At 51.2% G+C, this 253,785-nt stretch overlaps 3 protein-coding genes and 4 long non-coding RNA genes across 25 annotated transcripts, besides 75 other annotated features; 3 read left to right on the forward strand and 4 right to left on the reverse strand.

Moving 5' to 3' along the window:
- Positions 306-1,135: an enhancer, noted in NCBI's record as "H3K27ac-H3K4me1 hESC enhancer chr11:69249331-69250160 (GRCh37/hg19 assembly coordinates)". NCBI's record gives its function as "activates a minimal SCP1, AML or CMV promoter by ChIP-STARR-seq in naive H9 embryonic stem cells {active_cell/tissue: H9 hESC(naive)}" and the evidence as "EXISTENCE:reporter gene assay evidence [ECO:0000049][PMID:30033119]".
- Positions 1,300-10,709, reverse strand: LINC02952 (long intergenic non-protein coding RNA 2952). Its single transcript, NR_186235.1, has 2 exons — positions 10,395-10,709; positions 1,300-4,596 (listed from the first exon to the last, which is right to left on the reverse strand). It is a non-coding gene; the product is annotated as a long intergenic non-protein coding RNA 2952 (long non-coding RNA).
- Positions 2,798-3,629: an enhancer, noted in NCBI's record as "H3K27ac-H3K4me1 hESC enhancer chr11:69251823-69252654 (GRCh37/hg19 assembly coordinates)". NCBI's record gives its function as "activates a minimal SCP1, AML or CMV promoter by ChIP-STARR-seq in naive and primed H9 embryonic stem cells {active_cell/tissue: H9 hESC(naive and primed)}" and the evidence as "EXISTENCE:reporter gene assay evidence [ECO:0000049][PMID:30033119]".
- Positions 4,460-5,291: an enhancer, noted in NCBI's record as "H3K27ac-H3K4me1 hESC enhancer chr11:69253485-69254316 (GRCh37/hg19 assembly coordinates)". NCBI's record gives its function as "activates a minimal SCP1, AML or CMV promoter by ChIP-STARR-seq in naive H9 embryonic stem cells {active_cell/tissue: H9 hESC(naive)}" and the evidence as "EXISTENCE:reporter gene assay evidence [ECO:0000049][PMID:30033119]".
- Positions 6,865-7,054: an enhancer, noted in NCBI's record as "active region_5159". NCBI's record gives its function as "activates an Ori minimal core promoter by ATAC-STARR-seq in GM12878 lymphoblastoid cells {active_cell/tissue: GM12878}" and the evidence as "EXISTENCE:reporter gene assay evidence [ECO:0000049][PMID:35858748]".
- Positions 9,313-9,402: a silencer, noted in NCBI's record as "silent region_3693". NCBI's record gives its function as "represses an Ori minimal core promoter by ATAC-STARR-seq in GM12878 lymphoblastoid cells {active_cell/tissue: GM12878}" and the evidence as "EXISTENCE:reporter gene assay evidence [ECO:0000049][PMID:35858748]".
- LOC124902703 (uncharacterized) lies at positions 10,566-15,829 on the forward strand. Its single transcript, XR_007062759.1, has 2 exons — positions 10,566-10,705; positions 12,082-15,829. It is a non-coding gene; the product is annotated as an uncharacterized LOC124902703 (long non-coding RNA).
- Positions 15,594-15,738: an enhancer, noted in NCBI's record as "145 bp enhancer 291 fragment used in the MPRA reporter construct; PK_construct_4303". NCBI's record gives its function as "activates an SV40 promoter by MPRA in K562 cells {active_cell/tissue: K562}" and the evidence as "EXISTENCE:reporter gene assay evidence [ECO:0000049][PMID:23512712]".
- Positions 15,658-15,675: a transcriptional cis regulatory region, noted in NCBI's record as "GATA motif; enhancer activity is reduced when this motif is scrambled". NCBI's record gives its function as "necessary for full MPRA enhancer 291 activity {active_cell/tissue: K562}" and the evidence as "EXISTENCE:site-directed mutagenesis evidence [ECO:0005528][PMID:23512712]".
- Positions 21,001-21,745: an enhancer, noted in NCBI's record as "H3K27ac-H3K4me1 hESC enhancer chr11:69270026-69270770 (GRCh37/hg19 assembly coordinates)". NCBI's record gives its function as "activates a minimal SCP1, AML or CMV promoter by ChIP-STARR-seq in primed H9 embryonic stem cells {active_cell/tissue: H9 hESC(primed)}" and the evidence as "EXISTENCE:reporter gene assay evidence [ECO:0000049][PMID:30033119]".
- Positions 27,015-27,583: an enhancer, noted in NCBI's record as "NANOG hESC enhancer chr11:69276040-69276608 (GRCh37/hg19 assembly coordinates)". NCBI's record gives its function as "activates a minimal SCP1, AML or CMV promoter by ChIP-STARR-seq in primed H9 embryonic stem cells {active_cell/tissue: H9 hESC(primed)}" and the evidence as "EXISTENCE:reporter gene assay evidence [ECO:0000049][PMID:30033119]".
- Positions 29,428-30,161: an enhancer, noted in NCBI's record as "H3K4me1 hESC enhancer chr11:69278453-69279186 (GRCh37/hg19 assembly coordinates)". NCBI's record gives its function as "activates a minimal SCP1, AML or CMV promoter by ChIP-STARR-seq in primed H9 embryonic stem cells {active_cell/tissue: H9 hESC(primed)}" and the evidence as "EXISTENCE:reporter gene assay evidence [ECO:0000049][PMID:30033119]".
- Positions 40,638-41,323: an enhancer, noted in NCBI's record as "H3K4me1 hESC enhancer chr11:69289663-69290348 (GRCh37/hg19 assembly coordinates)". NCBI's record gives its function as "activates a minimal SCP1, AML or CMV promoter by ChIP-STARR-seq in naive and primed H9 embryonic stem cells {active_cell/tissue: H9 hESC(naive and primed)}" and the evidence as "EXISTENCE:reporter gene assay evidence [ECO:0000049][PMID:30033119]".
- Positions 41,324-42,008: an enhancer, noted in NCBI's record as "OCT4-NANOG-H3K4me1 hESC enhancer chr11:69290349-69291033 (GRCh37/hg19 assembly coordinates)". NCBI's record gives its function as "activates a minimal SCP1, AML or CMV promoter by ChIP-STARR-seq in naive H9 embryonic stem cells {active_cell/tissue: H9 hESC(naive)}" and the evidence as "EXISTENCE:reporter gene assay evidence [ECO:0000049][PMID:30033119]".
- Positions 41,347-47,322, reverse strand: LINC02747 (long intergenic non-protein coding RNA 2747). 6 transcript variants are annotated; one of them, NR_186004.1, is made up of 3 exons: positions 45,439-45,700; positions 43,736-43,825; positions 41,347-43,356 (listed from the first exon to the last, which is right to left on the reverse strand). It is a non-coding gene; the product is annotated as a long intergenic non-protein coding RNA 2747 (long non-coding RNA). The 6 variants fall into 6 exon arrangements; NR_186003.1 differs by lacking the exon at positions 43,736-43,825 and adding an exon at positions 44,453-44,601; NR_184308.1 differs by lacking the exons at positions 43,736-43,825; positions 45,439-45,700 and adding an exon at positions 47,169-47,322.
- Positions 42,009-42,693: an enhancer, noted in NCBI's record as "OCT4-NANOG-H3K4me1 hESC enhancer chr11:69291034-69291718 (GRCh37/hg19 assembly coordinates)". NCBI's record gives its function as "activates a minimal SCP1, AML or CMV promoter by ChIP-STARR-seq in primed H9 embryonic stem cells {active_cell/tissue: H9 hESC(primed)}" and the evidence as "EXISTENCE:reporter gene assay evidence [ECO:0000049][PMID:30033119]".
- Positions 42,694-43,378: an enhancer, noted in NCBI's record as "H3K4me1 hESC enhancer chr11:69291719-69292403 (GRCh37/hg19 assembly coordinates)". NCBI's record gives its function as "activates a minimal SCP1, AML or CMV promoter by ChIP-STARR-seq in naive and primed H9 embryonic stem cells {active_cell/tissue: H9 hESC(naive and primed)}" and the evidence as "EXISTENCE:reporter gene assay evidence [ECO:0000049][PMID:30033119]".
- Positions 46,240-47,206: an enhancer, noted in NCBI's record as "H3K4me1 hESC enhancer chr11:69295265-69296231 (GRCh37/hg19 assembly coordinates)". NCBI's record gives its function as "activates a minimal SCP1, AML or CMV promoter by ChIP-STARR-seq in naive H9 embryonic stem cells {active_cell/tissue: H9 hESC(naive)}" and the evidence as "EXISTENCE:reporter gene assay evidence [ECO:0000049][PMID:30033119]".
- An 83-nt stretch (positions 47,323-47,405) lies between the features above and the next one.
- Positions 47,406-58,953, forward strand: LINC01488 (long intergenic non-protein coding RNA 1488). Of its 13 annotated transcripts, none has more exons than NR_185870.1 (6): positions 47,406-47,526; positions 51,783-51,886; positions 53,642-54,051; positions 56,238-57,184; positions 57,400-57,542; positions 57,844-58,953. It is a non-coding gene; the product is annotated as a long intergenic non-protein coding RNA 1488 (long non-coding RNA). The 13 variants fall into 13 exon arrangements; NR_185868.1 differs by having other exon boundaries at positions 57,400-57,533; NR_120542.2 differs by lacking the exon at positions 47,406-47,526 and adding an exon at positions 51,304-51,681.
- Positions 50,729-51,266: an enhancer, noted in NCBI's record as "H3K4me1 hESC enhancer chr11:69299754-69300291 (GRCh37/hg19 assembly coordinates)". NCBI's record gives its function as "activates a minimal SCP1, AML or CMV promoter by ChIP-STARR-seq in primed H9 embryonic stem cells {active_cell/tissue: H9 hESC(primed)}" and the evidence as "EXISTENCE:reporter gene assay evidence [ECO:0000049][PMID:30033119]".
- Positions 51,267-51,805: an enhancer, noted in NCBI's record as "H3K4me1 hESC enhancer chr11:69300292-69300830 (GRCh37/hg19 assembly coordinates)". NCBI's record gives its function as "activates a minimal SCP1, AML or CMV promoter by ChIP-STARR-seq in primed H9 embryonic stem cells {active_cell/tissue: H9 hESC(primed)}" and the evidence as "EXISTENCE:reporter gene assay evidence [ECO:0000049][PMID:30033119]".
- Positions 55,377-56,045: an enhancer, noted in NCBI's record as "H3K4me1 hESC enhancer chr11:69304402-69305070 (GRCh37/hg19 assembly coordinates)". NCBI's record gives its function as "activates a minimal SCP1, AML or CMV promoter by ChIP-STARR-seq in primed H9 embryonic stem cells {active_cell/tissue: H9 hESC(primed)}" and the evidence as "EXISTENCE:reporter gene assay evidence [ECO:0000049][PMID:30033119]".
- Positions 59,160-63,509: an enhancer, noted in NCBI's record as "VISTA enhancer hs1920". NCBI's record gives its function as "enhancer in: heart[9/10]" and the evidence as "EXISTENCE:transgenic organism evidence [ECO:0001131][PMID:17130149]".
- Positions 59,160-63,811: a biological region, named in NCBI's record as "VISTA enhancer hs1920".
- Positions 61,460-62,002: an enhancer, noted in NCBI's record as "H3K4me1 hESC enhancer chr11:69310485-69311027 (GRCh37/hg19 assembly coordinates)". NCBI's record gives its function as "activates a minimal SCP1, AML or CMV promoter by ChIP-STARR-seq in naive H9 embryonic stem cells {active_cell/tissue: H9 hESC(naive)}" and the evidence as "EXISTENCE:reporter gene assay evidence [ECO:0000049][PMID:30033119]".
- Positions 62,182-62,997: an enhancer, noted in NCBI's record as "H3K4me1 hESC enhancer chr11:69311207-69312022 (GRCh37/hg19 assembly coordinates)". NCBI's record gives its function as "activates a minimal SCP1, AML or CMV promoter by ChIP-STARR-seq in naive H9 embryonic stem cells {active_cell/tissue: H9 hESC(naive)}" and the evidence as "EXISTENCE:reporter gene assay evidence [ECO:0000049][PMID:30033119]".
- Positions 62,998-63,811: an enhancer, noted in NCBI's record as "H3K4me1 hESC enhancer chr11:69312023-69312836 (GRCh37/hg19 assembly coordinates)". NCBI's record gives its function as "activates a minimal SCP1, AML or CMV promoter by ChIP-STARR-seq in primed H9 embryonic stem cells {active_cell/tissue: H9 hESC(primed)}" and the evidence as "EXISTENCE:reporter gene assay evidence [ECO:0000049][PMID:30033119]".
- Positions 65,345-65,879: an enhancer, noted in NCBI's record as "H3K4me1 hESC enhancer chr11:69314370-69314904 (GRCh37/hg19 assembly coordinates)". NCBI's record gives its function as "activates a minimal SCP1, AML or CMV promoter by ChIP-STARR-seq in primed H9 embryonic stem cells {active_cell/tissue: H9 hESC(primed)}" and the evidence as "EXISTENCE:reporter gene assay evidence [ECO:0000049][PMID:30033119]".
- Positions 67,285-67,785: an enhancer, noted in NCBI's record as "H3K4me1 hESC enhancer chr11:69316310-69316810 (GRCh37/hg19 assembly coordinates)". NCBI's record gives its function as "activates a minimal SCP1, AML or CMV promoter by ChIP-STARR-seq in naive H9 embryonic stem cells {active_cell/tissue: H9 hESC(naive)}" and the evidence as "EXISTENCE:reporter gene assay evidence [ECO:0000049][PMID:30033119]".
- Positions 75,778-76,406: an enhancer, noted in NCBI's record as "H3K4me1 hESC enhancer chr11:69324803-69325431 (GRCh37/hg19 assembly coordinates)". NCBI's record gives its function as "activates a minimal SCP1, AML or CMV promoter by ChIP-STARR-seq in naive H9 embryonic stem cells {active_cell/tissue: H9 hESC(naive)}" and the evidence as "EXISTENCE:reporter gene assay evidence [ECO:0000049][PMID:30033119]".
- Positions 76,407-77,035: an enhancer, noted in NCBI's record as "H3K4me1 hESC enhancer chr11:69325432-69326060 (GRCh37/hg19 assembly coordinates)". NCBI's record gives its function as "activates a minimal SCP1, AML or CMV promoter by ChIP-STARR-seq in naive H9 embryonic stem cells {active_cell/tissue: H9 hESC(naive)}" and the evidence as "EXISTENCE:reporter gene assay evidence [ECO:0000049][PMID:30033119]".
- Positions 79,297-79,797: an enhancer, noted in NCBI's record as "H3K4me1 hESC enhancer chr11:69328322-69328822 (GRCh37/hg19 assembly coordinates)". NCBI's record gives its function as "activates a minimal SCP1, AML or CMV promoter by ChIP-STARR-seq in primed H9 embryonic stem cells {active_cell/tissue: H9 hESC(primed)}" and the evidence as "EXISTENCE:reporter gene assay evidence [ECO:0000049][PMID:30033119]".
- Positions 86,451-87,208: an enhancer, noted in NCBI's record as "OCT4-NANOG-H3K27ac-H3K4me1 hESC enhancer chr11:69335476-69336233 (GRCh37/hg19 assembly coordinates)". NCBI's record gives its function as "activates a minimal SCP1, AML or CMV promoter by ChIP-STARR-seq in primed H9 embryonic stem cells {active_cell/tissue: H9 hESC(primed)}" and the evidence as "EXISTENCE:reporter gene assay evidence [ECO:0000049][PMID:30033119]".
- Positions 87,209-87,965: an enhancer, noted in NCBI's record as "OCT4-NANOG-H3K27ac-H3K4me1 hESC enhancer chr11:69336234-69336990 (GRCh37/hg19 assembly coordinates)". NCBI's record gives its function as "activates a minimal SCP1, AML or CMV promoter by ChIP-STARR-seq in naive and primed H9 embryonic stem cells {active_cell/tissue: H9 hESC(naive and primed)}" and the evidence as "EXISTENCE:reporter gene assay evidence [ECO:0000049][PMID:30033119]".
- Positions 89,210-89,410: a silencer, noted in NCBI's record as "peak1326 fragment used in MPRA reporter construct". NCBI's record gives its function as "represses an SCP1 promoter by STARR-seq MPRAs in K562 erythroleukemia cells {active_cell/tissue: K562}" and the evidence as "EXISTENCE:reporter gene assay evidence [ECO:0000049][PMID:32103011]".
- Positions 101,409-101,553: an enhancer, noted in NCBI's record as "145 bp 11:69350505 sequence used in MPRA reporter constructs". NCBI's record gives its function as "activates a minimal TATA-containing promoter with rs11322210 allelic activity by MPRAs in C283T melanocytes {active_cell/tissue: C283T}" and the evidence as "EXISTENCE:reporter gene assay evidence [ECO:0000049][PMID:36423637]".
- Positions 101,481-101,482: a transcriptional cis regulatory region, noted in NCBI's record as "rs11322210 or 11:69350505 MPRA-significant variant associated with a GWAS melanoma risk locus at 11q13.3". NCBI's record gives its function as "allelic transcriptional activity by MPRAs in C283T melanocytes {active_cell/tissue: C283T}" and the evidence as "EXISTENCE:reporter gene assay evidence [ECO:0000049][PMID:36423637]".
- Positions 102,666-103,167: an enhancer, noted in NCBI's record as "H3K4me1 hESC enhancer chr11:69351691-69352192 (GRCh37/hg19 assembly coordinates)". NCBI's record gives its function as "activates a minimal SCP1, AML or CMV promoter by ChIP-STARR-seq in naive H9 embryonic stem cells {active_cell/tissue: H9 hESC(naive)}" and the evidence as "EXISTENCE:reporter gene assay evidence [ECO:0000049][PMID:30033119]".
- Positions 103,168-103,667: an enhancer, noted in NCBI's record as "H3K4me1 hESC enhancer chr11:69352193-69352692 (GRCh37/hg19 assembly coordinates)". NCBI's record gives its function as "activates a minimal SCP1, AML or CMV promoter by ChIP-STARR-seq in naive H9 embryonic stem cells {active_cell/tissue: H9 hESC(naive)}" and the evidence as "EXISTENCE:reporter gene assay evidence [ECO:0000049][PMID:30033119]".
- Positions 104,415-105,075: an enhancer, noted in NCBI's record as "H3K4me1 hESC enhancer chr11:69353440-69354100 (GRCh37/hg19 assembly coordinates)". NCBI's record gives its function as "activates a minimal SCP1, AML or CMV promoter by ChIP-STARR-seq in primed H9 embryonic stem cells {active_cell/tissue: H9 hESC(primed)}" and the evidence as "EXISTENCE:reporter gene assay evidence [ECO:0000049][PMID:30033119]".
- Positions 105,094-105,238: an enhancer, noted in NCBI's record as "145 bp 11:69354185 sequence used in MPRA reporter constructs". NCBI's record gives its function as "activates a minimal TATA-containing promoter with rs72071802 allelic activity by MPRAs in UACC903 melanoma cells {active_cell/tissue: UACC903}" and the evidence as "EXISTENCE:reporter gene assay evidence [ECO:0000049][PMID:36423637]".
- Positions 105,161-105,164: a transcriptional cis regulatory region, noted in NCBI's record as "rs72071802 or 11:69354185 MPRA-significant variant associated with a GWAS melanoma risk locus at 11q13.3". NCBI's record gives its function as "allelic transcriptional activity by MPRAs in UACC903 melanoma cells {active_cell/tissue: UACC903}" and the evidence as "EXISTENCE:reporter gene assay evidence [ECO:0000049][PMID:36423637]".
- Positions 118,021-118,165: an enhancer, noted in NCBI's record as "145 bp 11:69367118 sequence used in MPRA reporter constructs". NCBI's record gives its function as "activates a minimal TATA-containing promoter with rs498136 allelic activity by MPRAs in C283T melanocytes {active_cell/tissue: C283T}" and the evidence as "EXISTENCE:reporter gene assay evidence [ECO:0000049][PMID:36423637]".
- Position 118,093: a transcriptional cis regulatory region, noted in NCBI's record as "rs498136 or 11:69367118 MPRA-significant variant associated with a GWAS melanoma risk locus at 11q13.3". NCBI's record gives its function as "allelic transcriptional activity by MPRAs in C283T melanocytes {active_cell/tissue: C283T}" and the evidence as "EXISTENCE:reporter gene assay evidence [ECO:0000049][PMID:36423637]".
- Positions 121,487-121,631: an enhancer, noted in NCBI's record as "145 bp 11:69370584 sequence used in MPRA reporter constructs". NCBI's record gives its function as "activates a minimal TATA-containing promoter with rs2001780 allelic activity by MPRAs in UACC903 melanoma cells {active_cell/tissue: UACC903}" and the evidence as "EXISTENCE:reporter gene assay evidence [ECO:0000049][PMID:36423637]".
- Position 121,559: a transcriptional cis regulatory region, noted in NCBI's record as "rs2001780 or 11:69370584 MPRA-significant variant associated with a GWAS melanoma risk locus at 11q13.3". NCBI's record gives its function as "allelic transcriptional activity by MPRAs in UACC903 melanoma cells {active_cell/tissue: UACC903}" and the evidence as "EXISTENCE:reporter gene assay evidence [ECO:0000049][PMID:36423637]".
- Positions 122,545-122,689: an enhancer, noted in NCBI's record as "145 bp 11:69371642 sequence used in MPRA reporter constructs". NCBI's record gives its function as "activates a minimal TATA-containing promoter with rs2001671 allelic activity by MPRAs in C283T melanocytes {active_cell/tissue: C283T}" and the evidence as "EXISTENCE:reporter gene assay evidence [ECO:0000049][PMID:36423637]".
- Position 122,617: a transcriptional cis regulatory region, noted in NCBI's record as "rs2001671 or 11:69371642 MPRA-significant variant associated with a GWAS melanoma risk locus at 11q13.3". NCBI's record gives its function as "allelic transcriptional activity by MPRAs in C283T melanocytes {active_cell/tissue: C283T}" and the evidence as "EXISTENCE:reporter gene assay evidence [ECO:0000049][PMID:36423637]".
- Positions 126,296-126,440: an enhancer, noted in NCBI's record as "145 bp 11:69375393 sequence used in MPRA reporter constructs". NCBI's record gives its function as "activates a minimal TATA-containing promoter with rs7928898 allelic activity by MPRAs in C283T melanocytes {active_cell/tissue: C283T}" and the evidence as "EXISTENCE:reporter gene assay evidence [ECO:0000049][PMID:36423637]".
- Position 126,368: a transcriptional cis regulatory region, noted in NCBI's record as "rs7928898 or 11:69375393 MPRA-significant variant associated with a GWAS melanoma risk locus at 11q13.3". NCBI's record gives its function as "allelic transcriptional activity by MPRAs in C283T melanocytes {active_cell/tissue: C283T}" and the evidence as "EXISTENCE:reporter gene assay evidence [ECO:0000049][PMID:36423637]".
- Positions 133,844-134,138: an enhancer, noted in NCBI's record as "tiled region #10534; HepG2 Activating DNase matched - State 5:Enh". NCBI's record gives its function as "activates a minimal TATA promoter and a strong SV40 promoter by Sharpr-MPRA in HepG2 cells {active_cell/tissue: HepG2}" and the evidence as "EXISTENCE:reporter gene assay evidence [ECO:0000049][PMID:27701403]".
- Positions 139,046-139,190: an enhancer, noted in NCBI's record as "145 bp 11:69388143 sequence used in MPRA reporter constructs". NCBI's record gives its function as "activates a minimal TATA-containing promoter with rs652190 allelic activity by MPRAs in C283T melanocytes {active_cell/tissue: C283T}" and the evidence as "EXISTENCE:reporter gene assay evidence [ECO:0000049][PMID:36423637]".
- Position 139,118: a transcriptional cis regulatory region, noted in NCBI's record as "rs652190 or 11:69388143 MPRA-significant variant associated with a GWAS melanoma risk locus at 11q13.3". NCBI's record gives its function as "allelic transcriptional activity by MPRAs in C283T melanocytes {active_cell/tissue: C283T}" and the evidence as "EXISTENCE:reporter gene assay evidence [ECO:0000049][PMID:36423637]".
- Positions 141,796-142,358: an enhancer, noted in NCBI's record as "H3K4me1 hESC enhancer chr11:69390821-69391383 (GRCh37/hg19 assembly coordinates)". NCBI's record gives its function as "activates a minimal SCP1, AML or CMV promoter by ChIP-STARR-seq in naive H9 embryonic stem cells {active_cell/tissue: H9 hESC(naive)}" and the evidence as "EXISTENCE:reporter gene assay evidence [ECO:0000049][PMID:30033119]".
- Positions 158,761-159,960: an enhancer, noted in NCBI's record as "CDK7 strongly-dependent group 2 enhancer chr11:69407786-69408985 (GRCh37/hg19 assembly coordinates)". NCBI's record gives its function as "activates an origin of replication core promoter dependent on BRD2, BRD4, P300/CBP, MED14 and CDK7 cofactors, with strong dependence on CDK7, by STARR-seq in HCT116 cells {active_cell/tissue: HCT116}" and the evidence as "EXISTENCE:reporter gene assay evidence [ECO:0000049][PMID:35650434]".
- Positions 166,625-167,125: an enhancer, noted in NCBI's record as "H3K4me1 hESC enhancer chr11:69415650-69416150 (GRCh37/hg19 assembly coordinates)". NCBI's record gives its function as "activates a minimal SCP1, AML or CMV promoter by ChIP-STARR-seq in naive H9 embryonic stem cells {active_cell/tissue: H9 hESC(naive)}" and the evidence as "EXISTENCE:reporter gene assay evidence [ECO:0000049][PMID:30033119]".
- Positions 167,126-167,626: an enhancer, noted in NCBI's record as "H3K4me1 hESC enhancer chr11:69416151-69416651 (GRCh37/hg19 assembly coordinates)". NCBI's record gives its function as "activates a minimal SCP1, AML or CMV promoter by ChIP-STARR-seq in naive and primed H9 embryonic stem cells {active_cell/tissue: H9 hESC(naive and primed)}" and the evidence as "EXISTENCE:reporter gene assay evidence [ECO:0000049][PMID:30033119]".
- Positions 181,051-181,909: an enhancer, noted in NCBI's record as "H3K4me1 hESC enhancer chr11:69430076-69430934 (GRCh37/hg19 assembly coordinates)". NCBI's record gives its function as "activates a minimal SCP1, AML or CMV promoter by ChIP-STARR-seq in primed H9 embryonic stem cells {active_cell/tissue: H9 hESC(primed)}" and the evidence as "EXISTENCE:reporter gene assay evidence [ECO:0000049][PMID:30033119]".
- Positions 203,767-203,970: a silencer, noted in NCBI's record as "fragment chr11:69452792-69452995 (GRCh37/hg19 assembly coordinates)". NCBI's record gives its function as "represses an EF-1alpha promoter that drives an FKBP-Casp9 reporter gene in an ReSE screen in K562 erythroleukemia cells {active_cell/tissue: K562}" and the evidence as "EXISTENCE:reporter gene assay evidence [ECO:0000049][PMID:32094911]".
- Positions 203,767-204,723: a biological region, named in NCBI's record as "H3K27ac-H3K4me1 hESC enhancer GRCh37_chr11:69452808-69453748".
- Positions 203,783-204,723: an enhancer, noted in NCBI's record as "H3K27ac-H3K4me1 hESC enhancer chr11:69452808-69453748 (GRCh37/hg19 assembly coordinates)". NCBI's record gives its function as "activates a minimal SCP1, AML or CMV promoter by ChIP-STARR-seq in naive H9 embryonic stem cells {active_cell/tissue: H9 hESC(naive)}" and the evidence as "EXISTENCE:reporter gene assay evidence [ECO:0000049][PMID:30033119]".
- Positions 204,724-205,662: an enhancer, noted in NCBI's record as "H3K27ac hESC enhancer chr11:69453749-69454687 (GRCh37/hg19 assembly coordinates)". NCBI's record gives its function as "activates a minimal SCP1, AML or CMV promoter by ChIP-STARR-seq in primed H9 embryonic stem cells {active_cell/tissue: H9 hESC(primed)}" and the evidence as "EXISTENCE:reporter gene assay evidence [ECO:0000049][PMID:30033119]".
- On the forward strand, positions 206,899-220,217 carry CCND1 (cyclin D1). The gene is made up of 5 exons (NM_053056.3): positions 206,899-207,254; positions 208,774-208,989; positions 209,575-209,734; positions 213,737-213,885; positions 216,861-220,217. Exons 1-5 carry the CDS (start codon positions 207,057-207,059, stop codon positions 217,023-217,025), a joined length of 888 nt encoding a protein of 295 aa, NP_444284.1. The 5' UTR covers positions 206,899-207,056; the 3' UTR covers positions 217,026-220,217.
- Positions 207,170-207,872: an enhancer, noted in NCBI's record as "H3K27ac hESC enhancer chr11:69456195-69456897 (GRCh37/hg19 assembly coordinates)". NCBI's record gives its function as "activates a minimal SCP1, AML or CMV promoter by ChIP-STARR-seq in naive H9 embryonic stem cells {active_cell/tissue: H9 hESC(naive)}" and the evidence as "EXISTENCE:reporter gene assay evidence [ECO:0000049][PMID:30033119]".
- Positions 208,495-208,634: a silencer, noted in NCBI's record as "silent region_3694". NCBI's record gives its function as "represses an Ori minimal core promoter by ATAC-STARR-seq in GM12878 lymphoblastoid cells {active_cell/tissue: GM12878}" and the evidence as "EXISTENCE:reporter gene assay evidence [ECO:0000049][PMID:35858748]".
- Positions 208,725-208,784: a silencer, noted in NCBI's record as "silent region_3695". NCBI's record gives its function as "represses an Ori minimal core promoter by ATAC-STARR-seq in GM12878 lymphoblastoid cells {active_cell/tissue: GM12878}" and the evidence as "EXISTENCE:reporter gene assay evidence [ECO:0000049][PMID:35858748]".
- Positions 208,915-209,174: a silencer, noted in NCBI's record as "silent region_3696". NCBI's record gives its function as "represses an Ori minimal core promoter by ATAC-STARR-seq in GM12878 lymphoblastoid cells {active_cell/tissue: GM12878}" and the evidence as "EXISTENCE:reporter gene assay evidence [ECO:0000049][PMID:35858748]".
- Positions 209,391-210,135: an enhancer, noted in NCBI's record as "H3K27ac-H3K4me1 hESC enhancer chr11:69458416-69459160 (GRCh37/hg19 assembly coordinates)". NCBI's record gives its function as "activates a minimal SCP1, AML or CMV promoter by ChIP-STARR-seq in naive H9 embryonic stem cells {active_cell/tissue: H9 hESC(naive)}" and the evidence as "EXISTENCE:reporter gene assay evidence [ECO:0000049][PMID:30033119]".
- Positions 213,112-213,855: an enhancer, noted in NCBI's record as "H3K4me1 hESC enhancer chr11:69462137-69462880 (GRCh37/hg19 assembly coordinates)". NCBI's record gives its function as "activates a minimal SCP1, AML or CMV promoter by ChIP-STARR-seq in primed H9 embryonic stem cells {active_cell/tissue: H9 hESC(primed)}" and the evidence as "EXISTENCE:reporter gene assay evidence [ECO:0000049][PMID:30033119]".
- Positions 214,600-215,343: an enhancer, noted in NCBI's record as "H3K4me1 hESC enhancer chr11:69463625-69464368 (GRCh37/hg19 assembly coordinates)". NCBI's record gives its function as "activates a minimal SCP1, AML or CMV promoter by ChIP-STARR-seq in naive H9 embryonic stem cells {active_cell/tissue: H9 hESC(naive)}" and the evidence as "EXISTENCE:reporter gene assay evidence [ECO:0000049][PMID:30033119]".
- Positions 220,673-221,610: an enhancer, noted in NCBI's record as "H3K4me1 hESC enhancer chr11:69469698-69470635 (GRCh37/hg19 assembly coordinates)". NCBI's record gives its function as "activates a minimal SCP1, AML or CMV promoter by ChIP-STARR-seq in primed H9 embryonic stem cells {active_cell/tissue: H9 hESC(primed)}" and the evidence as "EXISTENCE:reporter gene assay evidence [ECO:0000049][PMID:30033119]".
- On the reverse strand, positions 222,941-223,658 carry LOC124902704 (uncharacterized). The gene has a single exon (XM_047427985.1). The coding sequence runs from the start codon at positions 223,656-223,658 to the stop codon at positions 222,954-222,956; it is 705 nt and encodes a 234-aa protein (XP_047283941.1). The 3' UTR covers positions 222,941-222,953.
- Positions 223,490-224,217: an enhancer, noted in NCBI's record as "H3K27ac-H3K4me1 hESC enhancer chr11:69472515-69473242 (GRCh37/hg19 assembly coordinates)". NCBI's record gives its function as "activates a minimal SCP1, AML or CMV promoter by ChIP-STARR-seq in naive H9 embryonic stem cells {active_cell/tissue: H9 hESC(naive)}" and the evidence as "EXISTENCE:reporter gene assay evidence [ECO:0000049][PMID:30033119]".
- Positions 226,597-227,097: an enhancer, noted in NCBI's record as "H3K4me1 hESC enhancer chr11:69475622-69476122 (GRCh37/hg19 assembly coordinates)". NCBI's record gives its function as "activates a minimal SCP1, AML or CMV promoter by ChIP-STARR-seq in primed H9 embryonic stem cells {active_cell/tissue: H9 hESC(primed)}" and the evidence as "EXISTENCE:reporter gene assay evidence [ECO:0000049][PMID:30033119]".
- Positions 227,098-227,598: an enhancer, noted in NCBI's record as "H3K4me1 hESC enhancer chr11:69476123-69476623 (GRCh37/hg19 assembly coordinates)". NCBI's record gives its function as "activates a minimal SCP1, AML or CMV promoter by ChIP-STARR-seq in primed H9 embryonic stem cells {active_cell/tissue: H9 hESC(primed)}" and the evidence as "EXISTENCE:reporter gene assay evidence [ECO:0000049][PMID:30033119]".
- LTO1 (LTO1 maturation factor of ABCE1) lies at positions 231,306-241,096 on the reverse strand. Of its 2 annotated transcripts, XM_006718470.4 has the most exons (6): positions 240,933-241,096; positions 238,959-239,064; positions 237,492-237,562; positions 233,638-233,755; positions 233,222-233,330; positions 231,306-232,152 (listed from the first exon to the last, which is right to left on the reverse strand). In XM_006718470.4, exons 1-5 carry the CDS (start codon positions 240,980-240,982, stop codon positions 233,262-233,264), a joined length of 414 nt encoding a protein of 137 aa, XP_006718533.1. In that variant the 5' UTR covers positions 240,983-241,096; the 3' UTR covers positions 231,306-232,152; positions 233,222-233,261. The 2 variants fall into 2 exon arrangements, with proteins under 2 accessions (XP_006718533.1, NP_703152.1); NM_153451.3 differs by having other exon boundaries at positions 231,306-233,330.
- Positions 240,678-240,767: a silencer, noted in NCBI's record as "silent region_3697". NCBI's record gives its function as "represses an Ori minimal core promoter by ATAC-STARR-seq in GM12878 lymphoblastoid cells {active_cell/tissue: GM12878}" and the evidence as "EXISTENCE:reporter gene assay evidence [ECO:0000049][PMID:35858748]".
- Positions 240,888-241,388: an enhancer, noted in NCBI's record as "H3K27ac hESC enhancer chr11:69489913-69490413 (GRCh37/hg19 assembly coordinates)". NCBI's record gives its function as "activates a minimal SCP1, AML or CMV promoter by ChIP-STARR-seq in primed H9 embryonic stem cells {active_cell/tissue: H9 hESC(primed)}" and the evidence as "EXISTENCE:reporter gene assay evidence [ECO:0000049][PMID:30033119]".
- Positions 240,888-241,457: a biological region, named in NCBI's record as "H3K27ac hESC enhancer GRCh37_chr11:69489913-69490413".
- Positions 241,258-241,457: an enhancer, noted in NCBI's record as "active region_5160". NCBI's record gives its function as "activates an Ori minimal core promoter by ATAC-STARR-seq in GM12878 lymphoblastoid cells {active_cell/tissue: GM12878}" and the evidence as "EXISTENCE:reporter gene assay evidence [ECO:0000049][PMID:35858748]".
- Positions 251,653-251,902: a silencer, noted in NCBI's record as "silent region_3698". NCBI's record gives its function as "represses an Ori minimal core promoter by ATAC-STARR-seq in GM12878 lymphoblastoid cells {active_cell/tissue: GM12878}" and the evidence as "EXISTENCE:reporter gene assay evidence [ECO:0000049][PMID:35858748]".
- Positions 251,675-251,845: a silencer, noted in NCBI's record as "fragment chr11:69500700-69500870 (GRCh37/hg19 assembly coordinates)". NCBI's record gives its function as "represses an EF-1alpha promoter that drives an FKBP-Casp9 reporter gene in an ReSE screen in HepG2 liver carcinoma cells {active_cell/tissue: HepG2}" and the evidence as "EXISTENCE:reporter gene assay evidence [ECO:0000049][PMID:32094911]".

A 253,785-nucleotide genomic window follows, 5' to 3' on the forward strand; every position in this document is an offset into this window, starting at 1 on the left:
GAGACTGAGGCCTGGGGAGGGGACATGGCTGCCCAGGCCACACCGCCAGTGACAGTAGCTGAGACTGGTACCTGGGCAGCTGAGGCCAAAGTGCAGAGGCTCAACCTCCGCAGGACATCTGCAGAGCCGTGAGGATCTGCCGCGACTTTCAGGAGTTTTCTTTCTTTTTCTCTATTTGTGGAATTAAAATTAAATGCTCAAATCAGCTAGGGAAGCTGGAGCGCTGGTCCCAACCCCGACAGGACCCACGCCTCCCCATGCCCAGCCCCACCCCGGCCCAGGCAGGCCACTCTGGATTTCCAGGGCCCGACCCTTCCCTGCTCTGGCTGGCTCCGACTTCCAGGCCCCAGGCCCTGGGGAGGGAGGGCTCCAGACTGAATTCCTAAGGCCGGATGGTGCAGGGTGGGAAGACCCACCTCCTGGGAGGTTGCTGGTTCATGAATTCGAAGGATCCTCCTTTGAATTTTCAAGAGGTGACACCTGAGACCTGCGAGAAAAAGAGCAAAGCTGCCACTGCCTGGGAAACCCAAGGCCAGACAAAGGCAAAGGCAGGAGGCTGGTCAGGGCCCAGGAGTGGGGCGAAGCTGGGGGGCTTCAGGAAGAGTGGGCAGGCCAGGCCCACGTGCTCTCAGCTATCCTGGAGGCCCAAACTCATGGGCCCCCAGGGCCCAAATGCACCCTTCACAGCACTCCCTAGAGAAAGGGGCAGGAAGGAAGGGGCAGGCCCTACTCCAAAAGTCGGGACCTAGAGCCTGCTGGTTCCCTCCAGGTTCAGTGCAGGGCTCCCAGCATTGAACTGAGGAGGGGACCACACCTCATCCAGGGGAACAGATGAGGTCACCCAGGGAGAAGAAGGGTAGAGAGAAAAGAGAAGAAACCAAGGAACCCCCAAATCCCAAGGACCGGTGCTGGGAGCCCCACATTGAACTTGCTGGGGAGGCTTACAAGTAGGTGCCATAGAAGACCAGAGACCTACCCAGGCAGGGGTCTGCATCCTGTGACCATGCCCTCACCTGGGACCTCAAGGGGGATGTGGGCATCGGACTGCCCCAGGCACTTGGACTGCTGCTGTGTGACCATGGGAGGCTCACAGCCCTCTCTGAGCCTGGGCATCCAGGAGCAAAGTCCCTTGGAGTGAGTGATCAGCACCTAGCGAGGACACGCTTCCTTAAAGAGTTGCCCATATCCTTACCCTGGGCCAGATGTTAGGAATTTGAGCTGCCGGCACAGGTCAGGGGCCAGCTCGGGGCAGGCACGGGGTGGGAGGGTCCACCCAGGAGCAAACTGCATTCTTGTAGGTTTTTTTTTTTTTTAACGGTCTGCCCTCTTGTCCTTCCCCTTTTGTGTTTGTCCCTTTCTTCTTCTGCCACCCTCTTCTGAGGCTTTTGGTATCTTCAAATTAGTTGAATGCTGGGACGACAACGGGTTTGGAAACACACAAGTCAACTCTAATTTGATCCTCCACATTTGGAGGAAGAGACAAGACTTTTGTCCCCCCGGGGCAGTGCCTCCGCCACCGCAGTGACGTTTCAGAAGTCTTCCAACAGCTCAGATTCTCTGGCAGTCCCTCTTTGCATAATCCACCGGAATCTGCCAGACAAAAGCCACTTGGGAGTGAATTTGGGATATAGGCAACATGGAGGAAGGTGTTCTGTTGAGACAGATGTTCTCAGGATATCCACAGCCTCAGATCACACCAAGAAGAGCAGGAGCTCATGTTTGGGCTCTGAACCCAAACCAGCAGCGACTTGAACCAGAACGTGGGGCTGGGATTCCCCCAGGTGTGGGCTTGTGTGGGCTTCTGGGCAGCCCCATCTCAACAGAGTGTTGGGAAACCGAGCTAGGTCCGTCTTGCCTGTGGGATGGCAGGGGTGCCTCTGCTCCAGCAAGGTGTGGCGGCCGCTGACCACTCGGCCAGGAGTTCTGGCTGCCCATGGTGCAGAGTGTCCAAGCATGACCCAAGGGGTCTTCCCAGCCTGGGGCCACTGACGGGCAGGTGACGCAGATACCTTGCCTGGCTTGGTGCACCTACAAATTGTATCCTGGATTTGTTAGCCATTCAGCAATGGTCTGCTAAATGATGAGAACAAGCCGGCACCCCAGGAATTGCAGGTGTAACAGCAAATGGGATAAAGACGCCGCCCTCACAGGGCTTACCGTGGAAGAGATGGGAAATCCAGACCCACAGCTAAGGGCAGGGCCAGAGGGTGCTGAGTGCTGGACGAAGTGAGACGAGGGAAGCGGGTGTGGACTGAATTGCAACCCCCCTCCAACAAGATGTTTGTGTTGAAGTCTTAACCCCCAGGACCCCGGAACATTTCCTGATTTGGAGATAGGGCCTTTACAGTGGTCACCAAGTTCTGAGGAGGCCATTAGGGTGGGCCCTAATCCAATATGACCGCAGTCCTACTAAAAGAGGAAGTTCAGGCACAGAGGCCGCATGGGAGGGAAGCTGATGTGGAGAGGCATGGGCCACCTGCAAGCCAAGGAGAGAAACCTGGGCCAGTTCCTTCCCCGCAGCCTCAGAAGGAGCCTGCCCTGCTGACACCTTGATCTTGGACTTTCATTTCTATCAGTTAAGCTGCCTGGTCTGCGGATCTTTTGGCCTAGCGTATGGGGCTTGTACTCCACACGTCTCCCAGGGCTCTGCAGGCCAGCACCGGGGACCCCACCCATGTTATGCTCCACTTTCCAGGGAGGGAAACTGAGGCTCACAGAGGTGAAGTCACCCTGACAAGCCCCACAGACCATGGCCCAGGCTTGCTAGACTCTAGGGACAGAGCCCTTCTTCCCCTCAATGAGGCCACTGACCTCTCCAGGTGAACGTTGTTGGTGCAGCAGGGCATGAACCAGCTCACGTGCCTGGCCCACTGGCCAGACCACAGCATGGCTCTAGCTGCCCTGTCCCTGGCTGCATTGCTCACAGCCGACAGGGGCAGACAGGTGTAGACACAGCCGCCCAGCCCTGCAGCCCGGCATCCCAGGAATGTGGTCAGCCACCCACACCACTGCCCCCACCCCAGCCAGGCGTGCTGTGTCAGCCCTGGGCCCTCCTGCCCTTCCCTCCAAGCCCCGCAGGTCGCCCAACTCCCAGGGCGGCTGCATTCACTGTTCATCCCCCAGGGGAAGAAAGGCCGGGACCAGGGGCTGGCCCTGGGCCTGCACCAACCAGGGATCCTGCTCTAAGGACCTGACAGCTGCTGCTTTGCCCTTAGAGGAAAGGAGACCTTTAGAGAGACAGGAGGAAAGAGAGAGCAAGAGAGAGTGAGAGAGAGAGAGAGAGAGAGAGACAGGGAGAGAGGGAGAGAGAGAGAGAGACAGAGAGAAAGGGAGAGAGAGAGACAGAGAGGCAGAGACGGAGAACACTCCAACCCAAATATCCTGTCCCAGTTTTGAGCACAGCTTGGAGGTGTCCCCCTGCTAGGGGAGGGGTTCCAGACTCCAATGTGTCTCTTTAGTGAAGAATGCCCTGAAAGCCTTCTAGAGAATTGTGGGTGCTTCTCCCACCCACCCCATCTTGTTGGGAGCCTTGCTGATTGAATACCTGGCTCCCCTGAATATGTCTCGGGACACTGCAAGTCAGAGGGCGGGCACAAGTGCCGGCACCAGGCTTCACCGCCACAGTGACCCTCAGGGTGGGTCTGGGGGGCAGAAAGGTCACGCCCTTCCTTTGAAGACAAGGGGCCAACGGGGGTGGGGAGGGGTCTTCCCTCTGAACACCTCCTCCTCCCCTCTCTTGCTGCACTGGGGCCCCAGCGGCTGCCTTTCCTCATACAAACCAGGTTGTACAGCCTGATCCACTAGGGAGAGCCTGGCGTGGGGGCAGGCGAGTCCTGACTGCAGGGGAGACGTGCAAGTGAGGAAGGGTGGTCCTGAGGAAGGGTGGTCCGCAGGGAGACTTCAGCCTCCAGAGACAGGTGGCCGCAGCTCCCCTAAGTCGCATCCCATCCCCTAGTCCAAAGCGCAGTGTCTGGTCACAGTGAGGCCCCAGAAAGGCTGGGCCTGTGTGGACACACTTCTCGCTTATTGCTTCCACTAACCCCACAAAGAAGACAGCTCCATTTCACAGATGAGGAACCTGAGTCGTGAGAGGTTAAAAGACTAGGGTGAGGGCACGGGATTGCAGTGGGCAAAGCCAGGCTCCTTGCACGGTGCGCCCTGGCACTCACTCAGAGGAGGCTCTGAATACAAAACCAGGATTGCACTGAGATAGCCCTGCTGTTTCCGCGCGGACGTGGAATGAAGTCAGCCCTGGCGATGCCAGAGAGAGACAGGCGGAGAGACGATCAGAGCCTCCCGGCTCCTAGTGGCTCAGGTGTGGCCCGGTGTGAAAACCTCAACCGTCCCAGAATTGAGGTGTTGAAGGCTCCTCTTGTTCCCTGATCAGCCAGACATTGGCTCCGGGACCAAGGCGGGGCCCACGTAGGGTCTGGTTGGTGGGGTGGGCCTGCCCATGGCCCTGACAGCCCCCGTTGTCCTAGGCAGGGAGTGGGGGACAGGTATTCAGGGCCTGGAGAGGTATTCCCAGGACAGGCGGGCTGTGGGGTGTGTGGGCGCTCCCGGGAGGTCCTGGCAGCCGCTGAGTGCAGACCAGGCCTGCAGACAAAGGAGAGAGTACAGACACAGTCAGCCCCCAGACCCACCGCCAGCGCCCGGGTGCACTGGGCCCTGCGTCTAAGGAAGCCCCTTACCCCTTGGGTTTGCCTCTTTTCTTTGGAAACACAGCAAGACAGACCAGCCTGATTTCCTGCTGCACTCTGTACAGACGTCCCCACACGCCCCCAGGGTCCTCCCAGGGACCACCCCAAGGCTCCATCTCCCCCTCCACCCCTTGCAAGACACATATTTACACCCCCTCCCAGGACCACCTCTGCATCCCTGAACCTAGTGGGAATCCATTAGCCCACCTTTGTCCTGCAGGGAACTCTCTCACTCCCAGCCCTAGAGCCCCTGCTGGCTCCTGCTGTCTGCAGAACAAAGCCCTGAGACCTCCCACACCTGGCCCTCCCAGCCTCATCCTGAGGCACTCAGCCCTCCACCCCCAAGGCCTCCAGCACACTTGTCATCTTTCCCCTGGAGGCCCCACACCCTGCCAAGGTCCTGCACCTCCCTGCATCTGAGCTTCCCACGTGGACTCCCCTTTCTCGCAGCAATGACTCCCCTTAAGACCCAAATTAGCACCCCCTCCTCCAGGAAGTCTTCCAGTTGTCCTGGTGGTGGCTTCTGCCTGTCCCTCCTACTTAGAGCCCTGGAGTGGCTGAATGCTGCACCCATTCGCCCCCGCAACACCAAAGAGTACGGCCAGGGAAACCCGTGAGTGTGACCTTATTTGCAAAAGGAATCGTTGTGCATGCAGGGAAGGCAAAAGATCTTGAGATGAGATCATCCTGGACTAGGGTGGGCCCTAAATCCAATAACAAGTGTCCTTATAAGAAGAAGAAAGGACAAAGAGAGACCGGGGAGAGGGTCTGCTGCGTCAAGCTGGCTTTGAGGCCGAGCAAGGAGCCAATGACCTTGGGTGGACCTTGGCCACACCTTGGCTGTTGACCCCGGCCCAGGCCCACTGCTCCCACCTCTTGCTTTCCTCAGAGAGGCCCATGAAGAGCAAGGCCACATGATGATGGAGGCAGAGGGTGAAGCGATGAGGCCACAAACCAGGGAACGCCAAGGGCGGCTGAAGCTACCAGAAGAGCCAGGAGAGGAACCAGGGATGGGTTCTTTGCCTTACAGCCCTCAGAGGCGCCAACCCCGCTGACACCTGGATCTCCATTCCTAGCCTCCAGAACTGTGCAAGAGTACGTTTCTGCCTCTTTCTGTAGGAAACCACCCAGGGTGTGGTGATTTGTATGGCAGCCCCCGACACTCTGGCAAGCTCCATCCCAGCGTCCCCTCCTCCCATCAGCTGTGACCTCATGTTCCTCTCCTGGACTCTGTTGGACTCATGGCAAGAATATCTCAATAAACGCATGTTAAAGGAATGATCTGTCAGGGGTGCTTCACCACCTCATGCTTCCATCTGAAGACTCAGCTCCTCCCAAGGGCTTATCTGGATGGTTCATCCAACTTCTTGCAAGCATAATAAGAGCAGGAAGCCAGGTGTGTAAGAATGATGTACTGATCAGGATTCTGGTTAGGCTATTATAGCAAAGACTGCAAAATACAGTAGCAGAAGCCTGGCTGTTGATTTCTTTTTCCCACAGGAGCCCACATAGTCAATCCAGGACAAATATGGCAGCATGGGCTGGGCATGGTGGCTCACGCCTGTAATCCCGGCACTTTGGGCGGCTGAGGCAGGTGAATTACCTGAGGTCAGGAGTTCCAGGCCAGCCTGCCAACATGGCGAAACCTTATCTCTACTAAAAATACAAAAAATTAGCCGAGCGTGGGGGCAGGCACCTGTAATCCCAGCTACTTGGGAGGCTGAGGCAGGAGAATCGCTTGAACCTGGGAGGCGGAGGTTGCAGTGAGCCGAGTTCGCGCCATTGCACTCTAGCCTGGGCAACAAGAGCGAAACTCCATCTCCAAAACAACAACAACAAAAACCAAACAAACAAAAAACAAAAAACAAATATGGCAGCATGATACTGGTCACCCAGGCTCTGTCACACCTGAGGGTTGCCCTGTCTACGAGGGCCAAATTGACCCATGCCTCATTTATACCCCAGCCTGTGGAAGGCGGAGAAGAAGGGAAAAGCTCATTGGTCAGAGGCAGGATGTGGCCACTGCAATGACTCCTTCACTCACAGATCTATCATGTTGCCCAGCACCATGGAGGATGGCTCACAGTCCATTCAGCCAGGGTATGGCATGGCCGGACCTAGCCACAAGAAGGCTGGGAAATGAAGCTTTCGCCAGGCACCCGCCGCCCAGCTCAATCTGCTCTCTGTAGAGCAGTTCTCAAAGTGTGGTTTCAGGAGGTCTGAGAGGTTGCAGTTAATTTCATGAAGACACTGAGGCATGAATTGTCTTTTTTCCTTTCATTCTCTCTTCATTCTCTCATGACTGTGCAGTGGAGTTTCCCAGAGGCCATAGGACCCATGATGACACTGTCACTCTGAGAGCTAACAGAATGTATGCTTGCAGAATCATGCATTTTACAAATTTCTATGTTTTCATTTCTAACTCAGTAAATATCAGTAGATAAAACCCATATCAACAAAATCTCTCTGGGGTCCTCGATAACTTTTAAGAGGCAAATGGGTCCCAAGACCAGAAATTTTACAAACTGCTGAACTAGAAGGTTAAAAACAGATACTGGGCATTAGGCTGGCAGAAATAGATGCTACAGGCCAGGCAAGGTGGCTCATGCCTGTAATCCCAGAACTCCAGGAGGCCGAGGTGGGTGGATCAACTGAGGTCAGGAGTTTGAGACCAGCCTGGCCAACATGTTGAAACCCCGTCTCTACTAAAAATACAAAAATTAGCTGGGTGTGGTGGCGCATGCCTGTAATCCCAGATACTCAGGAGGCTGAGGTAGAAGAATCGCTTGAACCCAGGAGGTGGAGGTTGCAGTGAATGGAGATCACACCACTGCACTCCAGCCTGGGCGACAGAGTGAGACTCCATCTCAAGGCAGGCGGATCACCTGAGGTTAGGAGTTTGAGACCAGCCTGACCAACATGGAGAAACCCCGTCTCTACTAAAAATACGAAATTAGCCAGATGTGATGGCGCAAGCCTGCAATCCCAGCTACTTGGGAGGCTGAGGCAGGAGAATCACTTGAGCCTGGGAGGCGGAGGTTGCGGTGAGCTGAGATCACACCACTGCACTCCAGCCTGGGTAACAAGAGCGAAACTCCATCTCAAAAAAAAAGAAAAAAAAAATAGATGCTACAACTGGAAATCTACATGAATTTGTCAGGCCGCCCCCTGCTGCATACTCATGGCCTCACGAATCTACCTGGGAGACCAGAGTCTGGCTCATAGAAATTTGGGAGCAGGTACATTTCTCACCAGTTCTGATCCTAACCACTGCAGCAATGAGTCAGTGCCTGCCCCAGTGTTTAGTGATCTGCCCGCATTTTTTTGCTGAAGCCTCCTCACACCAGTCCCTGTGGGCGTGCAGCACCTGGGTGTGCCTTTCCCCTATGGCATCAGGCAGAGATAGGGTCCAGTCCTGGTCTCGCCACTCCCAAATTGTGGGACCCTTTGCAGATTACTCTGAACCTCAGTTTTCTCATCTTTAAAATGGGGCTCATCAAGGGGTCACAGGAAGCTGTTTGCACAGTTCTAATTTGGAAGTTCCATAAAAGGTCACCCCAGCCATGCTCAGGGTAGGTGTGTTGGCAGAGAAGTCCCTGCCGGGGAAGAGTCAAGCTTCTGAAACACTCCGGAATCTCACTCTGCATCTCACCAGCCTTCCATGACTCCCCAGGGCTTGGGACACCTCCTCACTTTGGCATTCGAGGCCTTCCTCATCCTGGCCTCAACCCACCTTGCAAAAGCACTTTCTAGACAGCTTTGAATTCTGGCTTCTGCTGAGTCTAATTTTCCCGAGTAGGGGGTCTTCCCCTGAAGAGCAGGCCCATTCTGTCAGCCACACAATCACTTCATCTGGGGAGGTGAGGCCGGAAGCTGGCCCATTAACCACGCTCTCCCCAATGAGCATTTGTAAACACATGCCTTCTTTATAACATCAGCAAACAGAACATGTTTTCCTACTTAACAGGAAATGCAGCGGAATGGCTGGGTTCCCCGACAGGGGCCCCAGCCGCTTCATGCACGTGGCATATGAAGCTAGGACAAGGCCAGTGACCAAGAGGGGTGGCCAAAGCCCTCTGGTTTGCAGGCGAAGTTCCCAGCAGTTTGCACGTGTCCGCCCCCCCCAGCACTGGCCAGGAAGGGGCCCCACCTCCTCCCACGGCCCTGTCTTTGTCCCCAGCAGGGCTGCCTGCTTACACGGAAAGGCTGCCGTTCTTTCCCTGGAACTGGAATCAGCCCGGGCTATAGGCAAAGAAATTCATTTCTAACTATGCAAGCCCTTTCACTGTCACAAGACCTTGAATGTCAACCTTGGAAGCCCAAGGGCTATTGTCAGGAGCTCCAGCCAAGCCTCAGATTGACACAATTGCACCAGAACCCTGAACAGTCTGGGGGAAAGAAAAAATCCCCTGCTCCTCCTCCCTCGGGGGGAGGCGGCCCCCGCAAGGTAGGCGGTGGCTGCAGGCAGCTGAGGCTGCGCCATTCATGGCTGCAGGACCGAGGCCCCACGCGGAGCGGAGACCAGGCGGCCACAGCCGCTGATTGGGCGTCGCGGCCGGGGGTTCAGCCAATCGGCTGTTTGGGAAGCGGGGCCATTCATGAAAGCGCAGCGGAGAGGAAGCGCGGGGGCGGGGAGCCCGGGTTATCACCGCGCCCCGCCAGCCCCATCACGGCCGCCGTGCCTTCTGCCGGGCCATGCTGCGGCTCGAGCGGCGCTGGCTCCTCGCAGGGAAGACCCCGGCCAGAGGCTGCGGAAGAGGCCAGGCTTTCTGGAAGCGCCTCCCAGGCAGGGCCTGGCAGCCGAACGCCGCTTGCTTCGGTCAACTGTGGCCATGAAGTCATTTTTTTCCCCTGCTGATTGAAATCATCTGTTTTCAGTTCCCTGACAAATTCATTGAGTTCCCTCTGAGGCTGGGGCCCCTCGGCTGCTGAGTCTCAGTCTGTAGCTGCGGCCCAGACCCACACAATTTCATCTTCTTGGATTTACATGGTCTCCGGTTTCCAGAGCCCCAGTGAAAGACGCATTTGTGTGGGAGATGTGGGGTTGGGTTTAGCAGCCCTGGTCCTGGGGAGAATGCTTCTAAGATGGCTATCTGCTGGGCTCTGGGCCCCAAACCCTGGCCCTCGGGTCTGTAAGGTTCCTGGGGCCCCAGATGACGGCATGGCCAAGAACGGCGCAGAATCCTCCACATCAGCTCTCTGAAAAGGGAAATGGCCCAGTGGAATGCTGGCCTCTCCCTGCAGGATGAGCACTCATTTCCTCTTGGGATCTAGCAAGTAGCTTAAAAATACACTCATGCAAAGGGCCCACATAGAGCTATACCTGTGGGGAGGGGAGGGGTCTGCTTTTGCATGTACCTCAGGGAGGTGTGGGGTGGCAGCCTGCTGACAAGGGCCCCGACCCCACCGCCTTGCCTGTGTCCTCCTCTATAAAATGGGCGTAGGAGCACCTAGCCCTTGGTCATGCACGCGCCCAGGAAAATCACAAACGCAGGGGCCCAGCATAGTGCCTGATACGCGGCGAGAGTTTAGTCACCGACGTCGGTTGTTGGTGGTGACGTGAGCAGTGACATAGAGGACAAAAGCGATGCTCAATTCCATTTCCGGGCGCGACACAGCTCCGGCAGGGGGCGCTGGGCTCTGGAGCCCTGGGGACCCCTGCTTCTCACACCACCGTCACCCCCAGCCACATACCTGAGCCACTGGGAGCATGAGCACCAGGGAACTTTTTCTCAATGGAAAGATTTCTTCACAGCAAGTGTTTCGCAAGCCTCTCTGAGGCTGTCAGTAATGAGTCCTTACTTCTTGACTTCCAAGTGTGTTACATAAGCCTAAGAGGTTGGTCAAAACACAACACACACACACACACACACACACACACACAAATGTGGCTGGAGAGAGTGGACGGGCAGGCTCTGCAGCTGTTCAAACTTTCTCGGCCACCTTCCCAGGCCATGAGGACTCCCCACTCATGGGCCTGTCGGAACCGTGCTGGGGAATGTGAGGTATGAGATCCGGGAGAGGAGAGCCCAGTAAGCCAGGGCTGCGGGGGAGACGGAGGGCGGGGCCCGGACACGGGCTTTTCCCAGCGGCCAGCACCCCTCCCGCAGGACCTCGGGTTCCACCCCAGCAGCCTCTGTTTGGTGGGGGGCAGAGAAGGGTGCCCCTGCCTGTGGGCCCCTCACGTTGGCTCTGCAGCACCCACGCAGGAAGAGGGTGCACACAGAGGGACGCGGACACCAAGGCCTGGGGTTGGACAAAATTGTTGCCCGCCACAGCTGGTCCCTCCACAGGCCACATAAGCCAGGGAGTTGGGGGCTGCCCGGCACAAATAGAGGAAGCAGACAGAGGAGCTGGGCGGCCTGGGGCAGCCGGATCCTACCACTCCTCATTTCTGCTCTGGGCTGGACCGGCTTCCCTTTTCTTCTGTTGTTTTAAACGGTTGGTGTTGGGATAGAAAGGCCCATGGGTCTCCTTCTGCCTCTGCGTCCTGGCTTCCACAATGCAGACAAAACTTAAAAATTCTCAGGGGCTTCTCATTTTAGCGTGGGTGGCAGAGGCCTGGAGAAGCCCGAGGTCACTTCAGACCGGCCACCTCCTTGGACCTTCCCTTCCTGACATAAAATGATGACTGTAATGGAGGCTCTGCACTCAGCCCGTGGAGACAGGCCAGAAGCGCTTTGCTACAGTACTAATATAGCGCACGTTTTGCTCATGAGACGGCACTCAGAAGTTCTCGGCATGATTAGAAAGTGTATCGGTCAGAATGCGCTAGGCCATGCTATGGCAACAAACAGGCCCCCAGATCTCAATGGCTGCCAGCAGGATCAGCAAATGGTTTCTGTAAAGAGTGACGTGTACTTTTGTTGTTGCTATTGTTTTTGGAGACACAGTCTCACTCTGTTGCCCAGGCTGGAGTGCAGTGGCGCGATCTCGGTTCACTGCAACATCCACCTCCCAGGTTCAAGCAATTCTCCTGCCTCAGCCTCCCGAGTAGCTGGGATTACAGGTGCCCACCGCCATATCCAGCTAATTTTTGTATTTTTAGTAGAGACAGGGTTTTGCCACGTTGGCCAGGCTGGTCTCCAACTCCTGACCTCAAGTGATCCACCCGCCTCAGCCTCCCAAAGTGCTGACATTACAGTTGTGAGCCACCGTGCCCGGCTACTTTTAATATATATTTTAGGCTTTGCAGGCCATTCAGTCTCTGTCGCAACTCCTCAACTCTGCTATTGTAACACAAAAGCGTGGCAGACAGCACACCAATGAGTGGGCTGCATTCCTATAAAATGATATTGAGAAATTGCCCACAGGCTGGCGTCTGCTGACCGCCAGCTTCAGATAACCAACGTTTGTCTTCTTCTTGTGCCACACATGCAAGGAGTGAGGGCCCGCTCCAGACGTGCTCCAGGGACCCAGGCTGATGGAGGATCGAGTCCCACCCAGACCTCCATCATCATGGAGGCCAGATGCACGAGCTGGTTCTTAAAACTTCTGCTCACAAGTGACTGAGACCTCTTCCACTCACATTTCACTGGTCAATCAAGTCATGCCACCACACCTGATTTCAACGGGGATGAGAAGAACAATTCTATTTGCTCAGAAAGCAGAGATCTGGAAATTTTCGTAAACAGTCTTTAGTCTTCAACCATCCAAGCTAGAAGACCTGGTTTCTGGGCCCCTCCTTTGCCACCAACTAACTTCGTGTCCCCCCGGCAGGCCTCCTCCCTTCTCTGGCCTGTAGATCCCCACCTGCAAAAAGGTGTGGAGCATGTTCCTCAGGTTTTTCTGGGCCTGAGAACAGCACCACTATCATGGCCTCTGCTTTTCCTAATGGGGGACAATGAATTTATTTCCACTGCTCTTCCACGGAGCAAGGACAGGATGACATTCAGGCCAGAGCATGACTCAGCCTTTGGGGAGTCTCCCAAATATCCCAAGTTTTGAACCTCCACATTCTTTTTTTTTTTTCTGAGATGGAGTCTCTCTCTGTCACCCAGGCTAGAGTGCAGTGGCGTGATCTTGGCTTACTGCACCTCCACCTCACAGATTCAACAATTCTCCTGTCTCAGCCTCCCTAGTAGCTGGGATTACAGGTGTGCACCACCACGCTCAGCTAATTTTTGTATTTTTAGTAAAGACAGGGTTTCACCATGTTAGCCAGGCTGGTCTCGAACTCCTGACCTTAGGTGATCCAACCACCTCGGCCTCCCAAAGTGTTGGGATTACAGGCGTGAGCCACGCCGCCTGGCCTGAAGCTCCACATTCAACTGTTACTCTGGGAATGGTGTGTGGGCACAGCTGCTGCTCCTGCCAGCCAGGCATGAGTTTCCAAAGCTGGACCCAGGCTTGGTTCTGGTTGGGGCTGGGTGGAACTCCCGGGAGGGGAGGAGAGAAGGGAAGTTGGTTAATGATGAGGGATAAAGTGGGCAGGAGAAAATGGGCTGATGGTACAGCTCATCCAGCTACTTGTCCAGGCCCCGTCAGACCATCAGAAGGGGGTCGACGAGGGAGTTCCAGTGGCCTTGGAGTCCTGTCCTCCTTGCTGTTCTTGGAATTGCTTGGATATTTCACAGCCTCAGGGCCTTTGCAGGGTCTGTGGCTTCCCTGAGGTGTCCATGTGCCCCTCTGCCTCACCTCCTTCAAATCTCAATCAACTTTCAAGGCCTTCCCCAACCACTCTCTCTAAAACAGCAATCCCTTCCCTCAGCTCTGGGGCCTCCCTGTGTCCCCACTGCCTGGGATTGTCTCCACAGCTGTGATCTCCTTCTAAATGACTTTGGAGTTTTATTCATTTTGACTATGAGGTTTCCACTCTCCAGAAGCTGAGCTGCGTCAGGACAGGAGCTTTCGCCTATTTTGTTCTCTGCATCACCCCTGCACCTGGATGAGAGCCTGGTGGGTAGTAGGACCTCTGTGCATGGTTGCCAATTGAATGAATTTATATCGCTGAGGCCAGGGAGCCACAAGCTACCTCTGAGTCAGCTGTTAAGGAGGAAATATAAACAAACTCCAGGCCCAGCCATGCCAGCCATGCCAGCCGTGCCTGACAAGCACTGTGGCTGCACGGAGCCTGCTCAGGTGTGCAAAGGCTCACATGACAGTGCAAAGCCTCCTTGCAGCTCACCTGGCCATCTGGGGCACAGCAACACTCAGGCAACAGAAGGCACCTCAGCTGATGGCTGAATGCGGTGGCTCATGCCTGTAATCCCAGCACTTTCGGAGGCAGGAGGATCACTTGAGACCAGGAGTTTAAGACCAGCCTGGGCAACATAATGAGACCCCCACCATCTCTATTATTTTTAAAAACAGAAGGCACCCCAGCTTAGGTCTAGAGAGGCTCCCCCTCCTTAGCCTCCCACAGAGCATCATCTGCAGTTTTGCAAAACCGTCCTGTGTTCTCTGTGCCCTGCGGAAATGGCCAAACAGCTCCTCAGTGCCCCAAGAGATAGAATCATGAAAAAAGCAGCTCGTAGTTCAAAATGGAAGAACATGATAAAAGCAAGGCCCCTCCATGGGTGTGAAGAGATTTCTCTTTTACAGAGGAAATTTGGGTGGGGGAGGCAGGACTTCTGCTGGATCCACAGAGGATCTTCCATTAGCAAAAGGACAATCATTGTGAGTGAAAAGTGAAAATTCTAAACTTAGAACCAGAAGGTGGGGAAGTGAAGAAAGTTCTTCCTTATCTTCCCCCAACCCTTGTGGTTTTCACCCCCATCTCAGCCCATGTCTTTTGCCCCTGACTTCCCAGGTGTGGGAGTAGACTGAAGATGTGGAACGTGTGGGAGGCTAGAGAGTAGGGAGAATGTGGGTCTGCGTCTTTTTTGGAAGGATTGCAGCCAAAAATGCAGCGTTATACAGCAGCCAGAATGCACTCAGGTGTGGGGGCCAATGCCGGCCACACCTTTCCAGAAGGTTCTGTTGGGCCCCTAGGGGACCAGGCAGCATGGGGACTGCAGCGGAGCCCGGGAGGACAAGGGCTGGGCAAGCTCTGTTACCCATTTGTTGGGCTCTGAGAGGCTTGGGCCACACCTCTGAGCCCCGTGTCACTATAGACATTGAGAAGTGGACTCTCGCTAGCCCAAACTCAACTTTGTGGCTCTTGGAAAGGACAGGGCCTGTCACGTGATACTCCTGGCCCAGCACAAAGCTCCCAATACAATGGACCATGCTGTGTATCCACGGGTGGCAGCGAAGGCAGTGTGCTGAAGTCTGGGCAAATGCATGGCCGATCCCAGGTTATTACCATATTGGATCGTGTGGTCTCTGCTCCAGGCTGGCTCGGTTCAGGGTTGGATGAGTTTCTGCATCCCCCCAACCCCGGCCCAACTACCCCCAACCCTGCATGCTAATGGAGGCGGAATTAGGCAGAATTCTGCACGCCTCCAAGTCAGGCGTTTCCGATGACTCTTCCTGTGGGAGTCAGAGGGCAGGATGGGATGGGGTCAGCTGAGCCCTACATCTGAAGCCTTGCCTCTAAAAATAGCCCTTTCTTCCTGTGTCCAGGGCTCTGCCACGGGCCCTGCAGGAAAACGTCTGTTTCCAAGGCGGACGGAGCATCTGGAAGCTCCGAGCAGCCACGCGCTTATGCTCAGGCCTCAGCCAAGTGTCACCGGGGCCCTGGGGGCACCATCTGGCTTTCACTTCCTCGAGGCTCCTGTCCCCTTCACTGAATAAATCCTGCATGTTTAGAGCCTGGGTCACAGCAGATCCAGCGGGTGTGTTGGGTGCAGCAGGTGTGCATCCCAGGGGGCGCTGAGGCGAACCTACCAGAACCTTCTCTTCCTGCTGCCCTGGGAGGCTGTGTCTGCCCAAGCCAGCCACCGGGCCGGGTCCACTGCCTGGGGATGGCTGTCCCCTGAGCTGCTGCTCTGTCCCCACCACGGAGGCTCGTCCAGCTGCCCGGGCATGAGTCATGGGCCAGCCCTGGGCGCTGCTGCGGATTCAGAAGCTCGAGCCGTTTCCTGCAGATAAGCGACAAGCGCCAGGGAAACCTGGCGGGGGTGGCCGCCCTGTGAGATAGCGCTTCCTTCAAAGCCCCCCAAGCACTAATTAGCCATTCCAAGCATAGTTTCAACAGCATTTAGGGATTTCCTCATCAAAATAAACTTCCTCCCATGTTATCTTCATTTTTGGCATCTGATGGGATCCTTTTTTTGTCTTATTTATTTATTTATTTTCTTTCTCTCCAAGATTCAGGGCGGACACACTTAGTCCTGCTGTGGTTGGATGGGCAGGTGAGGACACTGGGATGCTGGCAGCTGGCCCATCCACCTCTTGTCCGTGGAAAGTGGCAAGTCCCCACCCCATCTCTGCTCTCAGAGGAGCTTCCGAGGGGCCTGGTTCTGTGGTGAGGACCAGGACGGGTGGTCCACAGTGGCCTGCCCCACCTCTCCTTAGCTCCCCAGACCGAGGGGCCGGCTAGCCCTGCAGGCGATTTCAAGCCTTGGGGCTTCCAGGGTCAGCCTCCGCTGGAATGGTTGGGATGCCATCAAGGCAAATTAGTGCTGGGGGCTCCCCCAGCCCTGTGGGCCTCCTGGCATGCTGGGAGTCAGATGGTGGACTTCCCCTTGGGCCCCAACAGGATTGCTGTGGAAGTCAGGGCTTGAGATGAAAACTCAAGATGGAAAAGCTACTCATTTGCAACTTCCTCCTGGAAAGAAACCCCTCGCCGGTGCCTGTGGGTTGAGCCTCCTCAGCCCGGCAGGGCAAAGGCCTGCTTTGTGTACCGAGTCTCCAGGCATCCTGGCTGTTGCTTCCTGCGGCTCCGCACACGCCTTGGAGTGCGAATTTTAGCCACAATAGGTGATTTCCTGAAAGATCTGCTGATGCCTGGAGTTGACAGGCTGCTCCGAGATGGAACTAGATAAGACGAGTTTTGTTTGGGGCTGGACAATTTGTCAGGAAATGAGGTAGTGGTTGGTATGGAACTAGTGTCACTGTGGATTATTTTGGGGGAAAGTGTCCCTGGGAGGCCTCCATCAGCCTTCCAAACACAGCCAGGTGGGGCCATGCACACAACCTTGCTTCTGGGGGAATAGGACACCGGCTCCGGGAGATCCTCCTGATGCCAGCAACGGAATAGGTGGGGCCTACTCTCCAAAGAACAGCTGCCAGGCCAGGCCCAGCTCATGACAGGGTACGGAGCCTTCACGTAACACCAAGGGCGTTTCTGCTATGGAGCAGGGTGCTTGTGTTCTCAACCAAAGGCTGGCTGCATACAGCCCAGGGTTGCAGTGCTCACAGCCCAGCAAAGAGCTGGGTTGTCAGGAACCAAATGAAAAAAGGAGGGAAGAAAAGGGCAGATGGAAGGATGGAAGGAGCAATGGATGGATGGATGGATGGATGCATGGATGCATGGATGCATGGATGCATGGATGGATGCATGGATGCATGGATGGATGGATGAATGGATGGATGAGTGGATGGAAGGAAGAAGAAATGGGTGGTTGGATGGATGGAAGAAAAGATGGATGGATGGTGATGGATGGGCAGATAGATGGAAGGATGAAAGGAGCAATGGATGGATGGATGGATGCATGGATGGATGGATGCACAGATGAATGGATGAATGGATGGAAGGAAGAAGAAATGGGTGGATGGATGGATGGATGGAGAGACAGATGGATAGTGATGGATGGATAGATAGAAGGAGGGAAGAAGAGAAAGATGAATGGATGGATGATTAGAAGGAGGGATTGATGGATGGATGATGGATGGATGAAAGGAAGAAAAGAGGGAAGATGGAAGGGAAAAAGGGAGGGAGGTTGAATGGAAGGAAAGAAGGAAGGAGAGATTAAGTTGGTTTTGTAGGACACTTCTTATCTTTTTTTTTTAGAAGAAAGAAAGAAACACGTTAAATAAAAGTCAGTTCTATAACCTTCTTGACTGTGGCAGCTCAGCCAGGAGTATGGAGAGCCTATTTCCCAGGCATACAAGATGGGGGGCAGCTTTACAGATAATAACCCTCTGGTGGCCCTGGGAGGAAGTCCACACACCTGCTCTCTGCCTCCACCACCCAGATGGTCTCCCCCAACCATAGTGCAGCCTCCCAGGCCCCATCTCTGCCCACCACAGGTCTGCCCAACAAAGTGCTGACCAGCCACGTCTGCAAGCCCCATCCCAGCCAGCCTGTCCCCTTGCAATGACCCCAACCATGACAATAGTTACAACCACCGCATGTGTGGCGTACTCCCCATGTACCAGACCCTGAACCCTCACACACGGGGTCTCATTTCCTCCTCTGAGGATCATTGTCCAGATGAGGCCAGTGAGGGCCAGTGAAGCCTTCGTGTGACCAGTGGATGCAGAACCAGGACTGGAACAGGTCAGTTTGGGTCCAGAGTCTCTGGACTCAAGAGGACGATGCAGAGGTGGGAAAGGAAAGAAGAAGGAAGAAGCAGGGAACCAAGGCAGGAAGTGGAGGCTGCGGCTCTGGGGAGCAGTGAGGGAGAGTGTGGGAGGGAGCAGCTTCCAGGGAAAGGGAACCATTTAAAAGGAGGTTTTGAAGATATTTTCTGCATCGTGGTCAGTATCACTCCTTCTTACCTAGTAAAATCTACATGAGAAACTGAGGCAGACATTACTAATTGCCTTCCCAAGGTTCCTTTCTCTACCAACAGAACACAGCCACTGTTCAGGGTGGCATTGTGACCAGCTAGAACATTCTATTTCCTAACCTCCCTTGCAGTAAGGGTTGGCCATCAGGCTCAGCTTTGGCCAGTAGAATACAGAAGTCGTGGGGCTTACAGGGAAAGGGTTGACAGCCCTCATCTAGTGCTGCTCCTTATTCCTTCCACGTTTTCCTTCCTGCAATGAAAGCTGAAGCAATGCCTGGAGCACAGCAGCCATTTTGCAACCATGAGGACTAAAGTCACATGCCAAGGATGGTAGAGTGGAGAGGTAGAAGGAACCTGGGCCAGTGATGGCATGGTGGAGCTGCCACACCAGCCCTGAACTGCCAGCTGTGGGTAGACAACAGCTACTGTGTTGTCACCACTGTGGCATGGCTTCCTGCTCCCTGCATCCAGATGTGGCCCCATGTGACACAGCCATAAGTAAAAAAACAGAGGCACACATTAAAATTCCTCTCAATAAACCAGGGTAAAGCCATTCCAAAGTCACAGAGGCCTTGATTTGTGGGGCGGGGTGGAGGGGGTGGTTCCTTCTCACCAGCAGCTGCCCTGACCGAAGGCTCCACAGGTAAGGCCAGAGGCAGGGATGCCTGCTGGGAATCCATGGACCAAATCCCTTTGCATTTATGTGGTTTCAGCCTTCCTCTCTGCCCCTAGACTTCACTTGCCACTAGACTCAGCAAGAATGCCTCTTTGGTTGGCCTTGGGCCAGGTTTGTATCCCCCGCTCTGGTCCATGTGCCCACAGGGTACTCTGTCCCTCTCAGCCTGGGACCCAGGAGCCAGCTCCACAGTCAGCCCTTGACTGGGTCCACGGGAGAGTGACCTCAGCAATGCCAGTGGGGTTGGCTGCCCCGGGAGACCCTGCAGGGAACTGCATATTAGTCAGGGTTCTCCAGAGAAACAGAACCCAGAGGGTGCGTGTGCGTGTGTGTGTGTGTGTGTGTGTGTGTGTGTGCGCGTGCGTGCGCACAGAGAGAGAGAGATTCAAGATAGCCAGGGAAGGCCCAGGGAAGAGCTGATGCCACAGCTTGAGGCTGAAGGCCATCTTTGGCAGAATTCTTTCCTAGCTGAGGGACCTCAGTCTATTTCTCTTAAGGCCTTCGGCTGTTTAGATGAGGCCCACTTACGCTATGGAGGGTCATCTACTTCACTCAAAATCGACTGATTCACATGTCAATCTCATCTGAAAAATACCTTCACAGCAGCTTGTAGAATAATGTTTGACCAAACACTGGGTACCGAGGACTAAGAAAGTTGACACATACAAGTAACCAACACAAGGCCTCCCAAGCTGTGTCTGCACCCAAGAGCCCTCCTGTGTTACCCACAGTCACAGAATTAGAGTCTAAGTTTCATATGACCCAGGAGGACCTCTAGTGCAGCCACCCACTTGAGGCACAAATGTCCTCTCCCTGGAATCTCCTAACCAGATGTGGGGACCTTCTCAGCTCTCCTTCCTGACTTTCCCAACAACGTTTCAGAAGCTACGCCTTCGGATGTACACACACACACACACACACACACAATGCACAAGCACACACATGCACACACATGAATGCACACAGGCACATGCACACATACACTTTCACATATGTGCACACACCTCTCTCAGACAACTCAGTCCTACCAGGGACAAAGGTCTCTGCAACCAGGATGAAGCAAGGGCTAATCCGCAGCAGCGAGAGCCACCTCTGCCCCAGGGACATTACTTATATGCAAATAATGCTGCCATTCCTGCACATTGGAGAGGTGGCAGGTGGTCCTGAGGTTCCTCCCCTAGCAGTGCGGGGGGACAAGACAGACCCATCCATGTATCTTCTCGGGCGAGGAAGCCAGCCTACACAGACCTCGTGAGCTGATGAGTCTCACCATCTTATTATTTATTCTTTATTATTAACAAAGCCAGACATGCACGCAGGACTCCCCGTGACCATTCCCGGGGAAGAAAGGACGAGCTGAGGTTCGGGACATATCTAGCCCCATATCCTCGATGATCAAGCCCGTAGGTTCCATGCAGGGAGAGAATCCCTCAGGCCCACCCCCACCTCTCCTTTGAGACAGCAGAGTTGAGAGAAAAGCAGGGATGCAGGCGTTCAATCCATCCACGCAGAGGCTGGGGCCAAAACCAATACTGGTCCTCTACTGCTGACCTCAGGCCCGTGTTACATGAACGGGGTGTTTGCACCGATGACCATGCCAGATGCTTGGGAATGCTGCTTGTCCTTTTGCGTTTCTCTGGCAGACTTGCAATGAAGCCAGGTCAGTCCCAAGACCTGCGTTCCAGTTCCAGCCCCCTTACCAGCCTTGGAAGCCAGCATGTATGGGGGTGGGGGGGGGAAGCACTCTGTGACTCAGTTTCCTATTCTGTAATATGGGAACAATAGTACCACCCACCATCCAGACTATGACACAGAACCATCCTAGGCCAGAATAAGTGATGTCTCTACATCCCCAAAGCTTGGAGTTCCCCAAACTTGTCTGATCATAAGAGTCTCCCAAGATGCTTGTGATAGATAGAGGTTCTCTCACCCCATCACGTGTGCATTTTTACAGAGCACCCTTCCCACAGTGATTTTTTTTTTTTTTGAGACAGAGTCTTGCTCTGTCACCCAGGCTGGAGTGCAGTGGCGTGATCTTGGCTCACTGCAATCTCCACCTCCCAGGTTCAAGCAGTTCTCACCCCAGCCTCCCAAGTAGCTGGGATTACAAGCATGCCCCACCACGCCCGGCTAATTTTTGTATTTTTAGTAGAGACAGGGTTGCATCGTGTTGGCCAGGCTGGTCTTGAACTCCTGACCTCAAGTGATCCACCCACCTCGGCCTCCCAAAGTGCTGGGATTACAGGCCTGAGCCACAGCGCCTGGCCTCCCCGCAGTGATTTATATGAGAAAGGAATTCTGGGAAATGCTTTTCTTACTTGACAATCTGGCAGAAGGAGACACAGCCTGACTTCCCAGCAAGCTTGGACCCAGTGCACGAGGAATCAATGTGTGAGGAATTTGAGAGGCAAGTAGTCTCGTGTGGGTTTAAGTTGTCGCCAGGGCTCCTCCGGTATAGGAAGCAGGTATCCTGGGTCCCATTCCCAGTAGACCCAGCAGAGTGTGGCTTGGTCCTTGGATCATCCTCTCTAACGTGGATAGAGTAGGACGTGTCAGCTCTGGGCCATTCCAAGGCTGTGGCTTGGGAGTCAGGCAGGCCTTTGATTACAGCCTAATTCTGTGACTTGGGGTGGGGTGGTCTTGGGCACATCCTGACCCTCTTACTGATCAAGGCGAGGCCCCCGGGCTAGCAGCATCCACATCACCAGGAGCTTGCTAGACACGCAGGCCCCCAGGCCCTACCCCAGACCTGCTGAGTCAGAATCCACATTTCAGCAAGATCTGAAGGGGATTCTTATGCACTCAGAAGCTTGAGAGCAGTGTGCTTACCTCTTTGAGTCTGATCTCTTCAGCTGCAAAGTGAGGAAAGACTATATCAATAACTATCCCTGCAGCTCCAAGTAACACCAAGCCTGTTTCAAACTAGCCTGAACAATCAGGAAACGTGCTGACTGCTGTAAGTGGCACTCTGGGGCCAGACAGGCATCAGGGTCAGTGTGGTTCAGAGTACTACGTCTGCAGCAGAAGCGTCCTGCCTCTGCCCTGCTGCACTGTGGCTGCAGCTCACCATGCTCACACCTGCGCAGGGCAATGTCCAGAGGGAAGATCCTCTAGGATCCTGTCTCTTGCATCCCACTGGCCTGCACCAATCCATGGTCAGTCATTGAACTGACTTAGGCCTGCATTCCTACACCAGGTGCTGGCTAAGGGACAGGATCACACTCAGGTCCAGCCATCAACTAAGAATATAGCTGCGTGCCACAGCATCTCATATCAATGGCATGACCCCAAATCAGGACAGTAGAGTAGAGGAGGGAAGCAGATGCTGGGTAGATGCCTGATGCTGGTCATTACAGGATGGCCCTATCTCATGGGGTGGTTTCCCACTTAATACAATCCCTGGAACACAGGAAATACTCAAATACCCAATCTCAATCGTTAAACAGCTCTGGCAAATTGGATTTTCCAAACATGAACACAGCTATATTTCTGTTCCCACGTGCTCTTCCACTCCTCATTAAGAGGTAGAGTCTATTTTCCCCTCCCTTGACACTGGGTGGGATTTTGTGACAGCTTGACAAATTCAATGTGCAGATGAGATGCTGCCTAACTTCCAAGGCTAGGTCGCAAACAGTGATGCAGCTTCCTCCTGGTTTTATCTGTCAGAAGCTTCACCTGTGGCACCCAGCTGCCATATTGTAAGGAAGCCCAGGCCACATGGGGAGGCTGTGTGCAGGCGTTCCAGCCAATGGCCCCAGCTGAATCTCAGCCAAAAGCCCACATCAACTGCCAGACGCATAAGTGAGTGCACTCGCTCAGCTGAAATCAGCTGATGTCAGCCCCCAGCCAAGGTCCCAGATATCATGGTCTAAGGCTGAGCAGCCCCCACTGTGCCCTGTCAGAATTCCTAACCCACAGAATCAATGAACATTAGAAAAAAAATGATTAATTTATGCCACTGTGGTAAGCAGATTAATGATCCTCCAATGTACCCATGTCTGTGTATATGTGACCTCCTATGGCAAAAAGGACTTTGCAGATGTGATTAAGCCAAGAATCTTGAGATGGGAAGATTATCCTGGATTAACCAAGTATGCATAATGTAATCGAAAGGGCCTTCATAAGAGGAAGGCAGCGGGAATACAGTTAGTAGTAGGAGATATGAGGACAGAAGCAGGTAGTCAGAGTGGTGGGAGGAAGGGGCCCCAGGCTAAGGAATGTAGGTGGCCTCTAAAAGCTGAAAAAGATATTTTTCCCTGAAGTCTTCAGAAGGAATGTGTAGCCCTGCCAACTCCTTGATTTTAAACTTCTGATGCCCAGAAGTGTAAGAGAATAAATGTGTGTTGTTTTAAGCCACCATGTTGGTGGTAATTTGTTACAAACTAATGTAGAAGGTTTTTGATAATGGATTCAATTTTTAAAAATAGATATAGAGCTCTTCGGATTTTCTGTTTTTTCTTGTGTCTGTTTTGGTAAGTTAAATTTTTTGAGGAATTTTTTTATTCTATCATTGTCACACATTTTTTGACATAATGTCATTCATAATATCATTATATTGCCTTTTCCTTTTTAATATCTGTAGGATCTGTAATAATGGCCCCTCTTTTCATTCTTGCCATTTGTGATTTGTGTTCTCTCTCTTTTTTCTTCTCTTTTTCTCTTGATCAATTTTGTTGATCTTTTCAAAGAACCAGCTTTTAGCTTTGTCAATTTTCTCCATTGTCTCTCTGCTTTGAATTTCATTGATGTCTTCTCTTACCTTTATTATTTCCTTTCCTTTGCTTACCTTGGGCTTATTTTGCTCTTCCTTTTTTAGCTTTGGATGGTGGGATCTTGGGTCATTGATTTTAGATCTTTCTTATTTTCAAATATAAGTATTTAAAGGTATGTTTCTCTTTAAGCAATACTTTAGCTACATCCTATATACTTTGGTATGTTCTTGTTATCATTCAGGATTTCAATACTTTTAAATTTATTGATATTTGCTTTATAAACCAGCATCCGACCTAACTTGATGGGTGAACCATGTGTACTTCAAAAGAATCTTTATTTCATAATATCCAAAAGCAGTTTCTATAAATATCAAGTCATATGCTGAGATGGTTATTATTATTTTTCAAATCCTTTATGTATTTACAGACTTTTTAATCTAGTTGTTCTATCAATTGATGAGAGAGGGAGAGTTGAATACTCCACTGTGATTGTAAAGTTATTTGTTTCTCCGTTTAATACTTTTCATCTTTGCTCATGCATTTGTGAGGTTCTACTAAAATTGCTGTGACTTCCTGATGAATTGTCTTTTTCATTATTATAAAATGTGATTTTTTATCTCAAAGATTACACTTTATCTCAAAGTTTATTTTCTCTATTATTAATACAGCCAGTTTGACTTTATTATGCTTATTACTTGCATGGCATAACTTTTTTTTTTTTTTTTTTTTTGAGACAGAGTCTTGCTCTGTCACCCAGGCTGGAGTGCAGTGGCACAATCTTGGCTCAGTGCAACCTCTGCCTCCTGGGTTCAGGTGATTCTCCCGCCTCAGCCTCCCAAGTAGCTGGGATTACAGATGTGTGCCACTATGCCTGGCTAATTTTTATATTTTTAGTAGAAACGGGGTTTCTCCATGTTGTCAAGGCTGGTCTCAAACTCCTGCCCTCAAATGATCCACCTGCCTTGGCCTCCCAAAGTGCTGAGATTACAGGCATGAGCCACTGTGCCCAGCCACATGGTATAACTTTTTCCATCCAGTTACTTTCAACCTGTATTTTTATATTTAAAGTGCATCTCTTTTGGCATCTGGTTGAGTCTTTTAATCAGATAACCACTTCCTTTCAATTAAAATATTCATGTTGTTAGTATTTAGTGTAATTATTGATATGGTTGGGTTTAGGTCTACCATGTTATAATTTTTCTTCAATTTGTCCCCTGTAGTTGTTATTCTTCCATTTCCCCCTTCCTGTCTTCTTTTGAATATTTGAATTTCTTTTTTTTAGTATTTCATATTGCAGTTAAAATTATTTCTTTTGGGTTATTTTTATATTTCTTATTTTTCTGCTGAGACATAATTTTTTTCATTCATTGTCAGTGTATTTTTCTTCACCTCATTGAGCAAAATTATAGTAGTTCTTGTAAACTCCTTGTCTGATAATTCCAACATATGGGTCATTAGAGGTTGGCATTTATTGTTAATGGGTCACATTTTATTGGCTCTTTGTATGTCAAGTAATTCTGAGCTACACCCTAGACGTTGTAAATATATATTGTGTTGCCAGTGGGCTTTGGCACTTTTTAGTGGAAGCACTCTTTCACTGGAGAGTGTTTGACCATTTTGTTTCAGCAGCGGTTCACCTGGTTAGACTTACACTGTAAGCTCTGCCTTACCATCTGTGTATGGTGTTGAATTTTTAGTTCAATTATTTAAGCCTTTTCAGCAGTGCTGTTGAGACTGTCCTATACATGCATGGTTCTGGGCCAGCCTGAGACGTGTGTGGTGGGCGTATGCAGAATTAGGAGACCCCTCATCTGTCTCCCTTCTGAGCCCTCCCCTTCACTCTCCAGTGACAGCTGTGGCTGCCTGGGCTAATTTCCCTGGTTCCTCCAGCCAGAAAGATGGTGGGGTTTCTCTTAGCATCTTTGCCCCTTGTCCCTTGCCACATTGCTCTGAGACTGCATCCCACTCCAGAGGCAAAGTCGTAAGCAATGAAGAACTCACTTCCAGACCATCAGCACACCAAGTTCTGACTCCCTTCAACAACTTTCCTGCTTTTGTTTACTTTTCAGAATCCTTGGGTAGTTTTTAAGTTTTGTCCAAAGTTCACACTTGTTATCAGTGGGAGAGCTGGTCTATAGAGGAGTCCATCTATTGTACCAGAAGCCAACACCCTAGGCAAAGGGTTGGCAGTGCTGGCTGACATCTTGCTGCTTGTGATGAAAGTAAGGGACAGAGACAAGCCAAAGAAGGAACACTCAATGTCAAGAAGCCAAGACTTGCTGGGTTTGAAAATCAAACTGTTTCTTATTCCTAACTTCTTCAAAATTCAGATTAAGAAAAGGCTTCACAGCAAAGATATTCACACTGAAATTATAAGAGCCTTTGTTAAGCTCTCAGAAAGACCTAAATTGGTGCCACAGTGTACTGTCTAGCCAACAGAAGTCCCTCTAAGGACCTGAAGTGCATGCCTCACAGGTCCTCTCCATGAAATAAAAGCCTCTTCATAAATCTTAAGAGCAATTTCCCACAGCATTCTCACAGGAAGCCCAAAGTAGAGAAGAATTTATCTTGAAGAGATGTGTGGCTCAAGCTCTTGTCTAGCAGAATGGATTATAAATTGATGCCTTAAAAACCACAAAGTTGTGTTTTTAAAGAAGTGTATCAGCTTGGACTAAAAGAGACACAGACAGCACAAAATACAAAGAGATCTTTGGATCCCCAAAACTTCTACGTCAGGAAGCAGGCTGAGAAATGACTCAATTGCAAACACAGGCTATGTTTTAGGGAAAAGGGAGGCTGATTCAGAGGGTGGAGCAAGAGCCTGGAAGACAGAGCCAAAAGCCACAGTGACTCACTCTCAGGTAGTAGGACTGAGCCCCAAACAGGGAACTGGCAACACATGCCCAGCTGGATTTCAGAATTGCTATGGACCAATTACATCTGTGTGCTCATTATATTTACACATTCTGAATTGGAGTGTCTATGGTGGCTCTCCTCTACCTGGCTCACCACTGTATTTGGGTGAGATGGGCAAGAAACCACAACTTAAGACCATCATTCACCTGGAGCTGATGGAGAGGATGCTTTCCTGGACTTTGAGCCTGATGCTGTGATGGGATGAGAGATTGGGGAAGTGCAATGTAGATAAAAGGAAAAGTCTATTTTGCATGCAGTAAGAATGTAAATGATGGAGTCCAGAGGGAAGCCTGTATTGTATTTTCCAAAAATGGCCAGAACAATATATCCAGGCCCATGTGCTCTTCCAGAACCCTGCCACTCCCCATCAACAGGCAGGGTCTATTTCCTCTCTCCATGAACCTGGGCAGGATTTTGTGACTGTCTTGAATAGGCTGTGGCAGAAGTGGAGCTATGACTTTCAAGTCATCAAAAATGATGCAGCTTCCATCTCAATCTGTCTCCCTCTCCCACTCTCACGCCCCACGCCCATCTCTTAATTCTCACCCTTCAAATCTAGCCACCATGTTGTGAGGAAGCCCAACCCACATGAAAAGGCCACATGTAGGTTTTCTAGCCAACAGCTCCAGCTGAGGTCTCAGCCAAGAGCCAGCATCAACTGCCAGGCATGTGAGGGAGCCTCCCCTGGTGTGCTCCCATTTCTTGAGCCACAGAATCTGTGAGCATAACAAAGGGTGGTTTATGCCACTAAGTTTGGGGTGTTTTGTTATGCAACCAGAGTAAATGGAACAATGTATTTGCAGCAGATTGCCAGAGTCCCAGAGGTGCACACACCCCCCAGGTCACGATTCCCCCACTGGAAAAGGGAATGGGTCCTCAGGGTAAGAAGCCTGGATAGCCACAGGAGAAGGCTGATTCCAGCCCGGAGTGGGAGATGGAAACCTCGCCCTGAGCCGGCCCAGCCCTCCCCAGGCCATCCAAAGGGAGTGACTGTTTTCAGGGGAACAAACCTCACCCACTGTTCTTCTCCCTTGTAGCAACTGGAGTCTGGAAGTACAGAGAAGGAGAAAAGCCCAGCGCATTTCTGAAAAGGGGAAGGAGCATGGCCCTGCAGCTTTCTCTAGATCCTGGTTCTTCAGCATGGATGGAAAAACATCTCATCCAATCAAAATGCAAGCCTTGGCTCCATTCTATGGTGTCTGGCATTTTTCTTCTTCCATTCTCTTCACCCCTGTTTCATTATTTCAGTGTTGTCTGAACCCTTGCTGTTCCCAGTGTGGTTCTCCAACCAGCAACAGTGGCATTGCCTGGGGAGCTGGTTTGAGAGGTAGGATCTGAGGCTAGCTCCAAGTCTGCAGAGTATGAATCTGCAGGATTCCCGGGCACAGAGCTTGAGAAAAGCAGCTCTATGCAGACTCACTGGTGAGTCCAGCTGGCTGGGAGGGCAGAGGGACGCTCAGCCCAGGGGAGGCCAGAGCATGGATAACCCGCACAGTGACAGCATGGCTGCTGTCGATGGGAACGGCACCAGCTCTACACCCACTGGAGGCTGGGGACCATCTGCAGACACTGATGCTGAGGGGCAGCACCTGGCCCAGGGATAGCAGAGAAGGGTCTGTCTCATGTGCAAACCTGGTTGCCGGGTGTTGGCCAGGGTTGCTGGGCTGAGGATGATTTGGGAGGGAGAGTCTAGACGCTGGAGGAAAGAACTCTGTCATCAATTAGCTGTGTCTGCCGGCGCATGAGAGGGGAGTGGCGCCTTGTGGGTGTTATTTGCTCTCCTTGCCTAGAATGTGCAGAATTGCTTTTGTGCCATTTAAACTTTCTTTCCTCCCCTCCTTCCTGCTAGAAGATTTTCCAAGAGACGTTGCCATTTGTGAGCCCATCACTGCACGTGCCAGTCACCCATCAACCTTCCCTGGGTTCATGTGGACAGGACGAACGTGGGACCCGTAGTGTCTGGCCTGGACCCGGCCCCAGACATCCATGGCCACACCAGTTGCTCAAGAGCCAAAGAATCTTCCAAGCCAGCAGTGTGGGGCCCCAGCCCGTGCGATTCACTGCTGTGCTCATTCCTGACAGCATGCTTTCCGCAGCCTCTGCTGTATGGTCCAGCAGCAAGGTACCCAGGTCTCGATATGTCTGGTTCCAGTTTCTTTTCTGAAAACCAAAACAGCTGTGTGTCTTGGATCTGAGGACACTGCACAATTCCTCTTATCCCCAAATACCTGCTTCCCCATGGGACATCCCAGTCCCTCAGAAGGGGCTGCTGAATAGCTTGCAGAACCCCTTAGCTCAGACCTTCTCCCCCACCCGAAAGCCGGGCAAGGAAAGCTGTTCCCATTTACAGATGAGGAAATTGAGGTTCTGAGAGGCGAGGGGAGCTGTAGATCACATGAGCACCCAGAGGCAAAGCTGGGATGGACGAGTGGGGGAAGCCATGGCCCCGTGTCCTGCACATGGGCTGAGTGCCCCATGGGGCACCTCTCTGAGTTCACCCGCACCGAATGCCAGCCGGTGGGGCTGGGCACAGGCACCGTGGCTGGTGGGAAACCTCCCCAGTTCCTTCTAAGGAGCATGCTGGACCCACACCCTCCCACAGAAGCTTTTCTGGAAACAAGCCTGATGACCTCAGCACATTTTTTCCAAACACACCCTTCCTCCCTCTCCCAAAATCTCAGTGACTTTGGACCATTTCCCTAAGGATTGGCTAAGGCAGGGCTGAGGGCCTTCTCAGGGGACTCCCTCCTTGAGCAGCCCTGCAGCCCCCATCCCACCCCAGCCACCGTCCTGGCCTGCTTAGCTGGGATCTTCAACAGAAAAACCACAAATAATTGAGCTGTTTAGGAGAACATCAGTCTGGGTTTCCATGGCAACAACCTCTGGAGCCAGCTGCCCCGACAGCTAACAGCTCAGGGCCAGGCCAGCCTGCCTCCAGTTCAGTGGCGGACCCGGGTCCACGCTGGCTTCTGGGGTTCCAGACTAGGAGCCTGGTCCTCCACAACAGAGGTCAGGCTGGGCACCAGGAGGGGAAGCCTAGAGGGCTGAAGCCAGAAACCCCCAGAGCCATCCCCCCGCCCCAAATCATCACACACAGGCCAGCTGCTGGGGGCCGGCACAGCTTCAAGGCTTCACTTCTTCCCTTCTGGCCTCAGCCTCACCCTCCTGCAGGGCCAGTCCCACTCCCCCCAGCAGGGCAGGTGGGGAAACAGAGGCCCCGCAGGGATCTGTGGCTGGCCCCGGCACACAGCAGGCGCCTGGTTCCCGAGACCATTCTGCAATTTGTCTCAGCCTGTGGCTATTCCCACTCCTGGAGTACAGACAACCCCAGGGGCCTCTGCCTGCCCAGCCTCTAAGGAGCAGAGAGTCTTCTGCCCCTGCAGAATCCTAAGGGTAGCAGAGGCTGCGCTGGTTCCCTGGGCTTTATCTGCCCTTTCTTGTTCTCTCCCCATAAAAAGCCTACTCTCTTTACCCATTTTGTTTATGAGAAAAGGAAGGCACGGAGAGGGCAAGGAAGTCACCCGGAGTCACACAGCTCCTAAGCAGCAGGGCCCGGGTGGAGCCAGGACAGTTCATAACCTGTGCCATCTGGGAGCATCATCAATCCCACCACACCTGGGGTTGCCAGGCTGCCCACAGTCCCCCACCCAGCATAGAACCGACTTTTGAGGGACACAGCCTCTTGGAGACTCTGAAGCCGCTCAGCAGACAACTCCCTGGTGCCCCACAGGGCTCATGCCCTGTGCCTGGGACCCCACCCGGGGGGTACAGAGAGAAATAAGAGTGGGCTGCTACCAACCTGAACCTTGCCATTGGGTGGAAGGGAGAGTTTTGTGGACCAACTGCCACTAAGCCATGAAACAACATAGGTGTGGCTCTACCTGGCAGCAAGTCTCACCAGGAAAGGTTTCCGAAAGAGGGAGGACTGGGGAGAGGGCAGGGTGAAGTCCTCCATGTGATGGGACCAGGAGCCCACAGACCACCGGGAGGCCCAGCCAGGGGCTGTGGGAGATGGAGCTGTGCTGGAGCCACTGCTGAGTGGGTGATGGGTGGGGCCGGAGCAGCGCCGTATGCAAAGAGAGAGGAGCTAACAACTCTGCAACCAAAGAGCAACTAGAGAAAAGAAGCCTGTCTTTTATTTGTGGATTTGTGACTTTACGTACCTACTTTGTCACAAAAAGAAGATTCTAGGAGGCTTACAAAATTACAAAAATGCACACAATACAATGTGATTTTTAGTAGGTGAGGAAAACATAAGATGAAGCAGAAGTCAAAATATATGCCCTAAGTCCTCAATGTGTACTGTGTGATGTAGTAGTAAAATTGACTCTGAGTTCCCCGGCAGCCAATGTGAAAAGGAAAACACACCCTGCCTTTGAATTTACAAGGAGCATGGGATAAAACTAACAAGCTGCTGGGAGACACTGGGCTACAGCTACTTCTGAAAAAGAAGAGGAACTTCTTATCAGGATCATGTTGACAGTGTCAGCATGAATAGCAACTGGACAGTGTCCCAGCACACACACAGGGATGCCTCTGGCCCATTTTAATCATAGCATCCCTGGGGACAAGAGGTTGGCTCAGGCCCCCTGCAAGGGATAAGCTGAGGTAGAGGGGCCTGCAGCTGTCTGGTGGCTGCGCCTGAAGAGGCTTGAGCACAGCTTCGAGGGTGAGGCATAGTGGAATCCAAACCTTGCAACTCCCATGGGGATGGGGACTTTGCAGAATCCCACAAGATTCTGCAAAGTCCCCGTCCCCCGCTCCTGCCCTCCTTCCAGTTGGAACTAAGTTACAGAAGCACCCACTTGGAGCCTGGTGCTCAGACTTGGCTGCAAGCTGCAATCACCTGGGAGTTTACAAAGTTACTGGGCGCTGGGTTCCACCCCCAGTTCTGACCTAATCTGTCCGGGGTGCGGTCTGGGCATGAAAAGTTTTTCAGGCTCTCCAGGTGATTCTCGTGTGCAGCCAAGTTAGAGAACACTGACTCCCGGGGAGGTGGATTACCTGTCCTCCCGGCAAAGCGCAGGACTCGCAGTTTGGCAAGCTTCCAGCAGCAGCGAGTTCGGGTGGCTCCGTGGGGAGCCTTACCCCAAGGCGACAGCTGGGTGGAGGGTGCCCCCCAACAAGCCGTGGGGCTGAAGGGAAGCCACCCACCTCAGAGCAGGGGTTCACCATCAGCCATGGGGGTCCTCAAAAAATAATGTGGGTGGGCTCTTCTTCTAAGCGCCAGTTATATAAGTGATCTGGACCTGTAATTTTATTCCTTAGATAAGCTTTTCCCCAAGATTGTGTTCTGCATGGCGCTCATTTCATGATGGTGTGAGTCAGTGGCACGCCAGAAGATATGCCATGGCAAAGAGGCTGTGGAGCCCGTGGCAGCCAACATTAAGCAGAGATTTTTCACAGCCAAAGATGCTGACTCAGCTCTCGTGCCCGGTTCCCCAAACTCTGGGCCATGAAACCCTATTTTCCAGATCTAGTGTTTTTCAGGAGCTGGTTTCATGGCACTGTGTTCTACAGCCTATTCATTGAGAAAGGCTGCTGTAATAATTTCAGCCAAACCTGATTATTAAAAAAAAAAAAATCATTAATTAAGGAGCTCTAGGGGCCAACAGAAGCAGAACACCAAGCTTTGGATACAGAGGCTTCCTGAAGGAACCTTGGAGATAAAGTAGCTGAAACATGTACCCGCAGGTAACCCAATGAGTCGAATCAGACTTGTTAGCGCTGTGTTGGCTAAATGTTGAAAGAGGTTTACTAAAAATGACAATTCACGTTTTGGAACAATTGAATCTATGCCATTCTTTCTGGCAGTAGTCCAATCCTAGGTCCAATCACCTGTTTAAGGAGATTTTCAGCTGGTGACAAAATAATTCCATTAATAAGACTTAATATTTTTAATATAAGGAAAAAAATACTATAAATCAACAGAAAAGGACAAAGGACAAGAAAAAAAAACAATGGAAAAACTAAGAAATGCAGGCAGCCAGCAGAGGCCTGGTGAATAGGCTGGGTTATGCCACAGTAAAAAGCATCCTCCCCAAAGCTGAGTGACTTAAACCACAATGTCTGTTTTTTGCTCACGCTCCGTGGCAAGTGAGAGTCCCAGGCCTTTCTTCCCATCAGTCTAGAGCAGAGGCTTTCGGAGGCTCAATCTCAGCCTGGGCTCTAAGATCTCAGGAGGACCAGGGACAGTGGAAGGAGTGAACATTTACTGGCTCTTAAAGTTCCATCCAGAAGATACACACACTGCTTTCACTTGCACCCCCTTGGTCAAAAAAGTCCCGTGACCACACCCACTCTCAGAGCTGGTGAGGAGTGCAATCTTACCTGAGCCCTGGAGGAGAAACCAAATTCAGTGGGAACAAAGACGACATCAGAACAACCAGGAGACACTGTGCAATTGTTTGCCAAAGTTGACAAAAGCTAAAGCAAAAGTGAATGGAACCTTGCCTTTAGGCAGTTTATCTTTTTAGCCTTTTGGTGGAGAGAAGGGAAGAGAGAGGGCTGGGGACCTGGGGAGGAGTGGGGACATCCAGCTCAGTGCCAGGGAAAGTGATGTCAGGCACAGGTTAGGGAAGGGCAGGGCAGAACACCTCTCGCTGGCTCTGCTGGAAGGTCACTCATGCACAGTGGTTCTCATTAGGATTAGGATGCAAGCACCTTAGAAGCACCCTTTGCCTTGCGGATGCCTGTGGCTAATCCTCACGCAGAGAGAAAGGCCGAGGGAAGGTCAGGACAAACAGCATATCCTCATCTTCCCCCTGGGGTTTTCCAGGACCGGATGATAGGACAATAGTCAATAACAGGAGACCAAGAAGCAAAGACCACCTATGCCACGGAAGAAACTTGCAATGTATGAATAAGGAAAGTGGCCATTGCAGGAATTATCCAGCCCAGGCGTCAAGGTGTCTAGGAAGACATGAGACCTACGTGAGTAGGCGGTGCGGTGGGGTTAGGGAGTGTGGCTGTGGTTTATGAAAATGAGCTTCTGATCAGAGGGGCCTTATCTAGAGAGTCAGCAAAGCAAGGTGAGTTAGAGGCCAGGGTCAGAGCCGCCCTTCAGGGAGGCCCCGAGGAGTCTCAGAGGCTGGGCCCTGGAGCCCAGGTGGGCACATTGCCAGGACCCAGGCGGACAGACACTGGGATGTGTACATTTCAGGGGAGCTGGTCTCAGCTTCTAGACCTGAAGAAAGCCGTCAGCCCTGACCTCACCACCCAGATTCTCATTCTGCCCTGGTACTAGAACATTGACCCAAACACAGACAGAAGAGAGGAGAGAGGGCACTGGGAAGAAGCAGCTAGAGGTGGGAAGGATGGGGGGAAGGTGCTGCCAAGAAAATGAGGCGTTTCTGGAAGGTGGTGGTCTTCATGTCAAAGCCAGCAGAGCCAAGTACAAATTGGGCAAAAGACCCACCTGGGTGTCCTCTGCAAGACAGGGCTCCGGGAGTAGCCAGGACAAAGGGCACAGAATTCCTTACAGCAAGAGCAGTTTCACTGATTTACTAATAGGTCATATTTAGCGAGCATTGGCCCGCACTGGTCATAGGCCGTGCACTGAGCTAGGTATTGGGGAAGTGGTTTGTCCACTCGTTCATTCATTTATTCATTCATTCCATGGGTTTCTTGCGCATCCACTGTGGGCCAGGCGCTGTGCTAGGTGCTTGGAATGAGGCGGTGAACTGAGTAGATACAGTGTCTGCCGCAGACTCCATTCTCATAGAGGAGACAGACAGGAAGTGCGTAAACCTGTAATAGGATAGAAAAATGGGGTACAAGGTGACAGGGTGGTCACGGAGTCATAGCGGTTAGTGTTTCCTAAGCACAAACTCAGTACCTTGAATGTGTCAAAGCCATTTTCATCCTCACCGCAGGAGAAAGTTCTGTTATTTCCCCCATTCCACAGAGGAGGAAGCTAAGTCACAGAGAGCCAAGGTGACCTGCCCAGGGTCCCACAGCTCATAAGGGGTAGCCTGGGAAGTTGAAGCCAGGCAGACCAGCTGCAGAAAACCCACAGGAACCTCAGTGCAAGGTGGTTTTATTGGGGCTGAGGCCTCAAGCAGGGGAATGTGGCCTCCTGAGACACTCTGGGCGGCCAGGGCCTGCCTGAGGTGGGACCAAGCATGGTGGAGTGGCTGGAGCCCGGTGGGGAAGGGAAGGAGGGAGAAGGCCTTGGCAGGAGCAGACATGAAAAGCAGGTTGATTTTATTCTACTTGAAACGGGATGCCATTGATGCCGCCTCGCTGTGGTGGAAGCGGACACGGGGCGGCCGGAGCCAGGCGTTCTGGGGTCAAGGCCACAGTGTATTTTAAATGGTCGGAGATGGGTGTACAGAGCAGGTTTCTGGGCCCACTTCCAGAGATTCTATCGTTGCAGGTCTGGGCAGGGGCTCCGGGGCCGCCTTTGAAACTCTCTCCAATGCACACACACCCACTGTGAGCCTCTGGACGCACTCCTGCCCCCAGGAAACTGAAACTCCCTGTGGATACCAGGGCCCTCCTCCCAGAGGAAGAACAGTTGAGCTGCTCCCTGATGGAAGAAAGACAGTTCCAGAACACGTGACGGTGAGGACAAGAATTTCAAGCCAGGGGGAAGACATGAAGGAAGGACCGGACACCTGGAGGTGGAAATCGCAGACAAGGGCTGAGCTGGAGGGGGCTTTGGGGTGACTGGATCACAGAGGGTAGAAAGGGGTGAAGCAAGCCTGGGTCATAAGTTGGGGCTCCTTCAAAGCAGCCACAGACCCAGGGGGAGAGGCTGTGGGCACAGCTAAGCCCCTCGTTTGGTTGGTGAACTCTGACCCTCCTGAGGCAATCCTAGTAATCATAGCAGCAATACGCATTGCATTTTCGGGGTGGGCCAGGCCGGGCACTACCCACATTCCTAGCAGTGATTGTATTTGATCTGTTTGGTTTTGTCTGAGACAAGGTCTTGTGCTGTCGCCCAGGTTGGAGTGCAGTGGCACAATCACGACTCTCTGAACCTCAACCTCCCAAGCCCAAGCAATCTTCTAGCCTCAGCTTTCCAAGTGACTGGGACCCCAGGTGTGTGCCACCATGCCCAGCTCATTTCTTTATTTTTTTGTAGAGATGAGGTTTCACTGTGTTCTCCAGGCTGGTTTCAAATTCCTGGGCTCAAGTGATCCTCCTGCCTCAGCCTCCCGAAGTGCTGGGATTATGGGTGTGAGCCACCGTGCTGGGCCTCATTTGATCCTTTTAACAGCTCTGTAAGCAGATGCAATGATCACCTCCAATCTATTGGTGGAATAACTGGGGCTCGAGTCAGACCACATGAGCCATCATTAGCAGAGGCTAGGTCTCTTTGGGGACCAAGCCTTCAGATAATAAAAATAGCCGTACGGACAGTAACACAAACCCACCTCACTTATCCAAATTCTGAAATCCAAAAACCTCTGAATCCCAGAATTTTCTCATAACTTACTTGGCATCAAAACCTGACCTGGAATTTTTGGCAACAGAAAAAGTTCCACCAGAACAAATCTTCACTTGTGTTCTTTAGGGTGAACAGCCATCTGTTTCGTGGATTCGAATACGGGACACAGCCCAGCCGCACTGGGAGGGTTGCAATAATAGATGATATTCTCACCCAATTCCCTTTCTAAAATCCACAAAAAGGCCCAGTCTTTTGGCAGAAGGGTGGCCTTTGGCCCTTCTGCAAAGATCCTGCTGTCAGTTGGAAGGAGGTCAGGAGTCCACATTTCTAGTTCCCGTCCTGCCACTCCTGGTTTCTCTCTGTGGCAGAATGGAAGCGGCTCCTGAGTGAGGCTGCCGGGCAGGTGAATAAGAAGCTCCCTGAATGAAGCCCCCTGCACGAAGGGAAGCTGTCGGCCACCCTGTTTCTGGGACTGATGGCCCTTGAGGAAGGGTTGGTCTTATTGCCCCGTGGGAAAGAGATTTGGGTCCAGGAGACCTGGGTCCTCGTGGTGGAGCTCCCTTCTATAGGTGGAATAATTGGGGCTCATCGTGGCCTCATTTTTCTCTTTGCAAAGCATGAGGACTGGGAGCAGAGATCAGCAGTCCCCACGACTGGGGCCGCCTGGGACGCGCTAAGCCGGACACAAGGCATTTTCTCAGACCCAGCCCCCCCAGACCCCCCAGGCCCCCAGGTCCTAGGACGAGCTCTGCACACCCCGTGCTTTCATTGACGGGTGGTCAGGCCCAGCGTCCTCGCTTTCCATGACTAGTCCTGCTTTTCGGGGTGGAGAGCAGGGGCCTTCCCGGAGCCTCGATTCCCACGGGTGGGGGCCTGGGAGGGGGCCGTGGTGGGCGCTGAGCAGGCCCAGGGAGGCCGCGCACCCCCGGCCCCCTCGCCGCCCGTCGTCCAGGCGGCCCCGGAGCCGGCTGCGGGCAGCAAGGGCCGCGGGGCCCCGCGCTCAATGTCTGCCCCACTCAAACCCCAGGGTAGGGAAGGATTTCCATGGGGCTTACGGTGATTTATAATGGGAAACCTCCGCTTTCCTCACACATTGTTCTCCCTGACAGAGGAAAGAAAGAGGGCACTAAATCTCCTCTCATCATAGTAATGATGAAGCCCGCGGCGTCCCGGCCCCATCCCAATGCCCTCGACGACAACAAAGTGCTCTATTGTGATCTATCACATTTTTCTCAAAAAACCTTCAACCGCGCACAAGGCCAGCGCCATATCCTGCACTGGCCCTCCCTCATTGTCCTCGCCGAGGGAAACGGAATGTGTCAGTCTGAGTAATGCGCCTTCAATGCTTCTCAGGAGCCGCTGGCTCGGCCGGGATAAAGCAGCCCCCACGCTTTCTCAGGCCCCGGCCCGGGATGAAAGCTGCCCGCGCCGCCGGGCAGCCACCGCGCCACCTGGTCCACGGGCCGGGGCCAGTTCGGCCGGCAGGGCTGGTGGCCGGCCCCTTCCCTGCTCTCACCCCCAATCGTAGGCCCGGGAGGGTGAGAATGGGGGCAGGGGGGACTAGGAGAGGGGAAGCAGAGGGTTACAGGGGCAACAGGGAGCCGGCCTTCAGGAGCTGGAGGGGAAAATGAGGGACTCAAGAGCTGGGAGGAAGCAGGTATGGGGGAATGAGCCTGGCCACAATCCTGGGGCGACACTGCCTTGCTCTGCCCTGCCCCACACAGCCCCAGCCCCAGCCCCAGCCCCTGCCCTGCGGGTGACCAAGAGGCTGCAACTCCCACCACAGTCTGAATTACAAAGCCCTAAACACACCCTTCCCATGGCTTCCATGTGCATGGCTATCAAAATCAAACCCGGCTACCTACATGGTGTCATTCATTCATTCACTCACATGCATTCATTCTCACTCTGATGGGTGCTTTAATGAGTGGGGAATGGGCAGGTGCAGGTGGGGGGCAGGGGTGAAGGTGGTTCTGCCTGCCCCTTGGGTCCCACCTGATGCCGTGATCCCCAGCAGGACCTGCTGCATCTGCTGCAGGACCCTGTGCCAAGTGAGAATGCAGACTCCTGTGTTTCCCAAAACTGCTGCAGGCTGTTCAGCGGGGACAGCATAGCATTGAACCAAACGCTGACACCTACTGAGGCTGGCCTTGTGTGACCGCACCATCGCCAGCCGTCTGGCCCTGCTCTTCATAACTCTCCATTCCCTCCGCGTGCTGGGACTCGGCCCATGCAAGGGCGTTGACTCCAGGGTGGGGGAGTTGTCAGCCTGTGACTGAGTCTGGCCTCCCTCTTGCTGACCGGGTGAGGCTGAGCCTACACATACTTGACAACTCTGGAAAATCGGGGGTTCAACCAGACAAACTCAAAGCCCCCTACAGCCCAGCTCCACACCCCAGCTCCACACACAATGCAGTGTTCACCCCATGACTGCTGTGGACCCCTGCTCTGCAATCGCTCGCCGGCGATTGAGGGTTTGCAGTGGTAAGGACCTTGAAGGTCACCTCGTCCAACTGCTTTATTGATTAGATGGGGAAACTGAGGCCCAGAGTCCATCTCCAGCCCCCACGTGGCCGCCTGCCTGCCCTTATGAGCCTCCCCTCCAAGGAGCAGCAGGCTGTGAAAGGCAGGCCCCAGTCTCCCCTCCAGCTGGTCTTCAGCAGCTGGACCAGAGCAGAGCTGACCAGGAGCAAGCCTGGACCACAGAGTTGCATGTGGTCCCCAGACCTCTGCGGCTGTCACTCACTGTGCCCAGAGGAAGAACAAGGCCAGTCTTCCAGATAGCTGGGCCCTGGAGGGACCCAAGAAGAGCCTGTCTCCAAGGGCCTGTGCTGCTCCGGCATCCTTTTCCTGGGGAAATCAAGACGCCACCTCAGGGCCTCTTGGCCAGTGTGGAGCCTCTGCCTGGGCACCAGGACCCAATATTCTCACAGGCCTTCATGCCTGCCCCCATAAGCCTGAGTATAGACAAACTGGCAAGATGGGCTCTGAGGCTGTGTGCCAGCTGGAGATGCAAGGTGAGAGGGCAGAGACACTGTGGCAGGTAGGAGCTCGCCCCAAGCTGGTACCTTCTCATGGAAGAATTGAGGGAGCGGACTGAGAACAAACACCCTACCCAGCCATGCCGTTTGCAAAGAGACTCTACAGTGTCTCCCGTGGAGAATGGGGTTATGTCTCCCCACCCTGAACCTGGACTTGCTGTATGACTCACTTTGACCAACAGAATATGGTGGAAGTGGCAGAGTGCTGATTCTAGCCCAGGCCTCCAGGGACCTTGCGTGCTGCCCTGTGGTCTCACACCTCCACACAGCCCTGGCAGCCTGCAAGAGAATGACAAATTTGTGGGGCCAAGCCAAGCTGGTCCAGATGTTCCAGCCAAAGCCCAGAGATAAGAGAGAACCCAGGCAATATCAGTGATGCTGCCTACCTGACTTGCTGCTGATGCTGGACACACCAGTGAGCCCAGCCCAAAGCAGAAAACCACCAAGCTGAGCCCAGCCTTATCTGCCAAGCTAAAGATTCAGACATTGTTTTAAGCCCTGTGTTTTGGGATAGTTTGTAATGCAGAAATTAATTGCATCTACAGTGCCAGGCGGCTAAAAAAGCCACTGTTCACACAGTTGCTGTCTTTCTCTCTTTTCTTCAGTATCAATTCTTTCCCTACCCTAGAAGCTCAGCTCAAGTACCCCCTGCCCTGAAGCCTGTTCTGACCATGCCAGCCTGTAGTGTGGAGACAGCAAAGTGTAGCAGAAAGAGCTCTGCAAAAGGGAGTGGAAAGCCCCACTTCACAGCATCATTCACTCATTCCCTGAGATTTGTGCAGAGGAGACCCAGAAAGCAGGGCAGGGAGCCAGCCTTCCCATAGCTTCCAGTCGAATGGCAGAGACAGGCTAGGAGACAGACAAGGACCACATGGCCTCTTCCCTGCTCTAGTCAGGTAAGCCCATGGGAATGCAAAAACTTTCCCAGGAAAACATGGTGTCCAGACCTGAGCCCACGTCCCTGGCTACCTCACTGGCCCACCTCTGACAATTTCCTGTGTCCTGTGGACTCTGGCCCCACTGGATTGGAAGGGCCAGGAAGGCAGACAAGGAGGCACTTCCTCTACATCTCACAGTGCAGACAGGACCCAGGCTAGCGTGCCACCCTCAGAGGTACTTGGAAAACCTTTGCTCAGTTGGACTGGATGAGACTGGGTTGCACTGAATTGAATTAACTGAGTTCAGTGGAAATGAACTAAATCAAATCAATAACACCCTTGTCTGGCAGTAACACAGTCTCATCTCCAACAATGTCTCTAGGGTGGGAACCATGTTTCACCCACTCTGGTCTCCCCCTCCAGATGAGCACAGGGCTGGGAAGTAGGCCAGGGCTCGAGGCTGTTTGGCTGACACAGGTTGACCATATTTGTAAAGATTGCCTCTCCTCTGGATCCAAAAACTCCAGAATAGGAATTGTCTACCCATCTCCTTCATCTGTGTTTATGCCGCGATTTTTGGAGGGTAGGGGGCTCCAACCGTGGGCCAGAGGCTTTGCTGGGTCTTGGGGATGTTAGGGTAAATTCCCTTATTTAAGTGATCTTGTTTATGATTTATTATTATTTAATTTGCTTACTTTGCTGCCTCCAGGGCCCAGCAGAATTTGCTGAGCCCCAAAGCTCATGACCCGGCAGGTGAGGTGAGCACAAAGAAGCCTCAGAGGTGGGGGTGGAGGGAAAGCTACGCAGGAGCTCTGCGGAAGGCCCAAGGGGTGTTCGGGGCACACGAGGGGTGTTCTGCCCCAACAGTGGGGTCCGGGAAGGCTTCACAGATGAGGGAACCCGGGCAAAAATCACACACAGGACTTGGCAGGATGGGCACAGCAGAGTAGCAGTTCTGGAGGAGACAGAAGCCTGAACCTGCGTGTCGGGTTGGCACAGCCAGAGGTGGCCAGGGAGGGGTAGGTCAAGGAGGCCTTCCTTGCCTCCTTGAGGAGTTCAGGGTTGTCCCAAAAGCAAGTGAGGAAACCTGGAGGATGGCGTGATTGATGGTGCCACGGTTCCCAGGCCTTCCCCACTCCCAGATCCATGCCCTCTGCTGCGTGACTTTGCTGTTCCTCACCTGGACATGCGCACCTCCTGCCCCACAGAGGCTGGGCTCCAGCCAACGGGCCATGGGCAGCAGTGGTGGGAACAGAGGTTTGAATTGTCCCTGCACAGAGCCAATGCTGAGAGCAGGTGCCCAGCAGCTGCCGACCCCAGGAAGCAGAGAGGCCTTGTGCAGACCCAGAGCCTGAGCCCAGCCGAGCCCCCTGGAACCAGCCTCATCCCCTCCCATTGCTTCCCGGGGTCGCTTCCCAAATCAGATGCTGTCTCCGTCAGTTCAGACTGCCAACACAACACCACAGACTGTGCGGTTTAAATCGCAAACATTTATTTCTCACAGTTCTGGAGGCTGGAACTCCACGACCAAGTCACTGGCAGATTCAATGGCTGTTTGCAGGTGGCCGTCTTCTTGTGGGGTCCTCGTGCGACAGAGAGCAGAGACAGAGCCGGTTCTCTGGGCCTCTTCTTATCAGGCCACTAATTTCATCACGGGGCCGCACCCTCAGGACTCAACTACATTCCACAGGTCCCCTCTCCTAATGCCATCACATTGGGAGTTAAGGCTTCAACATATGTATTTAGGGAGGACGCACACATTTGGTCCGTAGCGAGAATTCAGACTCAAGCCCTTGCCTCAGGCTCTAATGCACCCAAACCCAGCAGCCACGCACCGCACACCCTGGAGAGCGTGCAGGGGACCCCTGGGTGGGTGAGGACAGGTTTTGGGACTCAGGAGCTAGTCCCTGGGTTTGTCTCGTCAGCCTTCGCCCACCCCTTGACCTCGAATGGGCCTCCTGACCCAGAACATGGGGATCGGGGCCTGGGAAGGTTGAGGGAAGCATTAAATGAGGTGGCCCTTTGTCATGTATCTGGCACCCCATAGGCGCTCAAATGGTGCAACGAGGATGCCACGGCCCTAACCTGCAAACACGTTTCCACGACTTCACGCCGGAGGCAGCCAAAACGCTTCCCGGCTCCCCTTCCCTGGGGCCCTCCTGGCAGTCCCTGGAGCCAGCCCCTTGGCTCCTGCCTGGCCCCTCCTAGGCAGCCGGCCTGTCCCAGAGTCCCCACCCAGCCCTGGCACCGGCAGGCAACAGACGCTTGCTGGTGGGTGGTCGGGAGCACGTGCCTGGGGAGAGCTGCCTCCACACCATTCACTGATCTAATCAATATCCTGCTCCTCCCGAGAACCCGATCACAGGCCCATCCAAGTGGGGGTCTGGCTGTGACCCCTTCTTCACCCCGAACTTCCCCCATGGCCACCACCTCCCCCTTCCCTCTCCCCAGCCCGCTGGGGTGGGCCGCTGGGAGGAAGCCCATCTCTGACGTGGACCCCGCATACAGGGGGTCGTGGGCCTGTCAGATTGGGTCACCCGAATCAAGGGTGATGATAAAACCTGTCCCTCCAAATTAGGCCAGAGCCCCCGGAGCCCCGCTGATTACAGCCTGTGCACCGAGGACAAAGGGTCCCTCTAGGGTCATTAATATGGATTGAGGCCCATTGTTTTCTCAAATTAGGCCACAGGGAGCGCTTCTTGGGGAAGCACATAGCGGGTGAGGGTTCCTGGGGTCCCGCCCAGGGTCCTGCGAGGCCAGGCTGGAGAGCCAGCAAGGAAGAGGCCAGACCATTCCCAGGCTGAAGGCTCGGGCTCGGGGGTGAGGCCAGGGCCAGTGGGCTTCCCCAGCTCACCTGCAGAATGTTCTGGAGAAATAAAAGGATCCCTCTGAGTACCTGCTGGGACTGAGTGAGCATTCTTAACTTACACAGAGGGTCTTGCTGTCTGCAAAGCGTTTTAGATTCTCAATGCCTTTCAACCTCCAGCACCTTGGGAATTCCACTCCAATTCTTAGTGTGGGAAAGTGAGGCTCCGAAAGGTCCAAAGGCTGTCTCGCTGGTTCGCAAGCCTGAATGCAGGTGCCCCTCCTTCAGCTCGTGACATGCCACATCACCGTGGGACTCACTGCCCGCGTTCAAGAACAAGGATGGCCCAGATACATCGCATGCACACGTCACCGTGACGACAGCCATGGGCTGAGCACATGAAGGCCTCAGATCCTACAGGAGGTTGCCCTCTGCCTCTTCTCATCTGACGCCTAGCCCAGTAGCCTGGGGCTTCGCTGGGTCCTGGACGCTTGTTCACATGCTCACCACACTTTACAGTTTATCGTGTAACATTGCTCCATTATTTCCTGTGAGCTTTGCAACAGATCATTTTTTCGGGTTGAGTTCAATGGCAGCACGGTGTCATCTCTATTCCAGGAGAGAGAAGGCTCCGGGAGCCAAGAGGTCCTCACAGGCTGTCACAACCTGGCTGCCTGTGGGGAGGAGCAGAGGTCAAGGTTGAAGGGATGAAGACCCTCACCCTGTCCTCACCTGGCTGAGGTGCGGTGGGGCAGAAGGACTCATAGCCAGCACCCTGCACCCTGCAGGGCGAAACTGGGCTCAGGAAAAGAATGAGCCCCAAGCTGCCACAGCCTGGGATAGGAGGGTTCCTGCCCAGGACTTTTTAAGGGGCAGGATGTGGGAACAGCAGGGCAGCTACGAGATTCGTGGAGCCCTGTGCAAGACGAAAATGCAAGATGAAAATGCAAGACCCTCCTTCCAGGACGATCAGAGCATCCAACCATGTGCAGGGCCCTTCTGAGCCCGTGGCCCCTGTGGTGGGGATGGGGCGAGGAACAGTTCATTCAATACCTGTCTGACAAGCACCTGTCTGCTTCGTGCCAGGCACTGCCCTGGACAAAATGGGTGCAAGTTCTTTCTCCGTGGGTCCGAGAGGGGCTGCTAACAAATGAATAACAAAATGGCTGCAGGTCATGCCGCTGCTCCATAGAAAACAGACCGGGGGTGAGGCAGGATATTGCTGGGGGACCCCTTAGTGGATAGAATGATCAGAAAAATGGAGGCTCCCAGAGGACGAGGGTAAGCCGTGTGGGGCAGTAAGACAGGAGTAGGGAACAGCCCAACAACGGAGTGGAGGCTGGAAAGTTGCTGCTTGGTCCTCCGTCCTGCTGACTCCCTGCACAGGTACCGAGAGGGATCGGAGTCCCCACCCCTGGGGAGGACTTGCACCCCCGCCTCCACCCCTGTGCTGAGCCCAAGCCTCTGCAAGTCCCTGGGGACCTGCCTCCTGCACCCTGACCGCCTGCTCCTGTCTTTCCTCACTCACACCTCTGCTCAGGGCTGGGCTGGCGTCTTCTCTCCCCAGATGGATGTGTTTTAATATTTCACAAAGGAATATGTTCCTAAAAAATAGCAATTAGGCTGGGCGAGGTGGCTCATGCCTGTAATCCCAGCACTTTGGGAGGCTGAGGTGGGGAGGATCACCCTGGGGTCAGGAGTTTAAGACCAACCTGGTCAACATGTTTCTACCAAAAAACACAAAAATTAGCCTGGTGTGGTGGTGAGCACCTGTAATTCCAGCTACTCAGCAGGTTGAGGCAGGAGAATGGCTTAAACCCAGGAGTCGAGGCAGGAGAATCACTTGAACCCAGGAGTTGGAGGCTGCAGCGAGCCGAGATTGTGCCACTGCACTCTAGCCTGGGTGACAGAGCGAGACTCTGTCTCAAAAAAAGAAACCAGCAATCAGATGGCAAGATATCATAATAAGTTTTTACATGAAAATATAAAGTTACAAAACAACACTCTGATGTGACTTAGAAAAAACAAGTGTGGGCCAGGTGCGGTGGCTCACGCCTGTAATCCCAGCACTTTGGGAGGCTGAAGCCGGTGTATAACTTGAGGTCAGGAGTTCGAGACTAGCCTGGCCAATGTGATGAAACCCTGTCTCTACTAAAAATACAAAAAATTGACGGGCATAATGGCGGGCACCTGCAATCCCAGCTACTCGGGAGGCTGAGGCAGGAGAATCCCTTGAACCCAGGAGGCGGAGGTTGCAGTGAGCCAAGATCGCGCCACTGCCCTCCAGCCTGGGTGACAAAGTGAGACTCTGTCTCAAAAAAAAAAAAAAAAAAAAAAAGAGAGAGAGAGAGAGGAGAGAGAGAGAAAAGAAAAAACAAGTGGGTGGTATATATGTGGAAGAACATAAAAAAGACCAGAAGGAACCACATCTCAGTGTCAGCATGTGAGCTCTGATGGTCTCTGCTGAGGTTGCCTGCGGTGCCCTAACTCTTCTCTGTTTTCTGATTGCTTTTGCAATCAACAGGTATTATTCTCATGAGCAGAAAAACGCCCTGTTGTGCACATTTGGGATGAGAGAAGGGTGCTGCAGGTGAGGAGAAGACAAAGGGGTGGAGTGGGCCAGCTTCTCTAGTGTGGCATCTTCTCCTCTCCTCCTTGCCTGGCTGCCTGGAGCCTGAGGGTCACAGCCTCCAGCCTCTTGGCTTGCACTCTCGGCCTCTGCACGCAGCCTTATCTTCCCCAGAACGCACACTCACCTTCCGCTTCCCTCAGGACCTGCCACCTCCAAACCTCTGCCCATGCTGGGTCCTCCACTGGGCCACCCTCTCCTGCCCAGCTCGGCAGGTGCACATCTTCCTAGCCTGGGGGGCCTGCTCAGAAGGCAGCTCTTTCAGGAAGCCCCTGGCTGGAGAGACCCCACCTTCCTGCCGCCTCCTCTGGCCTCTCTGGTGAGCTGCCCACTCTCTTCCTTGAGTCAGAGTTCAAGGTGTGGCTGTCTTGCCTGTGAGGGCAAAGTCTGCAGCCGACTCGTCTCCCTGGCTGTCAGCTCCACAAGGCGGGCGGGTGCTCAGTAAACATTACTAAACTCATCAGCCCCCTTTGGGCAAACGGGACAGTGGGGCGAGGCCTGGCGTGGCTGGAAAAGCAGTCTGGATGCCCCAGTTGCGGCTGGCTCAACGGCTTTATCTGACAGCCCTGGGCACCAAGACAAAGAGGCGTTCCCTGGCTGCCTTGGCCTCCTCTCTCCCAGGGGAAGGCAGGGTGACATGGCGAGCCTGGGCCACACAGTGAGCCCAGGCCGGAGCCAGCAGCCGGTTCCCAACACTGGCTAGGGCCCTTCTGCAGGCCTGACCCTGAGCACATCCCAGGACCCCGTCAGCTTCCCAGGGAGAGTTCCCAGGAGTCTGTGCTGGCGTGGAGAGGAGCTGGGGGCCCCTGGGTGTGCGGCTGCAGACGTCACGGGCACCCAGAACCCTGACCAGAGTCAATGTTGTCGTCCCCTTGGCATGCTGGAAAAAAAATTGCTCAGACAGGGCTGGAGGGCTCTCAGACCCTTTGTATCCTCTTCTCTGAGTCTTGGGAAATTGAGAAGTCCTCTGAGAGCTTCCCTTCACCTGATAGTCCCACCCTCAGGATGGAGCTGAGGCAGAGTCTGCACTCCTCAACCCTCTTCTCTGTGAAACAGTTAGGAAATGTCTGCAGACATCATCATCCGGACTCAACTCCTCTTCCCTGCTATGAATCGTGAAACAAAGTGTTCAGGTCACCACAGTGAGGACTCTGGCACTGAGCCGGCACTGGGCGGGATCAGTAGCTTGGATGGAATGCCGGCAGGGTCCCTGCTGACCTCATCATGTGGAAGAGTTTCGGAGAGGTCAGGAGTTGCCAAGGGCCTGCAGACAACGCCGTGTGAGGAGGACAGTGTGAGGTAGCACAGGCCTCTTCGATTCCCAAGGTTCCCTGGAATCCTCAGGATTCCCAAGGAACCCTTGGATCACCCCAGCACCACCTAGCCCAGGGACAGAGCCAGGCCTGAGTGCACAGCCCGCTAGCAACTGTGTAACAGGTGCCAGGCACCTACAGTGTGCTGGGCATGGGGCTGAGGTGGGGCTGTGCTGGCAATGCTGCAGACAGCATGTTTACACCAAGCACAGCTACAAGCCCAGGACCAGCTTCCCTCCTTCCGTCAGAGCAGCCACTGGGGCAGCCAGTGTTACTAGATCCCCACTTGACACATGAGGAGGCACCAGGAGGCTGTGCCACTCAGCCGATCTAGCGGTCCACACATCAGAGTCCATACTCTGCCACCATTAGAATGGGGCTTGTGATGGCTGCCCTCACTCAGTTCAGGGGTCCCCACCAGAATCTCTCAGGCCACACCCTGGGACCTCAGATACACTCTGGGCAAGTGGCAGGGGCCCTGAAAGGTCCAGAGTCCAGCCAACTTCAGGTCTCCCAGGCAAAAGGAGCCAGACCTCCCACTCACCCCCTCGAACCCAGCAGTCACTCCAACAGGGCTTCTCTGACAGTCCAGGCTGATGCAGCTCACTGTGGCAAAAGACCTTCCCTGAATCAGGTCCTCACATAGAGGCCCATGCAGCCCTCTGGGAATGCGGAGGCTGGGGGCAGCCATAGACACTGGAGCTCCTTCCCTGTGACAAGTGCCATCCCATGGGGAGGAGCCAAGCCCAACGAACACCCCAAGGCAAGAGGGAAGAGCTCTGTGGGGCAGAGGGCAGCCTGAGCATCTGCAAACAGAGTGGCTCACAGAGAGGACACCTGCCCTGAGGACACCTGCAGGAGATCCCTACAGAGGAAGGGCTAGACCAGGCTCCATCCAGCAAGTAAGGTCTCTAACAGCTTTGAGATCGTAAGCCCTTTAAATAGGGAGGGAGGTGGGTGAATGGATGGATGGATGGATGGATGAGTAGATGGACGGGTGGATGATTGAATGGGTGGATGGATGGATGAGTGGATGGTTGGATGAGTGGATGGATGGATAGATGAGTAGATGGATGGATGGATGATTGAATGGGTGGATGGATGGATGAGTGGATGGACGGACAGATGGATGGATGGATGGATGGATGAGTGAGTGGTGTATTAGTCTATTCTCATGCTGCTAACAAAGACATACCTGAGACTGCATAATTTATGAAGGAAAGAGGTTTAATGGACTCACAGTTCCACATGGCTGGGGAGGCCTCACAATCATGGCAGAAGGCAAAAGAGAAGCAAAGGCACATCTTACATGGAGGCAGGCAAGAGAGCATGTGCAGGGGAACTCCCATTTATAAAACCATCAGATCTCATGAGACTCATTCACTACCATGAGAACAGTATGGGGTAAACCGCCCCCATGATTCAATTATCTCCATCTGGCCCTGCCCTGGACACATGGGGATTATTACAATTTAAGGTGAGATGTGAGTGGGGACACAACCAAACAATATCAAGTAGATGGATGGATGAATGGATGGATGGATGAGTGGATGGATGGACGAGTGGATGGATGAATGGATGGATGGATGCATGCATGGATAGATGGATGAGTGCATGAATGGATGAGTGGATGGACGGATGGATGAATGGATGGATGATGAGTGGATGGATGAGTAGGTGGATGGATGAGTAGGTGGATGGATGAGTAGGTGGATGAATGGATGAGTGGATGGATGGGTAAATGGATGGATGGATGGATAGATGGATGGATGAATGGATGGAAGAAAGGAAGAGAGAGAAGAAAGTTACATTGATTGATTTATATAGTTTGTCATACCAGAAAGTTCTGCAGACTGGACTGCTTACAAACAGATGTTTCTTCTTTCACCGTCCTGGAGGCTAGACGTCTGAGATCAAGGTGTGGCAGGGCTGGTTCTTCTGCAGTCTCTTTCCTTGGCTCGTAGACAGCATCTTCTCCTCACATTTTCACAGGGTTGTTCCTCTATGTGGGTCCGTATCCTAATCTTATGAGGATGCCAGTCATATTGAATGAGGACCCACCCTGGTGACCTCCTTTTAATTTGATTACATCTGTAAAGATCCTGTATCCAAATAATGTTACATTCCGGGGTCCTGGGAGTTAAGACTTCAACATACGAATTGTGGGGGGATGTGATTCAGCCCATAACAGTTAAGCTATCACAGATACTTCTGAGGTCCGTGGAAGGAGAGAGTGTGGGTACTCATGACTTCCCAGAGTCCCAGCAATGCTACCCAGAGCAGGTCTGTGCAAGGGAGGGCAGCCATCTGCTTTTCCACGGTCTGGAGTCCCCTTCTTTCTTTCATCAGGACTCCGAGTCCTCTGCCCCATGGACCCCTCTTCCCAAACTTCTCTCTGGTCAGGACTTACACTCTGGAGCCTACAGGTGGAGCCTGGGGTGGAATTCCACTTCCTCCACTTATCAGCTGTGTGTCTTTGGGCCTCTTATTTAACCTCTCTGGACTTCAGGTTCCTTCTCTATAAAGTAGGATCATGATATGCCCTACCTCATAGGTTTTTATGAGGATAAAATGAGGGACATTCATGGGATATTGGAACAGTGCTGACCCCTAGCAAGCACTAGGTCAGTGTTTGCTAAATAAATGAAGAAACCATCTCCATGGGTAGGCTGAAGGTAGAACAGCGTCGGGACTTGTCTGTGACCCGGGCTCAGAGGGCTGTGGGCTCAGAGGAGGGGAAGAGGCTGCTGTGGTCAGGCCCACGTCCAGAGGGGGCTTTTGCTTAGCAGAGGCTGCTGGCCAGGCAGCCCCAGCCGCACCCCATTTTATGCATATGAGAGAGAAATGCAGGCGTGATGGTCTGCAATTGTCCCTTTTGTTTACAGCATTTGTTGGAGCATATTTCTGGCAAGGAAGCTGACAATAAACCAAGGCCCGGGCCGGCCCGGCTGGCGGGCAGCAAATGAAGACAGCTGCCGAGGCGGGTGCCTCCCGGTGGGCTGGGGCCGGAAACCAGGGGCTCTGTCTCAGGCGCTTCAAAGAAGAGCCTTTGTCTAAGGCAGCCGAGCCAAGGGCCCCGCAGGGGCAGGCGGGCTGGGGCTCTGGGTGATGCCCGACTCACTCCACGACCTCACACGGGCAGCTCCCGCTCTCCAGGCCTCAGGTTCCCAGCTGCGAAGTAAAGGGGAACTAGGGCCCTAGGTACCTGCTGTGAGCCCTGTGTCAGCTCCAGGGAAGGGAGGGTGCTCTTGGGGTGCCCCCTCACTCCTTAGAACCTGCGTTCTGCAGCTTCGAGATAGAGAGCGACCTCAGAACACTCAGCCAAGAAACAGACAGGCCAGGGCATGGCCTCCAGACAGGAGGTCATGGGAGAAGGAGAGTCAGCGCTGCCCGGTGAGAGGACACAGAGGCTCTGTGGGAGAAGGGAGGGACAGTCCCGGCATGAGTACACACAGAACCTGGCAGGAGGGTCTTCTAATGGCCACTGGGCCTGCACCCCTGCTGTGGGCCCAGAGCCCCATGCACCTGCTTCTTGTCCACCTCCAGAAGGGTGTTGCCTTCTGCACATCCTTGTTGAATGATGTCCCAAGGGAGCCCTGAGATGTCACAACTTCAGGTGACTCCCCTGCCTCCCAAGGACACTTACAGAGGTGTTTTCACAAAGGACACCTCACAAAGGCACAGCTTTTAAGGACCTCTAGTGTGAAACGGGAATGTTTCAGGCACTAGAAAAGGCCCAGCAGTTTCTGGAAGGAGAAGAGGACACCCCTCTGACTCTGCCAAGTGGGCCGGCCCTGTGTCGCGCTGGCCCACGCAGCTGCTGAGCCCTGCTGTTGGGCAGCAATCAGCGATGGGTGGCCGTGGGCAGGTTCCCTGCACTCCTGGGGCCTCGTCTTCAGTCTGTGCTTTGCATTGTCCTCCTCCTGCTGGGTCAAACCCTGGGCTCAGGACCGTCTGCAGGTCACCTCCTCCCTGAAGCCGTCCACAGCACCAGAGTCTTCACTGGCTCCTTTGTTTTCTCTGAAGGCAGAGAATCTTCTAGTGCATGTGATTTACAATGGTTTGTGTCCTGGTCTTATCTGCTACTGCTGACCAGTAGTTTGACACAAGTGGGCTGTGCTAAAATCTCTGAACCACCCAACCCCCCGCCACCACCACTCACCCCACACCTTGTCCTGAGCTCAGCATGTCACTGCGTATGGGAAGTGGGGGGCGGGGTGGAGTTCATGGCCAGATCCTCCAGGTCAGGTGCTTTGCAGGCTAAATCTTACTTGACCTCCTAGCAATTGGGTGATGTAGTGCCCAGGCCACAGATGAGGATCCAGAGAGTAGGAGAGGCAAAGGGTTTTCCCCCAGGAACATGATGGAGCCAGGAGTTGGACCCAGACCCTTAAGGTTCCAAGGTCTTCTCATCCCCTCTCAGTCGAGGTCAGCTGGAGGGGAGAATAAATGTGCTGGGGGCTCAGGAGTTCTTGGAGTCAGGGTTGATGATGCCACTGACCTCACTGGACTTAACATTCATTCAACAAATATTTGTCCCAGACACCAGAAGAACCAGGGGAAGCTCCACCCCTAGCCCCAGGTGCCTGCCTAGGCGCAGGCAACACTGCGGATGAGGTGGGACCCTCTCTTGGGGGCGTGAGCTAGAAGAGCAGGCATTGGCCATAGGCTCTGGCTTGCTGCAGAGGTGCCTTTTGTCTGGCAAGGGGAGCACAGGTGGGGGATGGGGCTGGCCCCAGCCAGGACATTGTCTGTGTCACTCAGCAGCAGACTGACTGGCGCCTGCTGCCTGGCCAGCAATGCTGACCCCTCTGCCTGCCCTAGCCAATATTTGAGGTCAGGAGGCAAGTACAGCATCTGTGGGCAGACGACAGGGCCAATGGGGTTCTCCTCCAGGCCTTCTGCTGCCACTCTGCTTCCTGAAGCCAGGAGGCCCAGTTCAGGTGCTCCGCCAGGGCTCCCGTGGTCCTGCCTGCAGGGGCGAGGTAGCAGGACCCCCTTGTTTAGCCTCTGCTGCATCCTTAGCTGCAGCAGGGAGCCTGCCAGGCAGGTGTGCGGTGAGTACCTCTCGCCGAGGCCCCCTAGGCACTCTTGTGTCAGGGTGGTGCTGTCTGAGATCCTGGAGGCATCTCAAATGGGGACCCTTTCTTAACCACAGACAGGCAGGACAGCGATGTCTTCCTGCATGACAGAAGGGGAAACTGAGGCCCAGAGTGATGCAGCCCGGGACCTCCCAGGACAAGGTCCAAGCTCTTACCTCAGGTATGGAGTTTCCATGATAACTGTGGGTCACTGCAGCCCCACTGCCGGGCCTGGGGTCTGCACTGTCACTAGCATCCCCAGGGACTTGAGGGATGGCACAGCTTTGGGAAGAAATCCTGCCCGTGGAGGGGTCTGTGCCCTGCCCCACTCGGACCATCTCAGCCCTAGATATTAGCTAGCTGTGGGCCATCTGGGGGAGCATCTGAGAACCGGGCCTCGAAACTTGGCTAGAGTTTGGTCAGCACCACGAGGTCCACCTGCCCACTGGGGCCTCCAGGTTCATCTCCCCAGGTGTTGCCTGAGCTTGGCTTGTGATTCCAAAACCAGGTGAAGGCGCAAAAGCCGTGTCTCTGCCGCAAGGGGCCCGTGGGCCCAGGAACGCTCAGAACTGAGCTTGCTCCAGAGAAGACACGCAGGGCCAGGGAAGCTGGAGGAGCAGTCGCCCTCCCCTCGCTGTCCTGGGGGGTCTTCCTGAGGGAGGTGCCTTCTGCTCAGAGACTGAGGATGAGGAGAGAGGGGACAGCCTATGGGGACAGGGGAGGAGCCTCTCCCAGTCCCAGGGGTCATCTTCCAGGAAGGCCCAGCCCATCTGAGGAGCTCCATAAGCCCCCGCGATGGGTGGCAGGGCTGGGGCTCTGTGGCAGGGCTTTGAACTCCCAGCCAGCCCCAGGACGGCTGCCTGGCTGTGTTGCTGGCCCTGCTCCTGGCCCTGCCCCACTGTCCCCGAACTGGATCCAGGCAGACAGGGAAATGTGGATGTCAGCTCTGAACCACCACATTCCTGAGGTCCCCTCCGGGCCCAGAGCTGCACGGCCTCCTCTTTCGCGTTAACCCGAAAAGCCGTGCTGGGGGGTCCTGGCCCCTCCTACTCTGCCGCCTCTGCATTCCCTGCCCCTGCCAGCGCGGCCCAGCCAAGGCTTGCAAGCGCATTCCCAGGTGGCCTGGGGCGGCTGCCGCCTCCCGCAGGCGGAGTATTTTGGGGGTGTCCCCTAAATGAAAACAGGGCAGGAATGCTGGAGGCCACACTGTGTCCCCAAGGCTTGGGTGCGGTGCTTGGAGCTGGCACAGAAGAGAGTAGCGGGAGGGAGGAGGAGAGCGGAGGATGGGAGGAGAGAGGGGCCTGGAAAGCCCAGGAGAGCCAGCTGGACAGGGTGGGACGGCATGGGAAGGAGAGGGAGCCCCGTGAGGGCTGCAGGCCACCAGGGCCCTCGAAAAATCACTCGCGGGAACAAGGGTGGAAATCCTGTCTGCCATGACGCTCACCCTCTCTGTGGCCCATTTTCTCATCTGTGAGTTGGGGGATGATGTTCTGAGGTCCTCACAAGGCAGGGCCTGAGTAAGGACTGACGGGGAGCTAGGTTTGGCCTCCGCCCTGTCCTCAGGAAGGGGCCGTGTGGTGTCCACGTGTGCTGGCCCTGGTGGTCCCCTTGGGGTCCTGTTCCCCGTCGGTCATGGCGCTGGGCCTCCCTGTGGCTGATTTCTTGTGGGTCGTGGAATTTCTAGTTTTAAGGGGACCAGTGTGGCACAGCAGGGTGCTCCCCAGGCAGGTGTGGGTGGGTGTCTCTTGTGGAGGCCCCCGAGACACTCCTGAGTCCAGGTGGTGCTGTCTGAGGTCCTGGAGGCAGGTCCTGGCTCAGGCAGAAATCTTGTCCAAAGGGAATCTTGTCAGATGCCTCCTACCCTGACATCCCCATCTGCTTCCCCACAGTGATAGCCTGGTAACCGGCTGTGCCTCTTTGTCCCTTGTCCTCCCAGGTCCCTACACGGGTCAAGATGGGAGCCGCCTTAGAGATCTCTATTCTGCAGAGGAGGAAACTGAGGCACAGACATGGATGGAGGGAATTTGGCCAAGGCCCTTTGGCCTTCTGGGCCAGGACTCCAGCCCCAGCCCAGTGGCAGGAAGAGGGTCTCATGCCACCCCTCAACCCTGATAATCCTGCATGCACGGCACAGGCCTCGAACCTCCTCTCCCCTGGCCTGGTCCCACCCTAGTGGGCCCGGCAGTGGGGCCTTCCATCCTGCCTCTGTCACTGCCACAAAAGAACATCATGATGCATCCCAGGCCTCTGTCCTTCAGGCCATGGGGGGCTTCCCTGAGCACAGCCACTCACCACATGCCTGAGTCTGGATCTCATGCGAGAACTGGCCTGGACCCCTGGACCAGGGTAAGAGGGAGACACAGCAAGGCCCAGACAGGTTGACCGACTGCCCAGGGTTTCTGGCCAACGAGCAACGGAGCCGTTTTGACGCCCAGGTCTGGCCTTTTCGGTCTGCAGCAGGCAGCATTGGGAAGCAGGCTTGGGCCCCCTCCCGCCACCCCAGCTGCTCCTCTGAGCCCCCGAGGTGGGCACCAGACCCAGGCCTCTCCCACGGCAACAGGAGGGTACAGAAAAGGCGCCTTTGTCAAACCCTGGAGAAGGCCCTGCTGGGCAGGGGCAGTTAATGGACCGGCCCGGGGTGGGCCCCACACAATGGAACGTTGTGCCGCCTGTCGGGGGCGATCACCATGCTTGCCCATCAGAGCCCCGTCGCAGGGACACACAGCTCATGGGTGCAGACACACAGTGGCTGCCCAGGAGCCAGGCCTTCCAGTCTGAGAACACAATGGCCATCAGTCACCAGCATGGCACGGGGCCCTGGGCATGGGGAACCGGCAGCAAAGGGCCGATTTGAGTGCCGGGGGCACCACCAAGACGCCCAGGCTTGGGAGGGTGAGGCCAGCCTGGCCCAGCCCTGCACAGCCGTAGCCTTGACACGCGTCTCTCCTTCCTGAGCCTTGGTTTTGCATTCCCACAGTGGGGCCAAAGCCACCTCTGCCACACCTGCCAAACTGTGGGAGAGATGATGGGAAATCAAGGAAGAAAAGGCTCATGGGAAAGAAAGTGTGTAGATAAGGCTTCAGAAAGGTAATGGGAAGCTATGCCTTGGTCTAAGAAGCCCATTCAGAACCTGCACACCACGGCTGTGGCCCCCAAACGCCCCTCGGATTGGGGGGAGCTGGACCAGGCATCACATGTCAGGGAGCAGTCCAGGGGTCTCCCCACCGCAGACCACACCGAGACCCCAGACGCCCTCTGGTCTCTCCACCGCAGACCACACTGTGACCCCGGGCACCTGCTCCCCACTTGGAGCTGGTTTCTCCGAAACTGAAATGAGGGAGCTCAAGACTCCCAGGTCTTTCCTTCTGCCTCCCTGGACACCAGAGGCTGCTGCCGTTGGGCTCTGAGGACCCCTGACACAGAGGAGCCCCAACATGGGCTGAGAGGGGGCCTGGGCAGTGCAGGCCGCAGTGTCCTCCCTGCCCTGGCAGCATGCAGGGACCCCAAACCTCCAGCGCGAAATCACTAAAATAGCCAGCAGCAGCTTTCCCACAGGCCTCCCATGTGGTATTTTTAGCCCTGGAGCCGGAGGCTTGGCTTGTTAAGAATAGCCTGGGGCAGTGGGAACGTGCTCCTGCTGCAGGCGGGCTGCGGACTCCCATGCACCGGTAGCGGGTGCTCCAAGGGCCGAGAGGCGTCCATAGGCCGTAGGCTCCCCCGCAGGGACAGGGGCAGGTCTCATTTGCAAAATCAAAAAGGCACAATCCAATGCATCAGGCTTCTGTGACCACAGTCAAGAAAGAGGGTGGCTGTCCTCACAGAGAACCCCCGTGGCCGAGCCTCCCAGGGGCTGGCAGGCTGGATTTGGCCTTCCACCTTGCCCTCTGTAGCCCCATCCCGACACTCTCAGCGGGTGAGGAGGGTAAGCTTCCAGGGTCAGGCTGGGTGAGTGGTTCCAGCCCCAGGGGTGGGGGTGCCAATCCCAGGTCCCAGCCAGGACCTCATGCACCTGAGTCAGCTCCTGCACCCTGGAGTGTCTGACAATTCTTCCCCAAGGAGATGCTCCACCACAGCATAGGTCAGAAAGGGGCCTGGAGTTTTGTTGGAGGAGCCCTTGGTCCCTCAACACCCCAGCCAAGGAGAAGTGCCCCAGCCCCTCACACATGCTCCTTGGAGATTTGGTCCAGGCCCCAGGGTTGGAGTGAAGCTGTCCCACCATCATCCCAGGCACATCTGGGGCAAGAGGCCCATCCCTAGTCAGCCCTGTTCCGCCGAATGGGCTTTTGTCCGAAGCTGCAGTCTCTGTAGGGTAGAGCGGTAAGGCTGGCAGGACTGCGGAGGCGTGGGATCTGGGGCGTACACAGCCAACAGTCAGTGCTGTGAAGACAAAGAACCTGAAAAGTCAATGGCTTCCAAGAGTGACAGGGACCGCCTTTCATCCAGTTCTTCTTGACTCTGAAACCTCCTATGGCTCCCCAGTGCCTGCAGCAGCTAGAAATACAATTCACCGATGAATCCTTGTTTTCTTCCAGATACAAACTCATCTGGAAGCATTAAAACAATGGAAGCAGGTGAGAGCAGAGAGATCCCGAGCGCAGGTGAGGTGGGGTCCCTGAGGCGGGCTCAAAAGCTGCTTCCCAAGGCAGGGGGGCCCCTATGTGCCCTCTGAGAGCACAGCCTGCAGACAGAGTCCAGACGTCTCAGGCAGGCCTTTGAGGCCTTCGTGTCAAAGCCCAGTTCTACCACATCCTAGGGTTATACTTTCGGCCTGGTGGGAGTCGCTGGTCCCCAGTTGACAGTGTCATTGGGAAAGTCCAGTGGTAGACCCCGGCACAGCAGGCGCTCAGCAGTGCAGCAGTATCATTGCTTAGCCCCACCTCCCTTTCCAGACTCTGCACCCCTCCTCAGGCTCAGAGCAAGGGCCTGCCCCTGCCCCTCCACCGCCCCCTCCTCACTTACCCCTGCGACTCTGCCCAAGCAAGACCTCCCCCTGGAATTCATTCATTTATCAACTCATTATGCAGCCAGCCAGCCATCGTTTCTTTTTTATCCACTTTTTCTGAGGGCCTGCTGTGCGCCAGCTGCTGGAGACATGAAGACATCGAAGACCCCAGGCCTTGACCTCCAAGAGCCCCCAGTTTGGTGGAAGAAACAAACAAGGAGACTGCAAAACACACCCTGTGATGGGGAGGGTTGAGGTGGCCAGTGGGAGAGGCGAGCTGGCAGGGCTCAGTGGTGAGGTGAAGGTGTGGGAGCAGGGACACAGCATGAAGGAGTAGATGGCCAGGTTGAGCTTTGCAGGCTCCAGGGGGAGGATAAAGAGCTGACACCTGGAACGTGCTTGGAACAGCAGGTGCTCGGTCAGTGCAGCCACGACCATCCCGTCCTGCATCCCCACCATGAACTTGGACCTTCTGGAAGGACCTTGCTTATCCCAGCATCCACACATCCTTGACCAGACCTGGTCAACATTTGCTTAGTAAGTGAATCAATGAATAGTTTGCTCCAAAAGGCTGTTTGGTAATGGAGTTAGCCTATGGGAAGCTGTGGGGTGAGGGAGGAGAGAGACGATTCTGACCTCCCGAGGAGCTGGGCTGTGGTCTCCTGCTCTGCCTGAACCAGCCCTGGGCCCTTGGTATGAAGACCCGGTGGATATGCTAGCCCTGTGTTCTGTATCTTCCTCCTCCATTGAAGCCTCTGCCAGCCTCCTCTCACCCATTCCTGCATGTGCCGCACCAATCTGTGTGGAGCGCCCACTCCAGCCAGGCCCTGCTCTATCAGCAAACTCAGCAGGCAGAACCCCTGCCCCATGGCGCTGCTTCAGCGTGGTGAGACAGGCAAGGAGATCGGGAGCAAGAGGGCGTTGGGGTCTGCTAGAAGTCGCAAGTGATGCAGAGTAGAGCGGGGACATTTGGAGCACAGTGGACAGGGATTACGGAGGTACAGGGCAAGGCAGCCCAGGAGGCGGGAGCGGCCAGTGCAAAGGCCCCGAGGCAGGAGGGCACAGAGGCCCGTGGGGTGGAGCAGAGGGAACTGGGAGGATGGGCAGATGGGTTTGGACCTCATCGGCCACTGGAAGGATTTTGATTTTCCTTGAAGACAGGAACTAATGGGAGGCTTGGTCTCACATTTTCCCAGGAACCGCCTGGCTGCTGGGATGAGAAGAGACTGGAGAGAGACCACGATGGAAGCCAGGAGGCCAACGAGGAGTTGGGGTAGTCCTCCAGGGAGACATGATGTGGCTTCAGCCCCAGTGGTGATGGCGGGGTAGAGCCAGCAGGGTTCTGAACTGAGTGGATGTGAAATGAGGGAAAGAGGGATGCTGCGGTCGGCAGAATCGTGCCTCCCGCAAAGATGCCCCATCCTAACCCGTCACCCTTGACAGTGAGACCTCCACCACAAAGGGGACTTTGCAGGCATGAAGGTTAAGGACCCTGAGAGGAGGAGATGGCCCTGGACTGTCTGGCGGGCCCAGCATCATCACAAGGGTGCTTATAAGTGGAGGAGGAGGCAGGGGGAGCCGAGCAGATGTGAGGATAGAAGCAGAGGTCGGAGGGACGTGCTGTTGGCTTGAGATGGAGGAGGACCTATGAGCCAAGGAGCATGGGCGGCCTCTGGAAGCCAGAAAGGGCAAGGCCTCTTCCCGGAGCCTCCAGCAGAACCCAGCCCCGCTGCCACCTCGACTGCAGAACGGTGACACCGTGTCCGATTCCCGACCTCCAGAACCGTGAGATAACACGTGTGCTGTTTTAAGCCACTGCAATTGTGGTATTTGTCACAGCAGCCATAGGAAACTGTACGGGGGTTAAAGAGGACCTGCTGACCTCTGAGCTCACACTGAAGCCTCCTGGAATGCTGTGGGTTGTGAGCTGGGATGAGAACGCAGCATGGAGATGAAAGACGCATCCACCCAGGAAGGCCCACTGGCATCGCAATCTCAGGGAAGATTCCCAGGCTGAAAAAAGAGAAAGTGGCTGGGGTGGCACTGAATGCCCCACGTCAAAGAAATGGCACCCAAGCCGTCCGTCAGTCCCTCACCTGCCACACAGACAGCACCTTGGACCCAGCAAGATGTCACTCACCACATTGATGCTGTCCACAGGCATCGCCTTGCTTTTGCAGCTCTGTGTGAGATTTGTCAGCTTGGTTTGGGTCTGGGGCTGTATTAGAGCTGTCAGCCTAGGAGCCTACCCTAGTTTTGTGTCTGCACTATTTCCAAAGCACTGGAATAAAAGGCATTTTAACCAACACCAGGAACCCACGGGAATCTTTTCAAAGGATCTGCATCAGATCAGCCTAAGGAACACTGCTGTCGGTGATGAAATCTGTTGAGGATTCGAAGCTGGCGTGTGGTGCACGCAAATTCCTTTTTTCTTTTTTAATCAATGATTAGATGATTCCTTAGAGCAGTTTTAGGTTCACTGCAAAACTGAACAGAAAGTGCAGAATTCCCATATCCCACCTTCCCAAACACACACACAGTTTCCTCTGTGACTAACATCTTGCATCTTGTGGTACATTTGTTACAATTGAGGAACCAATATTGACCCATTATTATAAAGTCAGTAGGTGACATAAGCAGTCACTGTTGGTGTGGTGATTCTGTGGCTTTGGATAAATGTATAATGACATATATCCGCCATTACAGTATCACGCAGAATAGCTTCACTGCCCCCAATGTCCTCCGTCCTCCATCCACTCACTCCTTACCTCCCCCAGCCCCTGGCAACCACTGATCCTTTCCTGTCTCCACAGTTTTGCCTTTTCCGTATGTCACAGGGTTGGAGTCATACAGCTTGTAGCCTTTTCAGATCGGCTTCTTTCACTGAGTAATGTGTAGTTACTCTTCCTGTCTTTCAGCGACTTAAGAGCTCATTTCTCCTTAGCACTGAATAATAATATTCCGCTATCTGGACGTACCGCAGTTTATTTATCATCCGCTTTGTGAAGGGCACCTGGGTTGCTTCCAAGTTTGGGCAGTTATGAAGAAAGCGACGAAAACATGCCGAAAACCTGGCTCACGCACTGTGTTCATGGCGTGTGGAGGGGGCGCTTCGACCATCAAAGGAAGTTTGGAAGGAGGCAGAGTTCGGTGGCCTTGGGGCCCCTGGGGCGGCATGACTCCAGGGGGTGGGAGAGCTTTCTGGAAGGTGAGCTGTCCAGCAGCGTGGGGACTAGGGCGGCTAGGACATCTCAAGAAATCCTTCCCTGACACATCGCCTCCCCCGCCAGGTCTAAGCAGAGGCCAGGAAGACCTGACAGGGATGTGTTCTGCTCTGCGAGAAGACTGGGCACTGCTACATCCTGGGACTCTAGGCCTGGGCAGCTCTTCCCTTGGCAGAGGGCACTGCTCTCCTGCTGCTGCCGTCACCTGCTTGCCATCACCACGAGGGGCAGCCCGAGGGCAGGGCGTGAGAACCTTTCATCTCTATCCCTGCTCCCCATCTCAGGACCTCCAGGTGCCCCCAGCCACACCTGAGCCATGAAGGCTTTGCCATCTGACCCCTGCTCTGCACAGGAAGAAGCAGGAGATGGCACAGATGGGCATAGAGCCAGAGCCACCCCAGCCCTGCTGCAGGACCAGCCCTCAGCCGCGTTATCAGTGCCCATCTGAGTCAACTGTGCACAAAAACAGGAAGACTGGGACAAGATCTTTCACCTTCCTTCGATTGTCATCATCCAATTGTTCTTCCCGCGGTGACGCCATCCGGCAGCTTCACCGATATTCCTCTCTGGCATGACAGGGCCAGGCCCACCCCCCACAGAGGAGACAAGGAGGCGGAGAAGCCAGCCTTTCTGCAGGGCATAGGCACAGGGCTATGTGGTTGCCAGATGCACAGAAAGACCCTCAACCACAACCTGGGCTTTCAGGGCAAACCCAAGGGGCTTTTCGTGACTATGCCGGGGGCGTGGAAATGACTCCTCAAAATGCAGCACTTGCGGCAACAGGGGAGCAGCCCTGCCAGAGAGGCCCAAATCCTGGACTCAAGTGCCTGCTGCATGGCAGGTGGTCCCGGACAGTGAGGGCCCTCTCAGAGGAAAACATGGTGAGACCTGGGATCTGGGCTTTGACAACTGGCCAGTAAGATTGAGGCTGGCAGGCTTGTGGGCACAATTGGCCACAGCAGCCGCTGCACTCCTGGAAGAGCTGCATGAGGAGTAGGTGGCTTCCCCAGAGTCCCCACCTCCAGCAGGAAAGCATGGACAGGAACCAGAGGGGCTGGAACCTCTGGAGACCTGGTAGGGAAAGGCCACCCAACCCCCCGGTGCTTCTAGGAAGATTTTTCAATGTATGATTCTGACCAGTGGGAAGTTGCCACAAAGCCCTGGGGCTGGAAGAAGCCATGCACCAGGATAGCAGGTCTTAAGTGAGGAGGGCAAGGACAAAGATGAATCAGGACACCCACCCAGAGCCCGGAAGGTGGAAGAAGCTGCCCTCACCTCACCAGCCCCTGCTAGATACTCACACACTCACACACATGGGTGTGCAGGTGCACACACGCATGCACACACACACACACACACACACAGGGGCTGCTGGGAAGTGAGTGGGTCCCTGCTCCCTGTGGAATATGTGAAGCCACTTGGGGCCAGCTGGGCTTTGCCACATCATTCCCGCCTGTGAAAGAGGCCTCTGAGGTTCTGGTGCCACCTGGATAATTCAAAGCCCATCCAGCCTGGGGTTGTCCCCCTACCAGGATCTTCCCCAGGGCTTTGGAGGCCTCACCCTTCCTGGCCTCCAGGGGCTCCATTCATGTCCAGCATAAACACATGGCCGGGAGGGGAGGCTGGCTTTGCTGATCCCAGGGCCCAGACGTTCACAACTGGGAACTTGAAGGGTGTGGGGCCGAGTCCCAGCTCCTACACCTCTGTCCTCACCTCTGCACCAGGCCTGAGATCCCTGGTCCTAAGTACCTCCTGGGGATGATGTGAGCTCCGGGAAGAAAAGAGGAGGCAGGGCTTGATGACAGGAGCTCCTGGGGCAGGTGGGGCAGCTGGGATGACCGTGCTGGTGGCAGACTTTGAGGGGCACGGGATGCCTTGCTCTCCTCCACCCGCAGGGCTTTAACAATATGCAGCAAGCTCAGCTGGGTTTGGGAGGCCATGACAGCCCAAGCCCCCTGCAGCAACAGTGAATGTTTCTCCTGACCAAGATTGGCTGGGAAGAGACAGCAGCGTGCCATCGGGTGAAGAAGGTGGGTTGTGCAGAAAATTTCAGCTACAAGCGACAGAACACCAATTTAAACTGGTTACAGCCAAAAGGAGAGGGTTAATTGATGTAGAAGAGCTTCAGGCATAGCTGGTTCCAGGAGTCTGTCATCGGAACTTGGGGTCTCCATCCCTCCTTCTCTAGCTCTGCTTTCCCGTGTTGGTATCACTCACAGGCAGACTCGTCCTTCTGTCTTTTCCTTCTAGTCCAAGACGGGCATGGCGCCAGAGCCATCCTTGTCCCGGGTGGCCACCTCGCCAGCTGCAGAACCAACTTCCGGCAGCATTATCCGTGCTTTCCTGAGTTGACGAGCACCATGCACTCAGGGGAGCTCTACCTTGCTTTGAGGGTGGTTTGGATGTTCTCTCTTCCCTCTCTTTTCTTTCTGCCCCCAACAGAGAGACAGTTGTGGGGACAACTGAAGGGGCTTGGTACTGGCATCTGGAGGGCAGAGGCCAGAGATGCTGCTAAATACCCTACAGGGCCCAGGACAGTCCCCACAGCAGAGAATTATCCGGCCGCATTGCAGGATAGAGAAATCCTGGGACAAGTGGCTGTGGACGTCCAGGTGTGGTCATTCCTCCAGCCACAGCAGGCTTTCAGAAGTTGTCCTGAGACTGCAATGCAGGGGGGCACTGTACTCAGGAGCAGGGTGGTCCCCACCTGGGCTGAGGACAGATCTTTGGGAGGCAGCAGTGGCCTGAGCCCTGGACCAGGATGCAGGGGTCCCGGCTCTCGTTCTCCCTCATTCCCCCACTGCTCAAATGTGTCACTCCTGCCTTGCCACCCCCATTTACTTGTCTGAGGCAGGAGCTGATCTAGGAGCTGGGGAACCACTCACAGGTCTTGGGCAAAGGTCAGTGCCTGCATAGACTTGGCCAGCACAGTGTGCTTGAGCCCACCATCTCAGCCTCCTCACCACGGGGATTGTGCGGCCAGGGAAGTGCTGGCTTGCTTCCAGGTTGGTTTGGGTGTTTTCTATTTCCTCTCTTCTCGTGGCGCCCACCCGCCCCCCCGCCCCGCCCTGCCCCAGGTTCCCATTGAAATGCCGGCCAAAAGGACAGCTACACAGGCAGTTCCAGACCGCAGCCTTCCAGGGCCCTGCTCTGAGCAGCTGCCTGAGAGTCCCAGGCCGGGCGTACATTGTTCCATTTTTGGAATTCTTCGGGAGTGAGAGCAGCCTCGGCTGTCAACAGTGCTCTGTTCACAGAGGCCGGCCCGGCAAAGGAGAGAGGGCGAGCTATTGTCCAGGGCTGGGCTGCGGGCTGCAGGAATGTGCTGGAATGCCGGCCCGCATGGCACAGTCCCAGAGCGGGGCCTTTGTGTGCAAACACCACCGGGCAGCAGGGCCATCACATAAATAACGATGACCTCACCCCCAGATATCAGGCTCTGTGGTGGGATGGGGTGGGGGCGGGGGCCGGCCCCCAGAAAGGAGACCACAGGGGAGGCGCACCCTTCCCCACACACAGGGCACTGCAGCAGCCTCTGTGCAGGAACGCCAGCCAGAGTGGGGTTGGGGTGGATGTCTGCCCCTGGAAGCAGGCTGCATTTACTGTCTGGGGCCAATTGATACCCCTCAGTGCCTGAGACCTGGGCATCAGGACTCAGAGCCTCAACTCCAAAGGGTCCTGATGAAAATGCTGGTATAGGTATAGGCAGTTCAGGTCCAGGTGCAGAGGTGCAGGTATGGGCATGTGCAAGTTGCAGGTATAGGCGGAGGGGTGCAGGTATAGGCAGAGGGGTGCAGGTATAGGTGGAGGGGTGGAGGTATAGGTGGAGGACTGCAGGTATAGGTGGAGGGGTGTGGGTATAGGTGGAGGGGTGCAAGTGTAGGTGGAGGGGTGCAGGTATAGGCGGAGGGGTGCATGTGTAGGTGGAGGGGTGCAGGTATAGGTGAAGGGGTGCAGGTATAGGTGAAGGGGTGCAGGTATAGGTGGAGGGGTGCAGGTATAGGTGGAGGGGTGCAGGTATAGGTGGAGGGGTGCATGTATAGGTGGAGGGGTGCAGGTATAGGTGAAGGGGTGCAGGTACAGGTGGAGGGGTGCAGGTATAGGCGGAGGGGTGTAGGTATAGGTGGAGGACTGCAGGTATAGGCGGAGGGGTGTGGGTATAGGTGGAGGGGTGCAAGTGTAGGTGGAGAGGTGCAGGTATAGGCGGAGGGGTGCATGTGTAGGTGGAAGGGTGCAGGTATAGGTGAAGGGTTGCAGGTATAGGTGAAGGGGTGCAGGTATAGGCAGAGGGGTGCAGGTATAGGTGGAGGGGTGCAGGTATAGGTGGAGGACTGCAGGTATAGGCGGATGGGTGTGGGTATAGGTGGAGGGGTGCAAGTGTAGGTGGAGAGGTGCAGGTATAGGTGGAGGGGTGCATGTGTAGGTGGAGGGGTGCAGGTGTAGGTGGAGGGGTGCAGGTATAAGTGAAGGGGTGCAGGTACAGGTGGAGGGGTGCAGGTATAGGCGGAGGGGTGTAGGTATAGGTGGAGGACTGCAGGTATAGGTGGAGGGGTGCGGGTGTAGGTGGAGGGGTGCAGGTGAAGGTATGTGCAAGTGTGGGTAGGTGGAGGGATGGAGGTATAGGTATGTACAAATGTGAGTATAGGTGGAGGGGTGCAGGTACAGGTGAAGGGGTGCAGGTACAGGTAGAAGGGTGCAGGTTCAGGTGGAGGGGTGCAGGTATAGGTGGAGGGGTGCAGATATAGGTGGAGAGGTGCAGGTACAGGTGGAGAGGTGCAGGTACAGGTGGAGAGGTGCAGGTATAGGTGGACGGGTGCAGGTACAGGTATATGCGGGTGCAGGTACAGGTATATGCAAGTGCAGGTATAGGCAGGGGGATAGCGAGCCCTAGATACATCCCTGGGTGATGAGGCCCACTCCGCCTCCTCCAGGCTTGTCACCTCTGTGAGCTGCTGTACCTCCTTCCTCAGTAGAAAGGGGACCACAGAGATAAGTCATGCCTTCAGCACCTGCCAGCGGCAGGTGTGATGAGAAGGGTGTTTTCCCTCTGGGGTCTTCCTTCCCAAACCCCATAACCCAGTCCAACTATGAGATCAACTAAAGGGCATTCTGTGAAATCCTCAAAACCAGTCCTCAAAACTGGTGAGGATGTCACAAGCAAGCAAAGAGAGAAGCTGCCGCAGCCCAGGGAGTCTCAGGAAATGGGGTGACCCAGTGTCACGTGGGGCCCTGGATGGGGCTCTGGGACAGAAAAGGGTATTGTGGGAAAGCCAAACAAACTACAGACCTTAATTAACAAGAATGCATTGACATGAGTTCGTTAACTCTGACAAGCACACCCTACTAATATTAGATGTTCACAGTAGGGGAAGCTGGGTGTGGGGCACGCGGGAGCTCTTGCTGTGTCCGTAACTTCTCCGTGAAGCTGCAACTGTTCTAAAGTGGAAGGTGTGTAAAGCCGAATGGTTAAGAATCCAGCTCACCCTGGGACACGCAGCAGGTGCCCAGCCAGCGGCAGCCCTGACCATGAGACCAGCCCACCCCTTTCACTCTGTCTACTCAGAGAAGCCTCTTTGCTGTAACCCACACAGTGGTTGGAACTGTACAGACTTCATCATGAGGAGTAAGTGCAAGCAGGAGGTAGGAGTGCATTGGCGGGAACCTGCAGAGACTGGGCGAGTCCCTGTTCTGTCCCTTCCTGACTCCAGGGCTTGAGTGAGCGACACCACCTGCTTCTTGGGGCTGCTGTGGGGCAATGAGAAGACCCAGTGGGATTTGCAATGTAGGGCACACCTGCTCCACACTGCGACCAGAGCCCTTTCAACTCAGACCGAATCTGGAGGCGTCTCTGAGCCTGCTTTGCTGGCCCCAGCTCTCCTCTCTCCTGCCCCTTCCTGGCCAACCTCAAAGGAGGGCCCTCGAGGCCTAGCAGAGACGCTCCCACCAGGCAGCGTGTTACAACACACCATGTTGCCTTCCCGCGCCTCCGGCAGCACTGTGATGGAAGCTCAAGGGAACAATTTGCAGTGTCCAGGGCTGAAGCCTGCTTAGGGTCCAGCTGCTGCCACCAGCATGCAGGCTCTCACACAGCAGGGGCTGCTGCCCCACTTGGCAGGGCAGGGCGCTGAGGACCAGAGGGGCAAACCATTTGCCCAAGGTCATTGCCAGGACTTAAACCTGCAAGCTGGAACCTGTGCTTTCAATCATAGTGTCCAGTGGGCCAAAACAGGTCCCCTAAGAGGGAAGGGGCTGCCCCGAGGCCACACAGCTCACAGGCACTGAGTCCTTGCACCAGTACAGGGACCTGTCCTCCCTGCAGTCTAGGAGGCTCCATCTGTGCAGCCCCAGAAGACAAATCCTCCAGCCTGGCAGGCAGGGAACTGCTTGGAGCCAGGAAGTTCAGGCAGGCACCTGGCGCCCCAGAGCGCTGCATTCTCGCTTCCACTCTGCACCTGCCCCAGACCCTGAGCAGCCCCACACAGAGCCTGAGCAGTGCATGCATTTGTGCAAACTGGCCAGACAGCAGGTGCAGGGGGCACGGTGTCTTTGTGGGCCAGGCCCCTACTTCCTGCACACGTGTGTGTCAAGGCACCTGCACCTCCTTATCTCTCCTAGGTGTGTCCAGCCTCACAGCCCACCCTCCTGGCCCTGCCTCTGACCTTTGCTCCAACCAGTCCACCCATGCACCCCTCTTGCTTCCCACCCATGGTTCAACCTGTTTGCTCTGCTGGAGATGGGTCACACTTCCACTCCCGGCCGCCCACCGGCTCCTGCTCATCCCCTTCCCTCGGAGTGGGGTGTTCCTCCTCACCCAAACCTGGGCCAGGCACCCCTCCTCTGGGCTCCATGTCACCCAGGCAGGCATCACCCTGCAGGGAAAGTCCACATTGCCTCGTCTGTCTGTCCAAGTAGACTGTGGGCAAATCGAGGCCAAGGCTGGGTCTGAATCATCTCAGCACCCCAGGGTCTGACACCGCCTGGTGCTCAGCCAGCACCTGCTGGATGGAAAGAAAGGAGGGAGGGGGAGGAAGGAGGGAGGGAGAGCAGATGCATGGAGGGAAATAAGGAAGGAGAGAAAGATAGACGAGTGAAAAAATAGTTAGGAAATGTGTCCAGAAATGGAGAGATGGAAAGGAGAGAGGGGGGAAGTAAGGCATGAAGAAGGAAGAAAGGAAGGAAGAGAGGGAGGGAGGGAGGTTAGATATGCATGAAAGGATGGAAGGAAGGATGGAAAGATAGAAAAATGGGTAGTTGAGGAAGGGCTGGAGGATTGGTGAATGAAGGGAGAGATGGATAGAAGAGAGAGGGAGGAAGGGAGGGAGGGAGAGAGGAAAAGGAGTGGGGAGGGCTGAAAGGAGGAAGATGGAAGGAAGAATGGGTGGATGGAGGAAAGGAGGGCTGGAGGAGTAGATGTGGGTAGACGGATGGGTTTGTTGGGTTTGGGAGGGTGGGGTTGGGCGGAAACTCTTTACACTCTACTCAGGCTGTGTCCTCCCTTTGATGAACAAGGGGATCTCCAGTGACCTGCCAAGCCCAGGTCATTGGTAATGGGGCGGAGTGGGGATGGTGAAGATGTCATAAGAACCCACTGGCCCCCAAGTGATGTTGGCAGCATGGGCACCTGGGGTCGCCAAAACAAGACAGGTGCGTGCCCAGGCATGCCAAAATCCCCTGCAAATGTGGAAAGCACCAGAATCCTGGGGATTTTTCTAGCATGGATTTTATTTTGCCAATGAAAAATAATCACAATCACATACAAGTGGCCATAGAAGGAAGCCCAGCGCTGAGGTGACCTGCTGAATAGAGAGCTCCTTCCAACCCCTCGGGCCGGCCGTGGACGTGACCGCCCAACTTGGCTGTCCAGCCCCACCACCCAGCAGAGGCTCCTTCCCTGACATGAGGCCGGCTTTGCCACCCAGAGGCACACTCGGCACCAGAATGGCCCTCACCAGGAGGCTTCAGCGTCCCCCCATGGCCTGCCTGTCCATGGACCTCCGACGCGGCCACCTGGGGCATGCTGCCTCTGGTGCTCAATCACACGGGACCTGAGAGAGTGCAGCGAGGCCACGGCCTGACCCCTCATCTCCATCCCTGTCTTCACCTCTGTGCGCCACTCCACAGGCCTTCTTTTCTCGGCTCAGGCCCCAGAGTCTGGGGTGAGAGATGCGAGCTTTGTGCTCCTCCTCCACCACATTGAAACAGGACTATCAGGAGGTGTGTATGCTGTTAAGTGGGGACGAGGGGCTGCTAGATCACGTGTGTAATAGAATGCCGATTTTGCAAATCTACAGCCACACGCAGAGAAACAGACTGAAAGACCACAGATAGCAGGACTCCTAACCAGCCCCACCTGGCTGGCCTCCACCAAGCTGCCTCTAAGCCAACCGGCCCCATTAACCCACACAGGCCGCCTAACCAGACCCACCTAGCTGGCCTCCACCAAGCTGACCTCTAAGTAGCCAACCAGCCACATTAACTCACACACCCCACTCTGGCTGCAGAGCTCCACTGATGCCCACATGGAACTGGCAGCCCCAGCTGGCACCTGCTTCCTGGCACCCTGCCCACCTACTCCCAGCTGCATCTGCCCACTGAGGTCAGTGGGTTCACGCATCTGCTAATACCTCTGTACTTCTAATCACAACTACGGTCATCCCTTGGAACCCAAGGAGGATTGATTCCAGGATCCCCAAGGAGACCAAAATCCACAAATGCTCCACTCCCTTATATACAATGCTGTAGTGTTTGCATAGAACCCAGGCACATCCTCCTGCATACTTTAAATCTAGATTACTTATAATACCTAACAAAATGTGGTGTAATATTATGGGGGAGGCGGTCTTGTTGTCTCAGGGTTGGCAGAGTTGGAAGAAAATCCACATGTAAGTGGACCCTTGTGGTAAAATATAATATGCCACATTTTATTAGGCATTATAAGTAATCCAGATTTAAAGTAATTGTAATACTAAGCAAACAGTTGTTATTCTGTATTTTTTGTTTCATTGTTGTGTTATTTTTATTGTTGTATTTTTAACTGAATTTTTTCCTTAAATCATTTTGATCCAAGATTGGGTGAATATGTTGATGCAGAACCAGTGGATACGGGAGGCTGACCATGCATCACTTAATTTATTTTGTTAACTAGTACATAAACCTACCTATGAAATCCGAGTGCAAAAATATGGTTACTAATCTACGAAAATGAAGCTTTACGCTTTAGAAAATGATACTGATAAGTTGCTTTAAAAAAAAAAAAAAAAAGCTTCCGCCTAGTAAAGGGTGAGGCAGCTGGAAACAATTGTGATGCCCGTTCATATCATTCTAGAAAAATCCTGAATTCAGACTGTGTCACATGTCTGTAAGCTTCCACTTCACCTTAAAGAAATTGAAACTGAGAATGAGCGTGGTCTGTGCTTAGGAGAAGACGTGGAACTCCAGTGGGCAGTTTCATCAAATCAATGTACAGCTGACCCTCAAACAGCCCGGGTTTGAACTGGAGGGTCTTTCCACTTCTCCCTGGGTTTTCTTCTGCCTCTGTCACCCAGGAGATGGCAAGACCAACCCCCCACCCCTCCTCTTCCTCCTCCTCTTCCTCAGCCTACACAACATGAAGACCACAAAGATGGAGACCTTTACCATGATCCACTTCCACTTAATAGTAAATACATTTCTCTTCCTTATGATTTTCTTAGTAACATGTTCTTTTCTCTAGCTTGCTTTATGGCATGAATAGTCTATACCATACAAAATATGTGTTAATTGACTTTGTATGTTATAGACAAGGCTTCCACTCAACAGTAGGCTATTAGTAGTTAAGTTTCGGGGGAGTTGAAAGTTGTAGGTGGATTTTTCATCTGCAGGGGCTTGGTCTCCTACTCTCCATGTTGTTTAAGGGTCCACTGCACAGTTATGCTGTTTGAGATTAAAATACAACATGAAGCATGAGCATGTATCATGTTGCTGCTCTCCCCCCTGCTTTAAATGATTTTTACTTTCTTCTTTGGATTTTTCTGTGTTCTTCAAATTTTTTTCCAACAAGCATGCATCACTTTTATCACCCAAAAGAATAATGGCTATGTCTTTAGCCAGTGTCAGCGCACTGGGAGAATTGCTGTGCTCGGATGCCTTCTGCCAGGGTCTGTGCCTCGTCCCTCCCTGGGGTAGGATGAGGGTTTCTCAGCCAGGGTCTGGCCTCATCCCTCCCTGGGACAGGATCGAGGTGTCTCAGCCACAGTGTCATGGGCCCGTTGGGCCAAGTCATCCTTTGTTGAGGGGAGGAGCGGAGGCTGTTCTGTGTTCCTCATCCCCGGCCTCCACCTACAAGAGGCCGGAAGGGTCCCCTCCAGTTGTGACAAGGGAGTGTCTCCAGATCCCATCAAACGCCTGTGGGGACAAAATCACTGCAGGCTGAGAAACTGATACAGATTTTTAAAACCCCACTTGGGGACCCCAGCCTCCACCCTGCTTCTGACCGTGTCCTCATCACACTGAACATTAGTTGGGTGAAACTTAAAATGCTCTCAACTATCTGGCTGTGCCGGCTTCACAGAGCCAAACCCTGCACCACTGGAAAATAGTGCATGTCTAAACTCCATCTTTGGATGTTCACCACTGCTTCTGCAGGGCGAGGGCCCGGCTCTGTCACTCCTGAGAAGGCTATTCCCAAAGTGGATGGAGCCCTGGGCAGGTCCCCTTCCCCTGCAAGGCACCAAGAAACCAACAGGCAGTCCGCTCCTCGGAGGCAGCTCTCTTTTCAAGCATTCTTTCTGGTTTTCCGTTCCTAAAAGGACGCTGCCTTTCTCTGAGCCTGTAAGAGCCCTCAAAGGGTCCAGCAGAGGCCAGAAGGCTGAGCAGGGGCCTCCCTGGATGAAGTGGGGAGTGGGGGTGGGGTAGATGCTGCAGGCATGCCCTGCACCCACCCACCTCCCAGCCATGTGCCCTGGGTGAGGCCTTCGCAGGAACTCTGACCCCTCTGCTTCCCATAAAGTGTTAGGTGTTGGTCTCGGGGAGCCTGGCTGGTGGATTAGTTCCTTCTCAAGCTGCTATAAAGAAACACCTGAGGCTGGGTAATTAATAAAGAACAAAGGTTTAACTGGCTCACAGTTCCACAGGCTGTGCAGGAAGCATAGTGGCTTCTGGGGAGGCCTCAGGAAGCTGATGATCATGGTGGAAGGTGAAGGAGAAGCAGGCACCTCTTACATAACCTGAGGAGGAGCAAGAGAGAGAGGGCGGGGAGGTGTCACATACTTTTAAAAACAACCAGATCTCGTGAGAACTCATTCACTATCACAAGAACCGCACCAAAGGGGGAAATCTGTGCCCAGGATCCAATCACCTCCCACCAGTACCCACCTCCAACACTGGGGAGTATAATTCCACATGAGATTTGGGTGGGGACACAGATCCAAACCATATCTGTTGGTTTAGCCACAAGTGAGCCCCTCCTGCCATATGCTGGGCAGCCAGGGAAGCTACCCAGGATGCCTCTGCCATCAGGGTCCGTCACTGTGAGCCCAGGGGAGGCCATTGATGAAGGTGGGTGGGTGAGGCTTAAGGTAAATGAAGGTGGGGCACAAGGTGGGAAGGTTCTGGAACATCTGGGCATACTTCCCCATGGGGTGTACACCAGGAGGCACAGAGGGCAGCCCACATCACCAAGGGCCTCCAGTGGCCGGCTGACTTTAGGCTGAGTCGGCAGACCACACGCCCAAGAGTGACAAGGCCAGTCACTGGAAGCGGAAGAAACGCTAGACATTTATCCTTATTTTCTCAGACCTTTTTAGAAATAACAGCGTTATTGACCAAGAATACCATACAATTCATCCATTTCCAGTGTAAATTCGGTGGTTTCGAGTATATTCACAGAGTTGTGCAACCATCACCACTCCTAATTTTAGAACATTTTTATCACCCCCGAGAAACCCCACACCATTAGCAGCCACCCCACATCCGCCGCTCCACTTCAGTCCCAGCAACCACTAATCCACGTTCTGGCTCGGTGGATTGACTGCTTCTGGACATTTCATACAAATGGAACATACACTGCGTGTGGCTTTGGTGACTGGCTGCTTTCAGGGTTCATCCGTGTTGTAGTGTGTGTCAATGCAAACCTTCTTTTATGGTTGAATAGCACCCCATGGTTTGGGCACAGTACAGGCTATTTATCCATCCTTCAGTTGATGAGCTTTTGAGTTGTTTCGTTTTTTGGCTGGTATTACACTGCTGGGAATGTTCACGTCCAAGTGCTACCATTTCTCTTGGGAAGATATCTAGGAGTGGAGTTGCTGGGTCACACAGTAACTCTACGTTTAACATTTCGAGGAATCGCCAGGTTGTATCATTTTACATTCCCACCACAACGAATGAGGTTCCAGTTTCTCCACATCCTCACCAATACCTAACACCATCTGCCTTTTTAATTTTAGCTATCCTAGTGGCTGTGGAGTGCCATCCTAGTCTTCTCTGGATTTGTGATTCCCTAATGACTAATAATGTTGAGCATCTTTTCATGGACTTATTGGCCATTTGCATGTTTTCTTTGGAGAAACGTCTATTCAAGCCCTTTGCCCATTTCTATTTGGTTTGTCTTTTTACTGTTGAATTGTAAGAGTCCTCTATATATTCTGGATACTAGACCTTTATCAGATATGACATTCGCAAATATTTTCTCCCATTCTGTGGGTTGTCTTTTCACTTTCTTGATTGTCTCCCTTGAAATACACGAGTTTTTAATTTTTGTTTTTTTGAGACAGAATCTCACTCTGTCCCCCAGGTTGGAGTGCAGTGGCTCAATCTCAGCTCATTGCAACCTCTGCCTCCTGGGTTCAAGTGATTCTCCTCCCTCGGCCTCCCAAGTAGCTGGTATTGTAGGTGTCCGCCATCATTCCCAGCTAATTTTTGTATTTTTAGTAGAGACAGGGTTTCACCATGTTGGCAAGGCTGGTCTTCAACTCCTGACATCAGGTGATCCACCCACCTTGGCCTCCCAAAGTGCTGGAGTTACAGACGTGAGCCACCATAGCAGCCAAGTTTTTAATTTTGATGAAATTAATCTATGATTTTTTGAATTGGATGAAAACCAACTCATCTAATTTTGATGAAATCTAATTCATCTATTTTCATATATTTATGAATTGGATGAATAAATCTAATTCATCTATTCTAGATCTTTTCTTTTTGTTTGGTTACTTGTTTTTTGATTTTTTTTCTTGGTGTCATATTAAGAATGCAAGGTCATAAAGACTTAAACCCACACTTTCTTCTACAAGTTTTATAGTTTTCTTCCATTTAGGTCTTTGATCTATTTTGAGTTAATTTTTGTATTCAGTATGGGGTAGAGGTCCGATTGCATCTTTTACACGTGGATACCCAGTTGTTCCAGCACCATTTGTTGAAAAGACATTCCTTGTTAAATGGCCTTGACACTTTTTGCAAAATTCAGTTGACTATAAATACATGAGTTTATATTTGATTTGTTCATTGCTAGTGTATAGAAATAAAAGGAATTTTTATATATTGATCTTATATCCTGCAACCATACCTAACTCATCTATTAACTCCAATAGTTTTTTATTTAATTTCTTAGGATTTTCTACATGTAAGATCATCTGCAAATAGAAATAGCTTTACTTTTTCCTTTCCATCTTGATGCCTTTTATTTCTTTTTCTTGCCTAATTACCCCCTCTAGAACCTCCAGAACAGCGTAGAAGTGATAAGAATGGACATCTTACCATGTCCCTTATCTTAGGGGAAAGTCTAGTCTCTCAGTATTAAGTAGAATATTAGATACAGGGTTGTTTGGTTTGGTTTCAATGTCCTTTATCAGGTACAGGAAGTACCTGTCTTCATATCTTTTTACTGAGGTATAATTCTCATAGAGTGAAGTTGACAAATCATAAGTGTATAAACAAATCTTAAGCTTGATGAATTTTTATGTGTGTGTGTGTGTGTGTGTACACCCATGAAACCACCACCAAGATCTGGCTATAGGACATTTCATTTCACACACCCAGAGAGTCCCGTTATGGGATTCCCCATTAGGTTTGCAAAATGCAGCAAAAAAACAAAAAACAAACAAAAAAAAAACCCAAATAGGATGCCCAGTAAGGCTTACAATGAGGGATGAACAAATAAAATTTTAGTATAAGTATGTCTTATGAAATATTTGGGACATATCCTGGGACATATTTACACACACGAAAAAAACTATTGATCATTTATCTGAAACACAAATTTTAACTGGGTATTTTGCATTTGACCACACTGCCATGAATGAGTTTTCCCCATCCTTGAACCTCATACAGCTGAAATCATAGTGCATGAACCTTGTTTCTTGTCCTAATGTTTCTGAGATCCATCCATGTTATTGCCTCTATCAGAACCACTCTTCTTCACTCCTGAGAAGTGTTCCATTGCCCAAGGTCTATGTTTGTTTTCCTGTTGACGCCTGAGCTGTTTCCACTTTGAGGCTCTTCTAGATGGAGCTGCCATGTGTGCTCTGGTGGGTGTCTTGCTATACACACATGCACTTATTTCTTTTGGGTAAATACTTAGAAGCGGAATTGCTGGGTCCCAGGTGGGCATATATTAGCTCTGTTAGAAACTAATTTCTTTTCTGCATACGTGTAAAAAATACATTAGTTCCTCACCCCCCTAAACACACACACACACACACAAACACAATAGTAACTATGTGAAGTGATGGGTGTGTTAATTAATTTGATTGTGATAATCATTTCACAGTCTATATGTATATCAGATTCTCATGGTGTACACCTTGACTATAAGCAATTTTAATTTGTTGATTATTCCTCAGTAATGCTGGGGAGAAAAGAGTAAAACAAAATCAAGACCACTCCATGCTTAGAGTAAAATCAATAAGATAACACTCTAAAAAAATAATAAAGATGTGAGTACAATAGTATGTGGGGTGTATGATAGGAGGATCTTGATTGATGGTGGTTGTGATCTAAAGAGTTGAGGAGTTCCGCAGATTGGGGACACTGATGGTTTGGGGGCAGGAAGGGGAGGTGATCAGAGGCACGCTTTAGGGAGGAAGTCTGACTCATGTTTGTGCCGGGTGCCGAGCCCATAGGGATGGTGCTTCCAGAAAGTCCACAGGACTCCAGATAAACAGCAAACCACTTGTTGGTATAAGTATGTATCAATGTATGTCCCCAAGAACGCACAGGGCATATTGACAAAATAGTATTCCTTATTTATCTGAAAATGAAATGAATGTACATGAAATCTCAATTTAATTGACTGTCCTCTATTTCTATGTGCTAAATCCAGCAGGTCCACACAGGCGTGCCCACAGAGCATGGGGAGGCACGGTCGCCATGGCACAAGTGAGGAAGGACTCGCTCTGGGCAGCCACCTCCTCACCACTGGGCACCTGACACCTGGGTCCAGGCTGGCTGGGCAGGGGCAGATGTGGTGCCTGCTGAGCCCCTCAGACCACAGCTCAGACCAACTGACACAGCCAGGCCCCTGGCCAGCACCTGCAGGCACTAGAGCCCAGGCCTGGCTCTCTCTGCAGGGCTCTGGAGTTCAGGCTCCCCACAGAGACCAGCTGGTACTGCCTGCCCACCCCTTCACCGACCACCACCACCACCAGGCATCCCGACTGAGAGACGAAGGCCTTGAGAGCAAAGGGGACTCTTCAGCAGGGTGTGCCCTGGGGGCAGCAAAGATGACTGCTGCTCTTCCCTCCTAAGGATTTGGTACCCTACCCATGCCCAGGGATAACAGTGCCCAGTTCAGCCCAGACTGAGGTCCAGGCCTCCTGGCAGGGGGATGCAGGAAGTGGAGCAGTTTCTGCACAAAAACATCAAGGATTCGAGCAGAGCCCGCGGCCAGCTCAACAAGCCTGGCACTGGCACATCCATTCATTTGTTCAGTACTTATGTGTTCAGCACTTGTGTATTCACAGCCGGCCACGTGCCAGGCTCTGGACACCCAGGGGGGCACAGTGCTTCTATGTGCTAAATCCAGCATGTAGAAACTGGGAGAAGTCTGGGTGGGGCTCTGCCAGCATCCTGAGTCCTGGTGGAGATGGTCGGCATGGTCAGCCCTGGCCACTCATGTCAGCTCCCTCCCACGGCCCCATGCTGCCCACACTTACAGGGAACCCAAATAGCCTGACAGGCCCGCCTCTCCAGGTAGCCCACACGTAACGTATCATGCCACTCAGAATACCCAAATGAGAGATTCCAGTTTTCAACTTGCTTCTCAAAGTTCTGCCTTCCTCATCTGAGCATGTCCAGCGGCCTGTCCTTGCCCGACTGCAGTGGCTGGTCCCGAGCTAAGACCCCGGGGACCTTCTTCAGGAGCGTATTTACCATCTGGGAATGGGGTATCTGGCAAGCCCCCAGGAGAGAGCCAACAATCTCATTTTGCAGATGGGAAGACCGAGATTGGGAGACGAGAAGAGTAGTCTGGAGGCCAGGTCTGCAGACTGAGCCTAGAGCTGCTCCCACAGCCCCTGCTGGGTCTGGCACGCTCATGTCCAGTGCTCGAGCCCCTCCCTGTAGATCACACCCACTTCTGACTCAGGCCCCAACAAGCCCTTGCTAGCCCAGCTTCCCCCTCCCCCGCCCAGGCAATACAGGCTTCTGCAACCCCTGACTCTGGGATGTGAGGCAGAATCCAGAGACCCAGGCCTGGGGGCTGTTTCAGCAGGTGTGAGCATCTACCTGCAGGAAAGTAGGTGCTTCCAGCAACCTGTGATCACCTTGACCTGCACACCTGTACACCAACAAGCCCCAGAGGGAGGTAGGAGCCACCCGACCTGGTCAGCATCCCACTGGGACAGACTGCACGTGAATCCAAAGATCCTGGACCGAAGCTCAGGTCTGTCTGGGTCACTGAGTTCCTTAAGACCCCACCCTCTGGGGGACTCTATGAAGCCTGACTGTGACCACTGCGTGGGTCAGATCAGGATAGATGGGGTGACTAGAGGCTCCATCTCACACACATCTCCAGCCCGGCTTCTTGGAAGGTCTGGGCATGACAACTTCTCTTCTCTGAAGATGCATCTCTGTCTGCTGGCGGGCCTGGCATCTTCTGGGGGTGCTTCTGGCATCTTCTAACAGGTCTGTGCTTCTCAGTGAGGCAGCTTGGCCACTTGGAAATGGCCACGCTGGGTCAGTAAGGACAAAGGAAGCCTTGGGGTCCAAACGGTGACTGGGTTCAGCTCACAAGAAAGCGGGGATCCCTTGAACTTCAAAAATTAGCAGTTCTGTCCACAGGGAGGGGTGGCCGAGGCAGAAGATCTGAAACTCATCAACTCTGGGCCTGGACGGGGCAGCATCTCAGCAAACCTTTCAGAGGTGCAGATCTGTAGGGAGCTACACAGGGCAGTGGCTCATGCCCACAGCCCCGGGCTCCAGCTTGGTTTTCCGGCCTCCTAGCAAGACACTACACCAACAGTGCAGGACGCTATGCCGAGGGTGGGGTCCATCTCCTTTCACAGAGGAAATAAATCAAAGCCTTCAAGTCCGAGTTTGATGGAAATATTTCAATCCTTCATGGGTAATGCCCATCATTCTAAATGTTTTGTGGTAACATACAGTGGAAATGACTGCAACATGACGTTGTTATTCCGTATTCTGAGCCAAACTCCTGAGGTCGGTCTTGTTTGCATCACATGTGGCCGGGGAATCGTCCCTTGAGGGCTTCTGTCTGCTTCTTGCCAAGCGGCTGAATGGATCGATGACGGAGGCATCTCCTAATTGCCACAGGGCTGCTCGTCCCTGCTCAGTGCACCAACCAGAAAGCCCAGTGAGGGAGGGGGATGCATCTGTTTGGAAACAGCGCATCATTGCCATCCTGTTGTGGGGTGTGCCATGAACCTAGTAGTCACACCGGGGGTTCTGAATGCGGTCCAAGCAACCGGTGGATGCCGGAGGAAGCATTTGCTTTCCTCTAATCCTTCCTACAGCCCCACCAGAGGCCCGCACTATGATTGTTGCGCTGTCACTAATTTTCCAAGGGTCATTTTCCCCCATCCAGAGGAAAGTGATGTTTAGAATTCCAAGTCGCTCACCCCTTCCATTGGAAGTGGAAAGTGAGGATGCCTGCCCACCCGTCCAGGGTCGATCCTCGGCCCTCGGCTGTCAGTGCACAGTGGAGAGATGGAGCCCAAGGGCCAGAAGGCGGAGGTCTAGGGGCCAGCAGAAGGGATGCCGTCAGCTTGGCTGCTGCTGCAAGCCCACTCATCTCTGCACCTGGAGGGTGACATTCATTCGGCCAGGGTGGGGCAAGGGGATCTTGCCTTCTCAGCCCAGGGCCTGGTCTCATGAGTGGGAGTATTTGGGGTCCATGCAGAAAGAGCAGGGGAGATGGGGGTGGCCTCCAAAGTTGCTGTCAGCATGCCCTTGGCTCAGGCTTTGAAGTATGTTTCCTGGTGGGGCTCCAGGTGCACAGGTGCACGCACCTAGCCAGCCACTGAAAGGAGCGAGACCCCAGGGCCATGGTCGGTGCTGATAGGTGCACCTCTGAGTGGCTGTGGCTTCTGTTTTGACTGGATGGTCAAAACTGGGGTGTCTTTAATCTGCCTGGCAGCCTCCCAGGTACCCTGAGGGTTCCAGAAGTTGGTGGGGCCCACCATGTGGGCAGGGCTGCGAGAGCCCCCGAGATCACCCTGAAGTGCAGGGACAGATCCGGGCACCTGGGGAAGTGGAGACAGGTGGAGACTTTGCGGTGACTTGCTCCCAAGTGGGACACTTTCTCCAGCATCTGGGCTTGCAAGCTGCCAGTGATGGTGTCCTGTCCTCGGGCCGGGGCCCCTTTGCCTTCAGGATGAAACTCCTCTCCCCGACACAACCCAAGATAGAAAGCGTCGTTCAGCTGCCAAGTTGTTCTGAACACTGTGATGCTCGGAACCAGAAACAACCCAAGACATTGACCCGCTTGTGGGACGCAGCAGGAGGCCCCTCCGTGCCCACCAGTCCTTCCTGAGAGTGCAAGTATGTCAGAGCTCGGCTTTGGCCTTCACCCGCCAACCTCTCTGGGGTCAGCGGAGGGGCCGCCCTCTCACTGTTGCTCTCTCGCTCCCTGGCCAGGTCACAGTGGAGGTCTCTCCCTCCTCCCTGACCCCTGAGCTCCTGAAGACTCCCAGCCTGCAGGATGACCTTCCTGAGTTTCCACACCCTCCCCTCCATGGGGTCTGGGCCTTGTTGCTGCGGTGTCTGTCTGTGTCCTGCACGCGGATGGCGTCCAGGGCCGGGAAGAGGGGCTCACCTCCTTCTCCTCCTATCTGGCCTGGGTAATTGGGGACAGTGGGGAGACAACTGAGGTGACCTCTGCAAGACCCGCCCCCCACCACCTGGTGACAGCGGGTGTACGGCACTTCCTGCCGCACAGAAGTCAGCTTCCATCAGCCTCCACGAAGAGAGAATGTTAGGGTCTTGCTCGTGGGGGCCAGATTCCCCCTTCTCTCCCTCCCTTCTCTTCTCCCTCCCTGCTTCCCATCTTCCCTTTTTCCTTTCCTTCCTTCTCACCTTCCTCTCTTCCTCCGTCTCCTTCTTTCCTTCGCTCCCTCTCATCCTCCTCCCTTTTTCCCTCCCCATGGGGAGAGCTGTGATGACTCTCTCCTTACATAGAAGGGGGTGAGCCAGGCACAAGGAGGAGACACGAAGGCCAGGGAAGGAGCCTCTGCTTGAATAGCCCTGGGGACGGGGAGTTCACTCCCTCTGCAGACTGTGTCCACCCCATCTGGAGATCTTGCCTCAAGCTGAAAGCTCAGTGCTGGTGTCCCCGGCCCGGGTCCCCTTCCCGTCCATGGGAAGCGAGGGAGATTTGCAGGCCCAGAGCCTCTTCCTTGGCTTTTTCCTCCAGCCCCACCTCTTGGCTTCTCTGCAACTCCGCATTACATCTCTTTAGGCCCCAAACAGCCACCCAGGCCCCAAGAAGCCTGTCAAACCCCAGATGTTTGCCGACACCGTGAGAGGCCCCGGGTGTTCTAGAACACTTGGAGGCCTGGAAGCACTGTGTGGAAGGAACACCTGGCGGACAGGCTGCTGAATGGCTTTCTGTAGATGCTGGACAATGGACAGAACAGCCTCCTTCAGGTGACAGAGCCACAGGGGCCTCAGAAGGAGGGGTGACTCTCTCCACCTCTGTCCCACTCTTCCCCAGGCACCCAGGCTCTGCCTCCTGGTGTCACAAAGTCCCACCAAGACTCATGCATTGGGCCAGGCGCGGTGGCTCATGCCTGTAATCCCAGCACTTTGGGAGGCTGAGGCAGGTGGATCACTTGAAGCCAGGAGTTCAAGACCAGCCTGGCCAACATGATGAAATCCCGTCTCTACTAAAAACACAAAAATTAGCTGGGCATGATTGCATGTGCCTGTAATCCCAGCTACTTGGGAGGCGGAGGCAAGAAAATTGTTTGAACCCGGGAGGCAGAGCTTGCAGTGAGCCGAGATCGTGCCACTGCACTCCAACCTGCGTGACAGAGTGAGATTCCATCTCAAAAAAAAAAAAAAAAAGACTCATGCATTGAGGAATGTCCCAGTAGAAAGGATCTCAGGCAAAAAAATAAATAAATAAAAAATAAGAACCAAAAAAGAGGTAAAGGGACAAATGTCTGCCACAACTTGGTTCTGTCCTCACAACACACTCTGTGTAGGAGGATGCGGGTGTTCACAGCTGGCGTTGAAAGTGCAGTGTGACTGGGGCTTTGGTGGCTGCGAGAGTCAAAGGAGGGGCATCTCCACTCCACAGATCAATTCCAGGAGCCCAGTGAGGAAGGCAGAGGCCCTGATGCTTCTTGCTTCACAGAGGAGCAAACTGGTGCTCAGAGAGGTTGTGCTACTTGCCTAGGAACACACAGCCCAGCAGCAGAAGAGCCAGGACTAGACACTGAGTCTCACAACCCCACAGCATGGCTCTAGCATTGAATGTGCCCAAGAGAGCTGGACCTGCCGTGGCCCCACATGGAGACAGGGAAACGTCCACACAGGACAACGTCTTCCATGATGAAGATGTTTGGATGGTTCAGATCTCACCCAAACCTCCTGTTGAACTGAAATCCCCAGTGTTGGAGGTGGGGCCTGGTGGGAGGTGATTGGATCACGGGGGTGGAGATCTTGTGAATGGTTTGGCACCATCCCCCCTTGGTCCTGTATAGTGAGTGAGTTCTCCCCAAAGCTGTTTTTTTTAAAAGTATGTGGCACCTCCCGCTCCCCACATGGTGACTTCAGGCAGCTCCACCGAGCACTCCATACAGGAGACCTGCACAGGTGCCCTGAGCTGGCATGACTCCGCCCATGCCCTCTGGGATCCTGTTTACCTAAAATCCACAGTAACCAGAGCTCTCAGTCATCCTGACCTTGGGCCTGCAGATCCATCTCTGCAAATCAGGTCAAATAAACCAGTTGTTTAATTTAGGGGAAACAAGAGGCATACCTGAGCTTCCAGGTGTCTCCACCCCAGGAGTGATCCTCTAGCAGACGGCCCTGTGGCTGCTGCCTGCCCAAAGGCTTCTGGCTGGGCTTGCTCTTCCTGGACACTTGGTGCTGTGGTCTGCGTGTTTCTCACCTCCGAAACTCGTGTTGAAATGTAATTCTCAACGTAGCAGGATGGAGGGGTAGGGCCTTTAAGCGGTGATTGGGTCGTGACACCTCTGCCCTCATGAATGGATTAAGACATTCATAGATGAGTGAATTAATAGTTTAATGGATTGATGAGGTTGTCATGGGAGTGGAACTGAAGGCTTTATAAAAAGAGGAAGAGAGATCTGAGCCAGCACACCCAGCCCCGGTCATGTGTATTCAGCAGTTTCACATCAATATAAAGACATTCTTAAGGCTGCGAAATGTTTAAAGGAAAGAGGTTTAATTGGCTCACAGTTCTGCAGGCTGTGCAGGAAGCATGGTGCCCACATCTGCTTGGCTTCTGGTGAGGCCTCAGGGAGCTTTTACTCATGATGAAAGGCCAAGTGGGAGCAGGCATCACATGGTTAAAGTGGAAGCAAGAGAGAGAAGGGGGAGGGCCACACACTTTTAAGCAACCAGATATCAAGAGAACTTACTCACTATCTTGAGGACAGCACCAAGCCATTCATGAGGAGTCCACCCCATGATCAAAACTCTTTCCACCAGGCCCCACCTCCAACATTGGGGATTATGTTTCAATGTGAGATTTGGAGAGGACAAACATCCAAACCATATCACCATGTGATTTCTTGCACTGCCTTGAGACTTGGCAGAGAGTCCCCAGCAGCAAGAAGGCCCTCGCCAGATGCAACCCCTCGATCTGGACTTCTCAGCCTACAGAACTGTAAGATACAAATTTCTTTTCTTTATAGATGATTACCTAGTTTCAGGTATTCTGTTATAAGCAATAGAAAATGGGCAGAGACATCTAGCTCCTCTTGGTTTAGTCACAGCCGACAGCAGAGACATAGATGAGGGATCCTGGCTTCTAACCAGGTGGAGGAGGAGGAGAGGGTGCCAGAAGCTTCCTCTAAACTGCAGCAGTTGTGCCAGGTCCTGAGGGCAGGAGTGAGCTGCTCCCGTGCTGGGAAGAGCTTGGCTCAGGTCCATGGGAACATGGCGGCATTGAGGCCATCTTTCTGGAAGACCACTTGTGTGAGTCACCCACCTTCTTAAAACTCTTCAGCAGCTGAAGGTGATAAAAAGTCATGATTAAACATGATGCTGAGTCAAAGAAGGGTCAGGAAGGACCACATGTTGTGTGATTCCACTCCCATGAAGGTCTAGAGCAGGGAAATCCTCACCGGAAACCCACAGTCAACCCAGCACCTCCTGCCCTCACTTCCACACTCCCTCTGTCCACTGGCACTGTCCACTTCACCTCCTGCACCACCTCTGAGCTGCCCCCTCCTGCCACCTGCATTGCCATTGCCTTAGCCCAAGCATCTCTTCCCTGGATGGCTCCATCAGCCTTCCCTGGTCTCCATTTGCAGCCCTCCAGCCCATTCTCTAGTTCTGCCAAGCCCTGTAGGAATTCCCCCTCTTCCCCTCCAGCCTTTCCCACTGGCCCTGGCCCTGTCAGCTGCTCTCCACTGACCTAGGCTCCTGGGCTCTGTCCACCCTGTGCTTCTTCCTACAGCAGGGCCTTGACATATCTAATCCATTCCCATCCATCCCCAGAGCTCAGCTAAACCATCCGTTTCTCTGGGAAGACTGAGACCCTGACCTCCTTGGATGGTCAACTCCGCCCATGTGTGCCTCCTTAGCAGAACTCACCAAAATTGTAATTTTATATTTTTCCCTCTCTTCCATGAGGACATGAATTCCATGACAACAGAAATTGCATCTGTTTTTTTGTTTTGTTTTGTTTTGTTTTGTTTTGCCACTGCACCCTAGGCCACCCAGCATAGAGATGAATACTCACTGAATTTTAGGAAGAAACTTCGTTTGCACCTCAACCCCCAACCCCACTGCTTCCCCAGTCATGGCACTGCCTGATTAGCTTAAGGCGGGGTGGGCTGCTCCTCGGTGCAGCTTCATCTTCCCCGTGGTGAAATGCAGCATTTCCACCAGGCAGTCTCTAAGACCTCTGCACAATCTTAAATTCTGCAGCCATTTCCCTGATGTCTTCTTGCACCTGGTATGGCTGAGAGGTTCATGCCCATCAGATTCTCATTTCCTTGAATGTGACCTGTTTTCACCCTTGGAAGCTTTTAGGAGTTTCTATCTATACTACCCTGAAATTTCACCCAACTAAATATTTATTGTGTGTGGATGGGGCAGGGCGGGGTGTATGGGAGATGTATATCAAAGGATACCAAGTTGCAATTACATAAGATGAATAAATCCAGAGATCCAGAGACCTACAGTACAGCATGAGAACTCTAGCTAATAATATTGCATTTTACAATGAAAAGTTTTCTAAGAGTGGATTTTAGGTGCTCTTACCACACATGAAAAGGTAACTATGTTAGATGAAGGATATGTTAAATTGCTTACCTGTAGTAATCATTTCACTGTATGTGTATGTATATTAAAACATCACACTGTACACTCAAAATTTATACAGTAAATTTTAAAAAATCTTTAATGTGAATCATCTTTCAGATTTTTTTAAGAATCTTTTCCCCTTTCACAACTGTTCTGCCTTATATGGAGTAGATCCCAGCAACCTAAGACTCATATCCTGCCCCAACTGGGGAAAACATCTACCATGATGATATGGTTTGGGTCTCACCCAAACCTCATGTTGAAATGCAATCCCCAGTGTTGGAGGTGGGGCCTGGTGGGAGGTGACTGGATCATGGGGGCAGAGTTCTCATGAATGTTTTAACGCCAACCCTTCTTGGTACTGTATAGTGAGTGAGTTTTCACAAGATCTGGTTTGTTTAAAAGTGCAAGACACCTCCCATTCTCTCTTCCTCCTGCTCCTGCCTGTAAGATGCCTGCTCCTCCTTTGCCTTCTGCCATGATCCTGAGGCCTCCCCAGAAGCAGATGCTGCCACGCTTCCTGTACAGCCTGAAGAACCGTGAGCCAAAATAAACCTCTTTTCTTTATAAATTACCCAGGCTTGGGTATTTCTTTATAGCAGTGTGAGAACAGACTAATACACATGACTTCTTCCATCATTACTTCATCTTTGTTTGCACTTTTAATTCTTTCTGGAAATTCCATCCGCGGATGTGGGAACATCTGGATCTTCCTCTTGGTTCATTCCTTCTGGGTACTGGGAGAATTCTTCAGCTTGGAATTCCAGCTCATGAATTTGTTCTTCAGCTGTGTCCATTATGGTATTTATCCCATCAATTGATTTTTATTTTCTTTTTGACAATCAAATATGTAATTCCCAAGCTCTGCAACTGCTTCTATTTTGGACATCCTCAGCATTCCCTGAAGATGGTAATGTTTATGAGTGTGTATATTTTAAATCTCTTCCCTTTGCTGTTTAATTTTATTTCTGCAGCATTTGTTTTTCTGTTGTTGGGTCTGGTCTTCTTTTTACTCAAAGTCCTGGGGATCCCCGGTTGCCAGATCAGTGCTGTAGCCAGAACTACTCGTTCCTCTGCCCCCTGGTCTGAAGCCATCCCTGACAATGGTGTGGGGGCAAGGAGGGAGCCAAGCTCTTGTTCTTCCAGGGCCTGCCCCCTGGGCACAGCACTTACTCTCACAGATGGTGAGGGAGCAAATGTCTCTGCTGCCCATGGCCTGAGGAAAACCACCATGCTGGGGTCAGGGACCCCAACCTGTACCCTACCTGCCCACTTTTCAGCCACCTAGCTCCGAAGTTGGCTCCCCTGCTCTCTAGGCAGCCTTCTACAAATGCTTCAGAGCTGTGGCTGTTTTTCTATAGCTATTCCTGTCTGCTTCCCACCTTCCAAGAATCCCAGATGTTTTTAAGTCACTAAAGATGATGTTTCTTATGACACATTCACAGCACCTCTTTGGACATCTCATGTGATTTTTCAAGGATGTAGCCTTGTGTGTGCTGACTGCCACCTTGATTGGATCTTTCCAAGGGAATTAGTGAGAACCCACGAGACACAATCCCCACCCCACAGAGGGCACTTCAGACTACTTGATGGTGGCCAGGGACAGAAAGTTCTCCCTCGGCTGGTGGGTCCCTTCAGTGGAAAGGTGTGAGGAGCACAGTTGACTTGCTTACCCTTTACAGCAGGACTTACTAACATTCAGTATTCCCGTTGCCACATGTATCAGGCTCTTCTTGATACAGAGAAATACCAGCTGGGCACAGTGGCTCATGCCTGTAATCCCAGCACTTTGGAAGGCCAAGCTGGGAGGATCACTTGAGTCCAGGAGTTGGAGACCAGCCTGGGCAACATGGTGAAAGCTCATCTGTACAAAAATTACAAAAAAATATATATATATATATAGCTGGGCATGGTAGCATGTGCCACCAGTAGTCCTAGCTACTTGGGAGACTGAGATGGGAGGATCACCTGAACCCGGGAGGTTGATGCTTCAGTGAGCCATAATTGCACCACTGGACTCCAGCCTGGGTGACAGAGTAAGACACTGTCTTTTTTTTAAAAAAAAAAAAAAAAAAAAGAAAGAAAGAAAGAAAGAAAGAAAGAAAGAAAGAAAGAAAGAAAGAAAGAAAGAAAGAAAAGAAAAGAAAAGAAAAAGGAATATGCGAGGTTGGGTAATTTATAATGAAAAGTGGTTTAATTGGCTCATGGTTCTGTGGGCTTTACAGGAAGCATGGTGCTGGCATCTCCTCAGCTTCTGGTGAAGACCAAGGAAGCTTTCAATTGTGGCAGAAGGCTAAGGGAGAGCAGGCATTTCACATGGCAAAAGCAGGAAGAAGAGAGAGAGAGAGAGAGTGGGAGTTGCCACATACTTTGAAATGACCAGATCTCAGGAGAACTCACTTTCACAAAGAAAGCACTAAGCAATGAGGGATCCACCCCCATGACCCAAACACCTCCCCCCAGGCCCCACTTCCAGCATTGTGGACTACAATTCAACACAAGATTTGGGTGGGGACAAAGGTCCAAACTATATCATTCCACCCCTGGCTCTTCCCAAATCTCTTTCCACTCTATCTCTTCCTCCTGTTCCTGCCATGTAAGCAGGAGCATCATGAGGGGAAGAGATGTCATTCTTACATTGCAAAATACAATCATGCCTTCTCAAGAGTCCCCTAAAGTCTTGACTCATTCCAGCATTAACTCAAAAGTCCAAAGTCTCATCTGAGACAAGGCAAATCCCTTTCACTTATGAGCCTGTAAAATCAAAAACAAGTTAGTTACCCCCAAGATTCAATGGGGGTATAGGCATTGGATAAACATCTCCATTCCAAAAGGGAGAAACTGGCTAAAAGAAAGGGGTTATAGCCCCCATGCAAGTTCAAAACCCAGCAGGGCAGTCATTAAATCCTGCAGTTCCAAAATAATCTCCTTTGACTTCATATCCTGCATCCAGGGCACACTGATGCAAGGGGCAGCTTCCAAGGCCTTGGGGAGCTCTGCCTCTGTGGATTCACAGGGTTCAGCCCCCACAGCTGCTTTCATGGGCTGGTGTTAGTGCCTATAACTCTTGCAGGTGCATGGTGCAAGCTGCCAAAAAATCTACCATTCTTGAGTCTGGAGGATGGTGGCCCCCTTCTCACAGCTGCACTAGTCAGTTCCCCAGTAGATACTCTGTGTGGGAGCTCCAACCCCACATTTTCTCCCCACACTGCCCTAGTCGAGGTTCTCTGTGAAGGCTCCACCCCTGCAGCAGGCTCGTGCCTGGATAACCAACCTTTTCCATGCATCTTCGGAAATCTAGGCAGAAACTGCCAAACCTCTTTCACTGTTGCACTATTCTGTGCACCTCAGGCTTAACACCATGGGGAAGCCACAAAGGTTTACAGCTTGCATTCTCCAAAGTAGCAGCTTGGGCTATACCTGGACACCTTTGAGCCCCAGCTAGAGCTGGAGCAGCCTGGATGCAGGAAGCAATGTCCTGAGGCTGCACAGGGCAGGAAGGCCCTGGACTTGGGCCCTGAAACCAATCTTCCCTTCTAGGTCTCGGGGCCTGTGATGGGAGGGGCTGCCGTGAAGGTCTCTGAAATGCCTTTGAGGTCTTTTCCCATTGTCTTGGATAGTAGCACTTGGCTTCCTTTTAGTTATGCAAATATCTCTAGCAAATTAAGCTCAAGCTTCCACAGACCCCTAGGGCATGACCACGATGCAACCGAATTCTTTACTAAGGCTTAACACATGTGATCTTTGTTCCAGTTCCCAATAAGTTTCTCATTTCCACCTGAGACTTTGGCAGCCTAGACTTCACTGTCCATATCACTATCAGCATTTTGGTCACAATCATTTAACCATTCTCTAAGAGGTTCCAAACTGTCTCTCATCTTCATGTCTTCTTCTGAGCTCTCCAAACTCTTCTAACCTCTGCTCCTTACCCAGTTCCAAAGCTGCTTCCACATTTTCAGGTATCCTCATATTAATACCTCCATACCCCACTCTTAGTACCAATTTTCTACATTAGGCCATTGTTGTATTGCTATAAAGAAATACCCAAGACTGAGTAATTTGTTTATTTATTTATTTTTTTATTTTTATTTTTATTTTTATTTTTGAGATGGAGTCTCACTCTGTCACCCAGGCTGGAGTGCAGTGGCGCGATCTCGGCTCACTGCAAGTTCTGCTTCCTGGGTTCATGCCATTCTTCTGCCTCAGCCTCCTGAGTAGCTGGTACTACAGGCACCTGTCACCACGCCCGGCTAATTTTATGTATTTTTAGTAGAGACAGGGTTTCACCATGTTAGCCAGGATGGTCTCGATCTCCTGACCTCGTGATCCGCCCACCTTGGCCTCCCAAAGTGCTGGGATTACAGGCGTGAGCCACCGCGCCCAGCTGAGTCTGAGTAATTTATAAAGAAAAAGATTTAATTGGCTCACAGTTCTGCGGGCTTTACACAAATCATGGAGCTGGCATCTTCTTGGCTTCTGGGGAGACCTAGGGAAGCTTACGATCATGGCAGAAGGTGAAGCAGGAGCAAGAGAGAGAGAGAGTGAAGCCGGTGCCAGATAAACAACCAGATCTCACAAGAACTCACTATCACAAAGACAGCACCAAGCCATGAGGGATCTGCCTCCAGGACCCCGACACCTCCCAGCAGGCCTGACCTCCAGCATTGAGGATTACAGTTCAACACGAGATGTGGGCAAGGACAAATATCTGAACTATGTCACCACAGAACTCAGGAAGTTCAGGTAAGTCTCCTGGTCATAAGTGGTAGCTGCAGGACCCTAATCCAAGTATTCTCTTTCCAAAACCTCAGCTTATCTGGGATGCTCACAATCTATAAGGACCCCATTATCAGCATAACCTACCATCCCCTGATTCTAGAATATTTCTATTCCAATCCCTCCCTCCACAATTCACAGCCTCCTTGGAGTCAAAGCTAATCAGGTCTGCTGACAGGCCACTGGAGTCTGGAAGAACCCTCTCTGCAGCTCACTTGCTGAGGACAGTGAAGAGACTACCTCGTTTCACTGTGCCCATATCCTGACCTGCACAAGGGCATTATGGCTGTTGTGAGGACAGGTGAGGTGGCACAGGCAAAAGAGGTTAGTGCACAGTAGAAGAGAATAAACGTGCATTTCCCTGCTCTGTTTTTCTCAAAGCTGTGCTTGTAGAAGGGCACTGCCACTTTGGAGCCACATTCAGAGCCCAGATTCCAGGTCATCCCAGAAGGTTGAATGGATGGCCCCAGCCCAGAGACTGGATGGCTTAGAGTCTGATGGCAGGAGCTGATCCCATAGTAGGTTTAGATCTCCCCAGACTGCCCATGTGTGACAGCTAGGTGGTTTCTGCAGAGTCCACCCCACTCCAAATTGCAGAGTGGCGTCTGTTTGGTCTAAGATAATCACGATCATCTTAACCCCCTTGCCAGAGTGACTCCTTTAGGGATCAAAAACAACTCAGCTGATCAGCAAGCACACAGCACTTCCCTGGCCACAGTGATTAACTCAGGTTGGTCTAACCAGAACAAGGCTCAAGACTTCTGTTAGATTAAGACCTCTCTCTCGCTCTGACCAGTAAGGGGTGCAGATACAAAGCCTGGAGCTACTGCAGCTACTTTGTTGCCATGAGGTAACCTAGCCCAATAACAGCACCAACAAGAAGCAGACACAGCAAGAGAACTGCTGAACTCTGAAGCCAGAGCCCTGGTTAAACTGCACCGGAAGCCTACCTGCCACCACCCTTCCCAACTGGGTGGGCCACTTTGGGGTGGGTTTTCTGCTTCCTGTCACAAAACAGCCCAAACTGACAGAGAAGCCAAGGATAGGTTGCTACCAGTTCCACTAGCAATTCAAGAGCTGAGCCTGATAATGTGGAATGAGATTCCTCTACTAAGCATCCCAAGGTTTGGTCTGGGAAACCTTTTCTCTTCTGTGTCTTCCATATGGTCTGAACCAGTCAATAATGGCTCCTGGGTGGTTTTCCACCTAGGAACCAGGACACCAGAGCCAGAAGGAGGCACAAACTTGTCTAATGTCACCCAGCTAGTGAATGCCAAATCCAGGGCTCGAACCCAGGCCTTCTGAACTCCAGGCTATATGCCATTCCTGAATAGAAACTCAACCAGCTGGCCTGCCCCGCCTGGCCAATTGAACTAGTTGCTAAATTGATACTTTGCAAAACATGCATGTTTCCAATTGCAGAGCGTTGCTGTGACTTTGAAGCAGCGTGTAGCCTTCCCCTGATGTGGTGAAGGACGGAGGTGGCTGGCCTGGTATGGAGAGGGATCTTAGGAAACTCTCCGCAGAAGCCCCAGGGCACCCACTCACTGGAAAGAGATCAGAAAGCAGCCTCTCTCCCGAGGCCGCAGGCAGCCAGCTCCCCACTTAAAAAGGACCTGGTATCAATTTCACTTTTTTTGTCCTTATTGGTGCCTCCCTAATGAGATGATGTTAGAGTTGGAAATAAAGAGATGAGTTGCTGGGTAAATAGATAAATAGATAAATAAAGCCTGGGCTTCTTCCAGGAATGCAGCCCTCTCCCTCCCGGCGGCTGGAGGAGGCGTGGGTGTCGCCTGACAGCGGCCCAACTTCTTGCCAAGGCGCTGGGGAGTGGGGGCCCTGAGGACACAGCTATCGGCCACCACTTCCTGCACACCTACCAGATGCTGGCCTCTGCTTTGCTTGCCGTCCCTCCTTTAGTCTTTGCAATGACTCATGAAATAGGCAGGCGTCACCCCTCAAGTTCAGACAAAACAGTGGAGACCGAGAAAGGAAAGTGACCGGAACCAAGTCATGGCTTGCAAGTGATGGGGCAGAGATTTCAGGTCAGGTCTGTCTGTGTCCAAAGACAAATATCGCTGCTGTCATGGAAGCCCCAAGGAGCTCACGGTCCCCTTGGGGGCAAATGGCTCCCTCGGGAAATGACAGCAAAACACCCAAGATGGAGAATTTTCATCACCCTGCGCGGTGTGATGAGGGGCTGGGGGGAACTGGGGCTGGAGTTGCCAGGGGGCCTGAAAGGAGAGGCTGCACAGGTAGAGAGGCACCCTGGAGGGCCACCGCGGGACCTGCTCCCTGGGCCTGCCCCCATGTCTGCCTGCCCCGTCCCCACACTTGCCCCCTCTGCCCTCATCCCTGCCCGCCCCGTCCCCATGCTTGCCTCCACGGGCCTCTCCTCGCACAGGAGGAGGGGCTGTTCCTGCCGCACACCTGCGGTGGCCATCCTCTCACTCAGCATGACAGCTGCTGGTCCGTGGTGCTCAGGGGTGGCTGCGCAGGCTATTAGAATGTGTCCCTACATCCACAGTGGTTATTATGCACTGCTTTCCGAGGAGCCGCCAGACTTCCCCATAATCTGGCAACTAAAGGGTTGGCACTTGGCACGGGAAGTGGGGACTCCAGAACCTGCTTCAGGGTCTGGTTGTGGTGCCCCACCTGGTAAACATTTCGGAACTTACCCTCGATTAGGATAGAACTCAGGGTCCCTGCTGGAGCCCACCACATCCTCAGAGCCAGCCTCCTAGAGCCTCTCCCCTGCCCCACTCCAGCCAGGGCCTCGTTGCTGTTTCTCAGGAACGCCAAGCAAAAGTGCACCCAGGATGCCTGCACCTGCAGATCCTGCTGCGGGAACTCGCTGTCCCCGACTCCCCTCAGCCTCTGTGCGGCATCACCTTGCTGGGGGGTCCCCACCGCCCTGTACCAAAGAGCAGCACCAGCAACCCCCAGCACTCCCTTCTCCTCCACCCCATTTTACCTCTTCCCAGATTCTCTGTCCTCAGACTCATATTACTATGGATTGAGTTACCCTTGTCGAATCCTCTTGCCAACTAGGAGAGCCCATGCAGGCCACGCCTTGTTCCCTGTCACACCCGTGCCTGGAACAGTGCCTGGCACAGGCAAGGCACACTGGGGTGCTGAGCTGAGTGATTGAATGAACAAATAAATAGATGTTTCCACTCGCCTTTCCTGAGCCCTACTGTGTGCATGACTCTGCACTCCAGGCTATGGGGCAGCCAGGCAGGGGTGCCGAGCTGTGCACACAGTAGGGCTGCTGATTTCCAGAACTCCTGGGAATGAGTGGGGTTAAAGCGGGAGGGGCACAGGGGAAGAGCTGAGGGGTCAGCATGAGCCCAGGAGAGTGGAGGGAGACAGTGTCCTAAGCACATGCCCTGTGGGAAGGAAGAGGCCCAGAGCACACGCCGGGACCAGAGCAGGGCCCCAGTTTTGGAGCGAGTCAGGCCTCTGTGTCCTGACCTCCAGCAAAGGAGAGGAGACTCCGAGTGTCCCAGGCCCCCCAGGAGGGTTGCTCAAGGGAGCCCTGGGCATCAGTCCTTAGAAATGGGCCCCTGCACATGTGTGTGCTGTCGGGAGCCCAGATTTTCTTGAAAGGAAGACTCAGCCACTGTGCCCCTTTCTTAATTTAAAACACTCCCTTGGCAGGGTGTGGGGGCTTACGCCTATTAACCCAGCACTTTGGAAGGCCAAGGTGGGTGGATCGCTGCACCTGGGAGTTTGAGACGAGCCTGGGCAACACGATGAAACCTCGCCTCCACAAAAAATACCAAAATGAGCCAGGTATGGTGGCGTACACCTGTAGTCGCAGCTGAGGCGAGAAGATGGTTTGAGCCCAGAAGTTCGAGGCTGCAGGGAGCCATGATCGTGCCACTGCACTCCAGTCTGGGCGAGAGAGTAAAACCCTGTCTCGACAAAAAAATAAAAATGAACATAAAATAAAATAAAAACACCCCCAGATAGTTCTGTTGTGGGTGATGTTTATTTCTTTTTGAAAGTTTTTAGTATTTTCCAAGTTGTCCAGAAAATTGTAACCAGAAAAAATAAGCCATAATTGCTGTTAAATGTTTTTGTTTTTGTTTTTTTTGAGAGGGAGTCTCGCTCTGTCGCCCAGGCTGGAGTGCAGTGGCGCAATCTCAGTTCACTGCAACCTCCACCTCTCAGGTTCAAATGATTCTTCTGCCTTAGCCTCCCGAATAGCTGGGACTACAGGCGTGTGCCACCATGCCAGGCTAATTTTTTGTATTTTTAGTACAGATGAGGTTTCACCATGTTAGCCAGGATGGTCTCGATCTCCTGACCTCGTTATCTGCCTGCCTCGGCCTCCCAAAGTGCTGAGATTACAGGCATGAGCCGTGCCGTCCTGTTAAATGTTTTTATTATTTTAAAAACACTACAGAAAGGAACAATCACTTGTGTTAATAAATTCATATAATGGAATTTTACAGAATCTTTAAAATATTTATGAATTGATTTTAATGCCATGAAAAATAGATAGTGGGAAAAAATCCAGATACTGAATTGTTGGCTCTGAGCAACATAAACTTGTATGTACATAGTAGGCTGGGTGTGGTGGCTCACGCCCGTAATCCCAGCACTTTGGGAGGCTGAGGCTTCAACACTAGCCTGACCAACATGGTGAAACTCCATCTCTACAAAAATACAAAAATTACCCAGGCATGATGGCAGGTACATGTAATCCCAGCTACTCAAGAGGCTGAGGCATGAGAATGGTTTGAACTCGTTAGGTGGAGTTTGGAGTGAGCAGAGATTGAGCCACTGCACTCCAGCCTGGGCAACAGAGAGAGACTCCACCTCAAAAAAAAAAAGCATGTTTACATATATTTATATGCATGGGCATGTGTGTGTACACATGCATATATAGACATACAGAGTGTGCATACACAGGCATGTGTACACACATGCACACACAAGCAGGCACACACACCCAAACCAACATCTGGAAGGGAAAATGCCAGCAAGTAGTGGTGATGTCTGGGTGGTGGCATTCTGGATTTATTTGCCTTTTTAATCATTTTCTGTACTTTCCACATTTCTCTCAACTATTTTAAATGTTATCATCAAGGCTGGGCAGCATAGCACGACCCTGTCTCTACAAAAAATTTAAAAATTAGCCATGCATGGTGGTGCACACCTGTGGTCCCTGCTGCTCAGGAGACTGAGGTGGGAGGGATCACTTGAGCCTGAAAGGTGGAGGTTGCAGTGAGCCATGATTGCACCACTGCACTCCAGCCTGAGTGACAGAGTGAGACCCTGTCTCAAACATAATTAATTCACTGAATGTTATTATTGGAAAGCATTTTTGTTTCAAATAAGGGTTGAAGCATAGACATCAGAGAGAAAAGCAACCACCTCTCTTGTTTATTTTTCCAACCAACATTACAGCCCTTGAACAGGACACGCAGGTGCCCAAGGAGACCCGTGCCACACTGTTTGACCTCATAATCCCATGCCTAAGAAGCCGTAAGAAAATAATTCCACAGAAAATAACAACTATACAATCTGCTAATGTGTGGATCGCAGAGCTATGTATAAAGGGGTGGGGTGGGGGAGGGGCGGGGAGTGAAACTGACCTAGTACCAGCCAAATACTGTTTGGAGAGATGACGGCTTTGGAGAAGTCAGGGGGCATTTGGGAGGTGGCTACAAACTCGGCTGTCACGAAGCACGGTGAGATCTCAAAACATGAAAAATATTTTGTGTTGGCTGGGTACGGTGGCTCACGCCTGTAATCCTAGCACTTTGGGAGGCCAAGGTGGGAGAATCACCTGAAGTCAAAAGTTCGAGACCATCCTGGCCAACATGGTGAAACCCTATCTCTACTAAAAATACAAAAATTAGCCGGGTGTGGTGGTGCATGCCTGTAGTCCCAGCTACTCAGGAGGTGGAGGCAGGAGAATCACTTGAACCTGGGAGGTGGAGGTTGCAGTGAACCGAGATCATGCCACTGCACTCCAGCCTGGGTGACGGAGTGAGACTCCATCTCTCTCTCTCTCTCTCTCTCTCTCTCTCTCTCTCTTTCTCTCTCTCTCCATATATATATATATATATATATGGTGTTAATGGTGAAGTTAATATAGTGAAAAGGTGTAGGTGGGCCCTGACACCCAAGCTCTGTCAGGGTGTGGACCAGGACCCAAGCGCCAAATCCACTCACTGAGCATCCAGCAACCCTGTGACTTGGCTCCAACACGTCTGACTGTGCCCAGTGATGCTCCAGGCAGAGAAGACAGCAGTGAGCAGAACAGACGGGCCCGGCTCTCATGGAGTTGATCTTCTGCGGGGGTCGGGAGGCTTGACAGACGCTCCATCAATACCTAATCAGTCCCATGGCACAGGCACCGGGGGAAAGCTAAGGCAGGTGGGGCCATGTGCCACCCGTCTCCTGGGGGTGCCGCCGGCCCCCGTCTCCCTGCTTTCTGCAGTCACCTGTAGCCAACAGAAGAGAAGTGCAGTGATCCACCTCCTGTCCAGGCCCGGCCCATGGAGACCTCCCCTGTGCAATTCTTTCTCTCTTCTGCTGACTGCTGTCCAATGTAGGGAAACCAGGAGAGGACTCCAGGACCTTGGGGAAATGGAGCCACAGATGGAAGATGCCTGGGTCCTTGAGTTGCTGCTCAGAGGCGAGCTGCTCACTGGTCAAGGTCACCCATGTGGGCTGGATAAGGAACAAATGTGTATTGTGTTGAGTTAACGTATGTTTGGGGAGGGTCTTTGGTGCAGCAGCTCACCTGCCTAATGGAGGGGCTAGGAAATGTTTGCATGGGGTGAGAAGGAGGCTTTGCCCTTGAGAGAGAATGGTCAGGAAGGAAGGTCCTGCGGCCCAAGAGGACGTCAGAACTGAGATTGGGAGGAAATGGAGAGCAAGCCACGGGGCTACCTGAAGGGAACCCACCCCAAGCAGAGGGCATGAGTGTGCCCGGAAGGGTCCATGAAGGAGGAGGAGGCCTCGGGGGAGGGGGTGGGGGCAGGGCAACAGAGCGAGGGGTGGAAAGAGATGAGGTTACACAGGCCTGGGAACCAGAGACACAGAGCCTGGCAGGTGTGTTCAGAGCTCAGCACCGACTCTGGGTGAGACAGAAGCCACAGCCAAGGAGTTCATGACCCAATCAACTTTCTAAAGAATCTGAAGGCATCGCTCTGTGTTATTGAGGACGCACTGCAGGAGGCGCTGCACAGAGCTTGCAGGAGACCCGAGGGTGGAACACAACGAGCAGAAAGAAGCACCCAGGATGCCCCAGGCTGGAGCCTAAGTCAGTGGGGAGAGGGCTGCCACAGGGTCAGCTGGGGAGATGGAGAGATGAGCTGTCCTGTGTGGCTTTGAACCCAGGACGCTGCCAGGAGGTCTCCTAGATGGTTGGGTCTCTGAGTCTGGAGTCCAGGAGGGAGGTCAGGCTGGAATTACAAAGCGGGGACTTCAGGGTATAGCAGGTGATGGAAATGAAGAGAGACGCTGACCTGGGGAGGAGGGAAAGAAGGGCCGAGGGTGGGGGCCCCCTGCGGCTCACGGGTCTGGAGCCTCCGAAGGTGGGTCAGGGAGATGAAGGGAGTGAGGAGGCCACAGTGACCCACTGGCCAGGCCAAATCAGCCCTGAGGGCTGACCCTTAGGTCCGGCGACAAGAGAGCCATGGGGGAGGGGCCTGGGGTGAGGTGCAGCTTCTCCCAAGAGGCAGGAGAGAGGGCAGCCAGGGGTGCCCACATGGTCAGAAGTGCTGTTGGAAAGAGGAACAGAGTAGGGTAGTGGCCGGAAGGAGAAGCAGTGTCTAGGGAGGTTTGACTTATTTTTAAGGTGAAGGCGTGTTTATCAGCTGATGGAATCACCCAGCCAAGAGACAAGGCTGGGGCTGGTGAGGGTCTGGGCCCAGCATGGAGGGGGCTCCTGAGCCAGGAGAGGGGGCACAGCACATACGGGCAGCAGGTAGAGTCCTGGAGGCTGGCAGAGGGCAGAGAAGGTGGGAAATCCAAGTCGGGGAGAGGGGACCTCGGACGCCAAGGTCAGTTGGCCGGTCGGTGGTGGGAATTTCAGGTGACAGTTCTGTGCCCAGGTGCAGCAGCGTGAAGACAGAGGCCACAGAAGGACGTGAGAAGGGAAATCCCAGTGCAGAGGTGAGGGGTGCGGGGCAGTGACCGTGTGGATGAGAGGGACAGGAGAGGTGGGATCTGGGGGTTGAGGTGCTGGGGGTGGTGCTTGAAGTTGAGATGGGGAGATGGTAACGAGAAGGGAGGGGAGGAGAGAAGAGGAGGAGGTGAAGGCTCTGGGAGGCCGGGACCACCCACAGGGATGTTCAAGAACTGGGCAGGAGTGATGTGGGGAAGCGACCGTGAATCCGGGGTTAAAATCTTCCAGGAGTGAGGGACGACCTGGGATTCGTAGATGACTCCAGAGTAAAAGGCAGAGTCTGAAGGTCCCAGCTCAAAGCCTGGGTAGGAGGGAAGTAGAACATTCTGGAAAGAAAGTGAGGAGTGAGAGGACACCTCCCCCCTCCCCAGCACCAGGGGAAACAGAACCTCTGGGTGAGTTGCAGTGCAGGAAGCTTCAGGCAGAGCAAGAAGGTGAGGGGACCCTTGCGGGAGATGAGAGGAGGCAGCACCAGCGCCAGGGCGTCCCCTCTGCCTGTCTGCACCTGCCTGGGGCAGCTGCCTTCTCTGCTCCTCTGCCTAGGGTTTCTCCAGCCCAGACCCCTAGAGTTGTTCTATTCAGCACCTGAGAGGAGACCCTCAGCAGCCAGGAGAGGAAGCCGTCGGGGAGAACCCCATGTCCCAGCCTCTCCACCTTCTGGAGGACCAAGGGTCTCCAGTGGAATGGACCCTGGGTTCCCATTGAGGTTACCTGCTCATCAAAAGACACACTTTGGGCTTTTCTCTCTGTCTCACCTGAGCTTCCTGGGACCACCTCCCCTGTCCCTACATCTTTAGCTCAGGGTCAGCCTTGGGAGGAACGCTAACCAAGCCCAGGGACTCTCTGGACGCTGGATATTAGCTGCAAAGGCCACCGTGGGAACGCTGTGGGTGAGGATTAGGATAGAGGAGCCAAAAAGGAAAGATCTCACCTAGTGGGAGGCAGGTGAACACCCAGTGCCCCAGGTTCCCTTGTGGGCAGGGTCGGGGGGATGTGACGGGGAGAGGGGGCTTAGAGGGCTTTGTCCTACCATCCAGCTGTCAGGAGGGGCTTCCCCTCGTTCACGCCAATGGCAGCGCCAGGTGTTCAGGGAGCTCTTGCGTTCAAACCACGAAGAAGACGCAGTTTAATCTCATCCCACGCAGATAAAGAGTAAGTTATTTTTTTCTGTTTCAGAATGTCATATTCATTTTTTACATCTAACAAAACCACTTTTTAGAAAGCTAATCACAGTCTAACCGAATATGCAGTGCAGCAATTATGCTCCTCGCCTTTATCCAAAGGAGTTGAGACGTCCACGCAAAAACCTGCACACCGATGTGTACAGCAGCCTTATTCATAATGACCAAAACTTGGAAGCAACCCACAAGTCCTTCAGTAGGTGAAGGGTTGAGCCGCGGTGCATCCAGACAGTGCAATATTATTCAGCGCTAAAAAGACACGAGCTATCAAGGCCTGAAAAGACATGGAGGAAACTTCCACGATATTAGTAGGTGAGAGAAGCCCATCTGAAAAGGCTACACACCGTATGAGTCCAACTCTTTGACATTCTAGAAAGGACAAAACTACAGAGAAAGTAAAATAATCAGTGGTTGCCAGGAATTTGGAGAGAGGGGTGAACAGGTGGAGACAGATTTTTAGGGCAGTGAAACTCTTTGTATGATGTTAAAATGGGGATACAGGGCATTAGACATTTGGTAAAACCCAGAGAATTTACAATAGAAGGCCAGGTGTGGTGGCTCATGCCTGTAATCCCAACACTTTGGGAGGCAGAGGCAGTGGATCACCTGAGGTCAGGAGTTTGAGACCAGTCTGGCCAACATGGTGAAACCCCATCTACACTAAAAATACAAAAAGTAGCCAGACATGGTGGTGGGCACCTGTAATCCCAGCTACTTGGGAGGCCGAGGCAGGAGAATCGCTTGAACCCGGCAGGTTGCAGTGAGCCAAGATCGTGCCACTGCACTCCAACCTGGGTGACAGAGTGAGATTTTTGTCTCAAAAAAAAAATAAAAAAGAGAGAGAGAGAATTTACAATAGAAAATTAGAGTGAACCCCGATGTAAACTACGGCCTTTAGTTAATAATAATGTATCAACACTGCTCATCAATTGTAAAAATGTGCCACATTAATGCATGATGTTAATACCAGGGGGAATTGTGCTGGGGGGGAGAGGGTGATATGATTTGGATCTGTGTCCCCCACAAATCTCATATTGAATTGTAATTCCCAAATTTTTTTTTTTTGAGACAGAGCCTTGCCCTGTTGCCCAGGCTGGAGTGCAGTGGTGCCATCACAGCTCACTGCAACCTCCACCCCCCAGGCTCAAGTGATCCTCCCACCCCAGCCACCTGAGTAGCTGGGACTACAGGCGTGCACCACCATGCCCAGCTAATTTTTTTGTATTTTTGGTAGAGAGAGGGTTTCTCGATGTTGCCCCCAGGCTGCTCTTGAACTCCTGGGCTCAGGTGATCTGCCCACCTCGGCCTCTGCAAGTGCTGGGATTACAGGTGTGAGCCACGGTGCCTGGCCAGGCCGTGTGAGAATGAACGAGTACAGGGGGGTATATGGGAATTCTCTGGACTTTCTGCTCAATATTATTGTAAACCTAAAACTTCTCTAAGAAATAAAGGCTATCAAGTCGAAACAAAAACAAAAACAAGAAAAGCTCTAAACCCGGATTTCACAGGAGCCACGCTTGCTGGCGACCACAGCTGGTAGGGAACCCTGTTTCTCTGAGGCTGACGTACCTCTCCTTGGTCAGAACCCCGCCCTCGTCCTACCCACCCCCACTCAGCCCCTTCCGGCTGCTCCGGAGGCTGGGAGACCAAAGCAGCGAGAGCTGGGACCCCTCACCGCCTTCCCCACACCCTTGTCAGGGCCGGGCAGCAGTCAGGGCGGTGGTGGCAGGCGCCAGCCGATGTCTGGTCCAGGAGTCCCTGGCCAACCCCAGAGATGAGGCTGTGGCCCTGCCAAGCTTCCTGGGCTGCACCTCCTGAAGGGGGACCCCATCCCATTGTCTATGTCTGAGCCACACCTGGACAAACATGTTCTGTCTCTGAGCCCTAAAGCTCCGTTTCCTCTGGTGCGAGAATAAGATCAGGAAGTCCTTATACACAGTGTCCCTGTCCTGGCCACCCTGGAATGGGAACAAAGCCTCTCCTTTCATGGGGTCTTTCTGAGACTCAGTGACATTCCCATGAGACCCATGGCTATGGCCCGGGCTCCCTGTTCAAACACAAGTCGTCAGTGACCTGACCCAAGGGACATGCCGGTCTGATACCAGCCAGCAGCCGGTGTGCCGGAGGCTTATCAGAGCTGCTCGGGTTACCCCGGGGAGTGCCGCCCTGGCCCCGGCCCCATCAGTGCACCTGGCCGTGCCCAGCCTCTAATCCAGCCGGACTGTGGGCTGCTTTCTGGAGACCTGGGGTTCTGTGAATGTGACCAGCAACTACCTGCAGGAGTGGGGTCGCTGCGTGGGAGGGACTCAGGCCCCCGAGTCCCTTTATAACTGTTCCTTTAGGACAGCCTGTAGGGCTTTTTGGAAAAATGACACTGGCTACAACACAGATGGACCCTGAGGATATTGTGGTGAGCAAAATAAGCCCGTCATAAAAGAAGGAATGCTCTGGGGTCCCACTTCCATGAGCTCCCTAGAGCCGTCACACCCACAGAGATGTGGCCAGGCGCAGTGGCTCACACCTGGAATCCCAGCACGTTGGGAGGCCAAGGCAGTAGGATCACCTGAGGTCAGGAGTTTGAGACCAGCCTTGCCAACATGGAGAAACCCCATCTCTACTAAAAATACCAAAAATTAGCCAGGCATGGTGGCGTGTGCCTGTAATCCCAACTACTCAGGAGGCTGAGACAGGAGAATCACTTGAACCCGGGAGGTGGAAGTTGCAGTGACCGAGATTATGCCATTGCACTCCAGCCTGGGTAACAAGAGCGAAATTCCATCTCAAACAAACAAACAAACAAGCAACAAAAAAATCCACAGAGATGTAAAGGGAGAGTGGTGGGGTCAGGAGCTGGGGGATGGGAGGGGGAGTGAGTGTTCAATGAGGGCAGAGTTTAAGTCTGGGAAGACAAGAATGTTCTAGAGATGATGGTGGTAATGATTGTATAACCATGTGAATGTATGGTTGAAATGGTGAACTGTTACTACAAACATAAAATAAAACACAAATGCTGCTCACCCCAAACTCTAGAATAGGAAATAATTGTTTTTCCTTCAAAATGTAGATGAGAGAGGTGCTGCCAAAAATTCTGTAAGACCTCTTCTTCTAAGCTTTGCACAAGAAACTTGCACAATAATTAATCAAAGTACTTGAAATATAAAAAATGAAAATGTTTGGGCCGGGTGCGGTGGTTCTTGCCTGTAATCCCAGTGCTTTGGGAGGCTGAGGCAGGAGGATCGGTTGAGGCCAGGAGTTCAAGACTAGCCTGGGCAAAATAGCGAAAACTTGTCCGTACAAAACATTAAATTAAAAAGAAATGAAAAAGAAAAAACGACTCTACTAATAAAATATTATGATTATTATCAGAGACAGGGTCTCACACTGTCACCCAGGCTGGAGCAGTGGCATGATCATAGTTCACTACAGCCTGGAGTTCCTGGGCTCCAGTGATCCTCCCATCACAGCCTCCCAAGTAGCTGTGACTACAGGCACGTGCCACCACACCCAGCTAATTTTTTTGTATTTTTTAGAGAACGAGTCTCGCTATGTATGATGCCCAGGCTGTTCTTGGAACTTCTCTGGGGCTAAGTGATTCTCCCGTATCAGCCTCCCAAAGTGCTGGGGATTACAGACAGGAGCCACCATGCCTGGCATAAAATATATTTTTTAAGAGTATGAAAATCACTTCTGTTTCACCCTCTACAACAATGCAAGAATGTTCCAGAGTGTGAAGGAGCTGCTTGTGGCATCCCACAGTCCCTTGTCACCCATAAGAAAAGTCCATGCCCTTCCACAGCATCCGGCCCTCCTGCTGCTCAGCCCCGCTGCTCTACAGAGCCCCCCCACACTCGCCCCAGGGTTCCCGCCTGCCCAGACCACTTCTTGCCTGGCCCAGCTAGCATCCCCCTCCTCGGCCCAGGCCCCTCCCTCCCCTCATGCCCATCATGCCCCATCCATCCCCAGCACCCTAGTCCTCTTTCCAGAAGCTCCTGCCTGCAGGCTCTGCCATAGCCGCATCCTGTCTGCTCACTGAGCTCATTCCCCACCAGCAGCACCAGTCTTGTGAGAAGCTCCTCGGGCCCTGCCCCCTGTCTCCTTGAACTGGGATGGACTGAACTATGTCTCCTGGAATAGACTGAACTGTGTCTTTCCCATGCTCCTATGAGGACATCCTCATCCCCAGAGTGAAGGTATTTGGAGACAGGGTCTTTGGGAGATGACTATGGTTAGGGAAGGTCTGAGAGTGGGGCCCTATGATGGAATTAGTGCCCTTATGAGAAGCAACACCAGAAAGAGAGTCCTTGCGAGCTGTCTCTCCACCCCCACCATGTGAACACAGAGCGGACGCAGCCTTGCACACCGGCAAGGCAGGGAGCCCTCACCAGGAACTGAATCAGCCATCACCTTGTTCCTGGACCTCCAGCCTCCAGGTGGGTCAGGTGCACTGAGTCAGTGAATGAATGAAGGGCTGGTTCCTGTGCCCATGTCTGCACGTGTCCTCCCTCTGCCCGGGCATCTCCTGGAGCCCGGTATAGGCAGACTCCAGCAGGACCTGTGCTGCACGCCTCAACTCCCCAGGCCCCTCCCTTCACTTGTTTAGAAATGCACTGGAAATACTGTGGGCGCCATTTTCACCAATCGAGTGTGCGGAAGCTTTTAGTAAACACGGGTTACTTTGATGCTAATTATATTTAAATAACATGTGTGTCTACAATTATATAATTATACATATATGTAAATACAGAAAAAAATACCAAAAAATAATGAACTATTCCCAGGCAGGGGTCTTCTGAAGGTTATGGGATCATTTTGACTTGCTCTTCTTTATACCCTTGAGTATTCTCCAACTTGCTTACAATGAGCGCGGATTCTTTTTTTAATAAGCAGAAAAAAATGTTGCTTTTAACATTTAGGAAGCTGTCCTGAGTATCTGGCACATTAAAGGGAGCTTGCTGGGCACTGTGGGATTCATCGATAGGTAAGAAGGAGAGGCAGAGTCCCTGAACTCCATCAGCCTCCAGTCTGGACAAGACCAGACACCCACACGCAAAGTGGAGCCAGGTGGTGCCCTGTGGGAAGCCAGCATGTGCCAGGCACCTGGAGAAGGAGCCAGAACTGGGTCTGGGCTGACGGAGGGGAGACCCACAGGCTACGTGGAGAGAAGAAGCATGTCTGGCAACGGAGGGCACGCGGCTGGAGGGGCTGAGGGGATGCATGAGAAAATGAGTTTGGCTTCAAATATGGATGTCACCAAATGCCAGCACAGGGCCTCAGACTGGACACACGGCCCGTGGGTCACCTGGTGCCTGTAAAGGGGCACCGTGTTTCTTCTGAAATATCTCTGGCCACTGGGGAAACGCCGTGTGTGTGCTGGAGTCACATTGCATCCCTTGCCTGGACACAAGAGCAGGCCCCACCTTGCTCTATCTTCAAAACGCTACAGCACGGAGCCCCCAGAAGCAGGGGTACCCCTTGGGTGGCCGCCTAAGTCAAGAGGCCTTGATAACCGGAAAGTCACACTTTTTTCTTTCTGAATGGTGCAAATCAATAGGAAAAATCGAGATTGTCTGAGGAAGCTTTCTTCAAACATTACAGAACATTGTCCACACTGAATGTTTTGTTCATGTTTGAGGGCTGTGTAGAGGGGATTGATGGAGATGGTGGGGCTGCTAAGGCCCCCATATGTTCCAGAGCTTGAGGCACAGGCCCAGCACCCAGTGGGTGCCCGGTGTGATTGCAGAGCCTTCTGAACGGTGCTGTGTGGGTCATGGGAGCACTTGACCCATCCCAACCAGAGGATGGCCATGTTGGGGGATGTGGCTCCAGAACCCCCAGTGCCCAGCCCCTACCAGTCTTCTTCCCGAGCTGATTTCCGAGGGCATAAATCTGCTTCCCTCCTGCCCCTCACTCCTCTAAAGAAAGGCCTCCTGCATCCCTGGATCCCCGATTTCATCTTTGAGGCCACCAAAAAGTCACTTCCTCCTTCCTTGGTCTAGATGGTCCTGACCCCAGCAGAGCAGGGACTCGGCAGGGCCACTGCTTAGGGAGCATTGAGAGCAAAGGGGCTGCTTTCAGCCGGTGGTTCTCAAAGTCAAGGCTTGATGAAGACACGTGCAGAAAGGAGATGGGCTGGAACTGGGGGGCCTCAACTCTGCAGCTGGGGAACCTGACCCAAGTTGACCAAAGCTGGGGGACGCAGGCAGAGTCTGGCTCTGGCACCTCCAGCTGAGCCACCACAGAGGGTCCTCAGCTGTAAAGCAGGGACCCAGGGACCAGCAGCCACAAGGCAGGGTTGCTGGGAGGGGCCATGAGCTGAGCAGCTCCGAGGCTACACCCCAACTGTGTCTGATTAAGTCCTTTCTGTTACTCTTTAGGACTCGCCCCCAACGCCAACCCTCCTGACCTTGTCCCAAGTCTCCCCTGGCTGGTTTCTCACATTGTCCTGGGTCTTGATCACTGACAGTTGACATAGCTGTCCCCCACCCCCAATCATCCTCCCCCAGGACAAGTGACATGTCATAGTCAATGCTGTCTCTCTCCGGCACCCACTCAGTGGAGCCACTCAGGGCCAGTTAATTCAAGGAAGGAAGGAAGGAAGGAAGGGAGGGAGGGAGGGAGGGACGGAGGGAGGAAGGAAGCAATGCCTCTGTTGGAAAGGTACCCAGGCTGCCTTTTCCTCCTGGAGATCAGGGCCTGCAGCAGGGCTGGAGTGGGCAGGAGGAAGCCCTGGCAGGACATGCCCAGCCCCTCTCATGTGGATGGCAGCCATCCAGCAAGAGAATGTGGGCAGAGGAGGTGGATTGGTCAGGGCTCTGCTTCAAGCCAGACTCCTGCCTGTGGGCCAGGCTAGGGGACTGAGGCCTTGGGTGAGGACCTGAGGCTCTGAGCTATGGTGGACCCAAAACCCAGACCTCTGCTTTCGCCAGTAAGCGGAATAGCATCAGGGATGATGGGCCCTGGCTCACAGGCCACCCGCTGCTGAGAACGTGGCGGGGGACCGAGCCAGGGGCTTCAGGCCAGCTGCAGTGAAAGGACGGGAGGGGCAGCCTCCGACTTGCCTGGTGCCAGCACCTGCAGCCCACAGTGCACCGAGCCTTCCCAACCAGGCCCCACCATCAGATCCAGCAGCAGGCCCCTGGATTCCCTGATTTCATCTTTGAGGCCTCCAAAAAGTCACTTTCTCTTTCCTGTCAGGCACCCACTCAACAAAGCCACTCACAGCCAGTTAGTCAGAAGGAAGGAAGGAAAGAGGGAAGGGAAGGGAAGGGAAGGGAAGGAAGAGGGAAGGGAAGGGAGAGGGAAAGAGATGGGAAGGAAAGGAGACTTCTCAGGCCCCAGAATTCTGGAAGGCTCCAAAAACCTGGTTAGACAGTGGCATGAGGAAGCAGCGTGCCCAAGAGTGAGGCAGCATTTGCCACAGCGGGATATAGAAGGGAGAGGTAAGACGGCGTGTGCCGGTGCCCACAGCCTCTCAGCCGCAGGGGACCGAGGGAGCTGTGGCTTCCCTTCATTGCCTACTTTTAGGTTTTGTAACCACGTGAATGCCTCATCCACTGAAAAAATTAAACTTACAAACTTGCCAGAATTTGCCCCTGAGGGCCCGAAGCCCCCCTGGGCGAGGACGCTGCAGCAGTGCATGTGAGTAAGACCCTGTATCTGCAGGGCCACCCCTCTACCACCCATCTCGGCACCCACACCCCCTCAGCACCCCAGGCTCCTCTGCAGAACTGAGGCCCCTCCCCTCCACGGAGGCACTTCCCTGTCTCAGAAGGGAGGAAGTCTCTGCTTGAGTGCCACCTGACTGGAATCTCACAGGAGGAATTGAAAATCAGCGTCACAGGCCCCACTCCTGGCCTCCACCCCAGCCTGGCTTAAAGCAGAAAATCAACACATAGAAGGAGATGGCTATTTTGAGTGCTGGGAGCCAGTTTCTCTCCCTTTTCTCCCTCGTCTTCCTCCCCCTTTCCAAGGGCCTGGCCCCTCCTGGGAAGGCAGGGAAAGGACAAAGACCCTGGGAGAGGGACGCGCCTGCCACTGCCCAGCCTGGGCGGCAGAATGACACAGGCGCTGGAACTCACCCTGGCATTGGCCTGGCAGGAAGGCCCAGCTGCCCGCTGGCCCGGCTCCTCCTGGGCAGCTCCGTGGGAATTCCCTGGGGGCAGAGCGCATTACAGGAAGCGGCCGCTGGGTGCAGGGCGGGCTTCTCTGGTTCCCATAGACCATCCCCTCCCCATGAACTGGAGCAGGCTTCCCGTGCAAGCCCATTTGGCCTGGAAGTAGGAAAAATACCGCTCCTATGGTTCTGTGTTCTGCTGGAGAAAAGTCTCCGGGGCCGGGCCCCACCCCGATCCCCGCTTCTTACCCACCCCACCTACCCTGGCCGTCCCTCCACTTTCTCCTTACTTCCCCCAACTCAACCACACTCCACAGGGTCATGGCTGCTTTCTCTGAGCTGACAATGCTGGTGCCACTGCACACAGGACCACCTTCTGCACCCCTAAAGGGACAATGGCCGGTTGCTGGGCTTGGTGATGGTTCAGGGTCTTGAAAACCTTTTCTCTGCCCGCCCCTGCCCCCACCAACCCACCACAGACTGAGACAGCAATCCCAGGGCCTCCGTGGGAGAGGAGAAGAGCGTCCCAGGACACCACCCACCAGAGCAGCTCAAGCCCCCAAGCCAATCCCTGCCCTGGTTCCACACCCCAGCCCCCACTGAAACCCCGGAGGCAAAGCGTCGCTCTAGCTCTTATTCTTAGCATCGAACTTGCTCCCACTACGGTGGGAATAAGGTACCTGGCGCCGGTGCATGTAACAATGGGCCGGGGGCTCAGGCGGCAGGTTCATTCTGAGAACCCTCCACCTCCTTAAGACATTTCTTGAGGACTTGGGTTTATGATGAGTGAGTCATGGAGCCACATAATTAGAGATAGGAAAGGCAGCTTTGCCAGGGCCTCGACTTGGACCAGAACGTTCTACTTTTAGATTCATGGAACAATCACATCTCACTGGACCTGAGACAAGTGAGGAAACTGAGCCCCAGAGAGGCAACCGGGACTCTCGGTGGAGTACATGGGGAGCAGGGACAAGATGAATGGGGGTCCCACATCTCCAGAGGTCTGGTGATCTGGCTAATACATGGCATCAGAAGTACCAACAGCTGTAGGAAGGGAGGCTGCATCTCCAGCCCCCCAGGAAGGCATGGGACCAGTCCAGTCTGAAGAAGGAGCTGGGGGCAACCCTGAGGGTCAGCTCAGGCCTCAGAGCAGAGGACAGCTGGGATCATGATTGGTTTTTTTCAATCTCAGCCTCAGAGCAATGCTCCAAGAACAGGAACCTAAAGGAAGCCAGGCTACGAGATCTGGCACTTGCATCTGCTCCTGGAAGCCAGCCTGGCCTCTGGAGGCCTGAGAACCTGGTGCCACTGTGAGGACCTCATGCCACTGTGAGGACCTGGTGCCAGTGTGAGGACCTGGTGCCACTGGGCTCTCGCTCTGGGCTTTTCCTTTCAGTTATCAGTCTGCAGTGGAGACTGGTTTCCACTGCCAGGGTGAGGATGTTTGGACACCATGAGAACCCTCTCGAAATTCCAGGGTTTTGAATTTCAAGCTGAGCTGGGTCCCGGTAGTATTCAGGTTCACAGGAAGTTGGCACAAATCAGCCTCCTGCTTATGATGGGCAGTGGGGAGGGGGTCAAGGAAAGCCTCTTAGGAGGTCACAATGACATCTCAGACACCAGCGAGTGCTTGTGACACATACTGCTGAATGAAGTCTGGGTGAATCAGAAACACGAGGCTGCATTTCCCTTGGAATACACTCGGGGTTAATAATTACATGAGAAATCACTTGGCAAATCCATGTGGGGTGTTGCTGAACCCAAAACATTCAAGAAGATGTTTGACTAATCCCATCCCTGGGCATGGCCCATTCTTTCCAAGAGGGCAGGGGATGGCTTTAAACAACTATGGGCCACATGCTTGCAACCCACAAGGCCTGGCTGCTTTCCAAGAGTGTTTCTCTGCCCTTGAACATCTAGGAATCGAGTTCACCTGGGGAGAGGGGATTTTTTTCCCAAGTGATTCTATGGGAATTGATTACCTGATTCTCTGGTTCTAAAACTTCAACAGCATCTACTGGGAAAATGAGGTGGGGGGAACACGGGGCGGGGGACGGGGGGAGGTGAGGTGGGCGATGGCTCCTGGGGGACTTGTTAAGAAATATTTTGGATGATTCAATGACTCTCCGGACTAGAAGCCTTTTGATTTTGATTAACCACGAAAAAAACTCCACCGGCAACAGTGAGATCATTGCGTGAGTGGGGCTGCTTCGTATTGTCATGAGAGTTCCATGAAGGCCCCGAGGGCACTCCGAAATATCACAGTGGCTTCCAGGAAATTCTCTGCCAGCATCTGCAGGCGGGAGACAAAGTGTTGCCTTGGTCCCATTTCTGGGGCAAAGGCGACGCTCCGCACCCTGCACTTGGCGCTCTGCGCTCCGCACTCCGCAGGCCATAGTCTGCACTCCGCAGTCCCCAGCCCGCACCCCACACTCTGCTCTGCACTCCGCACTCCGCACCCTACTGTCCGCACTCCTCACTCCACAGTCCATACCCCACACTCTGCAGTCCGCACTCCGCAGTCTGCACTCTGCATTCCACACTCCGCAGTCCTCACTGCCGCAGTCCACACTCTGCAGTCTGCACTCCTCGGGCTGCTGGCAGGGCCCTGCGTATCTTTGCTCAGAACTTTCCTTCCCAGAGCCTCAGCTTTTCCGGCTGCCTGGGTGGCCTCAGAGGGTCTAAACAGCTTTCCATGCTCCTTCGCACCATACCTCTGGGCTCGGGGCACAACTTCTGCCACATTCTGTGCCACGTGGTCACTAGCACTGCGCGGCCAGATTTCCACAGGCGTCCATGCCGCAGTTGTGTGCTAAGGGTCTACTGTGTGGCAGAGACGCCCAGACAAAGAAGACACAGCTCACGGGCTTGCGTGACTTACGGGTAGGGGGACCCACCCACCTGGTCATGGCAAACCCCTGAGAGAAGTAGAATGCGCTGCCTTGTCCATCCCCCGCCACCCATCCATCGGTTCATTCATTCCATGAATATGTGTTGGGACATGTAAGACTTGCTTTCATCCCCTGTAGTTGCTATGACAAAGTCCCACAAACTGGGTGTCTTAAAACAATAGACATTTACTCCCTCAGAGTTTCAGAGGCCAGCCATCCAGAATCAAAATGTCAGCAGGGACAATGCAGTATGGCTTAACTGTGTCCCCCAAAAGTTCATGTGTTGGAAACATGGTTCCCAGTGCAGCCGTCTTGAGAGGTGGGACCTTCAGGAAGTTGCTGGGCCATGAGGATCCTGCCCTCGTGAGTGGATTAATCCATTCAGGGGATAATGGATTCATGGCTTATGGAGGGAATGGGGTAGTTATCACGAGAGTGGGTCTATGATGAAACTCACTTCAGCCATATCTCATGAGCCCCCGGGCATCTGAGGCCCTGTGCCCCTCGGGACTCTGCAGAGAGTCCCTGCCAGCAAGAAGCCCCACATCAGAGGCACCCCTCAACCTGGGACCTCCCAGCCTCCAGAACTATGAGAAATAAATATCTTTTCTTCATAAATCACGCAGGTAATTACTTATAACAACAGAAAATGGACTAACACAGCCACACTGTCTCTGAAGGCTCCAGGGAGGATCCTACCTTGCCTTGTCTGGCTTCTGGTGGTTGGTGGCACCCTTGGCATTGCTTGGCTCATGGCCCAATAGTCTCACCTTCAATAGTCACGTGGCCTCCTCCTGTCTGCGTCCCTGTAATCAAATGTCCTTCTTCTTCAAAGGACCCATTGGATTTAGGGCCCACCCCACTCCATTCTGACCTCGTGCTAGCTTATTACATCTTCTTCTGTCTGCACCCACCCTATTTCCATGGGAGAACCCTGAGGTCCTAAAAGGCCATGGACTCTGTGGGGTCACCTTCCAGCCCAGCACAAGCATGTTGCAGGAGCAGGCACTGTTCTAGTCTCTGCCATCACGTACCTTGCATTTCCGGTAAGGGAGATGGATTTGAAAGCCATAGTCCGCAGGTAACAGAACGCCCGGTGGAGCACAGCTCTATGGAGAGAATGAAGCAGGGGCAAAGGCTCCAGGGTGATGGGGACACCGTTGTCTGCAGGGCAGCCCAGGAAGGCCGCTGTGAGGAGCTTACAACTGCAGGGAGGTAGTGGGACTCCCCAGGGGAGGACTGCTCCGGGTACAGAAAGCAGTCAGTGCCATGGGCTTGAATGAGAAGTGTGCCCGATTTCCCAAGGCCTAGCAAGGAGGCAGAGTGGTGGCTGGGCAGGGACTGAAGGAGGAGGAGAAGCAGGCAGGGCGGCCACTGCCAAGTCCCAGAGCAGGGCATCTTTCCCGAGCATGCTAAGGACGTGGGAGTTGAACTGTGGGCTTGGGGGAGCCTTAAAAGAGAAGTGGCCTGGACAGAGTCTGTGCCAGGCCTGCCCTGGCCAAGATGGGGAGAGCCAGGTGAGGGGCAAGCGGGGAGGAGGAAGAGCAGCCACGGAGAGGCCAGCAGCACCACAGAGCGAGGCTGAAGCGGGGGCGATGCGGGGTTCTGGACGTAGGTCTCAGTCATGCTGACGGACATCGCTGAGCTGCAGGATGGGACCAAAAGAGCAACACCATGGACAACTACGAGGTTTGGGGTCTGAGCACCTGCCAGGTGGCCGTGCTGTTGCTGTTGGCTGATGGGAGAGTAATCAAGCGGAAGATAAAATGCTCTGTGGTCGGCTGGGCACAGTGGCTCACGCCTGTAATCCCAGCACTTTGGGAGGCGGAGGCAGGCGGATCATGAGGTCAGGAGATTGAGACCATCCTGGCTAACACGGTGAAACCCCGTCTGTACTAAAAATACAAAAACAAAACTAGCCGGGCATGGTGGTGGGCGCCTGTATTCCCAGCTACTTGGGAGGCTGAGGCGGGAGAATGGCATGAACCTGGGAGGTGGAGCTTGCAGTGAGCCAAGATCGTGCCATTGCACTCCAGCCTGGGCGACAGAGCAAGACTCCGTCTCAAAAAAAAAAAAAAAATGCTCTGTGGTCACAGCAGAAACTGAGAGGAAACCTGCCTAGATTCAACATTCAGGGAAGGGGACTTCTGAGCTGGGTTTTGAAGGATGACTAGGAGTACCCCACTGTGCCCAAAGTGAGCAGGTCCTTCAGGGGAGGGGTCAGTATGCCCTTGTGTCAAAGCCTCTGATGAAGGCAGTTTCTGTCTCCTCTCCTAAGCCTCCAGCCCCTCCTCTCCTGAGCCTCCAGCCCTCGAGGCAGGTCCTGCGTCACCGTCACCGGGAGCAGCAGTGGGCAGGAAGAAAGGGGCAACTGTGATGTTTGCAGCCCGGCACCCACTCTTAGCTGGCAGCATTCCCTTGGGCCTTGTATGAGGTTGGATTGTGTCCCCATAAAAAGTTACGTCCACATCCTAACCCCCGAGCCTGTGAATGCACCCTTCTTTGGACATAAGGTCTTGACAGATGTAATCAAGTGAAGATGAGGTCGTTCTGGGTTCGGGTGGGCCCCAGGTAAAAGGCCTAGCATTGTTCCAAGGAGAGGGAGATTCGGGGGCACATGGACACACCGAGGGAAGAAGGCCAGTGAAGACAGAGGAGGAGATTGGGGGGATGAACACTGAAGACTGCCCACAGCCTCCCGTAGCCCCTCAGAGAGCCTCCAGGAGGAACCAACCTGGCCGACACCTTGATTTTGGACTTCTGGCTTCCACAACTGTGAGAGAAGGAAACTCTGTTGCTTTCAGCCCTGCTGTGTGTGGAACCTTGTTTCAGCAGCCCAGGACACTCACACAAGCCCCAATGCCATCCTCTGGAAGACAGGCACAGTGCCCGCCACTCAGCCTCGGGCACTGTTCCACGGGGCAGTGTCCTGTGCTCCACCAGCACAGCTGACACTTGTCTTAGTCAGGGGCCTCTGGAGCTGGGCCACTCAAAACGTGGTCAAGCGACCAGCCACATTGACGTCACGTGGAAGCTTGTTAGACTGGCCCACTTGGACCCAGTAAGCCAGAATGTGCATTGTGATAAGATCCCCTGATCTCCCCTGCACCGCATGCTTTGAGAAGCTCTGCTCTAGGACGCGGAGCCTGAGGCCAGGACGTTGGTGCCGACCCTGGCTGAGGGAGGGGTCAGCCAAGGCGGGGGAGTGAGGAAGAGGGCCATGAAGAAGGCACAGGCACGACGACACGAGGGAACCAGAGGGGTCCTGGGCAGAAGCACCCCAGCTGTCCCAGCAGGAGCCGCACCTCCAAGTGGCCCACAGAGAGTAAGGAGGAGGGGGTTTGTCAGCCTGGCTGCCTGTCACTCCTCTCCCACTGTTAAAAGTTTACCCCATGGTAGAGGGTGGCAGAGGATGAGGAGCAACTCCTCAATGGCTCCAGGGCGTTTGGGGTGAGGACAATGTTTTAGATCTTGAGGGAGGTGGTGGTTGCACAACTCATTAATGTACTAAATACCACCGAGTTGTTCACTTGAAAATGATTAATCGATGTTAAACGAATCTCACCGACGTTTTTTAAAAGTGTATCTGTGAGATGCTAACCTCTCCTGCACTCCCGGGTGCTTCTCAGAACACCAGGTCTTGCACGCTGAGTCATGGCATCTGGGTACCATCGAGGAGGGAGAGGTGGAGTGCAAGAAGACGATGGCAGAGTCGTGTGTGGTGACTACTTTCTCATTATTGTCACCATCCTCTCCAAAAGTTGACTCAGTTTCATAGCGCATCTGGCAAGGCTCAGGCGCACCCGGGAGCATCCTCACCAGCCTACAACCAAGAATGGAGCCACCCTGAGAAAGAAGCATGGAAGAAAAGACTGTGCAACTGAGAGAACGGTGCTGCACACAGTGGGGCTTCCAGGAGCACCAGGGTGTGATTTATTGCATTTATCATTCAACTCCAGGTGATCTGTGTGCCACAGGATTGCAGCTCAGGCGTGCGCCACGCCACCCTGAGTCAAAGTGAAGCTTGGGCAAGTCACTCAGCCTTTCTGAGTTTCAGTTTTCTTATCTGTAAAATGGAAGTGATATCCACCTACTCAGAGCTGTTGGGAGCAACGAAAGTAGATGCCACTTCAAACCTAGCCCCGAAAACTTCCTATAGATAGAGCTTTATGGAAAATTAGTAGCTCACAGACAAAAATTGCAACACATTAGAATAAATCTAGCAGAAGTAAGAGACAGCAAAATCAAACCCACAAAGAGTTCAAAATTGAAATTATCAAACATAAAAAATAATATAAATATGTTTAATATGTTTAAAGAAATAAAAGTGAAACTTAAAACATGATCGAGGGATCCATAAAAAATGACCAACAAGTTTTGAAAAAAGGCAGAATTTCTAGAAATGAAAAATGTAATTACTAAAATTAAAAACTCGCTGTGTGTTGAGTAGCTACATTAATTTCAGACAAAGTCAACTTTGGAGCAAAGAAAAGCTCCAGCATAAAAAGGGGCATTACATTCTGCTAAAAAGGATCAGGCCAGGCGTGGTGGTTCATGCCTATAATCCCAGCACTTTGGGAGGCCGAGGCAGGTGGATCATGAGGTCAAGAGATTGAGACCAGCCTGACCAACATGGTAAAACCCCGTCTCTAGTAAAAATACAAAAATTAGCCAGGCATGGTCATGCCCACCTGTAATCCCAGCTACTCAGGAGGCTGAGGAGGAGAATCGCTTGAACCCGGAAGGCAGAGGTTGCAGTGAGCCGAGATGGCGCCACTGCACTCCAGCCTGGGCGACAGAGCGAGACTCCATCTCAAAAAAAAAAAAAAAGAAAAAAAGAATCAATTCACTACGGACACTACAAAAACCCCAAATGTGTATCACCTAAGAGCAGAGCTTCCAAAGACATAAAGCTTACAGACTGACAGAACTGAAAAAAGAAATAGATAAATCCATAGTTAATAGTTGGAAACTTCAACACTCCTCCCTCAATAACAGAACTAATAGAAAATCATCAAGGATAGAGAAGAACCTAACAATACTATTATCATCTGGATCTATGAGACATTTAGAACATTCTGCCAACCAGGGGTGGTGGCTCTTGCCTGCAATCCCAGCACTTTGGGGGGCTGAGGAGGGTGGATCTCTTGAGCCCAAGAGTTTGAGGCTGCAGTGAGCTATGATCACATAACTTCAACAGAGTGAGACCCTGCCTCAAAAAAAAAAAAAAAGAGCATTCTACCCAAAAAAGCATAAAACATATTTTTCAAGTGCACATGGAGTATTCAGCAAGACAGACTATATTATGTCATAAAACAAACATTAACAAAGTTAAGGGAATTTAAATTATACAAAATATGTCCTATAATGCAATTAAACTACAAATTAATAACAGAAAAATCAGAGAAAAATATTCAAGCGCTTGGAAGTTAAACACCACACTTTGAAATAATGTATGACTCAAAGTCTCAAGAGAAACTTCAAAACATTTTGAACTAAACATAAATGAAAATACAACATGTCAAAATGTATGAAAAGCAGCTACAGCAGGGCTTAGAGGGAAATTTATAGTATTAAATGCTATTATAAAGAAGAAACGTCTCAAATCAATAAGCTAAGCTTTTATTCTTAAGAAACTAGAAAAGGAAGAGCAAAATAAATCCAAAGTAAACAGAAGGAAGGAAATAATAAAGACAAGAACAGAAATCAATGACATTGAAATCAGAAAAACCAAAGAGAAAAATCAATAAAACCAAAATATGGCTCTTTAAAAAGATCGATAAAATTGATGAAGCTTTAGCAAACTAACAAAGAGAAAAGAATACCTCACAGGTGTCAATAATGATTGAAAGGAATACTATGAACAATTCTGTGCACCTAAATTCTACATCTTAGACAAAATGAATGAATTTCTTGGACACAAACTACCAAAATTCATCCAAGATTAAATAAATAACTTGAATACTCCTATAACTATTAAACACGTTTAATGCATAGTTTTCTATTTGTTTTCAAAAAATAAATATCCAGTCCCACATGGTTTCACTGGCTAATTCTACCAAACATTGAAAGAAGAAATAACATTGATTGTTACCCAGAAAATAAAAGATTAAAGACTACTTCATGACACATTATATGAGCATTGCCTCAAAACTAGAAAAAGACTGTACCAAAAAGGAAAACTACAGACCAGATTCCTACATAAACACAAACACAGAAGTCCTCAGCAAAATATCCGTAAATAAAGTCCAGCATTATATGAAATACACCACCACCCAGTGGGGTTTATTCTCAGAAGGCAAGGATGGTTCAGTACTCAAATATCCATCAGTGGAATCCACCTTATCAATAACCTAAAGAAAAAACATATGATCATTTCAACAGACACAGAAAAAGCATTTAACAAAATGAAGCATCCATTCATGATAAAGTTCTCAGCAAAATACCGATAGAAGGGAACTTCTTCCATCTGATAAAGGACATCAACAAAAATCCTATATCTAGCATCATGCTTAATAAGTAAAGACTTTCCCCCAAAGATTGGGAACAAGGCAAGCATAGACACTCTCACCATTCTATTCAATATCATAGTAGAAATCTTAGCCAATAAAATAAGACAAGAAAAAAGAAATGAAAGCCTTGCAGATTGGAAAGAAATAAAACTGTCCCTGTCCTCAGGCAACATAACCACACTGAAAATCCCAAGAAGCCTATATTTTTTTAAAAAAAGACTCCTGGAACTAACAAGCAGGTTTTCAAGGTCCTAAGATAGAAGATCACCACACAAAAATTAATCTTATTTCTATACACTAACAATGCACAACTGGAGTGATTTTTTTTTTTTTAATTTCGAGATGGAGTCTCGCTCTATTGACCAGGCTGGAGTGCAATGGCACAATCTCAGCTCACTGCAACCTCCACTTTCTGGGTTCAAGCAATTCTCTTGCCTCAGTCTCCTGAGTAGCTGGAATTACAGGCACCTGCCACCATACCCAGCTAATTTTTGTATTTTTAGTAGAGATGGGGTTTCACCATGTTGGTCAGGCTGGTCTCGAACTCCTGACCTCATTATCCACCTCGGCCTCCCAGAGTGCTGGGATTACAGGTATGAGCCACTGCACCTGGCCTCTTTTTGTTTGTTTGTTTGTTTGTTTTTAGAGACAGAATCTCACTCTGTCACCCAGGCTGGAGTTCAGTGACATGATCTTAGCTCGCTGCAACCTTTGCCTCCTAGGTTTAAGCGATTCTCCTACCTCAGCCTCCTGAGTAGCTGGGATTACAGGCGAGTGCCACCACGCCTGGCTAATTTTTGTATTTTTAGTAGAGACGGGGTTTCATCATGTTGGCCAGGCTGGTCTTGAACTCCTGGCCTCAGGCAACCCACCCACCTCAGCCTCCCAAAGTGCTGGGGTTACAGGCATAATCCAGCCAAATGGAGTGATTTTTTAAAAAGATTCCATATCACAAATTATCAGATGCAACACACACAATACTTATAAGGAAATGTAGAGTTCTAAATGATGAGTAATAAATCACATACAAGTCAGGTTTATCCCAGGAATACAAGCCTGATTTATACAAATATGTTAATTAGATTTAAATCTATTAATTAGATATAAAAATCTAATTAATGTAATTTACCACAATAACAGATTAAAAAAGCAAATTATATCTTAGTAAATGAAAAAGAAAGCATTCAATAAATGTCCATATCCAATCATGGTTTGAAAATTTTAGCAAAATAGGAATAGAAGGGAATTTCCTTCATCTGATAAAGAGTCTCTCCCAAAAATACCTACAATAACCATCATGCTTGGAGAAAAGCTAAAAGCATTCCTGTTAAGACCACAAAAGAGCCTCTCCCAAAAATACCTGCAATAACCATCATGCTTGGAGAAAAATTAAAAGCATTCCTGCTAAGACCACGTCCCAGACTCTTCTGTATAACACCAAACTGGAGTTGCTAACCTGTGCAGTAAGACATGAAAAGAAAATATAAAGGAAGAAAGACACAGAAAACTCTTCTTAGTTACAAATGAAAATACTGTCTACATAGAAACCTGAAAAGAACCTATGGAAAATTATCAATAAGACATTTAAATAAAGTGGGTGGGTACAAAACCAGCATATAAACCTCAATTGCATTTCTATAAAGCAGCAACAACTAGCAAACACAAGTCTTAAAAAGATGCCACTTACAACAGCAACATCAACAAACACAGGTATATGATGCATACATATATGTAAATAAACTGGGAATAAATCTAACAAAGATGTATCCAAATGGCGCTTTTTTTTTTTTTGACGGAGTCTCACTTTGTTGCCAAGCTGGAGTGCAGAGGCACAATCTTGGCTCACTGCAACCTCCGCCTCCTGGGTTCAAGTGATTCTCCTGGCTCAGCCTCCTGAGTAATTGGGATTACAGGAGTGCACCACCACGCCTGGCTAATTTTTGTGTTTTTAGTAGAGATGGGATTTCACCATGTTGGCCAGGATGATCTCAATCTCTTGACCTCATGATCCCCCCGTCTCAGCTTCCCAAAGTGCTGGGATTATAGGCATGAGCCACCACGCCCGGATGAGCATTTTTTTGATAAAAGACTCAGTATCTTAGAGGTATGGTTCTCCCCCAAATTGTATACAGATTCAGCACAGTTCCAGTACAAAAAGAAATCCTTCCACTCTTTGATGTATTTCAGTGCAGTTCCATCATTTTCACCATAGAGGGATTATCACTCACTTGCCCTGTGATCTTGGACAAGGTCTTGAGTTTTCTCAGCTGAGAAAATAAAAGGATGGGAACAGAAGATCCCTAACCCCCCTCCTGTGCTGAAAGCCTAAGATCCTTCAGGAGGAAGAGGCAGGTGAGGTACATCTGACACTTCGGCGTGGCTCCTGCTGAGGGCAATGAAATGATAAACCAGGCTGGGGTGGGTCTGAGACTCCACCCTATGACCTTGGCATCTAACAGGAGGTAAAATGGAAAGCAAATCATGACACGTCCCAAACATTATGTAATCATTGTAAATAGCTTTTAAAGGATTACATAGACATGGAAAATATTCACGACATGTTAAGTGGGAAAAAAATCACACACATCCTATAATTACAATTCTAAAGGCAAAGACAAGATCCAGGAGGCAAGGCCGCTCAAACTCTTAAGTTTCACTGTTTGATACTGTTGAGAAGCACAATAATGACCAATGAGCAGAAAGAGCATCAGTAAACGCTCCCACTTTCTAAGTCCTCTGGCAGGAAGTCTTTATTTGCTTCCCGGAGTTAGGACTGCGGCATCAGGGGTTTCAGGCCTAGGATTTGGGGTATGGGGTGTGTCAGGCCTAGGATTTGGGGCATCGTGGGTTTCAGGCCTAGGATTTAGGGCATCGGGGATTTCAGGCCTAGGATTTGGGGCATCGGGGATTTCAGGCCTAGGATTTGGGGCATCGGGGATTTCAGGCCTAGGATTTGGGGCATCGGGGATTTCAGGCCTAGGATTTGGGGTATCGGGGGTTTCAGGCCTAGGATTTGGGGTATCGGGTGTTTCAGGCCTAGGATTTGGGGCATCAGGGATTTCAGGCCTAGGATTTGGGGCATTGGGGATTTCAGGCCTAGGATTTGGGGTATCGGGGATTTCAGACCTAGGATTTGGGGTATCGGGTGTTTCAGGCCTAGGATTTGGGGCATCAGGGATTTCAGGCCTAGGATTCGGGGTATCAGGGGTTTCAGACCTAGGATTTGGGGCATCAGGGATTTCAGGCCTAGGATTTGGGGTATCGGGTGTTTCAGGCCTAGGATTTGGGGTATCGGGTGTTTCAGGCCTAGGATTTGCTTCCTGTCAAGGTACATGTGTCTGGGAGCTGGGGATGCTTCACCTTCGTGCCTGGCTCCTGGGAACATCACCAGATCCTGGTCTGTCTGTCTGGGACAGTGCACACTTTCCCAGCCCACAGGCGAAGTTGATGCTCCTGGGAGCACTTCCACTCCCCGACAAGTCTCTTCCTGTGTCGTGGTTGCTTACTTATCGTTGTCTCACCCTAGAAGGCAAGCGCCCAAGGCCAGGGCTGAGTTTTTCTTGTTCAGAGCTGTGTCCCCAGCATTCCTGTCCACAGATGTTTGTTGAATGACTGAATGAATGTATAGGAATCAGAAGCATTGGGAGGGAGCAAAGGCCAGAGTTTTGCTAGAAAGTCTGAGGGTGCTGGCCCTAGAAATCCCCAAGGTCCCTCCCTCATGTCCTACGTCGTGGCTACCCTTAAGTCTGACATGCCCTGGGCCATGGCTTCCAATGTCAGGAAGAGGCCAGCCAGGTCCCAGCCATGTCTCCGGCCTTGACCTTGGGCTAGTCCTCTGTATGCCAGGTCCAGACCCTCTGCTTAAGTCCAAGTAGGTGAAGGTGAAGTCAGTCTTTCCGCTACCTGGCTCCAGCCCTTGGCCAGGCCCAGCCCCAGGTAGACCTTCCCCAGACACCTCTTCCTCTGTCAAAGCTCTGGAGAAACTTGCTGGGGCTCTGCCACCAGGCCCCTCCCCACCACCAGGCCCTGCCCTCCCAGGGTCCACCCCCTGGGTCTTACTTTGAGGCCTCCCTGTTTCAGATGGTCCCCTGCTGTGAAGTCCTGTCTTGGCCAAAAAGGGTGCATGTGGCAGGGTGATTAAGCCGTGGGGCCTGGTTATGGATGTGGAGTGGGGGTGCCTGTGCTGGGGCCGGAACACAGCAGCCACGTTCCTCCACACACGCACACAGCAGTAGCTGAGGTTGGCCCCATGCTGTCACGGGTGTTCTCACCTGTGCCTCTCCATAGTCGGGAAGCAGGAAAGTGAGGGTCATCCCGCAGTTCTAGATGAGGAGCCCAATGTGATGGGACTGCAAGTGGAGGAGCGGGACCTAGAGCCCAGGCTCCCGTTTCCCTGCCCAGGGCCCTCCCAGGGGCGCAACCTCTATGCACTGCTGTGTTGCTACCACCTCACTGCAGGAGCCAGAGGAGTGAGGACAGCCCCTTTGTGCCAACACTATGAATGAATGTATGGGAATCATAAGAAGATGACCAGGCCGTGTTGGAGCCAGGGGCCACATTGCCCCGCTTGAGTGTCCATCCACTGGCCCCTGACTCCTTTCCCCACCATGCCCCCAGCTGTTGCCAGCCCCACTCCCACCTGGGAAAGCAAGATTTGTGCAGGCCCCTCATTCCCCCGGCTCCTGCCTGGCCAGAGCCCACCACTGCACCACAGGATAAACATACATGCTGCGAAGGGAGACTTTGTGTGTGTCTCATGAGGCTCAACAACGGTGATGACCCCCGAGAAGATGCAATAAAAAGGACAACCTAGCCGGGTGCGGTGGCCCACGCCTGTAATCCCAGCACTTTGGGAGGCCGAGGTGGGCGGATCAAGAGGTCAGGAGATCGAGACCATCCTGGCTAACACGGTGAAACCCTGTCTCTACTAAAAATACAAAAAATTAGCTGGGTGTGGTGGTGGGCGCCTGTAGTCCCAGCTACTTGGGAGGCTGGGGCAGGAGAATGGCGTGAACCCGGGAGGTGGAGGTTGCAGTGAGCAGAGATAGCACCACTGCAGTCCGCCCTGGGCGAAAGAGCAAGACTCCGTCTCTCAAAAAAAAAAAAAAAAAAAAAAAAAAAAGACAACCTAATTTTGAAATTGGCAGAGGAATTGAACAGACATTTCTCCAAAGGAGCTATACAAATGGCCAAAGAGCCCATGAAAAGATGGCCAACAATGCTCCGTGCATCTTACAAACAAACCTTTTTAAAACCCAGCTAGGAAGTTCAGGGTCAAATCTGGAATTTCACACTGGCAACATTAGCTCAGGGAAGTGGTGGGGCAGCCCTCAGGCAGCTGAGCCATGCAGGAATGAGTATCCCGTGAAACATCAGCTGTCAAAGGCCCAGCCGACCCAGGAGGGTCACACTGCTTCCGCCTCAGTGCCGCCCTACCCTGGGCAGCTTCAGGATTCCAGAGGGGTCATGTGCTCTGAGGAGTGACCCTAAATGTGGCAGAGGGATCTAGTGACCGCCCAAAGCAAGCAGGACAGATCCCTGGAGTGCCAGCCCCTTTCCATGGGTGAAAGGTGATTCTGGTCTGCTGTTCTGGGTCCGAGGAAGGGCTGAAAAATGGGAGCAGAGGACCGTTCGAGCCCCTTCCCTGTCCCCAGATCCTCCTTCAGGGCTGCCAGTTGTTCTGTGCTCGTTCCATACATGCCTGCGGGGTCTGTCTCTGAATTTCCTGCATGACACGGTCAATCCAGGGGATAGTAAAAGGAAGGCAGAAGGTTTGCCCTGAATACTGGAAAAGAGTTCAAAAGTGTGTTAGTCTAGCATTTCTCTGGGGATATTTTGTAGATAGCCCACTTTTTTTTTTTTTTTTTTTTTGAGACAGAGTCTCGCTCTGTTGCTCAGGCTGGAGTGCAGTGGCGCGATCTCGGTTCACCACAACCTCCGCCTCCCAGGTTCAAGCAATTCTCCTGTCTCAGCCTCCGGAGTAACTGGGATTACAGGCGCCCGCCACCACGCTCAGCTAATTTTTGTATTTTAGTAGAGACAGGGTTTCACCATGTTGGCCAGGCTGGCCTGGAACTCCTGACCTCAAGCGATCCGCCCTCCTCGGCCTCCCAAAGTGCTGGGATTACAGGTGTGAGCCACTGCGCCCGGCCGATATCCCACTTTGCTGAAGGCTTTTGTGATCTAATATATTTGGAAAATACTAATGCCATTTTTTTTAAAGAAGGCTTTTTGTTGTTGTTGTTTCAAGTCTACACAGATCCCTGAATATGCAAAACTGCCCTGGATTTTTCCAAGAGAAAAATTTGCACCGTTTCACAAACTCACTTTTTGGAGGGACTTTGTCTCAGTGAACCATGAGGTATCAGTGTTCCATGAAATATACATGAGGGAATCCCAATCTAGCCCTGTTCCTTCATCTTGCAGACGGGGAGACCAAGGCAAGAGGGAGTGGTAGACAGCTGATTAAGGCCACACAGAGAACCAGGATGAGGGCCCTGGTCCCCAGGTGGCTGTCTCTCAGTTCCTTCCCCTGTTCTTACATCATTTGCTGGGCTAGTGCAAAATGAAAATGCAAGATCCCTTGTTCAAACCCTAGTAAGAATTTCAAGATGGTGATCGCAGGGCATTGCAGCAGGTGCAGGCCCGTCTAGGCACGCTGGGCTCGCCTGTGCAGCCGGCTCTGCTCCCTCAGCAGCCCAGAAGGGCCCTAGAGGACACTCCCCTGAGCACAAACCCAAACACCCCAGCTCTGCTCCTCACTAGCCCAGCCACCTGGGATACAGCACTCAGTCTCTCTGAGCCTCAGTTTCCACTTCCTGAAAGTGGGGTTGTAATGTCACCTGTTTCACTGCTGTGGAGGAGTGGTTGCACAACATTGCAAACAGAAATCAGGGCCGGGAATGGTGGCTCACACCTGGAATCCCAGCACTTTCGGAGGCTGAGGCGGGTGGATCACCTGAGGTCAGGAGTTCGAGACCAGCCTGGCCCACATGGCAAAACCAGTCTGTACTAAAAGTACAAAAAATAGCTGGGCATGGTGGTGCATGCCTGTAATTCCAGCTACTCAGGAGGCTGAGACAAGAGAATTTCTTGAACCCAGGAGGCGGAAGTTGCAGCGAGCTGAGATCACTGCGCTCCAGCCTGGGCGACAGAACAAGACTCTATCTCAAAAAAAAAAAAAAAAAAAGAGAGAGAAATCATTTCCAGTCTTATTCAAAATTTAAAAAGATCCAAGCCTGTGCCTAGAGGGGGCTAGGCCTGCCCACTTCTTGGACCCTAGAGCCTCGAAATCCCCTCCGCCTTTGGCCTGGGGTCTTTGTTCAGTTGTATTGCTATAAAGGAATACTTGAGGCTGGGTAATTGCTAAGAAAAGAGGTTCATTTGGCTCATGGTTCTGCAGGCTGTACAGGAATCATGGTGCTGGCATCTGCTTCTGGTGAGGCCTCAGGAAGCTTCCACTCACCTTGGCAGAAGGCAATGGGAAGCTGGCGAGAGAGGAAGGAAGAGAGAGCAGAGGGCCCAGATCTTCAACCATCAGTTCTCACACAAACTAATAGTGAGAACTCACTCATTACCAGGAGAACGCACCAAGTCATTCATGAAGGATTCGCCTCCATGACCCAAACAACTCCCACCAGGACCCTCCTCCAAGCTTGGGGGTCTAATTCCAACATGGGATTTGGAGAAGACATGGGAACTGTACCCAAAACATGGCAGCTGGATGCTTCTGAACACACTGACGGTGGCTGCTACCAAGAGGGAGAGCGAAGTCACAACAATACCGGCCTGCAGGTTCACCTCCCCATACCAGGCACTTTACAGCACCATTTCCAATTCCCGGGAAACAGGGCCACAAACATAGGAGGCAAGACTCCATTCCAGGTCCGTCTGCTCTGAGGCCTCCATTCCCTCCTCTATATGGGGGGTTTAGTTTCCCACCTTACTTAAAGCCTGTCTGCACTAAGTAAACTCAGTGAGAAAGGCAGGGTGCCCAGTGCCTGGGTACAGCAAAGGCTAAATGCATTTGGCAGTTATTGCTAGTATCATTTTTTGTTTTGTTTTGCTTTTTATGAGATAGACTCTTGTTCTGTCACCCAGGCTGGCGTTCAGTGGCACGATCTTGGCTCAGTGCAACCTCTGCCTCCTGGGCTCAAGCTGTTCTCCTGCCTCAGCCTCCCGAATAGCTGGGATTACAGGCGCATGCCACCACACCTGGCTAATTTTTGTATTTTTAGTAGAAATGGGGTTTCTCCATGTTGGCCAGGCTGGTCTAGAACTCCTGACCTCAAGTGATCCACCTGCCGCGGCCTCCCAAAGTTCTGGGATTATAGGCGTCAGCCACCACGCCCAATCTGTATCATTATTCGGTGATTATTTTGGGTGCGGTTTGGGACTTGCAGCATAATATAATTTTTCTCATTGATTTTTACATGTATCACAGCACCACTGCTTTCCCACCATAACCTTGGGCAAGTCCCCTCACCCCTCTCTGCCTCAGTTTCCCGTCTGTGAAATGTCCCTAATGCAAGCCCCCATCCCAGAGGGCTGCTGAGCTGATTAAATCAGCTACTACATGGAAAACTCCCAGGAGAGCGTTCGGCAGAAAGAAGATGTTTTGATAAATGTTGGCTATTCTTAGTATCTACACCATGTAAAGTAAGCTTACGAGTCTAACTGGGCAGCGGTCTTAGCTTGTTCATTCACTCTGTGCCAGTGTAACTCATTCCCTAGGCCTCCTTAAGGACAAACCAGGCACGCTTGGATGCGTTAGTCTGAGATCCTTTGGCCACCTGTCTCCTGTGGGGTCCAGGAAAGGGCCCCATATGAACCAGCTGCATCTGGTGGATAGAGGCACCCCAAACACTGCTTTCACCACTGTCATCGAGCGCTTTCTTGTTTGGTCTCGTAGGTTCAGTGGAAATCTCTGACTTTTTCCTCCCACATTCTGCTCCTTGCCTATGTCTTAGAAATAACAACCCATTCTCAAACTAGAAAGAAGCTAAGGCCACGTGGGCCTTTTCTTGTTGTTTCACGTGGGTGAAACAACACCCCGAACCCAACAAAGCGCTCTCTTTTCTTTCTCTGATTTTCCTTCCGCTCCCACAGCCTCTCCCACCACCACATCTGTCGGTTATCTGTCACATCACATCCTGTAAGTATGAGGATGCTTTTTGATCTACCGGTTACATGATAAGAATAAAGACTTTCCTAAAGCGACTTTATGTGGTGCCGTTAAAAGAACACAAACCTAGGCTCACACATAATGCCACATCTGGGAAATGACGGCTCTGGGGTTTCTCTGCCTCCCGGGTCCCTCTCAGATCAGCCCTGGATGCTGAGCGTCAGGGGTTGTGGGGGCGAGGGGAAGGGATGGGGAATGTGCCTATTTCTATGAAAAATTGAGTAAAAGAAGACTCAGTTCTCCAGTGCTGCAATGAAGTGTGCAAATGCCAGCCTCGGCCAGCAGACCTCCATCCGTGTACCTAAAGGCTTATTTTAAGTAGCTGTGTCTGGTCAAAAAGGGTTCACCTGGTCAGGAAGTGGTCACAGGCTTTTTAGGAGGGCCAAGCCAACACATAAAGGGAAGATAGAGGCACACATAGCAGCCTCAGAGCCCCGGCTCTTTGTCATTCCTGGGTCCAAGGCGAGGACCCTTCACTGGAGAAAGAGCCCTGGGGCTGAAGGGGCCTTGGAATCTGCAGCTGAGATGGGCCAGACAGATAGCCCTGGGTTCCCACAAAGGAAGTTCCTGCTCAATAAGGCTCTCCCAGCGACTCATATGCTGTTCTCAGAGGTCCTGCCCCACACTCCCCTAAAATGGGCAAAAAGAGGCCATGCACCCATAAAGAGATCCTGCGTTTTCCTGTTTTCTCTTCAAATGCTCTTGCTCTGCGTTTTTTCTCTCTTTTATTCAGATGATAATCACATATGACATAAAATTTACCATTTTAAAGTGAAAAATTACTGTCTAGTCCCAAACCATTTTATCACCCTCTCCAGAAACATCCATTCATTAGCAATCACACACCCTACCCCCAGCCTGGAGGCCACCAATCTACTCTCCGTCTCCATAGATTGGCCTGGTCTGGACATTTCAGAGAAATAGGATTGTACAATATGTGGTCTTTTGTGTCTAACTTTTCTTTCTTTATTTATTTTTTGAGACATGTCATGCTCTGTTGCCCAGGCTGGAGTGCAGTGTCGTGATCTCTGCTCACTGCAGCCTCTGCCTCCCAAGTTCAAGCAATTCTCCTGCCTCGGCCTCCCTAGTAGCTGGGATTACAGGTGTGTGCCACCACACCCAGCTAAGTTTTGTATTTTTTGTAGAGATGGGGTTTCACCATGTTGCCCAGGCTGGTATCGAACTCCTGAGCTCAAGTGATTTGCCTACCTTAGCCTCCCAAAGTGCTAGGATTACAGGCATGAGCCACCATGCCTGGCCTAAAAAATGTATATCTTAATTTTAAAATATTGCCAAAAAGTGCTAACAATCACCTGAACGCTCAGCGGGTTGTCATCTTTTTGCTGGTGGAAGGTCTTGCCTCGATGTTGATGGCTGCTGGCTGATCAGGGTGGTGGTTGCTGAAGGCTGGGGTGGCTGTGGCAATTTGTAAAAATAAGATAACAATGAAGTTGGCTACCTTGATGATTGACTCTTCCTTTCAGGAAAGATTTTTCTGTAGAATGCAATGCTGTTAGACAGCATTTTAGCCACAGTGGAAATTCTTTCAAAATTGGAGTCTGCTCCAATTTTATCCACTCAATTTATCCACTCAATTTATGGAATATTCTAAATCCTGTGTTGTCATTTCAACAGTGGGCATAGACTTTTCACTAGGAGTAAATTCCATCTCGATAAATCACTTTCTCTGCTCACCCACAAGAAGCAACTCCTCACTCATTCAAATTTTCTCATAAGATTGCAGGAACCCAGTCCCTTCTTCAGGCTCCACCTCTAATTCTAATTCTCACTATATCCACCACATCTGCAGTGACTTCCTCCACTGAAGCCTTGAAATCCTCAAAGTCAACAATGAGGGTTGGAATCAAACTTCTAAACTCCTGCTAGTATTGATGTTTTCACCTTCTCTCATGAATCATGAGTGTTCTTAATGGCATCTGGAATGATGAATCCTTTCCAGAAGGTTTTTAATTTACTTTGCCCAGATCCATCAGAGGAATCGCTATCTAAGGCAGCAATAGTCCTGTGAGACACATTAGATGTTTCTTAAATAATAAGATTTGAAAGTTGAAATGACTCCTTTATCTGTGGGCTACAGGATGGATGTTATGCTTTCCGGTATGATTACATTAATGTCAACATTATCTCCTTGCACGTCTCTACCAGAGCACATGATTCAATGACCAGGTGCATTGTCAATGAACAGTAATATTTTGAATGGAATATTTTTTCTGAGCAGTAAGTTCTCAACAGTAGCCTTAAAATATTCAGCAAACCATGTTGTAAACAGATATGCTGTCATCCAGGCTTTGTTATTCCATTTATAGAGCATAGGCAGAGTAGATTTAGCATAATTGTTACGGGTCCTAGAATTTTTAGAATGGCAAGTGAGTGTAGGATTCAATTTAAAGTCATCAGCTGCATTAGCCTCTAACAAGAGTGTAAGCCTGTCCTTTGAAGCTTTGACTTCTCCTTCTCTAGCTGTGAAAGTCCTCGATGCCATCTTCTACTAGAAAGCTGTTTTGTCTACATTGAAAACCTGATCTTTAGTGTAGCCACCTTCATCAATGGTCTCAGCTAGATCATCTGGATAACTTGCTGCAGCTTCTCCGTCAGCACTTGCTGCTTCACCTTGCACTTCTATTTTATGGAAATGGCTTCTTTCCTTAACCTCATGTACAACCTCCGCTAGTTTCCTTCTTTTTTTCTGCAGCTTCCTCACATCTCTCAGCCTTCATAGAATTGAAAGCTGGGTGTGGTGGCTCGCGCCTGTAATCCCAGCACTTTGGGAGGCCAAGGTGGGTGGATTGCTTGAACTCAGGAGTTCAAGACCAGCATGGGCAACATGGTGAAACATCATCTCTACAAAAAACACAAAAATTAGCCAAGTGTGGTGGCACAAGGCTGCCACCACTCCTGGGAGGCTGAGGTGGGAGGATCACTTGAGTCTGGGAGGCAGAGGTTGCAGTGAGTCAAGATCAAGCCACTGTGTTGCCACTGTTACTCCAGCCTGGGTAACAGAGCCAGACTCTATCTCAAAAAATAATGATAATAAATTAAAATAAATTAAATTTAAAAAAAGAAGAATTGAAGAGAGTTAGGGTCTTGCCTTGGGTTAGGCTTTGGCTTAAGGGAATGTTGTGCCTGGTTTGATCTATCCAGAACACTCAAACATTCTCCAGATCAGCAATAAGGCTGGTCCACTTTCTTATCATTCATGTGTCCACTGCAGAAGCACTTTTAATTTCCTTCAAGAACTTCTCCTTTGCATTCACAACTTGGCTAACTGGTGTAAGAGGCCTCGTTTTCTGCCTAGCTCAGCTTTCAACCTGCCTTCCCCTCCAAGTTTTATCATTTCTAAACTTTGATTTAAAGTGAGAGGTACACAACTCTTCCTTTCGCCTGAACACTTACAGGCCATGATAAGTTTCAAATATCACGATAATTTCCAAAATGTGACACGGATATACAAAGTGAGCACATGCTGTTGGGAAAATTGCACCAATAGACTTGCTGTACTCAGAGTGGCAAACCTTCAATTTATACGAAACACAACATCTGTGAAGCACAATAAAGTGAAGTACAATAAAATGAGGTATGCTTGTATCAGTGTCTCATTTCTTTTTCATGGCTGAATAATATTCCATCCTATGGACAGAACACATTTTGTTGATCTGCTCATCCACTGGTGGACGTTTGTGCTGTTCCCACCTTTTGGCTGCTGTAAACAGTGCTGCTGTGGACATTTGTGTACATGTGTTATTTCAACACCAGTTTTAAGCTCTTTCAGGCATATACCTAGGAGTGGAACTGCTGGTCACATGGTCATTCCATGTTTTGCTCTGCTATGTTTTTGTTTTTTCCTCTTTTGGCTCCATTTTCCCAAAACCTCAAGATGTTTCTTCCTCAGTGAGGTATCTTGACATGCACTCATTGGGGTCTAGTTGCATTATTTAGACCTCTTTGGGGATCCACCTATACCCTGAGGATGCTGGAGCTACTATTCCTAAAAAGGAAACCCCAGTTCCCCTCCCGGGTCAAGGGCAGGGCTGTGGCCGGTGGGGGGGCCCTTTGTACCTTTCAGTGCTGTTGCCTCTTGGATTCTGTGCCTTTGCTGTCAGGGGTCAGGTCGGGGCTGGGGAGGGTCTCCCTTCTCGCAGGACCCACTGCCTTCATGGATCATGACCCAGGACAGTCACCAGTGCCACCCATTCAGGGTCTGTTGCTGTGGTCCCTCTGAGTCAAGAGCCTCTGGAGTCACTGGGAACCTCCCAGCCAAATCAAGACTGCCCCTGCATCCTCTGGGGGCCTTGTCCACATGCTGACTTTGTTACCCAGGACATGAAGAGAACTCGGAACATCCAAAGACCTAGAGTCCATGGGCCTAACCATACTTTTTCTCCAAAGAATGGGACCTGTGCTGACAAAGGAGCCCAGTTACAAAGGGAAAGAAATGGGGGGCCAGGCGTGACCCCTGAAAGGCCTCTGTGTCATCATGGCAGCTCCCAGGATTGCAGAGGAGGGAAGCAAATGAAACTTCATCCTCAATGTCTATCTCCTGACACACCAGCCATGGCCCTGGGATTTGAAATGCAAAGGAGGTTCCGGAGTAGTGAGGCTGGGATCTGGGTGTTTGGAGCAGGGACCTGGCTGGGAGTTTGGGCAAAGGCCCGCCCCATATTGCAATGGCCAGAGGGACCAACAAGAGGGGAGCAGCAATTGATAAATAAGTTAGCAAATGCAAAAAGCCCAACAGTCACCTTCATCTGTAGCAAATATTTACGACCCTTTGCTCTGTGCAAGATGCTGTGCTAAGAACTCCACCTACATTGTATGGTTGAATTCCCTCAACAGCCCAGGAGGCACATATATTATTATCCCTATTCTAGAGATGGAGAAACTGAGACTCGAAGAGGTCAAAGTTCTTGCCCAAGGCCACATGGAGCCCAAATGCTTATCCACCAGGCCATGCCGCAGCCCATGGTCCAAAGTGCCCATAAGAACTCTGCCATCATTCACTGTTTGATGATCATTCAACCACTGGACAAACCCAGCTCGGTCTTTTGAAGGGCTGATCGGTATCACAGACTATGGCAAAAATAGAAATAAGTAGAATATAAAAAGAATAGATTTCTCAGCGTTCCTTAAATTGTCATTAAAGATTAGAGGGCTCCTAGGAAATGGGGCACATGAAGATGGTGTCCTGAGGCCACCCTTTCCGGAAGTCTGTGGTGGGGCCCTTGTGGCAGGGAGAGACGAGCACCCACGTTATTTGTCAAGTACCCAGAGCCTGGAGTGCGAGGTCCACCCTCACCTCTCAGGGAGTGCAGCCTGAGAAGTCCCTCATCCTGTCTAAGCCAGTGCTTCCTTCTCTGTAAAAAGGAGGTAGTACTCATCATAAGTTGCACTGTGGCCCCTAAAAGCTATGTCCACATCCTGACCCCTGGTACCTGCAATGTGACCTTATTTGGAAAAAAGACCTTTGCAGTGAAGTGAAGGCTCTTAAGAGATGAGATCATCCAGGCTTAACAGGGTGGGCCCTAAATCCCCCGACAAGTGTCCTAGGAAGAGGAAAAACGAGGGGGAGGCCATGTGAAGAGGAGGCAGAAGTGAGAGTCATGAGTCCACAAGCCACAGAATGCCAGGAATTGTCGCCAGCCACAAGAAGTCAGGAGAGAGGCCTGGAGGAGATTCCTTCCTGGAGCTTCCAGTAGGAACCCTCCCTGCAGACACCTTAATTTCAGGTTTCTGGGCAGCAGAACTGTGAAAGAAGAAATTCCTGCAGCTTTAAGCCTGCAGGCTTGTGGTCATCTGTTAGGACAGCCCCAGGACACTCACAGCCACCCAGGACTCAAATGTGCACCTCATACAGTGCAGACTCACGTCGGAGCAGGTGTAGACTCATGTTGGAGCATGTGGTCCACCTGCCCTGGTAGGCTATTGACTGTCTCTACCCAAAACCTTCCAAATGTGCAGGTCTTCCCTTTGATTTAGAACTTCCCCCTCTAGGAATTTATCCTAAGGAAATGAGCAGACGGATGTGCAAAGATGCATGTACAAGATCACATGGTGGGATTATTTAAAATAGAAAAAAGGGGAAAATGGCTCCAATACACTGGTTAAATATGTTTGGATATATCTATTTCGGGGAAAACTATGAATCCATGTAAAGTGATCAAGTAGATGGATTTTTTTGACATGCAGAGATGTTCATTTTACATATATATATATATATATATATATATATATATATATATATATATATATATTTGTTGTTGTTGAGACGGAGTTTCATTCTTGTTGCCCAGGCCGGAGTGCAATGATGCAATCTTGGCTCACTGCAACCTCCACTTCCCAGGTTCTAGTGACTCTCCTGCCTCAGCCTCCTGAGTAGATGGGATTACAGACACTCGCCACCATGCCCAGCTATTTCTTTTATTTTTTGTATTTTTAGTAGAGATAGGGTTTCACCATGTTGGTCAGGCTGGTCTTGAACTCCTGACCTCAGGAGATCCACCTGCCTCAGCCTCCCAAAATGCTGGGATTACAGGGCATGAGCCACTACGCCCAGCCCATTGTATATTATTAAGTAAATACATGATTCCAATTATTTGACTTTTGGGAAAATGCAAAACCACAGAGACAATTACTAGATCACTGGCTGCCAGAGACTGGGGGTTAGAAGGGATGATGAGGTGGACGGAGCACAGGGGATTTTTAGGGCAGTGAACCAATTCTGTGTGATACTATAAAGGTGGATACAGCACATTATGCTCCAAACCCATAGAATGCACAGCACCAGCACCAGGAATAAAACTTAATGTGAACTATGGACTTTAGTTAATAATAATCTATCAATACCGGTTCACTAATTGAAACAAATGTACCGCACCAATACATGATGTTAATAATGGGGGGAACTGTGTGCTTCAGAGGGAGTTATATAGGAGCACTCTGTACTATCTGTTTAGCTTTTTTTGTGTGTGAATCTAAAAATGTTCTAGACCCCTGAAACACAAGCAACAAAAGCAAAAATAAAAAAATAAATAAACAAAGGACCTAGACGGACACTTCTCAAAAAAATGACATACAAATGGCCAACAGATATATAGAAAAATGATCATCATTACTGATAACCAGGGAAACGCACATTAAAATCACAATGAGATACCACCCTACACCTGTTAGAACCGCAATTATCAGAAAGACGAAAGATAACAAGTGCTGGTGAGGAGGTGAAGAAAAGGGAAGCCTTATGCACAGTGCTAATGTAAATTAGCACAGTCAGTTTAGAAAGCTGTATGGCAGTTCCTCAAACAACTGAAAACAGAACAAGCATGTGATCCACAATCCCACTTCTGGGTAGATACTCATGGGAACTGAAATCAGTATGTTGAAGAGGTGTTTGCACTGCCATGTTCATTGCAGCACTATTCACAACAGCTAAGATACAGCAGCAACCTAGATGTTCATCATCAGATGAACAGATAAAGACACTGTGATACACATACACCATGGAATACTACACATCCTTTTAAAAGGAAGGAAATCCTGACATTTGTGACAACGTGGATGAACCAGGAGGACGTTATGCTGAGTGAAATAAGCCAGGCACACAAAGACAAGTACAAATACAACATGACCTCACTTATATGTGGAATCTAAAAAAGTTGAACTCAGCCGGGAGTGGTGGCTCACGCCTGTAATCCCAGCACTTTGGGAGGTTGGGAGGCTGAGGCTGGCGGATCATGAGGTCAGGAGTTTGAGACCTGCCTGGTCAACATCTTGAAACTCTGTCTCTACTAAAACTACAAAAATTTGCCGGATGTGGTGGTGGGCACCTGTAATCCCAACTACTTGGGAGGCTGAGGCAGGAGAATCGCTTGAACCCAGGAGGCAGAGGTTGCAGTGAGCTGAGATTGCGCCGCTGCGCTTCAGCCTGGGTGACAGAGCAAGACTCCATCTTGAGGGGAAAAAAAAAACAAAGTTGAACTCATAGAAGCAGAAGGTAGAATGATGAGTACCAGAGGCTGGGGGCCGATGGGGCATAGATGAGGCAAAAAGGTGTTGATCAAAGGCCATACAGTTTTCGTTAGACAGGAGGAGTAAGCTTTAGGGATCAATTACGTAGACTGGGGACTATAATAACTAATCATGCACTGGATATTCCAAAACTACCAAAAGAGTTGATTTTAAATGTTTTCATCACAAAGAAAAGTAGTAAGTATATGAGGTTATGAATTTGTTAATTAGCCTGATTTAATCATTCCACCCTGTAAACATATCAAAACATCACATTGTACCCCATAAATATATCTGCAATGATTATGTCAATTAAAAATAAAATTTTAAGAAATAAAATGTTCTAAAATAAAGACTATTAATTTTTAAAAAATAATACATCTTACAAAAAAATGCATATTGAATTATCTCACTTTTTAAAGGAAATATGTATCTTTCTGCATAGAACCTGGACTCCAAGCCCCCATGTAAAGGCAGCCCATCTCTGTGTGCTGTGATTCCAGTTGGCTGTCCTTCTGCTCACTTTATTTTCTGATCTTTTGAGACAAACAAGGGCTACTTGGGTAGTAATTTTGTGTTGATTGACTTTGTAAAATGTTTGAATTTTTTTTTTTTTTTGAGACAGAGTTTTGCTCTTGTTGCCCAGGCTGGAGCGCAGTGGCGCAATCCTGGCTCACTGCAACCTCCACCTCCCAGGTTCAAGTGATTCTCCTGCCTCAGCCTCCCAAGTAGCTGAGATTACAGGCATGCACCACCACACCTGGCTAATTTTGTATTGTTTTAGTAGACACAGGGTTTCACCATGTTGGTTAGACTGGTCTTGAACTCCTGACCCCAAGTGATCCGCCTGCCTTGGCCTCCCAAAGTGCTGGGATTACAGGTGTGAGCCATTGCGCCTGGCCAAATGTTTGAAGTTTTATAAGTTTATCCAATGCATGCATGCATAAAATTTGAAGAATCAAATATTCTGACTGGTGAAAGTTCTTGAGAGCAGGAAGGACAGCGGCCACACACCTGGCCCTTAGGGTAGGACTTGCACCCTGGAGACTGGAGACCCCAGACCCGGTGTTGTGGTCCCAGACTGAGCTGTTTCCAGCTGCAGCGCCCCTATCCGTGGCCCCAGGCTGCCCAAGGGTTTGTGCAGCTCTTGGAAATGTCAGGAATGTCCACCCGTACTTGCAACCTGTGGGTCATGCAGCTGGTATTTCCTCAGCCCTTCCTCGAGGGCCCCTCCATGCCCTCCGATTGCAACCCCAGCCCTGGAGGTGGCTGGCATGTCCTCCTGGCAGACTTTGCCCATCACATAACCACCCTCGCTTGGCCATCATGGGCTACACCTGGTCACGTCACGAAATACTCCACACAAAGAGGTCTCAGTGCAGGGAACAGGCCCCACTTGTTCAGACAGACAAACTCAGTGAGGACAGTGGGGTCAACAGTTTCAGCGGCTGAAACTGTTTCCGGCTGGGTCTTCTAGTGCCCAACATCAAAGGTGCCTGCAGAGCAACTCACATTGGCTAAGAGCAAACAAAGAACTCAGACTCGAGAAAGGGGGATTTCATCCAAGCACTATAGACTGGTGTGTGTGTGCACTGTGTATGGAAACCTGTGTTTGTGTGTGTGTGCACTGCATGTGGAAACCTGTGTGTGTGTGTACACTGCGTATGGAAATCCGTGTGCGTGTACTGCATACGGAAACCTGTGTTTGTGTGTGCACTGCATATGGAAACCTGTGTTTGTGTGTGTGTGCACCGCATATGGAAACCTGTGTTTGTGTGTGTGTGCACCGCATATGGAAACCTGTGTTTGTGTGTGTGTGCACTGCATGTGGAAACCTGTGTTTGTGTGTGTGTGCACTGCATATGGAAACCTGTGTGTGTGTGCCCTGAGTATGGAAACCTGTGTGTGTGTGTGCACTGCATATAGAAACCTGTTTTGTGTGTGTGTGCACTGCATGTGGCAACCTGTGTGTGTGTGCACTGCGTATGGAAACCTGTGTGTGCACTGCATGTGGAAACCTGTCTGTGTGTGTGCACTGTGTATGGAAACCTGTGTGTGTGTGTTCACTGCGTATGGAAATCTCTGTGTGTGTGTGTGTGTGTGCACTGCGTATGGAAATCTGTGTGTGTGTGTGTGTGTGCACTGCGTGTGGAAACCTGTGTGTGTGTGCACTGTGTATGGAAACCTCTGTGTGTGTGTGCACACTTCATATGGAAACCTGTGTGTGTGTGTGCACTGCATGTGGAAAACTGTGTGTGTGTGTCTGTGTGTGTGTAATTGCTTTATTTTGAAAACTATTTCTGGGATATTTTTCATGCTCCATGGTGTGGCTATCCCCACTTCTCCCCGCTGCAGAGAGGACAAAACAAAGATGGACGCATGGAAGAACACCTCATAAACTATTGTAGTCACATAAAACTTAATACACCATTCCCTCTGATTCTTCAAAGCAGTGGTTCTAACTGGGGGGTGGTTTCGCCCTCCAGGGGATCTTCAGCTGTATCTGGAGATGTTTTTGGTTGTCCCAATCTTGTGGTTAGGTTGACACTGGCATCCAGCGGTGGGGAAGCCAGGAGGCTGCAGAGCCCCCCAGCCCCGCCAGGCACTGGACCGTCCCCTCTACCAAGAATCATCAGCCCCAAATGCCAGCAGTGTGCATGCTGAAAAACCCGTTTCTGAGACTTCGTGATCCCAGCTTCTGTGGTCCTAGGGTTAGCGTTTATTTTTGCTGTTAGTTTTCAATAAGGCCCTGAGCGCCACACACACAGGCTCCCTGTGGGCGCAAATGTGCACCTTCCCCACTCTCCTGTGGCCTTGGGAGCCAGTTCTGGGCAAAGCCAAGGAAGTAGCCACCCTTCGGTGGGGCTCCCAGGAAAAGGAAGGCACCACTGGCTTAGCCTGTAACCCCTGTCTCTGTCCCCTTCTTCTTGCCTGGGCAGGGACGGGTTATGGGCATTGTCTTGGAACCCTGAGGACACGCTGATGTGGAAATGGCTTTGAACACCATCCACAGGCCAACAGCTCTCACCTCGCACCTCCCTCCTAGCCCTCCCTTCCCACATGCCAGTTGGCGTCTCCCCATATACGATCCACGGACAGGCCTCCCGATCCTCCCCTGCAAATCTGCTTCGCCCACACCCTCCTCTGACCCATCTGGCGGCAGCTTCTGCACATGCACCAGGATTGTTGAATTCACGGTCTACTGGTCTACTCCTCCCCTTGAGTAGGGCTCAGGGCCCCCAGTGGAGGCAGGCTGGAAGATACGGCCCCTCTGTAATGCCCTTGCTGTGACAACCTGCTCCAATGTCCCAGAGAGTCTTTTCCAGCCCTTCTTGGGGGCCCTGGGCTTTGGGCTTGCCTCCTGCCTTTTGGAGGGATGTGAGAGAGCAGGGGCTGCCAGGAAGTCACGTCTTACATTCCTGCTGTGGGTTAGGGGATGCTGTAGGACAGGACGGAGGGCCAGGTCCAGGCCTAGGCAGGACCGTGGCCATCTATCCATCTATCTCCTGCTCTCAGAGGGGATGCCTGGGGCAGGATCCTGGTCAACCTATCAGTACAGAGATAGCCAGAGAATTCTGACTCTCCTCGCCTGCCTCATCTCCCCTTGCCAGACTCTAAGGACAGTTGCCCAGGACTCCAGAGCTGAGTAGCTGGAGATAAGCACGTGGTCCTGCCAGCTCCTAGTTTAAAGTGCTGCTTCTCTTTAATTCAGGGGCATCTGCACCTCAGGAAACCCACCTGTGTGCATTCTCTCATTCCTGGGGGGATCCCATCCTCACTTCCCACCAACCGCCCACTCAAAAAACACCTTTTCAGCCTTTTTTCCAGTTACTGCTAATGCCCAAGGGGCACTCCCAGTGGGCACCCCCAGAGGCTGTGTGTTTTCCATTTCCTCCACTGGGCTCTCAACGATCCCATTTCACATGTGCCTGTGGGAAGTGGGAGTTTCTGTGGCAATATCGTGATGACTAGACCCCAGTTCCCTATGAGAATCAGTCCACTGTCACGGAGTTCGGTGGCCTTGAAGCCAAAGAATTGGTCAAAACCCAACAGAGTATCTACTCTCATGTCCCGAGGCCCTGTGACTAGTGGACCAGGAGAATTTGCAACCTTTAAACCAGCTCAGCTGAGATCCCGGTGAAGGTGCAAATTACTTACAAAAGCAATGCTCTTGGGGATTCCTGGGTTTGGTCATCGGGATCCACAGGTTCATGGGGCTGCAACTTAGACAGTTGGGTTTCCCAGACCCCTCCTGATCCTCAGTGCAAAATGTGCTCCTTGGATAGCAAATGTGCTTTTTCAATCTGACTTAGCAAGCTTAAGGATTATTCTGTAGTCAGCCTCCAACAGCCACAGCCAGGCTTATTTTGCAAAGTTGGGCCAAAGGCTTCTGCCACATGGGAACCCCATTCCTATACTGAACATAAGGACTTTCAGGGCAGCAATGAAAATGCAAGTTCCTGGGCTGCCCCAGCAGTTCTGATTCATTGAGTCTGAGCAGGGGTCATGAATTTGTGTTTTTAACCAGCTTTTCATATGATGTTGACCCAAGAGGTCTGAGGAACTCTGCTCTAAGAAAAAAGGTCTAGTGATTTTTTGAGGATGATCATCTTTAAACAAACCACGTTCCCAAAAGACCTGCCTTTACGGATGGTGAGTACAACTTCTTGCTTGTGTTGAGAGTTTTGGCTGTGGGTCTGAGCCAAAGAAACAACAAATAATGAGGACCTTTCATGTTGTGTGATCAACTTCCAAAATTTCATAACGCTTTTGCAAACCAGATATTTGATGCCAAGGACTTTACCTGCCTCTTACCGAAGAAAACAAAAATATAGGGATGTTGGTGGTCTTGTACAAAGACTCACACCCAGAAAATCCTTCATCCAGGAATAAGAACCATTATGGGAGTGGAAATAACTTGATTGGGGTGTATGTTATATATCATATAATTCACTGGTTTTGAGTGTGCCAGTGAATGATGTCTTTGTAAATTTACCAAGCGGTGCGATCATCAACATATAGCTGCAGGGCCATTCATCACCCCAAGAAGGTTCCTCCTGCTCCTCACTGGTAATTCCCACTGTACCCACTCCACCTCCCACCCCTGCCTAGCCAACCACTGAGCTCCTTTTTGCCCCTATAGATTTACCTTTTCTGGACATTTCATCTGAATGGAATCACGCAACGTGTGGTCTCTTGTGGTGGGCTTTTCTCTCTTGGGCAAAATGTTTTCTATCCATCCTGCTGTGGCATGCAGCCTTAGTTTGTTCCCCTCAATTGCTGAACAGCATTCCTCTATGTGGATGGACGGCACTGTGTTTATCCATTCACTTGATGATGGACATTTAGGTTGCTTTTAATTTTTGAAAACACCCCTTTTGAAATACCACAATCTGGCTGCTTCTCGGAAGAGATGTCACACTTGGACGTCCTGTCCAGGTGGATAGATGGGTGGGGGGTGGGGCGCTGTTGGAAGTGCTGCAGTGGGTCACATCTTCCGGGCTCTCCTGTCTACCCAAGGGGCAGCCATCAGCACGTGGGGACGTCAGACCTGGCACAAGGCACATGTGGCCTGGGTGAGACCAGGCTCTCTGGACACCAAGCCCAAAGTAGAGTTGTGGAGTGCGGGCTCCTGGGGAAGCTGCTGGGAGGGATCAGCAGGGTGAGGCAAGAGGAGGAACTGGGCCTGGCTCTGGCCTCAGCAAAAGGCTGCCCCTAGCCCAATGCTCAGGGCAGCTCAGGGGCATGAGTCCCACTGCACCACTGGCGCCGAGGCTGGGCCAGCCTTTGATCCACCTCCAGCAGTCACCGGTGTGGGCTGCCCCTTGAGGTGGGGTGTTCCATAACTGCCTGGGCAGCAAGATCGGGGGCTCCCAAGAGCACCCACCAGGTGCCATTGACAGCCAAGACCCTCAGCAACTGGGAGGTGGATGCCCTCACTCAAAAAGGGGATCTGGGCAGGCACCAATGGTGTTTGTTACATACTCACACAAGCTCTGGTCCCCATGAACCCAGCAGCAACATCAGCTCGCTCCTGCCAGCTCTCCAACCTCCTGCTGCCTGGGCTGGGACCCCCAAGACAATGAGCTTGTCCCCACCTCAGGGCCCCCACACATGCTGCTGTCTCTTCTCCCATTGCACGCTTTGCCACCTGGTCCTCCCAAATATACACAGCACACGTGTGTGTGCATGCAGGTCTCCAGGGTGGGGGGCTCAGGAAAAGGTGGGACCACCCTGCCAGCGGCCTCCAAGTAGCTCTGACTTCAAGATCTGTCTCACAAACGGTTTAGGAAAGGTCAACCATGCCCAAGGTGCCTGCTCATGCTGTACTGAAATCCAGTCCTGTGTGCAAACACAGAAGTGAAGGCAATCGCAGGTCAGGGAGGGAAGAGATATTGGGAAGACACACTGGAGTGCCGTAGCCACACTGAGGCAGGCCTGGACCACACCTTCCATGGATATTAGAGGGCTTCCTGGAGGAGGTGTCAGTTGAGGAGACCCTAGGAAGGTAGGACTCAGTCCAGTGATGAAGAGGAGCCATGAAATCCAAGGGGGAGAAATTGGCACCCAAGGTGAGGCAGCAGAAGAGGTCTTGCTCAGTTAGGTGCCCACAACTGGCTGGAGTTCAGGCTGAGGGCGGGGGACTAAGGGTGAGGCTAAAAATGGGGTCAGGAAGGGCCTTCTGTGTTTGAGTTTTAGCTCAAGGCCCTTGAAAAGCAAAGAAAGACTTGACCACATTGGTTATGATCTGCTCACCAGCCTTATTTTTCCTATGGAATTTGACACTTATCATCCATGTGGCTTTCACTGGGTGACTCTGAGGGTCCTGGGAGGACTCCAACCATCAGAACTCTACTTGTACTCTATGTCGCTTCTTTGAGTCTTCCAGTCTTAAGCTGGGCACACCCCTGAGATGCTTATGGATGCGACCATCTTGTTAATTAAGACTTTAACTTCTGAAGAATGCAGAAAAGGGTAGCTACACATTAAAATTGTTCTCTGCAGTATCCAACGAAGGAATACTGGAAGGAATGCAATATGTTTTTACTGTTTTAGGCTGCCAAGCTCTTGCATGCAAAGGCTCTGGCATCCAACAGCGATTCACAGTCTTTTCTCCTTCAAATACTCTGTGTTTGCCAGGTAATAAGCCAGCTCTTTGGTACTAGGGCCAGGCAGCAAAGTCCTGGGTCCTAAGCGGGCTGGTATCTGCACTTGGGAGGAAGGGAAAAAATAATCCATGCATTTCCCATTGGCTTAGGAGAGCAGCACCACCTGCCTGGATCAGGGGTCCCTTGGTAGCTGAGTTCACTGAGACAGAAGCCACCACCAGCCCTGGAAAGGCGACTGATAAGAAGCTTTCAGAGCACCATGGGGAGAATGCAGGGGCCGGGAACGAGGCCCACGGCTCTGCCGCGCTTGGAAAGAGTAAAGATGTTATGGAAATTCAACTATAAGGTCTAGAAAAACCCACTGGAGAGCTTTAGGTGGTTTTGACTGAAATTTCAACCGTGTGTGCCTCCCTCTGTTAATGTGAGTCTGGGGGCTTCCTGGCTGAGCAGCTCAAGGGTGGATTCCCCAGCCAAGCCCAGCCAAGCCTAGCCCAGCCCAGCCCAGAGACAGGGAGGTGGCAGGTCCACAAAGCCAACGGGCCATGCTCCGGCCCAGCTCTGTTCCCAGGGCCCTACTCCTGGCTGTACCTGTTGCTGAGGCCTGGGAGTCTGGCTTTTCCCCATCACCCCAGGCCTCATCAAGTCTGCCCCAGCACCGAGGTGGCAGAAGTGCAGTGCATTCAGATGCTGAGAACCACGTGGCTGGAGGGAGGCCTTGCCCCCACCCTCCCTCCCACCATCCACTCAGGGTCCGGCTGTCCTGTGTCACCCCCAGGTGTCCCCGACTCCCTGCAACTCTCCCTTCACCCGGCTTGAGCCTACGGCTTCCTGCCCCCACTATCCCATCACCTGCTTTTGCTCCCGTCTGCACCTACCTTGTCCCCCAAGCCAACAGCCTCATGTCTCATCATCAAGACCACCGAGGCCCAGGGAAGTCAGAGGTAGGCCAGGGTCGCAGAGCGAGGGCGAGAACTCAGGGCCTCCTTCACCAGCCTGGGCGCCCTGCCTCTTCCCACCAAGCTGCGGGTCCAGGCCATTTCTACAGGGAGAGACGCTCATTGCTCTGTGTGTCCCCCCTGGACCTTGGTCAGACCAAAGCCACTTGAAGTTGGGGACAGCCTTGGAGGTGTTTATATTCCTCAGGGGTGTGAGGCAGTGGGTGCGGCTAGGACATTGGGGGCACCCTATCAAGACTGACAGCCTGGTGGGGGCTGGGTCTCCGTGGTTTCTTTACTCAAGTCCTGAAGAGTTGATGCTTTCAATCACCTGTCTCTCCCTCTCCATCTCTCTCTGTGTCTCTCTGTTGTTGTCTCTCTCTGTCTCTGTCTCCCTGTCTCTCTCTACTGCTATCCCAATGTGTCTCTTGCTGTCTCCCCCTCTGTCTCTCTCTGTCTCCCCGTGTCCCACGTCTCTCTCTCTGTGTCTTTCTCTTGTGTCTCTTTGTCCTTGTTTCTCTCTCTGTTTCTTTCTGCCTCTCCCTCTCTGACTCCATCTTCCCCTCTCTGTCTCTCTCTGCCCTTCTGTCTCCCTCTCTCTGTGTGTCTCTCTCTGTGTCTCCCTCCTGTGTCTCTTTGCCCTTGTCTCTGTCTCCTTCTGTCTCTCTCTGTCTCCCTCTTTCTGTCTGTCTCCATCTCCCTCTTTCTGTCTCTCTCTACTGTCTCCCTCTCCCTATGTCTCTCTCCCTTTCTCTCTCCCCACACTGACTGAGCTTTGAGACCTTCCTCCAGCCTGTCCCTCTTCCAGGACGGCTGCCCAAAGGTCTCTGAGATATGTGGGATGGACCCACACCCCCCGGAGGGTTCCCAGGCCCAGGAGAAGTGGTGGTGGTGGAGGTGGAAGGAATTTAGAACGCCCAAGGCGTTAAGCGGCGGGAGATACTGACTCTTGTGGGCTTTAGTGTCTTTGTCCGCCTGGTTTTCAGGTATTCCAGAGGTAGAAAGGTCACTTGTATGAGCACACAGAATCGCTTCGGCTGAGCGGGCAGTGTCTGGCCAGCTGTGGGGCTGTCCTGGGAAGGCAGTGGGCTCGTGGTCTGCCCAGGCCAAGCTCTCCTGGATGCGTGACCCTGGGTCAGTCACCGCACACTTCCAGCCTGTTTCCTCCAGGGACCCTTCCAGCTCCTCTGTGCTTCTTATCAGTGCCAGGCTGGTTGCGGGGGGTGGGGAGGCCCAAGCACATTCCTTCCCCTTTTCAGACTGGAGCAGGGCAGGTTGCACATCTGTGAGCTCCAGAGCAGAGGACCCAGCCCTACCTGTGAACCTTTCAAGATGCACACCTGACCCGGTGACTTTGGGCAGAGCCTGGCTGGCCAAGGTACCCTGACTCTGACCTTAGCCAGGACAGGGCTGCCCTCCCAGCCCGGCCATCTCCGGGTATTTGCAGTTGGCCCCAAGAGGAACTGGAGAGAGACTGATTGCAGAACAGCCTAAATCCATTCACTGCTTGCAAAGCAAACCCAAGCTCTTTCCTTCCTGCTGGTGGGACAGTGGCAGAATCTTAGAAGAATGGGGCCACCGAGTGTGGGGTTCAGGGCACAGTAATGAGACTGGCCTGGGTCCAACACATGAGAGCTCACTCTGCAAAGAAGTCCGATTAGAGATCCCGATGCCAAGCCTGGCTCAGAGCAATTTGGGCACTGCTCATGGGATACTTAGCCATGCTAGGAAATTCTTCCCGTGACTTTATTATCACACATCAAAAGTGGCTCCCCCACCCAGCCGCATAACCTTCTCTGCACAGAGCTGCATACCTCCTGCTGATCAGTCCTAAAAGCAGTGACCACCTCTGAAGAGTGTGCTCAGGACGTACACCCTGTATAAGGCTGCCTCGTTGTCCCAGAATCTACCCTCGGAAAAGAGAGACCCCCCTTATAAAGGAGTCCTTACCAGATCGCTCATGTTATAGGTCTCCCTCTCGATATTTTGTTTTATATTTAATAGACAATTTTTTAGCCGTTTTAGGTTTACAGAAAAATTGAGCAGAAAGTACAGAGAATTCCCGTCTACTCCCTCATCCCTCCTCCAGCTTTCCCTATCACTAACATCTTGCATTGATTTGGTACATTTGCTGCAAGTGATGAACCAACCGCAGTACATTATTATTTGCTAGAGTCCACAGTTTACAGTAGGGTTCACTCTTGGGGTCATGCATTCTGTGGGTTTTTTTTTTAATTTTTGATTTTATTTTTTTTGAGATGGAGTCTTGCTCTGTCTCCCAGACTGGGTTGCGTGGCACGATCTTGGCTCACTGCAACCTCTGCCTCTTGGGTTCAAGTGATTCTCCTGCCTCAGCCTCCTGAGTACCTGGGATTACAGGCACCTGCCACCATGCCCAGCTAATGTTTGTATTTTTAGTAGAGATGGGTTTTCACCATGTTGGTCAGGCTGGTCTCAAACTCCTGACCTCAGGTGATCCACTTGCCTTGGCCTCCCAAATTGCCAGGATTACAGGTGTAAGGCACTGTGCCTGGCCGGTTTTGTGAGTTATGACGGTAGTACAATGACATGTATCCATCTTTACTGTGTCATATGCAATACGGTCAGCCCTCTGTATCCGCAGGTTCTTCATCCACCAATTCAACCAAGCACAGATTGGAAATAAGAACTTGTGTTCTCTAAGTCCCCTGCGCTCCACCTATTCATTCCTTCCTCCCCCGAGCCCCTGGCAACCACACGTCATCTTACTGTCTCCATAGTTTTGCCTTTCCTGGAGTTACAGAGTTGCAATCACACAGTGTGCAGTCTTTTCAGATTGTCTTCTTTCACCTGGTAAGATACATTTACAGTTCTACTGCATCTTTCACGGCTTGACAGCTCATTGCTATTTTTTTTTTTTTTTGAGACGAAGTTTCACTCTGGTTGCCCAGGCTGTAGTACAATGGCACAATTTTGGCTCACTGCAACCTCCACCTCACGGGTTCAAGTGATTCTCCTGCCTCAGCCTCCTGAGTAGCTGGGATTACAGGCATGTGCCATCACACTCAGCTAATTTTGTTTTTTCAGTAGAGATGGGGTTTCTCCATGTTGGTCGGGCTGGTCTCGAACCCCCGACCTCAGGTGATCCGCCTGCCTCGGCCTCCCAAAGCGCTGGGATTACAGGTGTGAGCCATTGAGCCAACAGTTCATTTGTCTCTTCACCTACTGAAAGACATCTGGGTTGCTTCCGAGTGTTGGCAATCATGCATAGGCGACTTTAAACATCTGTGTGCAGGTTTTGTGTAGACATAAGTTTTCAACTCCTTTGGGTAAATACCAAAGAGCATGATAGCTGGATCACATGAAAAGAGTGTGTTTAGTTTCATAAGAAACCACCAAACTGGTTTCCAAAGTGGCTGCACCATTTTGCATTCTCAGCAGCAGTGATGAGAGTTCCTGTTGCTCCACATCCTTGCCAGCATTTGGTGTTTTCGATTTCGGCCACCCTATTAGGTATCTAGTGGTGTCTCATTGCTGTTTTAATTTTCAGTTCCCTAATGACGTATGATATTGAGCATCTTTTCATATGCTTATTTGGCATCTATGTATCTTTTTTTTTTTTGAGATGGTGTCTCGCTCTGTCACCCAGGCTGGAGTGCAGTGGCACAATCTCTGCTCACTGTAAGCTCCGCCTCACAGGTTCAAGCAATTCTCCTGCCTCAGCCTCCCAAGTAGCTGGGATTACAGGCACCCATCACCACACCCAGCCAATTGCCATCTGTATATCTTCTTTGATGAAGTCAATTTTTTTTTAAAAAAAGAAACATGGTTGGAAGATGTTGGGTAAAGATACTAGTTACCTGCCTGGTGTTTGTCCTTTCCTAATTCTTGAGTAAGAGAAATTCAATTTTATTTGGGGCAGCAACATACCCTGCTAAAAGACTGTGGACTTCAGCAAATAATAATGTGCCACGGTTGGTTCATCACTCGTAGCAAACGTACCTACTGACTTCTGAACCTCTCAGGAGTGGGGCCCTTCAGCAAGAGTAGACCTGGCCCCTCTTAGCCTCCCTGGGGTTCCTATCCCAAGATGTTAAGGACGCAGGACCCATTTCTCCCTTAAATCACTCTGGGAAGCCACGAATCATGGAGTCATAAAGTCTCAGGCTACTGGAGATTTTATTTTCCCAGACTCTCTTTTGGCCAGATGTGGCCACATAGTAGGTCCAGGCCAATGACCCATAAGCAGAAGTGCTGGGTGGGGTTCCAGGGACTCTCTCTCAAGGCAGCTAACTCAGATGGGAGCTGTGCTCCTTTCTTCCTTCTGCTGCCTGGAACTCAGATGTGATGGCTGAACTCCAGCAGTCAGGTTAGACCATGAGCTGTTCTCGGGAGGGGAAATGGCACACTAGGATGGTAGAGTTGAAAGACTGAAGAAGGAGCAAGGTCCCTGGTGCCTGTGAAGACCCCATACAACCTCAGACTACTCACCTCCAGACTTCTTTTATGAGAAAGACAAAGAAACTTCTATGCTCTATAAGACACACTTACTTTGGACTTTCTATTACAAGCAATCGAATGTACTCCTAGCTGAAAGAGATGCAGTAGCAGAAGCAACCTCAGTCTCTGGAGACTCTCAATGCCTATGAAAGGTGCCATCGAGAAGTGAGGACATCTAGCATAGCCTTAGAATTCTCCCTTGGATCATGACTTCATAACTGTAAATGTCCAGTATAAGAGGTCCAAGTACTTTTTGTTTTTTATAGATGGGGTCTCACTATGTTGCCCAGGCTGGATTCAAACTCTTGGGCTCAAGGGATTCTCCCACCCGCAACCTCCCAAGTAGCTGGGACGACAGCTGCATGTCACCATGCCCAGCCCGAGTCTTTTAAAGACCACTTGTTGTGGGGTCTCCACTACAGACCTATAAAAGAAATGAGAGAGCACTTGCCCCACCTTTGCGGGAGTAGCTCCCTGAATGAGTGGACAGGTGCCAGCTAGCCCAGACAGGAGAAGAGCTGCACTCTGCAAAGTGTTGCCATAAAACCATGTCATAATATGTGAGATGGGAAAAGCAATATGTCTACATCAAAGCATTTCATGTGATATGTACTTGTAAATGTGTGTATGTGCAACTAGATCAGTGAGTTGGACTAGGTAAGTAGATGTCTCACAATTTCATATATGTCCCTGAAAGTTCATGTGTTCAGGCTCATTGCTCATTACTCAAACTCCTTTTGAAGCTTCTTTTTGGGAAAATAGGCACCCACCACCATCTATTCAGGATCACCAGGTGTATTCGGCAAGCCTGGGCAATGGCTGTCTTGTAGAATAGGTGTGTATCCCCCTTGGATGACTGCAAAGACTTGTTTTGTTAAAGAATATATTTGTTTAAAAAAGGAATCACATTATTTTATCATTAGTAGCATTTGATAAATCCTAATCATGTGGATAATTCTAATAATATATTCTAATCACATGGATTCTTATGATAGCCTAATGATAGTGATGATGACGTTCTAGTGATGAACCTAACAATCTATTCTAATTGTGCAGGTGTCCTGTTGTTATGAGATGCCCTGTGAAAGCATCCTCGATCACCCTTCTCACCTTGGGTTTTAACTTGACACCTGTCCCTAATGGGTCATTCATGGGTCTTTTATAAAATGGCCACTGATCACCTCCTGAAGTGGCTCTGACTAGGGTCAGATAACTCAGGCCCAATTTTCCCAGCATCTCAAGCCACGTGCTTTCACAAGCACGGTTTTGATAACATGTGCTGTAGGCATTGTCTGAACCCTGACATGATGGCCACACCAACTTCTGGACCTCTCGGGAGTGGGGTCCTTCAGCAAGAGTAGATCTGGCCCCAGTCAGCCTCCCTGAGGTTCCTACCCCATGACGTGAAGGACATGGGACCCATTTCTCCCTTAAATTGCTCTCTGAAGCCATGAGTGTTCCTCTTCACAGAGTCATAAAATCTCAGGCTACTGGAGATCTTATGAGACCATTTCTTTCATTGAAGGTCCTCCAAAAGAATGCTGCAGCTTCAGACACAGCCTATGCTCTGTCCATGCAATACAACCAAACTTACCAGGTGTGGAAAAAGTAAGCAAATAAGTGATCTGCTGCTTAGATGGTGCTGCAGGTTGAACTGTGTCCCCCAAAAAGATATGTTGACGTTCTCATCTCTGGTACCCGTGAATAGGAACTTATTTGGAAACAGGCCCTTTGCATATGTAATTAGTTAAATTAAGATGAGGTCATGCTGGAGTAAGGTGGGCCCTAATCCAATAACTGGTGTCCTTATAAGAAGATGAAACACAGACACAGAGGAGAAGCCCATGTGAAGAAGAGGCAGAGACTGGAGCAATGCGGCCACAGTCGAGGAATGCCAGGAGCCCCCAGAAGTTGGAAGAGGTAGGAAGGATCCTCCCTGAGAACCTTCAGAAAGAGGCAATTGACACTTTGATTTTGAACTTCCAGTCTCCAGATCCACTAGAGAATAATTTTTTTGTTGTTTCATGCCACCAAGTAACTCTTAGTCCAAGGCCATAGCCCTGAGAACCTGGCACTGGCAGCGGGGGGTGGTGGGGGGGCACAGGTGTAAATCTTGGGTGTGAAGGTCCAAGTATTAACAGCAGGAGCTCTGATGTCAGAGGGAGGAGAAGAAGTGTGTCCCAGTTCCAAGAGAAAGAAGGAATTCACCTTTCCTCTGTCTTTTTGTTCTACCCAGGCCCTCAATGGATTGGATGGTGCCCACTCACACTGCGTGACGGTCAATCTTCTTTACACAATCCACTGATTCCAACGCCAATGTCTTCTGGAAACACCTTCACAGACACACCCAGGAATAATGCTTTACTACTGTCTGAGTATCCCTTAACCTGGTCAAGTGGACGCTTAAAAGTACCCACTACATTGTTTAATTTATTACTAGGGATTTTATAATTTGGGTTGCTATTGTGAATGTCTTTATTTTGTATTATATTTCCTACGTGGCTCTGGTTGGTGTATAAGGAAGTTATTGATTTTTGTATAATTACTTTCTAACCAGCCACCTTCTGAATTATCCTGCAATACAGCCTAGTAAGTTTTCCGTGAGTGCTCTAGGATTTATACATAGATAAAATAATTATATTTTGTCTCCTCCTTACTAAAACTACATCTCTGTAGGAACTTGTAGCAATAACAGCGAGGCATTCTGCCCTGTCTCTGACTCTAGTGGAAATGTGTTTAGTGGTCGGTCACTGAGTACAAAGGTGGTTGCTAGTTTCAAATGGATATTTTCATCATGGCAAGGAAGTATCCTGCTGGTCTTCACTTACTAAGAATTTCCTTTTCTTTTCAAATCAGAAATAAATATTGAATTTTATAAAATGTCTCTTTGGAAATTATTCAAATGATAGCAGGGATTTTTCCTCCTTTTGGCCCATTAATGAGAGGAATTATTAGTAGATTGTCTAATACTGAGCCCTGCTCCCTTTCTTTGAATAAAACCTGACTGTTTATGCTCTATGCCTTCAAATATTCTGTTGGACTTTGCATTATTTTATTTGAAATCTTATGTTGTGAATTTATGAATCTATGTTTACAAATTAGGTATGTCTGCAGTTTTCTGTGGTGTGAATAGTGAAACTCTTCATCCTGTTTTTCAGTAAGAGTGGTCTACATCGTATAGGGATGACTGATAACTTGAGGGCTTGATGGAATTCAGCCTTCTTGGAGGACAATTCTTTGATAACTTTTCAATTTCTCCTATGGATGTTTGTCTTTTCAGGTTTTCAACCCCTCCTTAATTCAGAAATTTTGCCAGTTGTATTTTTCTAGGCAATAGTAGCCACATCATAGGCACCCAGTAAACATGAAGCCATTTATCAGCCGTGGGTCTTCCACAGCTTCTTTGTAATTGTGTAAATTCTCCACCTCTGTGGCAGAGTCCCTGTTCTCGTTCTTATTTGTTCTCCTTTTTTATTCCTTAATAATGAAAGCATTTAATATGTCTCTAAATTCAACCTTGACCACATCCCATAAATTTGGATGTCTGTAATTTCAGTTTTTACTTCTGCTTTGACCTAATTTAGAAGAGTGCTTTTTAAAACCACATGGTTGGGTTGTAAATTTCTGATTTTATTGCTTTGGTATCATAGAGTGTGATTTATATAAACATAAAACTGTTACAATAAGAGCCAGAAAATGTGCATTCTCAATTGGTAAGGTAATAAACACACACACATAAAGGCGTTTATTAATTATAATTTTACCTATTTTAGTTACGACTATGTTGTATACTCTATTTTTTGCCTATTGCATAGGCCAAAGACTGAGAGAAGTATGTTCAAGATATCTTTAGCACAGGCCCACAAGCGCTTACCCTATCCACTGGAGCAGGCTATAAATCAAAACTCAGAGTGTTCTAGTTTTTAGAAAAGTAATATAGGGCATTCTATGTAAAGCCCCCAGACAGATCAGAGGCAGGACCCCATAATCAAATCCAGTGATGTTTCTTCAGTGAAATACACAAATATCCACACTGAGTGAGATAAGACTATAAATAGCCTCCTAACAGTTCAAGTCCAGTTTCACTCCCTAGCTAAGGTCAGGCTTAAGAAAAGGTTTTGCCTTTCATAGTTTTTTGAAAATCAAATGATGAAAAGAAGATTTGGGGCCTCGATGGATTTCTCTCCATTTCTCCCTATATTTCTAACCATGTTTACATTATATATATTTAGGGCATAATTATCTATCACCAAGAAACTTAAGTCAGTATATCTTTATTTTGAATTTTATCATCCATAAACATAGCCAATAATAAGCACCTATAGTCCTAGCTACTTGGGAGACTGAGGCAGGAGGAGCACTCGAGCCCAGGAGTTCAAGTCGAGCCTGGGCAAGACCTGTCTCAAAATAAATAAATAAATAAATAAAAGTAAAAATAAAATTACCTTCTTTGTTCTGCTTCTGTTTTTTTCTATTGAATTTTACTTGGGCCAATGTTAATATTGTGACTTTTTTTTTTTTATGAGGCATAGTCTCACTCTGTCACCCAGGCTGGAGTAGAGTGGCATGTTCTTGGCTCACTGCAAGCTCTGCCTCCTAGGTTCAAGCAATTCTCGTGCCTCAGCCTCCCAATCAGTTGGGACCATAGGCATGTGCTACCATGCCCAGGTAATTTTTTGTATTTTTAGTAAAGACAGGGTTTTGCCATGTTGGCTGGACTGGCCTCAAACTCCTGGCCTCAAGTGAGCCGCCTGCCTCGGCCTCCCAAAGTGCTGAGATTACAGGTGTGGAGCCACCATGCTCGGCCCCTTCTTTCTTTGTATTTGCATTTATTTAGTATGTATTTACCTACATATTTTTTCACCTTTTGAGCAACTATGTTTTAGGGGTATCACCTGGAAATGGCACATAATTGAATTTTAGAGTCTTTTTAATAAAAGAGTATATCCCATTTACATTTATTATTATAACCCAGATATTCAGCCCTATTTTGTCTCTTTAGTCAATGATTGTGTGTACATTTCTTTTTGTTTATTTTGTTTTCTGTCTTTGATATGTTGTATTAGCCTGTTTTCACACTGCTATAAAAAAACTACCTGACAGTGGGTGATTTATAAAGAAAAGAGGTTTAATTGATTCACAGTCATGCATGGCTGGGAGGCCTCAGGAAACTTACAATTATGGCAGAAGGTGAAGGCAAGGCATGTCTTACTTGGTGGCAGGAAAGAGACTGTGCAAGGGAGGAACCGCCACACACTTTTAAACCATCAGATCTCAAGAGAAACTCACTATCACCAGAACAACATGGGGAAAACACCCCGATGATCCAATCACCTTCCACCAGGTCCCTCCCTTGACATGTGGGGATTACAATTTGAGATGAGATTTGGGTGGGGACACAGAGCCAAACTATATCTTATGTTGAATATACATTAAGTTGAACCCTATGAAATTGCCTATATTGAGCTGTTTTAGACTTATAAAAATAGCAATTTCATAGGATTTAACCCAATCAGTCTCTTGATCTTTATTTGGGTGTGGGGGATTCTGCAATAGAACATTTTCAGACTGTGATCCTCATCTTTTAGATACTGTTCTGTTTCTCCTGTTTTGCCCCTTATTGGTGGTTTTTTGTTTGTTTATTTGTTTGTTGTTTGTTTTCTGGACGTTTGTTTGTTGGTTGGTTGGTTTACTGGTTTGCTTCCTTTTTAAAATCCCTGAACAAAGCAAGATCTGTAAAGGCATCATGTTTTTAAATGATCAGGCAAATAATTGTATTCGGTGGATTTCCTTTCTCAGCTCCCAAACAGGGAAGCAAATGAGGTGATCAATTCCCAGTCTAATTCCCAGTTTCTTTGGCAGACCTTACCTAGTGCACTGCTCTCTGTGGGTTTAAATTTTTGTCTGTTCTTCTCTGATGTTGACATGAAGCTGTCTCTCAGTGCCATCTCTGGTATCATATACTTTATGGTTCAGTGTCTGTGGGGACATTTCATTGGAACTTGGAGAATTGTCTGTGGTTGGTGGTCTGTACCAGTTAGCCAATTCATATCCCACCAGCCTATGTCATCATGTCCCATTTAAAGTTTTGTTCTTAGGCTAGGCACGGTGGCTCATGCCTGTGATCGCAACACTTAGGGAGGCTGAGGAGGGAGGACTGCTTAAAGCTAGAAGTTCAAGACCAGCCTGGGCAACATAGCAAGACCCCATCTCCACAAAAAATCAGCCAGGTACAGTGGCATGCACCTATAGTTCCAGCTATTCAAGAGGCTGAGGTGGGAGGATCTGCTTAAACCCAGAAGTCCAAGGCCGCAGTAAGCTATGATGGCATCACTGCACTCAGCTTGGGCAACAAAGCAAGACACTGACTCAATAACAATAATAATAATAATAATAAAGTGTGGTTCTTTGGCGTCATCTTGAAATTTTAACATATGCACATAAACATGAAATGCTGAAAGTAAAGGAGGCAGAAAGAAGCCCTTAACAAAAGCCGAAGGCAGATGGCTTCCTCCAGACACATAAAATAGAATTTAATCTCTCAGTCTCACAATGAGGAAACTTCCCTTGCAACAAGTCAGGGTGATATTCCTAGCAAATACTCTGAAAAATTGTGACATCTGGTTTTAGCCTTAAAAATAATGTTCATATATCAAAAGCTCAATGTCGTTAGATGAGAAGTCTGACATGGAAGAGGCTTGGCCACATTCTCTGTTAAGAGAAGCAGGATTCCTGCCCCTAAGCTCCCCAGTAGCCTGCATTTGTTATTGCTGAACATCGGGCCCATGTCGCCGTGTTCAGCCTGCACGTTGACATCCGTTGCAACAACTCTTCCTCCAAGTATCACACACTCAGCACCCACTCCACTGGGATTCGCTGGGATGTGAACCATGACAATGAACCAATGACTGTACTTCGCCTAGGCTTTTCCAAATGGGGCCCAGATGGTGAGTTATGAAGGACATAGTGTGGCCCTCAGTTCTCCCCCCTGGCTGCTGTCACAATGGGCTCTTAAAACCGTGAATCTGGGACAGGAGCGGTGGCTCACGCCTGTAATCACAACACTTTGGGAGGCCAAGGCAGGCGGATCATGAGGTCAAGAGATAGAGATCATCCTGGCCAACATGGTGAAACCCTGTCTCTACTCAAAATACAAAAATTAGCTGGGCGTGGTGGCGTGCGCCTGTAGTCCCAAGCTATGGGGGAGGCTGAGGCACGAGACTCGCTTGAACCTGGGAGGCAGAGGTTGCAGTGAGCCAAGATCGTGCCACTGCACTCCAGCCTGGCAACAGAACAAGACTCTGTCTCAAAAACAGACAAACAAACAACAACAAAAATAAAAATAAAAAACGTGAATCTGACCAAGCCACTCTCTGCTTAAGAAACTGCAGTGTTTCCCACTGCTGGGGCACTGTGGCCAGACTCCTTAGTGGAGCCCTAAGGGACCCTCCTGAATGGCCCACCAGCCCCTACAGCTCTTCTAACTCTTCTCTGAGGAAGAGTTACAGCTATTTTATTTTATTTTATTTATTTTATTTGAGATGGAGTCTCACTCTGCCGCCCAGGCTGGAGTGCAATGGGGTGAACTCGGCTCACCACAACCTCTGCCTCCCAGGTTCCAGTGATTCTCCTGCCTCAACCTCCTGAGTAGCTGGGACTACAGGTGCGTGCCATCATGCCAACTAATTTTTGTATTTTTTTAGTACAAACAGAGTTTTGCCATGTTGGCGAGGCTGGTCTCGAACTCCTGACCTCTGGTGATCCACCCGTCTCGGCCTCCCAAAGTGCTGGGATTACAGGCATGAGCCACCATGCCCGATCCAGTTACAGCCATTTTAACCCCAGCCCTCCCCACTGTCCCTGGCTGTCGCTTTTCATGGGCTCCATTGCTTCCAGAAGCCTGGCCAATCCACCGGAAGGCCATCCTCCCACCTAGCCTCCTCCCTGTTTTCCTGCTAAAACCCAAAGCATCCCTGGGCACCTGCCCCTGTGTCTGGTGAAGCCCTCCCTGACATCCCAGGCAGTCTTCTGGATCCCCTCAGCATCTGTTTCCCCATACAGCAGGTGCCACATGGTACTCCAAGCCATGGCTTCATGCCTTCAACAGCATCATCACCCTGAGCTTCCAAGGACGTACCCATGCACCTGTTGTCTTGAGGAGGCAACGTGGCACAGAGCACGGATTTGGGCTCAGACTTCCCAGACACACACCCTTGGGCAAGTTACTTCACCTCCCCAAGTCTACTTTCCCCATCTACAGGTTGAGGTCTCAATAGCACCTGCCTCATTCTGCAGACCCAATGGGCGTGTGTTTGTGACATGCCTCCCAGTAGCGCCTGTGACAGAGAATGAGCATGTGTTTTGGTTGTTGCCATGATTGTACTGTTATTCTCAACACCTTTGTCAGCCCAAAGTCAAAAACAGTGCCTGACACAGGTCAGAGGAATGTCTGTGCTCTGGACAGTGGAGCCACATTCTCTCCCCTTGTTTTATCTGATGTTTCATTCATCCTTTTGACTCATCCTCACATCCTGTCTTGCCAGGACACATGGGCAAGGGCTGGGTCTGGGCTAAGAGATGCAGCTTCCAAAAAGATGGGTCTGAAACTATTGTGGCCTGATGGCTTGCTTGATTTTTAAAGCTGTTTGCAAAGCTACAGCAAACTACATATGGGCAACATACACCCTCTCCCTCCCTGCTGTGGTTATCAGCCGGGAACTGCCACCTCCCTGCCGTTCTTGGTCTCCCAAAACTTCCTTTGCATCCCGATCACATATTTTTGTTTTCCTCCAGAAATCAACAAAGCACCAAAAAACACAACTCGACAGAAAACCCGGCCGAATTTTGATTTTTAAAAATTGCAAATAGCTCCTTTCCCTTCTATTCCCTCAAATAACTAACCAGGGACAGGCCATGCTTCCTCTGATCCTATTCAGGAAATGAATTTTGATGACCAGACTTACGTGGATGTGTGGTATGTTTCCCCATCTGTGGGAGTTCTCTAGCCATGGACACTTTTTCCAGTCCTATAAAGAGCTTGCTGGAACTGGACACAGGATAGTTGAGTCAAGTTCCTCAAGTCAGTTCTGGATCTTCGATTGACGAGTTCAAGTTCTCTGCATGACCCAAGGCTGAATCATCTGCAGTTCGGCCTCTGCCCAGTAGAGTGAACTTAGGTACTGTAGAGCAGCTACATAATTTTTATAATAAAGTCCATCCACCAGGACAACGCATGGCTGGCCTAGGATTATGGACCCAGTGGAATGTTTGTGGATCCCTACTATATAAAAAGCTCTTGAAAAGCAATGAAGAAAAGGAGAGAAACCTGTTGGAAAACTATGGGAAAGACATGAGCAGGCAATTCAAAGAGAAGGAAATTCAGTTACCAGTAAAAATATAAAAAAGCGCCCAACCTCATAACTGGTTTAAAAACTGTGCATTTTTTAAACCAATAATATAATAATTTTGAGTTTTGTTTTTGCTTTGTCTGTCAGATTGGCGAAGACAAAAAAGGTTGAAAATACCCAATGTCACTATTGGAGAGAGCACAAATTGATTCAGCCTCCATGGGAGGGATAGGGACTATAAGGACCTATTGATCACATTTTAAATTGTGGCTGATCTTTGATAGCAACTATGCATCTATGAATTAGCTTAACTGAAAAACCCGTGTAAGTGTACAAGCATAGATAGGAAGGATATTCATTATGGCATTGTTTTTAATGGCAAATTTTAGGACCTTCAACCCCAAAAAGGAACCAGGCCCAGGAGGTTCACAGGGAATAGCTCCTAAACCTTTCATCCCAATGCTGTTTAAAACTTGAGCATACAACAAGGAAGAAAATTTTTTTAATTATTTTTATAAAGCAAGTATAACATTGATACCAAAACTTGATGGGAGCTTTGGATAAAATTTCTTATAAATATCAAGGGGAAAATCCAAAGTAAAATATAAACAAATAGAATTCAGAAGCACATGAAAAGAAGACTACATTCACACTGGGAAATATGTTAATAAAATTGATTGTATTAATTGACTTCAGGGGAGGTAATCAAATGATTGTTTCCATAGTTGAAAAACATTTGAAAAATTCCTGGTTAAACACTCAATAAAAAAGAATAGATGGAACTATCTTTAATCTAACAAAATATTTCCATCTCAGCCAGCTTCCTCTTAATACAAGAAACATGAAAGGTATTGCCACTAAGACAGCAACAATCATTATCAACACTGTTATTTAATTGTTGCAGAATTACTAGCAAATACAACCAGAAAAGGCAAATAAATTCAAAGTATAAAAATGGAAAAGAAGAAAAAGTCTTAGTATTTGCAGGTGATATCCTTATATTCCTGGAAAACCCCCCAAAATACATTGAAAGGCTATTATAAGCAATCAAATGCATCACTAAGGGAGCAGACTATATTAAAAAATCAGTAGCTTTCACACACACACACGTGCACACACACACACCACACACAATCCAGAATCTGCTTCTCAGTTAATTTTTTTAAAAGATAAAATGATAGGAATAAGCATAAAAGGAATTTTTAAGATCTCTATCTTTTAAAACTCTTAAGAACTATTGAAGAACACAAAGGAAAATAAACAATTGGAAAAACAACCCAAATTCTAGAAGCCAATTCTCACTGTTAATTTTCAAAGTCAACTTGACCCCATTGAAAATACAAATAGCTTCTTTTTCTCTAACCAGACAAAGCAATGGTAAAATTCATGTGGAAAAATAAATAAGATAGCCAGGAAAACCCTGAAAAAGAAGAGGAGAAAAGAGTATGATAATCTTGGCAGATATTTAAACATATTATAAAGCATCAGTCCATCAATGATAGACTGGATTAAGAAAATGTGGCACATATACACCATGGAATACTATGCAGCCATAAAAAAGGATGAGTTCATGTCCTTTGTAGTGACATGGATGAAGCTGGAAACCATCATTCTGAGCAAACTATCTCAAGGACAGAAAACCAAACACCACATGTTCTCACTCATAGCTGGGAATTGAACAATGAGAACACTTGGACCCAGGGTTGGGAACATCACACTCCGGGGCCTGTCGTGGGGTGGGGGAAGAGGGGAGGGATAGCATTAGGAGATACACTTAATATAAATGACGAGTTAATGGGTGTAGCACATCAACATGGCACCTGTATACATATGTAACAAACCTGCACGTTGTGCACATGTACCCTAGAACTTAAAGTATAATTTTAAAAAAAAAGAAAAAAAAAGCATCAGTCATTAAAACAGTATGATACCAGAAATAAACAGACCACTGACAAGGTATAAAAAGTTCAGATAGACTCAGAATACACATGACACTTCAGTACGTGGAAAAGAGGGCATCTTAACCAATGGGGAAGAGATGGCCACAAATGGTGTTAGGACAATCAGGGACCTCGTCACATAGCTCAGATGAATTCCACATCGATCAAAGGTTCAAATGAGAAAAGTAAAGGAAAAAAATTATAAAAGTGCTACAAGAAAACATGAAAGAATTATTTTACAGCTAGACAATGGGGAAGGCCTTTAAATTATGACTAAAAATATAAAAGGGATAAAAAAGTTTAAATTACATGAAAACAAAAATCTCTCACATGTTAAAAAAAAAAAGCACCATAAGAAAAACCAAAAAGCAAGACTAATTGAAATCTTTAGGGTAGGCCCTAATCCAATAAAACTGGTGTCCTCACAAGAAGAGAAGATTAAGATGCAATTTCAATTTATGAAGCCTACACTGTGGTTATCCAACTGTCTATAAATGTTGTCAATTTTGATGGTGTAAAGTTAAAAGTACACTTAGGAAGGGGAAAAGAAAATGACCCTAATCCAATATAACTGGTATCCTTATAAGAGGAGATTCAGACACAGTTTCAATTTCTGAAGCCTGAACTGTGGTTAGCCAACTATTTATAAATGTCCATTTTGATGGTGTAAAGTTTAAAGTACAGTCAGGAAGGGGGAAGAGAAAATGAGGAGATGTATGTTATAGACTGAATGTTTGTGTCCCTCCAGGATTCATATGTTAAAGCCTGACAGTATGGCTGTATTTGGAGATGGGGCCTCTAAGTAAGTGACTAGGGTTAAATGAGGTCAGAAAGGTGGGGCCCTGATCTATTAAGATTGTTGTTCTTATAAGAAGAGACACCAGAGAGCTCCCTCTCTCTCTCTCCATCTTCCCCCTCTGCCAGCCACATGAGGACACAGCAAGAAGGCTGCAGTCTGCAAGCCAGGAAGAGAGCCCTCACCAGCAACCAACCCTGCCACCTTGATTTGGAACTTCCAGCCTCCAGGACTGTGAAACAATAAATTCTTGTTCTTTAGGCCAACCAGTCTGTGATATTTTGTTAGGGCAGCCATAAGCATCTCACAGAATGGTGAATGGAAAGACGCCACCAGACCTTGCTGTGTCCTGTTCACGTATCATCGTGTATATAGATGTGGATATAATTCACTTACAATATCCCACCATCTCCTCCTGAAACAGTGAGATCAGATTTCATTTCCTCTGTGAGGCTCATTTTTGATTCAGTGATATCACTGTCATAAGATTGAAACAGGCTCTTAGGATTTTAGAACTATAAGAAATGTTCACCATTATCCCAGGCAACCTATCAAATCATGCTGACGGGGAGGATCTTGCTGATGGGGAGTGTTAGGGTTCAGTCATGCTCCCCCAAAATGAACATGTTGAAGTCCTAACCCCCAGAGCCTCAGAACTGACCCCAATTGCCCAGTGACTGCAGTTGGACATGAGGTCTTCACAGAGGTGATTAAGGTAAAATGAGGTCAGATGGGGGAGTCCTAATCCAATCTGACTTGTGTCCTTATAAGAAAAGGAGATGAGGCCACAGATATGCACAGAGGATGATCACGTGAGGACACAGGGAGAATGCGTGTCTACAAGCCGGAGAGAGACCTCAGGAGAAACCAGACCTTGACAGCCCAGCCCTCCCCAAACAACCCCATGTCTACATTAAAGTCCACCTCCCAGCCTTCCCACCCACCCCCACCCATACAGAGTGTCCCCCACCCAGCACCTGATGGTGAGCAGATTCCAGGAATGAGATTCAAGGTACAATAAGAACGGGCACAGAGCAAGACAAGCCAAGGAGATAAGGCCAGAGAGGGCAGGGGGCTCCCCAGACAGAGGGGCTAAGGCTGTCCATGAAGGAGGGTGCCGTGTACATCTGTGAAGAGAAGGAAAGAAATGGAAAATCCTTTCTCAGAAGGAAAACGAAAGGAGACCCGTTCTCTGGGAGCTTTACTCAGCTACGTCTTTCCCGTCGAAAAAGTCTCGGAAAGCTGTCAGATTCTTCACAGTCCTGTTCTCTGCACCATCTTGGATTCTCAAGTATTGTGAGAAAAATTTAATCCTTATGTTCCAGATTCATTTATACTAAAATCATCAAAATGCTTTCGTCTGTCTAAGGGGACTTTGGTGTTCTTTTTATAGACCTATTCAAGCCCATTTTCGCTTTGAATCACGTTCTGAAAATTGTAAGTGAATGCAATCTCCTGCTCCCTGAATTCCGTTCTGTTTCATGGTTGGAACTCTCTAGAGCGGGGACGACACTCTGTGTGGCTGAATGAACTCACCTCTCTTCCTATTGAGCTGGACTGTGCTGCACGCAGAGGGCCAGAGGAGGCCACGTCTGCTCCGAGGGCCCACGGGGGCTTAGCGGGCCGCACGCGTTGCTTCCTGATCACCCGGTGCCCGCACCGGCCCCGGTATAGACAATGAGCTCTCAACACCAGGGCCTCTGCCCAGCGGCTCTGGCAGCTCCCCGGGGCAGTGAGGCCTTCCCTCTGAGTGCTCACCATGACAGGCGGCAAACACTCTTGTCTCCGGGTCCTGGTCTAAGAACCTCCTCCCAACGTCTGTCTGGCTCAGTGCTTCCCAAAAGCGGCTGCATTTCAGAATCGCCTGGAAGCTTTAAACAAACCCAGATGGATTCCGCCAAAGTGGCAGTGGGTGGCCTTCGTCTTCTTGCAAAACTGTCCCAGGTGAGTCTTCTGTGTGGCCAGGTGAGAACCACCGGTCCGGCCCAGTTCCATGCACAGTAAGTGACTGTTGAATACGAAAATGGGAAACACCTCCATGTAGGTGTCCAAAGGTACCTTCCTCCAAAACCTCCCCGACGCCCCCTGCTCAGTCCCCATTGGCCGTGCGTAGGCCAGTCATCGGGGTGACAGGAGGACAGCCAGGGAGCCACCTTCTTGCTGCTGGGGTCCCCTTTCTGGGCCAGCCCTCCTTCCACAGCCCATGGGGGAGCAGATTGGCACCTCATTTAAGCTTTTTCTCTGTGGCCGAACTTTTAACTCTTTGTTTCCTGTGTCGTTGCTTTGTCTCCCCAGCCAGGTGTAAACCGCTGAAGGCAGAGGCCGCATCTCCAAGCTGTTGCCCTCCCCAGGGCCTGATTGGAGGCTGCACCAAGAGGCTGCACAGGGAGGATGAGGTTTTGGCCTTGAAGGCCAGCTCTGCCAGCTCCAGGGACCTTGGAGAACAGATCCTAAGTTGGGTACATTCAGTCTCGGTGTGGGCAGAGACAGGCTCAGCCAGCCATAGTTCCTTTTCTCCTTCCTGCAGACACAGTGATTGGCTCAGGGTGGTCATGTGACCCAAGCAGAGCAAATCAGAGTCCTCCCTGGGATTGCTCTGTGGGTGGTGGCGCAGATGAGTGTTCTTTCCACTAGGGTCGGAGAACAACATAAGCCTGGAGCGCACCATCTTCTCTGGCCACGTGACAGATGCCCGTGTGAACTGGCAAAGAGAAAGGAGAGAAAGAACATTCAGAGGAAATCAGAGCCAAGACAGAAAACAAAGCCTAATGACATCACCTGAGTGCCTAGATCCAGCCATCCCTGAAACCACTTGACTTCTCCAGTCACAAGAGCCAACTGGGATCCTTTTGGCTCATGCTGGTTTTTGTAGGATTCTACCCCCTGCCACCAGGCATTTAACAGAGCACACTAAGGACTGTGCAGAGGACGCCACCAGAGAGGTAAAGTGGCTGACACAGTGAGCCTGAAGGAATGGGGTGCTTAGCCCAAAAAGAAGGGCGCTGTGCTGGTTGACTCCTGGTATTCAAAGGGCAGGTGAGAGAAGAATTTGCTCAAATGAGCAGCCTCACAGTGCCAGAGGTCGGGGTGGGTGTGTGGGACTCTGCTGTGAGGGAAGGCTGCCCCACACAGCTTCACCCTCTCCTTGGTCAACTCAGAGTTCGGTGGTGCAGACGTGCACAGCTCAAGCTTCCCCATTCCACAGCCTATTTCGGGGACACAGATGACTCAGCCAGCATCTTACCCACCCACCCACGCCCAGCACCTTCCCAGCAGAGGTGGTTGACATCCCAAAAAGCCCGCAACTGCTAGACATACGATGGGCTCCCCCAGGAACCCACTCCACGGGCCCCACTCTTACTGTAGCTCGCCCCAGCCCATCGCAGCTGACATGGCCCTAGCCAGATGCTGACAGTTCCCCTGCTTGCAGGGCGTGAGTGAGTCCGGGGTCACTTGAGGCCTTTGAGGCAGTAGGGTCTGTGTAATAAGAAGCCTGGCATCAAGTGTGGAAGGGGTCTTCTCCTGGGAGTGGAGACCTGGGTGAGAGGCAGTCCTGCCACAAAGAACTGGGGACCTAAAGCCGTGTCTCCTGTCCTCCTTGGGCCTCTGATTCCTCAGGTCTGAATACCAACAAGCCTTTGGAGCTTATGCGGTCACAAGAGCTAGGACCACTGCACCAACTTCCCTTGGAGCCCACCCCATGTGTGACGGGCCCAATTGTGTCCCCAGAATTCATATGTAGAGGTCCTAACCCCGGTGCCTCAGAATGTGACTGCTTTAGAGATAGGGCTTTTAGGAGTAATTAAGTTAAAATGAGGTCCCCAGCATGGGCCCTAATCCCATATGACTGTGTCCCTATAAGAAGAGTAGATGAGGACACAGACACACACAGATGGTCAACCCTGTGAGGACACAGGGAGAAGATACCATCTACAAGCCAAGAAAGAGGCCTCAGGGAAAACCAACCCTGCCAACACTTTGATCTTGGACTTCCAACCTCCAGAACTGTGAGAAGACAAATGCCTGTAGTTTAAGCCATCCGCCTGTTTTGGCAGCGGGACCAACAACTGCACCAGGTCATGCCTCAGCGCCGTTTCTCCTGCTGGGCCCTTGACCTGGGGTGCCCACCCTCTCCCACTGGCCAGACTGCCTTCCTCTTCCGCCTTCAAGGCATAAGTTGGTGTTGGTGTCACTTATTCTAGGAAGGCCCTCTGGTACACACACGCTCACACACGCTCGCATCCACACACACGCTTTCTCACACACACACTCTCGCATGCTCACACACATGCACACATATGCTCACACACATGCTCACATGCACACACATACTCACACACATACTCACACACACTGACATACACACACATGCCCTCACACACGCTCACAATACACACATACACACATGCTGTCATGCACACACATGCTTATGCGCACACATGCTTATACCCACACGCTCTCACACACATGCTGACACACACATGCACACTTATGCTTTCACACACACATGCTCACATAACACATCCTCACACACGCTCACACACACTCACATACACACACGCACTCATGTACACAGGCCCACACACACAAACATGCTCACACACACGCTCACATACACACACTCACACACATGGTCATGCACAGGCTCACACACACATACACACAGGCTCACACACTCACATACACACGTGCTCACACAGGCTCACACACGCGCTCACACATGCTCACACACACACATGCTCACACACACACAGAGTTGCTTCCTTCTGTTAGATGATGGGCTCTGGCAGCAGCAAATGCCACCTTGGTGTCTCACCTTGGCCATCCCATTACCATCTTCCTGTCCCTAGAGTCCCCAGGTGGACACCGCCCACCTGCGCTCAGAAGCCCAGCATCCCCTTCTACCTCACTGGGAGCACCTGCAGGACCACGAGGGTCCCTCTAGTCCTTGGACTCAGCATCCAGCACCATGCGAGCGCCTTGGCTTTCAGGACTTGTCAGGTGAAGGAGTGACAGGCACATCCCAGCCACCATCACCACAGACCCGTGGCTGGGCACACGGTGGCCCCTTCCCAACTGCTTTCTTTCCCCAGAACTCCCAGGACCTCATGCCTCGTCCTCACACTCTCCTTGCCAGACACAGGGACATGGCTACACGCAGACATTTTGGCCACTCCTGGACCTCTAGGGACTGTGTTGACTCAAGTCTTAATGGGGCTTATTAGAGATCTTTTTCTTCTTCTTCAACAGCAACAAAACGGACCCTACTGTGTGCCTGTCCTGGAAACAACAGACACTTTGTTGGGCAGGCTGGGCAGTGGAGACACAGAGCCGACCCCACCCAGTGACCCCTCCAGCCAGGAGCCACCATGCGAGAGTCACCCTCCCAGCATTCTGTCCCCTGAGAGGCGAAGTGTGGGTGCTGGCTTTGTCAGGTGGCTGAGCTCTTGGCTACCTTCCTAGGGGGTCCCTGCAGGAAGAAGCTGAGGGGCTCTGAGAACCTGTCCAGGCTGTGCCCAGTTGGCCCTGCCAGTGATGATGTGAAGAGGGTGGTGACATCGGGCCTGCCCCTGGTCACCCCTGATTTCTGCTGCTGCCTCAGAGGGGGGTGTAGGCTGCTCAGCCCAACCACAGGCTCCAGCAAAGCCACCTCCAGTTCGAATTTCCCTCACCTGCAAACCAAAGGCGCATGGAGTACCTGCCATGGGAGGGGGCAAGCAAGCATCCTTCCCGTAGCCCTGGCAGTGCGACGGGGTGGGAACCCCAGGAGCACCGGGGTTTCTCTCTATGGACAGGCTAGCATCCCATCCTCTGTCCCCAGGGGACGCCTCTCTCCAAAGGGCAGCTCCAACCTGCAGGTTTACCAGCCCCCACAAGTAGGAGGGGAATGACTGGCCCACAGGATGCAGTCCCCTGCTCAGGATGTCATAACAAGGCCCACAGACCGAGTGGCCTAACAATCGAAATGTATCCACTCACAGTTCCGGAGGCCCCAGGTCCATACTGAAGGTGCCAGGAGGGTTGGTTCTGTCTGAGGGAAACCCGTGCCACGCCTCTCCTTCGCTGCTGGGGGCCCCACGCACTCCTTGGCTTGTCAATGGCCTCCTCTCCCTGCGTCTCCCCTTGGTTGCCCCTCTGTGTGATTTCCCCTTTTCATGAGGGCCACAGTCATGTTGGATTAGTGCCCGTCCTAATGACCTCATCTTAATCATCTGCAGAGACCCTATTTCCAAACAAGGTCACATTCCCGTTCATGGGTACCAGGGCTCAGGACTCCAGCATCACTTAAGGGGGCCAATCCCACAGGATAGGGGAGGCCAGTGCTTCGTGTCCCTTCCCACCAGGCCAGGAGGTGCATTGGCCCGTGGGACTCCAGGCACAGAGTGTAGAACATTCAGGAGAAAGTCCTCTCTCTAGTCCAGCAAAATCTCCAGGCCTCTGTGCACTGGGAGCTGAGGAAATGGCGTAGAATTTGTCTCATCTTATGGTGATTCCAAGTAGACACAGTGTTGGTGCCAGACACAAGACACTGGCAATACCAGGCCAGCCTTTTAAAATTTTATTATTATCATTATAATCATTGTCACTGTTACAATTGATGCAGCCTGAGATTTACTTAGAAAAAAGGAATGGCCATGAGCTTTTGTGAGAACTGGGGACTGACGTCAGGACAGGTGTCCCCATGGTGTGAGCACCTGGGGTAGGAAGGACTTGCTTATGTGCTCACAGCCCCTGAGTCCTTGTGCTGTCAAGAGGAAGCAGAGTTCCCCGGAAATATGGCCAGAGGGATGTAACCACTTCCTTATGCATGGCACATGGGTTCCGGGTCCCCATAGTTGGTGCTGACAGCCACCCGGTGGGCAGGAGTAGCATGGCTCTGCCTACTCTTGCGTCAGGCTCAGGGTCCACTCAGCAGCCCCAGCCTCTAGCCTGGAAGGGTCTGGACAGGTGGTTGGTCATCCCTGGAGGGCCACTGATCAAGTGTGGCCCTGGTCAAATTAGGGTGTAGCTCTAGTCTGATAGGACTGTGGCCCTATAGGAAGAGCAAGAGACACCAGACAGCCTACTCCCTCTCTTCCTCCACCATGCAAAGACACAGCAAGAAGGCGGCAGTCTGGCAGCCAGGAAGGGAGCCCTCACCAGGAGCTAAACCCAACAGGAACCTTGGTCTTGGACGTCTGGCTTCCAGAATTGTGAGAAAATTCTGTTGTTTAAGCCACCCAGTCTGTGGTATTTTGTTATAACACCCTAAGCAGATGGAGGCAGCTCTCCTTGCTTTGCTAATAATAATCATTTACCTAGGTACATGAATTCAGGTGTTCAGAAAGCTTTCCTGGCCAGGTATGGTGGTTCACACCTGTAATCTCAGCACTTGGGGAGGCAGCAGTGGGAGGATTGCTTGAGCCCAAGAGTTCAAGACCAGCCAGGGCAACATGGTGAAACCCCATCTCTACTGAAAATAGAAAAATTAGCCAGGCATGGTGGCACTCCTGCAGTCCCAGCTACTTGAGAGGCTGAGAGGTAGGAGGATCGCTTGAGCCCAAGAGTTCGAGGCTGTAGTGAGCCATGACAGCAACACTCCACTCCAGCACAGTGACTCACTCCTTTAATCCCAGCACTTTGGGAGGCCAAGGTGGGAGAATTGCTGGAGCCCAGGAGTTCAAGACCAGAAAGCTTTCCTACCCTTACCTCTCAATCTTAACACTCCATGGTGCAAATGCTTTGGGGGTGGTGGGGCCAGGCCAGAGCCCAGGGCTCAGCCCCCTGGCTCAGTACTACGTCCCATACTCCAAAGTTAGATTTCAGAGCTGTTTGTGATCAGTCTACTTGGGCACTTGAGAATGAAACCCATTTCTCAGATTGAAAACAGAGGCCAGAGGAGTTAAACAAAGGCCTAGAAGTCCGAGGAGCCTGGCTGTACATATTCATTTATAGCATAAACAAACTGACCAATTGTAATAAAATGGGTTAAAGAGGCTGGAGAGGCAAAGAGAGTTTCTGAGTTCCTGCCCACCAGGCACACCCTGCAGGTTTCTCCAGAGATGTTCCTGTTCTCTTCGCAGCCAGGGATCTCCCCCTTGGAGTTCCCAGCCGTGCACCTAATCCTGCCTCATGAAACTGGATCCCACCAGACAGCTAAGCCTTCGGATGCCTGTAATTCCTTGGCTAATGCTAGGCTTAATTAAGACATCGACTTTAATAGCATTCTCACCGATTAAGAAATGGCAGGTCTGAAAGATGATATTTCCTGGTGTGCAAAGATATCATGATGAAATCTCCAAGTCATCGTTTCAACACAGGAAGTTATCGGCTACCTGGGGCAGTGCCCGTCCTGCTGCACAATTGGCCCGCTGTTAGCAGCGTTATTTAAGAGGCTGAGGCATCCATGTTTCCCAGGAGCCGGTCAGTGGGGAAAAAAAGGATCAATTGAGTATTTTAGCTCTGCATATAGGTCTTCTCGATGTTTGGTTTGCTTTGATGCGGAGTAAAAGTAAGCGTTATACGTTTGAACTTGTTGCTTTATCTTTTCCAGACTTCTGTCATGTCTCAAAGTCAGCTAAAAAAAAAAAAAAAAGTCAGCTTGAGTTAAATTAGCATTTCTGCCTCTCTTCCTTTGCCTGTCAGTTTTAAAAATAAGTATCGTAGTTTTATAAAAATCGAGTACCAGAATCTTTACAGTTCCACATGGCATAGCTGCCACCCAAGTCGAACGTGAAGCTGAGCTCCCGTTAGATCTGCAGACACTCCCCATCAATGTCCATCTGGTGCATCAGGGTTGCGGGGTACACTGGAGAGGAAACACAATTTCTATAAGGAATGGAGTACAGTTTATAAAACAAGCTATTTGTTTCCACCATGAGGTGGTCTATCTCTAGCAGGGTGTTGCCCTTTTTATAACATGGGTCTCTGTTTTTGAAAGAAATTGTCTGTTATGTGCAAATTATTATTTTTGGAAGGAGGAAACCAAAATGTCAGTGCATTCCTAAGCCACCCTAGGGGTAGGGGTGAGGAGACTTTCCTGGGATCCTCCTCCATCGTCCAAGCAGAATCAAAGCTGGGGCAAGATTTCACTTGAGTCAGCACCACCCTCCACCCCCATGTCTCCATCCCTGGAGCTTAGATGGATTCAGTAGAGTGATGAGTTAATACTAGTTTCCTTCCTTAGCCAACTGGCCACTTAGGGTCCAGAGAAGAGACCTTCCGTGGGCACTGACCAAGGCCAGCACCCACAGCAGGAAGAACTGCTGGCAACGGGCAGCTCCAGACCCCATATCTGCGCCTCTTGGGAGGGACAGTGGCCTGCGGAGCGGCACCCACATGGGAGCGTGTGCGTCCCAACAGAACTCTCCCTGTGTAAACCCCTTCTCGCCTGGGACCCAGTGCCACATTCAGACCTCGGAAATTCATGTGTACTCAGGAAATTCAAACACATTATCATTTTCCAACATGCGGTGATGACGGTAATGACACTGGGAGGCCTTCACTCAAAGCAACCGTGGATGGAGCTGACAGGGCAAGTGTTAATAGGACCACCACTGATGAACAGGGAAGGAAGCAAAGCCAACCATATTTCCACTCCTCCTTGGCTCTCGATAACCCCTGGGCTCCATACCCCCACCAGGCCCCAGGACTGTGGCCAGTCCTCGCCTGCCTTTGTTCTTTGGCAGGCCCGCTGGCCTCTCCACCAGGCAGCCACATCCTCTGCAGAGATGCACATATTCGTTTATTTATTCAATTCATTTTGACTTATTCATCAGATTTAAATGGACTCTTTTTCATAAAAGCCCAAAGAGTAGAAGGGAGGTGGCTCTCCAGATGCAGGCGCTGGGCCCCATGAGTTTCCTGTTAAACCCTTGATGAGGTCCCTACATGTGCAAGACCACGGTGGCAGAGAGGAGGCCGAGAGCAGAGGCCATGGGAGACAACAGCTGCTTCACGCCCAGCTTTGAGGGCCAGCCTGGCCAGGAGAAACCTGAAGGTGGGAACCTGCAGCTTCCTGGGCCCAGCTGAGCCTGGGGTGAATCCACATGTTTACAAGAGGGTGCAGTATGCAGGACCGGCCGCACAGCTCAGATGGAAACTCCCCTCCTACAGTCAAAGTCCAGATTCCTGGCTTGGCCTTCAAGTCTCTCCAGACCGACTACTTTTCCAGCATCCACTTCAGAGCCCTGTGGTCAACACAGCAGAGCAGCCGCTTTCTCATCCCCAAGCTCACCATCCAGGTCCCCTGTGTTGGCCTGGCTTCTGGGAGCATCCCCTAGTCTCTGATGAAAGCTGCTGAGGACTGACAGCCATGTCCTGAGCCAAGAATTGACATTGACTGCATGAAAGCCACCTGGCCTGGAACATCCCACCAGAACCACCCTGCCTGGTAGGGCCATAGTCAGTGACTGACTGACTGACCCTGGGGGTCTAAGGGCCCCCATGCCTCACTGTGGGACTGACTCTGTGATGCAGGTCACACTCCAGAGCCCCCTGTGGGGCTGAAACCACCACTGTGCTGAGCCTCCCCTGCCCCATCTAGCCTCTCTCACTTTCTTTCTCTTGAAAGCCCTCTGTCAATCAATCCCATGGACCCAAACCCTTGTCTCAGGCTCTGCATCTGAGAAGCCTGGCCAGAGACCCTGCCCTTTCATATCCTTCTGGCTTTGCTGACTCTGTCCCCTCCATGGAAAGGCCTCTTTCTCCCTTAGCACGGGTTGAATTATGTCCCTCAAATATTTATGTGTTGATGTCCTAACCCCCCATATCTCAGGATGTGACACTGTTTTTGGGAACAGGGACTTCGAAGAGGTAATTTAAGTCCAGTGAGATCACATGGGTGGGCCTTAATCCCATCTGATCGATGTCCCTGTAAGAGGAGAGGAGGACACAGACACGCACAGAAAGACCACCCTGGAGGACACAGGGAGAAAGCAGTCAACTATAAACCATAGAGAGAAGACTCAGGAGCAACCAGCCCTGTGACACCTTAATCTGGGACTTCCAGCCCCAGGATGGTGAGAGGATCAATTTCTGTTGTTTAAGCCTCCCCATCTGCAATAGCTCATCATGGCAGCCCCAGCAGATCAAGACACTACTACATTCACTGACACTGCATTTGCCCTTCAGGATCCAGCTGTCATCCACCTGCAGTGCCTCCCCACTTCTCCAAGATAGAATCATTTCTGCAGCACATTCTCGTGCCCCTCTTAATATACATACCACATCCCCACTTGCATTATGCTAGTTATGTACATTCCTACCTTCAGCAGAGACTCTGTCTTTTAATGTATTCCTCCTTGCATTCCACGTAAGACCTACTAAATTGTCAATCAATGTTCATCGAGTTAAAAATGGACTTGGATTGAATTTCTTGACTCCCTGGGGCAGGCCACCTTCCTCCTCCCCAGCAGGCCGAGCTCAGTGGCAACTGAGATGGTATCGCACACGGGCACAGCGCAGGATCACGCTCCGGTCTCCGACACTGGCCCCATTTAAATGACTCTGGGGACAGAGAATAGGAACTTAAATTTCTTTCCATGCAGCTGAAGGCTTCCTCCTAGGAAGTCGCTGACTGAACACACCTCACCGAAAAGATCACAGATGAAACTGAAACCCTAGACCCATCTCAGGTCCCCTAGGGGCTCCTGATCTGTGGACCTGGCTTCCCCTAAGACCCCCTTTGGGAGCGAGGCTGCTGGGAGTCTGTGCACCAAGAGGTCAATTGTCCGATATCACTGAGCCAAAGCTATCTGTTTAACCGACAACATATCTGAGTGTCAGAATCAGCGACCATCATCCAAGATGCTGGAGTTTTTTCTTCCGCGTTGAAATGGATCCTTTGAGAGTCAGTCAAGGGGAAAGAATGTGGAAGGATGAAGCTCAGTAGAGCACCTCGGAGAAGGAGGCCCTCGGTTATAAGGGGGACATGAAAAACGGGGAATTTCCTCTCCCATCACAGGCTTCCCTCAGTTACCTCTACACCTTTCTGTAGAAAAACCACTCATTTGTTTTTCTGAAGACAGGAGGGCAGGGGGTGTGGGGATCATCCACAGCAAGGCATGTTTCCTGAGAATGTTTTTGATTGTCAGGAGGAGACTTTTCAAAGTAAACGCATGAGAGTCTCCCTACCCCCACCCTCCATACGAATACTGGGGGCTGCTTTGCATAAGCAGCTTGTCGGCAGGAAGAAGGCAAGTCGATGCATCCCAGGATGAATGATAACTGCGCGGCCCTGGGCTTATGAACAATAGCTTTCTGGCCAGACAACATTAGCCACAGCCAGGTTGCATTTTTAAAAGAATGTTTGTGCATTTTTTTTCTCCCTCCTAAAACTCGGAAGTCTCTTAAAAGACATCAAAACTGTTAAGTGCAGATATTCGGAATAAATCAACCCTTTTTCCCTCCAGTATGGTTGCTGTTGTAATAACAGACTTCTTATTTGTTGGATACTTATGTAACTTAAGATGAAAAGACATCTTATAGCCTTCTGGCAAAATGATGGGAAACCAACAGCACACCGGAGTCTCCTTTACGCCCAGGAGGGAGTCAGTTTCAGGCCATGAGAAAGGGGCACTTTTCACTGCTTCTTGAGACCAACCTCCTGCCTTTCAATATTTCCATACAGTGACTTTTCATAAAGGCATGTAAAAAATACCTTGGTTAATTGGTTGTGATGAAAGAACATGATAACACAGTGGTCACGGAGACCCATTGAGGGTTTGTCCAAGAATTCGTTAAGTAACTGGTTTCTGAGTAGATTTGCTTAAATGTGCATGTTCCTCTCTGATTTGGAGACATTTGGCAAGCTGAGGTTCAAAACAGGAAAGTCGGGTTCCAAGGCTCTAAGCAAATCGGTTCATCTTAATGGGCCTCAAATGACCCAGCTAAGAAATGGGTCTAATTATACCCACGGCCTTGGATCGTTGTGAAGTTTAATTAATGCTTGAAAATGTTTTGAGATCCTCGGATGAAAACAGACCACAGATACAGAGTGTTATTACAGAATCCTGCCAGAGGCTTTCTTTTTCTGCAATAACATGCTGTGGGCATTATCTGAACTTTGTCCCTGCCAGCAATGGGGATTTCTGAGATGTGCCTCTGTCCACTACACCTGCTTTCAAACCCTTTAAAGCCCTTTGACAGCTACGGGCCACTTATACGTAAATGCCCCAAGACAACAGACATGAGATCTGAAGAGATTCCTTAGCAACTCAATTTCCAAGAAGTGGCCAGGCACGGTGGCTCATGCCTGTAATCCCAGCACTTCGGGAGGCCGAGGTGGGTGGGTCACTTGAGGTCAGGAGTTCGAGACCAGCCTGACCAACATGGGGAAACCCTGTCTCTACTAAAAATACAAAAATTAGCCAGGTGTGGTGGCAGGCGCCTGTAATCCCAGCTACTCAGGAAGCTGAGGCAGGAGAATCGCTTGAACCCGGGAGGTGGAGGTTCCAGTGAGCCAAGATAGCACCATTGCACTTCAACCTGGGTGACAGAGCAAGACTGTGTCTCAAAAACAAACAAACAAACAAACCCAGGCTGGAGTGCAGTGGGTGACAAAGCAAGACCCTGTCTCAAAAACAAACAAACAAACAAACAAACAAAAATTTCCAAGAAGAAAAATGTGTCTGTGCTCTCTCCTGTGGACTTTGGTTAATTTCTCCACCATCAACGGTATCATTTGAGGATGACTGTGGTCCCTCCCACACCTGGCTGAGATTGCTCAAAATCAAAATGGTCTTTCTTAATGAACAGCCAAGGAGAGGGCTCGGGTTCACCATCTTTTATTTATCCTTCTGTACTATAATAAAGTAGAAAAGACGGATCTTAACTAAATTTGGTCTCTAATAAAGGGATTCCGGATGCACACAGTTTTGCCTTCCTTTTGATCTTCATCTTTTAAATATAATTTTCTTGCTGGGCTCATGTGCCCGGGGTAAGAGATGGATGGAAGGCTCTGCATGGTCTGTAGGTCACAGGCTCACTGGCATGTGGAGTTCTTGTATAATCTGGCTAGGCCCAGTTCTCAGGGGTCTGATGGGAAGCTGAAGATTTGTTATTTCTCAATGCTGAACAGATTGGAAAGAAAGGGACCCTCACCTCCCTGATGTGGTCCCTTATGTCCCCTCTGCCCAGGACACTCTGCCCTGATATGGCCACTTGGCTGTCCTCTTTGGCCCACTTGGAGGTCCATACAAATCCCCCCAGCCCCCTGTGCTAACTGCTTCCCTGCTCCCCTCTCCTTCCACCCACGGTCACTCTCAATTTCTTACCTGGCATTATTCCCTTTGTGTTATTACTCATTCAGTGACATGGCATTCTCTGCTTCTCCCTCTAGAATTTGGTGTCCATGGGGTGGTGGGGAGAAGTGTCTGTTTAATTCACTGTTGTGTCCCCAGCCCGAGTATCCTACCTCATACATCGTGAGAGCTCGATCAATATTACCGGGTAAATGGCCTCAGCGCCCAGTGGTGCAGAGTACGCAGAGGCTGAAACAAAGGCTTGAGTGTGAGCCCTTCATGGAGAAGTATGATCTGAGGTGGGGTGAGCAAGGCTGGAAGGACAGGGGGCGACACAAAGGCACAGACTTGAACTTGCTATTGCTACCCTCACTGGTCGCTCAAACCAAGAGATTCCCCAAGGAGTGTGTGACTGTTTTCCTGGACTTTCCTCTGGAGAGGGGAAAACATTAATCCCGCCTTCATCCATCAGCAACCACCCTCTGCTAGAGTCATCCACAAACTCCGGTACGGTGCACGAGTGGGTCGCAGTGTGACCACGAGAGGCGTCACTCCTACTGCCCATGAATTCCTGGGGACACAGCCCCGTGTGCCGGCCATTAGCTCAGTGCATTCACCACACACTGGAAGACGGGGTCCCAATGCCACTGGGTGTTGCCCTGAGCTGACACCTTAGCAGAGTCTTTAGCAAGATGCTCTCACATTCCCTTGGACTGATGCTTCTGGCTTATGGGAATATATCTGTTGTAAGCCTGACAGATCTCACCAGTGTGTGCTCCAGAGAGTGTCTCCCTCACTGTAAAATGTGTCCTTGCTTCAAGGCATCTGCCAATTCCTTGGAGACAGATTCTGTCAGCCCTTTGATTGATGTGGGCAGAGCACTGTGAACGCAGAAGGCAAATACATATCTAGAGTAATGCCAATTCCTAAAAAGACAAGTGTTATCTCCTTTAGACTAGAAGGGGACCAATATAATCAACTTACCACTAAGTGGTTGGTCAGAGCCCTCAAGGAATGAGGCCTTATTGAAGGTTTGTCATTACTGTCTGCTTTTGTGTGTGTGTGTGTGTGTGTGTGTGTGTGTGTGTTTGTTTGTTTGTTTGTTCGAGACAGGGTCTTGCTCAGTTGCCCAGACTGGAAGGCAGTGGCACAATCACGGCTCACTGCAGCCTCAACCTCCTGGGCTCAAGTGATCCTCCCACCTCAGCCTCCCCAGTAGCTGAGACCACAGGTACACGACACTACACCTGGCTAATTTTTCATTTTTCATAGAGATGGGATTTCACTATGTTACTCAAGCTGGTCTCAAACTCCTGGGCTCAAGTGATCTGCCTACCTTGGCCTCCCAAAGTGCTGGGATTACAGGCATGAGCCACCACACCCAGTCTAGTGTCTGCCTTTGAAAGGTTGGGCAGACCAGCATGATCTGTAGAATATCAAGATGATTATGGTACCTGTGAAGTATATTCTTTGGAGAACAGGAGTTATTATAACATAGATCTGGAGTGAGATTGTGAATATCCTTCCTATCTAATGATAAATTGCTTTTTATCCTCTTTACTGATCAGGATGGAGAACACATTTGCTATAGCAATAGCTGCACACCTTCCAACTTCCAATTCTGGCCAAAAGTAACTTTCCTGCCACAAACAACTCTAAAACTGGGGAACGGGGGAGGGATATGAAGCAACTGTGCTCAGGCATTGGCTACAGGCAGCAAAGACTGTGATCTCTAAGAGAAGGGAAACTCCTGATGTGAGCCCATGGATTGCCCTGCCTCTCTCCCTAAGGAAAATGTCCTAACTGTGGTCCAGGGGGCTTAGCGAGAGCATAGCAATTTTACCCAGCTGAAGAGGCTGCCAAATAGCTGGATCTATGGGTCAGGGCACCAGAAACAGGGGAAGCTCTTCCAAGCATGGGTACCTCAAAAGTTTGTGTGGGGGTCACCCACAGTCCTCGGACAAAGGTGGAGCTGTGTATATACAGGGAAAGATTGAAGAATTACCAGAGATCAGTTGCTATGCAGTTGAGAGGGAGAATGATGCTGAGACATATTGGAACTCCAGCTCAGCCAGAGGGGAGTGGTTTCATTTATATCCCAGACATAAGAGACATCAGAAAAATCATGCCTCAGGAGTAAGGACCATAATCTAGAATAAGGTCTACTCTATACTCTCTAACTAAACCTAAAACTAAGCCTCAACAAGAGTACCACATATAGCTGGAAGGCAAAACTTGGAGGATGAGTTAAATCAACTTAGTGGGGCTTGGGAAACACTAGATCCTAGTCTATGCAAATTCAAGTTATCTGTCAGAATCAAACTGCCTGCTAGAATAGAAATCAACGGTACTCAGAAGCAAATAGCAGAATCCTAGATTTCTAGGGTCTGTTATCGGCAATGTCCAGAATATAATAAAAACAAATTCTAGACATCCAAGCAACAGGAAAACGTGAGCCATACTCAGAAAAAAAGGCATCAATTGGAAATGACACTGAGATGTCCCAGATGTTGCACTTAGCAGACATAGACTTTAAAACTGTTATTATAATAAATATGTTAAGGGTTTAAAGAAAAATATGGTGTTAATGACTGAATGGATAGGGAATTTCAGCAGAGAAATTAAAACTTAGAGAAGGAACCAAATGGAAATTCTACAACTCAAAAACACAAAGCAAATGAAAAAGTAGCTGGATTGACTTAAAAGAAGATTAGAAATGACAGAATAAATGATCTAAAGACAAATCAGTGGAAACTATGCAATCTAAATAACAGAGATAAAAAAAATGTAAAGAAAGTAACAGATCCTGAGATAACTATGGAATAAAATCAAATGGCCTAGCAATGTGTAATTATAGTCCTAGAAGGAAAGAGGGTGATAACAAGGCAGAAAAAAGTCTGAAGAAATAAGGCAAAACTTTTCCAAAAGTTGATGGGAATCATCAACTTACAGATCCAAGTAAATCAGTGAACCCTAAACAGAACAATTGCCAAGAAAAACCACACCTAGGCACACCATAGTAAAACTGCTGAAAACCAAAGATAAAGAGAAAATCTTGAAAACATTCAGGGGAAAAAAATGTACATTACAAGGAGGGAAACAAAGATACAAATCGTACTGATGCCTCATCAGAAACAATAAAATCAGAAGAAAGTGCCAAGAGAGACTTAATGTGTTGAAAAAATTTTTCAACTCAGAATTCTATATCCAGTGACAATACCCTTCAAAAACAAGAGTGGAGGAAAGGATGAAATAAAGGTCTCTTTAGACCCATAAAACCTGAAAGCATTTCCCACCAGCGGATCTGTACTGCCAGGGTGTTCTTTAGTTTGAACGGATATTATACCAATGGAAATAAGAACCCACACAAATGAATGAAGACTATCTGAACTGGTAAATAAGTGGGTAAATAGTCACATGCCAAATATCAGAGATTGTGTCAATCTGCTCCAGTAAATTCACCACATCTGGCACAGCAGCAGCAACGAGGTTAAGTTTACATGGTAAAATTTACCATACCATCATGCACCATGATCTGTCTGTTTTGGCAGGGGCCAGAGAGGTGAATTGGATGACAATGCCACAGCGCAGCATCACTACATACTTTAGGTTTTTTGTGATGGTCCTAAATCCCTGCAGTTCCCCCTGGTTTATAGTATTGCTTCTGATTTTACCATCTTAGCCAGGAGGTGACAGTTTCAGGGGCTTCCACTTGGTTCTTCCCACTTCATGGCTCTTTTCCCACAAGTCAGAGAATCAAAGCAAAAGTCCTGCCAATTCTGAAGTCTGGCTACTCCAATTACTACAATAAGGGAGAGGGGAAATGACTATGAGATGAGTCCTTGGATCCAATGGCTCCACTGTGTGATGACCTTGGGCAGGAACTCCATTTATCACCTGGTCTTCTTAGGAAGGCCCCCCACCGTCCGCTGCCAGTATAACCAGGGGATAATCAGGAGTTTCAGATTGCCTGATATCAGGCCCTATATCCAACAATCCCTGAAAGTGTAAGTAATCCTCTCTCTTCAGTGCACAGTTACTCCGGTAGATAGCCACATGTCACCTCAGGAAAGCATCAGGGAAATAATTGCTGCATAAACTGGCAGTGGTATCACAGGATCCTCCCTCAAGGATACTCAACTTCCCTTTTAGTTAATTAGTTAATTAATTAATTAATTAATGGAGTCTGGGTTTGTAAACTGAAACCTACTACTATGTATACGTCCCTGGTTCCCATTGGTACATATTCATTAGCTCCTGATTTCTTCACTAGTGAGCTCTTTCCTCTTAGAGCAGGAAATACATTTCCTCACATGGGCCATGCTCAGGGCTGACCCTAGCTATTAGCCTTATCGGCTTGGATGTACTGAGGTGGGAACACATACTGAAAATGGCTAATGTCATGTTACATACCTGCTTCAAGTGAGACTTTGTGAATTGGAGGAAGCTCTAGGCAAAGGGGGCATTTCTCATCGAAGGGATAAGGATATCTGCTGATGTAGAGGACTCAAAAGAATCTGGATGTACAGGATTTTCAGGTTCATCCACCTAAATGTTACCATCTTGGATCTCAAAGTCCCACTCTTTTCCTACCAGGACCCTAATTTGGACAAAGCAGGTCTGTGCATTCAGTCTTCTTTGCTGCTCTGCCACTCTTACAATCAGATCCTGAGCCTGATTTTCAGTACAGTCTGCCTTACAGAAAATGAAAATCTATAAATGCTGCCAGAGACCCTCTGGATTCCACAGCTTGACATGAACTGACAGATGGCTAATCTAAACCTATCACTTTCTTTTTTCAAGGCTCCCAGGGCCATTTAACTAAAGGAAGCACACTCCATGCTATTCAAGTGCCACAGCCCTGCACAGCCCAATGCCTCATTTTCCATGTGCACCTCATCCCAGGCAACCACAGGTGAGAGCCTTGGCAATGTGTGCCATAATCATCACCACTACCAGGAACGGGGCCCTCATTGATGTTTGACTAGTGAGTGATCCAATACCAAAATCCCATCCTGGGGCTCTGCTTTCAGAGGTTATTTCTTTTTTCCAACTATCTTAGCCCAATGTTCTTAGCAAATCCTGAAACAAAGACTTAACTGCAAGTACTTGGTTGGGAAGTGAGAATGAGTGAACAGGACTGAGGGAGAGGGGGAACAAGGAAGGGAAGAGGGGAAAGCCAAGTCAACCTGTGTCATTTGGTTAACCTCCAAACACCTGCCATTTCAAATCAATAAACATCTTCTGGGTAATAGACAAACTGCAATGCTGAGTATGTCTTAACTGAGAAGCAGGAAACCAAGGCAATTGCCTGGATTTTAAATTCAGGAGCAAACTTTAGGCAGAGGTGAGAGTGTTTGGGAATGATTCTCATTCTTGCCTCAGTTCCTTGAATGTGAGGGGAAGGGGAAGAAGTCCTGGCCCACTTGTAAGTATGACATTGGTTTCATTTGCAATTCCATACCCAGCCAGCCCTCCAAAACACTATGTACTTTGTTTAAGTAAGGACAGGAAATTAACATGGGCAGATGACATGCTGCTCATCTTACAAGTAAAAATACTGGGATCTGAAGATATACAGGTATCTGTTAGAAGTTCCAAAATTCAAACTAGAGTCTGCTTCCCTCCGAAGTTCTTGCTTCCCCTAGTAGACTGTGCTGAGAACTTTGTCCTGAGAATCCAGAGTCCATCAACCCCAAACAGGCCCCAAATTATCCAAAGAATAATTTGGGTGAGGTAAGTGAGGTTCAGAGTCATTTAAGGGAAATTGCCTGTTAAATCAGTGGATTCATCTGAGTCTGAGATCACACATGAGCCCAGCAGAACCATATTCTGGCCTCCATGGCCAGGAAGATTTCTTTTTTCAAGAGATTGTTTTCTAAAGTGAAAACACAGCCTTTTTTCTTCTTCTGTTTCTGTGGGATTTTCCTCTTTGACTGTACAATTTGCTGAAAATATACATTTTGATAAGAGAAATATTTGGACATCTGGGCAGGAGGGAAGTTGTGAAATCTCTGCCCACCGTCCCAGGAGGGAATGGAAAGTGAGGAGGCAGCTGGACTTCCGGGCTCTGGGATCAAAGTGACTCTGCTTGTCTCCATCAGACCTTCCTGATGATGCCAGTGTGACCAGCTCTTTCCCTGGATACATGGGCACCCACCTGGCCGGGGAGCCCTCGCGGCAAGAGGGACAGGGAAAAAGACCAAAGCGCCTATCACGAATGCCATCCTCAAGGTCACAGCCTGCAGGGTCACCGGCCTCAGCCCACTCCCACTGTTAGGAAGGAAATGGCCGCTGGCAGCTTGGGATCACCTGGGCTCTGCACACCCTGACCACGAGCAATCATTTTCCACAGGGATCACCGTGGTGTTTGTGCACCAGCCAAAGGGTAGCTGCAGAAAACCCAAGCACATCCCCTTCCTCCCGGGTTCCCCAGCCTTGGAGAGGACTCCCAGCACCTCAGGGAAACCACGTGGCTTAGAACCAAAAAATGATGTCCAGGGAGCCCTGTTCAAGGGATTGGGGCCCTTGGCATCATGGCACGAGGCAAGCCTGGGCCTGAGCAGTGAGAATGTGTTGTCATGACCTCTATAGATCCAGGCAGGCTTCCTGGAGGAGGTGAGGCCCAGAAGAGCTTTGAGAAACATGAAACATTGGAATAGGTAGGGAGTGGTTAGGGATGCGGGGAGGGCAGTGAACAATGTAAACAAAGCTAAGGAAGCCCAAGTGGGCCTGTCCAGTTAGCTGAGAGCCGATGGCCTGGGGGCCATATTCTTGGGTGGGTGGGCCACCCACGATTTCTCCATGAGGTTTTTAAAATTGGTGTTCATTTCAGTGACCATGTCCTCCATGCATCACATCCACATGGAATCATCTGGAATCATCTGGATGCTTCTGATTTCAGGGCTCAGATTTGCATTTCTCATTCAGTGGACAGGAAAAGAAGATAACCAGGGCAGGGGCTCTGAGCCCTTTCTGCAATGTAGACTTTATGGGAAATTTTTAAATTCTATGGACCCCTTCTCAGAATAACACTTATCAGTGCAAAACACAAAATATATAGGATTACAAAGGAAGCAAATTACACTGAAATCAGTTAACCAAATATTCTTAAAAAAAAAAAAAAAAAAAAAAAGTGGGCTGGGCGCAGTAATCCCAGCACTTTGGGAGGCTGAGGTGGGTGGATCACATGAGGCCAGGAGTTTGAGACCAGCCTGGCCAACATGGGGAAACCCCATCTCTACTAAAAATACAAAAATTAGCCAGGTGTGGTGGCATGTGCCTGTAATCCCAGCTACTCGGGAAGCTAAAGCAGAAGAATCACTTGAACCCAGGAGGTGGAGGTTGCAGTGAGCAAAGATGGTGCCACTGCACTCCAGCCTGGGCAACAGAGTGAGACTCTATCTCAAAAATAAATAAATAAATAAATAAATAGCCAGGCGTGGTGGCTCACACCCTGTAATCCCAACACTTTGGGAGGCCGAGGCAGGTGAATCACTTGAGGTCAGGAGTTCGAGACCAGTCTGGCCAACCAACATGGCAAAACCCCGTCTCCACTAGAAATACAAAAATTAGCTGGGCGTGGTGGTGCATGCCTGTAATCCCAGCTACTTGGGAGTCTGAGGCAGGAGAATCGCTTGAACCCAAGAGATGGAGGTTGCAGTGAGCCAAGATTGTGCCTCTCTGCACTCCAGCCTGTGTGACAGAATGAGACTCAGTCTCAAAATAGATAAATAAATAAATTTAAAATTAAAATTTTAAAAAAACAAGTGTATCATATGGAAACTGTCCTGCTTTTCCAGCACATGCAATAAAGGCAGCAGCAGGTCTTCTCACTTCCATGGCTTCGAAGGGCACACCAGCACAAACAACATTCCGAGATGTCTGCAGCAACCGTATTGTGACTTGAAAAAATCCACAATTTCTACAAACGACAAAGCCACACGCCCTGCTGCTATGGCTGTGGCTCATGGCCTACCCTCCAGTGCCACCGTGCAGTTAGAGGTTGGTAAAAATCAAGATGTAACTTTCCCCTGCCCCAAGTTAATGGGCCACAGGTTAGGAGCTCCTGACCTCTTCACATGTTGGGAAATACATGTCTGGCTGCCGTCATATTAGCAAGTGGTGGTGGCGTGACCACGGTTCCGCACACCTTGGTCCTCAGGGGGAAGTCCTTCACCAGCTGGAAATGGAAAGATGGTTCCTTGGACAAAGCCTTAATGTGCCACACTGGGGCTTTAGTTTGGCATCTTGAAAATGGTGCCCTGTCTTAGTGTCTTGTAATACCGAATCCCTTTCACAGACAGGGGCTAACAGTGGTGAACTTGATACACAGACAGCATCTTTGTTCCACGCAAAGGATACGCAAGGAATGAGACATACCACCTCCCTCAAACAGGTCCACGTTTTACTCCTTAAGGGAGTGTGATGGTTTCAGGTGGGCTAGGGAAGAGGCAGCCAGCCCTAGCTGGGAGCCTGGCTCTCCAATGCAGAGCCTCCCACCTCCACCCCAGCAAGGAAATCCAACCCAGCCCACGGCAGGATGCAGGAAGGTGCTCTCAGGTCAGTGCCTGACCCAGGGTGCTGGGCCACAGTGGCAGAGGATACAGAAGAGACAGGAGCAGGGCAGGGGACAGTAGAAGGGCCCCCAAGCAAGGTGAGAGCACGGCAGGCACAAATCTGACCCTCTGAGGTCTCAGGCAGGGGCACGAGAGGACCTCAGGAATGGACCTCCTTCTCTACCTCGAAACGTTCGAAGCTGCGAACACCATAAGATAGGACAAAAAAAAAAAAAAAGCAGCTTCGGGTGTCTGTGCTCCCCCACCACACACACCCTCAAACCATTTTTTCTTTTAAAAAAGCCATTTTTGACTGCACCTCTTCCGAAGCGCAGGGAGAGGGCTGGCAGCAGGCCTGCCCATCTACACACGGAAACTTTGCAGAGGAGGGAATGCTGCCTGTGGTCCGCTGACCAAAACAAGCCCATTTGCAAATTGGCAGGTGGAATTCGCCCTGTGAAGATAAAGGGCTTGATTGGGGAATGTTTAAAAAAGTGATTTAAATGTTTTTATGGAGTGAAAAAACAAGAGAGGGGAAAAAATTAAGTTAATAAAAATTTTACTGAATTAAGATAGAAACGATGGCAGTATTTTACCACAGCCGCTTCCATTGAGGTTTTTAAAACAGACTTTTATGAGTTACTTTTTTTCTTTTTTTTTTCTTTTTAAACCTTGCTCAGTGAAAAGCCTTCTAAATTACTGCTGACCACATTATTTTCAATTCCTGAGCCATGATTTTTCCCTGCGCTGAGGGAGGCTCCATCTCCCAATTTACAGATGGGCAGGCCCGTTGCCCTACTGGCGGCTTCTGCAATTTGACTCTGAGATTTGTTAATGAGTCTGGCGTTTAATGTTAAAGCCATTTAATGGTAACCAAACTCCTCAGGGATCCCACAGGGCTTTGATGGAAGCCCCAATCCTGTTGGCCCCTGCTAATTGCTCCGAGGCCCGGCTCCCCAGTTCTCCCCTACCCATAACCCCCCCACCGAAAAAAAGTGGATATGGAGTGAGGATGTTGTAACGAGGAGACCTTTGAGACTAGAAGGAGTGGTGGCTCAAGAGAAAGATGGTGTATATATTGCAAATCCACCCAGGAATGTCATCAACAGGCAAGAGACTATGAGGATGGGGCTTCTCAGATGTCATACTGGAAACATTTGGTAAATTTTGGAGTAAGGAGCCAAGACTTACCTGGTGCCAAACCCCAAAGGCTTGATTCACCAATGTGACCGGACGCTAGTGAGGACCCATGTGTGCCAAGGCACAATTACTGCCCAAGAAACCCCTGAACCAAGGGGTCCTGGATGCTAGCAGGGCCCTAGAAACAGACCCAGAAGTGACACAGCCTCCACCTCCGGCCCCCATCCTGCATGCCCTGGGCCAGGCAACCGCACTGGAAGGCTGCATCTGCTGAGAGGCTGGGCCATGCAGGGGCCAGAGAGGCCTCTGGGAGCCTGGACTCTGGACCAGGGGCCTGTGATGAGCACTCATAGGAGCTGCCAGCATAGCCCTGCGGCCCGACACAGTAAACAGCACCAGACTCTCAGCTCCAGCCAAGGGGCCCAGCTGAAATGAAGTTGCGGGGTGTCAGTCCCAGACTTTGGGGTCCTCGAATTGACTCCCACCTGCCTTGGGTGTAACAGGCACAAGTCAAGGACTGGGAAAGTGCTTGTCTTCACCTCCCCCGGGTCAGGAACCAGCGCCTGCGTCATCCCCAGCCTGCCCTCCTGCAGGCAGCCCCCAGGAGGCAGAACCTCTGCCGCATCTTCTGCCCTGGGCCATGGCACAAGCCCCAGCATGTATTTGAGTAGGGGGCTCTGAAGCATGAAACAAGAGCTGGTCCTGCAGAAGCCCCTGGGCGGGGAGGAGCCTGCAAATGTGACCAGGGCCGTCTCACGCTTCCCGTAAGAGGTGGATAAACCCGCAGGCAAGGTTTCCACGGCAGGCTTTCCTGCTCCCAAAGAATGCCAATATTAGTGGGGTTTATTCTCTCTCATGCCTTTGGCAGACACATTGGAGAGCTCCGAGATGTAAAATGCATTCTTGAAGCAGAGTTGAGGGTGGACGCTGACTGCTGAGGGCTGGCTGGAGAGGCCCAGGAACCGCCTTCCTGCCTCTGGTAAACCCATCCTCCAAACTGCCCCACCTGCTTCCCCACCTGGTCACGCAGCTCTCTAACCTGAACATCTCCAGTGCATCCTGCTGACAGATGGACGGAGCCCAGCCCGGAGGCCCCCACACAGGCCCGGCCGACGCTTCCCACCATCTCTCCTGACTCTTGCCACAGACACTCCTGGAACCCCCCAGCTGCCCTCCAACCATCCTTGCCAGGCCTCATAGTCTTTCTAAATCAAATTCAATTTAACTTTGAACCCAAAGAGGCAAGAAATGCCATTTTGGAACTAATAATCTAGGTAAGGGGGTCACCCTGGCAACACACACAAAGCCCTTCGTAAAACGCCTGGTGCATCCTAAGCGCTCGAGGTGTTGATCCACTCGACAAACTGGCAGAGAGCCACTTCCGTGAGCACCTGCAGGGTGCACAGCTGAGCCCAAACCCAGGCCCTGCCTCACAGGGTGCACGGTCTACTGCAAGGATTTACACAATAAATACCATACATTACAGAGCATGCTGGGAAAGCAATGCATACCACAGAGCAAAAGAAAATGGGCTGGGTGCGGTGGCTCACGCCTGTAATCCCAGCACTTTGGGAGGCCGAGGTGGGCGGATCACGAGGTCAGGAGTTCGAGACCAGCCTGACCAACATGGTGAAGCCCCGACTCCACTGGAAATACAAAAATTAGCCAGGCGTGGTGCTGCATGCCTGTAATTCCAGCTACTCAGGAGGCTGAGGCAGGAGAACTGCTTGAACTCGGGAGGCAGAGGTTGCAGTGAGCCAAGATTGAGCCACTGCACTCCAGCCTGGGCGACAGAGTGAGACTCCGTCTCAAAATAAATAAATACATAAATAAATAAATAAATAAAAATGGCAAGGGGGTGGGGTGCACTGGGCAGGGGGTACCCTGTAGCATCAGATGGGATGGATGGGGACAGCCACATCCAGAGCACAGCATTTGAAGAGTTCAAGCCCAGGAGGACGCCAGCCTTGCAGCTAGCTAGGGAAAGAGCATTCCGGGTCAAGGGAGTAGCCAGTGCAAGGGCCCTGAGGCAGGAGTGTGCCTGATGCATCAGAGGCTCAGCAGAGAAGCTGGCCGGGCTCAGCAGGGTGAGTGTGGGGGAAACTGTAGGGGCAGAGGCCAGAGAGAGTGGGGAGGACCCACTGAGGGTGGGGAGAAATGGTGCAGGACCTCAGGGCAGCAGAAGGAATTGATCTTTTCTCTGAGTGAAACAGAGAATGTCCTGGGGGACGAGGGGCACTGGGACCAGCCACAGATGTCCCAGCTCTGTCTCATGTCAGACACAGGATAGATTGCACTATCCTCCCCACTCAAAGGCCAACAAAATGTCGCAAGGGTGATGTCCCTTGAGTAGACACTTTCAGAGCCAGGACAGCTCAGCCACGCCCTCTCTTCCTCTGGCATGGTGACCAGCTGGCGCCCAGGGCCCCGAGCCCCCTGGCACACAGTGGGTGCCCAGCACGAAGGAGAACAGAGCCTTTGTTGTTTCCAGCCACAGAGATGGGGTTTTTTGTTACTGCAGCGAAACCAGCCTGACTCTGATATGGGGGCGGAGACAGAGGGACAGCTAGGGGACTATAGCGATAATCCCAGTGACAGACAACGCAGCTGAGGCCAGAAAAGGAGCAGAAGAGGTGCTGAGAAGCAGTCGGGGTTAGGAATATTCTGAAGGGAAAGCTGGGAGGGGGTGGGTATGGGGTGTGAGGGGAAAAGGTGAGTCAGGGATGACTGCAAGGTTTGGGCTTGAACAACTAGAGAAATGGAGTCTCCACCAGCTGAGATTGGGAGGGGATCAGGGGTTCAGTTGTGAACACGTTTGGTACGTCTCATTAACCTGAAGCCTGAAATATTCACGAGGTGGCAGGGGCAGGTGTCCCATGAATGAATGTGGGGACCAGGGGAGGTTTCCAGGTGGGAGACATCAACGTGGGGGTGGGTGGTCAGTATCGAGATGGGACTTAAATCCCTGAGCTGAATGAGATCACTGAGGGAATGCATGTCCACAGAAGAAAGGCCAGGTTCAAGGACAATCCTGGGATTCCAGAAAGTTAGCATCATCTGGGTCACACAAGCATTTGGTAAGTTACATGGTTCCACGGTGGGAGAGAGGACGCTGGTCTTTGGTCCATCTGGGCTGCCCAGGAGTGGCTCTCGTTGGCCACGTGAAGGTGGGCTCCATCCTGCTATGCCAGGATGCACAGGGATCCTAAGAAGTGAGCCCCACCCCAAAACTGTCTCCTTCTCTCTCCCCTACTTCTCAGAGACCTGCTACTTTCCTGGGTGCTCTGGAGGAACACCGCAAGGGTCTTTCCCACTCTTGGAATGTCCCCTCTTTTAAATAGAGCCTCCATCTTGTCTGCCAGGTCTGGCCACATTTAGTTAGGCCACTCCTTCCCAGGCCCTGTTGCAAACCCTAGAGCTTCCTCTAACCCTTGAGAAATTTCAACCCTTTTCTAAAAGTGGAGTGTCTGTTTTGTTTGTTTGTTTGTTTGTTTGAGACACAGTCTCGCTTTGTCACCAGGCTGGAGTACAGTGGCATGATCTCGGCTCACTGCAACCTCCGCCTCCCAAGTTCAAGAGATTCTCCTGCCTCAGCCTCCCAAGTAGCTGGGACTACAGGTGAGCACCACCACGTCCGGCTAATTTTTGTATTTTTAGTAGAGACGGGGTTTCACCATGTTGGCCAAGATGGTCTCAATCTCTTGACCTCATGATCCGCCCACATCAGCCTCCCAAAGTGCTGGGATTATAGGTGTGAGCCACCACGCCCAGCCAAGAAAAGTGTCTTAACCCTTCCCTGGGGCCAGAGCAGCTTGGTCCTCTTATCTCTCTTATCTCAAGGTATCACTTGCCCTCTGGAAGGAGAAGTAGGAAACAGAAAAAAAAAAAAATAGCTCTCGTTTTCTTTGGATTCTTCTAGAACAGCAAAGAACACAGAATATTATCACAGTATATTAACCTTCTACACATGTTTATCAACTTAGTTCAAACCATGAAAAATTAGTATCCTTCAAGGAACAAATAATCCTTCCACTAAATCAACTATTAGAAATATATATAAAATGGGGGACACAATGGGAGTATGACACGATTAGAGTTTTGAATCAAACTAAGAACAGCGAAGCTTTAAAGATTAGTCATGAACATGGACCTTGGCTATCCTAACACAAATAAGAAAACTAGCCAAATCCAGAGAAGTCTGGGGTTTAATGAACAGTGCATTAGTCCATTCTCACACTGCTATGAAGAAATACCAAAGAGTGGGTCATTTATAAAGAAAAGAGGTTTAATTGACTCACAGTTCTGCATGGCTGGGGAGGCCTAAGGAAACTTACAATCATGGCAAAAGAAACCTCTTCACAGGGCAGCAGGAGAGAGAATGAGTGCTGAGTGGAAGAAGAAATCCCTGATAAAACCATCAGATCTCACAAGAAGTCACTCGCTCTCATGAGAACAGCATGGTGGAAACCACCTCTATGATCCAATTATCTCCACCTGGCCCCACCCTTGACATGTGGAGATTATTACAATTCAAGGTGAGAGTTGGGTGGGGGCACAGAGCTAAACTATATCAAACAGTAATATATCAGTGTTGGTTTCTTAGCTTTGGCAAATGTACTGTGGTTATGTGAGATGTTAACAATAGGAGAAACCAGGTGAGAGGTATATGGGAACTCTGTACTATCAAAAATTATTCCAGAATTGGCTGGGCATGGCGGCTCACACCTGTAATCCCAGCACTTTCAGAGGCCGAGGCGGGCAGATCACCTGAGGTCAGGAGTTCAAGACCAGCCTGACCAACATGGTGAAACCTCGTCTCTACTAAAAATACAAAAATTAGCTGGGTGCAGTGGCACATGCCTGTAATCCCAGTTAGTTGGGAGGCTGAGGCAGGATACTCTCTTGAACCTGGGAGGTGGAGGTTGCAGTGAGCCGAGATCACACCATTGCACCCTAGCCTGGGCCCTGGGCGACAAGCGAGATTCTGTCTCAAAAAAATAAAAATTATTTCAGAATAAAAGGTTTATCTTAAAATTCCAAATACAAGCAGAGACTCTTGCCAGTTAAAAAAAAAAAAAAAAGGGTCTATAGCAACCAAGAAGAGTTTATCCCAAGACTATATCGGTGGCATTCAAGCAGGAAAATGATTTACATGATTTATCATATTAGCATGAGAAATAGCAAGGTCCATTTAATTATCTCAATAAATATCAAGGAGGCATTTGAAAAAAAGTCACTACAAATTTGTGGGACAGGTTTTATTCTAAATATGATAAAGATTATGGAATTTTATTTTTTATTTTTTGAGACAGGGTCTTGCTCTGTCACTCAGGCTGGAGTGCAGTGGCACAATCTTGGCTCACTGCAGCCTCTACCTCCCCAGGCTCAGGCAATCTTCCCACCTCAAGTCTCATGAGTAGCTGGGACTACAGGTGCACTCTACCACAGTCGGCTAAGTGTTTGCATTTTGTGTAGAGACAGGTTTTTGCCATGTTGCCCAAGCTGTTCTTAAACTCCTGGGCTTAAGCAATCCTCCCTCCTCAGCCTGCTAAAATGCTGAGATTACAGGCATGAGCCACTGCACCTGGCCAAGATTATGGATTTAAAACCAAAAGCCACCAGGCACAGTGGTGTGTGCCTGTAGTCCCAGCTACTCAGAAGGCTGAGGCAGGGAGATGAACTAAGCTTAGGAATTCAAGGCTGCACAGTGAGCTATGATCATGCATGTAGACAGCTACTGCAGTCCAGCCTGGGCAGCATAGCAAAACCCTAGCTCTTTAAAAAAAAAAAAAAAGGCCAATTATTGCTTAAGGAATAGAAAGTCATTAGCACTAAAAATCTGGACATGCTCTCGCTTGTCTGGTTACCACTCCTATTTTAATATAAAACTAAATTAAAACTAGAAACACTGGCAAAAGCTATCAATAAGAAAAAGAAATAACATGTAAATATAAGAATAGAAGACATTAAAATGTGAATTGTCTTTTAGCCATGATTATAAACCTAGGAAAGCAACCAAAAGTACCAGTAAATTACTTCCAGAAGATACATAAGAAGACATTTAATCAAGTGCATCTTACATGAATATAATGCAACTAGAAAATGCATGTAAAATAAAAGAGAATTCAAGAGCAATTTAAAAATCAAATAATTGTATATCCATTTAATTGGCGACATAAGATGCTTACCCAAAGGGCATTGTGAGACCCTAATAGGAGAAATAAAGGAAGATAAATAAAAAACAGAATTTTTCCCGCTCCTGTTAGGAAGAAGCAGCATAATAAAGATGAAAAATTTATCCCTGCCAGCTGGCAAGAGACAACTCTTAAATATTCAGAAAATTTGCCAGCCATTTGTTAAGTCATGTATAGCTTGAAAGTGGCCACAGTGGCCAGGCACAGTGGCTCACGCCTGTAATCCCAGCACTTTGGGAGGCCGAGGCGGGCAGATCACGAGGTCAAGAGATGGAGACCATCCTGGCCAACATGGTGAAACTCTGTCTCTACTAAGGTACAAAAATTAGCTGGGCGTGGTGGCGTGTGCCTGTAGTCCCAGCTACTTGGGAGACTGAGGCAGGAGAATCCCTTGAACCCGGAAGGTGGAGGTTGCAGTGAGCCCAGATTGCGCCACTGCACTCCAGCCTGGCAGCAGAGCGAGACTCCATAAAAAAGAAAGGGAAGGAAGGAAGGAAGGAGGGAGGGAGGGAGGGAGGGAGGGAGGAAGGAAGGAAGGAAGGACGGAAGGAAGGAAGGAAGGAAGGAAGGAAGGAAGGAAGGAAGGAAGGAAGGAAGGAAGGAAAGTGGCCACAGTGTGGGTATTTCCATCAAGCAGTCAACAAATGCACCAATCAGGGCTTTTCTTTCCAGAGAGCTGTTTTTCCTACACACCATTTAGTAAAGGCCAAATGATTTTTCACTGTTACTTTTAGGAATGTAATGAATTGATTGAGAAATCCCCAAATTCCTCTTTTTATTTACTCATTTACTTATTTAGGTTTTGAGACAAGGTCCCACTCTGTCGCCCAGGCAGGAGTGCAGTGGCATGATCATGGCTCACCTCCAACGCTCAAGTGATCCTCCTACTCTCAGCCTCCCGAGTGACTGGGACCACAGGCACGCACCACTATGCCTGGCTAATTTTTTGACTTTTTGTAGAGACAAGGTCTCACCATGTTGCCCGGGCTGGTCTCAAACTCCTGGGCTCAAGTGATCCTCCCACCTCAGCCTCCCAAAGCGCTGGGATCACAGATGTGAGCCACAGCGCCCGGCCCACTATATTATTTTACATTTTTACTTAAAATTGTTCTAGCTTTATTGAGGTATCATTGACATGAAGCTAATTAACATATCCATCCCCTCACAGAGTTAACCATTTTGTCTTTTGCGGTGAGAACATTTAAGATCTCTCTTAGCAATTGTCAAGTATGTGATACATTATTACTAACTCTAGTCACCATGTGGTACAAGAGAGATCCAGAATTTACTCATCCTGGGGAAAAAATTTAATTTGTTATATTTAAACATTGAGAGAAGTCTGAAAAGATCTACAAAAAATATTACCGATACTGTCTGAGTAGCGAGATTTCAGGTGCTTTTTTCCATTTATTTATTTATTTATTTATTTATTTATTTATTTATTTATTCATTTATTCATTTTTGAGACAGAGTCTCGCTCTTGTCACCCAGGCTGGAATGCAATGACATGATCTTGGCTCACTGCAACCTCTGCCTTCTGGGCTCCAGCAATTCCCTGCCTCAGCCTCCTGAGTAACTGGGACTACAGGTGCCGGCCACCAAGCCCAGCTATTTTTTGTAATTTTAGTAGAGTTGGGGTTTCACTATGTTGGCCAGGCTGGTCTCAAACTCCTGACTTCAGGTGATCTGCCCGCCTCAGCCTCCCAAAGTGCTGGGATTACAGGCGTGAACCACCACACCTGGACCCCTTATTTTTAATTATTTTTATTTTTTCTATAATAAACATGTATTATTTGTGTGATGAGAAAACATTCTTTTTATTTTTTTTATTTATTTTAACAAGCTAGAAGAAAATAAAATCACATTTTTTGCCCATCTGTGTAAAGGAAACAAACTCTGACTAAAGAAACGGAAACATCTTATTAGAGACAAGATGGGGGTCTGTTGAGCATCTTTAAAAAGTTGTGAACTCCTAGGGCCGGGCGCAGTGGCTCACATCTATAATCCCTGCATTTTGGGAGGCTGAGGCAGGCCGATAACTTAAGGTCAGGAGTTCAACACCAGTCTGCCCAACATGGTGAAACCCCCATCTCTACTAAAAATACAAAAATTAGCTGGGCATGGTGGCAGGTACCCGTAATCCAAGCTACTCTGGAGGCTGAAGCAGGAGAATCGCTTGAAACCAGGAGGCGGAGGTTGCAGTGAGCCGAGACCGGGCCACTGCACTCCAGCCTGGGGTGACAGAGCAAGACTCTGTCTCAAAAAAAAAAAAAAGAAAAGAAAAGTTGTGAACTCCTTACAGAATCATAGGCACAATAAAACACAATTAGAACAACAGCATTGGAAAATGTGTAATAAATGTAAGTAAAAAGGTAACTGTCCAGATATATGAAGTATTGCTGTGAAATATGCAAGCTCAAGATCCAGTTTCAAGTTAATGAGTGATCAGAGAAGAAAAAAATGCAATTTATACACCAGGAAAAATTTGGACAACAAAGCATCCCATGAAAAAAATGCAGAGCGTCACTAGCAATTCAAGAAAATACAACTCAAAACAATACGAAAATCGTTAGACACCTGCGAACCAGCTGAAGGAAGCAAAACCTGTGTTGTGAGGACTAAAGGGAAACAGGTTTCCACATTGTTTGAGGTGCCTGCTATAATTTGGTTTTGTTTCTCGAGAATATTCTGACAGCCCTTCTTGGCTCTTGAGGAAAAAAAAAGACAAACTATTTATACCTTTTTGTATCACTTTGGAAAATATGTTCTGGGCAGCATCTTCCAAGTAATATTTCTGGAATACTTCCAAAGGATGTTGATAGATATTATATAGAAAGAGTATTGTGATTGCAAACACAGATATTTCTATATTTCAGGACTTGTCAGTGCCTTTTACCTGCTAATGTGCATTGTGGATCTCCAAAACTATGTACCATTTACTCAATTAATTTGACCCCAGAATCTTTGTCATGGTAACTTTATTAACAGCTCACAGAGCATTAGGCTGCTGGCAATCAGACTGAGAATAAGAAAAGTATTTGGGGTTTTGTTTGTTTGTTTTTGAGACTGAGTCTCGCTCTGTCGCCAGGCTGGAGTGCAGTGGCATGATCTCAGCTCACTGCAACCTCTGCCACCCGGGTTCAAGCGATTCCCCTGCCTCAGCCTCCCGAGTAGCTGGGATTACAGGCGTGCACCACTACGCCAGGCTAATTTATTTTTATTTTTTGTATTTTAGTAGAGACGGGGTTTCATCATGTTGGCCAGGATGGTCTCCATCTCCTGACCTCGTGATCCACCCACCTTGGTCTCCCAAAGTGCCGGGATTATAGGCGTGAGCCACCATGCCCAGCCGAGAAAGGCATTTTGTATTAAGATGTTATTGGTATAAGTAAAATCTCTGAAACAACCTGGATTTTTGCCAGCCGAGGAAAGTTTATCCAATTCATCTGCATTTAGTAACAGTCCTTTGAGTGTAAGTTCTCTCTTGTTTGACAGTTAGATAAGCAGGCTTTGTAGACTTCTTACTTAAGTCACTGAGCAGAGAGTTGAACAGTAACAGAGAGCCCTGTGGCTTGTCACTAGAGACCCATTTCCTTGGCGGCCACTGCTCAATGGTCCCTGTTTAATTGGGAAAACCCACCGAACTCCATTATCATCTAGCCCAGAGATGCTATCAAGAATCACATGCCCGAAGTCAAACCGGAAAGTATATTTAGTGCTGGATGTTTGTGTATCTTTGCTAACCTTTAGAAAGAGGAAGAAGCTGGAGCTTGGTTTCCCATCAATGGTATCAGCTCAGCTAACTGACCCCTGCTTCGATCTTAAAGTTAGGACAAGGAATTTGCGCTGTATAAACTCCTTCATGTCTTATTCATTCTTACATTCTGTTGGTTTGGTTGCCTTCAATTTCCTAGGACGCATTTCTGTTTCAAAGTTTCCAGTCTCCTCCCAGCCAAATGGAGGGGCAGCAGGAATTCAGCCCATATTGGTCACAACGGGTTGGGAGGAGTTGAACCAAAGAAATATCGTATAAAATCAGAGCCTCAAAGACTCCACGGACACCAACGTGTAGCATACGCTCGCAAAGACACTGTGCTGAATGCGAGCCCAGGTGTACCCTGCAGGAGCAGAGAGGGGGTAGGAAGCCTCGGCTGTGGATATTATTTATCCCTCCCCTACCCCACCCCACTACTCCATCCCTCCCTCCCTCACGCTATCCTGCTTCCACCCCACCCCTCCTGATTTTCCACATTTCTCTCTCTCTCTCTCTCACACACACACACACGTGCACACACACAGACACACACACACAGAGTTTGTCTTCTCAGTAGCCTTCTGATCTCGGTGATTTAGGAATCCAGAAAAATGCACAAAAGCAGTCATTAGCCAAAAAGAACCCATGTGTTCCTGGTAACATTCAAATGACCCTGGTACTCAGGAAGGTTTCTTGGGGCCATCACCCTACCTGGAATGGCCATCACTCTTCAAGCCCAAAACATGTTTTTAAACACTTCTGTCCATTCATTCCTTCATTCCTTGGTCCAACACATCTGTGCAAAGCTCCTACAGTGGACAGTACCCCAGGACACACGTGGTTTCCCTCCTGCCTCAAAACATTTATAGTCTAGGGCAAGCCTGTCCAACCCACGGCCCACAGGCCTCATGCGGCCCAGGATGGCTTTGAATGTGACCCAACACAAATTCGTAAACTTTCTTCAAACACTATGAGATTTTGGGGGGATTTTTTTAGCTTATCAGCTATGTTAATGTTAGTGCATTTTATATGTGACCCAAGACAATTCTTCTTCCAAAGAGGCCCAGGGAAGCCAAAGAATGGGACACCCCTGGTCTAGGGCATGGATAATATCAAACACTGATATCTAGCAAATATGAAACTCAATAGCAGGGTGCATTTAGAACTAGAAGATAGCCGGGTGCGGTGGCTCATGCCTGTAATCCCAGCACTTTGGGAGGCCAAGGCAGGTGGATCACCTGAGGTCAGGAGTTCGAGACCAGCCTGGCCAACCTGGTGAAACCCTATCTCTACTAAAAACACAAAAATCAGCTGGGTGCGGTGGCAGGTGCCTATAATCTCAGCTACTTGGGAGGCTGAGGCAGAAGAATCGCTTGAACCCAGGAGGTGGAAGTTGCAGTGAGCCAAGATCACGCCATTGCACTCCAGCCTGGGTGACAAAGCAAGACTCCATCTCAGAAAAAAAAAAAAAGAACTAGATGATAAACATGACCAGTGACTTTTATCTCCAAACTCCCAACACCAGCCATAAAAGGGCTCTTCCCAACTGCCTTCCAGAGTGCCACCTTCCTGGCCCTTCCCAGCCTCAGGAGTGTTTGCAGCATGTCTTTAATGATGGCTCGTGGTGGCCAGGCACTTCGGTCACAAGCAGAGGTTTGCAAGGTTATCACATTAACTGTGCCTGATCCCTTGCACCCAAGTTACAGGCTGAAGCCACAAAATTGTCTCCCAATCAGAGGCCTCTTGCCGAACGCCCCCACAAACACCAAGGCCCCTTAATCAGAGTTGAGTGGATGTGCCGGTGAACTCTGCAACAGGGAGAATGCTGATTTTTCCAATTGTGCAAAGTACCTCAGCAGTCTCCCTCTAATTTTCCTTTTCATGTTCTTTTGAGGAGGTTTGTGTATTGCCAGTCAAGGTTCTATGGCAAAACAAAAAACAAAACACAAAAAAAAGCCCACAACAGCGAAAACAACGACGACTAAATACAGAAAGCAGCAGAGAGCTGCCTGCTGAGCCTCCGCCTGGGCTGAGGCTCCCTGGGAGTCCGGCTCCATCCAGCCATGGTGCTCGAGTTGGGCATCTTAGCATGAGAAGCTGGAAGTACATGATCTCGGTGTTTTCATGACTTCTCACGAGCTGCCTTTGCAGACAGACCCCCTACCTCCTGGCACTCCACGCCTGCTTCAAATCTCAAGCCAGCCCGCCTTCTCCAAAGAGAAGCCACGTGGGATCCCTCCCTCTCCTGAGCTCCTAGAGAGCCCAGGATGGCAGTGGGAGGGAATGGGTGGTCACAGACTCTGGAGGAAGTCACTCTTCCGTAGAGCAACACGTATGGTGCCTGAGACACGTCGGCAGGTGTGGGTGGCGGCTGTGCGCAGCTGGTTGCAATGTGGCGAGGTGGGACCGCGGTGGGGTCTTGTGTTGAAGGTCCAGGTGCCGTGCACTTGGGGGCAGGGGCACCACTACAAGAACAGCTGAGTCCCATGGGCTGGAAAAGAGGTGTGGTAGGCCCCCGGGGGTGGGGAAAAGTTGACTTGGGTGAAGAGGGTCTTGGAACGCCAGGTAGTGATTTTAGAACACCTTCAGGATTCCCCGGGGAGCCACTGAGGGTGCCTGAGTGCAGAGTAGCATCGTGAGAGAAGTCCTTGAGTGTAGCCTGCCAGGCGGGTGGGCAAAGGGAATGGTGACATACAGCAAGCTTCACAGGCCCGACGTCAAGCTGTGTGATGAGCGTAACAGCAGCTGACACCTTCAGCACCAGCTATGTGAAGGCCCTAGGTCAGGGCACTTTACAGGAATTGACTTGTTAAGTCCTCCCATTGTTATCACCCCATTTTACAGGGAAGTAAAACAAGGCACATGGAGAAAGCAACTCAATTAAGACCACACAGCCAGCAAGCAGCAGAGCTAAGACTGGAAGCCCAGGGTCTGGCCCCAGAGCCGCACATGTCATCACCGCACAGCCTTGCTTGGCTGGGCTGTAATCCATCGGCAGACCCGGGAGGCAAGGAGGAGGACAGGCCTGTATGCTTGCTTAGAAATGAAAGGACTGAATCAGGAGCTGGAAACATGCCTCTCCTTTTGTATTAGTTATTCATTGCTGTGTAACAAGCTGCCCCAAAATGTTGTTTAAAACAATGCCCATTTGTTATCACCTAGGTGATGTGGGTCAGGAATCGGCGTGGGGCTTAGCTTGGTCCCCTGGCTCAGGGTCTCTCACAGGCTGCAATAAAGGGCTCTTGGGGGGCTGGAGCCATCTCAAGGGTGGACTTACAGGCTCACACCCGTGGCTGTCAGCAGCCTGCAAGGCCTTGCTGGCTGTGGGCTGGGGACTGCAGTTCCTGGCCATGTGGACAACCCAGAGGACAACTCACAACATAGCAGCTGGCTTCTCCAAGGGCAAGGGCTCCAAGACCGCCAGCAAGGCAGACAGCACAGCCTTTTCAGAACCCGGTCTTGGAAGGGATGTCTCATCACATTTCCTTGGAAGTCACAGGCCTCACCCACACTCAAGGAGCACGGGATTGCACAAGGGCACGAGTGTCAGGAGACAGGACTACTGGGTGCCATTCTAGAGACCGTCTGCCACAACTTTTAAAATCAGAGCTTATTTTATAGTTCTTTTTTGTTATTAAAAAAAAATTCATGATCAGCATTGAAAAACACAAAAAATTCATGATCAGCACTGAAAAATGCAAAAAAGTGTAAAATAAAAACTCTCCAGCTTTTCTGTCTCCTCTTTCATCATTAGCCCTTGTTGGACCTCCTTTGTCCCTTGCTACTGCTGTGGCTCAGCCTGGGTCCCGCTTCATCCCTCAGAACTGGGACTTTTCTCCTTGTCTGGGTACTTTGTCCTCATACACGCCCCACACTCCCAGAAGCCCCCATCCCAGCATTTATGACCACTGACTCTCCTGTCTCTTCCATGAATGCAGACAAACCATTCATGTTCCCAGCCAGAGCCAGTTCTCTGCCTGTGCACCGGGCCCCGCCCCACAGCCTCCTGAAGGGCTTTGCAATGTTTGCCTCTCCCCTGCATCATTTTCCCTTTCTCCTGGAATGTTCCCATTCAACAAACAAGTCTGCTGCTATTTCTCCCGTTGAAAAGAAAATAACCCCCCGCACCCCCCCACCCGTGACCCATTCTCCTCTCCAACTTCCTTCCCTTTCCAGCAAAGCTGATTTCTCCCCTGGCAGCTCTGCTCTCAGACTTCCTGCTCCTCCCCGAAAATCCTGACCCCACTAAGGGCCACTACCACTTTGCCATTGACTGTGTCTCTGTGGCATCACTGTTCTTGCTTCTTAATCTTCATGGCAGAGGACAGGCCTCACTGAGGGCTAAGAGAGCTAAGGGAATCATAGTGTGGAAGGGAACAAGTTAAGTTCCACAATTTGAGTCACTGCCCATCATTCCTGGGAAGCACCACAGGAAGTTCAGCCCTGCACAGGGCCCCCTCATCCCTGTCCCTGTGCCCTAAGACCCAGCGTGGGCAATTCCAAGTCTCTTCCTCTCATCTAGAGCACTGCCCCCTTCAAGCCTCTTGCCCTTCCAATCTCTGCCTGTCTTCAAGGAAACCACTCCCACTGCCAATATCATGAATACAAAGTGGCTGAAATAAGGCATAATGTATTTTTTCCTCTCATGTACAAAACTTGGTATGGTGGCACTACTCTATAATTGAGTAAAGGGCCCTCATCAATGTGACATTCCTCATCCACATCATTCAAGAAAAGTCACTGCCATGTTTGCGCCTCATCAGGAAGAGGAAAAGGAGAAGGGGATAGCATGCCCCTGCCTTTTAATGCCCCAACCCAGGAGTTTCAATCAGCAGTTGCTCTCACAGCCAACTGGCTAGGACTTAGTCACATGGCCATCCCCTGCTGCAAGGGATGCTGGGAAATGTAGTCTTTAGCTGAGTAGTAGGTGCCCAGTTAAAAACTCTATTGCTATGGAAGAAGGAGAGTATTAAAGATATCAAAGGGCACTGAGCAATGCCTGCCACCCAGAACCCTATCCCGCAGCACTGCCTTTTCCCACCTGTGAATACAATGCTCCTGGGAGGAATTGAGGGAGACTCTGGAGGTCTAGCAGCCTTCAAAGTGTCCTGATTTGCCCTAGTAGACAGCAGGCTGCTGCTGGATCAGACACACACGTCTCCCAAGGACCTCATGAATTCTTAGAGGTAGCGTGGTCAAAGTTCATGCTAAGGAAAACACGGCTGCCTTACTGCTTCTTACTCAGCAGCCACCCCACCGGCCCTGTGCCGAAAGCATTGTATGTTGATGCTATAACTGTCATTTCTCTTTCCATTTCCTCCTGCTTTCGGCCCATGCCCTGCATCTTAGGAGGCAGAATCCAGGCCTCCTGTGCTCCTAAGTTGTCATCATCCAGTGACACGAAGGCCTGCCTTTGTATTTACGTGCAGCATCTGCCCTGGGACCAGACCAATTAAACTCTACCTGAAACACCAGCCTCCCATTCCACTGCCTGCTGGAAAGGAGGTCATGGGGAATTTAGGATCCTCCTGAGCCTGGTAACTGGGGGCTGGGCAAGGGGCTCCTCCCTCCATGACGGAGAGAATCTCATGTAGCTACTGCCCAATAAAACACATGGGATTTGGCTCAGGTGTTCCCTGAGCCAGGGAGCCTGGGACCTGGAAAATACCTGGGTGTCTTTTGAAGTTGTTTCTGGTTGGATTCTTTTCTCTACTATAAAGGTAGTATTTGTTCATAATAGAATACAGTATGTGAAAGTACATAACAGAGTATAGAAAAGGAAAAAATTGGCCAGGTGTGGTGGTTCATGCCTGTAATCCCAGCACTTTGGGAGGCCGAGGCGGGCAGATCACCTGAGGTCAGGAGTTCGAGACCAGCCTGGCCAACATGGTGAAACCCGTCTCTACTAAAAATACAAAAAAAAAAAAGAAAAAAAAGAAAGAAAAGAAAAATAGCTGGGCATGGTGGCGCATGCCTCTAATCCCAACTACTTGGGAGGCTGAGGCAGGAGAATCGTTTGAACCCAGGAGGTGGAGTTTGCAGTGAGCTGAGACCGCGCCACTGCACTCCAGCCTGGGAGACAGAGCAAGCCTCTGTCTCAACAAAAAAAAAAAAAAAAAAAAAAAAAAAAAAGGGAAAAATCACTCCAATCATCCCAAGTCTCAGCTCCTACTCTTTTGCTATATGTCCTTCAAACCAGCTATGTATTTATTTTGCTGAATTTATGCTGGTTTTATCTTTTGTATCTTGCTTTTTTTCATTTAATGTTTTTCCATCCAGTGAACACACCCTAATTTGCCATTCCCCTCTTCTTGAACATGAGATTGTCTCTAGGGTATCTCTTGCAAATAGGATAATTGTCAATGATGTAACGGGTCTCTATGCAACTTGCAAAAGTGATCAGTCTTGGTGTCCTCCTCATCCTAGTGTTTGGTTCCAAGCAACAGAAACCAATGCTGGCAGATTTCAGCAGAAAAGGAAAATCAGATGCAGAAGATAGGCAGGAACAAGGGAGGCAAGACAGCACGAATCACAATGGAAGCATGCTGCAGATCTTCTCTGATGAGAAGCCAGGGCTACCCCTACCTATCCCAACACCAGACCCTCCAGTAAAACTGCAGCGGCCCACACCACCTTGTCACCAGAGCCCACAGCTCTATGATGGGCAGCACAGATACTGCTGCTCATAAACTTGAATGCCTCACCCAGTTCTACACTAGAAAACATTTCCTACCTTTTCTGATTCTTCCCACCACCAGCTCCCAATTCAAAATCTTGATCCAAAAAGATGAAATGTATAAATAATACTATTTATAATGACATCAAAATATCAAGTACTTAAGAAGAAATCTAATAAAAGATGCACAACACCCAACACACACACACACACTCACACACACACACCTGCAATTAAATTAAGGACAATCTAAATAAACAGAGGTCTATATCATGCCCATGAATTGAATGACTCTGTTAGTAAAAGTGTCAATTCCCTCAAAATTGATCTATAGATCCAATACAATCCCAATCAAAATTCCAGCATTGTGTGTGTGCACATGTGTAAGTTGATTCTGAAATGTTTATGGAGCCCCAAGGGCCAGGAGTAGCCAGGGCAACCATAAAAGAGAAGTGGGTTGGAGGATTTAGCCCGCCAGATATCAAGAATTCGTAGCGTATAGCTTCCATGATGCTTCTGGGGTAAGGACTGAAAAAGAGACCAGTGGAACGGGATAGAAAGTCCAGAAACAAGAGATTTGTGTTAAGTGAGCAGATTTTAGCTGCTCTGTTCACAAAAAAAAGTAACTATGTGAGATGACAGGTATGTTACACTAATTCACTATGGTAACCATTTTACTATGTATATGTATCTTATAACATCATGCTGTCAAGTTTATTTCAAAAATAAATTTTACATAAAATCTTAGCAGTGTTATTCATAATAGACAAAAAGTGGGAAAATTCTATTTTTTTAAAGTACAGAAACTTTATTCCTCAAAGGGGAAATAGGTTAATAATAATAAGAAGAAGAATTAAGGCCAGGTGTGGTGGCTCATGCCTATAATCCCAGCACTTTGGGAGGCCAAGGCCAGAGGATTACTTGAGCCCAGGAGTTTGAGACCAGCCTGGGCAACATAGTGAGACCCCATGTTTACAAAAATTAAAAAATTAGCTGGGTGACGTGACAAGTGCCTATAGTCCCAGCTACTTGGGAGGCGAAGGCAGGAGGATTGCTTGAGACCAGGAGGTCAAGGCTACAGTAAGGTATGATCGTGCCACTGCACTCCAGCATGGGCAACAGAGCAAGACCCTGTATCTAGGGGGAAAAAAATGATAAGCCTTGTGAAAGAGAAATGAAAACAGCATCCACACATAAACTTGTACCTCTGTGTTCATCGGCAGCATTGTCCACAGTAACCAAAGGTAGAAACCATCCTAAGGCCCATTGACTGATGAATGGATAAGCAAAATGTGGTCTATCAATACGATTGATAGTATTCAACCATAAAGAGGAATGAACCATGGACACATGCCACATGTGGGCCTTGAAAACGTGATGCTAAGTGGAAAAAGCCAGATGCAAGAGGCTGCATAGCATATGATTCCATCTGTTGGAAATGTCCAGAAAAGGCAGATCCACAGAGAAAGATTAGTGGTTGCCAGGGGCTGGGGAAAAGGGGGAAGAAAAGGGTGAATAACTACAAATGGGTACAGGGTTTCTTTGGCGGATGATGAAAATGTTCTCAGATGGTGATGGTGGCTGTCCAACATAACAAAATCCATCGAACTATATACTCTAAACGAGTGAACTTTACGGTATGTAAGTTATTTTTCAATAAAGTGGTTTCAAAAAAATAAAAAGGTGAACCCTACCATTTCTAGGTGCTTTGGAGTTTACCGTTTTTCTCCTTGCATTCTGGAGTCAGAGTGAGAAGGCATCTCAGCTCTACCACAGCTGAATGATGTGTTGGGCTTCGGTTTCCTCATCTGTAAAATGGGGATAAAGGGCCTCTCCTTGGAGCTGCCATGAAGATTGAATTAGATGCCCTCTGTGAAGATGCAGGGCAGGTGGAGAGCACAGTAAGCGTCTCGGGGGGCCACGCCATCACCGCCAGCAGGGCTCACCAGTATCTTTGCCCAGAGAATAGCCGGGGTCTAGGGAGCAGCCAGGGTCTAGGGAGAAGGGCTGCTTCCCTGTGGAGGCTCCTAACTTTCCCATCTCCTCCCTGTTTCTCCCCTGCCCACCCCTTACTCCTGGAAGTGTGACTCGCTGCCTCCTCCCGTGACTCCCCTACATTGCATCTCCCCAGTTACTGTCGTTATCTCTCATCTCTTCTTTCCAAACAGCCTCTGTCTAGCACCTTGGAGCTCGCATGGGAATTCATGGGTGGGTGGATTCCAAGCTTGGCTTCATCAGATGACAACTAAAAGGCAGAGGCCTGGGGGGGCAAGGGAGCTCCAGGATCTGTCTCCCTTTGGAGAAGCCCAGGTTCACCTTCCCAGCAAGCTGCTCCGGCCCCACGCCCCTGGCCCTCAATAACCTTCAGTGGCTCCCTTCTTGCAGCTATAATTCCCCTCTTGGGATGCTACAAAAGGGATTCCAGAGATTTTTTTTTCAATAACTCAAAAGGGAGGGAGTAAACGATATATGTGCCCAGGACAAGGCAGCTAAGGGAAGGCCTCAGGCTTCCTTTGCCTTTGCCTGGAAGTATACCAACCCGCAGCCCGGAGGGCCAGCAGAGAACCAATGCTCAGAGCCTGGGGGCCCAAGGAATGCTTTCCAGGCTGGCGGTCCCAGGAGCCCCCTCTCCCTTCCCTATAGCAAGATACTAAGAGCAGAGGCTGGCCTGGCAGGCCGTGTCGAGGCCCTGAGCTCACATGGCCTTGGCAGCTTCTTGACAGTCGTGTCTTTTTGTTTCCAGCAGTGACACTCACTGACCCACACCTTTGGCCAGCGTCCCTTGTGACTGCCCCCTCCCGCTTGAGCAGAATGGCTCCTATTACACAATGGGTGCCAGGAACCTGGCCAGTCCATCCAGAGACAGGGCAGAGCCCTGGGCTACCGACCCTCTGGGGCCAGCAGAAACCCTCCCTATGGCTCTGCCTCTCATCCTGGCATTGACACTTGTGCCCTTAATTAAAGTGCTTCTTTTTAAAATCAACATTTCTACTCCTTTTGCAGAGTAAGAGAAAGAAGAGTTAGGGGAGAAGAAAGAAGGAAGGATTCATGGGGTTATTTTTTTTTTTTCATGTAAAAGTTTGTTCCGTGATTTAAATCTCATGTCCACAAACAGCTCAGGAGAAGTCAGCATAGAGAAGCAAGCTGACAGATTATAAAGTCATTTGTAAAATCCTCTTTCTGCATATAAACTGAAATGTGTAATTAATTCCACATACTGCGTGTGGCACATGGCCTTCATCCTGCATAAGAACAAATACATGAATGAATAAATCGAGCAGGCCTTGACACTCACCAGGCCCTGTGCTAAATGCTTTCTACATATTACCTTAATTACTCCTCACCGTGGCCTTGCGAAGAAAACGATCACAGCCCGTTTTACAGATGGGGACAGAGATTTGTCCAAGGCCACACAACTAGTGGCAGATGTAGGTCTGTATGTGACATTCTTGTTCAGTTTCATAAATGTGGCTGCCACCTGCCTGAAATTTTGAGGGAAAAAAAAGTGGTTTGGCTTTGCATGAATTCTTGAAAAAGTAGATTTTTATCTTTACCAGCTTCTAAGCAAGCTGGATTTATTCTGACAGTGTCCATGAAATGGCTACAGACCATCACCGTTGCCAATGTTGTGAACCTGAACAAGGCACCTGGTTTCTCTGTGCCTCGGTTTCCTTACCATTAAACGCATTTCCCTGAGATTAAGTGTGTGAAACTATAAGTTGGCTGGAGGAAACACCTCATAGAAGTGAGAAGATGAGGATGGGTGGTGAGTGAAGGCTTTTTCTCCAAACCCTACAGGAGATGGACCTCAAAGCAAATGGCCATGCTTCCCTTAGACTGGGTGAACTGGTGCTGCTCAGGGCTAGAAGTGTGTCTAGAAGCATGGGGACCAATGCAGCCCCCTCCACCCTAGGGCACATAACCTGTCTCTCTCCCATAGGATAGCAGAGACAGCTCTCTAAGTCAGGATTCAGCGAGATGGTCCAGGAGGGGCCTAAGGATTCCTCTGACTTATCCAAGCCTGGGGAGGCAACACAACCTAGCCTGTGTCTCAGGGGGCCCCAATCATGCCCTGAACCTCATGAGCCCAGGCAGGCATCCTGTTGGTTAAGGTCGGCCTCAGGGTCCAGGGATGCACTAGATTCTTTATCTTAAAGTGACCCTCAAGAAAAAAAAAATAAAATGTAGCTATAGGCAGTTTCTGGACGTTTTCCTATTTGTTAAGCACCTTCTTGCTCCGAGCTTTCCAGCCACAGTGCACTGGACGCCATCGGAAGGCTGCAGCTGCTATTTGGTGCTTTACCACCGCTGAGAAGGTGGAATGGTCACGGCCCGGTTCTGTCACTTTCTTCAGCCGGACAGTCGCCTTATTACGGATTCCAGTAGGGCCGAGCACACTCCTTCCTGCCCGTCTTTACAGATGAACATGCTATCGCTCCAGCAGTACAACCCGCCTTATTACGTAAAAAAGCAGCCCCTATCTACCCGCAGGGAAGGAGTATGTTCGGCACCACAGCTGGACTGGTGCTCGAGTTAAGCGTCCTGGGAGGTCCGCATGCGCTCCGGAACCGTAATGCGCGCTTTTTCTAAGCCTTACGGTAAACGCGGACGCAGGGCAACCACGTGGCGGTGGAACCGAGGCCCGGCGGGAATGCGCGGAATGCGCGGCGCGGCCTCGCGCGGTTCCCGAGCCACGGCCCAGGGTCCGGCGGCGCGCGCTCTCGCCTCCTCCCCTCACCTCTCCCAGCCGCACCCCGGCCCTGGCCCTGCCGCCCAGAACTCGCTGGGCAAGTCGTGCCCCGCGTGAACACACAGAAGGGGCTTGGGGACCGAGCGCGGCCCATCAGTCCCTCAGACCCTGAGGACCCAGAATTCCCTAAGGGGTCCGAATCCGAGTCCTGCCCCCAGCCCTTAAGGCACGGGCTCCAGGGACCCCAGGGGAAGGGCGCGGGGCATTAGGTACGCAACCCGTTTCCCCGCACCTGGAAAAAAACTCCCTTTCCCTCCCCTCCCCTGCTTGTTGAGTGTCCGGATAACCAGAACTCTAAGGCGCCCCGTAATAACGACCCCGCTGTCCCTCCACCCACCCCCAAGTGCCAAAGCGAGGGATGGAAGCGCTTTCAAGCGTTCCAAGGGCATTGAGGAGCGAGCTGGAGAGGCGCGGGGATGCGGGGTCCTCCCCGCAGTCTTCCGGAAAGGGCGGGGGAGGGCGCGGCAAGTTCCGGAGTGGGGCATGCCGTGGGAGCCCACGAGGGCCTCAGCGCGGATCCTCCGCCGGAAAACCGGCTCCCGCGAGCCGCCGCCGCAGGTTTCCTAGGCCCCGCGAGTCCCGCAGCGAAGCCCTGCGTCTCCGTCCGACGCGGGGGTCTGCTCAGCCTCGGGTGGGCCGCGGCCAGGCCTGACTGCGGGGGAGAGGGCCGAACGTGACCTCCGAGGTCACCCCCAGCCAGCTTTCTCTCCTGTGGTCGGAAGTGGTTTTCTTCTCGATCTGGGCGCCTACTCCCCACCACTTGGTCTGAGAGGGGCTGGGGCCGGAAGGCCAGGGAATCTCTGGTGGATTTGGGGGTTCATATTGCTCAGGGTACCAGCCGATGCGTTTTGAGGGGCGGGAGTCGAGGAATTAGAATCGCCTTTAACCCTCAAGAGTTGCGCCTTCAGCCTCGGGATCCCAGATGCGTCGTTGGAGCCAGGGCCGCCCCCCTACCTGTTGGGTTTGCGTTTTAACTCCAGCGCACACCTTGCCGGCAGCCCTCGGAGCTAGGGGAGGGGTCTCGTTTCCCCGCAGCCCGCCGGACAGACGACTGGGGCACGGGAGGGGCGGTGGCAGGGTGGTCTGTGTGTGGCTGAAACTAATTGATCTGGAGCGGAAACGCACGTCTGCGGTTGGGGCGATGGGGGGGGCGGTGCGGCTGTCCATGTGCCGAGCGTGTGGCTGTCTCGGGTGGGCACTGGGGCCGGAGTTCGCCCCGGCCCACCTCGCAGTTTTGGGGCGCCTGGGATCGGCGCTACGTAAGCGAAGCAGAGCTGCCATAGCACGTGGGCCGCCACGCGCACCCCAAAAGCAAGCAGTGTGGGGGGAAGGGGAGCTCGAGCGCCTTCGGAGCCCAGGGGCCGGCTTTCGGAAGCGTTTTCCCGGGCGACTTAAGGGCTTAACAATGGAAAACTCGCGGAGCCTGAGCCAAGTCCTTTCAAGTCGCCGCCAGGTATGCGGCTGCAGGTGACCCCACCTGGGTGCGCCCGCCCGCCAGCCGCCCTGGTGGAAAAGCGGGTGCGGGAGGTCGCTGGCGAAAGGTCGGGACTGGTCCCTGCACCACCCGCCCCCAACCCAAGCCCCGAGCCCCGCGGCGCGCAGCCGCGCTGAGTCCCGGGGTCTGCGTCGCGGCGCGCCGGTTCCTGAATGAACGCGCTCCCTTCCCCCGCCTGAATGAAGGTTCCCACAGCCAGGGACGGTGGCGAACACGCGCCTGCAGCGGAATTCGCTTTCTCCTGACCGACCATCCGCCCAGGCCGCGGTCACCGGGGCGGGGGCCAGGGGGCGAGGAAAGCGTGAAGGTGATTTCAGTTAATTTTGGATTTTCTTTCAAACAACGTGGTTACCCTCCCGACTGGGCCACTTGCCCTTTGTCTCCAAATGGTCACCAAGAAATAAGAACAGAGCACTTTAAATGAGCCCAGAATCCGCAGTTCCTGCTTCGTGGTGGGTTTTAAGAAGACAGTGTAAAGTAAAACTGCAACCGAAAAGTTTTTTAAAGTTGCTTTTCTCTTTGGAAAAAATAAAATCAAAATGCTTTCTCTGCGCTTCTTGAAGCAATGACCCTCAAAAGCCCAGAGGTATTGGCCCCCTCGGGGGACCCGGGGGCCGCCAAGCAGGGTTCCCCCAGGTGGGGGCTGGGCAGCTGGCGCTCCCCGCCGGGCCCCAAATTCCAGCGCCGGGCCCCAAATTCCAGCGCCTCCCCCGCGGGTTCCTGGACGGCTCTTTACGCTCGCTAACCGGGCTTGCAATTTTGCGCTCGTCCCTGAGCCGGGAAATCAACGAAGTTCCTAGTCGAGATCTGCCCGGTCCGCCTAGTAACAGCGCCGCGCCCCCATTGGCTCATGCTAATTCCAGTTTCCTCTGTCTTGCGCCCGGGATGGGGGGGTGAAGCTCCCTCCTGGACCCAGAGCCGGTTGTGCCGGAGTGGGCGAGCCTCTTTATGCCCTGCTGCCCCTAGCCGACTTCGGCCCGCTTCGCGCCTCGGGCTGGGCCAGGGCGCACGCGGGGCTCGGGGCCCCTCGCCCCACGGGATGGGAGAGGCCGGGTGATAGCTCCGGGCCCCATAAATCATCCAGGCGGCCGCCGGGTCGGGATTTTATGAATGAAAAAGCAGCTGGGCCGCCCTTGTGCGCGGGCTGATGCTCTGAGGCTTGGCTATGCGGGGGCCAACGCGATTGTGGGTGCTCGGGGAGTGGGGGGGGGCACGACCGTAGGTGCTCCCTGCTGGGGCAACCCATCGCTCCCCATGCGGAATCCGGGGGTAATTACCCCCCCAGGACCCGGAATATTAGTAATCCTAATTCCCGGCGGGGGAGGGGGCGCGGGAGGAATTCACCCTGAAAGGTGGGGGTGGGGGGGGTCGCATCTTGCTGTGAGCACCCTGGCGAAGGGGAGAGGGCTTTTTCTATCAGTTTTCTTTGAGCTTTTACTGTTAAGAGGGTACGGTGGTTTGATGACACTGAACTATATTCAAAAGGAAGTAAATGAACAGTTTTCTTAATTTGGGGCAGGTACTGTAAAAATAAAAACAAAAGTTAAGACAGTAAAATGTCCTTTTATTTTTTAATGCACCAAAGAGACAGAACCTGTAATTTTAAAAACTGTGTATTTTAATTTACATCTGCTTAAGTTTGCGATAATATTGGGGACCCTCTCATGTAACCACGAACACCTATCGATTTTGCTAAAAATCAGATCAGTACACTCGTTTGTTTAATTGATAATTGTTCTGAATTATGCCGGCTCCTGCCAGCCCCCTCACGCTCACGAATTCAGTCCCAGGGCAAATTCTAAAGGTGAAGGGACGTCTACACCCCCAACAAAACCAATTAGGAACCTTCGGTGGTCTTGTCCCAGGCAGAGGGGACTAATATTTCCAGCAATTTAATTTCTTTTTTAATTAAAAAAAATGAGTCAGAATGGAGATCACTGTTTCTCAGCTTTCCATTCAGAGGTGTGTTTCTCCCGGTTAAATTGCCGGCACGGGAAGGGAGGGGGTGCAGTTGGGGACCCCCGCAAGGACCGACTGGTCAAGGTAGGAAGGCAGCCCGAAGAGTCTCCAGGCTAGAAGGACAAGATGAAGGAAATGCTGGCCACCATCTTGGGCTGCTGCTGGAATTTTCGGGCATTTATTTTATTTTATTTTTTGAGCGAGCGCATGCTAAGCTGAAATCCCTTTAACTTTTAGGGTTACCCCCTTGGGCATTTGCAACGACGCCCCTGTGCGCCGGAATGAAACTTGCACAGGGGTTGTGTGCCCGGTCCTCCCCGTCCTTGCATGCTAAATTAGTTCTTGCAATTTACACGTGTTAATGAAAATGAAAGAAGATGCAGTCGCTGAGATTCTTTGGCCGTCTGTCCGCCCGTGGGTGCCCTCGTGGCGTTCTTGGAAATGCGCCCATTCTGCCGGCTTGGATATGGGGTGTCGCCGCGCCCCAGTCACCCCTTCTCGTGGTCTCCCCAGGCTGCGTGTGGCCTGCCGGCCTTCCTAGTTGTCCCCTACTGCAGAGCCACCTCCACCTCACCCCCTAAATCCCGGGGGACCCACTCGAGGCGGACGGGGCCCCCTGCACCCCTCTTCCCTGGCGGGGAGAAAGGCTGCAGCGGGGCGATTTGCATTTCTATGAAAACCGGACTACAGGGGCAACTCCGCCGCAGGGCAGGCGCGGCGCCTCAGGGATGGCTTTTGGGCTCTGCCCCTCGCTGCTCCCGGCGTTTGGCGCCCGCGCCCCCTCCCCCTGCGCCCGCCCCCGCCCCCCTCCCGCTCCCATTCTCTGCCGGGCTTTGATCTTTGCTTAACAACAGTAACGTCACACGGACTACAGGGGAGTTTTGTTGAAGTTGCAAAGTCCTGGAGCCTCCAGAGGGCTGTCGGCGCAGTAGCAGCGAGCAGCAGAGTCCGCACGCTCCGGCGAGGGGCAGAAGAGCGCGAGGGAGCGCGGGGCAGCAGAAGCGAGAGCCGAGCGCGGACCCAGCCAGGACCCACAGCCCTCCCCAGCTGCCCAGGAAGAGCCCCAGCCATGGAACACCAGCTCCTGTGCTGCGAAGTGGAAACCATCCGCCGCGCGTACCCCGATGCCAACCTCCTCAACGACCGGGTGCTGCGGGCCATGCTGAAGGCGGAGGAGACCTGCGCGCCCTCGGTGTCCTACTTCAAATGTGTGCAGAAGGAGGTCCTGCCGTCCATGCGGAAGATCGTCGCCACCTGGATGCTGGAGGTGCGGGGCTTCGGGCGGCTCTCTTAAGACTTCCCTGCAACTTGTTGCCCAGACCCACGTTTCTTTGCTACTCACCCCCCTCCCTTCTCTCCCGCTAGAACTTTGAAGTTTGCCGTGGTGTTTCTAGGGATCCGTATTTTCAAAATAAAAATTGCGGGTATTTTCTGAAGGAGGAAGGGGTGGGGGTGGGGGTGCTAGAAGTAGCGTTTCGTGGGAGGGGAGAAGGGGGTCCGGGAGGGGTGCCTTCGGGAGAAGCCAGTGCCAGGGGCACCCCAATGGGCCCGAGGGTGCGGGCTGGCAGGCTGGGTGCGCTTTGTGTCCCCCGCCTGCGCCCCAGCCCGGCTGCGCCTCAGCGGCCGGGAGCCGCCAACTCCGGGGGGAGGGGGCATAGATTTGATTTTTAAATTAATATCCATGGACACGTATGCAAGGGCCGCTCGTGCCAGTATTATGCGCCATCTTTGCTCTTTTATTGCAAAGCAAAAGTGTTTATTAATAATTGGGGGCAGGGTGGGGGCGGGGAGCGGCCGCCGGGCGCTGGGGCCGCAGCTAAGGGCCGCGCGGCTGCCGGGAGCCCGCGGGAGGGGCGCAGGGACGCGGCATGGGTAGTTTTGGGGGGACGCCGCTAGGGAAGGGGGGGCCTTTGTTCAAGCAGCGAGTCCCGGGGCGCCCCGAACGGGCAGCCTGGGCCGGAGAGCACGGCGAGCTGCAAGGTCGCGTGGCCCCCAAGACGCCAGGGCTTGATCCCCGTCTGCAGGGATATCGGCTTGGAGGACCTTCTCCGAGCGAGCCGGGGGCCTGGGAGCACATTTTCAGACCTTCGGTGGGCGCCTGAGGGGCCCGCAAGTATTTTAAAATAATTTTTGAAAGTGCGGCGTGGTGCCCTTGCGAGAGGGAAACGCCGCCCGCGCCCAGGGGGAAGGGGGGGCCCCGGAGTTTGAATTCCTGGGGCTCCCCCCGGAGCCTGTAACGAACTCCCAACCCCCGGCCTGGGTAAAGGGTCGCCCGAGGGTCATTTTCAGGGTTTTTTTATGCACTTAGTTATTTTTTTAATATTTTTAAATATTTTTTGAAAAGATGACGTCTGGGGAAATGCGGCGCGGCGGCCTGGGACGCCACCTTTGTGTCTCGCAGGCGCGGCGCCCAACCCCGCGGCCCGTTCCGCGGCCCCGCACCCCAGTTGGTGTCGACCCCCAGTCAGAGGGACCACGGAGCTCCAGGGCGGGCCAGGGTCCCGGGGGCCGGCAGCCCGCGCCGCCGCGCACGCCGCCCAGCTGTGCCCGCTCCCGCCCCCACCGTGCCAGCCTCGCGGGGACTTTCCCTTTCAGTTTCGGGGAGGGTGGGTACTGGGGACGCGCGGGGGAGGGGGCGCATCACGGGAAGCTCCTGCCGCCCCCAGCCCCGACCCCTCGGCGCCCTCCAGACCTGGCGGCCCTGCCAAGCGCGATGGGGGGTGCGGGGGCGTGCGGGGGGGCGGCGCGACCTGGCGGCGGCGGTCACGGGCCCCGTGCCTCCGTAGGTCTGCGAGGAACAGAAGTGCGAGGAGGAGGTCTTCCCGCTGGCCATGAACTACCTGGACCGCTTCCTGTCGCTGGAGCCCGTGAAAAAGAGCCGCCTGCAGCTGCTGGGGGCCACTTGCATGTTCGTGGCCTCTAAGATGAAGGAGACCATCCCCCTGACGGCCGAGAAGCTGTGCATCTACACCGACAACTCCATCCGGCCCGAGGAGCTGCTGGTAACCACTGGACCCCGCCGCCCCCCGCCCCCCGCGAGCCGCACGCAGGACCACGGGGCCGGGGAAGGTGCAGGCGGTGGCGGCCGGCCCGCCTCTGACATATCTGCTCCTCCGAGGGAGGGCGGCCCCGCCGCCGGGCGTCCCTGTCCGGGGAGCGGGCGGGATCCTAGCCGCCCTCGTCCCGCCGCCCTGTGTGCGCTTGCCTGCGACTCCCACCGCGTTCGCGCCCCGCGGTGTGGCCGAAAAGTGGGCGGCGCGCGCCCTCCAGCGGCTGCACGAGGAGCGCCGCGCTCGGCGCTGAGCCTCCAGTTCCAGGTGGTGGGAGGTCTTTTTGTTTCCACTTGCAGAGTCTTTTCACGCGGCGGGCGCCTTTTCTGTTTTGATCTGGGATTGCGTGTTGCCCCAGCTCCCTTGAGTCCCCAGCATTCGCCAGCCCTCCCCTCCAACATCCAGGACCGCACGAGACGCAGGGGCCAGTGCTCTGAGCCGGAGGTGCGGCGTGGCCCGGCCCCCGTGCTGCCGGCTTCCCCGCGCCCCCGGGCTGGCCCGCACCTCCCCTGATGGCCGCTCACCCTGTGTTCGCAGCAAATGGAGCTGCTCCTGGTGAACAAGCTCAAGTGGAACCTGGCCGCAATGACCCCGCACGATTTCATTGAACACTTCCTCTCCAAAATGCCAGAGGCGGAGGAGAACAAACAGATCATCCGCAAACACGCGCAGACCTTCGTTGCCCTCTGTGCCACAGGTAGGGCAGGCCCGGCAGCCCCCGGCCTCCCCTTGAGAGCCGGCTCCTTAGGTGACCCTGGCCGGCTTCTTGCTCTCCACCTGGGTGCTGTCTGGGAAGATGTCCCCAGACCCCCTCCTGCGCTGGAGAGCGCTCTTCCAGCTCTGGTGAGCAGAGGCCCTGGATTGTTTGTCGCGCTGGATGGAGGGAGATTTGCTCCCTCACGGCCACCATGCAGTACCTTGGGCATTGGTGTGGACGGCTCAGCCTGCCTGTGTCCCGTTACTCTGGCCTCGTCCTTCAGGCCAGGCAGCCTGTGGCCACTCCATGCTGAAAGGGGTTTACCTTGGCCACAGGGCCGCCTCCTTTCTCCACCCACCTCCAGCCCTTCTTGTGTCCTTAAGGAGCCTGAGCTGCAGAGGCCCCCTCCTGGCCTCTCCCAGGCTGGGCCACCTGCCAGAGGCGCCTCCAGGGGCGGGGAGAGCTGTCGGCCTGCCTGCACCACGTGCTCTGGGCAGCCGAGTGCAGGGGTGTCCAGCAGAGGAGCTCGGCTGCCTGAGGCCCTGCCAGGGGTGCCGGCAGCCAGCCGGGCTCAGCTGAGCCCTGAGGGGGCGCTTCAGAGCACTCTCAGCTTGGGCCGCCACCGTGGGCAGCAGAAGCACCCAGTCCTCACTTCCCCTGGCATGGCCCCAGAGGCCCCTCCCTGACATGGCCTTGGCCCCAGAACCCAGTGGGGACAGACTCGCACATACACAGGGTGCCGCCTCCTGCTGTCCCCAGCCCTGCCTCTGACCCCCCTGTGACCGCCTCCTTCCCTGGCCCAGGAGGCCTGGTTACCTTCATGGGGGAGCATGGCCCCATCCCACCCAGCTCTGCTGTGGCCCACCTTTGGTCAAGCCTCAGTTGTCACATCTGTTTGGGGGCTCACTCTGGGTGACCTAGGCCACAAGGCCCACGGGGCATCAAAGAGGCAGTAGCATCTTCTCCCCTCCCCAGAGGGCAGAGCCCCCCAAGCCTACTTCAGAGCTCCCTTCTGACACCGGTAGCCCGCAGCCGGTATTCCAGAATGGGTTCTGGTTTAGGCGTGAGGCCTCCCCCACCTCCTCCACCTGCTTGGGGCATGAACCCCTCCCCCACGTTTCCAAGCGAGTCCCCAAGGTGGGCAGATGAAGATGCCAAGGATGTCGACCAGTCTGGATGGGTCTGGGGTGGGGGGGCATGCGGCAGACAGGGAGGCATTCTCTGGCTGGTGCTCCTCAGAGGAGAGAGGCCTCCGGAGACTCCAGACAGCCTTTTATGGAGCTGAAAGTGGCTTCAGAGAAATGCAAAGTTTCCTGGAGAGAACGTGGGGCGTGGTTCTTGCACAGCCTCCCTACAGGGTGGCTCCAGCAGTGGAGCTCCCCTCCCAGGACCCCTGGGTGCTAGTGGGAGGCAGTGGGCAGGTGCAGATTCTCGTCCTTCCCACTACTGCACACCCTTTGTCTGCGAAGGCGCCCCCAGCGGTGGGTGAAGGAGGAGGGACACTTGGGGACCCAGCTGTGCACGTGCTCTCAGTGACTGTGGAGTCCACTCCAGGGTGGGTCCCGAGGGAGGGGCAGGAGACCAGGGGACCCACCCCTGCAAAGTGCTCCGGGTCCTGACCCGTGGCCACCCCATGGAACGTAACTGAGCAGCCAGTGCCTTGTTCCTGCTGGACATCTGTGGAGACAAGAGTGACTTACGGCTGCTTAAAGTCAGAAACAGGTTGAAGGAGGTGGAGGCGTGGGAAAGAGTCTAGGAAGGTGTTTTTGCCCTCCACGTGGCAAAGGTTACATTTAAAGGTGATGCTGGGTGTTCTCCCTGCACTAGGCATTCCTGGCCCCAGGTCCCCAGCAGGTGTGCACATGCTGCATACACTCACGCATGGGGGTTTCAGGGCAGGTGCGCCCTTGGCTCCGTGGGAGGCCAGGTGAGGAACGTCCAGTGCCAAGGAGCTTCCGGGACAGCTGTCACTTCCCTTTACAACCAGGCAGCGGATAGGGTCAAATCCTGGAGCTTTGGTGTCTAATTCTGGGTGGCTCCTAATCTAAGCACAGACAGCACCACACACTGGGGTGGGGGCACGAGCTTCTGAAACAACGTGGCCCCAGTGACTCCACGCTGTGTGTGCCCCTGGAGACGGGGGGGTGCACAAGGTGCGGAGCCAGCTAGAACCTGTCGCTCCCTGCAGAAGCGGTTTCTGTGTGCGGTTCTGATTTGCCTCAATGAGAAGGTTTTCATTCATGGCTCCCGGCTCTCAGACTGGGTGGAACTGCTCCCATTTAAAGGGGAAAAGAGGTGGCTCGGCTCGTTAAGGATTTCTTTTTCTAAGTTGTTACGGCGCCCAGCAGCCGGCTTTGTCTCCCCTTCAGGGTGGCTGCCTTTCTTCCCGGCCCCTCGCCGGCGGCCCTCTCTTTAACAAGGCCGAAGTTGTTTATTCTCTCGGGATGAAGTCTCGGATGGGCCGCCACACCCCTGGCGGCCCGTGGGGGCCCCTCTCCCTTTGTGCCTGGGTCGGCTCCCATTCAGCTCCCCCGACCCCCCTTGTTCCCGGGCGCTCAGTGGCGCGAGATGAGGCGATGGGGCCGACAAAGATGCCACACTCATCCCTGCCGACGTCCGGCTCCCAGCCCAGGGCCCCTGGTTCCTGTGCAGAATTCCTCGTGGGTGTGACAAAAGGCTGCCCCCAGGCTCCGCTGGGGTGGGGGCCAGGCCAAGAGGCACATCCCACACTGGCCCACCTGTCCACGGTAGGCGCATGACTGCCCTGAGGAGGGGAGGCCGGCATTCCCCGCCACAAACCAGGACGTAATTGGTGGCAGGGCTCTCTGTGGAAAGAGCCAGTCTGCTGTTTGTCTAGGAGGTCAGTCACAGAGGCCCCGAGACGCCCACTACTGCAGCCTGGCAGGCGGATGAGCCCAGTATCTGGCAGTGACCAGAGGGAGTTTTGTGCAGACCACAAAGGCTGATGGGCCGCCCTAGATTGGTGTCCCTCTTGGAAGTGGGCCCAGATGTGCGGGACAGTCCCCAGGAAGCCCCAGGTGAGGGCACTGGTGCCCTCTTGGGAAAGCTGCTCCCTCCTGGGGCCCGGCTCCCGGCCCAGTCCTCCAGGGGTGTCCCATGGTGACTGGTGCTAGGAACCCCACACCTCTTCCCTTACTTGGGAAGTCACTGGAATTGTTGGGCTACATCAGACGGCCCAGAAAAGTGTTTTTGTCATCGGCCAGAAATAGGAGAGTTGTGAGTAGAGGGCCCGGGTGGAGTTGGGGTGTACTTGGTCTGTGCTCTGAAGGTCACTGTGACAGTCATGGTCCCATGGTAAGGGGCATGGGTTGCTGGAAGAGCTCTTCCTTCCCGAGTGAGCCAAGCCGGGCTCTCCTGGCGCCAGGGCCTGAGCCGCAGCCACACCACAGCCGCCCTGAAGGCTGCCGGCCAGGGCTTACCCCTCAAGGGACACGGAATGGCTTCATCAGTACCCTGCAGCCCCGTGGCCTGGCCCGGGTGGAGGCCTAGGCTTCAGCCATGCGATGTCCCTTCAGAATATGACTTGTCTGCAATCCCTGCTGCTGGGGGGTGGCAGGTACTTGGGGTGAGGGTTAGGGTCATAGAAGCGACATCTCTACGTCCTCATATTTGCGTCATCTAATTTTGTTTTTGTGAATACGTGATAACATTCACAAGGCTCAAGATGCTAAAAGGATGAGAAGGCAGTGATGTCCCCATCACCTGTCCTGTGTCTTCCCGTGGCTTTCTCTTTCCTTGGTTATGTTTGAGTCAACAGTGGGGCTGACGTTCCAGGAGGGTCCGTGGGCCAGGCTCTTGCTCTCCGAGTGCCCAGGGATGGCTGGAGGCTGAGGAGGGCCTGGATGTGGAGCCTCAGATACCGAGTGCTTCCCTTCAGGCCGGGCCGCTTGCTCAGAGCCAGCACACAGGGATGCCCGGATCACGGGGGCCCTGAGAGGGTCCCCTGCTCACAGCCTCCTTCCCTCTCTCCTTCTGCCTCAGATGTGAAGTTCATTTCCAATCCGCCCTCCATGGTGGCAGCGGGGAGCGTGGTGGCCGCAGTGCAAGGCCTGAACCTGAGGAGCCCCAACAACTTCCTGTCCTACTACCGCCTCACACGCTTCCTCTCCAGAGTGATCAAGTGTGACCCGGTAAGTGAGGGTGATGTCCCAGGCAGCCTTGCCGGGGCTTACAGGGGGAGACACCTAGTGCCACGGAAATGCCGAGGCTGGTGCCAAGGCCCCCAAGGGTGACAAGGTTGGGGCTGGGGCTGGGCCCCTCGGACCCCAGGCCACAGACTGACAGGGCACCGGCTTCTTCCACTGCTCCTAGAACTTACTGACTGGCTGGGAGGTCCTCACAGCCTTCTCACGTCCCCTGGGGCTTCCAGGAGCCGTAGAGTTTCTGGGCGAAGCGTCCGGGACGGAGGCCCCAGGCGGCCCCAGCCAATGGTCTGTGTGGTGATGGTGTGTGGGGTTAGGCCCAGGCGAGCTTTGTTTGGGCCACAATGTGCGTGGCCAATAAATAGATGCTTGAAAAGGGCTCCTGTGAGGTCCGAGACACCGGACAACGGGCGGATAGAGACAGCCTTGTTGTTTACGGCCTCTTTGAGAGGCTGCTGCTGTTAAACCCTGGGATGACTGTGTCTTTCTTCTTAAAAATGCCATTGTTTTATTCCCGAGTCTTTTCTTAAAGAAAGAATTAAAATGACAATCAAAAGGGTTTGTGGCATTTACCAAATTAGACCAGAGAGGTGGCCGGGTCAGCCGCCGGCCCCGCGGTGTGTGAGGGAGTGACCGCCTGACCCCAGCTTGGGGCTGGGTGGGCCTGCAAGACCCGTTTTGGCTCTGGCCTGGGCCGCCTCTTGGTGGTCTGCCCTCGAGCCTCCCGGGGACTCCGCACGGGTCTCAGCAGATGCTATCTAGGGTCCACCTGCCTGTCCCCTGCCTAGTGGTGCCTCTGTCCCGGGGACACTGGGAGTAGCGGCTGCCCAGCCCATGTGTGTCTCGGAAGAGGAAGAAGCTTTTTTGCCGTGGGACACCGAAGTTGGCAGGGGCCTCCCTTCTGTGTTCTCGGCCATGGCCTCCCTTGCACCCTGCCCCGTGTTATCCTTTGGGGGTGGTGAGGTGTCCTCACCCGCTGTAGGGTGGAGGCCAGCAGCCCGCAGCTCTCTCAGGAAAATGGCTCAGAAACACCATCGAGGCCTCCAGAAGCCCAGCAAAGAGAAAGCCCCTCCATCAAAATGAAACTCGCGTCTGCACTTTTCATTTCGAACTCCACGCCCTGAGTGAAAACCGCTTCCCCGCCAGGGGTGACTGCCCTGGGATGTTGCTGTCTTCGGGCAGTTGTGGGAAGTTGGGCGCTGGCCCTTATTTGAGTAGAGACCATCTTAACTAGATTGGAGGCACACGTCTCACAGCTGACAGACACACGGGGTGAAGTTACCCGAGGCGGAGTCCACTCTGCCTGATCAGCTAGTGACCAACGTAGCTGAGCCCAGACTCAGAAAAACCGTCCACAGCAGAGGCCCCTGCATTTTCTAGGGCGTGTTCTAGAATTTTCTTTGGTGGGTGGAATGTCCATCTGTGCAAATCGGGTGCGCAGTGCCACACACCAGTGACTTTTCGCGGAGGAGCGTGCTGCCTTTTTGGAGCTTCTGGCTGTGGGAGAACAGCTTTGTCCACCGGGGTAGCCTTGCAGGCAGCTGTGGGGCCAGAGGAATGAAGGAAGGTCCTGGAGTCTAGCTGCATGTGTGACCCTGGAGTGGGTCATGGGCGAGGGACGGGCCGCAGGTGAAGAATCCCTGGATGGAGCTGCCAGGCCCCTGGGGCTGAGAATTGAAGCTGGCTGGTGTTTTAGGTTGAACGTCAGGAGTCTTGTATCTCACCCCAGGCCTCTGGCCTCAGTTTCCCCATCTGTACAGTGGGACTGTTTGTGCAGCCAGCCCGGCCAGCTTCATTTGCCATGATGAGAATTTATCTGAGGGGCGGGAGAGGAAAGCCCTCCCTATAAAGGTACAGGCGCTAAAATGTCGTGACCTCAGTGGTCCACCTAAAAGTCGTTCTGGCCTGGGTCATCGCCTGTCGTGCTATGCCTTTGTCCAGCCCCTTCTGGTTGGGAGTTAAGTGGCACCTGTGCGGCACGTGGTGGGGCTGTGGCCCAGCCCTGCTCCTTGTGGAAGGTCTGTTTCCTGGGCTGCCTAGAGACTTGGCTTGAAGCCCTAGCGTGGCTTCCTGGCAGTTGGGACACACACAGCCCCAACACATGGAGCCGGTTCTCCATCCAGAAGCCCCCGGGCAGTAAGCAGCCACTTCAGGCTGCGTGGGACTTGCCCGTGGTGGAGCCTAGGAGAGGCCCCTGGCTGGGCGTGGCGTTCCAGATTTCACGGCTGCTCTTTCCCACTGACAGTGTGGTGTGGACGCTGCCAAGGGAGTCTGGAGCCCCAGAGGGTGGAGGTGCAGGACTTCCAGGAGCGTCCGTCGCACTCCACCCGAGGGCGAGCACCTCAGTGGCCGCAGTGGGTGGATGCATGCTGTGCCAGGCTGATGGCTGGCCCCGGGGCACAGGCCTGAGCGGGAGAGGATGGAGGGGAGGGATCAATGGTCCAGGTCCCCCTGGCCACCCAGCATTCATCCTCAGTCATGCACGGCCCAAGGCTTCGACAGCCATTGATCATGGAAGGCCAGGTTCACCTCAAGGGCTGCCACATGGAGAGGTTAAGTCTGAAAAGGCTGAAAAGGCAGGGTTCAAAGGGCCTCCTGTCCAGATCAGATGGCACTGAATTCCCCAGGGAGCTGGCACGGCCAGTGGGAACAGGCGGTGAAGGCGCTGTTGGACATGGGGACGGGCAGGGGGTGTGCAGGGTGGGCGGGCAAGCATCTGGTGTCTTGTGGCTCCAGAGACCAGGTGGGAGGTGGAGGCATTTGGTCCTGAGTGTCCTGACAGGTGATGGCAGCTCCCACATCTCGCTCAGGTTCAGAGGAGGCAGCATGGGCCGAGGGACAGTTTTTGGCTTAGTCTTGCTCTTATAAAGGCTTCCGGGTCATGGCACCTGGGAAGGGGCCCTCGCTGCAGGCCCCTTCTAAGGACCCCCTCTTCCCACCTCTCCCCACCCTCTCTCTCTCAGGACTGCCTCCGGGCCTGCCAGGAGCAGATCGAAGCCCTGCTGGAGTCAAGCCTGCGCCAGGCCCAGCAGAACATGGACCCCAAGGCCGCCGAGGAGGAGGAAGAGGAGGAGGAGGAGGTGGACCTGGCTTGCACACCCACCGACGTGCGGGACGTGGACATCTGAGGGCGCCAGGCAGGCGGGCGCCACCGCCACCCGCAGCGAGGGCGGAGCCGGCCCCAGGTGCTCCCCTGACAGTCCCTCCTCTCCGGAGCATTTTGATACCAGAAGGGAAAGCTTCATTCTCCTTGTTGTTGGTTGTTTTTTCCTTTGCTCTTTCCCCCTTCCATCTCTGACTTAAGCAAAAGAAAAAGATTACCCAAAAACTGTCTTTAAAAGAGAGAGAGAGAAAAAAAAAATAGTATTTGCATAACCCTGAGCGGTGGGGGAGGAGGGTTGTGCTACAGATGATAGAGGATTTTATACCCCAATAATCAACTCGTTTTTATATTAATGTACTTGTTTCTCTGTTGTAAGAATAGGCATTAACACAAAGGAGGCGTCTCGGGAGAGGATTAGGTTCCATCCTTTACGTGTTTAAAAAAAAGCATAAAAACATTTTAAAAACATAGAAAAATTCAGCAAACCATTTTTAAAGTAGAAGAGGGTTTTAGGTAGAAAAACATATTCTTGTGCTTTTCCTGATAAAGCACAGCTGTAGTGGGGTTCTAGGCATCTCTGTACTTTGCTTGCTCATATGCATGTAGTCACTTTATAAGTCATTGTATGTTATTATATTCCGTAGGTAGATGTGTAACCTCTTCACCTTATTCATGGCTGAAGTCACCTCTTGGTTACAGTAGCGTAGCGTGCCCGTGTGCATGTCCTTTGCGCCTGTGACCACCACCCCAACAAACCATCCAGTGACAAACCATCCAGTGGAGGTTTGTCGGGCACCAGCCAGCGTAGCAGGGTCGGGAAAGGCCACCTGTCCCACTCCTACGATACGCTACTATAAAGAGAAGACGAAATAGTGACATAATATATTCTATTTTTATACTCTTCCTATTTTTGTAGTGACCTGTTTATGAGATGCTGGTTTTCTACCCAACGGCCCTGCAGCCAGCTCACGTCCAGGTTCAACCCACAGCTACTTGGTTTGTGTTCTTCTTCATATTCTAAAACCATTCCATTTCCAAGCACTTTCAGTCCAATAGGTGTAGGAAATAGCGCTGTTTTTGTTGTGTGTGCAGGGAGGGCAGTTTTCTAATGGAATGGTTTGGGAATATCCATGTACTTGTTTGCAAGCAGGACTTTGAGGCAAGTGTGGGCCACTGTGGTGGCAGTGGAGGTGGGGTGTTTGGGAGGCTGCGTGCCAGTCAAGAAGAAAAAGGTTTGCATTCTCACATTGCCAGGATGATAAGTTCCTTTCCTTTTCTTTAAAGAAGTTGAAGTTTAGGAATCCTTTGGTGCCAACTGGTGTTTGAAAGTAGGGACCTCAGAGGTTTACCTAGAGAACAGGTGGTTTTTAAGGGTTATCTTAGATGTTTCACACCGGAAGGTTTTTAAACACTAAAATATATAATTTATAGTTAAGGCTAAAAAGTATATTTATTGCAGAGGATGTTCATAAGGCCAGTATGATTTATAAATGCAATCTCCCCTTGATTTAAACACACAGATACACACACACACACACACACACACAAACCTTCTGCCTTTGATGTTACAGATTTAATACAGTTTATTTTTAAAGATAGATCCTTTTATAGGTGAGAAAAAAACAATCTGGAAGAAAAAAACCACACAAAGACATTGATTCAGCCTGTTTGGCGTTTCCCAGAGTCATCTGATTGGACAGGCATGGGTGCAAGGAAAATTAGGGTACTCAACCTAAGTTCGGTTCCGATGAATTCTTATCCCCTGCCCCTTCCTTTAAAAAACTTAGTGACAAAATAGACAATTTGCACATCTTGGCTATGTAATTCTTGTAATTTTTATTTAGGAAGTGTTGAAGGGAGGTGGCAAGAGTGTGGAGGCTGACGTGTGAGGGAGGACAGGCGGGAGGAGGTGTGAGGAGGAGGCTCCCGAGGGGAAGGGGCGGTGCCCACACCGGGGACAGGCCGCAGCTCCATTTTCTTATTGCGCTGCTACCGTTGACTTCCAGGCACGGTTTGGAAATATTCACATCGCTTCTGTGTATCTCTTTCACATTGTTTGCTGCTATTGGAGGATCAGTTTTTTGTTTTACAATGTCATATACTGCCATGTACTAGTTTTAGTTTTCTCTTAGAACATTGTATTACAGATGCCTTTTTTGTAGTTTTTTTTTTTTTTATGTGATCAATTTTGACTTAATGTGATTACTGCTCTATTCCAAAAAGGTTGCTGTTTCACAATACCTCATGCTTCACTTAGCCATGGTGGACCCAGCGGGCAGGTTCTGCCTGCTTTGGCGGGCAGACACGCGGGCGCGATCCCACACAGGCTGGCGGGGGCCGGCCCCGAGGCCGCGTGCGTGAGAACCGCGCCGGTGTCCCCAGAGACCAGGCTGTGTCCCTCTTCTCTTCCCTGCGCCTGTGATGCTGGGCACTTCATCTGATCGGGGGCGTAGCATCATAGTAGTTTTTACAGCTGTGTTATTCTTTGCGTGTAGCTATGGAAGTTGCATAATTATTATTATTATTATTATAACAAGTGTGTCTTACGTGCCACCACGGCGTTGTACCTGTAGGACTCTCATTCGGGATGATTGGAATAGCTTCTGGAATTTGTTCAAGTTTTGGGTATGTTTAATCTGTTATGTACTAGTGTTCTGTTTGTTATTGTTTTGTTAATTACACCATAATGCTAATTTAAAGAGACTCCAAATCTCAATGAAGCCAGCTCACAGTGCTGTGTGCCCCGGTCACCTAGCAAGCTGCCGAACCAAAAGAATTTGCACCCCGCTGCGGGCCCACGTGGTTGGGGCCCTGCCCTGGCAGGGTCATCCTGTGCTCGGAGGCCATCTCGGGCACAGGCCCACCCCGCCCCACCCCTCCAGAACACGGCTCACGCTTACCTCAACCATCCTGGCTGCGGCGTCTGTCTGAACCACGCGGGGGCCTTGAGGGACGCTTTGTCTGTCGTGATGGGGCAAGGGCACAAGTCCTGGATGTTGTGTGTATCGAGAGGCCAAAGGCTGGTGGCAAGTGCACGGGGCACAGCGGAGTCTGTCCTGTGACGCGCAAGTCTGAGGGTCTGGGCGGCGGGCGGCTGGGTCTGTGCATTTCTGGTTGCACCGCGGCGCTTCCCAGCACCAACATGTAACCGGCATGTTTCCAGCAGAAGACAAAAAGACAAACATGAAAGTCTAGAAATAAAACTGGTAAAACCCCAGCGTGGTGCCTGCCTCTTTGCTTCCTGGGCTGGCCGTGAGCCAGGGACGCGTGTCCTGGTGCCCTAGAACCAGGGCAGGGTGGCAGGCTTGGCGGATGTGGGAGGCCGCAGCCTGTCCTGTGCGCTGTGGGAAGTTCAGCAGCATCCTGACCTCCATCCCCGGGATGACAGTCACGCCACCCGCCGTGACAACCAAGAATGTCTCCTGACACTGCCACATCCCCGGGGGTGGGGACAGAATCCAGCCAGGAGCAGGCACACCCCTCCCAACTGGGAGGAAGCCCTCAGCACAGGTGTGTGAGGTGGGAGGCGGTGTCCTGTCCCCGGGAGGCTCCAGAGAATAATTTGCAGGCTGCCTGGCTGGGTGAGCCCACCTCCAACCACGCGAGACAACAGCTCCGGCCTGGGTGACGTGAGCGGTGCCCATTGATGGGGAACATCTTCCCCCTCTTCCTTGCCCCACCAGTTTGTCTTCCCGGGTTATTTGCAGATAGGAAAATAAATAAAGCCGGCATTCGTTAACCCTCTTCTGGCGCAAACTGCTGTTTGCTCTGGATGAATCATGGTCCTTTGGCGACGCCAGGCTCCGGGAGAGCAAAGCACCGTGTCAGGGCCATGATCCGGGGTGGCCTTTCACTGGGATCGTGGGGACCTGGAGGCCGCCTTATAGGACACCCATGACGCCCACCTCTGGATTTCAGGTGCACGTGACTGGACTTAACTTCAAACCCCAGGGTGGAGGCAGGTAGTGGGAGTGCCCTGGGAAGGTGTCCTCGGACCTTGGTCACTGCTCCTGAACCCATCTGTGAGGCTGGTTTGTCCTCATCCCAAGCTAAGTGGAAGCTCAGGTCCCAAGCCACCGATGGGTGCTACTTGTCAGCTGCAGGTTGAATCTCCGTGGCCTTTATGAAGCACCTGCTGTCTACCCTTCCTGCCTTGTAGAGCACTCCTCCCAGGGCTCAACAGTGGGGCCGGGGTGGTCGGTGTGTTGGCTCCACAGGCGCCTGCCCTGGGAGGAAGGTGGGGTGTGGAGGGAAACGCTTGGCCCCTGTAGGTCTCCACCAGCCTCTCCCCTGAGGGTGGGGGCTCCGGGAGCCTTCCTCGAGGGAGTCCTATATTGAGTGGGTGGGGGAGCCTGCAAGGTGCCCCTGACAGGTCACATCAGAAAGAGCTCAAGGGACAGTCGGAGCCAGAGGTGACACTGGTGGCCACTCGGGTGGCTCACAAGGCCCAGCTCCTCCTTGCTCCTGGGCAAATTACTCTGAAGGCAGGGACCAGGTCTGCACCATTGCGGCTCTCCAGTTCCAGGCAATGGCCAGGTCCTGTGTCAGGGCTGGGGTCCTAGGGAAGCCATGTCCCCACCCCCGGCCTGCAGCTGGGTTTACATTCATCCCCCGAGAGCACATGGGTGTAGCAGGAGGCCTGTGCAGAGAGCTCCGACCATCGCACAGGGCACCTTTGGTTGTTTCACGGAGCAGGCAAGGGAGCCATCGGATCCTGTTAGGTTTGAGCAAGGATGTGGGGAAGAAGCTGGAGAGCCACTTTGCCATGCAGGGAGAGGAGCACATGGGTCTAGGGATCTACTTTAGTGTTTGGAAGGTTTTTTAAGATGAAAGAGGGATGTGTAGGCTGATAGGTCTGGCAGAGCCAAAAGGCAGCGACATGTCTACTGGGAGAGATGGAGCTGAGCGCGGGGCTCAGGCAGGGTGGCAGGGCAGGGCCGGGGCCCTGGGTGGGTCAGGTGGGTTCACAGCCAAGTGTGTAGAGAGGGCTTGGGCCCAGAGTGAAGCAGTTGCAAGCTCTCCCACAACCCATTCTCTCTGTCTCGGCATCTGTGGCATCCCGTGATGGGTGGGTCTGTACACACCCCACCCCTGGCTGTGCCACAATGGGGGTGTCTGTACACCCCTCACCCCTGGCTGTGCCACGATGGGGGGGTCTGTACACCCCCCATCCCTGGCTGTGCCACGATGGGGGGTTCTGTACATCCCCCAGTGATGGGTGGGTCTATACATCGTGGTTATGCCACGAGCTCCAAGGCTGTATCAGTCCGTTTTCACACTGCTAACAAAGACATACCCGAGACTGGGTAATTTATAAAGAAAAAGAGGTTTAATAGACTCACAGTTCTACGTAGCTGGGAGGCCTCACCATCACGGCGGAAGGCGAAAGGCCCGTCTTCCATGGCAGCAGGCAAGAGAGAATGAGACTCAAGTGAAAGGGGAAACCCCTATAAAACCATCAGATCTGCTGAGACTTGTTCACCACCATGGGAACAGTATAGGGGAAACTGCCCCATGATTCAATCACCTCCCACCGGGTCCCTCCCACAACACGTGGGAATTATGGGAGCTACAATTCAAGATGAGATTTGGGTGGGGACACAGCCAAACCATATCAAAGGCATCGTCTGGCCACTCTAGGCCCTTGTTCCCAACTCTCAAACTCCACTGACATCACCTCTGTGCCTGCAACCCCTCCTGGGATTCAGTGGAGACCTCGTCCCTTGTTGGAGTATCTGCGCTACCCAGAGGGTGATGGTAAAAACTGACCTTTGAGGAACTTCAGAGACAAAGCCTTCCGCAGTCAGCTCTCCCTGCAGCCCCTTCGCAGAAGCCTGTCCTCACACGCCCGCCACCCCTACCTGCCCTGCCTCCTGGCCCATCTCCCTGCAGCCAGACAGTCCTCATCCATTCTTCATCCTCTGCCCCCAACCCCCAGCCTTCCTATCTCCCTTCAGCTCCGTCCAAGGTCCCTGGGACTCAGCCCCATCTCTCCCCAGCCTTGACCCCAATAAGCTCGATGTCTTTGCCCAGGAGCTCCTGACACACCAGACTGCATCCAGCTTCCTGTTCTGCGCTTGGCCCACCGCCTCGGTCCACAGGAACCTTCATCTCTGCTCTGACTGTAAGGATGGGCTCTCTGAGGGCTTCCCCACCCCACAGCAGGCAGGTGGTTCTGGGAGTCTGGGATTGTCATGCCTGGGCACCTTCCTGCTCTGGCTGAGCCCCTCCAGGACGGAAATCTCCCAGATTTCTCTCTGCCTCCGTCTCCCCACCCTGGCATACAGTGGGTCCTAGGAAGGGGGCCGAATGGAAGGGAGGTCGTGTCGGCTCCTACAGGGCAGCCCCAAGCTGCTGGGCTGAGGTGCAGAGCCATGGGTCCAGCCTGACCCGCATGCCGGGAGCTGATTCCATGGCTGGAAGGGTCGGGGGTTCCCCAGGAGCCCAGACAGCACCTAGAGTTGTCACAAGGAGTGAAAGGCCCTGAGGGGACAGAGGAAGGAGGCTGGGCAGAGTGGGCACGTGGACTTCGGACCGCGCTTGTGGGATAACAGTGGCTAGGGCTGTGCAGAGGGTGGTGCACTGCCCATGGGAGTCCAGAGAAGCCAGGTCCAGTGGCAGTGGCATGCATCCGGCAATCCCTCCGGCTACCCTGCATGCAGCGTGACCCTCCTTGAAGCACCCCAGGAAGCAGTCACAGCCTCGCTCTGCCCAGCATTGGGGGCCTGGCCTCTGAATCTGGTGGGGAAGGCTGTGTTGCCTGCTGGCACCCGCTCTATCACCAGTCCCACCATAAGGCTAGTCCCCAAAGTCAGCACTGCAGCCAGGGCCAGCGAGGGCCAGCAAGGGCAGGCCTGTGCAGGGGCTGCAGCGTGGGGTGTGCGTCCCGCACTCTGGGCCAGCCTCGCAGCTCACAGGGCTCTGTCATCCCAGGAATGTCTTTGATCAAGAGTTTATGCAAGACGAGGAAAGCAAGCCCAGGACCTCTAATCCGTTCCCACAGTCCCCTGCCCGCCAGGGCCCCACAAGCCCAGCGCCACACCGCCAGGCCTGAGCAGACAATAGCAGGCGGACGGGTGGGCGGGCAGCTCTGGGGCCGCTGGCCTTGGGGCCCACATCCGGGAGCATTGTCACCGCCACTCACGAGGGCACACAAGGAGGGCTGGGGAAGAGAGAATGCAGAGCCCTCTGCTGAAGGGGCTTCGGTGGGCCTTGAGCCTTTCAAAGACGGCGGTGTCCATTAATCCTTTTAATTTGCACCTAGCGGCAGCTGAGACAAGCCTCTCAACCGGCAGCCACTTTAAGAGCTGAGTGGTCTAACCCGAGGATCAGCTCCTATTCCAGACCCTGGGCCCTCTGAGCCTGTCGAGGCAGTCCTCCTTGCCTTTGTTTAATCACGGGAGGAATCGCAGCTGGAGGTTACTGAGCACGCACTGTGTGCCTTGTGCTCAACACCGAACACAGTTTCTCTCTGAGTTTTGCAACGACCCCATGGGTTGGTGACAGGGAGGGGACACTCTGGTGGCAGCCACAGACACAGCCCTGCCCTCCCAGAGCCTACACTCTCCCGCACACAATCATCCCATCTGCTAGGTCAGGGATTGGCAGGTTTTCTGGAAAGGGCCACAGAGAGAGGCTTCAGGCTTTGTGGGCCACAGGTTCTCTTGCCCTGTGCAAAAGCAGCTGCAGCCGCTCTGTGAATGAGTGAGCATGGCTGTGTGCCAATAAAGCTTTATTTACAAAAATAGGCAGCAGACTGGATTCAGGCTGAGGGTGGTAGTTTGCCGACCCCTGTTGTAGATGAGTAAACCGAGGCCCAGAGAGGTAAAGTAACTGAGCCAGGACTGCACAGCTAGTGTGTGACCAAGCCAGCCTGGTGGGTCAGCCTCATGGAGAAGAAAAGGCTCAAGCTTCAAAAAGGGAAATGCACGGAGGCTTCATTGGGCCATTTGCAGCCAGGCCCCACGCACACAGCTCAGGGCCCTGCTTCGCCAGCTCCACCTGTTTCGAGGCTCCCAGTAGGTTGCCCCTGCGGGCGGCACTGTGTCTTGGCTGCTGGCCTGGAGAAGGGCAGCCAAACAGGCCGGCAGTGGACATCTGAGGGTGACCAGCTGTTTAAAAAGAAAACTCACCGGCATGTATAGGCACACATTAAGCACACACGTTTTGGAGTAAAAGGCCCTGGGGTTGGATCTCGGATCTGCAGCTTTCCAGCTGTGCGGCCTCATTTCTCTGGGCCTCAATGTTCACACCTATAACATGGGGAAATCCTGCAAGAACACAGCCCATGATGGGGAGTCGTCTCCATCTCCTACTCACGACAACGACCAGCACAGAACGGGGGCTCCATAAATCTCTGTCAATAACTGAATTCTTTCTGGGGTGCTGAGGATTCTATGGCTCAATGTGTGTGAAGCACTGCTGAGCACCGAGCTTGGGGTGCAGTGATCACTCAGGGAACGCCATCATCCCCTCGGCGCATCCGCATAATCACCATCAGCATTCCATGCACTGCCCAGGTCTGGAAGCACAGGCCTCCATGCCACGGCGGCCGCCTGGGTGGTGGCACCAAAGCCGATCTTACTTCCCTCCTTTGGCACATTAAGTAGACAGTTCTGGGTCTTCTTGACACCACGGATGCCCCCTCCTGGTGTTGACAGCACCCAGACTTTGCTCCAGGGAACCACCATTCCCAGATCTGTGGTTTGAGTGGGACCGAACCCATCCCCAGCTCCAGGCCAGGTCTTCATAGGCTGAAACCCAACTGCACATCCACACCCACCAGAAGAGCAGCAAGTTAATGGATGGGTGAGAAATCAAATAGAGCCATTGAGTCTTGAGGAGACATTTTCTGGAGCTTCTGAAAAAGATAATGCTTCCCCCTTCCTTAGGATTCCCAGCAGGGAAACACAAGCCCAGGGGTGGCACTGCCCCCCTGCAGCCCTAAGGGAAGACTGAGCTGCTCCCAGGACCTCACAGGGGAGGCTGAGCGTAAGGCCAGCCCTGAGGGAAAGCAGGGAATGGGTCTCCAGACAAACTGCTGGATCAAGCCTCTCCTGAAGTCATCCCCCTTTTGTTCCAGAAGCCAATCATTGTCCTTCATTAAGTCAGTTTGATATGGGCACTGTGTCATTTGGTTTTCAAAGACACTTAACTATTACAGCTTGTGTGTGTTTTCTTTTTTTTTTTTTGAGACGGAGTCTCACTCTCGCCCAGGCTGGAGTGCAGTGGCCTGCTCTCGGCTCACTGCAAGCTCTGCCTCCCGGATTCACGCCATTCTCCTGCCTCAGCCTCTCGAGTAGCTGGGACTACAGGCGCCCGCTACCACGCCCAGCTAATTATTTGTATTTTAGTAGAGACCGGGTTTCACCGTGTTAGCCAGGATGGTCTCGATCTCCTGACCTCGTGATCCACCCGCCTCGGCGTCCCAAAGTGCTAGGATTACAGGCGTGAGCCACCGCACCCGGCCGCTTGTGTGTGTTTTCTACCTCTTCTAGATCTAACATGTTATGATTGATATAAACAACAGGAGCGACTGACAAAGTTACCATGTGATCTTGGAATTTCAACATGCCTGTCTTGCTTAGCTGGGAGTTCCACAGGGTCAGGGAATGACTCCTCTTGGGGCCACCAGTGCCCAGAAGTATGCCTAGAACTGCTCTGTCTGAAGGGACAGGTCCCTCTTCCATGGCACACACTCTGTGTGTAACAGAGCACACGTGTGACCAAACTGACCTGGAGAAAGGGCCTGACCACATCCATATCCCAAGTTCTGAGGCCGGATAGTGCCTGCAGGGGCTGAGACCAGGGGAGAGGCTCAAGCCAGCCTTCTCTGGTGGACCCTGACTCAGTCCTCTGTGCAGGGCAGCTGCGCCTCCCAGAAGGCAGAGGCCTCTTGGAGAGTGAGCCTTGCGGTCACAGCGCCTTTCGGGGGCTCCCGCCACTTGCCCTCAGTGGCGGCTGAGACCTGGGGGAGTCCAGGCAAATCCCTGAGGAGGCCCCACATGCAAGGCCAGAAGTGTCTGGATGGTGTGGCCGGCACCCTTACCCTCCAGACCAGCAAACGAAGCCCAGGCAGGGAGAGGGGCCTTGTAGTTTTCTGTGGCTGCTGTAATGAATTTTCACACACTCAGCAGCTTAAAACAACCAACATTTCTCTCATAGTTCCAGAGGCCAGCAGTGTCTGCAGTGCCCGCTCTCTCCCAGCTTCTGGTGGTTTCGGGCGACCTTCGGCTCTTCTCAGCTGGTCCATGCGCAGCTCCAAACTCGGCCTCTGTCCTCACAGGGCTATCGGCCCCATGTCTTCACGTGGCAGTCTCTCCTCTGTGCCACTGGCTCCCGTCCCCTTAAAAGGACACCAGTCATATTGGACGAAGGGGCCACCCTACTCTAGTATGACCTCACCTTAACTTACATCTTTTTTTTTGGGGGGGGACAAAGTCTTGCTCTGTTGCCTGAGCTGGAGTGCAGTGACGTGATCTCAGCTCACTGCAACCTCCGCCTCCCGGGTTTAAGTGATTCTCTTGCCTCACTCAGCCTCCCGAGTAACTGGGAAATACAGGCACCACCATCATGCCTGGCTAATTTTTAAATTATTATTCTTTTTAGTAGAGAGAGGGTTTCACTGTGTTGGCCAGGCTGGTCTCCAACTCCTGACTTCGTGATCCACCTACCTTAGCCTCCCAAAGTGCTGGGATTACAGGCGTGAGCCACTTCGCCTGGCCCAATTTACATCTTAAAAAAATCTACAAAGACCCTATTTCCTATTTCCAAGTAAAGTCACAGAAGCTAAAGTACCAGAAGCTAGGACTTCAACGTTTCCTTTTGCGGATACAATTCAATTTGCAACAGACTTGGGCTCTCAAAGCCTGGAAGCAGCCTCCACAGTCCCCTCGAATTTCAGGGGCACATACTCACTGGAACCAGCAGAGGGACATCAATCCATGAGCCTCTAGCTCAGCAAGCATCACATACTCTACATGTTCAGGTATCGCCTGAGATAAAGGCTTCCATCCCTGCAACCCAAGCCCAGCTGCTCTGGTAAAGGGTGCCAGAGAGACACAGCCAAGGCGTTATCCTGATGGGGGTGTCACCAAGGGGTAGACGCCAAGGCCTCGATGCCACCTGAGTTTACCAGCCGGGGAGAGTTAAGAAAAAGTGTATGCGCAAGGAGCGGCTTTCCTTCTTGGAAGTTAATCTGAGAGGTCCCAGCGGAACCCTTAGTCACGCTGGCTTGGACAACTCACTGAACCCTTGAGGCCTGGCTCCTCGCCTGCAGGCCCCGTGTCCTGTGAAGCACCAAACACAGTGACCCATTTTTCTCAGATCTTAAGAACTCTGTGACTTCAGTTTCCTGAGTCACAAACCAGTTCCTCATTTGATTCATTAAGGACCAGAATAACGGTGGGAATTAGGATAAGCTTGCGTGATCATGACACTTTTTGGTATCTCCAGATTACGTTGGCGTTTTCAGGTAGAGTGGGAGAGACTTCTCCGCGGTGTTGTGAGGCCAGATGAACGCTCGCAAAGCTCAGTACGAAGGTCATCTCCTCCTTTGCCCACCTTCTCATTCCCTCCCCTCCCCTGGGCTCCCAAAGTGCCAGAGGCGTCGCTAGGAGAGACCTGCTCACGGGGTCTGGGGCAGCTAAAGACCCATCCAGGCACTGCCTCTCCTACAGGCTGCCAGCATGGATCCTTTTCCATAAATTCATCTGCTTTTGCCTCAATCTGGCCTCAGTCTGCTAGATCAGGGGGTCCCCCATCCCCAGGCTGTGGACCGGCACCAGTCCATGACCAGTTAGGAACCGGGCCCCACAGCAGGAGGTGAGCAGCAGACAAGAGAAGATTACCGCCCGAGCTCCGCCTCCTGTTAGATCAGCAGCGGCATTCGATTCTCATAGGAGCGGGAACCCTATTGTGAATTGCACACGTGAGGGATGTAAGGTGCGTGCTCCTTACAAGAATCTAATGCCTGATGATCTGAGGTGGAACAGTTTCATCCCCAAACCATCCCCCACCACCAAGCCCTGTCCATGGAAAAACTGTCTTTCACAAAACCAGTCCCTGGTGTCAAAAAGGCTGGGGACTGCTGTGCCAGATGCAAGACTGGTCCTGAAGACAGGCTGCAAATTCCCAGAAAAACAAGCCTCTGCATTGACGAAGAAGACATGTCTAAAATAACGGCCTCAGGAAGCGAATCGTTCATGCAACCTGCTCAAGCCCTGCTGCGCCCCATCAAGCCTGAAGTTGGCCACTTACTGTGACCACTAGACTTGTTCTCAGCCGGGCCTCATATCTCTGCAAAGTGAGGGTGGTAGCCCTGCCTCCAGCACTGGTGGATAATCCTGGTAAAGGGCAGGCCACCAGCAGCCACTCAGCAAATAGGCCTCTTGTCCCTTCTTCCATATCTCATCATTCTTTTCTTGCCACTGGTTAGAGAAAAAAATGTCAAGGGGTGAATGTAAAATAAAGTGAAATGTGGTCGTGTTTTAGGACAGCAGTGTGGCCCTTGGGCAGTTCCCTTTGGCCATCCAGTGACTCTGAGAGGTGATTCCAAAGTGGAGAGTTCAGTGGAGGACTGACTACTCTTGCTTGTGCCTAGATGTTAACATTCTAGAAAAAACTAATTGAAATAACTTCAACTTTTACATGAAATGGCTTTCTCTTCTCCCGAGTCCCAATTCAGCAGTCTATCCAGCAGCCACAGCCAGGGTCCTGTGAGGGGCTGAACCGTGTCCCCACAAAACTTGTGTGGAAGCCTTAGCCCCCAGTGCCTCAGAATGTGACTGGAGAGTGAGGTCTTTAACAGGTAACTAAGTTCAGATGAGGCTGTAAGGGTGGGCCCAAATGCAATCTGACTGGGGTCCTTATAAGAGATGAGGACACACACAGTGGAAAGACGTAAGGACACGGGGGGAAGGTAGCTGTCTGCAAGGCAAGGAGAGAGGCCTCAGGAGGGAGCAGCCCTGTGACACCTTGATCTCGGACTCCAGCCTCCAGAACCGAGAGAAGATGGACCGCTGTTGAAGCCACCCATCAGTGGTGCTGTGGTGGCAGCCTGAGCTGAGACAGTGGCAGACGACACGCTGGGAGCTTCTGACAGGAAGGAAGGAGCAGGCCAGAGCCTTGGGAAACCAACCGCAAGGGATGCAATCCAACCCCAGGAGCTCCCAAACTCAAAGCCACTCTGGACAAAGGCTGATGTCTGGAACTAGCGGGACGGGATGGGCCTGGCAGGGATGGGGAAGACAGCAAGCAGACTTTGTCCGCAAACAGCGGACACCCAGGGCCACAGCCTTGCAGGACTGGGACGGGTAGCGCTCACAGGTGTGAGCAAGGTGGCTCAGGGCTGGTGGGAACAGCAAGCAGTGGCACCGAGGACGCAGGTTCTTCCTAGCTCTTCACTCTGCCAGGCTCAGGGGTGGCTTCAGCTGTAGCCAGCCTGCAAGATGCCTGGAGCAGTTCTAGCTGCCGCATCCCAACAGGATGATGTCCAAAATAGCACCAGCACCTTTTCTTTGGAATGACGTAACCTTTCCCAGAAGCCCCCGGAGGACCTTCTGCCAACTCATCTCCTTAACCCAGCAGACACAGCCATTCTAAGAGTGGGCCACTGTGCTGGGGACTGGTCGGACCCTCTACTAACACCTCATTAGCAGAAGAGGAGACACAGACATGCTCATTCCCAGTGTAAAAGCTGAGGATGGCGTTGCCTGGATACGACGGAAGCACCTGTTACAGTGGGCTCTGTCCATACTGCAATGTTGGCGGTGACCAAGGGCTCCCGGAAACTGGGTCTCGTCCTCTAGAAAGGGGCCAGGCAGGCGTAGGTCAGCAGAGTGTGTGAGAATCTTGAAGATGAGGAGGCAGCCCTGGCTCCCATGTGAGGCAAACCAGAGGAGGAAGTGGCAGTATGCTGCTCAGCCAGCTGTGCCAAAGAGGCAGAGAGGGAGTAGGGAGAGAGAACAGGAGACAGAGACGGGAGAAGAAAAAAGAGGAGAGGAAGGGAGAGAAGGTGGGGGACAGTGGGCATAGAGATGTCTCGGGGAGGGTGGATTAGTAATAGCTGCTGACAGGTGGCTGGGCCAGGTGAGCAGGAGCTGACCAGTCCCCAACACAATGGGAGCACTCTCGCAGTGGCTGTGTCTACGCTAGGTTAAGGAGACAAGCTGGCAGAAATCTAAGGCCCATGTCTTCCTTCATATCCAGATCCTAAATGCCCTGGAGGAAGAAATAAACTGGCTGGATGTTGTGTTATAAATGATGCCGTGTTATAAATGACGTTGTGTTATAAATGGTCCCAAACTTTCACTTTAAAATATGCTATTTACTTTTTTTACAGTTATAAAAATAATACATTATCAAAATAGACAACTTACAAAACACAAAAATCCACCAAGGGAAACACAGCAAAGGCCCCTGATCCCACCATCTAGAAAGAACGAGAGTCTTTCTGGCCCGAAGGCACCAGCTCTGATGAAGGCACAATGAGGAGATGCCAGCACAGACTTCCCCAGACCTGAGGTGACGCTACAAACGAGCGGTGCACAGCCACACACGCAGGTTTAGAGTTCGGGAGGAGGAGACCTAAGTCCTGTCTTCAAAAACAAAAAGCAGGCCGGGAGTGGTGGCTCATGCCTGCAATTCCAGCACTTTGGTAGGTGGACGTGGGTGGATCATTTCAGGCTGGGAGTTCAAGACCAGCCTGGCCAACAAGGCAAAACCCCATCTCTACTAAAAATACAAAAGTTACTTGGGCGTGGTGGGGGGCGCCTATAATCCCAGCTACTAGGGAGGCTGAGGCAGGAGAATCACTTGAATTCAGGAGGCGGAGGTTACAGTGAGCCGAGATCGCGCCAATACACTCCAAACTCGGCGACAGAGTGAGACTCCGTCTTAAAAGAAAAAACAAAACAAAAACAAAGCGAGCCACCGTGGAGATCCACCTGCCGCTGCTCCCGCGGGGGTCACTTCTCTGGCTCCTGCAGCCGGCAGCTTAGGCAGCACAACACAATCCACTAGGACATTCGGGAATGGTTTTAAAACCAAAGTGGATTCATGGCGACCCCTTAATAATCTCCTGGACTGCTTTCGGACATGCTTTCTGGAACAGGAGGGGTGTGGAGAGCCAGCGTGTGGGGACTTCGGTGACCCTGGGGGGGTACACAGGAGGGTGTGTGAACACGTGCCATCACATATGACCACCACTCGCCTCGTGGGGACCCACCGAACCATCCACTCTGCTCATCTGTGCCCACCCCACTGCCTCTGTATGACGCCTCGTAAGGACAGAGACAAAAGAGCTCCTAGGAGAGGGGAGAATGCAGGAGGCTATACGCATGGTTCTCAAAGCTTCTGCAAATATAACGGCGGCCTAACATTTGGTCTTTGGTTCAAAATATTTCCCCCCTTCACCATTTTTTAATGCTGCAAAGCTCATCGCCCCTCTAGGGACAGTGCAAAGGATATGTCTGGGTCCCCTCAGGATCAGGTTGGCCTTTCTTCCTCTCAGCCAGATGCCCAGGTAAACTGGCCACCACAGACTCCCCCGTGCTCCGTGAGGCTTGGCAGGACCTGTGCGGCCTGGGAGGGAGGGCAGGGACTCGCCTGTGCATTCCGGAGGCGGCTGTGCCTGGTGGCAGTGAGGCACAGCCTTAGGGCGGAAGTCCTAGCTCTGCTGCTGGGTGCCCTTAGACCAGGCAATCCCTTCGCGTCTCCCCTCCCTCCTCTGTAAAATGAGAATAACACCCATCTTGTGGGCTCCTGAAGGGATTAAATAACACACGGGAGGCACGTCCCGCACCGCCTGGCACACAATCGGCCTCGACATGCGGCACAGCACCCGTCCAAACCTCCCATGAGCCTCATTCGGGGCCAACCATCTCTCTCATTGCAAATAATAATAATAATAAAAATAACTGCCTTCAGTCCAGGCCTGGTGACTGACCCTATCCAGAGCCAACTCCAACCCAGAACCAGCTAGGCCTGTGCTGCCGGAGAGGCTGTCAAGTCAATGCACGAGGGCTCTGCCAGGGACGGCTTCAGCCCAACAAAGGGCATGTGTGGCGAGGCCCCAAGACGGGCACCAAGGTGACACAGGCAGAAAACCCCAGGGAAGGAAGCCCTCCCACGGCCGAACCGGAACCCTCACCCTCCCAATGAACAACTGCCTTCCCAGCACCGTCTGGCCCTTCACCGCATTTCTAAACACGTCACACACACATCTGTTCCTCGACGTTCGGTCTCTGTTCATCCATCCTCCTCAAAATGAAAGTCCGGAACCTTCTGCACTAATTTTAAAGTCTGGCTGAACATTGAGTAACGAACAAAACTGAAAACACAAAAGAGATGGTATTTTTAATCTTGTGCATTTTTACTGAAAAATGAGAAGATAACTCTATCTCTAGCTATAGCTTTTCCTGTCTATGTGGCCAGCCCATAAATGAGTTCTAACTCCTTTTCTCTGGACTGTCTTCAGTTTTCCTGCACTGCGACTCAAGGATGAGGCGCCTCTACGGACAGTTCCGCGGCGCACGCAGCCCCAGGCCATTGCCGCAGCGGCCCCGGGAGTGCGCTGCCCCGCCTGGGAAAGGCGCAATCAGGTGCTCCTAGCAGGAGGAAACACACAGTGCACGCACCTGTTTAAATTTTCCTCTGATCTTGTCTAAGTCTTCATGGAGTTTATCGTAAGTAGGGTCATCATAAGGGAATTTCTGGATCATTCCAATCAATGATTCTAAGACCTTCATCTTTCTGCTGTAAAGCACAGAAATACAGACTCTCAGTCATGTGCACACAACAGGCTCAACTTACACAACAGCTATGCTGCTGGCTTCCTGAAACCCAGCAGGTGCGCTAAGAATGCCTTCGTTCAAAAGCTGGATGATTATTTTCTCATTACACGAAATCATATTTATTTACCTAGCAACGAGCTTAGGCCCATACCCAGTGCCTCGACAGCAAGTGTGTGCCTAGCTTACAGACACGCCTCCATTCCGACCACGGGGCCAAGGGGCTGAGGCAGCCAGAAGCCCTGCTGACTCTCGAGGTCACACATGCAGAAACAGACAGAACTGGGCAAGAGGGACTGGGGCTGGGCACGAGCAGGCCTGCTCTGGGTCTGGGGATTTTCCAGGATCTGGATTCTTTGTGCTCAAAGCCTTCCAAAGTTCAGCTGCAGGTAAACCAGCAAACCCCTCCCTCCAAAGGCGGAAATCAGTACTGTCCCCTCCCCAGGGAGGAAACAGCTTTGCTGGGGAGGCAAGGAGGTTCTGCAGAAAGGCTGTGCACTCAGGAGACAGCAGCCCTGGGCATGACATCTCCCCAACACCTCTCTACCTGCTTTCAACCCTGCTGGCCTCATCTGTAAAATGGGGGGCATCCCAGCCTCCAGATGGTGAGAAATTAATTTCTGTTTTGTTTTTTTTTTTTTAATGGGGAGAGTAACAGCAACCTCACAGACTTTCAAGAGGATTAAATAACTGACATGGGCCGGGCTCGGTGGCTCACGCCTGTAATCCCAGCACTTTGGGAGGCCGAGGAGGGTGGATCACCTGAGGTCAGGAGTTCGAGACCAGCCTGACCAATATGGTGAAACCCTGTCTCCACTAAAAATACAAAAATTAGATGGGCGTGATAGTGTGTGCCTGTAGTCCCAGCTACTCGGGAGGCTGAGACAGGAGAATTGCTGGAACCTGGGAGGTGGAGGTTGCAGTGAGCTAAGATTGTGCCACTGCACTCCAGCCTAGGGGACAGAGTGAGAATCCGTCTCAAAAAAAAAAAAAAAAAAAATTGACATGAAGCTTGGACTCCAGCACAGAGTAGGTGCTCAATAAATGTTAGTCTCTTGGTCTCTTGGTTTCCTCTGGATCCTAGAGATCAGGGCTCTCACCTGCAGGGGTTTAAAAATAATCCACACATGTGTACATCTCGTGGGGCCAGGTCTTTTCAATGAACCACAGGTGGTCCTGAGAAGCATGCTGCCTCTATGCCGCATTGGACCATGTGAGTGGCCAGAGTAGGCAAGATACTCGATTAACGGGCATTTTAAAGAACTGACAGTTAGGATGAATCAACAGCAATTCAAAGCAACCAAGACCTCCTGTGTACTTGCAAACAGCTGGTGCTCCTGGATACAGAGAAGAGCAAGTTTGCCAGCAGCATCCAGTTTACAAGAGCTAACCATGGCTACCTCTCTGAGAAAATACAAAACTGTGAAAGGTCAAAGCAAGTCAGTTTTAGCAACAAAGCACCTGGTTTCCAGGGAAACCAAAGGGAGATGCCAAAACGTGGGAGGTGGCTGTATGCTAACCCGATGCAGAGGACCACGCACTTTCCACTTGGCAAGCGGTTACTTTTCTGGTCAGCGATGCTGCTCAGACACACCCAGCCGGGCGCACCATCAGAGGCGGCACACGTCAGGCAGGTGTGAGCAGCTCAGGGCTAATGAAAGAAAAGTGATGGTGCCAGAGCCCCCGTGCTCAGCCCCGGTGCGCGCTGGTCTGCAGGAGGGTTTCACCAGACTGCTGAAGCCGGGGACAGAAGTGTCACGCAGTTTACCGGAAAGCTAGTTACTCAACGGAAAGCACCATCTTTTGGCCTGAGATGCCGCTCTCCGTGGTTTCTTTGGTGTTACAATGCCCAGCATTTTGCTGAATGACAATGCGGTGGCAGGTGTTTTTCTCTTAACATCCTTATTTGGAAAAATTTACAGGTAAAACATGCAATATCAGCCCTTCACCATTTAAAAAAAAACAAAAAACAAAAAAAAAAACCTGACATGTAAGATCTAAACATCCATGAACCACTGCTCTACAATAAAGCCTTAGGTTCCAAAGAGACCTCTGGGTACTACTGGATGGGATGAGGGCGGCTGCGAGGGGGGTCTGGCAGGGCTTCCACCAGCCCCTCGTCAACCAAAGCGGTTCTTCTCTGTTAGCTAGACTGAGTGTGCTGCTTTCAGACGTCAGCAAACCCCTGCTCTGGGGTAAGGGCTGGCAACCTCCTGGGATGGGACCACTGGCACACAGCGGAGCACTTCTCCAGGAGCCGGCAGATTCTGCCGCTGTGGGAGAAGGGAGACAGGCGGAGAACTCCAAGAACACACATCCTTTTGTGGCCTGGAGTTGAGAGCCAGGCTCAGCTTTGACTGCCACCTAGTGGTAGCACAGGCTGCCAACAGCGATTCCCCTGGGATCCCCAGCTGCCGGCCGCTGCCTGAGAACCAGGAGGAAAATGTCCTCAAGTGCCCCTCTGCTAACCCAGAATCCCATCGACTCCCAACTGCTGGTACAAACGGAGCAGAAAGAACTACCCGTATCAGTTGCAAGCATCCTCATTCTTAAACATTTGAATATTCAAGATATTCAAGGTATTTCTAGAAATTCAAGATATTTCAAATAAAAGCACAAGTCACGTAGTCAGGGAGAGAGTTACCCACTCTCCTTGTGCCCCTCCCACGCTAGGCAAGGCCACCAGGTGTCAGAATGACGCAGAGCACCAGCTCAGGTCCCGCGCTTGCTGCTGCCCATGAACAGCAGAGTATCCAAACCATCTCAAGGGTTCATTTCCAGCTTCAGAATGAAGATAGATAAAGCAGGGTCACATGGGGCTTCAGTAAGTACAATGCAGGAAGAAGAGTTTTTGTTTGTTTGTTTGTTTTTGAGAAGGAGTTTTGCTCTGTCGCCCAGGCTGGAGCGCAGTGGCATTATCTCAGCTCACTGCAACCTCTGCCTCCTGGGTTCAGGCAATTCTTCAACCTCAGCCTCCCGAGTAGCTGGCACTACAGACACATGGCACCACGCCCGGCTAATTTTTGTATTTTTAGTAGAGACAGGGTTTCACCATATTGGCCAGGCTGGTCTCGAACTCTTGATCTCGTGATCTGCCCGCCTCGGCCTCCCAAAGTGCTGGGATTATAGGAGTGAGCCACTGCGCCCGGCCGAGAAGAGTTTTTAAAGGCTAAAAACAATTCAAATGACAGCTAACACTTACTGAGTGTTGACAAGTTCCAGAAAGGAGTTAAACACATTTAAAGGCATTTTCTTGTTAACAGACTTAGTTGGCTACATTAAAAAACTGATGACACTGGTGTCCTCATCTCTGAGCCCAAGTGATACAAAACTGTTATAATTTGTTTATTAGAAGCTCAGGGGAAAGGTGAATGAGAAAATACAATCAATGTCAACATTATTTTATTGGTAGGGTATCTAAAAGCCACATGGTGCACTAATGACTCCAGGTAAAAGGCAGGAGCATAGAACTCTTGAGAAGCAACAACAGCCAGTGTTCACCAAACACCTAAAATGTGCCTGGCACTTTCTATTTAGTATTTCCGTTAAATCTCCTAACAACACTCAAGCTTGACACTGATAATTTTCTCCATTTTACAGATGAGGAACAGACAGATTGATTACTCAAGGGCATGCTGGTAACCCATGGAACTAGAACTCCTGGTTCCTACGCTGAGAAAGAAAGACATCTCCACCTTTACCTGTCCTTCTCAGTGGTGCAACTGTGCAGTAGACATTTCCATGCAAAAGCAAAACCTTGGTAGCACCCGATCTGTGAATGTGAAAAATATTTAAGAGTGAAATTAATAAGCAACTAGCTACACTTTCATTACCAAGATCTCAAAACAAAAGGTGGGGGCAGAAGGCAGCGGTGCTTCTCACACTATTGTTCTGGAAGCACCTGTTGAGCATTAGGCAATGGAAATTAGGAAATTAGGTCATCGGTGGGGCAGCCAGCCTCCCAGATGCCCCAGTCCTCATCTCCTGGTACCCATGCCCTGTGCAGGTCCCTCGACACTCCACCAGGGTGGCTTTCGTAACCAACAGAATGTGGAGGAACAGCACAAAGCTCCTGAGTCTAGGGATAAAAGCCAGTGTCACTTGCCTCACCAGCTCTCTTGGACCACTCGCTCTTGAATGTCACGAGGACACACAAGCAGCCCCATGGAGACGTCCATGCCCACAGTCAGGTGACAGCACCACCTTGGAGGCAGATCCTCCAAGCCCAGTCAAGCCTTCAGGTGACACGGCTCTGGCTGACACCCTGAGCCAGGACCACCCAGCAAAGCTGCTCCTGAGTTCCCAACCCTCAGAAACATGTGAGATCATCCATATTTGCTGTGTTAAGCCCATGAATTTTGTGGTGATCTGTTTCACAGCATCGAACATCCAATATAGTCATAACTGCCTCAACTCAGACTTTGCCACTAAGGGCCACTTATCTGTAAGGGCCAATCTAGGACAAAGGGCAAGAAGAGAAAAAAAAAAATCATAAAGTTAATGAAATTTCAACGTAAACATAAATGGAATATGTTCACATGACAGAGGGCACCCATTCTTTGGCTTAGTACATGAGCCAGCACCATGACACTCCCAAGTAAACTAAGGAGACCAGGGACTTGTTTTCTTTTATCCAGCATGCATAATTTAATTGTATCTACCTACAGCAAAATGCACTCTTGGTTCTGTACTAAGAATATTTCTCCAGCAACAGTCCATCTAGTCCATTAACTCCCATGCAAAGGCACTGTGATTTTTTTTGTTTATTTTTTGGAGATGGAGTTTCATCCTGTCGCCCAGGCTGCAGTGCAATGGCACGGTCCCGGCTTACCACAACCTCTGCCTCCCAGGTTCAAGCGAGTCTCATACCTCAGCCTCCCAAGTGGCTGGGATTACAGGCATGCACCACCATGCCCAGCTAATTCAGTATTTTTAGTAGAGACAGGGTTTCACCATGTTGGTCAGGCTGGTCTCCAACTCCTGACCTCAAGGCGATCCACCCACCTCAGACTCCCAAAGTGCTGGGATTACAGGTGTGAGTCACCGCGCCCATCCGGCACTGTGATTTTAAAAGGCCTGACAATTCTTACTCCATCACACTGAATATCGAAATAAATTATAAATTGTAAATGAAGAGGCTTCATCTCCAGATGGGGGTTCCCACTTACCTCAGACCCGATTTTGGCTCCATGCAGCGTGCCATGCTGCCTTCCCTCCATCACACCCAAACTACTGCCTTCTTCATAGCCTTCCCGATACCCTTCCCCATGAAACCTGTGAAGAAGAAGCATGCTTCATCAAATCAACAGGAGAAAGAATACTTTCTCCAGAAAAACTTCTCTCTCTTGTATTACCCGGACCCAGTAAGACAAACCAGAGTAAAGGAGGAAAAGCCTAAAATTCAAGTCAGAAGACACAGATTCCAGTCCCAGATCTACCACTTCCTATTTGCCTCTGGAAGTCACTGTACCTCTTGTAGCCCAGTTTCTTCATCTACAACAAAGGGCTAAATTAGGGATTCCCAAACCTGATAGGGTACTAGAAACACACAAGGAAAATTCAAAGATATTAACTCAAAAGCCTCACCCCCAGAGATTCAGTACGTCTGGAGCAAGGCCCTGGAATCTACTTTTCTTTCTTCCTTTTTTTTTTTTTTTTTTTTGAGACAGGGTCTCTGTTGCCCTGCCTGGAGTGCAGTGGTATGATCACAGCTCACTATAGCCTCAAACTCCTGGGCTCAAGCGATCCTCCAGCTTTGGCCGCTCCAAGTGTTGGGATTACAAGTGAGGGCCACCGCACCTGGCCTGCAATCCACTTTTCTTTTCTTGAGATGGAGTCTCGCTTTGTCGCCCAGGCTGGAGTGCAGTGGTGCGATCTCGGCTCACTGCAAGCTCTGCTTCCCGGGTTCACGCTCTCCTGCCTCAGCCTCCCAAGTAGCTGAGACTACAGGCGCCCACCACCACATCCGGCTAATTTTTTGTATTTTTAGTAGAGACGGGGTTTCACCATGTTAGCTAGGATGGTCTGGATCTCCTGACCTCGTGATCCGCCCGCCTCGGCCTCCCAAAGTGCTGGGATTACAGGCGTCAGCCACCGCATCTGGCCCGGAATCTACTTTTCAAAGTCTCCTAGATAAGTCTGGTTTGCAGCCAGAGTTAGGGGGCCAAAGTTCTGTGAGTGTTCAAGTAGCACTAGCCCAAGTCAACCGCTTCCAAAAAACTGCAACATACACAGGGTTTGACATCACATGGGTAGGGCAACAGAGAGAAATGGCATCAGATCACCACAAAATGTTCTCCGACTGGTACCCGGAGTAGCACTGACCCTGAGGCCCAACAGTGGAACTGCCACTATCTTAACCTGCAGTCACCAAACATGCAAGGAGTGGGCTGCAGCGCCCCATGAAGCAGGGTGCATAGCTCCCCACTTAATAGTTGTGTGACCCTGGAAAGTGACTGTGCCTCCTAGTCTGTAAATTCCGAAGAATAATAGGATCCACTTACTAAGTAGGGCTGAAGTAGATAACCAGGGTGGAACGTTTAGCTCAGTGTCTGACTCACAGCGCGAGCTAAATAAACGTCAGCGCCTGACTGCTAAATGTTCGGCCGCTTTCTTAACTAACATCTATGGACGCGTCCTCTGGGCCGGGCACTGGAAGTCAGCCAGGAGGCAACTCACAGCTCCCCCACTGTCGCAGCACGAGGGGCTCCCCAGGGGCTCTGGAGGGAAAAGGGGTGTGGTCGGGTACATCTATCAGCACATCCATGAATACTGCCGTATGTCCTATGATTAAGGAACCAGAAAAAAAGGCAGCTCCCAGATGGCAAAGGTCTGTCCTCCCAGAGGACGAGGCGGCCTCGGAGGAGGGGAACCACCAGGCTGAGCAGATGTTTGGGGCAGCCCTGACAGGGAAGGCGGGTCTGGAAGAGCAGCTGGGCACGTGCCCCGCCGGAGCGGGCCAGGAGAAGAGGACCAGAGCATCAGGCCCACACTTGTCCCTGCGTCCACGGCCACCAGGCGCTCCCCAATGCGCACGCCCAAGGGACGCCAGGCTCCAGCAGCCGCCCTGGGCCGCAGCCGGCGGCGAAGCCGCTGGGAGACGACCAGACAGGGCGGGGTGCGGGCCCGGCCTCACCACCCACCTCTCATCCGCCATCACGATGGCATCGAATATGTCCTGACTGCCAGCCATAGCGGCAAGCAGCCCGCCCTTGGCCCCCGGGTTTCTGCAGCCCCGCGGTGCCGTAGCAGACCCGGCAGCTTCAGGCACAAATGCTCCGCTTGGGAGGAGACGAGACCCACTTCCGGAAGCGGCGGCGCGGGGCAGGCCGGGTAAGAACGGCACGCGGGAGGGCCCAAAGCAGCCTGTACATGGCGCATGCGCGGCTGCAGCGGTGGGCGGGGCCGGCCTCGACTGAAGCCCCGCCCTGGGGTCCTTTCGCCCTGCCCAGCTCCAGCAAAGGGCCTGTCTGTCCGCGCTGGGAGCGTCCATTGGCCGCGCGCGTGGAGAGCCGACCTGTATTTTACCACTGCAGATAGAACCGAATTTCCCAAAGTGGCTCCGAAAGAACCAAGGAAGAAATGGGAAGTCATCAGCTGGCGCGGTGGCTCACGCCTGTCATCCCAGCACTTTGGGAGGCCGAGGCGCGCGGATCACCTGAGTTCGGGAGTTCGAGACCAGCCTGGCCAACATGGTGAAACCTCGTCTTTACTGAAAATACAAAAATTAGCCGGGCATGGTGGCAGGCGCCTGTAATCCCAGCTACTCGGGAGGCTGAGGCAGGAGAATCACTGGAAGCTGGGAGGCGGAGGTTGCAGTGAGCCGAGATCGCACCACTGCACTCCAGACTGGCGACAGAGCCAGACTCCGTCAAAAAAAAAAAAAAAAAGGGAAAAGAAATGGGAAGTCATCAAAGAACCGACGCCTCAGGAGGCTCCAGGCCAGGAGGCTCTGCATGTGGGATTTTGGGCAGAAATTTGTCGGTTTTAGTTCTCATATTTGTCATTTCCATGAGATGTGCTTTCTGAACACGATTTTTAAAAAGGGATTTCAAAGTCTAAGCGACAACGGAACTCAGATGAGAAACACCAGAAGCATTCCTAATAAAGTCAGTAGTAAAACCTCACGTGACCACTGAACATCTTTCTACCAGCCCTGGCCAATGCAGTAAAACATGAAGCAAGAAGTGGAAATACCAAAAAAAAAAAAAAAAAAAAAAAAAGGCAGAAATACTACTATTTGCAGATATGATGGCCCACGTGGAAAACCCAAATAGTCACCTAAGACGTTCTCAGAATCCATAATCGCAGCAAGTAGCTATGTGTATGATGAATAGGGAAAAAAACACTTTCTGTTATTCCAACAATAATTGGTAGTAACCTGAGCAGGGGTGGTGATGGGAAAATCGCCTTATGATAGTCATAATACATTTCTTAGAAATAAGAATTTCTAACAATTTGAGCAGGACCCATATAAGGAAAACTACAGCTCTACCATGATTGAGGATTGGGGAACTGAACAAGTGCAGTACCAAAGAAAATTCCATGAGATCTGGTAAAATGTGTCAAAATCCTAAACTTTTTCATCCGTATGAATAAACTAATAAAAATAACTAAGATGTTTTAGAAAAAAATGATTTTCATATCAGATATGAAAAGATAAAGTGTCAATATAAATATTGTGGTATGTTGGTTCAAGAAGTGGCAGACCAGTGAAATAAAGTAAATGGCCCAGACAATGGACTCTCATAGATGTAAAGCCTTCTCATGTGGTAAAAAGAAGAATTACAAATTAATTGGAGAAAGGAAATATTAACTAATAACTATAATGGAAAATTGGTTGTTTGGGAAAAGCTTGGTTCCATTTATGCCTCACACCATTCATCAAAATAATTCCAGATGAGTTAAAGAGTTAACTTAAAAAAATTAAGCACATTGGCTGGGCACGGTGGCTCACGCCTGTAATCCCAGCACTTTGGGAGGCCCAGGCAGGTGGATAACCAGAGTTAGGGAGTTCGAGACCAGCCTGACCAACATGGAGAAACCCCGTCTGTACTAAAACTACAAAATTAGCCTGGCGTGGTGGTGCATGCCTGTAAGCCCAGCTACTCGGGAGGCTGAGGCAGGAGAACCCAGGAGACAGAGGTTGCAGTGAGCCGAGATCACACCATTGCACCCCAGCCTGGGCAACAAGAGCAAAACTCCATCTCTAAATAAATAAATGAATAAAGCACATTTTGCCTGTAATCCCAGCACTTTGGGAGGCCGAGGCGGGCGGATCATGAGGTCAGGAGATCGAGACCATCCTGGCTAACATGGTGAAACCCCGTCTCTACCAAAAAATACAAAAAAAAAAAATTAGTGGGGCATGGTGACGTGTACCTGTAGTCCCAGCTACTTGGGAGGCTGAGGCAGGAGAATGGCATGAACCTGGGAAGTGGAGCTTGCAATGAGCCGAGATCGCGCTACTCTACTCCAGCCTGGGTGACAGAGCGAGACTCTATCTCAAAAAAAATAAAATAAAATAAAAATAAATAAATAAATAAATAAAATAAAGTACATTAAAAAATCTAGGTGGAACATTCAGACAAGTATGAAGATGCTCTTTTAACACATAAAAGCCATGAAGGAATTCTCAGCAAGCAAAACCAACATTTTACCATGTAAAAATGCAAACTTGTGTGTACCAAAAGTGATAAGAAACAAAATTTAAAGTTAAAGAACAATATGGGGAAATATTTGTCATAAATATTGTAACTAAAGAAATAATAATTCTGGTAAAGAGTTTATTTAAATACATGTATTTATTTAAATAAATACATCCTAACGGGGAAAAAAAAGGACTTGAAACATTATTCACAGAAAGAGCAACAGCTGGCCAATCAGGAAAAGCAGACGCAGCCTCACTAGTAACCAAAGCAATGCTGAGAAAGAATAATGAGATGCATTTTTTATCTTTTAAAATAGCTTAAGTTCTTTTTCTCCTTTTTTAGAATTAAAAGATACTCTTAATGAGCACAAGTGCATACATTGAAGACACCTCTTGGTCAGGCAGTTCAAAAACATAGGAAGGGCATTATATATATATATATTTTGTTTGTTTGTTTGTTTGTTTGTTTGTTTGTTTTTACTAGCTAGGCGTGGTGGGTCACGCCTGTAATCCCAGCACTTTGGGAAGTCAAGGTGGGTGGATCACCTGAGGTCACCAGTTCCAGATCAGCCTGGCCAAACAGTGAAACTTCGTCTCTACTAAAAACAAAAATTAGCCGGGTGTGGTGGCACGCTCCTGTAGTCCCAGCTATTCTAGAGGCTGAGGCAGGAGAATTGCTTGAACCTGGGAGGTGGAGGTTGCAGTGAGCCGAGATTGTGCCACTGCACTCCAGACTGGGCGACAGAATGAGACTCTGCCTCAAAAATAGAATAAAAAAGTTTTTTTTTGCCCCTGGACCTAGTCATTTCACTTCTAAGACTTCATCTCTAGGAAATAATCAAAGACAAGTCAAAATATTATGTACAGTGTTGTTCAGTGCAACACGATTTGTAAAAGGCAAGGCAAGGAAAGCAGCTACATTGACAAAATGGTGGAATTATGACATGTATTGTAGGCTATTCATGTTGAAGACTCCTAAGCAACCATTACAAATAATATTTCAACAAAAGTAACATCATGGAAAATGCCCATGATATTTCAAGAAAAAGAAAAAAAAATCCTCTATGTGAGGCTGCAGTGAGCTATGACCATACCACTCCACTGCAGCCAGGCCAGGGCAACAGAGTGAAATCTCATCTCAAAAACATAAAAAGAAAGAAAAAGAAAAAGAAAAAAAAACACTCTACATATACTCGAATTGCAATCACACTAAACACTATTTCAAAAGAATGAGAGTAGCCAGGTGAGGTGACTCACACGTATAATCCAACACTTTGGGAGGCCAAGGTGGAAAGATTGCTTGAACCCAGAGTTCAAGACCAAGCTAGGTAACATAGTGAGACTTCATCTCTACAAAAAAATAGAAAAAATTAGCCAGGCACGGTAGTGTGCTCCTGTAGTCCCAGCTACTTGGGAGGCTAAGGCGAGAGGATTGCTTGTTCTCAGGAAATTGAGGCTGCAGTAAACCGTGATCGTGCCACTGCACTCCAGCCTGGGCAACAGAACGAGACCCTATCTCAAACAAAACAAACAAACAAACAAACAAACAAAAAACCAGAAAAGAAAAAAGGAAGAGAAAAAAGAGTGAAAGCAAGTACAGCAAAATGTTCATAGAGAATATAGCTAGATTTTGGAATGACAGTGATTTTTTTAATGTCCTCATTTATATTTTTTGGAACATCTCATGTTTGTTTGCACAATGAACATAAGTTATGTTATAAGCATAAAAAAATGTTTTTGGTGGATGAAATTAAATAGACTTCGTATTATTTTGTTCTGAAGATGTCTTTAATTTTTAGGTTTTTTAAATAAGCAAATGAAATCACACAACACTTGGAATATAGGAAAAAGGGAAAGACAGCAAGCCAAAAAAAACAGTTCACCCTGTCCACCAACTGATTTTTGCTAATTTTATTATTTTTCCCTTGAATTTTCATATAAACATAATTTAATATATAAACAATGTAATATCCTTCTCCCTGCCCACTTAACATTAGATTACAAACACCTCCCAAATAAGGGAACTGTTCTCTTATCAGTACATATTTAAAACACATTTTTGAGCATAAATTTCATTAGCTGAAATAAAATAAAATAAATATATCTTTTGGATAGGAAAATAGATAACGCGGTGAGAAAAATAAATGACCACTTACAGAATAAAGCCCGTGGACATGGAGGCTTATACAGAAGAGCGTAGGTTTTAATTTCTAACTTCAAAAATATTTGCAAAGCCTTGAACAATTATATGTGCTACAAAAATCAACACTATTGATACAAATTATTAATCTGAAATAAAGCTTTGGGGAGATTTTCTGTCCCCAATCATCAATTTGTTCATCTGGTTTGTTCTTAAAATATTTATTTTGAAGCCAGACTGTCTTAGCATTAAAGACAAAGAAGGGCCGGGTGTGGTGGCTCACGCCTGTAATCCCAGCACTTTAGGAGGCCGAGGTGGGTGGATCATCTGAGGTCAGGAGTTCAAAACCAACCTGGCCAACATGGTGAAACCCTGTCTCTACTAAAAATACAAAATTATCTGGGCATGGTGGCTCATGCCTGTAATCCCAGCTAGTTAGGAGGCTGAGGCAGGAGAATTGCTTGAACCTGGGAGGTGGAGGTTGTAGTGAGCCAAAATCGTGCCATTGCACTCCAGCCTGGGCATCAAGAGTGAAACTCTGTCTCAAATAAAAAATAAATAAATAAAATAAAAAATAAAGGCAAAGAGCCTGATTCCATTATCCTGGATTTCCAATAGTTTATTTACAAATTGCTTTATTTTCAAATAAGGACCAGATTGTTAAAGCAGGGCCTTTGGGGCTGCATGCAGTGGCACACTCTTGTAATCCCAGCACTTTGGGAAGCCGAGGCAGGAGGATTGCTTGAGGCTAGGAATTTGAAACCAGCCTGGGCAACATAGTGAGACCCCGTCTCTACAAAACATTTAAAAATTAGCTGGGTATGGTGGCTCACACCTGCAGTCTTAGCTACTTGGGAGGCTGAGGCTTCATTGAGCTATGATTGTGCCACTGCTCTTTAGCCTGAGCAACAAAGGGGAGATGCTGTTTAAAAACACATGCACACACACACACACACCCCGACACACACCGACACACACACAGACACACACACATGCACACACGACACACACACCAACACACACACATGCACACACAGACACACACACTGACACACACAGACACACACCGACCCACACACATGCACACACAGACACACACATGCATACACAGACACACACAAACAGACATACATGCACACACAGACACACACAGAGACACACACACTGACACACACATGCACACACACATGCCTTTGAAAGTAGAAAAAGTTTTAAAGTTCAAATATTTACGTCAACATCCTTAAATAAGTTGCAAATTTTATGTTTTAGCAACTGAACACATAAAAAGCATAGGAAGAATCTGAATTAATATCCCCCCTTGGCTGGGCGTGGTGGCTCACTAATTGTATTTATTTCAGTGGTTTCAAAACACTATTAGTAAATATTTAACTTATAACAAAAGGTATAAAGGAGATAATATAATCACCTCCCAGGAATCTACCACATTAAGAAAAAAAGCATTTTTAAAATAGAAATGTTGGCCGGGCACGGTGGCTCATGCCTATAATCCCAGCACTTTGGGAGGCCAAGACGGGTGGATCACCGGAGGTCAGGAGTTCGAGACCAGCCTGGCCAACATGGTGAAACTCCGTCTCTCCTAAAAATACAAAAATTACCCAGGCATGGTGGTGGGCGCCTGTAATCCCAGCTACTTGGGAGGCTGAGGCAGGAGGATCGCTTGAACCCAGGAGGTGGAGGTTGCAGTGAGCCAAGACTTCGCCATTGCACTCTAGCCTGAGCAACAAAAGCAAAACTCTGTCTCAAAAAAATAAATAAATAAGTAAACAAAGTATAAATATTGCTTACATTCTTGTGAGAGTTCAAAGAAAAACCAGGTCAATATAACTAAAGTGAAAAACAAGTTCATCGAAGTTTAATACTAAACAGTGTTTACTTACCAGAATACTTTTTTTTAAATTTTATATTTAAATTTTTAGCCTGTAGTCCCATGCTCCAAAAAAAAAAAATGAGGACATTAAAAAAATTACGACAATTCCAAAATCTATTTGGTGGACTTCTTCTAGCAGCAAAATACTAAGTAGTTTTCAAACCAAACCAAACCAAACCTGACAATATAGATCTATAGTTGTTAACCTGGAAACACATCCATTTTATTAGAAAAAAAAAAGTTAAAAACAAAATATCATTTGTTCTTATTTTGGTTCAAGAAAAAGGCCCTCGAGCATAGCAACAGGTTTTTATCTATGTAGAGAATAATCTGCAAGGACCACAACCCCTGATGTTGCAGTGGTCACGTTTGGGTGATGGATTATGTGTCATCTTAATTATTTTCCTTTGTATGTTTCTGTATTTTGTGATTTGGGTTTATTTTTTTTACAGCATGAAGCTGCTGGATGTGGTGGCTCATGCCTGTAATCCCAGCACCTTGGGAGGAGGCCGAGGCGAGTGGATCACCTGAGGTCAAGAGTTTGAGACCAGCCTGGCCAACATGGTGAAACCCATGTTTTTGTCTCTACAAAAAATACAAAACTTAGCCAGGCGTTGTGGCATGCGCCTGTAGTCCCAGCTACTCAGGAGACTGACTTGGGAGGATCACTTGTGCCCAGGAGGTCCAGGCTGCAGTGAGTCACGATCATGTCACTGCACTCCAGCCTGGGTGACAGAGCAAGACCCTGTTTCAAAAAAAAAGCATGAAGCAAGTGCGGCTTTCACAGTCCAGAAGAAAAAGAAGCAGTTTTAAATTCTGAAAAGGAAGTCATTAAATGACAGTTCACTTCAAGGAACTAAAGTTTCATCTCATGCTCTATTCATCATAAATAAATAACACATTCGGAAAAGGAGGCAAGTTGCAGGCAGGCCTCAAATCCAAGTTTGACCCCATGGGGTAGGCAGGAGGAGGAGAATGCGAGGCTTGAGTTACACTCGATCTTTCCAGCTGCGCCTCCTCTCTGCTCCTTCTCTAATAGGTGTGCTTGGGTTTGGGAGCCTGTCAAATGCCATTTTCTACCTGCTTCCCTGGTGGCCCTAGCGCAGGAGACCTGGGTTGGGGTGGAGGTCTGGTGCTGTGAGCAGTAACTGAGAACAGGGCTCCTCTGGGCACCCACCTGCCTGCGGAAGGGCTCTGGCCAGCAGGGCTCAGCCTCTGCCCATCCCTAAGGCTCCCAGGGGAGTCTTCTTCAGGCTTCTAGAGAAGAGATAACATTTTGGGAAAGTGACACAAAGATGTGGCAACAGTACCTGTATTGGGAGCGGACTGAAAGTCTGAGAGGAGGCCTACTTTTCACTGTCTAACTTGCATTAGTCAGGTTAGGCCAGGCTGTGCTGCAATAAGAAATAAGCCCTGACATCTCAGTGGCTTAACCAGGAAGGGCTATTTCCCACTTCCACGAAGTCCACTATGGGTGGGGCAGCTCTCCTCCACCTTGCAGGAACCAAGGCCCCCTCATTGCCCCAGCAGGGGAAGAGACAGAGGAAGCAGGCTAGCTCCTAGCTGCCTTGTCCCAGGAGAACACTTTATTTCCATTCCATTGACCAGAACCAGTCCCAAGGCCCTAACCAAACTGTAGGGGAGCCTGGGAAATGGAGATGAGCCCACGGACGTTTGGTCAACTCTGTCTCTGCCACAATGCTTTAATGCTGTTAGGATTTTATTTTGAACCCTGTAAATATGTGGCTTCTCCAATGTAAAAAGAAAGAAGGGAGAGTTGTTATCTAATGTGTATATTATATATTATGTTATATATTCTATGTATGTAACAGGTGGAATATATCAGTCACCTCTCCTCACCCAGTTGAACAAAATGCAAAACACAATAGATGCTGTCAAAGAGATATGTCATATCCACATTTTACTGGAAATAATAATTTCTCCAAAATTGTGGTTCCTGAAGTAAATAAAGATTTAAAATAAATGATGAAAGTTTGAATCTTAGCAGATACCGAAAGTGTAGATCTTACTTTGCACAGGGTGTAGCACATAACAGGTGCTCAGTAAATGGTTGCTGAGTGAATAAGTGAGAATGTAGTGTGGCAGTGGGAGGAGAAGGCCCCTCTGAGCCATGGGAGGGGGACAGGCCATGTTTGCTGTGGTGTTTGCCCATGGCTTTTGGGTCATCTCAGTAGAGAGGGTGCCTGGATAAACAGTTTTCTTTCCAGAGCTCAAAGACCGTTTACCAAAACTGGGCCCAGCCCCTTAGGGCTAGCTGTATTTCCCTGTTTGTGTCGAGGAAAGGGGGAATGAGGGATCCAACCTGGGCTTGGGCTGCCACCTGCTGGATGCAGTGGCTCATGCCTGTAATCCCAGCACCTTGGGAGGCCGAGGCAGGTGGATCACCTGAGGTCAAGAGTTTGAGACCAGCCTGGCCAGCATGGCGAAACCCTGGAGAGGGAAGTGAGGCAGCCGAGGACGCATAGTGGCTACCGGGGACCCAGCCCTGCCATGGCCTGAGGCATTGTCCCTCTAGGTGGGAGCGTGTAGGACTCATGCACCCCCCCGGGAGGCTCCAAGAGAGTCCCCCATTTGACCTACACCCCTTATTTCTTAGAAGGCCCTAGCGCGGCTGGGCGTGATGGCTCACACCTGTAATCCCAGCACTTTGGGAGGCCGAGGCGGGTGGATCACCTGAGGTCAGGAGTTCAAGACCTGCCTGGGGCCAACATGGTGAAACTCCGTCTCTACTAAAAATACAAAAATTAGCTGGGTGTGGTGGCGGGTGCTTGTAGTCCCAGCTACTCAGGAGGTTGAGGCAGGAGGATCAGTTGAACCCAGGAGGCGGAGGTTGCAGTGAGCCAAGATTGTGCCATTGCACTCCAGCCTGGGCAACAGAGCGAGAGTCTTAAAAAAAAAAAAAAAAAAAAAAAAAAAGAAGAAGAAGAAGAAGAAGAAAGAAGGCCCTAGCAAGAAGAAGAAGAAAGAAAGCCCTAGCCCTGGGGCTCCAGTGTCCGTCTTCGAAGGGCTGTGGCCTTCATCCGGCCTCCCCTTCATCCGGCCTCAAGCTCCTCCCTGGCTTTTCCTCTCCTCTGCCCTCCACCTCCCGAGGCTCATCCCCGCAGCCTGGGGGAGCTTCCTCCTTTCCGCCCTTGGTGGAGCAGAAATTCTTGCTGGGCTCCTTCCCCCGCACCGGGAGAGCTGTGAGGAGTGGCCTTGCTGTTTCCATCTTCTTTCTTCTGCACTGACCGTTCCCCCTTCCCAACTGGACAGCAGCATCCCAGAGGCAGGACGGTGGCTCCTTCTAAACCTTGGTGCCCCCAGCTATGCCCAGTATGGGGTCTCTGGCATGAAGTCCGGTGCAATAAAGGGTGAGCAGTTCTCCTTACCCGCCTTCCCATGTCCACCTCTGGTCAGTGGGCTGTGCTGGTCCAGGAAGCCAGGGATTTTTGGCTTCTGAGATGCAGTCTCCACCACTCCACATGTTTTTTTTGGTTTTTGGTTTGTTTTAAGACAGAGTCGCGTTCTGTCGCCCAGGCTGGAAGGCAGTGGCACGATCACGGCTTACTGCAACCTCTGCCTCCTAGGCTCAAGCGATCCTCCCACCTCAGCCTCCCAAGTATCTGGGACTACAGGTGCATGCCACCACACCTGGATAATTTTTATATTTTTTGGTAAAGATGGGGTTTCGAATTCCTGGGCTCAAGTGATCCACCCACCTTGGCCTCCCAAAGTGCTAGGGCTACAGGCGTGAGCCACTGTGCCCTGCCAAATTCCAAACGTTTCTTGACAGCGTTAGTGAAATTCACGTTCCTGCACCTCAGTTTGCTCATCTGTAAAATGGGAGTGATGTTGGTACCCCGTTTTCAGGATCGACATGAGGATGAATACTTGCATATAGGAAACAGAAGAAATGTATTGATAGATAAATATAGTGAACATAAATTCGAATACAGGAACAGGAAGTTGTGGAGGTGATGGAGCCTGCCTCTCCCTTGCCCTTTGCTGAGGTCCAGGCACACACAGTAGGGGCTTTGTTGATGTTTGTGTGTAGCCGATGTTCTTTTGCTTCCTGGGGGCTTGTCTGCAAAAGTTGCAGGGGGCAGGGTGGAGGGCAGCTAGTCAACCATCAGATCAGACTGCGGGAGGGGCGAGCGTGAGCGAGCAGCTGCTGGGTGCTCTCAGGGCAACCTCGCGGCTTCCGAGTCCCCGGCCCCGCGCGGGTAAAGGGGCACCGAAGGCACCTTGCAGACCGCGCCCTGCACTCCCTGACCCTCGGCCTTGCGCGGGGCCCATTCCAGTCACCGCCACCGGGGGCCGCCATTGCGCCGCGGACGGCCCCGCTCCTCCGGGGAGCCGCAGAGCCGCCTCCCTCCCGGGCCCTCTCTTCGCCGCTCTGGGACGGTGTCCCTGCGGCCGCTAGAATTCTCTTCTGAATCTCCACTGCCCCAGCCAGATGTCATCCTGATAATCAGACCTACGGGAGATCGGACCGTTTACTTTTTCTTTTTCTTTTCTTTTCTTTTTTTTTTGAGACCGAGTTTTGCTCTTATTGCCCAGGCTGGAGTGCAGTGGCGTGATCTTGGCTCACTGCAACCTCCACCTCCCGGGTTCAAGCGATTCTCCTGCCTCAGTCTCCCGAGTAGCTGGAATTACAGGTGCATACCACAACTCCTGGCTAATTTTTGTATTTTTAGTAGAGATAGGGGGTTTCATGATGTTGGCCAGCTGGTCTCGAACTCCTGACCTCAGGTGATCCGCCCTTCTCGGCCTCCCAAAGTGCTGGGATTACAGGGATGAGCCACCGTGCCCGGCCCGGACTGTTTTCTTAGATCCTCACTTGAAGATCCTAGCAGTCTGCTTTGGAGATGGACATCGCGGGCCTCACTGGGGAAGACACTGCGCTCTGGGAGACACAGCTCCTAGGGGCAGGTGCCCCTCCCACCTTAGTCCCCACCAGACCCGCCCCTGCCTCCTCCACCCCATTAGGCTGAGGCTGATCAGAGGGGCCCTGGCCCACTGCCCGGGTCCCTGCTCAGAGGCCCCACACAACTCATGGGGAGAAGGAGACATGGGCCCAGTGACAGGTTACCCGGCTCTGATGGGAAAAGCGAGGTCTTGGAGCCCTGCCTGTTCTGGGTGCTTCTGTTTGTCAGCCTGCTTGGGCCTGGGCTGTCCCCCGAGTCTCAGGCTCCTCATCTGGGCTGGCATTGGGGCCCAGGCTTCAGCCAGGTCTAGACTCCCCACCAGCCACTCAGGCAACAGTCACTCCACTTGGGACCCCAGGAACCACAGGGCAGGACAGCTGACAAGGAAGGGGGCCCCCACTTCACCCCGAACCTGCCTTGAGCCTCCCATGCCTGGTGGGGACCCCACCAACCCCAGTGTCTGGGGAAGGCAGGACTCTGAGACAGGTGGGGCTCCCAGCCCCGGCAGGTGTCGGTGGCAGGGAAAACTCAAGGCCTGGCACCGATACCATCATTCTCGGTCTTCCCCAAAGTAAGGTGAGTATACGTGGTGCCGATGAGTCAGGTCCATGCCCAGGTATGCATTAAAATTTCCCTGGGAAAAAATAGAGAGTGTAATTTGGCAGGCTCTGGGGAGATTTTAGAGGTGCCTGCACTTCACTTACGTCTTTCCACTGCCTGGTCAACATAGTGAAACCCCGTCTCTAGCAAAAATACAAAAATTAGCAGGGTGTGGTGGTGGATGCCTTTAATCCCAGCTACTTGGGAGGCTGAGGCAGCAGAATCACTTGAACCCAGGGGGCAGAGGTTGCAGTGAGCCAAGACTGCACCATTGCCCTCCAGCCTGGGCTACACAGTGAGACTCCATCTCAAAAAAAAAAAACAAGGCTTAAAAAAATTTTTTTAAACAGCCTCACCCATATGACTTCTTTTAACCTTAATCACCTCTTCAAAGGTCATATCTTTAAGTACAGTTATACTTTGAGGTACACTGGAGGTTAAGTTTTTAACATATAAATTTTAGGGACACAATTCAGGCACATATGACTGTGTATACAGACACCTATACACACACACACATATATATACACATACACGGTTTTTGAAAAAAAGAAACTCAAACTGAAGAAAAGGTTATAGTAGAAGTTCTCCTTCCTACCCCGTCCCCAGTCCTCTAATTCCTGTCCCCAGAACTACCCACAGTTTTATTGTTTTCTATACTTCTTTCCAGAGAGGTTCTCTGCATATATAAGCATGCATATATATATATATCTTTTTTAAATTATTATTTTGAGATGGGGCCTCACTCTGTCACCCAGACTGGAATGCAGTGGCACTGTCATAGCTCACT

Source organism: Homo sapiens, chromosome 11 (assembly GCF_000001405.40).
Source record: "Homo sapiens chromosome 11, GRCh38.p14 Primary Assembly".
NCBI classification, from domain to species: domain Eukaryota; kingdom Metazoa; phylum Chordata; class Mammalia; order Primates; family Hominidae; genus Homo; species Homo sapiens.

Excerpts from the sequence above, each read along its gene's own strand:
- CCND1 (NM_053056.3), top strand. The coding sequence starts at position 207,057 with ATGGAACACCAGCTCCTGTGCTGCGAAGTGGAAACCATCCGCCGCGCG. Across the intron at positions 209,735-213,736 it reads CGTTGCCCTCTGTGCCACAG|ATGTGAAGTTCATTTCCAAT; the intron begins GTAGGGCAGGCC and ends CTTCTGCCTCAG. Across the intron at positions 213,886-216,860 it reads GAGTGATCAAGTGTGACCCG|GACTGCCTCCGGGCCTGCCA; the intron begins GTAAGTGAGGGT and ends TCTCTCTCTCAG.
- LOC124902704 (XM_047427985.1), bottom strand. The coding sequence starts at position 223,658 with ATGCAGGGTAGCCGGAGGGATTGCCGGATGCATGCCACTGCCACTGGA.
- LTO1 (XM_006718470.4), bottom strand. The coding sequence starts at position 240,982 with ATGGCTGGCAGTCAGGACATATTCGATGCCATCGTGATGGCGGATGAG. Across the intron at positions 237,563-238,958 it reads GAGCCAAAATCGGGTCTGAG|ATCGGGTGCTACCAAGGTTT; the intron begins GTAAGTGGGAAC and ends TCACATTCACAG. Across the intron at positions 233,331-233,637 it reads TCAGAGGAAAATTTAAACAG|TTTTGTTCGTTACTCAATGT; the intron begins GTGCGTGCACTG and ends TTGTGTTTTCAG.